At 40.5% G+C, this 257331-nt stretch overlaps 7 protein-coding genes across 15 annotated transcripts; 1 reads left to right on the top strand and 6 right to left on the bottom strand.

Annotated features, from left to right (window-relative positions):
• Nucleotides 1–30705: 30705 nt before the first annotated feature.
• NOL8 (nucleolar protein 8) lies at nt 30706–51175 on the bottom strand. Its single transcript, XM_053377626.1, has 17 exons — nt 50820–51175; nt 49179–49374; nt 48990–49052; nt 47870–47948; nt 47374–47521; nt 47100–47168; nt 44708–46471; nt 42475–42594; nt 41678–41800; nt 40744–40828; nt 40004–40145; nt 37074–37157; nt 36167–36453; nt 35157–35280; nt 34766–34833; nt 32821–32903; nt 30706–31879 (listed from the first exon to the last, which is right to left on the bottom strand). Exons 2-17 carry the CDS (start codon nt 49315–49317, stop codon nt 31826–31828), a joined length of 3432 nt encoding a protein of 1143 aa, XP_053233601.1. The 5' UTR covers nt 49318–49374; nt 50820–51175; the 3' UTR covers nt 30706–31825.
• An 848-nt stretch (nt 51176–52023) lies between these two features.
• Nucleotides 52024–215079, top strand: CENPP (centromere protein P). Of its 2 annotated transcripts, none has more exons than XM_053377640.1 (9): nt 52024–52148; nt 53524–53679; nt 54623–54780; nt 56018–56139; nt 61075–61163; nt 65318–65414; nt 211242–211321; nt 212309–212400; nt 214916–215079. In XM_053377640.1, the coding sequence occupies exons 2-9, from the start codon at nt 53543–53545 to the stop codon at nt 215032–215034; spliced, it is 894 nt and encodes a 297-aa protein (XP_053233615.1). In that variant the 5' UTR covers nt 52024–52148; nt 53524–53542; the 3' UTR covers nt 215035–215079. The 2 variants fall into 2 exon arrangements, with proteins under 2 accessions (XP_053233615.1, XP_053233616.1); XM_053377641.1 differs by lacking the exon at nt 52024–52148 and adding an exon at nt 52484–52590.
• Nucleotides 66208–78258, bottom strand: OGN (osteoglycin). Of its 3 annotated transcripts, none has more exons than XM_053377638.1 (7): nt 77864–78245; nt 77081–77316; nt 72846–72936; nt 71361–71519; nt 69631–69833; nt 68737–68832; nt 66208–68141 (listed from the first exon to the last, which is right to left on the bottom strand). In XM_053377638.1, the coding sequence occupies exons 2-7, from the start codon at nt 77279–77281 to the stop codon at nt 67968–67970; spliced, it is 924 nt and encodes a 307-aa protein (XP_053233613.1). In that variant the 5' UTR covers nt 77282–77316; nt 77864–78245; the 3' UTR covers nt 66208–67967. The 3 variants fall into 3 exon arrangements, with proteins under 3 accessions (XP_053233613.1, XP_053233612.1, XP_053233614.1); XM_053377637.1 differs by having other exon boundaries at nt 77081–77340; nt 77864–78243; XM_053377639.1 differs by lacking the exon at nt 71361–71519 and having other exon boundaries at nt 77081–77340; nt 77864–78258.
• OMD (osteomodulin) lies at nt 82857–96824 on the bottom strand. Of its 2 annotated transcripts, XM_053377633.1 has the most exons (3): nt 96548–96824; nt 86747–87699; nt 82857–84850 (listed from the first exon to the last, which is right to left on the bottom strand). In XM_053377633.1, exons 2-3 carry the CDS (start codon nt 87675–87677, stop codon nt 84537–84539), a joined length of 1245 nt encoding a protein of 414 aa, XP_053233608.1. In that variant the 5' UTR covers nt 87678–87699; nt 96548–96824; the 3' UTR covers nt 82857–84536. The 2 variants fall into 2 exon arrangements, with proteins under 2 accessions (XP_053233608.1, XP_053233610.1); XM_053377635.1 differs by lacking the exon at nt 96548–96824 and having other exon boundaries at nt 86747–87782.
• Nucleotides 115762–142176, bottom strand: ASPN (asporin). Its single transcript, XM_053377636.1, has 8 exons — nt 141490–142176; nt 137330–137616; nt 136438–136550; nt 133816–134029; nt 130297–130407; nt 126204–126297; nt 118323–118461; nt 115762–117354 (listed from the first exon to the last, which is right to left on the bottom strand). The coding sequence occupies exons 2-8, from the start codon at nt 137595–137597 to the stop codon at nt 117157–117159; spliced, it is 1137 nt and encodes a 378-aa protein (XP_053233611.1). The 5' UTR covers nt 137598–137616; nt 141490–142176; the 3' UTR covers nt 115762–117156.
• Nucleotides 153890–171969, bottom strand: ECM2 (extracellular matrix protein 2). 3 transcript variants are annotated; one of them, XM_053377628.1, is made up of 11 exons: nt 171752–171969; nt 169921–169958; nt 168864–169180; nt 164153–164341; nt 162064–162624; nt 161592–161707; nt 161060–161195; nt 159207–159364; nt 158324–158463; nt 155570–155896; nt 153890–154137 (listed from the first exon to the last, which is right to left on the bottom strand). In XM_053377628.1, the coding sequence occupies exons 3-11, from the start codon at nt 169156–169158 to the stop codon at nt 153912–153914; spliced, it is 2148 nt and encodes a 715-aa protein (XP_053233603.1). In that variant the 5' UTR covers nt 169159–169180; nt 169921–169958; nt 171752–171969; the 3' UTR covers nt 153890–153911. The 3 variants fall into 3 exon arrangements, with proteins under 3 accessions (XP_053233603.1, XP_053233602.1, XP_053233604.1); XM_053377627.1 differs by lacking the exon at nt 169921–169958; XM_053377629.1 differs by lacking the exon at nt 169921–169958 and having other exon boundaries at nt 162064–162570.
• IPPK (inositol-pentakisphosphate 2-kinase) lies at nt 215052–246409 on the bottom strand. 3 transcript variants are annotated; one of them, XM_053377630.1, is made up of 13 exons: nt 245915–246409; nt 237828–237875; nt 236380–236475; nt 234896–234962; nt 231270–231382; nt 230213–230302; nt 229325–229383; nt 228770–228842; nt 226200–226479; nt 224556–224706; nt 222745–222847; nt 219903–219982; nt 215052–218119 (listed from the first exon to the last, which is right to left on the bottom strand). In XM_053377630.1, the coding sequence occupies exons 1-13, from the start codon at nt 245993–245995 to the stop codon at nt 217894–217896; spliced, it is 1467 nt and encodes a 488-aa protein (XP_053233605.1). In that variant the 5' UTR covers nt 245996–246409; the 3' UTR covers nt 215052–217893. The 3 variants fall into 3 exon arrangements, with proteins under 3 accessions (XP_053233605.1, XP_053233607.1, XP_053233606.1); XM_053377632.1 differs by lacking the exon at nt 245915–246409 and adding an exon at nt 245500–245723; XM_053377631.1 differs by lacking the exons at nt 236380–236475; nt 237828–237875; nt 245915–246409 and adding an exon at nt 233465–233570.
• Between the last annotated feature and the right edge of the window lie 10922 nt (nt 246410–257331).

Raw genomic sequence — 257331 nt, 5'->3', positions numbered from 1 at the left:
TCTCTGTGGGAGGTGGGAAGATGCAGGAGAGGAGAAGACCAAGCCAGTGTTGTGGAAGGAGGGAAGGGAATCTGCAAGCCTGACAGTGCTCATTCTGTGAAACAGGCAGTTCCAAAATTAGGTAAACTCATTTTTCTGCTGTTGTGTGCTGAATACTGGGCAGATCTTTAACTAAGAGACATCATTAAATCACTGGGCTGTCATAGTAGGAGGGAAGTAGCACAAGTGCCCACTCCACCATTAAAAATAAAAAAGTGGCAAAGAGGTATATAGACCAGCTTGACTGCCTGCCTCTTAGAAGCTAAACATTACAACAGGAGACACCCAAAGTGTGGTTTGCATGTTGGTGACACAGTGTGAGGAAAGGAATACAAGTAAGCCAGCATTACGTCTGACTCAACAAGGCAGTAGGCAAGAGTGAGGAACAAAGGTGGTGGGAGGGATTTGAGAGCCTGCAGATAATAAAGGAACAGCCACCTTTACGAAAGTGCACACCATATCCCACAGCGAATATCCTCTACTGGAGAAGAAGCAATACAATTGTATTTCAAAATTGAAATACAGTGGTACCTCGGGTTACATATGCTTCAGGTTACAGACGCTTCAGGTTACAGACTCCGCTAACCCAGAAATAGTACCTCGGGTTAAGAACTTTGCTTCAGGATGAGAACAGAAATCGTGCTCCGGTGGCAGCGGGAGGCCCCATTAGCTAAAGTGGTGCTTCAGGTTAAGAACAGTTTCAGGTTGAGAACGAACCTACAAAACGAATTAAGTTCTTAACCCAAGGTACCACTGTATTCTCATTCAGCCATTTTTCCCCACCATGATACACTGTTGATAAAATGGAGGGACGAAAATTACCTGGCACTCCAAGATCCAGCTTTGAACACTAGAGGGAGAAACAAGATCTCTCAGCTCAACGTCTGTAGCAGTTTGCTCATATGATCAGCAAGGAAGCATGTACTAGGGAACACTTGGACGTGCTGCAGAGAGGAATAAATAGATCACAGACATCCAGTTCCTACAAGCCAGTTCCCACCCTTCCAAGTTGTAGCAGCTTGCTTGCACAGAGAAGAGGTGTCAGATTTTGAGAAACCTCTTGTTTTTTTAGTGTGCTTTCAAATACTACTTGTTTGTTGCAGGAAAAAAATAATTTTCCAATAAAATGTATGGTTACTTGATTTTTTTTCAGTCTCTTGATGGGAAACATTTTGGTCACCAGGGCAACTAGAGTTGGTAAACTGGAGTTGGAAGTGCGGGGGGGGGGGAGCAATAGCGGTCATTGCCTGCCAAAATGTGCAAGAGGAGGTGTTTGCTAGTTCTGGGAGCTTGGAGTTAGGACAGGAAGGTGGAAACTTAAAATGTCCTAAGTGTTGCTAAAGATTAGCACACTTCTCTCTCCTGCGCACAACCGTCTCAGCATTCCCTGAGCTCTCCTGGCATTGGTGTGGTTTCCTGCATGGCAAGCAAGAATGTTTGACAAGCAGCAGGGAACGTAACAGTGGAGCCATTGATTCTGAAACTTTAGTTTACATGACCTATTCCATGTAGGATAACCTGAGCACAATAGCACATGAGAGATTGCCACGTATCAGTGTAACTTGAGCCTTTTTATACATACCTTGCAGTGTGGGCAGCATATATCTAATTCTGATTGGCAGGCTGCCACTTTTCCAACATTAAGAAGCGTGCACCTAAGAGATATGCAAAGTGCTTTGCCTTATGTATGTGGGTGATGGCCAGAGTTCCCCCTGCTTTTCCAGAACTCCCTTTTGCAATGTGCATGGTTTGATTCAGGCAAATACCATGCAGTTCCACACAAGTCCCATGCAATGGAGGAAGGGGAGAGCACAAAATAAACTGAGCAAACTTGGTAGATGTGTCCCATATTTATAAAAGAAGTAGCCGTATAGCACACAGCTGAGCATTAGCAACTTAGTCGTGAAATTCCTGTTTTTGCTGTCTCAGGCAGCCACCAAGGATTACCTAGTGAAGAGTTCAATCCATTGGGACACCAATTGCTGCTTGTTCCTCTCCTGGAACTGCAGGAGTTAAACATCCACCCACATCCCTTTACTATCATAATAGGTTGCAGCATTGTGAGGTAGCAGTTTTCTAATAAAACACACTCAAATGTAGACCCTAAATGGCAGCAAGATGCAAGAGCGCTACAGTGCTTGAAATTATGGAATTTCACTGGAGTAGACAGCTATCAGTGAAAGTCTACTTTTGGGGTTTGTTTGTTTTTTAATAAATGTAATAGCACTCTATAAGATCCCTGTGCCCCCTTTTTGTAGTTTTTTTTTATGAACTGTGAAGTAGTTGTTTGGACACCCACTAGATTGCAAACTGGATGATTAAATAAATCTCAAAGTGCCACTGGCTTAACCGTTCCCTCCTAAACAGAAGTGGCCTTACATTTCTGATGCAAGCCCTGTACACTATCGTGATTGCCTGAGTACTCACTTCGAAAAAGAAAAGTATGCTATATGCTGCAACACTTCGGATTTCAGATATGTGGTCAGGAAGCAGGGCCAGCCCACCCATGAGGCAAGGTGAAGCAGTTGCCTCAGTGTGGCAGGCATAGGACCACTGGGAGAAGCAGCAGATCTAGGCCCGCGAGTGGTGTGCTGCTTGCCGCCCTCACCCCTGACACAAATGCCACCAATGCATTCTCCATGCTGCTGCTGACTCCCCCCTCCTCACCGCCTGCCGCCTCCTCCTCCTCTTCCTTCTCCATGCCATTGATTCCCCACCCCTAGCCAGCCTCCTTCCCCCCACCTTTTTCTTGGAGGCAGTGGCAGGGGAGGAGGTGGCACCTTCCATTTTCTCTCAGCAGCAAAACGTGCTGGGCCAGCCCTGTGGGAAGCCTTGTGTGGGCAGGAGCTTCACCTATGCCTGTTCATGCCTGTCACTCTCCCTACTGTTTCTTAAAAGCTAAGAACAGCAGTCGTTGGGATTTGAGAAATAGCTAAATCAATAATTTAAATGACTTTAGATTAGGAAATTAGGTTTTGCAACTTTTGAGGCATGTGTGTTTAGGTATCTTTAATTTTTTAAAATACAGTGGTACCTCAGGTTACATACGCTTAAGGTTACAGACTCCGCCAACCCAGAAATATTACCTCGGGTTAAGAACTTTGCTTCAGGATGAGAACACAAATTGTGCTCTGGCGGTGCAGCAGCAGCGGGAGGCCCCATTAGCTAACGTGGTGCTTCAGGTTAAGAACAGTTTCAGGTTAAGTACGGACCTCCGGAACGAATTAAGTACTTAACCTGAGGTACCACTGTATACTTTTGTTTCATTTGGTTTTTAATTGTATTGTGTTGTCAGATCACTTTCGTGTTTGCTGCCCTAGGCTCCTTTGGGAGGAAGGGCGGAATATGAATTTCATAAACAATGAATTTCATGAATTTCATAAACAATGTGTGGCATTTTCTGCACAGTTATCTAAATCCAATGATCATAAGCATACCTGTTATGTACTGAGTTGAATAGGATCCAAAAGGCAGCAGTCTGATTGGTCCTAGAACAATAGGATCCAAAAGGCAGCAGTCTGATTGGTCCTAGAACAATAGGATTCAGAATGCAGCAGTATGATTGGTCCTAGAACAATGCAGCAGTATGATTGGTTGGCAGGAACTACCCAATCATGCTCCAGATAGAAGTGAATCCGCAACCTGATTGGCTTACAGTAGAATTCCGGAATTAGCCAATCATGTGCAGCCCATTGTGTAAATAATGTATATAAAGCAGATACTTTGAGGGGACATTCATTCATTCCTCCTCACCACTATGAGCTGAATAAAGAGCATGAAATCACTTTGCAACTCTGAGTATATTTCAGTGGCGACGAGGATGGGATCCCGCTGAGCTGACTGCCACACACAGCACCGCAGCACCGCCACCTGCCGCACCGCTGCCTCGCACCGTGTATCCAGGCTTCAGCTCCGGGACACAAGGAATTCAGAATGGCAACTGACAACAGCTTCTCGACGTTCAACCCAGCATCTGGAGACTGGGAAGCGTATGCCTCCCGTTTCACCTTCCTCCTAGAGCATGAAATCACTTTGCGACTCTGAGTATATTTCAATACCCCTTCCCTGTTGCACAAACTACATTGAGTTAACATATAAATAGGGACTTCTGTTTTGGTTCCCCTTTGGTTTGTTTTTATTTAATGTTTCCTGCCTCTTTTACCATGATTTCATGGTGAAACGATAAATTCCTGTTGGGAGTGGTCCCGGGGTGACCATTAGGATAGGCCAGGGGTAGGCAAACTAAGGCCCGGGCTCTGGATGTGGCCCAATCGCCTTCTCAATCCGGCCTGTGGATGGTCCGGGAATCAGCGTGTCTTTACATTAGTAGAATGTGTCCTTTTATTTAAAATGCATCTCTGGGTTATTTGTGGGGCAATTTTTTCAAAATATAGTCCAGCCCTCCACATGGTCTGAGGGACGGTGGACTGGTCCACGGCTGAAAAAGGTTGCTGATCCTTGGGATAGGCATTGCTGAGCAGCTGCCCCCCCCCCCCTGTACAGAGCTAGTTGCTCTGGCACCCGGAGTGGCGGGCATGCTGTGCTCCCGGGGGCAGGGCCATGGGGCAGAGTGAGCTGCCCATGGCAGGCTGCTTCCTGTGTGGGGGGGAGCCATGCTGCTTTGCCAGCAGCCTTCCTCCCTTCCCTCTTCCTTTTGACAGCTCGCGGGAGGCTCCCCACCCCGGAAGCAGCCCGGGAGTGGGGGGCAACAGCGTGCTGCATGCCTGTGACTCCCAAGCCTCTCCTGAGCTGTCAAAACGAAGGGGGAAAGGTCGCTGGCAAGGCAGTGCAGCTCCGCCCCTTCCCCCAACAGCTCAGCATAGGCCTGGGAGTCACGCGGGGGGCACGCTGAATGTCGCCCCTCAGTGAAGACACCTGGTGCGAACCGCCCCCACCGCCCCATTCTTCCGCCCCTGACAGAGCCCCCTCCCCCATCATTATCTGGAGCCTCCTGGGTCCTTGCTATCACTGCCTGCTATCCTCTGCTCTCCAAGTATTATTATTATTATTATTATTATTATTATTATTATTAAATTAAATTTCTATACCACTCTTTATCTGAAGATTACAGGATGGTTTACAATGGGGAAACACAATATGCAATATAAAAGCACAAAAATATATGACCGGAGTCTCTTGACACAAATTGACAGGATTTTACCCCCGCTTTCCCGCCCCACAACAGTAGCAGGAGTTAAAATGTAGCTACTCAACACATTGCTTAACCAGATGCGATTTTTGTTCACACTTGCCCTGGGTGGGTGGGGGAACAGTCATTGTTACTGTCCGTTATCAGGATCACAGTCTTGTGCAACAGGATAATCCACAGCAGCAAATGTATCACCTATTGCAAAGATTACCACAAACTGCTCCTAAAATTTGCCTCATGGTAAGGCTGGCCTTGGCAAGTGTCGGAAATGCAGCTGTCTATGGTTTTAATCTGTAGCACGATCTGCTATCAGCTCAGCAAGGCTGCTGCCTATTACACGTCACCCTAATATTTCCCAGGCTTGCTGCAAAAGTTTTTTAAAAACTCCAAAACAATCAGATGTCATTCTGCTGGTATTCATCTAATGAGATTATGACTGTTGTTGTTATTCCTTCAGCTAATTGTGTAAATTCTTGCTTGGAACAATGTTTTATTTTTGATCCTGCCGTTATTGCATAATATTGTGGTCTACCAAAATCCTCACACAAAGTCTAAAAAATGTATATTCCTTAATAACAGTTTACCTCCAAAAGTTACACATTTTAACCTACCTTTGCTACAGTTCATTGTTTCCTTTTTATTTTATGGGTTGGGTTTACTCAACTGATCTATGTAGAGGAAGTTTACTTAAAATATGAGAAAAATAAGGATGAATTATGCAGAAAGCTGCTTTCTCAGAAAGGAGCTGCAGCTGATAAAGTCATTCCGATTTCCTTGTCCCTTCAGAAAAAGGAAACACAACAACAACAACAACAACAACAACAAATTTTAAATATTTATAGCCCGCCCATCTGGCTAGTAGATATATTGCATTAAGTCAGCAACATGTGTATTAGGGCAGGGGTGACTAACCTAGATGTTGTGGAGCTACAGTTTCCATCATACCTGACCATTGGTAGCTGGGCTGATGGGAGTTGAAGTCCAACAATATTTGGAGAGCCACAGATTCTCCATCCTTCCCCAGCCGCTCCAGGTAGGGCTGGGAAAGACTCCCGCCTACAACCCTGGTCAGCTATTGCTGATCAGTGTTGATTGGACCATATTGAGCTGAATAGGCCAATGATCTAACTCAGTAGAAGGTACAAGGTAGGTTCCCAGGGTGAATATGCAGCCCCATCACTGTTTTCCTCTCTTAGACATGCTGGACCACATTACACTGATCCACACTTCTGTAAAATTAAGGGGGCTGCCCTTGACATTCATTCAGAAGCTTCAGATGGTGCAGAAGGTTGCTGCAGATTCCCTAGCTGGTGGGTGGGGATGTGGGCATCCTGTACTCTACCAGGCACAAGCTTTAGTCAGACATTTGCCTGAATGCCTAAGGGCTAAAAGCAGAGCTAGACATGCCAGCCCCACTTTTCCATGTCCCCATAGATGCTGGCCCCTGACAATAAAACCCAAATGGCAATACAATGGAAAATATGAAATAAGAGAAGCAATAAAATAGAATTAAAAATCAAAATGACTATTCAGCACGTTGGATGTGCCGTCTTCCATTTTCAGCCACAAATCCACAGATACACAGTGGAATACCATCTTCAAAAGCCCTTCCTTGGGTTCCTGACCTCCCAAGGCTAGGTACACAGAGACAAGGCCTGCTCTGTAGCGTCATCCCAGTTCTGGATTATTCTCCCAAGGGTTACTTGCATAAAACAGTAGGATTTCAGCACAAAACTAGATGATGTGCTATGTGCATGGCCATGTTTTTGTTTTGTTTTGTTTTGTTGATTATAGCAGCAACAGGACCTCCAGTCTAAAGCAGGATTGCAGCCTGGGGAGTGTGGTTTAACTCTTCCACCCTTTGTTGTTTTCTAAACTAGAACTGGTTCCCCACCCCCCACCCCCCAAGCTGCTATGTGCCTCAGGAGGGAAAATACTTGTTTCCTTTCCAGGGCAAACAGAAGCTTTGAGGGTACACCACATTATTCACGGTGCAGTCTTAGTACAGATCAGGGGTGTCCACGATTAATGAAGTATATAGTATATATAATGCTTCATGTACTGTGATTCTTTGGCAGCAGATTAAAACTTCTTCATTTGCCCGAGCCTTTTTATGCACAGTTTTTGCTGTAGATTTAAGCACTTTTATCAAATTGTGTTATATTGGTATGTTATGACGTTGGTTTTTAATATTATTTTAGTTGTGACCTACCATCATTTGTAGAATACATTCCTAGTATACATAAATGAGTAAAGCCTTTTGTCCTGTAGCATGTGTTGAAAAATGATTACAATCAACCTTTAATCAACTGATTCTGCTCTGACATAACTGTAGCTTTGAAGCCAAGAAGCCTCCATCTTCAGCAGTAGCACTCAAGCCTTATATCTGTCTTTTGCTTTGAAATGGCAAAGGTGAAGTAGATAGACCTCAGCTGGTATGTCCAAATGTAGCGGCTTGCATTGGTCACAGCTTGAAACAGAGTATTACACTTTCATCATCTAGGGCAGTCTGGTAGCTTTGCACAGACCCCCTGAACAGTTTAACTCATCATCTATTTTTAGAGATCCATGACTTTGCAGGACTCATTGCAGTATGCAGAACTCAGTGAACCAAGCTATTTTTGATCACACAGATTTTTACACCTGATAAGCAAAATCTGTCCAGCTTTTAAAAGCCCTTTTAAATTTAAATGCCTTGGGAAAATAAACCTTCTCCCCACACAAAATTAAATGGCATTCAAAACAATGTAATGTCCAAATTCATGGCCCACTGAGTCCAACATCAGAGCATATTAAAAATTTCAAAGTAATATAGGAACACAAGAGTCTGCCAATGGCCCATCTAATACTTGCAATTAATAATAATTCCTTATTACATGTAAGTACAGTGGACGCTCGGGTTGCGAACGTGATCTGTGCGTGATGCACGTCTGCACATGCGGGGGTTGCGATTCGGCACTTCTGCACATGCACAAAGCACGATTTAGTGCTTCTGCGCATGTGTGACTGCTGAAACCCAGAAGTAACCCATTCCAGTACTTCTGGGTTTTGGCAGTCCGCAACCTGAAAAAAACGCAAACTGTGACCCAAGGTATGACTGTACTGTTACTTCACAGACATAAAATGTTTTATTGAAAATAAGCAACAAAATAATCCTTATTGCACTTATTTGAGTTCAACTATCTGTTTTTGTTTTTAAACGTGCATTGTATTCAGTGAAACCCAAGGAGGCAGACCAAAAATACAAATGTAGGGGGATGTGAGCATAATTGTGACATTATATTTCCATGAGTACTCTCTACGTTTTCACAATTTGGCACATATCTCTCCCTGCATGGTGTGCTTTAGAAATGAGTCTGAAGTTTCAGGACAATAGATAGAGATGACTGTAAAAGAAATGTAACAACTACCATTAAAATTTAGTGTCTCTGTAAAGAGACTGACAAGTTGCCTCCCTGAGAAATACATGTTAACTTCTATTGATGTCTACTGAGGTCTAGAGGAGTTCACCATATTTTATAAAATATGGTTTTTGAGGTTTTTAAGATTACAAAATGGATTGATAGGAGCTCAACCCATATCAAGAGTACATTAGGAGAGATCTCCCTCATTCGCCAGGAGTTGTTGTATGCATCTCAGGCTGACCAGAAACCGAGTCTATATACACCCTCTTGGTGCATATAGAACTTTATGACAGCAGGAAATTACTCAGCCTAGCCAAATCTCATTGTTCATGGAAAGTGCTCCTCATTCAAATAATCATGCAGGCATTATGAAAAATCTTTTTACCAGGCAAGCTGTGCTCACATAACCTAGCAACCTGCGACATGCCAACTATAATGAATGTATAGGTTAAAAGGGAGAAAGAAGGGGTGGGGAAGGGAGAGAAAAGGAACTCATGCAATATTCCCAGCAGAATTTTTTATCATTTAATTGTTCTTCTATTTAATCCATTATGGCTTTTGCCACAGAAGCAACAAACCAATGTCGATGTAACGCTTTAGTATGTGCCATAAAGGTAAGGGGTATTTTGCACTTGTCTAATTGTCTCATCTTCATTAAGTGTTGCTGTTAAGTTTAATAGTTTCTCATTACCGTAGCAGATGTGTTTAAGTGGCAATTAGGCACCCCCACCCCACAAAATGCAGTGAACTTGAGTCTTCTTTTACTCTTGCTTTATTCCATAACACTCATTACACTCCTTTTCAGCCTCCAGCCCTGGCTATACTCCATTTCCTTCCATTATTATGATTCAGATATAGGTTGGTGTTACTTCTGGTTTCTGATGCTGTCTGTGAGTTAAGCATTTTAGGACCTGCAGCATATAATGGAAAATTGCTATGCTTAGGCTGCTATTTCAGTTACAAGATCAGGATATCTCTCCCACTATAGCTCTTCAGAAACTGGTATACAGAGTCACACAGTTGTCATGACTAGTAGCCATTGATAGATTTATTCTCCAAGAATTTGTCTAAGCTGCATCTTGTGAGAGTGAATTGCATAGTTTAACTATGGGCTGCTGCATGCAGAAGTCTTTTCTGCTGCCTATCCTGATTCTTCAAACATTCATATTCCTTGGTTGTCCCTGAGTTCTAGGATTTTGAGAGAAAGAGAAAACCTCTCCCTATTCACATAAGCAAGGGAGTAGCCGGGATTTTTTGGGGGGGGCAGAACTTCTGTTAAGGGAGCTAGGACCAACATGAATGGTCAGTTAGTTAATTATTTCTATGGCTTCAGTTGATGGGGGGGAAGCTGCCCCCCTGCCCCCCCCCTGGCTACGTCCATGCACATAACCGTGCTCTGCCTCTGTTCCAGGAAAGCACCCTCAGATCTGCTGCAGGCAGTATGCTTAAGAGTCTAGTACAGGGCAACTGTTCGGCTGCTGCAAGAAGCAGCCTGTTTTCCACCTGGCTGGCATCCATATATTAATGATGCCAGCACTTGCTCTTGGGGGGGGGCAGGTAGCCATAAGTGGCAAAGGTGAATGAAGAGCCTCAGCTCAGTGTTAGCATGCCACAGGTTCACATTTTTTTTTAGGTAGGGCTGGCAAAGATGCTTTAAACCCTAGAGATCTAACACCAGTCAGTGTAGGCGATACCCTGAGTGAGACGTTTCAACTCGAAGAAGTAGAAGGCAGATTCCCGTGTTCCTGTGTACAGACAGGCACCAGCTGGCGAAATTTCCTGGGTTTCTCAGTGCCAGAACTGGCAGCTGTCCTGAACTTTGCAACAGTGATAAGGCAATTAGTGAATCTGCCAGGTGGCAACCCATCTCCCAGGCTAAGCTTTCTCAGCTGCCAATATTCATACTGAAAAGCTGGCACAGGCATATGTGCCTTTATACATACCACCTCCTTAGATCTGCCCGCCCCACCCTGCTGTGTGCTGCTACCATCTTCCGTAGGAGTGAGAATATTCTTTTAAATGCAATAAATAAAAAAATATATAAAACACTGGGCGAACTGCCGTTAGTATCCTTAAACCAATAAAAATTAATGGTACGTCTGTTTTGTGATGAGGGAAATTACCGGTACACGATGGCCAAAACTGCAGGGAATTTGGGAGAGTAAGGGAGTAAGATGGGCCATTTGTAGAAGAGACACACAGGAAAGCCCCAAAGTTGGCTGGGCTACTGTGTTTACAAACCCCATTGACCAATTAAACGAGGCTTGCTGCTTCCATGCCTGGCTCCCTGATGAGAGGCACCTTGGCAGGCTGCTTTGGATAGCATCCCTGCAGCCTTCCTTTCCCCCAGGGATCATAAGGCTGCATTTATCATCACAGTTTCATTGCCCATGGTCAGTGCCAGAAACATGAAAATAATGTCTGTGCCATGGCTTGCCCAGAATGCCTGAGGGAATTTTCTACCTACCACAACATGCAATAAATAAATCTTGTGTATTTATTACGTTTATATCCTGTCCTTCCTCCCAGGGTTGCAAACGAGACAAAACAGTAAAGACTTGTTTTAAACAATTCCAGTATGGATGATGATTGGGAAAGATCTTGACTTAAAAGGTTTCTTGAATTGCCACCCTCCAGACCTCCTAAGGAGGCTGCGCATTATTAAGGACTCATCTATACAGTTGCAAATAAAACCTTTAAAGTGTGTTGTAAAGTGCATTATGCAAATGTGATGATCGATAGCAATGGTGAGCTATGGCAAATTCAATATATTTTTCAAAACGTTTTAGAAAAAGGATTTTCACAATGTTTTTTATATTGAAAGTTAGATAAATGGTACAAAAGCTTTTTCAGGGCTATTCCTGCTCTCAAGAACTCCACAGTTTTGTAAAACATAATAACAATGCTATTGCATCAACATACGTTTACAGGATAATTTTCATGAAAGGAAGCCGAACTACAAATGGAAGATATCTATAGCGGAACAAGGTTATCTATATCTACTTTCCTAGACAGCAGGGGCACAGTCAGGCAATGTAAAACTCTGAACTTATTGTTTTTGAGCTGGGAAGGTATTCTGAAAAAAGAATGTACATTACTTCACTTACTTTAAAATGTGGCAAACCAACCTTGCTGCATTTGGAGGAGGGGTTCCTCCTGCTCCTCTTGGACTTCTGCCCTAATGTCCTGTCCTGGCAATACCATTTCCAGACAGTCTGGGTCAAATTAGTTCCAACACCAGTCAAAATTTTCAAAGTGCACACAGGATCCAACTATTTCTATGAGCTGGAAGGGCAAAGGCCTTGTGCTTTTAGTGACCTGATGCATTAAAGACTTTAAAGGTAAATGCACTTGAGTTAACGCAGATTAAATTTTACAAACTGTTAAACCACCAGATGAGCTAACTCCAGCTTCTGGTACCAACATAATCCTAATATATTTGTAAATATAATCTGTTTATGAACTAGGTGTTGCCACAAGGCATGCAAGACGAGCCCTGCTGCATCAGACCAGACAACCATCTAGTCCAGCATCCTGTTCTCACAGTGGCTCATGGGATGCCATTGTGGAGCTGTACATTGTTCTTTCCCCTCACTTTTTAAGAAACAAAAACTGAAAACTCCCCCGCCCCCCCCGGAAACAGTGGTGGTGAATTTATTGATTGTAGGCAATGTTTTTATGCCCAGAACTGGTAGAAAGCTGTATCAACTGATACCAGAAAAAGGAAATGAGCACAGGGACTATGAATGAAGAATCCCAAAAACCATACAAAGTGTGTGTAGTTTTTCTCTGGGATAATTCTTGAGAGATTTTTAATTGTACAATTCTACACTGAGGTAATGATTTTGCTTTTTTAAAATTAAGTTAGTATGTTTGGAAATTCATCTCTACTTCAAGCTCTACACACTTAGATTTGCATTAAGACTGATCGGCTCCCCAAAGAGGTATTGGTTTGGTTTGAGTCTGCCTCATGAAGCCCCTGTACACATTGGAAGACACAGCCTTTGACTTTGAGCAAAGGCTACATTGCCATTTATTTAGTTAACAGTCTACCCCTTAGCATTATCCTGAACATATTTATTGGAAGTAAAATTTGCCTACATAAAAAAAAATTAAAAAGCTTGCTTTTCATATACAGTGGAACCTCGTGTTATGTACCACCCTCCTTACGAATGCTTCGGGTTACAAGCCCCACTAACCTGGAAGTAGATGCCCCTTGTTGCGAACTTTGCCCCAGGATGCAAGCGGAAGTTGCACACCGGTGGTGCAGCAGCAGCGGGAGGCGCCATTAGCGAAAGTGCACCTCATGTTAAGAACGGTTTCAGGTTACAAACAGACCTCCGGAACAAATTAAGTTCGTAACCAGAGGTACCACTGTATGCAAATACTGAGAATTATGCTTGTACTTTTGTCTACTGGTTTAGCAACAGAACACTTGATGAAGAACTAAATATTTTTAGTGATTTTATGACTTTAGGAACTAATCTCATTATGTTGAGAGGACCAACTCAGCATTTGAATATTTGGGTGCCCCAACTACGCAGCTATGCCGGTCTTGCTTTATTCCCATACAATATGCAAGAGAATGGATACCTAAACGGAATAGGATAAAACAGTGTATTGCTGTTATACTGAAACACCAGAGCAGATTCAAGCTATACTCATAAGCTCCTTACTGTGTGATAGGAACTGAAAACATAAAACATGAACTTCCAAATAATTTAACAATGTAAGAAACAACCCTCAATTGTCTATGAGCAGTGAACAGAATTGTGGAGGCCTGACACAAGCAGTGGTGTTCAGGAAATGGCTGGGTGGGTTTATTTAAAGGCTTTGAGTAATGCAAAGAAACAGCCCAGCATTTTGCTTCTTAAACGTTTTATTCTCAAGCAGCATGCTGTCACTTTAAACCCCTTGGCCAGGTGACTTTCCTTAAACAAATGCAAACAGACCTGTGAAGCAGGAGGTCTTTTAACCTTGAAATGCAAAGCCTCTGCAAAAACAACAGGCTCTGCTGTTTTGTTTAGCAGCCAGTCTGTTACAAGGGATAATTAGGTGAAAAAGGCACATTCTTAGAGGGTATTCTTCTACTGAAGATGAGCATGTCTAAAAGAAGGACATTAGAAGAGTCTGGCTGGGTTGCTGGCCCAATGGTCCCTCTAGGGCAGCAGGCAGCACTCTATAGCCAGTAGAGAACATTCCCTTATGTGGGGAATGTTTTTGTAGCCCAAAGTCCGCATTCTCTAATGAGCAACCTCTGGGGGGCACTTGCCAGTACTGGGTGGAATCAGAGGCAAAAGTGGGCAGGGCAAAAGTTCAAATCCCTCAACTGTCCCGATTTGAGCGGGACACCCCAGAATTACAGAAGCCATCCCAGCTTCTGACTGGATCCCAGAGTGTCTCATCTTTTGGTCCGGTATTCTGGGGCAAATCAGATGGATCCCATGAGAGCTTGGGACCCAAAAACTAGTGGGATGCTGATCAGCGGGATGTTGGAGGGAAGAGCGACAATGTATGACAATGGTAACTAAGGGCAGATCCACACCACACATTTAAAGTACAGTGGTACCTCGGGTTACATACGCTTCAGGTTACATACGCTTCAGGTTACATACGCTTTAGGTTACAGGCTCCGCTAACCCAGAAATATTACCTTGGGTTAATAACTTTGCTTCAGGATGAGAACAGAAATCATGCTCCAGCGGCATGACAGCAGCAGGAGGCCCCATTAGCTAAAGTGGTGCTTCAGGTTAAGAACAGTTTCAGGTTAAGAACGGACCTCCAGAACGAATTAAGTGCTTAACCTGAGGTACCACTGTACAGCCAATGCCCATTTAAAGCACATAACCTCCCCCAAAGAATCCTGGGAACTGTAGTTTGTTAAGGATGCAGAGAATTGTAACTCTGTGAGGGGGAAACTGTGAGGGTCCGTTGGGAGAAGTTATATGCTTTAAATGGGCATCTGATGTGCATTAAAGGTATGGTGTGTATCCATCCAACCCTTAACTTTGTACAGTAGCTTTCTACACACACGGCCCTCCAGGCTCCATCCAGGCAAACAAGACAGGTGGTCCAAGTTCGAAGTCACATTCCAGTCCAGCAAAAGCATTTGTAGGGGACACGAAGTGGGGGCAGTGCAGTGGCATATCTTGGGAAGAGTCCACTGGGCTGGAGGTTCCCCAAACCCTTGTCATAAATACTGATATGCAACAGACTTTTTTTAGGGATAATATTCACCTTCCCCCATAGATTTATAAAGGCAGCAAGTAGGTGGATAGCTTGCATCATCACCAGTTTCCCTAAGTATGTTAGCCCCAATACATCTGAGCCATTGATAAAACCACAAATTGCTGCATCAGCTCTTTCAAGATGTGCCCTGGAGAAGGAAGCTTCCTTGACTGCCGCTTTCTACAAACAAGGCCACAGGGAACAACTCTACTCCACAGAGACTATATTATTGCAAGGGGAAGCCTTCAAAGTTTGACAGAAGAAAAACCAGCAACAGGCTGTGGTGGACCTTCCAGGACATAGCATCGCAACTGGCATTTTCCCAAAATGCCTCCTGGTGTTACAATGCCAAGCATATCTACATGGAAGCCTCACCGATTTACCTGGAAATGTCTTCCCTAGGCCTAAGCCACACCCTGTTTGTTTTTCAGATATACAATGGTACTTCGGGTTACGAACTTAATTCCTTCCGGAGGTCCGTTCTTAATCTAAGGAGCGCTTTCGCTAATGGGGCCTCCCGCTGCTGCTGTGCTGCCGGTGCGCGATCTCCATTCTCATCCTGGGGCAAAGTTCTTAACCCAAGGTACTACTTCCGGGTTTGCGGAGTTTGTAACCTGAAGTGTTTGTAACCTGAGGTACCACTGTAATGGCAATCTACACACCCTCTCTCTCAGCTGTAGCCTAGATACAGGCATGTAGGTTTTTTCAGATTTTTATCATGCTGAAAATTGTACCTGGAAAATTAGACAGAACTACTGGATAATATTTGGATTCTTTGTTGGATGACTCATCCATGTTCTTCTCTTTTCCGCACATGGGTGAACCTTTCGCTTCTTATTTAGAATTCCGAGGAACAGCCACCTGGGAGAGTTGCCAGCCTCCCAGAACAACAATAACAAAATGGATTGGCTGTTTGGTTGCTTTTGGAACAGTTGCCAGAAGAGCAATGGGCAAGGCCAATCTTCCCCGCTGAGTTTTGTCTAGGACGTCTTAGGTAAACAGGCAGCAGAATACAGCTTTTGCATGGAATTTTGTCCTTGGATTCCCCAAAACCACCAAAGGTAGGGTAAAAAGTGTTTGTTTCTAATTAAAAGATCAGCAACCCTACCTAGCAAAATCTCCTAAACTTCACAACCTAGGCTGCTAAAATGGCACTGACTGGAAAGGCAGCATATATATATATATATATATATATATATATATATATATATATATATATATACACACACACACACACACACACACATATATATATATATATATATATATATATATATATATATATATACATGCACACATGTTGAAATTTGTGATTTTAAATGCAATTGTATGAATATTTCAATTATACGTTTTGAAAATATAGAAGGAAAAGTGTTTCAGCACAAATTTTAAAAAATAAACACACTGATAAAATGCTACTGACAGGAGAGTTAACAGCCAAGGAGTGCTGAAGTAGATGTATGATGAGAGGTTCATTTGCCCATTATGTCACTGCTTTGATCAAAACTACACCTCTTAAAAAAGATGGAGGAGTAGTTCTAAAGCAGTCTAAGTCTATGGAGGCTGTTCTGCTCTCTTGGTCTGAAAGAGACAGAAGAACAAAAGGGTAAACATTTGCCGCCTTGCACTGAGCCCCCTAATCCCCCATCCTTTCACCAGGAAGCTAGCTTGGCTGTTTCCCGAAATTAGAAAGCTTGATTGGCTTTCAACAGTTGCTGGATCCAGAAATTAGAGGGATCTGGTACCCCCCCCTTAAATCACCTCGTAACACCATACACAGACACACTCACCCCAACCTTATTCTCTTGACTATAATTTGTTTTAACAGATTTTAATACTGTACAGTGGTACCTCAGGTTAAGTACTTAATTCGTTGTGGAGGTCCGTTCTTAACCTGAAACTGTTCTTAACCTGAAGCACCACTTTAGCTAATGGGGCCTCCCACTGCCGCTGCGCCACCAGAGCACGATTTCTGTTCTCATCCTGAAGCAAAGTTCCTAACCCAAGGTACTATTTCTGGGTTAGCGGAGTCTGTAACCTGAAGCATATGTAACCCAAGGTACCACTGTATTGTTGTCACCTGCCCTAAAGGTCACCATTTCCAGCTGCTTTGTGCCCATGGAATCAAGGCATGCATTGGCTTGAAGGGAGTCCCTTTTTTCCTAGCTTGTTCGTGGGTTTGTGGCCCAGATTGCCTGTCTTTTGTTGAATGGGTGTGTGTGCTGATGACTAAGAATAAAAAGGGGAAATTAGTGCCTCAGAGATTTCCAGTTGCCTTTTCTTTTTTAAGCAACTGAGAGGGCTGTTGCTGCATAGGACAAGTTTAGACTCTTGACTACAGGATGTAATTGCAACAAAACTACCAGTAGGCTAATGCATCTGCTTCCTTTCTCCAGCAGTGTGGCACTGCACTGCTTTCAACATGACTTGGAACCAGTTGTAATTTGCTCTATCCTTAAGGGTTTCTTCTTTTTTATAAAAATAATATTTGCTTTAAGCTTTTGCCAGGCAAAGCCTTGAAGCTGCAAATCTTTTGTGTTAAAGTTGTATAATGTTCTCCTGCCTTGCTTTGTTTCTAAATCAACCAACAAGTGTGGCTCATGCATTTATCAGATCAAAACTCCACTTAAAATAATAGAGAGGGGGATTGTTTGATCATTATTTTAATTTAGTTTTAAGCCGGAAAAAAGAGATGGAGGGAAGGCTGCTCCAATCAAAGAGTGTAGTCAGATGAAATCAGCAAGTAGCCATAGCACAAGCTGTGTGCAGCTCAGCAGCACTCTTGAAAGTAGGAGTTTGTTTTGTTTTTAAAAATCTGACCTGCCTTTTCTGAATGACACATATGTGGGAGAAGTGCTATTGAATCCCAGAGGCTTGAACACATTCCTGCTGCTTCCTTCGTACTGGTTAGTTTTAAGAAGACAAGTGTTTTTATAAGAAGCAGAGAGGCAGAATACAAATGTTCAGCAAATATTTCACCGCCTTGTCCAGCCAGTCCTGAGATCTAACAGCCACAGTACTAGAATGCTGCAATCTGGAAAAGGCAAGAATTGTTCTGCCTGTTCTTCAGTAGGATGCTTTAACCCTGCAAAAAAGTTACTTGCCTGTTTTTGCTTTGGGACTGCAGGCACCAGTTTCCAGAATGTGTGTCAAATTCAGACATTTGACATGGCTCCTAGATTATTATTAGTTTAATCGAGTTTTGTATCTGTGATTTAAAAAGAAAAAAAAAAGTATAGTAAAAGCCAGAACCAGCATTTTCATTCACGTCTGCATGGCATGCAATGTACCGTATTTTTCGCCCCATAGGGCGCACCGGCCCATAGGGCGCACCTAGTTTTTTTTTGGGGGGGGGAAATAAAGGGGAAAAAATTATTTTTCCCCCCCCGGCGCGGATAGCAGCAGAACAGGCTGCTATCCGCAAGCCTAGGGAGCCCGGAGGGGAAGTCGCGCCGGTCTCCCCAGGCTTCGGGATGCAGGCAGCTCTCTGCAAGCTGTGGGAGACTGGCATGACTTCCCGCCGGGCTCCCACGGCTTGCGGAGAGCTGCCCGAAGCCCGGGGCGCGCTCCGCTGCGCTCCCCGGGTTTCGGGCTGCAGGCTGCTGTCCGCAAGCCTTGGGAGCCCGGCAGGAAGTCGCGCCGGGCTCCCAAGGCTTGCGAATAGCTTCCTGAAGCCTGGAGAGTGAGAGGGGTCCGTGCACACTGACCCCTCTCGCTCTCCAGGCTTCAGCGAAAGCCTGCATTCGCCCCATAGGACACACACACATTTCCCCTTCATTTTTGGAGGGGAAAAAGTGCGTCCTATAGGGCGAAAAATACGGTATGCATGATCTAACAAAGACCCCTCTCTTTAACTACAGTGGTACCTTGGGTTACATACGCTTCAGGTTACAGACTCCACTAACCCAGAAATAGTACCTTGGGTTAAGAACTTTGCTTCAGGATGAGAACAGAAATTGTGCGGCGCCAGCGTGAGGCCCCATTAGCTAAAGTGGTACCTCAGGTTAAGAACAGTTTCAGGTTAAGAACGGACCTCCAGAACGAATTAAGTTCTTAACCTGAGGTACCACTGTAGTAATGTGCATTAATAAACAATAGCGCAAATTCTTAATTTCTGCTTCCTCGTAGTTTAGGGTTTTATTGTTTTGTTTTGTTTCAAGAAGGCTTCAGATGCTACTCTATGAAGACAAGCATTCTTATTGTGCAACTACAATCTAGCGCTTATGATGGTGGTTTAATTTTTAACTGAACTTCCTGCATTCCTTTCATACAAAATTGTTTGTAGAAGACAGGACTAGATGAACAGGAATTGCTACAGGGACTGCCTGGGGGTGGGGAATGGGAAGGGCAAGAGAAATTTAGATTTCCTCAGCTCCTGGACTGAACACAGTGCAAGCATCTTCTAGTGGCCCGACAATATTTATAGATTCTATTCTACCTCTCTTCGTATATTGTTTTAACTGGACCGTTCCTCTTATGTTGTCCCAAATTGACATAACAGTGCATTTTAAGGCCTTGTTATCTTTGCCTCTCTCTCACTAATTTTGCTGTTTCTCTCCACTCTCAACATGCAGAGTGCAAGCTTCCCAAGGAAGGAACCTGTGCTCTTTTTCTTTCATATGCAATGCTGTCATGTGCAATGCACACTGATGAGGTAATATTAATAGTTGTGTAAGTAATAGTTGCATTCTTCCTACCCCAAGGAGACTGCACTTAATCTATGGGTGAGGCCTTGACAGTCTGATCACTCTTAAAGCTGGTGAATGGTGACCTACATTTCTTATATAGCTATGAAACTTACTGTAAACGATACAAGCCATGTTTGGGTGCTCACTCTCACATGATGTATGATGGTGTGAGGGGCAAAGTGGGGCTTCCCCACTGGTCGTGCCCCTACTGTCACATTCCCACTACTTCTGCGTGAAGGGCACTGGAAGCCTTTGGCTGCTCCTCCTCCTCTGCTCCAGTCCCAGCAAGTCAAGTTGTGGCTGCACTGACAAGAGCATCAAGTTTCCACCCTGTAGGCCAGAGCTGGCTCGTGGGTCTGGGTATGTGTGAAAAAGAAGGTGTGTTCCAGCTGGCCCAGATCCAGGCAGCGAGTTGCGAGCACAGATCACACTGGGCGAGGAAAGAGGGGAGTGTAGCATATTCAGACCAATAACAAGCAAGGAGCTGAAGAATACTATGTACATACACTGGATTGTTTGATCTCTCTCTCTCTCTCCCTCTCTCCTCTCCCTTCCAACCATTGGAGACCGTGAAGCCTGTTGCTATGAGCCTGCTGCATTTGAAAATTAGCTCTTAGGGCAGGGCGGTGGCTTTATGGGAATTGGGAGTGGGAAAATAACCTCAGAGGTGGAAGCTTGGCTCTTTGCTAGGACTTTGGCTGGCAAATTCTAACTGAACATTGCAAGAGTAATCACTTCGCAGGTTCGTTTTAACAGGAAAAGAAGGCCTTCCCTGTTCCTCACACTCTGGTCAAATTCTTTCTTTTTTATGCTCTCTAGCTGTATACCATTAACATTTAGAGAGTGGGTTTTAAGTGTACTCCATCCACTCAGTCCTGGCAATTAAAAGCAAGCTGAAAGTGCATAGTGCTTGAGAAGAGGAGACCTGCTGCAATAGGCCCATCGAGTCCAGCATCCTGCCCTCACACACACGACAAGAGCATAATGGCACTCTCGCCATTTGTGGTTCCTAGCAACTGGTATTCAGGGACATACTGCCTCTCATGCCTGAGCTGCGTGACTAGTAGCCATTGACAGCTTTATCCTTCACGAATCTGTCCTGTTCCGTTCTAAAGCGAATTCTGCCACTATATCTAATACTAAATATAGGGTAGTGAATTTCATAGTTTACCTATGTGCTGCATGAAGCAGGACTTCCAACATGCAGCTTCATTGAATGGCCTTGTCTTCTAGTATTATATGAGCAGAGGAGGTGGGAAAAAAATATCTCTATCCACTTTCTCTACTTTTATACACTTTACTTGCATGAAAAAATACGAGGGGTTGTGTCCCTGTTGCTTCACTTGCCAACCCCCGCTGCCATGCCACTCAGCTTTCCCTTCCCACCCCGCACAACTACAGAGCTCACTTCTCAGCCTCCCAGTACCATTTCTAAAGCCTCTTCTATTATGCTGCTCCACTTTGCACCCATTTTCACCTTTATCTTGTGCCCATGCCTTCCCCCTCATTTTGTGTAACCCCTCCTAGCACACAAACCGCCTCCATGGTAACCTCCTGCATCTTCCTTCTCCCACAAATTGCAACTACTAAGCACCCTATTCTTGACCCTTTCGTGCCTCTGCTTTCATCTTCAACCCCATTCCAATGTTTCCAAATCCCTCCTTTTTGGCAACCTCCTTTGCACCCTAGTATTCACCTTTACTCCCCCCCCCCCGCACTCCTCCTAGCTTTTCTCAATTCTCCCTTGCACATAGTAAAGGTAAAGGGACCCCTGACCATTAGGTCCAGTCGTGACCAACTCTGGGGTTGCAGCGCTTATCTCGTTTTATTGGCCGAGGGAGCTGGCGTACTGCTTCCGGGTCATGTGGCCAGCATGACTAAGCCACTTCCGGTGAACCAGAGCAGCGCACAGAAACACTGTTTACCTTCCCACTGGAGCGGTACCTATTTATCTACTTAGACTTTGACGTGCTTTCGAACTGCTAGGTTGGCAGGAGCAGGGACCGAGCAACGGGAGCTCACCCCGTCGCGGGGATTCGAACAACCGACCTTCTGATTGGCAAGTCCTAGGCTCTGTGGTTTAATCCACAGCGCCACCCGCATCCCCCCTTGCACATAGGTCAAGCCTATTTCCATGCCTTATCACCTCTCCTATTGTGCGGTCTTTTTTGCATACACACGGACACCTGTATCACCTTTGCCCCCTTTTTCCTCCCTTCTCCTTCATCCTTTTTGCAACTTTTCCTTGCACACAGGCCATCACCCATTTCCATGTCCCCCTCCTATTCTACAGAGCCCATGCTGATACATACTAATTTATCTTTAAGATGAATAGAACATTATGAGCAAGTTAGAGAAGGCTAAGTTCGGCTGATGGTGAATGTTGTACATATATTGGTGTTTGCTTGTTTGCTTCTAAATTACTATATTGAAACTGGAACATCATGCTGAAAAGAACAAATAGTTTCAGGAGTGAAATATATTATGGAAATGTAGTATTCTGGACTGTTTGAGGGCTTTGCATCCTTTATCTCTTTCATATGAAGCAGCTGAGGAATAGAAGAAGGAGAAGTTCCAAACAGGCAATTTATTCCCTTTTAGTCCGCCTCCCTTCTCACTGTTTTCAAATGATGGCAGAAGTTTAAAAAAGAATTAAGAAGCTATTTAATCACCCCCCTCTTTTAGGTTGCTTGAGCTCAAACCTGCTCAGATATTAGAGATGACTGCAGCCTTGTTTGTTTAGATTGGCTTTTAGTGCCCAATGGTCAGTCTTCTGCATATGTGGAAAATCCAGGTAGTTGTCTCAGCTTCAGCCCCCTCCTTTTATTAAAGGGGTGGTGGTGGCCTACTTTACAGAGTTATGGGAAGGATAACTTCAATATAGCCCTTCGTAAGCACCGTGCATTTAATTCTGCTTACATCTTGCAGAGTCCATGTAAAAATTGGCATTGGTTTTGAGGAATTCACAGCCAAAACAAGAACTGTTCAGTAGGAAGGCTTATTTAGGAAATCAGAACCAAAATAGGGATAGAAAAAGAAATAGGAAATAGAATTCTAACCCACGCTTAAAACCTAACCCATTGACTTCAATACCAGAAGTCACAAACCAGATCATACTACTTGTTCATACAATAAAAGACCACGGGTTAAATCCAGCCTTGCAACTCTGGGAGTAGAAGAGCTTCTGTTCAGAGAAGAAACTGGGATCCAGTGGAGGCTTCCCGCTGGAGGAAGGATTTGGGGTGGTCATTTTTGCTGATTCTCCCTTCAGTTCCAGCATTGCCTCCCAGACTTTTCCACTGAGTTTTATTCTAGAGGAACAAGGCTCTGTAAGGGAAAGGAGGGATTGATGAAAATTGCTGCCCATCCCTTTATCAATGCCAATGGAACTATCTGCTCCAATCCAGCAGCAGCAGCAGCAGCAGCAGCAGCAGCAGGAGGAGGAAATCGTAGAGAATAGCTGACAATAAACAATGGTTTGTTTTAACCCTGGTTTGTGCAACAAACCACGAGTTGTTTTACAGACTAGCAAACAAGCCAAGGCTTTTTTCACAAAAGCTTAGTTTGTTTCCCAGCTTCTCTAGTCTTATGTCTTTGTAGCTTTAGCAAGCGTATGTGGCAAACAAATCATGGTTAAGCAAGACTATTATCAACTTGGTGAGTATCCATTCAACTCGGATAATACATGCATTAGTCTTAAAAGATTAGAAGGGTCAAGATGGCAAATGTTTTAAATGACTTTGCTCTTCAAGAGAGCTGCATTTTAGAGTCATTGCGACTACAAAATCATCATCATCATCATCTGCCCATTTGACTGGGTTGCCCCAGCCACTCTGGGCAGCTCCCAACAAAATATTAAAAACACAATCAAACATCAAACATTAAAATTTTCCCTATACATGGCTGCCTTCAGATGTCTTCTAAAAGTCAGATAGTTGTTTATTTCCTTGACATCTGATGGGAGGGTGTTCCACAGGATGGGTGCCACTACAGAGAAGGCCCTCTACTTAGTTCCCTGTAACCTCACTTCTCGCAGTGAGGGAACTCCAAGAAGGCTCTAGGAGCTGGACCTCAGTGTCCAGGCTGAACTATGTGGGTAGAGACACTCTTTCAAGTATACAGGGCTGAGGCTGTTTAGGGCTTTAAAGATCAGTGCCAACACTTTGAATTTTAGGAATTCATAAGAATTTATTTGTTTTAGAAGCAAACCATCTAAAATGTGGTGCAGACGAACCATTTTTTGGAACATTTTATGCTTTTGGTAGACTGCTGACTGTGTGTTGGGGGCTTTTGCAACAACTGTATAATTACACAAGAGAGAGCAAAGACCTCTGTATAGTGAAAAAGGGAAGTCAGACTTCTGCCTTTCTTCACCACCTCAAAATTTTAAAACAGCAGATAGAAAGTGTTTTGATTATTCTGCAATGGTAACATGATTTTCCAGGGGACCAAATGTGGCTTTAGGCAGAATTTTCTTTGATCATATAGCTCGCTTTGAATTCAATGCATGGATAATTGAAAACTGAGAGTTATAAATTCTGCAACATGGTGCTCCAATGAGGAAATGACTTAAATCTACCAGAGGGTTTCATGCTTGAGCCATCTCTGCAGGGGCTGGCAACATCTAAAAGTAAATTAAAAAAAAAAAAGACTGCCCGAAGAGTATTAGGTTTATGGCAGTAAAAATACATCTATGGTGTGCTGTAGGACACTGAGATCATTGCTGTTCTTTAGCACAACAACAACAACATTTCAGTTTGGCTTCTAAAACCTGCTCTATGACACCATCTGGAGGGGGAAAATAAGCATAGCTCACACAACCCTATGTACAATAGGCCAACCTTCTGCATCACTAGAAAAATACCATATATCATCCTTCTCTAACTTGGCCTCCTCCCAGTTGTTTTGGATTACAGTCTTCATCTGTGCTGGCTGGGGTTGATGGGAGTTGCAGTCTAAGAGATCTGGAGGATACCAGATTGGGGAAGTCTGCCATATATGAACATCCACAGTTGTATCCAAACAGGTGTATTTACATCCTGTACTATGCCCATAAATAAAAGTAGCTTATTTATATAGTGTGCACATGTGGTTATGGGGGAAAATAAATTGGGTGCTAGATAAATGCTATTAAAAAGCAGGTGGGGGAGAGGCAGATCCTCTTAATTCCTCCCTTTATCTTCTTCTTTCTGCACCATGGGGATTGAAGAGTAGGAAAACAAAGCTAGAACAGAAAACACAGTAAAATCAGATAGCGAGGATCTGAATATATCAGGCACACTGCTTCTTATGAGGCCTTGCACAAATTACTATCTTGTAGCCTAGTTTATTTTATAGCACTTATGCAAGAATGATGATATACTGTAGCCTTGAGTGCTTGGAACAGGGTGAGAAATACCTAAATACAATTCTTTACCTGCTTTGACAGTGCCAAATACCAGTAAATATAACAGTGAAATCCTCCTGGTGTATATACCATTCAGCCACGACCCAGGATTCTTTGCATGATGCAGCTCCTGGGTAGATGGGAGCTTGTAAGAGAAGCCAATGAATTCATACACTTCCACTGTCACTTTGGAGGGAACTAAAAATAAGTCTTTTATCAATCTGTTAGAAAGCAACAGATGATGGTTTGGCAATTGTGAGCCATATGCCTCTCCGAGCCTCCCATTCCATGTTGGAGTGAATTAGCAATACAGTATAGCACTCTCTGAAGAATAAACTGGTGTAGGCTACTTTTCCTTATTTAATGACCATTAAAAAAGAAAGAAAATTAATATGGCTGAGGTAAAATAAGCTTTTTAGATACCTTGTTTTGCCAAAAAGGACGCACGCGCATGGAGCAGTTTGCGCTTCTGTGCATGCGTGATTTAGCACTTCTGTGCATGCGCGAGCAGCAAACCCGGAAGTAACCCATTCCGGTATTTCTGGGTTTGCCATGACATTCGCCGAAATGGATGCTAGACAAGGCAGATGTTCATGGAGGTATTACTGTACTAGGCTGCTTCAGACATAGTAATAATAATAATAATAATAATAATAATAATAATAATAATAATAATAATTTATTATTTATACCCCGCCCATCTGGCTGAGTTTCCCCAGCCACTCTGGGCGGCTCCCAATCAGTGTTAAAAACAGTACAGCGTTACATATTAAAAACTTCCCTGAACAGGGCTGCCTTAAGATGTCTTCTGAATGTCAGGTAATTATTTATCTCTTTGACATCTGATGGGAGGGCGTTCCACAGGGTGGGCGCCACTACCGAGAAGGCCCTCTGTCTGGTTCCCTGTAGCCTCACTTCTCGCAATGAGGGAACCGACAGAAGGCCCTCGGCGCTGGATCTCAGTGTCCAGGCTGAACGATGGGGGTGGAGACGCTCCTTCAGGTATACAGGACCGAGGCCGTTTAGGGCTTTAAAGGTCAGCACCAACACTTTGAATCGTGCTCAGAAACGTACTGGGAGCCAATGCAGATCTCTCAGAACCGGTGTTATGTGGTCCCGGCGGCCACTCCCAGTCACCAGTCTAGCTGCCGCATTCTGGATTAATTGCAGTTTCCGGGTCACCTTCAAAGGTAGCCCCACTTAGAGCGCGTTGCAGTAGCCCAAGCGTGAGATAACTAGAGCATGCACCACTCTGGCGAGACAGTTCGCGGGCAGGTAGGGTCTTAGCCTGCGTACCAGGTGGAGCTGGTAGACAGCTGCCCTGGACACAGAGTTAACCTGCGCCTCCATGGACAGCTGTGAGTCCAAAATGACTCCCAGGCTGCGCACCTGGTCCTTCAGGGGCACAGTTACCCCATTCAAGACCAGGGAATCCCCCACACCAACCCGCTCCCTGTCCCCCAAAAACAGTACTTCTGTCTTGTCAGGATTCAACCTCAATCTGTTAGCCGCCATCCATCCTCCAACCGCCTCCAGGCACTCACACAGGACCTTCACCGCCTTCACTGGTTCTGATTTAAAGGAGAGGTAGAGCTGGGTGTCATCTGCATACTGATGAACACCCAGTCCAAACCCCCTGATGATCTCTCCCAGCGGCTTCATATAGATATTAAAAAGCATGGGGGAGAGGACAGAACCCTGAGGCACCCCACAAGTGAGAGCCCAGGGGTCTGAACACTCATCCCCCACCACCACTTTCTGGACACGGCCCAGGAGGAAGTGCCCCCAGCTCCCAGCTCCCAGCTCCCAGCCCCTCTAGACGGTCCAGAAGGATGTTATGGTCGATGGTGTCAAAGGCCGCTGAGAGATCCAGCAGAACTAGGAAACAGCTCTCACCTTTGTCCCTAGCCTGCCGGAGATCATCAACCAGCGCGACCAAGGCAGTTTCAGTCCCATGGTGAGGCCTGAATCCCGATTGGAAGGGATCCAAATGGTCTGTTTCCTCCAGGCGTGCTTGGAGTTGTTCAGCAACCACCCGCTCAATCACCTTGCCCAAGAATGGCAGATTTGAGACTGGGCAATAGTTGGCCAAATTTGCCGGGTCTAAAGATGTTTTTTTAAGAAGCGGTTTAATGACCGCCTCTTTCAGCGGGTCTGGGAAGGCTCCCTCACAGAGGGAAGCATTCACCACCCCGCAGAGCCCATCGCCCAGCCCTTTCCGGCTCGCTTTTATCAGCCAGGATGGGCAAGGATCAAGGAGACAGGTGGTCGGTTTCACTTGTCCAAGCAGCCTGTCCACATCCTCAGTGGTAACAGATTGGAATTGATCCCATGTAACAGGACCAGACAGAACTCTAGCACTCTCCCGCCCTAGCCCTGCTCCCACGGTGGAGTCTACCTCCTTCTGAATCTAAGCGATTTTATCTGCAAAAAACTTTGCAAAAGCATTGCAGGAGATCTTGGGGTCCCTACCAGGCCCCGGTTGTACAGATGGTTCCAATAGATGGCGAACCACCTGAAAAAGTCTCCCGCTGCTGTTTTCTGCAGATGCAATGGAGGCGGCGAAGAAGGCCCTCTTCGCCGTCGCCATTGCCACTTGGTAGGCTCGACGTTGAGCTCTAACCCGTGTCCGGTCTGATTCAGAATGAGTTTTCCGCCACCGGCGCTCTAGCCATCTCAACGATTATTTCATCACCCTCAGCTCCGGGGAAAACCACGGGGCTGTCCGGGCTCCATGCAATCGGAGAGGGCGCTTCGGAGCCAGACAGTCAATAGCCCTGGTTAACTCCGCATTCTAGCGTGCCACCAGGGAATCAGCTGAAAGGCCATCAACTTGGGATAAAGCATCCCCTACCACTCTCTGGAAGCCAATTGGATCCATTAAGTGGCGGGGGTGGACCATCCGAATCGGTCCCACCTCCCTGCAGAGGGGAAGGGTTGCGGAGAAGTCCAGTTGCACCAGGAAGTGATCTGACCAGCAGTTTGACACTTCATTTGTTTCGCTTTTAGTTAGTGTCAGATCACCAACATCCATAGAGGTGAACACCAAGTCTAAGGCATGTCCACGGCTATGAGTTGGGCCAAACTTATTCAGGGACAGCCCCATGGAGGCCATGCTTTCCACGAAGTCCCGAGCGGCCCCTTGTAAGGTCGTGTCGGCATGGATGTCGGGATGGATATTGGCTTACTAAACCGTTCTTTACTAACCCAGGGACAGGAAGGGTGTCCATATGTTGCCACATCCTGTTCTCTTCACATATGGGCTTTGGCATTGAACATTGTTTGCATATAAACCATAATTTCCCACCGTACTCAAACCTGTAAACTTTGGTTTAAATGATCCACAGTCTCAAACCAAAGCTGGCATACAAAGGAAGAGATAAAACAGTGTGCCAGCATGGCAGATTACTTTGGTTTCACAAACTGGAGTTTATCAAGTGGCAATCGTTACTTCTTAGCTGGCGCACTTTGTATTATCTAATTAAAATTGCCATTGGTTCTTTTTTCAGGGAACCATACTGTGCTTTATACACCTGTAAGGGATATTTGAGAATTTTCACATATGTGGCTAATAAGAATAGCTTCAGGCACAACTTCCCCCCAAACCAAGTGCTTAGAAAGGCATCTGGAGTACAACTAATTATTCACGATGGTTTTTGTCCAAGATAGCCATCATTATCTGCTTTGAAACTGTTGTTTTGTTAGAATTTATGAAGTGTTCTTTTTCTATAGCAAGACTCAAACACTGAAAATTAGGAAAGACAAAACGTAATTTCTTTCTTTATTGGTGCAATTGTATCTTGACCTACCCTACAAAAATTTTAAATATATTTTGCCCTTCTTACTAGCTACATTTAGAAGCAACTAGACTTGTCATTTTATCAGAATGTAGGATATGGTCAGTTTTTTAATCCAATTTCAACCATGTGTTAAAACTGACATTAGTGAAAAACCATAATCCTGAGTTTGGATGAAAAGACAAGATGAGTTTAAAGGAAACAGACTAAACACTGTTTAGTCTGTTCACAGCTTCCTTCTGCTTGTTTGTGTAGAACTGTATTTTACGCATTAGCATTTTGTTTTTAAAATGCCCATGGAGAACTTGCTGCAAGAAAGAGTACCATGCTGGAAATTGCTCTTCAGCCATTTAACGCGGGTGGCACTGTGGGTTAAACCACAGAGCCTAGGACTTGCTGATCAGAAGGTCAGCGGTTCGAATCCCTGCGACTGGGTGAGCTCCCATTGCTTGGTCCCTGCTCCTGCCAACCTAGCAGTTTGAAAGCATGAAGTGCAAGTAGATAAATAGGTACCGCTCCAGCGGGAAGGTAAACGGCGTTTCCATGCGCTGCTCTGGGTCACGAGAAGCAGCTTAGTCATGCTGGCCACATGACCCGGAAGCTGTCTGCGGACAAACGCCGGCTCCCTCGGCCTATAGAGCAAGATGAGTGCCACAACCCCAGAGTCAGTCATGACTGGACCTAATGGTCAGGGGTCCCTTTAACTTTAAGCTGCAAGACATGATAAGTACAACATGCCTATAAAATTTCTAGGTAATAGTTCTGAACAGGAAGTGAAAAAAAGTGTGTCTGGAAATATGTGTTTTTAATAATGTCGTTGATGGTTTGTATTTCTTAAATTACTGTATGTTTTTGACAAGATATGTTGTTTAACGTTCCTTCTATTGTCTTTTTTATTTCTTTTCTTTTTTTTGTTGTAGACCTTTTTCCTTTCCCTTTATAATAGAATATTGTGTCTCATGTGTAACTTTTAATGTGCAAATAAAAATTAAAGGGGGAAAAGGGGGAAAAAGTGTGTCAGCTTCTTAATGATCATCCAATGAGTTTTGCTTTCTGAGGAGTCAGGACATGCCGCCACTGGGTTTTCAAGCTTATTTTCGACTGGATTTCTCTCTTCCTTTCCATGGTCTTAGCCTTCAGCCTTCAGCCGCCACCCCCACCCCCCTTCTCCATTGTTCACACTTAAGCAGTTTGAGAACTTTGACCTTCCTGTCTTCCATGTCCGCCCCAAGGCATTTTGGCACCCGAGGCAAATCACAAAATGGTGCCCCACTCCCCACCAGAAAAGAAGGGATGAGTGAAGTTCTACCTCAGAAACAAAGGGGGGGGGAGGGAGAATAAATATCTACATTTGGCTCTTCTGCCCCTATAGATCCTGTTGCGTAAAGTGGCCTCCACACCTGGCCTCATGGGTGGTCCAGTCCTGTCATCTTCAAATGTTTAGCTCCGATGCCATCTCCTTAATGACTGAGCAGCTACCCTTTTTTAACACTGAAAGCATTCAACCACATGAAAAATCACACTAGTATTGCATGTAAGCAAGGACACACCTGGTTTAAACGCAAACAGCATTTGCTATCTTCCATACTGTGCACCTCCTTCTGCCATAGCATTTTAATATTTGTTTAATATTTGTTTTTAAATTGCTTTTATTTTTTATGTATGTCATTTTAAACTGATTGATATTAATGCTGTATTCTTAGTTTTAGATTTTATGATTTATGTGGAAATTGTTTTCCATTGGGTTGTGTACTTTTGGATGTGTTTTATTTATTGCTTATGACTTTTGTTATGCTGGTAATTGTGTAAATCTTGTCATGTTGTCAACCGTCTTGAGCATTGGATTAACTATGGGAAGGCGGCATGCAAATAAAATGATGATGATGATGATGATGATGATGATAATTTTGCCAGGGATGAATGTTCAGGGGAAAGAAAACTCCAGTGCAGGGTGGTTCATTACTCAAAACAGCACATCCACACAAATCCAATGAGATGACTAATTATAGGCACATGCTTTAAATTATCAATTTGTATTATTTAGAAATAGAATTATTTACATATTTGATGTTACTGATACAATTTTCACTTTGAAAAAATAATAATTTACAGTTTTATTTTACAGCAGAAAATAGAAGTCTGGTTATGTAAAAACAGCCAATGTGGCAAGACAGCAAAGAATTTAGCATTATTTTCGGTTGGGAGCTGCTTATCCAACACAATGAAACTGATTTCAGCCTAAAAATGTGATCAACCCCCCACAACCATCAATAACAATGCTCACATTTAAATAGTTTTTGACTGCAATATATTAGGCCAATCCTAAATATGTTTAACTTTATCCCAAGGAAGTCACACCAAGTTTTTTTTTGGGGGGGGGGGGCTCACTCCCTGTAAAGTAATGGAATTGCAGTTTGTTTTTTGTCATTTGTCCCGCTCTGAGGCATGTTGAACACATCAGAAAACAGCACATGCTCCATTACAATTTGAATTGAATACCTTTGTCCTATTCTTCTCCACCAATTTAATTGCACTTGCACTTTAAATGTAATATCTAACATTGCAGAGGTTTAAGACCTTTGTGCATTTGCTCCTTAGCCGATTTCTTACACTTACATGTTTTAGGAAGGTGTATCAATTTACACTGACATATATCTGCTCTATGAACTGCTCCCAAATGTTACTTTCATAGAATTGTAGAGTTGGAAGGAACCCGAGGGTCATCTAGTTCAACCCTCTGCTATGTATGATATAATAAAAACCTCCGCTTCCAAGTATCTGTGGCACAGTGTCTTACATCCAAAAGAATGGTGGTAGGCACAGTAGATCTGGATGGACTCCACCCAGTTGACATTTTATTCTGGATTACTTTAATTTATTATTGCAACCAGGTAAAGTAAATGAATGCAGGCAAATTAAATGAGATCTGCCTACAGCTTATGGCTTTTCTCAAACCAGAAACCTGCTTTTCATAAAGATGCCCAACCTGTGCAAGGCCCAGATTTCACGGCACTTTGTGTTGAGCACCAATTTTCAAATAACTCGCAGAAGCATTTCTTGAGACGTCTTCCATTATCCCTGTTTTGAACGCCCAGTGTTTTCTGCATCACTGTTGTTTCACAGGGCCGCTGTATTCAGTGTTTTGCTTTAACTTTTCTTCTTGCATCTTTATGTTTCTTCCGACAATCCTGAAAATATTTCGAGTTTGTTATTCTAAGTTAACATTTTAAATACTGTCAGTTTCACCAGCTAGCCTGCTCCATAACAGACAGGGAGAGACAACTGTTTGTAAAGTATTAGTAGGGATTATGCAAGTTTATTCTGTCCCTGGTTAAATTAGGATAGGCATCCACCACAGCTATTTCAGCACCTCTGTTTAAACTGCACTAAGATAGCTTTCTGGATCCATTGTAATGAGGGGTTCTAGAAGGGTTTTGTGACCATGATTATTCTGACAGATGTATATTGGTGCAGCAGTGGCCAAGGACCTGGCAAGGTGGATCTGGAGCCTAGGGGACCTAGTTTGCCCCTGAAACCCTTTCCACTAGCCCTCAATCTTGGTCTGAAGCCCTGCCCTTCTTGTGCAACTGAACTTCGCCTCCCGTTCCTCACCTTGCTTGCCCCTGCACTGCCGCCCTCTCAAATCTACTCCATGGGTTCCCCCAAATATCTGTAGCACATTTTGGGGTGGGGGAGAGGAGAGGGAAAGGGAGAGGGAGAGGGAGAGGGAGAGGGAGAGGAACTTCCTTCTCTGCTTGCACAAATCATTAGATTGAACCCACCATCCCTTTTAATTATAATAACCATGAATATAGTACAGATATACAATGAAGTAGGGCATGGCTGGGAAACCTACAGCCCTCCGAGTATTAGCACACTACAACTCTCATAATCCCTGCCCATTAGTTATGTTGTTTGGGACTGATAGGTGATTGCCACCAACAACAGGGACAGGTTTCCTGCCCCTGAATGAATTGGTCATAGTTCAACTGCATATTTTAGTTGAGTACAGTTAACGTGAACTGCATGACCAAGCTTGTGAAAATAACTTTACAAAAATGGGTCCAGGAGTCTTGTTATTTCCACAAGTATCTCTAAATCAGACCAATAATCTCTTCAGTCAACATACCTCAAGTAATGTCTGGCGCCGACTTTCCCAATCATCTCTGTCTTCATCAAGGTTAGAAGATTTACAGAACAGCTTTGGACCCTCTACAAAAGGCACAAAGAAGAACTCCAGTATTTTCTTTTAAATGATCTTGCATTCAGCAGGCGTACGAAGGGAGGAAGTTATCACTGTGAGACAGTGATCGCAACTCCTGCCTGAGATGAAATGCTTGATGGCTTTGACAGCTGAAGCCATGATAGTGTTTACTAACTCACATGCTGCTTGTGGCCTATTTTCCCCCTCCCACTCCACTGCCTGCTACGTTAAGCATGAATTATATACTTGTAAAGGACAAAAGGTTATCTGTGCTGTCCACAGCCCGAGAAATCACATGCTGTTCTCAGTCATATGGCGTTCCCAAAACTGCATTTGTTCTTTAAAAACCATGTTGTCAGCAACAAAACATACTAAAAACACCAGGGAGGAGAGATCGCAATCTAACACAATCCTGTAAGTATTGTCTGGGGAAGGGGGAATGGCAACTCCTGCCCAAGCTAAAGCATATTGTTTTAAAATCACAACTTATGAGTTCAGTGCTAATCAAGCTAACTTTCACTGCCAACTAACATATATTTTAATGTTCTTTGACAGGCATGTGAAAGGCAGCTTTAAAAACATAAGTTTAGAAGAGCATAAACAAGGAAAACCATGTGCATGGAAAGCATGACAGAACAATCTATGTTTTTAGAGGTCTATAATTTTACGGTAGTTTTGCTGGTTACTGAACTATCCAGCTGCCCGAAACGCTCTTCACCACCCCTGCCTCCAATAGCTCCTCTTTTTCTTCCAGGCCTTCTCTGAGTACCTTCCCACAGCAGCATCTAAGGCAAGCCTTTTCCAAGGGAAGGACTGATGGGAGCAAGGTGTGTTGGGAGCAGCTGTTTGAAGGGGCCATGCATGAGTTCAGACGGTGGTCGCTACACTCTCTTGCTGGCTGTTCCTGAGGGAAAGGCACTGGCTCCCTTCCATCAATGGTGTCAAACCCACCCTCAACCTTTCCCAGGGGAAAGACTGGCACTGATGGGAGTGTGCTAGCTTGGCTACTACTTGGCCCAGTGCCATCTAAGCATGCCCCACCTGCCAGCCTTTCTTGTTCCATTGTAGGAAAGGCTGCCTTTGGCAAGAGGTGCTGGTTTGGCCTGGTGTGTCTATGATGCTCCTGCAGGTTCTACCACATCACTTCCAGCCTCCCTCCCAATTCTGAAGTGGCAGGCATCCCTGCTCACTTCTACAACTTCAGATATGGGAGGAGGGCTGGTCCCTCCTCACACTTGCCATTGTGAGCACAATGGGTCTAATTCTCAAAGCCTGACCATTCACAGTGTAAGGTAAAGGCTCACAGGCTGCTCCACTGAAAAAAATTAAAAAGATATATTAAAAACTTGAGTTGCATCTCCTCCTCAGTTGACTGTATTGAGGGTGCACCTGCTGCTGAACCCCCAATTCTGCCCCCCTGCCCTTTTTCCTGTTCATACACAATAACATGACGCTTTATCTTGAAATAAAGTTCAAAATATGGGCAGCAGAAAGGAAGATGACATCATAATAAATATGAACCTTAATGAACAGAAAACAGGAAAGAGAAACTTTTTGGGTATGCAAGTGACAACCCAAAGGAGGATCTCAGACAGTATTAGCAAAGACGATCTTGATATTTATGGCCTAACACTTTAACATCTACCCTGACACAATGGGCACCAATTCCAAGTTAAAGAGAAAATATGAGTCCTCGGGAACTTCAGATTGTTAAATAGACTCAAGGCTGTGGAAAACAGGCCTGCATGCCAACCATGAAGTTTCTTGTTTCCAATTCTTTATTTGGTTCAGTAAAGGGTCTAAGGGGAAAAAACCTGACAGCTAAGCATGTATTTGTTACCAGTCTGTTTCCCTTTTCCTTTGTACCTACCTTTTAATCTATCGTCGTCTCGGGAGAAGAAGAAAAATCTATTATTAGACTGTGGCAGAGCTGGAGACCTAAAAAATGAACAAGAACCTTATTAGTCCCCAAAAGGAACACATGAATAGTACATTCAACTTGAGGAGCAAGGATACATTCTTAAAAGCAACATGCAACATTTTTAAACCTTGCCCTGCCCTCCTTTCCTGAACATTGAGATGTTTCAAGAAGGGTCTGCATATGGCACAAAGGGATGTGATGGAAGGGGCAAACCACCACAGTTTAGACAGGGGTTGAGAAGCTTGGCTGTGAGTGGTTTAGGGAATGTCTGATATTTGGGGCCTATATAGCCAACTGCTTTAGGGATTCTCAATAAATATCATTTGTAAGGACCACCTACATTTCTTCGACATCTTCTCTTTCAACTTCTTCTGTCTCATCATCTTCTGAACTACTGTCCTGAAAACGTGGATCCTCTTGCCATGCAACCCTTGAAGCTTTTATGGTTTCAATTACATAGGGTTCTGCAAAACAGACAGACACAAAAAAGAATAGAGGATGGCAGCTTATGAAGAAAGCAGTCCAACATAGAAACTTCCACCTCAAAGAAATTCCCAAGCTATCCCACCCTTTCCCTGCAATATGCAGAGGAGTCACGCTCAGAATGCTGACCAACACGAGAGTTGCAAATACACATATGGGACTGTGAGCAGCAGAAGCTATCTTACTCTCTATGGATGTATTTTAGTGGACTTAAGAGTGTATCACCCCATAGATTAAGGGTACCCAACAATCCAATTTTGGACCAAAAAAACTTTAGAAATTAATTTGAGGGTATCTCATAGGTATCTACACATAATTTTTTTTAAAGAAAATCTGAGTTGTGAGAGCACATGGCACAAGGCAATTTGGCGTGGAATGACCCACAATGGAACACAGGGATGGGTACAGTCTCTTGGCTATGCTATGCTCAGACAGCTAAGGGCTCTAGAGGTAATCACTAGCTCCTTGCCTTATGCCTAGAAAGAAACAGGTAGCTCAAGCAAATGCTGCAATACTGGTGTAATAAGCTCCTAATGATTCATCCCCATCAAAAAGATGAGTCACGGTGTTTGGAATGAGCTCAAATCCCTAAGCCGCCATAAATGGAAGCCTTGGATCAGGCATCCCCAAACTCGGCCCTCCAGCTGTTTTGGGGCTCCAACTCCCATCATCCCTAGCTAACAGGAACAGTGGTCAAGGATGATGGGAACTGTAGTCCCGAAACAGCTGGAGGGCTGAGTTTGGGGGTGCCTGCCTTCGATGAAGTGCTCCATGGTTGTCAGCTCTCAAAAGTTATGAGGCCATGAAAATGAGCTAAGTAACACTGCTTGCATGCTGAAGTTGCAGCCTTAGAACAGGCACTGGTACCTTCTTTCACTGGCGGCCTCTCCTCTTCAGCACCAAAAAAGGAAAATTTGAAACCGCTGGTTTCCTCCTCTCTGTTGGTTCCAGTGCTGAATCCTAATGTCTCTGCCTCAGCTGGAGTTGCTTCTTCCACATCCTCATGTTTATCCCAAGGTATTTGTTCTGTTTTCTCATCACACTTTGTAGATCCAAGTATCTCTTTCAAATCCACAGCGACATCATAAAATATTTCTTTAGACACCTCAGGCAGTTTCTGAGCTTCCTCCTTCTGCTTCTTCCTTTTAGCTTTACTATAGGAATTAAGTGTGAGCGCATTTTAGTGTCTCATACTTTACAGATTAATAATACACAGGTGATTTATATATTGCCAAGAGCCTACGGCGGAGTAAATAGGAATGTAGCATTTTTCTCAACCCATTTACTTTGGAACGTGCAGTGTGCAAAAGCCCTCAGTCTGGTACTCTTGCTTCACTTACTTTGGCTGTGTTTTCATATAGCAAGGGACTTGACATAAGTCATCTTTAGAAGCAACACATTGCTCCATTTCAACATTTGATGGCTGGCCAGTCTTGGTTTTTATATATATATATATATATATATATATATATATATATATATATATATATATCACTGTCACTCTCAAATATCTAAAACAGGAGTCTGATGTTTCTGTAAGGCCTAGTTCACTAGCAAGCAACAGCTCTGAAATCACAGCTAGTCTATCCTGCGCCTTCTGTAAAGTTAGGCGAGTCCATTTCTCCCGTTCCAATTACTCATATAATAAAGCAAAGAGAACAAAGCTCATGAGGTTCCTATAGCATAGGATTTAAAGTGTTGAGAAGGAAAGCCTTAGGTGCTAAGTGAAAGACAAACAGATTCCTAGCAATGAGCAGTTGGTGGAATAAATTACCTTTCTTTCTCAGTGTTTTCTGGCTTCCTTTCAAATACAGCATGGTCTTCCCTTGTAGGGTCATAGCGCAGGGTGTTCATATCTCTATAAAAGAAAACGACTAAGTAAATCAAGATGTCATGAGCAAAGTTTAAAATTCCTCCAATGGCGCCAAGATTCCATTCTATGAAAATATTTATTTATAAACGTTTTTGTTGCTAAAACTAGATCTTGCTTGTTTTACTGTACAACGATCTATGGCAGTTCTAGCAGAGATGAATTGGATATATGCCAAAATATGCTCTTACATGCACTGCTTGAGAGTCCTGCATAGTATACTTGGGACATTCACTTAGGACTAAAGTATGTCTCCTTCCTTTTCTAAAAGTACACTTGCATAAATCTATGATCCTATACGGGGTGGGGGTGGGGGGAGAGGAATCCTTCAGACCATCATTTAGCTGTTTTTCGAAGACCAGCCGAAGGCTAAACACAAGGCTGTAATGGTTTGATGTTGACTTATTTATCTTCCCCGTAATGTCACCTCAGGATATTTTTCATGCTATGATTTATGATGTAATTTTGGCTGAAGATGCCAAAATGGACTTTGACTATATGAAGAATTCTGAGGCCTCAGTCTGGTGTATCAAAGGCCTGTCTATCTGCAGGTTCTCTCTCTCCTAGAGCAAGTGCCCACAGAGCTGTGGAGACTGACCTGAATTCTCCAAAAATATCTAGTGACTCTTTGGAAAATGTGTGAGAGGAAAAGGTACAGGTGTGCTTGTGTGAGTTCCACCTTTATATATATTCTCTTCCCCTTCTTTTGCAGACCTCTTTGAACACTTGGGGCTTGTTTTCACTTTTCATTGTTTCCTTCTGTTATTTGTTCCTGTATTTCTGACCTCCTTCATTTTCTTATTCTTTTGACTCCCAACATTCCTTCTTCCTGCCCCCTTCCTAACTTGCTTCTGATCACTCTCCTTCTTTCTATTTCCCTTCAACCCCAATTCTTGATTTGATTGCTCCAATCCAAAGGGATTTGGCACCAGTTTGCAACCAAGTGGAATACAAGCAGACTTTTAGCCTATATTCCTGAAACAAACATGATATGAACTTTTAACCTTCATAAAAGTACCGTATTTTTCACACCATAGGACGCACTTTTTCCCCTTCAAAAATGAAGGGGGAATGTGTGTGCATCCTATGGAGCGAAGACAGCATAGCCCCGCGACCCTCTGCAGGCTGGAGAGGTGATGCGCGGCTATGGCAGGAGCCTCTATAGCCGCGTGTGACCTCTCCAGCTGGGAGAGCACGCTCGGGGCTAAAGAAGCCCCGCTTACCCTCTCCCAGCTGGAGAGGTGACCCGCAGCTATTGCAGCAGCATCTTTAGCCGCGCGCCATCTCTCCAGCTGGGAGAGCGCGCGCGGGGCTAAAGAAGCCCCCCGCGACCCTCTCCCGGCTGGAGAGGTGAAACGCAGCTATTGCAGCAGCCTCTATAGCCGCGCGCCACCTCTCCAGCTGGGAGAGCACGCGTGGGCTAAGGAAGCCCCGCTTACCCTCTCTCAGCTGGAGAGGTGACACGCAGCTATTGCAGCAGCCTCTTGAGCCGCGCGCCATCTCTCCAGCCGGGAGAGCGCGCGCGGGGCTAAAGAAGCCCCCTGCGACTCTCTCCCGGCTGGAGAGGTGACACGCAGCTATGGCAGGAGCCTCTATAGCCGCGCGCCACCTCTCCAGCCGGGAGAGCGCGCACGGGGCTAAAGAAGCCCCCCTCGACCCTCTCCCGGCTGGAGAGGTGACATGCGGCTATGGCAGGAGCCTCTTTAGCCGCGCACCTTTCCGCTGCTCCCCGACCTGCTCTTTGGGGCTGGTGGTGGGCTTCCCCCCGCCAGCCCCAAAGAGCAGGTCGAAAGGAACCTGAAGCCTGGAGAGCGAGAGGGGTCGGTGTGCACCGACCCCTCTCGCTCTCCAGGCTTCCAAGGGAGCCGCCTGAAGGCGTCTGAACACACCTTAAACGGCACCTTGTTTTAGAGGGGGGAAACAAGAGGGCGGAAATTCTCCCCCTCTCCGTGCAGTGCCTCCTGCCGCTTTGCTGAAGGGGCGCTGGGCAGAGAGGGAGAGATTTTTTTTTTCTTGTTCTCCCCCCTCTAAAACAAGGTGCGTCCTATTGTCCGGTGCATCCTATAGTGCGAAAAATACGGTAATAGTGTTCTTAGATACAGCTATTTAGAAGCTCTGTTGCAATGACTGTGAACTCCTGCTATTCTACTATTTCTGTAATGCATAATGGTACACAGAAAATTGTATCACTTAAAAAGGCATGAGATTGTCAGCCTTTAGATGCCAGGATAAGACATTTTTGTTTGCTCAGGCCTTGAGTTAATTACCTTCTATGATCATCCTTTAGTGAGGTGGGTAAGACTTGTTAATTTGTTGCTGGATGAGCATTTTATACATTTTGTATTCATTGTTTCAAATTTTTTTAAAAATTGCTTTTATGTGTAGCATTTTATCTTGCTTAGTCACTTCAAGACTTTTTATTGTATATAACAAATGATAAAATTAATAATAATAACCAACCTCAAAGATGGCTACAAAACATTAACAAATAGGAGAAATTTGTGTTATTTTAGTGAGTTAATGTTAAAATCACATTCCATAGGAAGAAAAAAGCAACTCTTTAGCAGCAGAAAGCAGTAGTTCTATTCTAAGCTGGGAAAACGGGTGTTTTCACTTCGCTTCCTTATACAGAAAGCTTCCTACAAACAGAAAACCATCTTAGGCTGAAAGGTTCTACTCAGGCCTTGGTCTGCTGTGATAGCCCTCTGCATTCAGGGAGTTATTAATGTGGGAGAACCATCAGCAATGTGAAAAGGTGTAGTACATCCCAACACTTCATTCTCCTGTATGTGTAGAACAAGCCTTAGTTCATCTGATAAAAGAAATACCCATACTTGAATTTCTTGGCATTTGCTGTCTGCTTGCGAGGTTTCGAAAGTTCTGCACCAATATTCAGAAGATTTTTCAAGATGTCAAGATTTCTCTTTTTTTCTAAAGTGAGCTCCTCCTCTTCATCTATTTCCACTTTTGGTTCATCTAAGTGGAGAAAAAGTAACAACAATTAAAGGAGCCTTAATTGCCAGCACCACCAAATGATATTGGTTGAATTCAAACATCACACCAAACCATGGTTTGTTTGTTTTTAGCATCCGAACCTATGCAGCGGGCTGCCAAATAGTATTATATTAAATGGTGTGAAACTGCCATGCAATCCAGTTTAACCTAGCTGTCTGAATTAACAAATCACTGACAAACCAATGTTACTGCCCAGCCTCAAGAGACTGTTATTACATCATGGCAATCCATGATCTTATGATAGCCTTAAAAATTGCCTTGCCTCTTCCAAATGTGTAGATGTAGATCTATTGATATTCTGTCAGACATGGCAAATTTCCAAAGGATTGCAGGTGGCAGTGAGTTAATGTTAGTGAGTTAAGACTATTCCTATACAATTGTAGTATATTCCTTTTCCCTTTTCCCATATGTGGTCACAGACACAGTATTTTTTAATTGCCTTTTAAAGCATTTAAGGTGAGCAATAGTAAAGAAGGAACAATAAATATAACAAGGTCACAGCATATAAAATTGTTTTAATGAACTTTTCTCTAGAGCAATCAATAGGAAAGCACCTAACCTTCTTGTTCACTGTCACTTTCAAGGAAGCGAGCATCCATACGAAATCTTTCATCTGTTCCAAATCGTGACTGTAAATGCATAAGCTGAAACAATAGCAAACAGAAAGTTGGTATTCCCTCTTCCTGGTTTATGGCAGATATTCATTCTACCTTCAATAATTGCTATGTGGTTATAATGATGGCTGTTATTCTGTGTACACAAACACACACACACACACACACACACACACACAATGGGCTTGTATTAACACTAAGCCATATTATGACGTAGCATGAATAAGCAAGTGCTCTGGTGCACATTTTTTAAAACTGTGGTTGCTTCACTTCTCCCTCTTACCTACTACTGCTGCGCTATGGGGAACTAAGCTGCAGTTTGGCTTAGTGTTACATCCAAAGCAGGGCTTGTTGTTTGTCTCCCCCCCCCCCCAAAAAAAAACCCACTGGTGGTAAAGCAAGAACAAATCAGCTTAAGATTTGAAGCAAGCCTGAGTCTGCATGCAACACTAAACCAATCCATAGCTTATCTCTCAGCAGCAGAACCAGAGGAAGAACGAAGTGGAATGATTTTCTGAACATGCACCACACTGTTTGCTTGCCCATGCTAAGCCAAAAGTTTGGGCTTAGTGTTATGTGCAAGCTAAACGAAGCATTTATAAGCATCCTGTTACAGCAGAGATGAGGCAGATTAGCAGACATGAAGGAACAGAAATGCCATTTATTGTCAGAGACATATTAGAATGTCAGGAAAATATTGCTATTTCTTAGGATAAAGAGTCATGAAAAGAACAATATTTATACCTATAAAGGGCTGATTGGAAGCCATCTGTAAACATTCGCGTTTTGGAACAGTTTCGGAAAATGCTTAGGATAAAGTTCAGTTATAGGAATATATGAGGAAGCTGAAAGAAAAATGTATTAAGTAGATTTACTAACCTTCTCTCCAGCTTTACCCTCAAACTGAGGTTTGATTTTGAATCTGTCATCTTCTTCATCTGCACTTTCCGATTCATCATCACTGCTCTCAAACAACTTTCCAGAGGTTTTAGTAGCAAATTCCTTGGGCAGAGTAACAAATACAGGATCTTAATCAGTTAATTCTAAAAACAATTCCTAAAGCTTTAGCAAGTGTTCCACTAGTTTATCCAGGGGTGAGTGGGAAGAAACTACAATGGCAAATAAGCCATTGTGTGCCCTCCTCAACTCAGATTTTGCCCCTTACCACCCTTTACCCATTCCAATTCAAATGAATGGAGGAAGCCACTCTATTACACTCTATTAAAAGAGTCAGGTAGAAAGCCTCGGCTTCCAAGCCCTTGGATTGATTCAGAAAACTTACTGATGTTCTTCTGATGTCCCCCTGAAAAACTCCTGTAATTTGAGTTATTCCAAGGCAAGCTGTAGAAAGTTTGCCTATTCCTACTCAGGATAGTGGAAAGTGTCAGACATTTTACCATGTCTGTTTATTTGGGTCCAGTATCTAGGTTACCTGTACTCATTAATCATCCTTAAGAATTTATTGCTGTTGCTCTAGATGTGTATCTCAGAAAAATTCAATAAATTTTGTCTGGGACGGGGGTGAAAGTAGTGGAAGAATTCATTTTTCTAAAAAAAAACAAAAAACCCAGACACATGTATGCTTATTTTTCTCTCCATAGTCGGCCATTCAAAATGCATGTTTAGAATTTTATAGCAATTGCTATGAATACAGCTGAATTTTGTAGTCCTCTCACTTTTCCCAGCAGCTGTCCTGAAGACCCTCCTTGCATGCTCTCTTGTACTTCATCTTTATTTTCAGCTTCATCCCCTGAATCAAATACTATGTGCTTCTGTTTATTTGCTGACTGAGTTTCCTACAAAACCAGAGAGTGAATAATTATGAAGATGAAACATTAGCAGTACACAAAATATTCAACAGGGGAACAAAACAAAAACTTGCACATATCTAGAGCAGTTGGACATGGAGCCAACCAGAGTGGTGGTAATAATAATAATAATAATAATTTTTTATTTATACCCCACCCTTCCTGGTTCAGAAAACCAGGCGTAGGGCGGCTAACAACAAATTTAAAACACTTAATTGTAATGCAACACAGAAGCAGCATAAAATACAGTATAAAAAAATAAATAACAATAAAATTCCAAGTTCAAAAATCAGCTTGGGGAAAATCCATCCAATAAGCAATAGATAGTCACCAGGGCTACCTGGCTGAATTAGTCCTACTTGGGCCAGTGAGGAGGCCAGGGGAGAATTAGCTGTGGGGTCTCAGAGCAGGTAATCTTCATAAAAGGGGAGGGGGAGGGAAGAGAAGGGAAATAAAAGATCAGGCTGAATTCAAATTAAAGGCCAGGTGGAAGAGCTCCGTCTTACAGGCCCGACGGAAGGAGGTTAAATCCTGCAGGGCCCTAGTCTCCTGGGACAGAGCATTCCACCAGGTCAGAGACATCACTGAAAAGGCCCTGGCCCTGGTGGAGGATAGTCTGACTTCCTTAGGGCCCGGGACCTCTAAACTATGATTATTCATGGACCTTAAGGTCCTCTGTGGGACCTGGTGACTCTGGACTTAATCTGAAGTGGCGCTGAGGTGCAAAATGTGAGCACTGTTGAACCAACTGGGAACAGGGACAGGTGAGCTATCAGATTAGATATCCACCTAGACCTCCAAAAGAATCTAACACAGTGACATTTAACAGAGGAATAAATATAAAGAAACAAAACAGATGCAGTGTGTAAGTTAACAAGCTTAAGACAGCTCAACAACTATACATACTGATAATCTGAATACCGTATTGGCCCGAATATAAGCCGCATCCACAAATAAGCCCCACCTTTAAAATGCAAGGGGGGGAGAGAGAATACCTGAATATAAGTCACTCCCTTAAAATCGCTGCAGTTGGTAGAATTATAACTCTGAGCCAATTTAAGCCTTTGATCTTGCAAGCCCGCAAAAGTTACCATACAATGGCTAAAATCGCAAATCGCTATTCAATTGCTACAAATCTGCAGGCACTCATATACGTAAATGGCAAATGAACAGTCTCAAGCTAGCAAATTGGCAGTGACATCGTAAAAGCGTAATTTGTAAGGTCATGAATTTAAGCCACACTTTAACTTTTCATGGTTGGAATTTGGAAAAAAAGTGAGGCTTATGTTCAGGCCAATATGGTACTTCCTTTCTCATATATATTTTTCTTTACAGGGTTTTCTCTGCAGGGTTTTTCTTTACTAGGCTTCAAAATGAAGAAATATCTCAAAAGGTTCACAATTGAGAGTGTGTGTACAGTATTTACAAGGGAGGGGGGGAGAAATTATCACTTACACTTGGATAGTAAACACTTTCTGTCTGTATTTTCTCAAATGGGTCCTTTATTTTCTGTCCGCTGATTGCCCTTAATTTTTGCGTTAATTTATCTGAAAGAGCACACTACCAAATCTTTTGATACCATGGGTCAATATTTACATTCTGCAGTGTCTTCCAGTTTCGAGCTACCACTGCTCACACAAATGAGTAAATGACTTAACAGCTCTATATGAATATGATCTAAATTTCAATCCAAAATCATTAACAAGTCAGAGATGGCTGTATCCATTGATCAGTGATCTCACTGACCTCCTGGCATATTAGTTTCCAAAACACTTATACCTACTGACCATGCCACAGCTTCTCCAACATATAGGGGAAAGATTACGGTTTATCAGGGATAACTTTCTCGGTGTCAAATACCATTAATGTAATTTTTTCAATGACAGCTCCCTAGTATTGGCAGATGTTGTTTCATATTATTATTTACTAATATGTTTATTTCTTTATGTTTTTCTAAGGCATAATTATTAAATTGTGAAATTCAAGGTTTTATGACCACTTGCAGGAATCATTTTTTCAACCACTACCCCCCTTCCCAAATTCCACCCCAATAATATCATAATCTCTCCCATCATAATAAAAATATAAACATAAAAACTACCAGACTGGTTAACGCTCCCTGAATAAGTTTCTTCTGCAGTTCCCGTTCTTTTTGCCTCGCCTGTAGAGCAGTCAACCTTTTTTCATTATCCTGCAGCTGTTTTTCCTTTTTATCAGACGTGCTTGTAGCTTTGGCAGAATCCAGGATGGGCTCTTCACTTCTCGTGTTCTTACAGTGTGCAAAACTGGAACCTTTAATGCTCGTCTCTATCTTTGTTTCCTTGCAGAGAGATTTCAGATTTTTTGAGTTCTTTCTTTCAGACAGAACACTCACACCACTGCTTTCCACCTTGCTACTTTTTGCACTGAGTTTACTGTAGTCAGAATCTTCCCCTGATTTTAGAATACAAGCTCCCCTGAGAGAGTCCGTGCTATTTTCTTTTAACGATCTGCAGTTAAGTTTTTTGCTTGCAGAGCCGGAGCACTGAGAAACACTTTTGGGAGCTTCCAGACCAACAAGGCCGGAAGAAGTCTGGTTTTCTTGACTGTCCTGTGTGCCCAACTCACCCTTAGTCAGCTCTCGACTTAATGACCCTATTCCTCTGAAAGGCGGAACTTTCAAATTCAACTTCTTTCTCTTTGGATTCTCTTCATCAGAACTTCCTCCTTCTAAAATGGCAGAAATTATCTCTTCAGGAGAAATGCCTTTTTTCCGGGTGGTGATCTCTTTGGATTTCTTTGCAATATTGCTGGTACTGTTAACTGGAAATTCAGTACTTTTGCACGGAGTGTTATTTTGGTTAATTGCAGTATCTTTATCTATAGTTTGGGTATTTTCACTGGCTAATCTTTCTAATTCTTCTAATGTAAGATCTAGCCGGTAACAACCCCGCATCATGGTTTCGTAATCTTCATCCCCTTCAGGCTCACTTGTGTCAAGATATGAATCGGAACTTTCACTGTCCCCAGCCTTGCACTTATTACGGATGCTGTTCTGTTGAGCAGCAGCCTTTGAATCGGATGCTTTCTTAGGCTTTACTCTCCCCACGCTTTTCGGTTTATCCAATATTAAACCACTTGAGACAGAAGATCCGGAATTTGTAGCATGCATCTTAGGCTTGTCATCCTTTCCCTGCGTGACTGCCTTAGATTCCTTTGGAGCTTCCTTCTTCTCATTATTTGGTGTTCTAGTCACAGCTATAATTTCATCAGTGTCGGCCGAATCATAACCAGACTGATTGTCAGTGGTCCTCAGCACTCCATTACACCCGGTGGGCGCTTGCTTGGCATCTTGGGCTTCCTGTAAGGACCAATGAGTGTGATATTTCAGCTCGAAATCCTCTCTGACAACTTCCATATTCTCTTCCTGTTCAGTATCGGGATTATCTTGACGCACTTCTCTCTCCCTTTCTATTATGGCTCGAATTTCTTCTTCAGAATCAATATCACTTTCAGACAGACGGGTTCTATTCCTGCAAGGTGTTGAAGCAGTTCCAAGCTTCTGATGCACTGAGTGCTCTTTACTTTGCTTTTTGGTCTTGGGTGTGCGGCTTTGAACTAGTTTGCCTGGGGCCATGCTTGCTGTTTTTGATGACAACTGACCATATGAATGCAATTCTGTCCGGCTCACACTGTCCCCATCCTGCACTCTCATTTTCTTTTTAAGTGGCTCATATGCAGGAAAGTGCCCTTGCCGTTTCTTGCTCATGCTGTCATCGCCTTCCTCCAAATGCCACGTGAGCTTGGAAATAGGAACCATCTCAGTAAGGTCTTGATCCAGTTTTTTAAGATTGTGACAATATTTGGAGGGGTCATATTTTATGGTGTAATTGCCTGAATTAAGGAAAAACAAATCACTCTCTTGCACTAATTATAGATAGGTTTGCAACACTATCTGGCAGGAAAGAAAATTCTTATTAATGTGTCATTATGATTTAAGAATGCCTGGGGAACAAACATATCAGAAAGCGTGCACCTATGCTACATGTTGTCCAACTTAGTTCAGAAAATGTTTATAAAAACTGTTTGTCACATTCTTAAAACTATTCATTACCATTACTATGGATTAAATATTTCAATGGATTGTTCTTGTTTGGCTTCTTTTACTCTAGGCAAGAAGATATATGGCACAATTGGATTATCACATTGTAGACAGTGTTAATAACTGGGTAATGATATCCTGCCTCCATTTATAATAATTATAATAATTTATTATTTATACCCCACCCATCTGGGTGAGTTTCCCCACCCACTCTGGGCGGCTCCCAATCAAGTGTTAAAAACAAAACAGCATTAAATATTAAAAACTTCCCTAAACAGGGCTGTCTTCAGATGTCTTTTAAAAATAGGATAGCTGCTTATTTCCTTCACATCTGATGGGAGGGCATTCCACAGGGTGGGCGCCACTACCGAGAAGGCCCTTTAAGATGTACCCAGCCTTTAGGAAAGGATATCTTGCTTCTGTGTTGACCTTTAAGATGGAGGATTGGTAAAACTCTGCCAAATTTGCCAACAACCCAGTCCTATTAAAGAAAAAGAAAATACACCATTTTTTTTAGGGGGGAAATTAATACAATTACAAAGCAGCATTTAAATAAAATGGTAAGCAGCTGTCTAGGCTTGGGGAAGCCCTCCAGATGTTGTAGTCCATGAACATCTGGAGGGCACCATGTTGGTTATCCCTAGCTAGGCATTCAAATTTTATGTCTGCCATTGAATTCACCATACCTTGTGATTTGGTACTTCTGTTCCTGGTACTGCTTTCATGTGAAAATCTGTAAATCCAGATTTCTTCATAGACTCTAAGACATCTGTCATGCCATTTTTGCCGGGCTTTTCCTTCTTTATACTTGCCTCTTGACGCTCTCGTGCCAGTCTACATGGTAGCATACAATTACAGTTTTCCAGATTAAAAGAAAAGAGAACACAGATCTTGTAAACTTTCAAGATGGTTGCTTCTACTTACAGACACTGTAAACGCCCTACTAGTTTCAGTTCATGCAAATTCCTCCCTCCACACAAATGAAAGATCACATTCTACATTACAATGCATCCCCAATACCAATTAATCAGCATCCACTAAGAAAAACAATATATATTCAATGCATTATTCATTTCTGTTGTGAGAGTAAGGTTCACTTATATAATGCAGGATTACTGAAAATCATTTGATGCCTCACCCAACATTTTCACTGAAAGCTATTTGTAAAATAATAAATATTACCTGTGCAAAAAGCTCTCTTTGGCCAATTCTATTTGTAGCGTCCCACCTTTCCATTTTGTCTTATTTAAAGCAGATACACCTTTATGAAAAGAAATAGAAACAGAATTCTTAACTCATCCAGTATGCTAAGCATGCCTCTTCAACAACTTCTAAAGCAGGGGTGGGGAAGCAGGCATTGTTGGACTACAACTTACATCAGCTCCACCCACCCTGAACAATAGGGATGATAGCAATTGTGTGGTCCATCAGTATCGAGAGGGCCAAAGGCCCACTACCTTCGTTTTAAAGTATTTGTTTCATTATTTCATTTCTATCCCACCCTTCCTCCCAAAGGAGCCCAGGGCAGGACTTATCTCAAGTACCATGGATCAAGGAAACATGCAAGAGCCAATGTGCTTTAGTGCAGCCTCCCCCAACCTGGAGCCCTCCAAATGTGTTGGACCACAACTCCCATCAACCCTGACCACTGCCTGTACTGGCTAGGGCTGGTAGAAGTTGAAGTCCATGAACATCAGGAGGGACCCAGGCTGGTCTAGTAGAGACAAGGTAAATATGGGAACTGAGGAACCTAGGTTGAAGCACTATCCAGCCACATTGGCAAGGTTATTGGGCCTGAATGATGGGAAAGAATGGAAGGATAGCTTGATAGTCAAGGTTGGAGAAGTTCTAGAGGAGTCAGGTGACAGAGAAAAAACTTGAATGCTTGGCGACTGATACTAATAGAAAGAGAACACATCAGTAAGGAATTCAGTGCAACTATGATAAGAAGGCTAGACAAATGCCACAAAGGATAGGTGTCTATGACTAAGATGTGTAATTGTTTTTATTCAAAGGTTTGTTTCAAAGCACTCTAATCTGTGGGATGATAGTAGAGTTTATCAGTATTACAAGGATACACATAAGTACTTGCATTTTTACAAGTGGTTTGCCAAAAGACTAAGCAAAACACATTGATTAAAGGCGAACAGAGAAGTTAGAGTTAAAATAGCTGTGAATTTCAACACTTCTGCTCACCACAGATTTCAGTGTCATAAGCCAGTTTTGCTTCTGGCATCTGGCAAATACTTAAAACACAGAACATTGCACTGCCAAAAAATATACCTATAGGTCATGTACTTACATTTTTTAAGTTCTTTTTCTGAAAGGGTGATGTTGATATAGGCAAATGTCTTTGTAGGGTTCCCTGTTGAAGAATGAGATTATGTTTACTCCAAAAAGGCACAATTTAAAAACTGCAGCATAAGGGTTGTTATTGCAGATCAATTGTGACTTTAAAGAGTTTAAACTTTAAAGAGTTTAAACATATTACCTTTTTCATCTTTCCGGGTCACAATTTCTGTCTCTGTCACATTTCCAAACTTGCCAAATCTTTCCTGCAGTTCAGTTTCAGAAATTGTATGGCCAAGTCCACCAACATATAGTCTCTTTATAACTGGCACTTCCTCCATATTCAGAAATTTACGAAACGTCCTGGTCTACCATGGGTCTTTTCAGTTTTAACTTTTCTGTAAAATAACAGGTGTTTAACACTAGGAATGTATATTTTGTCATCAAAAGGGTTTTTAAGATGAAATCAATTAAGGAGAGAACATTCAGACCAAGGATAGGAAGCAAACCACCTTCAATGCTGTTTTGTTCAGTTTGTGGACTCTGTTTTCATTGATGTTGTTGTTGTTAGAATAGGAGTTGGATCCAGAGTTCCCATGAGCTGAACTCCACTCATGGGACACTCCCGCTGGAGAAAGTATTATCTGCTTGCCTTGACAATTTGAAAAGCAAAGTACAGTGGTACCTCGGGTTACATACACTTCAGGTTACATATGCTTCAGGTTACAGACTCTGCTAACCCAGAAATAGTACCTCGGGTTAAGAACTTTGCTTCAGAATTAAGTACGTAACCAGAGGTACCACTGTATAAACTTTAAAGCAAATTAAAATATTAAGATAAATACAGGCACATACTGAACAGTGCTCAAAGGGCTTAAGAAGCTCAAAGGCTTAGAAGTTTAAAATTCCAACTGCAAGCCACTGAGCCTGCTTTGAAGTGGCTTCCCCTCAAATGGATACACTTCTGGTTTTACAAGGGTAACACACAACTCATTCTATTATTTTGATCCATTTACCACAGGTTAAAGGAAAAGAGAAGCACAACACAGCTGTCACTGTTTCACTTAAGAATTTAAAAAACCTCTAGCATGTTGAACCCCACTGCAACCCAAACCCTACTTCTCCTGCAATCCTTTGCATATGTGCTTATCAGACTCAAACTGCAGTACTGTACATACTTTTAAACACACTTTCAAGTAAAACTCGCTGAAACCAACAGGGCTAAAAAGTTCAGGCCTAGTCTGCAGGTGACCCCATCACCTCTGCCTGATGAGACTGAGAGGAGATATGATAGCCACCTTCAAATACTTAAAGGCATAGCTGTCAACGTTCCCCCCCCCCTTTTAAGGGAAATTCCCTTATTCCGAATAGGATTCCTCACAAGAAAAGGGAAAAGTTGACAGCTATGGTTAAAGGGCTGTCACATGGAGACAGCTTGTTTTCTCTTGCACCGGACGAGTGGATCGAAGAAAGGATATTCCAACTAAACATCAGGAAGAACTTTCTGACAGTAAGAGCTGTTCAGCAGTGGAACAGACTCCCGCATAAAGTGGTGGACTCTCCTTCCTTGGGGATTTTCAAGCAGAGTTTGGATGACCACCTGTCATGGATACTTTAGTTGAGATTCCTCCATTGCAGGGGGTTGTAAGAGATGACCCTCGGGGTCCCTACCAACTCCACAATTCTAGGATTCTCCCTGCGCTACTTTCCCTCCCCTACAGCCACCAGGCTCTGAGTGGGAATCAAGACCAGTGAAAAAAGGGGATATAAAGAGATCCGCTGCCTTTCCCCCACGCCCAGGACGAACAATGCCGACTGAGAAGGAAGAGGCTTCAGGGCTCACCTACGGAGGACCTGCAACTTCGGGGTCCGCACTGGGACGTCACAGTCCCTCTCCCCCCGCCGCCACCCAGCGCTACTCACAGCGTGGTCTCCGCGGAGTGCTCCTCGCTCACCTTTCCCCCTCGATCCACTTCCGCCGCGCGCTCCACAGCGTCGCGTTCCGCGCCGCATCTAAACACATTGCATCCACTCTCCCCAACATAATTAGTAGGGAAACAAATTCCTGGGAAGCTGGGTTGCGGCAAACGACTCCCGTGTAGCTGTGATAAAGGGGAACCGTGACTGTCTGCCTGTTTCCTCTCACCCCGGCCAGATAGAGAGGCTTACATGGCCACCCTCTAGCAGCCTTTCTCAACCTGTGGGTCCCCAGATGTTGTTGAACTACAACTCCCATCACTCCTAGCTAGCAAGGCCAGAGCTCAGGGATGATGGGAGTTGTAGTCCAACAACGTCTGGGGAACCACAGGTTGAGAACCGCTGCCTGAGCTCTTCTTGACGACCCTGCAGTCGGTGTTGTTTTTCCTGGGGTGGCAGAGGCGAGTAAGCATGAAAATACGCTTGCCATGGCTCTGAAATGTATAGCCCAGGGTTATTAAGTGCAGTTCTGACTATGTCTTCTCAGAGGCAGGAGCCCAATGAATTCAATGGGGCTTAATCGTCTCTGGTCCGCGGAGTTAGGAACGCTCGAATACGCTGCAGTCACTTTGTTAAGTAGCTCTTGATTTAGAAAAAAAGGGGGGGAAGGTTGGTAATGGAGGGGCGCTGAAAGCTACCCGTTTTGTCCTTTTGTAGTTGTGGACGTTTTCCCACCTGAATCAATGAAAAATCTATACAAAACACAGCTTGGGTACCAAACGGCCACCTGAACCGCTCCCTCCAATGCTCGCCCAACAACCCAAAGCAGATGCTGCGCGCGTGTTCCCGTTTTAGAGCTCTGCACCGCTCTAAACTTTTCCTATCTCTACGTGCCATCCAAGCTCACTGTTTCCCAGCCGGACAAGTATACTCGGCAGACTTCTGGACTGAACTATCTGATCTTCCTCAAGAGGGAGAAACGGAAGGTAGTGGGGTGTGTGAAAAAGAGGGCTATGGGCTGTTCCGCGGAATCTTTTTCTGTTCGCGGCAAGGCTCTTTGAAAAAGTTGTGGCGTGCTGTGGGGAGACCTAACCCAACCCCAGGGTTATGACGAAGCTTACTAGCTTCTTTACCCCCCCCTGCATATTTTAAGCGATGGTAGCGTCTGAGACGCGCTTTGTTTTGGCGGTTAGTTCAGATCTAACGCCTGGTCGGAGGAGCTCGAGCTGGGGCGGTTTTCGCTGCGGCGGGAGGGGTACGTTGCTGTCCTTACGTCAGCCTCGGGGTGGTGGGGCCAGGGGAGAGTTGCCGGGAGTTGCTGCTGAAGCAACGACGGGGGCCCCTGTTGCCTTTGGCGAGAGTGCCTCTGAGCATGTGCCGTTCCCTGTCGCCTGGCCCGCCCCACCCTTCGTAGTCGCGGCGGGTCTCCATGCCAAATGGCCCCACAGCTGAGGCCTGTGTGAGACGTTTTTGCCCCTGAGGGAAATTTTTGCCCCTGCCGGGGTGGGAGCTTCTATGCTGGCCTCCCCAGCGGCAAAGAGGAGCTTCTCCAGGGTCGGGTGGCGGGGCCGCCTCTTGCATTTCTGCCGCCTGAGAGGACCGCTTCATCCCGCCTCATCTGGGGTCGAAGCCCTCCGTCAACAACTGTTTCTCGCCCCCGCCTCGACTCCCTCAGAGTTGATGGCAGGGACGGTGAGGTTAGTGTAATGCCTTGATGGCAAAGCACCGCATAACAAAAACCCTTCGGGGTGAAAACACTGGGGAAGCCTGGTACTCTTAATAGGGCTTGACCTCTGTCCCCATTAGACGTATATGTGTGCATACGTTGGAAAGCACATTTTGCTCTCTCCCCTGCCCTGTGTTTCTACCTTCATGATACAGTGGTGCCTCGGGTTACATACGCTTCAGGTTACAGACTCCGCTAACCCAAGAAATAGTGCTTCAGATTAAGAACTTTGCTTCAGGATGAGAACAGAAATTGTGCTCCGGCGACGTGGCAGCAGCAGGAGGCCCCATTAGCTAAAGTGGTGCTTCAGGTTAAGAACAGTTTCAGGTTAAGTATGGACCTCCGGAACGAATTAAGTACTTTACCCGAGGTACCACTGTACTTACAGAGCAAAAAAAAAAAAAAGGAAAAAAAAAGGACAAGTTTGCCAAGACTGTCATGTGTGGTTTGGTATTTTAGACTCTCAGATCACAGCACTTGTATCTATTTAATGTCACCGTCCCACAGAATATATCCAATGATCTTGAGGGGATTCAGGACATTTTACATTTGGTTCAAGCAATCTAACTGCATATTATAAACTTCTGGAATAGTTAAGCTGAATCTCATTCTTGCTTCTGACAACTAAGATGAGCTAGCTACATGGATTGTACCCTAAAATTCAAATTCACTTACTTCAAATTAATTTCTTCATTAAGTTATTAAGAGATAAACAAAATCATGCCAACCTTAAAAAGCTTTTAGGGATGATTACCAGAATGTCTGGTAAGAAAGCCAATGAATAACTGTTACTTTTCCCACTTAAGTTTGAACATTTAACCTTAATTTCAATTACATTAATTTTTTGGGGGGGATGGGGAACCCATTACTTACCAAACTGCTGTTTTCATTCTCTTTTCTGTAGGAAGCCTGGGGTGTGAAAAATGAATAATAATGATATTAAGATTTATGAAAATGAAATCCAGTCTTTGGAAGAAGAAATTAAGATGTTAACAGAAGAATATGAATGTAGTCTACATGGATCTTTTGCTTATTCTGATGGGGAGATAATGAAGGCTATGTATGCAAATATATCTATCTAATTAGCTCAATCCATGTTTATTCATATGTAAAGCCAACTGACTAATGTACAGTTTGGGACTGATCCTTGAAGGGTCCTGAGTTTGCTTTGGACAGTAATGTAGAAAATTGTCTTTATCCTATATGCAGGCAATGTAAAACTGAACTTTTTTCTGTTACTCAAATGTAAAAGGGCATCTGTTACAGATATCTTAGTGGCAGCCAGTACATGCAGTGATTAGGAAGCTGGTACTTTAAAGTTGGAAATGACCTTTTGTTTCAACAATAGATAAGCTTTCACGTTGTATCAGTTTGAAAAGGAAAATAAATATTAACACCAGTGTAAAGAACAGGTGGGCTTGAGTACTGTTGTGTACAACCTGCCTAATTATCATATTTGTTAGATTTAAAACTAAAATGATCAGTTTGCTCATTTTTAATATAATGATCTTGGTTCGTGGCTTATTGCAACAAGAACAACTTGTGTTCCTGTAGGCTTCCTCTTCCCCTCATGCACTTAGCTTTGGCACTGATAGTTTCTTAAGCCACTGTTTCTTGCGACTTCCCAGATGAGAAATACATTAGTTTAAGGATTCACCAAAAAAAAAAAAAAAAACAGAATATGAAACCAAGATATTCTGATTTGTTGGAAGTCCTAGATTTAATAATCTAGGATACTGGTGCCAAAGCCAAACTTGCAAGGAAAGGAAGAGAGAAGGGTGTGTCTGGGTACACAGTTCTAAGTGAATAAAATATGGCTTATTGGACCAAGTTCATTAAATTTGAGGCAGTCCAGTGCAATGTAAGTCTAGTGCTATGTAAAACAATCCTAGGGAGATGTGTATTGAAATACTTTACACACAAAAATAGGCTATTTGCCAATATGTCAATGCTGGAAGTAGGCTTCTCATTTTCTTGCTGACAGCTGAAGTTTTTTCTATCAGGAAATCATTTAAAGGAAAATCTCAAGAAGACTTAAGGCACTATGAATTTTCTCCAGACTTGAAAACTCAGCTTGACTTCTTAGAATCTGATCTCTTCTTCATGATGAAATTTACAGGCATTTGCTTCACACATTGTTCTAGAAAACCTGTGGAGAAAAGTAAGTATTTTGACTCTTTATGCCTCACCCATTCTTAATTTCTATAAGTTTCTGTCATATCATATTTATCATATTTGAAAAGATCCTACAGCTGGAGTAGGATAACCTGTTGTCCAAATCCTCAAGCTGTAGTTTCCGTTTTCTGTATAGTCTTTAATTCTACATAAGATGTATTGGGACTGCATATCCTCATGATATCAGATAGGTGGAGGTATGGAGATGAGTGAAGGTTTACAGAGGAGAGGAAGAGGCCTAGTTAAATGAAAGCCCCCCTTCCTCCTTCTGTTTTTCCTTCTGTATTTTAGAATCTGGGGATACTGGTCAGCCAACACTGGTTATACTGGTGGTGCTGACTAATGCCAGATCTGCCCAGAATAAAACATCTGTCACCAAGCTGACTTGGTGTGTATAACAGACTTGGACTGATGAGCTTGGTGGCCATTTGCTAACCCAGGTGTGTTCAACTGTATTTGGTGCAACATCATTCCACGTCAGAGAGATTAACGATGGGGAGGGGTTCACCATAGTCCATAAAAAAATTCATCCCCTTTTCTAGGAGGAGACTAATGTGCATTGTCTGGGTTTAAGGGATTGTATGTGTTGTTGGGCCAGAGAGACAGATCAGAGATGTTGTTAATGTACTGTTCATCCCAGTGTACTACAATCTCCCTGACCAGGCAGGTGTGAGTAGTCTCAAAAATTATGTTGAATAGCTTTTTCAGAGTGGTCATGGGGGACTTCAGTATTCATACTAAGGCTGCCCAAGCAGGTGGGCTCCGGACATCATAGCCTCCATGTCAATGACAGGACTGTCTCAGTACATTGTTGGCCCAGCACATGTGGCTGGACATAACCTTGACTTGATCTTAGACATTTCATTGATTGGGGAACTCACTGTGAGTCCGTTATCAATACAGATTGTTCCTTGGTGTGGTTTGGAATGAATGTGGCTACTTCACTCTATAGGGGTCCTCTAAATATTTTCTGGAGTCCCATCTCCCATCATCCCCAGCCAGCATAGTCAGGGAAGATGGCAGTTCAGAACAAGCAACACCTGGAGGGTCCACAAGTTCCTCCAGCCCAGCTTCAGACAATTGTAATCATGAACTGGTTGGTAGAATAAATATTTGATGTTAAATATGGCTAATTTTAATGTTATTACTTACTTACTTTTTAAAATGAATTAAGCAGATATCAGTACCTTAATAAAGGTCTCTTTTTTGTACTTTTGTTGTAGGTGGAACTAGAACTACACACAAATACAGGCTATCAGGAAATTGCCATTCAGTGTCCTTTCAGTTGGAATTTCAACTCATGGAAGAAAATCAGGCAAAGGAAGAAGACGTTCATATCAAACAGGTATATATTAGGAAGTCTGATTTTTCTTTGGCAACCATCTATATTTGGTCACAGCGTCACTTTGATTCTTTTGGTAACTACTTTTCTAGAAAGCCTAGTAGCATTTTTCTTCAGCATGAAAGATATAACATCACTTTTCCTTGCTAATGATTAGTATTTGGTGTGCGCACGTGTGTTTCTAAAAAGAAAGCTCATTGCAGTATTTAATTTAAAGCATTTATGTCACACTCTTCAGCTGAAACGGCATCCAGAGTGGCTTATATAAGGTCACTAACAGATATGGCAGCACTGACTCTCAGGCCAACTATGTAAAGTGAAGCAAAATGAAAAACGGATGAAGAGGAAAGAAGTAAATGAGAGAAACCTCTAGCACCAGTTCTTACAGTTAAACTTGCATGGAAGTACTGTAGTTGAAGAAGAGCCAAATTTAACTAGTCTCTGAGTAGAGTTGTTTGAGTCACCTTGTCATCCCATCTCTCCTTCTCATAGAATGCAATGAATAGTACTGAGGGTTGTATTCAACTAACTTTTAGTATTGAAATTAATGAACCTATGCTAGTCATGATCATTAATTTCAATGGGTCTTCTCTGAGTAAAAGACTACACCCCTGAGTGTTTTATGTGCATTTAATCTAGAAACACATGAAAGATTAGTTCTTCTGGTGACTTGTTCCATTTAAGAGCACAATCCTGTGTTTGCCTATTTAGAAGTAGGCTCCATTGAGTCCAGTTGCTTATTTCAGTGTGTACAGCAGAGGTTTTCAACCTTTTTGAGTCCACGGCTCCCTTAACCAACTACATTCTTTCTGCAGCACCCCTGGGGCTCAGGAGCCCAGTTAGGTCACCCCTTGCCTGAAGAGCTGGTGGCCTCTCACCCTTTTTTGAACACACTCCCTTGTGAAGTATTCCCTCAGCCTCCTCTCCTCTCCCTTCTCCTTGGAAGTCCTCCCGGGAGAAGTTGCTGCTGCTGTCCCTGGTGTCTGAGCTGACCATCCCCCTAAGAGAGGTGCCTAAGAGAGGCAACATTCGCCTGAGGAGCTTATAGCCAGGGCTGCTGCGATAAACAGCTGTGCAAACCTTTGGGAGGCAGAGACAGGATAGGGCATCAGAGGAGGGAGGGAAGAAAAGAGGGACAGAGGCCAGTGTTGCCTGCAGCATTCCTGACCATCATTCAAGGCACCCAGGGTGCCACGGCACACTGGTTGAAAACCACTGGTGTATAGGATTGTAATCTAAATGGGGTGTGATGGGAGGGTTGAGTTAGAACAAGTTAAAGGTAAAGGGAACCGCTGACCTTCTTACTGGCAAGCCCTAGGCTCTGTGGTTTAGACCACCGTGTCCTGTTAGAACAAGGTATAAGTCTAAATTGCCAGTAGATGGCAGCATTTTCCATCTCATAATGACATAGTCATGAGCATCAACATATAAATTACTATAGATTTGCCATTTGTATCTTTATTGAAAAATTGTTTCCCCTTTAGAAAAATATACGTACACCAGTGTTACATAAACTAGCACTGAAATCCAGACTTTTATTTTATATTTTATAATGTAGGTCTAAAGTCCGTCATACTCACCTTGTTCACATATCCCAGTAGGACAAACAAGGTCTCATTGTGAGCATGCAAGTGGCTTCTGCTTCAACTCCCCACCCACTGCATGAGTGGGAATTGCAAACCATGATTTATGGCTGATTTTGGGATGGTTTTGGATATAACACTAAACCAAGGATTGCTGTTTGCTGTTTCTGCTCCTGCTAGGGGAGCTGAATTGGAAGCCATCTGTTCATTCATGGTAAACTATTAACTGGTTGATTATGATGCATGAACAAAGTGAGTATTGCAGATTATGTATTCTTCTGCTATGAAATATACTATAAAGCTATATAGTATAATAAATTGTCATTAAAGCAGGAGCCTCTGTTTATGTGACATCCTAGGTTTCTGACAGAGAAACACCAAATTGTAATATACCTAGCAACCTTAGTTATTTTTTTACACTTATAATTTAAATACAGCACAAAATAGCACTTTCCTGTAATTTACCTCTGCAACTGTAGCTGTGATAATCCTGCTTGGAATTGGTTAGTAGTCTGTCATGTGCAGCATTTGCCTTACAACAAACATCTGCCCTTAGTGGGGCAGTTCAGTTGTAATGCTGGTGCTTTTTAAACTGTGGTTAGGTAATCAGTGCTAGGCTGTGGGGTAACATGCTTCCTCTAGAGTGAAATTATCTCCCACATTTAATTGTACATTAATGCTTATTATTAAGATTAGATAGTGTCCCCGCTTAACCTAGCTTTGTTAATCGATTCCAGACTCTAATCTCAAATCCTGATTAAAGAAGGAAACTGGCTAGTCGTACATTGGCATGAAGGTAAAATTTATTCCAGGGTGACCAAGATGATCAAGGGTCTGTAAACCAAGCCTTAAGAGGAATGGTTGAAGGAACTGGGTATGTTTAGCCTGGGAAAGAGGAGATATGATAGCCAAATATCTAAAGGGTTGTCACACGGAGGATGGAGCAAGCTTGTTTTCTCCTGCTGCATTGTTTTCTCCAAACCCAATGGATTCAAGTTACAGGAAAGGAGATTTCAACTAAATATCAGGAAGAACTTTCTGATGGCATAGCTGTTCAGCAGTGGAACGAACCCCCCCCTCCCCAAAGGTGGTGGACTCTCCTTCCTTGAAGGTTTTAAAGCAGAGATTGGATGGCTATCTGTCATGGATGCTTTAAGTGAGATTCCTGCATTGCAAGAGGTTGAACTAGATGTCCCTCATGGTCCCTTCTAACTCTACAATTCTAAAAATTAAAAAGACTTGGAAAATAAAAAAAATATTCACCTTGTGCTAAAAAGATCACAATGTAAGCAGAAGATGTGCCTTCTGGGAGGGCATTCAGCTATCCCTAAATATCCACCTGTAGATCTTTCATACAGTGGAATTGTAATACTGTCTGTAGCTTTAGGTTGTCTGCTGAAATGAAGTAATTTTTCTGTGAAAATTAAAAGACCAGAAATTGTTCACATGATGTCCATTATAAGTGGCAAACTGCCATTTGCAGCATAGTTGAGTTGATGTAATCTGTTGGTCTTTCCCTAAGACTTTTCCATTTACATCATTTACATGGTAATTCCATGAATTACTATTTGTGTCTTGCCAAGATCAGAGAACGAAGGAAAGTAAAAACAAGTAATAGGTTTTCCTTAAGTAAAATGAAAGCGGGTAGGAGTGCAGCAAAGTCAAGGGAGTGAAAATGGTTGACTGTTTGCATGTTGCTGTTATACATGTATTTGACATCCCTGGAAACCAGCTGTATGGGTGTTTTAGTGTGTTCTCCACATGTTGTGGAAACAATAGCATGAAACAAGAGATCAAATAAAAAACCCCAAACCTTTAGTTTTAAAGTATGTGATATCAATAAGTTCATCTAAAGAATCTTGCTGAAGTGTTTTAGGATAATCAGTTCTAAAACATTGTAATATCTCATGACCATCATGGTTAGCAGCTCTTGATAGCCTTATCCATGGGTAGGCAAATTAAGGCCCGCGGGCCAGATCAGGCCCAATTGCCTTCTGGATCTGTCCCGTGGACAGTCTGGGAATCGCCACTTGGATCACCAACAAACTCGTTCTTTCCCTCCCTCTCCCTCACACGGTGGCGGTACCTCCTCCCTCCCTCCTCCTGGTTTCTCCCCGCCCTGTCTAGAGGAGGAAGGGGGCTGGGCTTTGTTGGTGCCAGCAGCAGCAGCAGCACTCGAGCGGCTGCCATTTTAAGCAGCCCCTCTCTGGAGCCCTTTTGCCAGTAATTTTTTTAACTTGTTCACTTATCTCCTAAAATGTCCATTTCTTTGTATGGTTACAGTTATTCTATATTTTTAAGAATGGACTTGTGGTAGCTCATGAATGCTTTGCGCTGCTTTGGGGATATAAATCTAAAATAAAATCTCTTTTCCTCAATAACTAGGACGTTGCATTTGTCATTTTCTCTTTCAACCACAAGATGGCACTTGGATATAAATATGTAACTTAAGCTTCTGAAGATTTTAGTTTACCTAAAATATTTCACCCTTGCTAAGTTTTGCTCTTCAGAGTGCACATGGAAGCTTTTCAGACAGCAGTAGTTTACTTCTGTGGTAATGTTAACTTGGGTACTGGTTTTGTATTACTGCTTTGGTAGGTAGCAAGCTACTACTGTTTCTTTGTCTCAGAGCATCCACTTTGCATTCAGAAGGCCCCAGATTCAACTCCTGACAGGAATGGAAAGGCCCCCCATCTGAAACCCTGAAGAGCTGCTGCCAGTCAGAGTAGAGTATTCTGAACCAGTGGAGCAGTAGTCTGACTCAGTATAGGGCTGCTTCCTGTGTTTCTAAAAGCAGTGGCTGTTCCATAGTTCTTCACAAAATAAAGTCACAGTAGATCAAAAATTCTTCCCAACTATTATTTCTACTTGGAAGGATACATTCTAGCCCTGAGCCAAAAATGCCATCTCTTAAAAGCATCCCAGAGGAAACAGCAGTAATCATTGCCAGATCTTCCAAGAGTAGTTTAACACTTGTCAAATGCACACTTTACAGTGGTAGAAGGGTAAGCCAGCAGTATAGTGCAAGTTTGACACCTTCTGTATTATTACAGAAGTAGAGAACCCTATTCTTGGCCTCCTTGGCATCAGCAGCATGACTGACTCATGTGTCTTCAGATCTTACTTTTCCTAAATGTTGAAGAGAATTTGGAGTAGCCTTAACTCATGCAGAGATCAACATAGGGCATCCAAATTTCTGCCAAATTGCAGTTTCTCTCAATGGTCACCTTTCATTGATTTATTATGTACTATAGATAGAAAAAATCGTTGTAATTTGATCATATTTTAGTCCTAAATTTGTGTATTTTCTACTTATTTTATCTATTAATAAAACATTTTCTTTTTTCTGAACCAGTGTAACAAAAATGTTTCAGCTATTGTTACGGACCTTAGCATTGTGATAGAATCTGACGAATATTTGGATTTAAGCAAGCTTGTATCAAGGTAAGACTTCTACTAATATATAGAGGGATACCTTTCTTTGCTTTGGACAATGTCAGTTACATACAACATAAAGTATGTTCCAAGTCCCACTGAGTTCATTGAGACATTCAGCTACGTGGTAAAGTAAGGCAATGAATCCTTTTTAGCCCAAGGGGTAATTTTTATTCCCTTGAGGGTAATTTTCCAGGGGCCATATGTCAGTGGTTGGTGGGGCCAGTATCAACAGATATGGCTCATAGTTTAGCAGACTACATTCCAGTGGTGCATCTATACACTTATCCATTCAGGTAACAAAAAGGCACTATCACAGTCAAAGGACACATTCCACCCAGGGAAAAGCATTTCACACTGGGCAGGTGACTGACTTGGCCTGGGGAGAGGATGTATGACCTAGGGAGAGTCCTGAGGGTGGGATAGGGAGGGCTACATTCAGCCCCTGGGCTTGATGTCCCTCAGCCACATGTGGTATAAAATTGCTATCTTAATTAAATTGCTGGCATATATGGTTATACAAAATAATACAGCTTTGTATTTGAGAATGAACTACCTTATTCTAAAGGTGCACCAATCTGCGATTTGGGAATCACTCACCCGCAGTGTCTCTGCCTTAGGTTCAGCTTCAGTCTATCAGCCCACCACTGCTGCCAGGCACGGGTTCAGCTTGTGCCTAGCCGCTCCTGACTCAGTTTTAATGGAGAAACAGTCTTGTTGGCATCAGCACAGTGATGACATTGTACCCTAGACTTCCCAGTGACTGCTCCCAATGGCTTCATACTGATGCTAAACAACCCTGGAAAATTTTTTAAGAGTGCTTTGTGGTACCCTGCAACTATGTTGCCAGGTTGTAGACACGTAGTTTCCCAATGCCATTCTCTGAGACATGTCATGCAAGTATGTATCTGTCATATGCTGAAGGGCACCTTTTTATCTTGGCCTTTGACAGCTGAGATAATATTTTCAGTATCCACCCTATTTGTTGACTGTAATTTGTTTTAAACTGATGTTTAAGAGGAGGGGAGAAGTCAAACTGAGTATGTATTGATTTCCATGCGATTATTGGAAAACTGAAAACTAAAAACTTAATAATGATGATGATGATGTATTTTAAAATTGCTGAAATGCACCCTGGAAACTTATAGGTGAAGGGCACATAAGAAATTAGAGAAAAAATAATATGTAAGAACAAAACCGCCATAAAACAGTGCCTCCAATCCCCAACTCATAGAGATGGTCCAGGAGGATACCATGGTCAGTGGTATGAAAGGCTGCTGAGACTTATAACAGGAGCAGCAGGATTTCAGTTCCCCATCGCTACTTGAGAAAAGGTCATTTGTCAGGGTAACCAAGGCCAAGTCTGGAACAAAACCATGCCTGAACCCAGACTGGAATGTGTCCAGATAGTTTCCTCTAAAAGTACCTGAAGAGGAATTGCTGCCACACTCACAAATACTTTATATGTAAGATGTTCATAGGTTAGAGAACTTGTCATGTGAGTTTTTTAAAATCTTCTTTCCTTCCCCTTTAAAATAACCGCAGAAATGGGGGTAGTGACAGTCAAAAAGGAGGTTTGTGTAGGGAAATCAAGTGTTAGAAATATGATTTAGTCCTGGTCCAGTGAATTGTGGGGAATCACTATGGGCATGTTTCTAGAAGCAATTCTTAAAGTCAAGGGAGTCACTACAGCATCCCTTGCCTTTGAGAATTGCTACTCAAAATACACCTGAGGAAGGCTTTCTCTCCCCCTCTCCCAGTAACAACAGCAGGCTTGGAATAAATAATATTTACAAGCGCATAGTTCCCCCCTCCTTTCCCTTTCAAATCAAACCAAATGGAAGTCAAAAGCAAACACAAAACCCTCAATATGGCTATTTTTATTTTTTAACTATTTAGATCCTTTAGAAACATGCATGGCCGCAAAATTAAGGTAAAGATAAATGAAAAAAATAAGCTCAGCATCTTTGCAGTACATAAATGTAGGTTTTCTTGTCAGGATTTCTATTTCAGCATGTGGTATTTCCCTGAGCCTAACTGATCTTGAATTTCTCTGCTGGTTTCAGTACATTTGACTCTTTCTCTTCATCTGTGGAAATAGGCAGTGGCATCTCAGAAGTTCTGCCCAATTCTGAGAGCAACATAAAAAGTGGCAGCCAATGTTTAGTATAATCTGTTGTATGGGTCACACAAAGTGATTTACTGTGTTGATTTCATGCAGTAACAGTTTTCATATGTACATAGTGCCCATTGATATTTAGCAAACCAGACTGGGTTTACTTTGGCATACCAGCTCTTGCCTAACATAATTGATGTGGCACATTCACCAAAATAATGATGGGAAAGAGTTTCCCCAAAAAATCTTATAAACGAGATTTGATTGTTATATCATCATCACACAACTAACTCATTGCGTAATTATTTCAAAAGCTGCTTTCTTGATGCAGTATGAAGCATTTAAACTTGACTTTTGCCTACCAGCCAACTGAAATTTGAGTCCATCAGTAGTGTGCCAGAAGTGAATATTAAATCACATCTGGATCCAATTAAGCACTGAAAGACTCTTACATTTGTAGGTAGTGGAGGAGGGTAAAACATGAAGCATTTTTTGCCATAACTGGAAGGGTCACTGCTTTTGACCCCCCCACCCCAGTATGGGTGCAAAAACGTAATCATGCTTTGGTACTCTAAAAACCTTTTTTTTTTTTTTTTTTTTTTTGGTAAGACTTAATGTTAAATTAAACTTGACTTTTGCCTACCAGCCAACTGAAATTTGAGTCCATCCAACAATTCTGAAACATTTCCTTGTTCAACATCATTAAAAGTTATCACACGTAGCTTGTGGTTCATAAGTTGTTGTTTTTTGCATGTGTTACAATTTTCTTTTAACAACTTCATTTTCATGTCACTGTAAACAGTGGTTTAGCGTGCCTTGCACAATTTGCAGTGATCCTTTGGCTTATATGTTCCCACCTCTCAAATGGCTGGAGAACTTCAGAAGCATTTTATTTTTTGTTCACCTTACCGGTAATCAATTTCAGGAGTTCCTGATGGGACTCGTTAGATTAATCCTGCCCAGAGTTTGTTGGTGATGGTAGGGCTTGCAAATGTGTGCTTTTAACATGTATTCTTTGCTAGGTAAAGGTACCCCTGCCCGAACGGGCCAGTCTTGACAGACTCTAGGGTTGTGCGCTCATCTCACTTTAGAGGCCGGGAGCCAGCGCTGTCCGCAGACAGTTCCGGGTCACGTGGCCAGCGTGACAAGCTGCTCTGGCGAACCGGCACCAGAGCAGCACATGGAAATGCCGTTTACCTTCCCGCTATAAAGCGGTCCCTATTTATCTACTTGCACCCGGGGGTGCTTTCAAACTGCTAGGTTGGCAGGCGCTGGGACCAAGCGATGGGAGCGCACCCCGCCGCGGGGATTCGAACCGCTGACCTTTCGATCGGCAAGTCCTAGGCGCTGAGGCTTTTACCCACAGCGCCACCCGCGTCCCTTGTATTCTTTGTTAGATATGAGTAAAAGTGCCTGTGGTCTCTTCCCTGCCTTCCCACTCCATCATTGCTGCTGGAAGCTTGACAATCATGAGATGGTAGGGAATGGAGCTGCCAGGCAGAGTGAGCAGGGTGTGTGAGGTCTGTGAAAGTGTCAGTGACAGTTTCTTAACCAAGCAAGCAGATTAATTTTCAGCAACCCTTCACTTGTATCTGTGTAGGCGAGTGTGCAGCATTCGTGGAGCAATGCAATTAAGAATTAAACCAGGATATGGAACACAGATGTAATTACAAATCACAGTTAATGCAAACTGAGTTTTACAAACCAACAGCAAACTGTAATCTACAGTACTGGTTTGTTGGCCCCAAACTATGGTTTCAGATGTACAAACAAATTATAGTTAAGCTAAACAAACTATGGATTAACATTGCATCCAAATTGGGACTAAGCCTCTCAAGATCTGTTTAAAACAGTACAACAAATCACCCTAAACAGAAGATACACAAAATGATGTGGTATTTGGTTTGAACAGCTTTAGCAAGTTCTTTCCAACAGAGGGCCTAAAGATAATCTAATGATGATCTAAAGATTTAATAAAAAAAAATTATAAATGTATTTTTGTAAGGGGGACGGAAATATTTTTTAATGGCATAATGTTGTTTTCTAGAGTTGAAGAGAGTGGGAATCTCTTGCTGTTCTTCAAATGTCTCTCCTATTTCACTGAGTGGTGTGATCATCGGAAACGCACTTTGACCCATTTCAAGGTAGTGTTTTGAAAAGTTATGCTTTCTTTTAAACCTTCCTTTTTCTCTGTTAACCAGCTTCATTATGGAACAAGAGAAAACTGAATGACATTGGTTTTTGAAATATGGATTAATTTAAATGGTACTGCAAGTTTGGGGGAAAATATAAATTCATGGTTGTTTGGTTCTGTGCTATTTTAAAAATCTCAGTCCCTCAAAAATAATGTTTTATGATTGTGTGGACTGCCGAGTTGAAACTTTTCACTGTCTTGTCTGTTGAGGTTCTGGGAGAGTCAAGAGCATTGTGTGGTTGGTAGGCTGACAAGACTCCTCATCTGTAAGTCTGAACTGTTAGTCACAGATTCAGAGTCTGGTAACTCTGGAATTGTCATAGAAGAGGACTGGGGACTGGGTCACAACAATTTGAGGATTCCCCCAATATGCCTATTGAGGGAAGGGGAGAAGGGTTTAGTGGAGAGCAAATAAAGGGTTCAATTTGTCTGTCATAGGATGTAGTAGGAGGAGTGGCAAATCATGGAACGTAAGACTGAGGAAGATGCTGTGATCAAATAAACTTTCAATCTACCTGGCTGTAGGTGGAGATTAAAAGTGCTCAAACAAGGAAAGGATTGAGGTAATAAAATGGAAGTGAGGTTTGGTGCCATTGCCCAACCACATATTTTGCCAAAGACAAACTATGTATTACCATCTTTGCCCAGTCATAGAAGACCATTTACTTACAAAGGAATAGTGAAGTATGTCCTCTTTCTTACTTTTTCTTTCTGATGGTTTGTATTATTAGACATGTTAGAGTTTTAGTCAATAGGTAACACACACAAACTAAAAACAAACAGTAATCTCTAAAGATTTTGCCATGTAAATGAGATTGGATACATAGTACAATTAAAGCAGAATAGCTAGAGCAGAGCTTAATAGCTGTAAAAATCTTCAATACTAGTGAATAATTAAATCAGAAAAGAACATATCTGGTATGAAAAAAAGAGAATGCAGAATTTACTGATAAAGAACCTACTTCTGAAGAAGTCTTCAGCTGACATGCACAAAGTTGGACAATTATATTCAAACCAGCCCAAATGACTTCTGTTTTGAGATAAGGGTTTAAACTCTGGCTGATCACAACACAGATGCCACAATCTAAAAATAGTCATGTGGTGGCTTGAGGAGAGTGATATATTAAATACAATAAAAATTCACAGTTATTGCTTATTCTTACTGCAAAGTACTATGCATGATTGGGTAGAATCAAGTTCCACAGAGCTCAATAGGACTAACTTAGAATTGTGCATAAGATTGTGGTTGTCTTTAAATACCTATTTGAATTGTATAGGACTGTACTTAATATTACCAAAATGGATGCATTTCCCTTCTAAGTACATTGACAGCTTAAAGAGTGTCAATAAGGTGCAGTATGAATTGTTCAGTTATTAATATTCTTCAGGGTTTTTCAGATAATTAGTAATTGTTTTTTGGTAACAGTGTTCAATGCAGAGACTATGTTGCATGGTATCTTTTAAGCAATATTAATATTGCCAAGCATGAGTTTCAGGTGCTGACTATTTCTGCTTCAGAAATCTAAACAACTCAATCTGACTGGTCTCATTCACATGATGAAATCCTGGCTTAATAATCTAGGATTTGTATGTGGTTCATGCACCTTTACACAGACCCTTTGCTTTCTCTTCTCACTTCCGTTTCTGTGAGTGGAAAAGCAAACTACGAAGTTGCCAACTTTAAACAATGGGAAACTTCCTCAAATCTTTTTGTAGGTCTGTTACTGATTAAAGATGAAAAGCTGTTTGTTGCCTCCATTTTATCCCCAATATATTGTGTCCTACTTTGCCATTAGACAAAAAACTGGTGTCTTAAATCCAGCTACTTTATGTTTGCTAGAAAATAACAAAAGTTTATTCTGCTTCAGCAAAGTCTGTCTCATTTCTCCCATGTTGTGCATTATGTGTTTCCTATATAAAACACATTAGACTGGTCACATGAGAATGCTACCCATTCTCTCTACATCAGCTGATTATTCTCCACACAGTGTTAAAGCATTTTAAGAAAAATATTTATTCTTTTGAAATACAGGCAACCCCCCATTTATGTGGGGGTTACGTTCCGAGGTACTGCATGTGTCAGTGAAATAGTGCATATTTGAAAAAACAGTTGAAAACAAAAGCCTGCAAACACCCTGTTCCCCACCGTTTCCCCGTTCTGCCCCTTTTTGTGATTTTTTGGGCCACTTTCGGGTTCAGCGTGATGTGCATTTACATGGTCCTGCACATATTGAATGCACATAGATGGGGCATTGCCTGTAGATTGGTTCCCTTAAAAAAAGAATACGTTACTGGTTTTATATTTGAGTCTAAGTTCTAGAAATAAAAAAGGCTCAGGCTTATTAAATCAGAAGGTGCAATTTCACCAAGTTAAGGTAGAAGTTATAACGGCTAAAAGTGTTGAATATACATATGTGAAGATATTAACATGGAAAGACAAATTGAAACCGTGATAAAATGGTAATCTTTACCTACTTTTTACCATTTTCAGTTTTGTTAATAATTAAAAGTATGTGCCTATAGGCAAGGTTCTCAGGCACATAAAAGCATTGGGGTACTTTCCCAAGATGACTGGGTTGCCATCCATTCTTATGATATCCATGCGTTGCCGAACGTAACGGGTCTGATTGTTCCCTTTGCAGAATGTTTCATCTGTGATGCTGGTTATGTTGTTGAACTGCAAATCAAAACAGTGAACTTGAAAAATCTGAAGATCCAATGCTAGTTAAAAGATATACTAGTTTGATGTTTTCTTTCATTGAAATCCTATTCAATACTTCTCTCTATAGCACTATAATGATTTCTGTTATAAATATGTACATTGTATATAGGACATGGTTTTTCCAAACTCCTTACATTAACGTTTGGTTCCTTCATGGCTCTTCCTATACAACATTGTTTGTCTATTGCATGGTATTCTGCCCTGAAAATTTCTTCTTTACATGAAGAAAAATAAAACTTGCAGATTCCTATAGATTACAAATGGGAGTCCCTACACTACAGTAACATATCCCTTCCGAAGAATCTGTAAGTTACCAGAGAACAGTATTCTTTATTGGGCAGGTTGCTGTTTCCCTTGCTTAGGCTTTCAGTGCACAGCTATTTTATTTTATTTATTAACTTAATTTATAAACCACCTTTCTGATGAAGTATTTTAAAATACAAAAATGAAACAAAAAAATGTAAAGCTGAGTTCTCTTGGGTCATTGGTAGTGTGTGTATACACACACACAAATATTTCTTTGTGCAACAGCAACAAAATGTTTTCAGACCTGAAGATTCAGAGTACGCAGGCTCTCTGGCAAGTTAAGTGGGACAGACTCGAGTAAATTGTGTCCTAGGTCAAGAAATGACAAGTTGGTCAGCTTCTGTAAAAGAGAAACAGAAAAGGAGGGGAAAAGAAACTGTTTTACAAGCAGTTTAAACAAGATAATTGGTTACTAATTGGATCTATTGATAGGGATTGGGCTATTCAGTTGTGTTGAAAGATGTTTGAAGCCTGTAGTATAAATAAATATATTACTTAATCTAAAAAGAATAACACATTTTTTAAAAAGTGATCTCCTTCATTTCTTTTGGGCCAACACCAATATGATAGATGCTGTAGATGCGGAGAGAGGAGCATGAAGAGAATCAAAGATTCCACTGGGCATATATAAGCCATTCAGCATGCCAAGATTAATGAATTAAATCCCAGCTTATTTATGCTACTTTACCTCTTCTCCTTTTCATAACATTAATTCTGAACAACTTGTTTTTGGATATTTTGAGCAAAAAATGGTGAAATGCTATGTAGCATGGTGGGCTGCTATGTTAAGAAACAAGATGACAGCCCTCTTGGGGATGCAAAACTAGTTGTATGGTCCTTTGGATTGGGATCCCATGCAATATTGTATTGAAGAAGTAGAAAAGCTTCCCAGAGCATAAACTATAAACTACAGGACAAATCTTGGGTATAGTTCTTAGATAGTCTGAAGAGCTAAACCACAAGATTGGGTTCGGACGACGTGCACACACCAGACCTTAGCTCACTGTAGCACAGCAGCAAAACAACTGAGGAGGAACCAAGTGGCCAGGATGTTCTCTCATGGAGCGTACATGTTGCACTAAGCCATGGTTTGGCTTAGCACGACATAGGAATCAATTGTAATAATAAATTTTATTACCTTGAAAGCGTTTGCTTTAATTCCTCTGCTTTTAATAAAGTTATTGTTTGCTTTCAGTGAAGTTAGCTTTGGAGGCAAAGTTGGAAGCTTGGCAAGTCTATTATCAGCAAGTGAAAGTTCTTCTAATAATACTAGTTTTGCAAAGGTCCCATCTTCAATATCTTGTATCATATTTCCAGTCAAATCTATTCTTTTCAGTGTGGCTAAAAAAGAAGAAAGAAAGAAAAGATAGGCTCTGATGCTTTTTGTAAGCAATCACCTGCTAAGCCCCTAGTAAAGTGTTGCTGCATAGTAGGCTGTGCTGTGCAGCCTGGTTATGGAGTCCTGGGTATTGCGCTGATAATTTTTCTCCTCGGGAGAGCTTCAAATAAACTAAGCTTGCCTTCAATGTCCTCCAATGTTCTTCCTTTACAGTGGCAGCACCAATTGTAAATGTCTAATTCATCCTTTTAAGCCCTGGCCTGGTAACCACAGATGACCAGGAATTTCATGCAACTGAGTGAGCAGACTAGTGCAAGGGAGTGCTCATTCCTCTTCTGTGCACGTGGGCTGTCAGGGAAGAGAAGCCCCCCACCACTACACTCAGTAATAAAAGTGCACAAACAGGCTCACCTCCTCAGCTGTTATCTCTCTTTCACCACTTATCAAATGATTGCTCTGCAGCCCTCTCAGGAGCTGGGTGCTTGGCTCAGTAGGAAGGTTTAAACAACAGCACTAAAGCTACTTTATTTTTTTTATCCCTTTTTGCTGAGATTTTGGCATTTGATCAGGCTTCTCAAGGGTACCCAGTGTCTGCTTCCTGCCAGCTTACACAATGTTGTCCTGCTAATCTATGAGCATGTATTCTTTTTTGGTCTTCCTCCTAGAGTAGCACTGTGATCAACTTACAGAAAGGAGTTCTAGGATTAATCCTTTCTCATTCAGTGGGCATTGTTCAAGGATAGTACTATGCTGTTTTATCTTATTTCTAGGGTTGTCATTGATGAAGAAGTATTAAATTAATTAATCAATTAAATACTTAATTAACCATACATGTATATGCATATGAAGAAAATGGTACTGCTGAAGATTAAAATGTTCTTTCTTAGTTGTTATCTAGGTCTGACTTTGTGGCCACAGGAATCATGTAAAGAGATACAGTGGTGCCTCGCAAGACGAAATTAATTCGTTCCGCGAGTCTCTTCATCTTGCGATGTTTTTCGTCTTGCGAAGCACGGTCCGTCGCAACTGCGCCTCTTCAAGCGGCTTTGGGAAAAAAGCGAAAAAAATCGCAAGACGTTTTCGTCTTGCGAAGCAAGCCCATAGGGAAAATCGTCTTGCGCAGCGACGCAAAAACGGAAAAACCCTTTCGTCTTGCGCGTTTTTCGTTTTGCGAGGCATTCGTCTTGCGAGGCACCACTGTAGTCCCTTGGGTGGGAAAGGATTGCTTCTTCCAGGATGGTGATTTATACAATACCTGTGGTTATTTATCTGAAAAAATAAGTTTTAAAAATAAGAAGAATAAATGAATTGAACTTAAAAAGAATAGAGTGATCTTGGTCAGTGTTTATTTGTTTACTAATATAGATGGTTGCAGTTAAAATTTTATGAATGAGATGTAATTCACCTTCAGTAGTAGTAGTATATGGACATGAATTTAAAGGTAATGAAAGGTATTTTTAATGTTTTACCCAAACCTTTAGTATAGTCAAGAAGTATGGTATGTAGTTTTAAATCAAGTATATACTTACGAATTTCAGCAAAATCAGATACTTTCAGCTTCTTGATTTTGTTGAAACGTGCATAAAGATAGCCAGTTTCTTTTGGCAGAGCTGGAACACTTTCCATATCTGTTTCTTCACAGTAAACTGAACCACTTAAACAAACACACAGCAGACAAGTAGCCAAATCTGAAATAAGATAATTTTGTTTCTATGTAAGTGGAATGTTGGACGGTTGATTATCTGTCAGTCCTAGTGGCACACTTTATGGGGCATAAATGCTATATTCAAATTGTCTTATATGCATTTTGCAGACATTAGGATATGGAAACATTTTTTTACTCATATCACATGAGGCCTTCGGACAGTTTTGAATTTAGTGTCAGTCAACAGAATTTTTTATATAGCACTTTATTCAAACAGACTTGACCTAGTAAATTTTAGAATTTAGATTTCTAAAGCATAGAAACTTACCATATCTTGTAAATTTGAGATAGTGTACGTATTCTTTCTAAAATGTTTTCAACTCCATTTCTTATTGTTGTATGGGTTGAAAAATACAGATAGATGAAAGGATAACAAATGTAGCTTAACTAGAATTCCAGGTTTAATAGTCAGATCATGAGAAATAGTCTCTATTTTCTTTTTATTTGCTTTATTTGTAATATTTCTCAAACCTTAGGATATTGGAATGAAATTTGATATGACAAATGGGTTCAATCCTCTTCATTTGTTTTCAAGTAGAGGAATTTACTCACTTCACTATTGCCTACAGAGGTGCTTCTAGTTACGAACTTCATTCATTCCGGAGGTCTGTTCTTAACTTGAAACTGTTCTTAACTAGAGGCGTGCTTTCGCTAATGGGGCCTCTTGCTGCCACTGTGCCGCTGGCACATGATTTCCATTCTCATCCTGGGGCAAAGTTCTCAACTCGAGGTAACTCTTCCAGGTTAGTGGAGTTTGTAACCTGACGCGTTTGTAACCTGAGGCATTTTTAACTCGAGGTACCACTGTATTTTTGTTCTCCATCCCCTGTTCTTCTGACACTGAGAAACCTTAGTCATGATTCTGAAGCAGCTAGACCCAACACTGATTGATCACATATTGTCAGCTCTAACACTGTAGTTGAGAAGTGAGATCTGTTGCTGAGCTTTCTGCTTTCTCTGGCATCATTTTTGTCTGGGAAAATGCAACTCTGTGATATCTGTGAGCATGTGCTTGCTGTCTAGGCTTATAAAAAAAGTACAATTTTTAAAGCCTGGAGTATGTGAGTGTGTATGCACACAGCTGCCAAAACATGCTTCTCTGACTAGAAGCATTAGAAATAGGGGAGAAGGGGAGACCAGTGCATCTTGCACTTTGTGGTTCATTCAGGGCAATCATTACTTGCTCCAAGCAAGTGGCAAGTTGAATTCTGATGCTTATGTCAGTGTGCATACTTTCTCACATTTTTGGTAACTATTTTGTTTGTTTGTTTTAAGCTTGATATTATACTGTAATGTGGTAAAATCTTACCTGTTAAATTTGTTGATCCCTCACTAAGTATCTCTTCATCTCTCTGCATTTGCAGTTCATTTTCGTGGAAAAGGAGCATATCATTGCTTTCCTTATATGTAGGAAGTTATAAAAACACATGCAGGGATTAATATATTAATTTTCAATAGTGGTGGTAAAACCTTTAAAAGTTAATAAACCACATTGTCTGGAACATTTCCTGGAGCACTGGAAACAATCTAGTTTAAAACACACACACCAAAATCTAACAATCAGCAGTACTTCTGGGATAGGGTAACTTCATGTGACACCTCATGTTGAATACAGACAGTTAAATTAAGCAATACTTTGTTATTTCCATTTGCTAGTGGGCAGATCAGATGTCATGTTCCTGGCCCAACAACCATGATTTATTGGATCAGGCATGCACCGCGTGTGAGCTTCTTTCCCTGGCACACCCAGGTTAATACAATATAACCTGGCTGGTAGTTTGCTGTGATGACTGAACTGGGAGGTTGTGGGTTTAATGCTCCCTGTAAAGGTAAAGGGACCCCTGACCATTAGGTCCAGTCATGGCCGACTCTGGGGTTGCGGCGCTCATCTTGCTTTATTGGCCGAGGGAGCCGGCGTACAGCTTCCGGGTCATGTGGCAGCGCATGGAAACGCCGTTTACCTTCCCACCGGAGCGGTACCTATTTATCTACTTGCACTTTGACGTGCTTTCAAACTGCTAGGTTGGCAGGAGCAGGGACCGAGCAATGGGAGCTCACCCCGTCGTGGGGATTCGAACTGCTGACCTACTGATCAGTAAGTCCTAGGCTCTGTGGTTTAACCCACAGCGCCACCCATGTCCCAGTGCTCCCTGTAACTGGGATCAAACTATGGTTACCAATTCTGAATTGCAATGAACACTCAGACTAATAAGAAGTGGGATGGTGTGTGGAGGCAGTGGCAGGCTGGATGTGTTGTATGTTCCAATTTCTTGAGTCCAAGAGGTAAACACAGCTTGTTCTGGACAGGATTGCACTCCACTGGAAGGAGCAGGTTGATAGCTTGGGGATATTCCTGGCTCCAGCACTGTTACTTGAGGTCTAAGTGGCTTCCGTGGCTAGGAATGCCTATTTCGAGCTATGGCTTGTTTGCCAGCTATGGCCCCATTTGGACAGAGATGACTTGGCCACAGTACTCAGTGCTCTGATAACTTCCAGGTTGGATTATTACAGTGCACTCTGGAGCTGCCCTTTAAGATGACTTAGAAACTTGTACTGGTTCAAAATGCAACAGCCAGATTACTGGCTGGGGCTGCCTTTACTACTCATATATAACCCCTGTTCTAAAACAGCTGCATTGGCTGCTAATTCTTTTCTGGGCCCAATTTAAGGTGCTTACACTAGTATTTAAAGCCCCAAACAATTTAGACCTCAAATATCTGAAAGGCCCCTTGATTCCCTACACACCCTCCCCAGTGTTAATATTAGCAGAGGGGGCCCTCTTGGTAGTTCCATCAGAATTTTGGAAGTTCAGAATCCTGCCCTGGGATCTGCTGGGAAAATGAAATGAGGGAATAAAAGCCTCTCAGATACCACAACAACACTTTGAAGCTGGACAAACAACTGATTGTGTTTTGCTCCATATCATCAGCATTATAGTTGAGACAACTACTGGGACTGAGCTGACCATCCTTTTTGCAACTCCAGATTGCTCAGCCATCAAGCAGGATCACCCCACATCACATCAACTGGGTCCTCTGACCTTTCATTTATTGTTTAAGTATATGAAACATTTATAAACTGCTTAATACAGGCAGTGGCCATTTTAGGTGTGACTGATATGTGTGTGACTGTGTACATGTGCATCACACTGAACCTGGAAGCCACCCAAAAACATCACAAAAAGGAACGGGGGCAGAACGGGGTGTTTGCCGGCTTTTTCAGTGGTGTTTCTAATACATGTGATTTCACTTACACACGCAGTGTCTTGGAACGTAACTTGGGAGTTGCCTTATTTAAAAATCTCAGAGCAGCATGACTATGGATAGTTACAGCTATTTCTGTACAACAGTGATGTTTCTGGGATTTTCTTGTGCCTTCAGTTGCATAGGAGGAAATCCCGGTATGCATTTCCTCAGGAGGATGTCACTGCCCATAGATTGGCAATGGGGCTGCAGCGGAACAATTGCCATATGGGGGGGCTTCCTGGCTCCAAGGGGTACTAGTTAAGATGTTACCCCAGCATTGAGAGCAGCATGCCTCTGAAAACCAGTTGCTTGTAAGCTTCCCATAGGCATCTTGTTGGCCCTTGGAGAATAGAATGTTGGACAAGCTAGATCTTTGGCAGGGTTTTCCTTATGTAGTCATGTTTTGAAGAGACATGGAATGGTGGAGGGATCCAACAAGGTGACTTAATTTAATTTACTGTAAACTTGTGAGCAGGGTTTTGTTCTACTGGGTCCTTTTTCCTTCAGGCTGTTTTATAAATAATTATAAATCATACCCCAGTCCCCCTCAAGGTATGCAAATGTGTCACTGAGTTTGGGTATTGCTGCTTTGATGTTGTTCTTGTTCATGAATTAAAAGACAGGGAAATCATAAATGGTATTAAAATATGAGGTGACAAACTATTGTGCTACTTGCAAAAATTCAGGTAAATGTATGGAATATATGAGAAGAGCTTAAGTCTTTGATGCACTTAAATGTTCATTGAGTTAATTTTGTTGTCCATATCCTGTTTGAGTATTATGAATAGAAAAGCAATTTGTCTTTGTTTTAATACCCTTCAGTTGTAACCCCTGTATTTGGTTCTCTTTTAAGTGAAACATTAGCTTTTCCCCATTTAGTACTCTAATCGCTTTAGCTGCCCTTCTTTAACCCCTTTCTCACTTCTTCTTTTCACTATTAAATGTATTACTCATCCTTCACTGAAGGACCCAGGGTGGATTATAGCAATCTCAAACATCATTAAACGTATCTTGCATTACATGGGCTAGTTTTGCATAAAACAAATTCGCAAGATATGTACTATAAACTGAAGTTCATCTTACTGAAGCGCCATCTACTGGTGCAAAGCACAGTTTACTCTATTTAAAATGTTACACTTTCTCCTTTTTAGGTAAACAATTTTAAAAATAGTAAATAGACATCTTTAAGGAATAAACAGTTAAGAACTTAATACATGTGCAGATAATGTAATAATTAAATTGTCACCAACTGTGACAGTTGGTTAGAGCATGGTGCTAATAACGCCAAGGTTTCAGGTTTGATCCATGTATGGGACAACGGCATTGCAGGGGGTTGGGCTAGATGATCATCAGGGTCCCTTCCAACTTTATGATTCTATGACTACTGCTGCCCTGGATGAGTTGCACTTCCCTTGAAAGAGCAAGTAGGCAGTATGGGAGTGTTTTTGGCTCCAGCTTTGTCACATGCCCAACTGCAACAACAACATAAATGCTAAAACTAAATTTCTTTTTGGCATTGGCTCTGAACATCATGTTATGAGGCTTTGATCCACCATAGGTTTTCTGCATGTGTGTACTACATTCTAGACAATATAATTTTAAATACTGATTTATTTATTATTTGTACTTGTAGCCCGCCCATCACTGAATGGTCACAAGGCAGGTATTTAATACTATTGGATAGGGCAGCACATTGTAAATTCATTAAATGTAGTGGCAATTTATAAGGCTTGTTAAGGTACAATGCTCTGTTTTGGTTTGAATAATTGAGGGTTGTACTGTATAGCTGTTTATCATTTATATAATGCATAAAATTCCTTATAACATATGTTAATGTTGCTCTCATAAAATAGGCCACTGTTAAACCTATTTTACACAAAAGGGATTGGGGGGTTGGGATAAGCCTAAGACTTGTCTAGACCAGAAAATGAGTTCATGATAGATCAATGGACCACACTTGATTTTTTGTATATCAGTGCAGAATGGTCACTCTTTATGATAATGTAACAGATAATTGGTAAAATGTACTTTTGAAATAAAAGGGGAAGAAAGTCATGCATTAAGGCAAACGTGGGCTCACACCCATTGCTTGTGGCCCACATAGGTATGTCACATTGCCTGTTCCTATGCACCCAAACAGTTCCACTATGATAAAGGAACAAAATAAAACAATTGTGTGTAACTATATTATGATTTTATTTTGGCTAACTTTACATTATCCTTATTTTTTCCATTTGTTTTCATAATTACCCATGGAACATGCTTGCATGCATAGATGAACACAGAACTTGTCAAATACCTGATTTTTTACTGCATCCTGTGGCTTGTCTTCATAATCCTCCTTAAATATTATGTCTTCATAACTTTGCTTAAATATTGTCTCTTCAAGAGTGGCCAAACCAGGGTCATAAAATGTGGCTGAGTGTTGTTTAGGTGGTGCCAACTTCACCAAGGGCAACAAAAAATAAAAGAAGAGACCAAATTTCTGCAAAGTCTTCATTTTGAGAGGCTGAGGCTTGTATTGAGCTGGAAGGACTAAGCAGAATGATTTCTTTGTGACTGGAAATAAAAAAAGCAATCTCTCAAAACAATATTTAAAGCGTAGAGGTCTAGTTGGCAGTGATTTCTAATGCTTAAGGAACGTGGAAAAATTATTAACTCTTAGCATTCTTTCTATAAATATTTCCAATGTTAAAAAGTTGACAATGTACAGTGTAGGAAAATAGAAGTACAAATTGATACATTGCAGATTTGTTTTGTGAGTTAAGTGCTGATAGAAATACATACAAAACATTGTTTTAGATTTTGTATGTATGGTGATGAAATAGTTAAAAGGAACAGGGCTGAGCCCAGCCTGGGACTGAAAAGTATTTTTTTCATTGTCTTAAGGACTATTTTGTAGAGCAAACTAAACTTTGAAATATGCAACAAAGTAATAACAATGTATTTAATTATAAAAAATAGCATGCATACAATAGAAAAAAAATACTATAACTTTTAACATATGTAATCTAGTATATAATAAACTTTTACAATAACTTGTTAAAACTGATAAGATAACTTCTTGGAAGATAACACCTACCGTTTTCGCTGATTGAGATCTCTTGTGTGACTGTTTCAATATGGTTTTCTCTTCATTAATTCCAAATGGCTAGACAAGAGTGAGATTATTTTCAGCAGTCTGAAATGATACTACTACAAAAACTGTCAAACTTTAAAAGCACCTTCCGTGGGGTAAATAAGGCTGGGTCAGCATGCAGTCTTGAATGCAAAATGATAAATCAGTCCTGCTCGACTAATATATTGGAAAATATTCAACTTAATATGTTAATATAGTTGCTCTTATCGTTCAAAGCTTTAACTGGACCAACTACAGTTTCATGCAATAAAGACAAGCAAAGTCATATGCTTCTCATTTAGTTTAGCATTTAATGGAAGACAAAGGAGCTGACTTCCGTTTCAGTTTAGGCATACGCATTCCACTTTTTTTGTGCAGTTAAAACTTGCAACTCAAGATACACACACAGGAAATTCAAGCTTTTAGTTTGCAGTTTAGTTGGTTGTAGGTTTTGAAAATCTTGAGAGCATTCCAACCTTAACAGCTCATTACAGAAAACAGTGTGATGTATATTCACTGAGAATACAGTTTGTAATAGAAGCAGATTTGCATATGAAAATGACATATGACAGAAAGTGTGTATGGCAGAAAAATTAGGTTTCATTGAAAAATAATTCAGATTCATGTCTTGATATGAAAAGTGCTTCCTATGTTTTATACCTCTTAAAAGAGGGGAAATCTTTCAGTTTTATACACAGCCAGCGAAGATAAACAGAACCTAAATGTACAAACAGCATTTATTGTTGAAAGACATCACTGCTGAAACTGTCTGTGCTTTGGTATGTTACTTTTAGCTGGGACTCCAAATAGAAGATGCATCAGCTGAGAATATTTTCATTTGGATTAGTTTTGTAAGCCCAAAGCTATGTTGTTGTAGAATGTTTATTGCTCCAAGAAAAGCCAAAGTTCAGACACCAGCTGTTTGCTGTGGAACGCCATCTCAGTTGGAGTTGGATGCTTTGCTTTAAGTACATCTGCTGGTTTACAGTCTTCATTTGAAACTTGATCCATTCTGAACATAAATGTTTTCCCTGAATTCACTCTGCAGATGGAAAATAATGGTAGCAAAACTGAAAATCAGTGCATGTTATATTAAAATACTATGTGTCCTGTTAATATTAATACTGAGGCACCAGAAGAATTTTAAAGTTTTTTAGCCCAACTGTTCCTATCATTGGTTTCATTTTCTCTTAAATTCAGTGACTGATGACAATTTCTCTCACTCTTATGCCACTTTTACAACTCAAGCTATTATATGGACAGTCCCGGATTGGACTGCATCCGGAGCAGTGTTCACTCAAGCGTTATCCTCCTCCAAAAGCCACTCCCGGGGAAAGGCCTGACAGTGGGGTGGGGAAAGAGAGTTGTCAGGAGTGGGTGTAAGGAATCACTGGAGAAAGCTCTTGCACAATTCACCCACCCAACATTCCAGGCCATTCCTGAAACTTTTTGACCCTTGGGATATGCTTTTGGATGGGCAGACAACTGTGCAGGGGAGGAGAGGGTAGAGCATTCACTTTGCAGGAGCACTGCTTTGATTGCAACCTGTGGTGTTTAAGAAGAAAAGTAAAATTGAGCCTGTTGTTGTTGAGATAACTGTTGTTGCTCTTTTGACTCTTTTTATAATATGATCTTCTGAGATTTTATTTCTTTGTATGTTGGCAGGTAGTCTGTAAATTGAACTGGAAAGCTAATCCCCTCAAATTTGGATGCAAATTGTGATTTTAATAAGGCTCTGCCTATAAGGCAAAGAACTCCCCAGTCATTTTTCTCAGTTTGTTTAACTGTATAGGGAAGGGGCCAAGGCCTCCCTTCATCTCTATTACTCCTGCAGACATGCATTTACTAGCTCAGTAATTTCCAAAGTGTATGCCAGGACAAATGAGTGTACTGTAACAGAACTGCTAATATAGGGCTTTCCAAACTTTTCATGTTGGTGACACACTTTTTAGACATGCATCATTTCACGACACAGTTTTACTAGCAACCCAGGGGTTAAACTAACCCTTTTCCAGCCTTGGGAGGAGTATGAGGAACATTTGCATGATACACTTACAGGATGCAGCCGACATACTAATGTGTCATGACACACAGTTTGGAAAGCTCTGTGCTAGTATGCTGTAGTCATAATGAGGGTGTCTGCCACATCTCTGAACTGTATGTGATTGATATAATTCAGTCATTGCTGTAATAGAGAAACACTAGGATTTTTAGCCACTGGAAGGAAGTTCTCAGTTGTGTGTCTGCTTAAGTCAGTGCTCTCTGGGTTTGCCTCCTTCAAACTGCATGTAGCTCAGTGATGCTTAAAATACACAGGGGCTGGGCTTCTCTGGGGCTGGAACAGATTTCTGACAAAAGAATTCTCCTGTTTTTGAAATAAGTTCTTTTTATTTGTATGGTGCAGTAAAATCTAGTTGCTGCTGTGCTGTGGCTGGAGCAGGCCAAAGCCCACTCAGATCCAGCATCCAATTCCCACACTAGCCAGCTAGATCTGCAAGCAGGATCTGAATGCAATAGTCCTCATTTGCCATTCCCAGCTACTAGTGTACAGAGAATTCATCTGACAGTAGATACCACCTCTGTGTGCCGCAGTATGTTGTAGCTGCTCATGCGCAATACTGTGAATCTAAATACCTCCTTGTATCATTCTTACACACTTTAAAAATAAGTGTATAATGTGTCTCTAATTTTATTGAAAATTTGGGAAACGCTATTAATCTGCAGAGTAACCACTGTGGTGTTCTTCATATATTGTGGGACTACAACTTCCGCCTTTATTTCTTACTGTTGGAAATGCTGACTGGGGCTAATGGGAGTTGGAGTTCAAAAGTATCTGGAGCACCACATGTTGTCTACTTGTAGATCAGTCTTCTCGGCCTGTAGCTTTTGTACCCTCTTAGCATCTTGCTTCTAGTTTCATAGTTGAGACATGGAAAGATGCAGCTGTTGCTTGGCTGAAAGACCAGGTGCCATTTGGCTCCTTCCTTCCCTGAACTGTTTGCATTTATACTGGTCGTCAAAACAACAGCTATGTGACTAAGAAATTGAGCCCTCAGTTTGCTTGTCTGAGACTTCATTCCCCATCCTTTTTGTGTCATGTCTTTTAATTTGCATACTTGCAGGCAGGGACAGACTCCCCCTACCTTTTAGATTTTAAAATGTAGGTGCTTCATAACTAATGATTAATAATATTTCACCCTTACTTCAGGTTAAAATTGTGATGATTACAAAATGCTAACAGCAAGGGAGAGCTGCTACCTTGTGAGCTTCCCTTGTGAGCTTCCCGGAGGCATCTCATTGGTAGTCGCTAGAGATGGAATGCTGTACTAGATTGACCTGTGCTCTGATCCAGATTGGCTTCCCAGGTAAATCACAAGGAAATATAATCATAAGAATAATAAGAATAATAATTATACCCCGCCCATCTGGCTGGGTTTCCTCAGCCACTCTGGGTGGCTCCCAATCGAATATTACAAACACAATACAGCATTGAACATTAAAAACTTCCCTAAACAGGGCTGCCTTCAGATGTCTTTTAAAAGTAGGATAGTTGCTTATTTCCTTGACATCTGATGGGAGGGCAATCCATAGGGCAGGCACCACTACCGAGAAGGTCCTCTGCCTGGTTGCCTGTAAGTGAGACACAGCAGCAGGCCACTGTCTCCTAAAAGGAAGAAAAGGAAGCATTTTTTCTGCTTATCCTCCTAAAAAATACACTAAATATGGGACACTAAATACTCTGAATTATGGGAACTAATTGTAGTGGTCTGTATAATGAGAAGGGAACCACTTTGGTGTTCTTCCTACATTGCTGGACTACTATTCCCTCCCCTGCCACCTTAAATACTGAATCCACTCCGTGGGAATAGTGTATCCACTCAACATTTGCTGATATTGCAGTGTTCAGCACAGTGTGCCCTAGAGTAAGTCAAATACTTTGTAGTCTCTTAAGAATGTACTTAAAGTTACGAGGTAATAGTTGTGAACCCTATATTTTGTACTTTTCTTTTTCTCTTTTTAAAATTCATTCTATTTCATATGTCTTACTGGATTGTTATTTTTTCATAAAGGCATAACATTTTTTCAAAAAATACTGTTGCCATGTGCAGTGTGAATTGGTCAATACCAAGTGATGCAGCACTACAAAAGATGGGTTATGGGCACAGGCAAAGGAGCTGGTCAAAGGTAGAGGAAAGGACTTCAGTTCACTCCACACTTTGTAGCAAACTTCCTGTGACCACATCTGACAAAACATGCTTTGACTGTAATGTATATATGCAAAATAGATTAGAAGCCCGTGGACCTTTCTGAGCATGATCTGTTCCTACTTGGTTTTTTAAAAATAAGGTGGCCTGAAGGCTTCCTGTCACTTTTTTCCTTAATAAAACCCAACTTTAGCTGTTTGGAGCAGCTAGAAGGTGTGGTGCTTGCCATGTTTACTGAAAAACAGCCCTGGAAGTGGCAGCACATTATAATATGCCACCACTTCCCGAGTAACTGTACTAAGAAAAATACGGCTGTTCCAATGCATCTATGACCTTTTCTCTGGAATGGAAGAGATTTAGGTAGGTAGGTCACTATTTCTATAATATCTCAATGTAAATGTATAGTCTGGTATAGCTAAAATGAACTTTGATATTAACTCTGAAGTACATCTATTGAAGTTTCCCCTATCGGATATCTTTTTGTTTTTGCAATTCAGAGCTTTAGAAAGCAATAAAAGAAAGGAAACTGAATATGTATTACATTGGAATGTTAATATAGTATAAGTAATCTCTAAGAATACAAAACATCTGTTAAATGCTGAGCAACCTCTTGTTCAGAAATGGTATTGCTTCTCAAGTACTTCAGTGCAGTGTCAGAAACAGAATTTATTTAGAAAAACATAATAAAGCTTTTTCCCCATGGGGGAGGGGCAAAATGAATAATAAATGTCACATTTTCAGTGCATGTTTTTACTGATAACTTTATTTAGATAATCTGCTAGAATAAATCTGTTACATTTTAAAGTATATTGTACGTTTATTTGTAAATGCTTAGATATATAGCTAAGTAAACATTACATAGTTACAATCTAGCTGCTTATATAATTCAATCTATGTGTGTTGCTGACAAGCATCAGGTTTGCATAATTACTTGTCTGTTACAAAGTTATGTACAAAGAGAAAATGCTGGGTTGGTTCACATGTATAGTGGATGCTCAGGTTGCGAACGTGATCCATGCGGGAGACACGTTTGCAACCCGCTGCGCTGTGTCTGTGCACGCGCAAAGCGTGATTTTGTGTTTCTGCGCATGCACGAGAGCCGAAACCCAGAAGTAACCCGTTCTGGTACTTCCAGGTTCGGCGTGGTGCGCAACCCAAAAACGCTCAACCTGAAGTGTCTGTAACCCGAGGTATGACTGTAATGCTAAGTCTATGGTTTAGCACTTCGTGGGTGAGCCACCAGCAAACCCCAGAAAAACCTCTTCCATTTGCAACAGATCCTGGTTCAAAACAAAACAAAACAAAATGTTAATTGCTAAACAAGAAAATGTGAAACCATGGGTTATAAAGCTGCCTTGCTTAGCTGCTGTTTGTTTTTTAACCAGGATTCCTGGTTTGCACATTAAACTAAATTGAGATTATTGAAACTGAAAGGAAATTGACAGAACTCCTTCCTCTTGGCTGTGCAAGAGGAGGAGATGGGAGCAAGGGTAGCTTGCAAGCCCAAGGGCCCTCTGAGACTTGGTTACATAGTGTTAAACCATGGGAACCAGCCAGCAGAGTAAAAGAATTACCAGATGCTTCATAAAAAGACAACTCTGCTCTCATAATTGATCTGTATTGTCACTGAATTGAAAGTAAACTAGTTCTGGTTTTGTATTTGTATGTTCACATTAAACATTTGAATGTTGGTGAACACTGGGGCAGATTACATCCTAGATCCAGTTTAAATGCACTAAGCACCCTATAGAAAACTTACACTAGAAGCACATTTCTAATAGCCTTCTTTTTTAACTGACTATTGTTGCAGTATGTTTTTCTGAGCATATATTTGAATAATAAAGTATTTATAAAGCAGCAAAATTTGAATTATGGCCAAACCTGTTGTAATTGTGGACTTTTAATTATTTGATTGTAGCTGGTTCTCATAATGGAATCCTAACATTTTCTTAAAGTCCCGTCCAGGTCCTTTTACATCAGTGATGACTTTTACACTGGCCTCCCTAGGATTGTGACCATGCTTTTAACTTGTACTATATATGGCGTACCTAGGAAAAATAATATTCTCATTTGAGAATGTCATTATTCCATAATGCAGACAGTAAGTTCAATGATATCTGTAGCTAGAAATATATCACACAAGCAAAGTTGATACTGTGTGTTTGTATATATAGTTGAAAGTTTCTAATTGGGTAGGTAAGATATTTAGAATCGTTTTCTGTTCCAACATTGTCTGGTTTGAAAATATGGGAAGTACTTTTTCATTGTAGGTTGAAATTTGATAAATAAATGCCAAAAAATATGCAGACCTGCTTCACAAGCCCCACAAATATTTTGCATTTTCAAAATGATTTTGTTTGCTTTTTAAAATGGGTATTTTCTCTATTTATAAGAAAATAAATTGTCATAATACTACTATACCTTATAACCTCTTAATATACATAAGGATCAAAGTAATCATCATCCCTTTCCCTTTGATTATGATCATGATCTTGTTCTTCGTGATCTTCTGCTTCTTCATACTCTTCTGGTGTTAAATATCTTTGGAACACTGGCGTTCTCAGCTGTGTTTGCTGGTTGGCATCAATTTTTTGTTCACCATAATAAATACTGCGTATATGTGGAAAGCAGAAGAAGGCATATGTACTTATTGGAGTGGTGAGCTTGTTGTGTTCCACTCGTAAGTAGGTTAAGTGATTGAGGTTCAGTGGATCAATAGTAGGACACATTAAGGTAACATTGATTACTGTAAAAAGATAAAGCAATGTGTTAAAAAGGTGGAACTATTAATTCTAAAATGCTGATTTGCTATCATAGAAGCAAAAATGATACTCAGTATAATCCAACCAAGGAATGCTTTAAAAGGAGCTGATTTTTTCCTTCTGTAGTCATTTATAAGATACTTTTACTGCTAAGAGTGGATTCTGATACATTGATACATTATACAAGTCCCATTGATGTCAGTGATGTTTACCTCTGAGTAGAAATGTATAGAAACTGCTGCTTGCCTTCTATCACTGTGCCATCGAGAGCGTGCTCACTTATGGCTTATGTGTGTGGTACGGAAGCTGTACTACCCAGGACAGGATGGGGTTGTGCAGAGTTGTTAAGGCAGCAGAGAGCATTGTTGGCTGCCCACTCTTCACCTTAGAGCAGATTTATGCCACAAGGTGCCATAGGAAGACACTGGACATAGTAAAAGATCCATCGCATCCTGGTCACTGTCCCTTCGAGCTCCTGCCGTCGGGACGGAGATACAGGACGATGAAGACAAGAACGTCTTAAGAACAGCTTCTTCTCCAGAGCAATCTCGGCCCTGAATGGGAAGCCTGGACTTTGAAAGTCATCTAATCTTCCTTGCTGTACTATACTGTATTGTTTTAATTAGTGTTTTTATGGAGCAGTCAAGTAATTTCGTTGTCCCCGTGAGGGGGTAATGACAATAAAGATATTATTAATATTATTATTATTATTAATAATAAATTATTCTGGGGGAGCCTCAGCAATACCAGCAAAAAATACCTTTTTCTTACTACTAATCTTTTTTACCTTGATGCAAGGCAACTCATACATGAAAAAATGTCCTATTTGGTACATACAGACCTCAACCTCAACACGTGCACCTTTAACAACTCTATAATCCACTGCAATGGCTGCAATTCTGGCTGAATATCTTAGGCCCATCAGAAGATGAGCTCCAGCTAGTATATTGGATGAAGTATGTTATTAAAGACCCCTGCTTATATAGGACAAAAAGTAGGTTCAGGAGAACTAAGCTATATGCTTGGTCTGATAGCCTTAGATAACCCAGTGATTACTAGCAAGCCTATCTCTTGCAAAGAACCAGATTTCTTTACTAATATTACTTCTGTCTTGTCATGATTTTTATTTACTTTTGTAAAGAAGAAGCAACTAGTAAGAGCAAATAATAATAATAATAATTTGACTTCAACTTTACCCACTCAAACTTTAGTTTTAATCAACTCAACCACAACTCAACCAAAGACAGAAACCAGGGCTGCTGGAAAGGCTGTGGTTTTCAGTTCATATTTTATTTTTTAAACCATTAAGTTTTCCAGTTTCTCATTTGTTTCCTTCTACGCATCTACCTTGGTCTTACACAACAGTCTGAGAGATCATGAGAAACTTGTATTGGTCTACATATATCCATTTATTTATTTTGTTTACTTCAAATAGGAAATTTCTTCTTCTTCTTTGGCAATAACTTGTAGCTGAGTAAGATTGTTTTCCATGAACACGGTCTTAACCATGAGTCCGTAAGTGACCGTGGAGCCCAATTCTGGACCACACGTTCTTCCATAGTGGGGACCATAGGTTTCTGGGCAGGAGTTGATCATAGTGAGAGTTTGCCAAACATGCCTTCCTCTTAGCACTTAAAAAAAAAATTACATTTTTTAATATTACGTTGTCTTGCTCTAACTTCTTTGCCTTGCTCTTCTAAAAATATTTTAGAAGAATAGGGTAGATATTCCACCATTTATGCTCTAACTTCTCTGTCACCATGCATAGCTAACAGTATGAAGAATGGTTAAAAACTAATATTAACTTTACAGAGACTAGATCATTGAAAACAAAGGATTACATTACAGAAATAACTCTTTAAAATAGTAATTCAACCAACCTTCCATGTCATTGTCTTCTATGTACAAATGCTGCAGGGTTCTTGGAATGTAGAATACTTGCTTCAGTTTATTGTGCCCAAGATTGAGTTCCACAAGATTAGAAAGGTTAAAAGCATTATAAGGAACTTCATGCAGATTGTTGTGTGTCATTCTTATAGCAGTAAGCTTTGGAAGTTTCTGAAAATAATTATCTGGAATGAGAGAAATTGAGTTATTTTCAAGGGAAAGATGCATAAGTGAAAATGGTAGATCTGGAGGCATTGATTGAAGTCTGTTGCTGCAGAGGTTGATCTGCATTAGGTTTTTCATCTTTGAAAAATGTGTTTGTTTCAGTTGAGAATCTTCAAGGTGGTTATTGCAGAGGTCAAGCATAGTCATGTTTACTAAACCTTCTAGGTCTTTGCTGGGCAACCTGGAAATCTGATTGAAACCCAGGAGCAATCGTTCTAAGCTTCTAGGTAGAGGGGATGGAATTTCTTCCAGCAGATTGTGTTCTAAATGGAGTTGTACTAGATTTGAAAGTTTGCCAAAGACACCTATGTCAATCATGTGAGACTTAATTTTGTTGTGGCTGAGGTTAATTTCTTTCAGGGCAGTAGCATTAACAAAGGATTCCACAGGCACAGCTTCAATGTTGTTATTCTGTAGATAGAGTTGTTGGATGTGATTAGGAATTCTTGGTATAGTCTGAAGTTTACGATTATCACAGTACATTGTTAGTGGGAAAGTTGCTGGGCAAAAGCATTCTTTGGCACACTGAGCAGGTGTGCTGGGATAAGGAATGGCGTATTCTATGCTAGGAATATGATGAAAAATGGATGGGTATTCATTATCCATTTCATTATCATAGTCATCCTCATAGTCATATTGGCAGAACACTGGGACTCCAAAGAGGAGAGTGATAGTTAGCAGTTGACTCAGGATTCCCATATTCAAGTTCTGATCTGATATCCTGTGGAAACAAAACAAAACAAAACAAAATGTATTAATAAGACTGTTGTGTAATTGGCAAAATTATGTTGTCATTTTTTAATATTGTTTTGTCTGAGAATTAACCATTGTACGGTTTTGAGACTAAAACATACTTTAGGCTTGGGGCTAAAATACTGTGTATGGTTTGAATCAGAACATTTCTTGGTAAATTATTATATAATAGTTGAAATGTTTTTCAACTACTTTTAGCTAAATATGAAAGAGATCTGCTACCTCTTAACTAGCAACTATTTTCAAGTCTTCCAGATAATTCAGAGCTCAACTGCAAACCTAAGAACTGTTGATGATAATACACGAACTCTTCACAGCAAAAATAAATAAATCAAAATGTACTCAAAAGTGTATTAATTTGACATTTTAATTGCCTGTTCTTGCAGATCACCCCATTGCTTGTGTTGGCCACTTTCTTTCAGGTACCTTGCCACTGCAGTATGAGGAGAGGATTTGTTGACATAAAATGTTTGTTATTTCCCTTCCTAAACATTTTTGTTGGCACAATAAGTATTTGGTTGTCGGTATCCTGACATATACATTAAATACATTACTTTAGTATGTAAGTGTATGAGACTAGAGGTTTGTAAGTCATGTTTTGTGTTGAGGAAGTTCATAGATAAGGATATATTCTGAAACTTTTTTCTTTTGCCCCCCAGTTTTTAAATAATGTTTTTGTATTTTACCTTTCAAAATTCAATAGCATACTGCACATCTATTTAAACTGTAAAACATATACTGTACAACTACTGAGCAGATGAAAGAGTAAGCTAAATAATAGGGGAGAAATACATTACTACAAGCTATATTTTGTGGTGTCCAGTGGAAAGGAAAGGAAGTTGTGGCAAAAGATCCTTTAAGGAAACTTTGTGACTTGCTGGCAGTATAAACACAGTTGATGTAACCCAGCTATATGACAGGTCTTCTGAAAAGATGCCATATAAAAATTATTTACTGCCTCAGAAATTTAATGTAGTTTGGTTCTAAGAGAAATATACAGGCATAACTGTCAAATGGCATTTATTTCCACGTGTTTCTCAACAGCTCAAGCACTAAAGTGATGGCAAGGAAAGGAATATTCATAGTTTAGCTTCTGTGGTGGAAGGGAAAGTTGTGGGTTTGGATTAAAATTTCACTCCAGCTATAGAGACAGAAGTAATAGGTTGAGGATTAGAAGACGATTTGGAAGAGATCCCAGGAACTAGGGAAGCTTAGGTCAGAGAGTTCAGAGGCAGTGCTGGGAAGCAGGGGGTCAGAATATATACTAAAGTTTCTTGCTGCTCACCCACTGCTTAATCTGAGAGAGGCATCTGTGGAAAGAGTGGATAAAGGAAACAGAGGTCCAGGGAAATATTTATATTTTCTTGGGTTCCTTTACTACCCATTTATCAATGCCCAAAGTACATAGCTATAAAATGTAATTATGAACATGCGCAATTGTTAGAATACTCAGAGTGAAGAGGAAAACTGGCAAATGAAACTCTAATGGTTATGGGGTTGCTCGTGCGTAAGTTGCCGCCACTCCTGGCTAGGTGACCTGGTTGAACCTTTCCTGGCTGGACAGCCCCTCGCTTCGTGGCTGTTCAGTCGCTGGCAGAATCCGACAGTGGGCGTTTCTTCAACCTTTTCCAACATAAAAGTTGTTTGACGCCCAATCTCCTCCTAGCCTCCCTGCGCGGAAGCCTTCTGCGCAGGGTGGGCGTGGGTAGCGGAGGACCTGTGCTCTCTCCGCTGGTGTCCAGTGAAGAGTCTCTGAGCCTGCTCTCCGCTTCCCCCATTGGCCCCCCTCCATCCCTGGTGTCACGTGATTTTCTTCCCCAACAGGAAACCTGCCTCTCTCCCTACTTGGCCCCTCTCCAGCATCGTCGTGGAGCCCCTCCTCCTCCTCTCGTTCCGATGGCAGTTCCCTGACAGAAACTATGGGAATGTGGGGGAAATTAACAGAATGCTTAAGTTAGAAAAGTTGTGTGTTATTGATGGCTGAATGTCAGGGTGATTAAAGGAAGTAGATGAGATTAAGTAGTGGATGAAAAGGAGGAAGTGGTTGAAGAAGGGCCTCAGATGATGATCCAAGGGTCTGGGTTGGTTCAGATGGGGAGAGATGGTCCTTGATGTAGGACCATCCTGAGCCATTTAAGGCCATTTAGGATGTCCTGAGCCATTTAAGGCTTTCTAGGTCAAAACCTAGAGCTGTGAGAGCTGGACCATAAAGAAGGCTGATCGCTGAAGAATTGATGCTTTTGAATTATGGTGCTGGAGGAGACTCTTGAGAGTCCCATGGACTGCAAGAAGATCAAACGTATCCATTCTTAAGGAAATCAGCCCTGAGTGCTCACTGGAAGGACAGATCATGAAGCTTGAGGCTCCAATACTTTGGCCACCTCATGAGAAGAGAAGACTCCCTGGAAAAGACCCTGATGTTGGGAAAGATGGAGGGCACAAGGAGAAGGGGACGACAGAGGACAAGATGGTTGAACAGTGTTCTTGAAGCTATTATTATTATTATTATTATTATTATTATTATTATTATTATTTATATCCCGCCCTCCCCAGCCGAAGCCGGGCTCAGGGCGGCTAACAACAATCAAATAATCAAACAATCAAATAATCCAACATTCTAAAAACATTTCATTATAAAAATTAATTAAAATCAAATTGATGGCAACCGTTAAGCAAAATTCTGTGTAGGTTGCCAGAGGAGGGATTCAGGCTGCGCCCTAACCAAAGACCTGGTGGAACAACTCTGTCTTGCAGGCCCTGCGGAAAGATGTCAGGTCCCGCAGGGCCCTAGTCTCTTGTGACAGGGCGTTCCACCAGATTGGAGCCGCAGCCGAGAAAGCCCTGGCTCTAGTTGAGGCCAGCCTAACCTCTCTGTGGCCTGGGACCTTCAGGATGTTTTTATCTGCAGACCGTAGGTTCCTCTGTGGGGCATACCAGGAGAGGCGGTCCCGTAGGTACAAGGGTCCTAGGCCGTATAGGGCTTTAAAGGTTAAAACCAGCACCTTAAACCTGATCCTGTACTCCACCGGGAGCCAGTGCAGCTGGTATAGTACCAGATGAATGTGATCTCGCAGCGAAGACCCCATAAGGAGTCTTGCCGCGGCATTCTGCACCCGCTGGAGTTTCTGGGTCAGTCTCAAGGGCAGCCCCACGTAGAGCGAGTTACAATAATCCAGTCTGGAGGTGACTGTCGCATGGATCACAGTGGCTAGGTCAGGGCGAGAGAGATAAGGGGCCAACTGCTTAGCTTGGCGGAGATGAAAAAATGCCGCCTTTGTTATAGCTGTAATCTGCGCCTCCATAGAGAGGGAGGTCTGACCAAACATGAGTCTGACCAAACTGCGGGAGGCAGTGGAAGACAGGAGTGCCTGGCGTGCTCTGGTCCATGGGGTCACGAAGAGTCGGACACGACTAAACGACTAAACAACAACAACAGGTCAAAACCAGCACTTTGAATTGGGCACGGAAACTAATTGGTAGCCAGTGCAGTCAGGCTAGGATTGGTGTAATATGCTCAAACTATCCTGCCCCAGTGAGAAACCTGACTGCCAAATTCTGCACCAGCTGAAGTTTCTGAACTGTCTTCAGAGGCAACCCTATGTATAATGCATTGCTATAATCTAACCTGAAGGTTACTTTAACTAGAGCATAGACAACATGAATTAGGATATCCCTATCCAGATAGCAATGTATCTGGGCCACCAGCCAAAGTTAATGGAAAGCACCTCTGTGTCCTCTATAAGAGGTCCAGAAGGTGGCAACATGAGAACAGGTTTTTTCTGCAGTGGAATCCCCATTTGTGGAATGTTCTCCCCGGGTGGCTTGCTTGGCCCCTTCATTAAAATCTTTAGGTGCCAAGTGAAAATGTTTCTCTTTAACCAGGTGTTCAGCTGATCAATATTCTATGGCTTTATAAAACTGTTGGGGGGGTGGTTATTAGTTTGTTTTTGTTTTATTGTGTACTTTGTTTTCTCATTTTGTATTTGTATGAGCCACCCTGGGATCTTCGGATGAAGGGTGGTTTATAAATAATATCAGTAATATCAAAACCTACCAGGAAATCAATGATAAGCGATAGGCCATAGTCCTCCTGTTTCTCTCCTGATAAAGATGATTACTCGTGTAACAAAGGCTGCCTCAGTGCCATACTCAGGCCTGAAGCTAGAATGAAATAATAGGCTCATAGAACCATAGTTGCCAAATCTGAATTGGCTTCGTAATCTTTTTCAATATGTTATTATCATAGTATGTATATTAATTTTGCTATGTTGCTTCATCCAATGCATTCCTGGTCTCATACGCCTTTGGTCTCAGTGTTTTTCTCCTCCTCAGCCACCCAATAAAATCATTGCTGCCTACTTTGCGAAATGGCAGCACCAACAGTAAACATTAGGGGAGATGTGGGCAGACTTATTTCAGGCATGCGCTGGCAAACCACGTATCCCGAAGTATTTTTGTCCCATTCACCCTGAAAATCACATAACAGCATCGGTGGGCAGCTTTATTTTGGGCATGCGCTGGCAAACCACGTATCCCGAAGTATTTTTGTCCCACTCACCTTTAAATAAAAAAAGAAAGGGGGAGATGAAGGGAAGCTCTGCTTCTGCACATGACTGTGGAATGATGGGAAGTTCTTGCTTCTAAGCTTTGCTTCTGCACATGCTGCACAAATCGTTCTAATACTAAGACATTCCCTCATCACCTTAGAATGTTCAGTTCACATTGAGTTCAGGAAAACATTATACTCTGACCTGTTCTTAATGCATAGTTGACCACATCTATCGGAACGTAATTGTTTAAGTCTTACTATATCAATCACTAGTTATATTTTAATTAGGAGGTTTTCATGCCTGTCTAGTTCTGTGCTCCCTTTCCCAGCCTTTAATCTATTGGTGATTAATGCCTATATGCAACCTTTGCTTTGTACTTGTGTTAGCCAATCAGCAATAAGCACATATGTGGCAATGCTGTAATATTCAATAAAAGAGACTCCCCGAGACTTGCTCGGGAGATGCCTCCCATATGACACTCACCACTCGTCTGTCGTTATTTCAACCCAACAGTAAGGGACCCAAGGGTCATCTAGTCCAGCCCCCTTCCATGCAGGAATCTCAGCTAAAGAATCCATGACTGATGGCTTAAAAACCTCCAAGGAAGGAGAGTCTACCACCTCTCATGGGAGTCTGTTCCACGGCCAAACAGCTCTTACTGTCAGAAAGTTTTTCTAAATGTTTAGTCAGAATCTCCTTTTATGTAACTTGAAGCCGTTGCCTCGAGTCCTACCCTCCAGAGCAGGAGAAAACAAGCATGCTCCATCTTCCATGTAACAGCCCTTAAGATATTTGAAGATGGCTATCATATCTCCTCTCAGTTTCCTCTTTTCCAGACTAAACATGCCCAGTTCCTTCAAGTGTTCCTCATAAGGCTTAGTTTCCAGACCCTTGATCATCTTGGTTGCCCTCCTCTGCACACGTTTCATCTTGTCAACATCCTTATTAAATTGTAGTGCCCAGAACTGGACACAGTATTCTAGGCGTGGTCTGACCAAGGCAGAATAGAGTGGTGCTATTACTTCCCTTGATCTGGACCCTATACTTCTGTTGATGCATCCTAAAATAGCATTAGCTTTTTTTGCTGCTGCATCACACTGTTGACTCATGTTAAGGCTGTGGTCCACCAAGACCCCTAGATCGTTTTCACATGTACTGCTAGTAAGCCAGGTGTCCCCCGTCCTATATTTGTGCGTCTAGTTCTTCCTGCCTAAGTTCCGTAATCTGTTAAGGTCATTTTGAATTCTGATTCTGTCTTCTGTGGCATTAGCTACCCTTCCCAGTTTGGTGTCACTGGCAAATTTGATGAGTGTCCCATCAATTCCTTCATCCAAGTCATTTATAAAGACATTGAACAACAATGGGCCCGGGACAGAACCCTGTGGCACCCCACTTGTCTCTTTTTTCCAGGATGGTGAGGAATCATTAATGAGTACTCTTTGGGTTTGGTCAGTCAAGGAGCTACAAATGCTCCTGACAGTTACCTTGTTTAACCCACGTTTCACCAAAATAAACTGCTTCCTCCAAGCACGTCTGAAGCTGACTGTGCATGACCATCTCAGTCATCTTGCCCATGAACAGGACATTTACATGAGATGCAGAGAAGTGTTTGGATCCTAACCAAGGGAAATCTTACCCTATCAATAATATTACCTGAAGCTTTAACATTTAGTATATGATTCATGTTTTTAGTTTGCATCAGTTGATGTACCAGTAATCTGCTCTTTTTATCACTGATTTCCCACAATGTTGGTCAGCAAAATTCTTAAGAGAAATCATTTCTTCAAGATGTGGAAAGAGTTAAATGTGGTTTTTAGTTTTCTTAAGTCTCTCCAGAGATCAAGAGTAGGTCTCACACAGAACATTAGGGCAGCAGTCCTAAACCCACTTAGCTGGGCGTAAATCCATTTGATTCAACTTTTGAGTAGTCACGTATAGGATTATGTTGTAAATCTATTCTCTTATGGTTTTCTTCTTTCAAAAGCTGGGCCTGTCCCATAAAGTCTGATGTACAGCCACTGCTGAATTGATGTCCCTGACACTAGAAATTTCATGCCTTGCTACTTGTAAATAGAGCAAAAAAGTATCTAATACTCAGTTTCCAGTTAATTCAAAAGGAGACATTACACAAAAATAAAATGGACCAAGAAACAGGGATATGATCTGATATTGCAATAGGACCAGTATTGTGAAATATGTTTAGCTATTCTAATTCAGAATATATTTAAAGTCAAGCTGAGAAGTGTTTATGAGTTAAAAATATAAAACTTTAAAACTACAATACTGTGCAGTTAGTTGTTTTCACTGGCAAATATCACAAAGCATGTTTTTTGTCTAAATATCAATAATGCATGCAAAACTACTAGTAGTTCCTTCTCAACATTAAAAGATAAGATGTTAAATCAAAATAAGTAAACATTTTTTTAAAAAAACAATTTAAAGACAATATTGGGACCATAGCTATATTTATTTTACTGTATTCTATCTTCAAAGTAAACGTCTACTGTACAAGCTCAAATGCTAAAAATGAAAAAATATTTCCTAATTCAGCTGTTGAGGTGACTTGAGAAAATTGATATCCTAATCTAAATAATCTGTATTATTATTTCTTTATAAAGAAGCTCTCTAGACGTCTATAGCATTTACTAGGGCTCTGATCTTACAACTTTCTGTGATACCATTATTAGTGAAATCCTTCCAAGCATATTAAACAACTTTTTTGTAATATAGTCACACAACACTCTGCCTTCCGTTCTTCATACAAATCCAATATACCACAGCTTCCGAGGGACTCTTCTTTAAGGCTGTATTCTCTTTTCTCCTTAGCAACTTTCCCCTTTGTCTTTTCCACTTCACTTTAAACACCTTCCCTTCCAAAAATGAAGATAATGACGTCAAAAGCTTACTTTTTGTGTGCAAAAAGAAGACGATACTTCTTTCTTCTCAAGCTTTGGTACTATAGTGGCCGTTCACCTACAATCTCCCTTGTTTCAAGTCCAGCTTCCTCATATCTCATCTTTTCCTTATCTAGATTTGGCCGTACAATATTAGCTTTTAAATGTTGACATATATTTCCCAGTTCTCATGCTTCCTAATTTGCTATTCAGTTCTTCTGATGTTGAATTCATTTTTGTTAATGAACTGATTCTATTAGCGTGTGAAAAACAACTGAAAGTTGTGTCACGTTGATTGAATAGGTCAAAAGTATGATTTACTTCCATCAACTTACTCTTACTCCTAAATAAAAGACTAATAACTTGATCCTCACATAAGTGGCAGTAATGAAGACAAGGGCATGCAACATTGCAACTAAAACAGCTAGTCTAGTGAAACATAGTCTGTGTGGTGTATTGGTTAAGAGTGTTGGACTATGACCTGGGAGACCAGGCTTTAAATCCCCATTCAGCCATGAAGCTCACTGGGTCACCTTGGGTCGGTCATTATCTCTCAGCCTAACTTATCTCACAGGGTTGTTGTGAGGATAAAATGGGGAGGGGGAAAACATGTACACCACCTTGACTTCCTTGTAGGAAAAGGTTTTATAGAACTTTAAAAAATAAATAATTATAACAGCTCCACTCAGCATGCCTTTCCAACCCACCAAGATGTAATAAAATGCTGGCACAACATTTTGCCAGCACTGATAGAATGGAGTTGCTTTGTTATAAGAGGCATCAACCTCACCACTACCTGAACTACCCTTCTTGTATCCCAAAAGCATTCATCCTCCCCCTCTCCCATTTTTTTACATAGGCACAGCAGAACTGACATCACCATTTCTCCAGAGCAGGGGAAATATTTCAGCAAAGTAGACTGGCAAAAGATGGAATGTAGGGTGTTTTTTTGGGGGGTGGTAGTGAAACATAGGATTAGACTGTTAACTGTTTATTGGGGATTATGCAGTATTACATAATTTCCCAGAGTTCTGTTTTCTGTTATATCTATGCAACATGGTCAAGAACATTTTAAGAGATCACCAAATGTTAATTCCTGAATTTAGTGAATAATCAGAGTAATTTATTTATATTTATACATAAATATGTCTAACCATATACATTTGAGCAAAAGGTTTTATGTATCACTGAGTATCACTGGATGCTTCCAAGGATAAAACTACATGATAGATATAATTAGATGAAAGAACACTGGATATACGCCAAATGTATATAATCAATGTGCATGATAATTGGTTAACAAGGTTATATAATAATCTGAAGCACATTACCAGTAAGAAGATAGAAGTATTTAAAACAAATAATTTCCTACCTCTAAATTATTTTGTAGTTTTCAGCCAATGAATATGCAGCAAGCTTTAGAAAGTGTCAGATGGTGCTTCCCTTAAAATCCATAGTCACCATATAAGAAGTATCTAGTTCAGAATATGAGTACTTGATGAAATGTAATTTACTGCAAAAATCCTCCGGAGACGCTTAAAATGCTGCTTGTTGCACAAAATAGTTTATTCAAATAAGAGTATACTTTTACCCTAGTGAAATTATGTGGCTTTAGCCTGCTTTCTCTAATGTTTGGTTTGAGGTGTGGCAGGAATTTCCTTCACTTGAAGGGGTGGCTCAAGATTATTTTTAGCATGATCCATCCAACTGTTTGTTTTATTGTCAGTGCCAATTCTTGTGTCCATTCAGTTTGTTTACTGCCTGAAAGTCCAGTTAAGTATATTACCATTCTCTCCTTTTAAGGACACTTACTGTTAAATTATATCAACATATTTACATTGCTAACTATTTGACATTCTTGTTATAAGCTAAATCTTACAGCTAGTGCAAGCATGAACATCACTTGATTCCTTCTGATTTGTGATTCCTGAATAGTCTATGACTCACATCTGGATTTATTGATTGCTCCATTGTAACACACTGTCATAATCTACCACCACATCAAGCTAAATGCATTTCAGCAATTCATTTCATTGGATTATAATCCTTGTTGAAATAAATTAGTCACAACTCACTTTTTATATTGATTTCAGTGGGACCTAAATGTAGCTAACATCTTCTGGATATACAAATGGTTCAAAGCATGTTTAACATTGTGATCCTATACATGTCATTACTGTGGTACCTCGGGTTACATACACTTCAGGTTACATACACTTCAGGTTACAGACTCCGCTAACCCAGAAATATTACCTCGGGTTAAGAACTTTGCTTCAGGATGAGAACAGAAATTGTGCAGCGGTGGTGCGGTGGCAGCAGGAGGCCCCATTAGCTAAAGTGGTTCTTCAGGTTAAGAACAGACCTCCAGAACGAATTAAGTTCTTAACCCGATGGTACCACTGTACTACCCACCTTATAAAGTCTGTTTGAGTGCTGGTGACATTTTCTGCTTTTAACTGTCCCTCTTCTCCTTTATTGAAGAAGGTGGTTAACATCTGTTTGCAATTTAATTCTAAAGCACTCTTCCCCAATGATTACAACCCCCTATCATCTTGGTATGGCAGTGGCCAGGAATGATGGAACTTAGTCAAACATTTGGGGACCCAAGTTTGAGAAATGATGCTTGAGAGTTTCCCAGATAATGTAGACTTCTCTATTTCTTACCACTTGTTAATCTTTCGGATTGGTCAGAGATTCTTTTGTTAGCTTGAGTGGACCTTCTTTACTTGAAGGCAAAACACAAAAATACAACCCTATTGTTAAACATCTCAGCAGAATTCAGTACAATTGACATGGGGTTAATGGCACAACTCTTTATTGGAACCACCCTGTTAGGTAGAAATGGAACTACAGAGTACCGGTAAATGCTGCATACTCACAAGATTTCCAGAAATCTTCATGTGCTCTTCTAATCTTCCTAGTCTTCCTAGTCTATTTATGTCACAAATTAAAGCTGCAGTCATAGGCCCACTTACTTGGGAGTAAGATCCATTGCACTCATTGGGACTTTACTTCTAAGTAGACATGTATAGGAACACCCTGTTAAACATGCTTTGAACAATAACAGTGTATCCAGAAGATGTTACTCACATTTAGGTCCCACTCCCTGCTGTCGCCTCCTCTGACAACAAACTTTTGTCTATCTAGCTGCTTATGTTTGCTCATACTAAGCAACCTGCCAGCACTGGAGAGAAAAAGACTGAAACTGATCCAGACAAACACAACAAGAGGCAGCTAATGATCTTTCTGGCATAGACTGTATTAATTACTGTTCAAGCTGGAAAGGATGTAACTTATCACAGCAGGCTCTTGGCAGTTTTAACTCTGGGTGGACAGTCCAACATGACCAGGACTGAATAGCCTGCTAGTCACCTGAAAGAGCTCCTCTGGATGACACTGAGCAGATGGAACAACTTCTTACAGTGGAAGAAAAACATGGTATACAAATGTAATAAATAAATAACATTACGACAAACTAGATCAAAATATAATAAAAACCAGTAAAAGTAACAACACCAAATAAAGTTTTATTTTGAAAAAGGTCGTTTGAAACTCTATGTTTGGGCTATTTTTGAAAGCTCACTAAAAAGTAGACAGATGGTCCTTTCTGGGAAGCATATTCCAAATTGGAACTTGCCTGGAAAAGTTGACCAGAAGAAATAAGTGAAATATTATTATTAACACTATTATAATTTATTACTGACCCTTCACCCTAACATTAAATTACCATTCATCACTCCATTTGTCATTACCCTGTGAATACCTGGATTCTTGCCTCTCAAACCCTCCCTATGACACAATCAATTAGGCTGGTTCATACCTGGAGCCTAATGGATCCAACTGGCTTGCACAATTCTACAGGGGAAATTCTATTATGAAAATGTTTTCACAGCAACCCCTAAATTCCATACCCTCCTGTACAAAAGTATGTATAACTGAAATAGTTTCATATTCTTGGTGTCTCTATTCCTGCATCCATTTCCCTCCCCTTTCTATGTAATCTTCTCTGTTTTATGTATGAATTGCAAATCTCTTGAGACAGGAACACAGCCATACATTTTAAAAAGTTGTGCATATAGTTTGAGTTATATAAAATAAGGATTATTCATGTTAATGGTTATCCTGTGGATAGTATAAATGAATTATGAAATACAAGGCTAACCTCAGGAATAGACATGGTAGTTCCTAGACCTCCATATCTACTTTGCCATCAGGACATCACTAAAGCGTGCAGATGGTGAAAACCCCATGTTCTATATGGCCAAACAAAACACAGAGCCTATTTGAAGACCTAAAACACTGTTTTTCTTCTAATGAGTTCAAGGTGGTATACATGGTTCTTCTCATTTTACCCTCACAGCAACCTTGTGAGGTAGGTTAGGCTAAGAGATGGTGACTAGCTCAAGGTCACTTAGCGAGTAATGTGTGGTTTAAGTTGGTTTGATAACCTACTTGAATTATAAAACAGCAATTTTTAAAATGCATCAATAAAACAATTGAATTGTCTGCTGGGATTGCCCCGTGACTGATATTTGCCACTCAAGCCTAATGCTGTACTGAGTATTCAGTGACACTGTCTGGGGCTGGACCAATTCTGCTCTCCTAGCTTCATATAGCCAGCAAATACCAGGTCAGCCATTTCATTCACAATCAAATAATGTAAGATGGTTCCTGGCTTGCATTTATGTGCCACAAATATTTAACAGTAGATTAAGATATGCAGTAGTTGATTTTTTTAATTTTAAGACAGAAGTATTAAAATGTGTTGGAGCGACATATTTCCTGCCCGGCAGATGGGTGGGATGATGTGCTCATAACATTTCATTTTAAAAATCACTTTCACAATTTCCATATCTTGTGCTGTACTAGGTAGACCTGTGCCCTGTTCCAGCAGGGTTCTCCTTACATTTTTATCAATACAAGTTTTACTATGTTGCCTGAATTATTTTTGGAAATTCAGTAGTATGCTTTAAGACAGAAATATAGGATTGGATCCTAACACTCTGTGAGCAGATTTCCACTAACAGGGTGTTCCTATTGGTGGAAAGGCAGTATGTGACCCTCCCCTACCCCAGCAGCCCTGTGTGTCCTAAAAAAGAATCTGCTTCATACAGCTGGAGCACTCCCTGAAGCATCCATCATAGAAGATGGCTGTGGGGGCTGCCAATGAAAACTGCTTCTCCTCTTCTGGCAGCAGGCACCTCCATTGTATCAAGAGTCTCTTCTGTCAACAGAAGGAAGACTTCCATTAATGGAAAGGCAATTCACATAGTAAACAAAACACTTGTAGTTAACATAAGAACATCATGTTTCAGATATCTCTATCTGATCTTATTAATTCAAATGCTGAAATAAAAAAGTAAGAGCAAAACTTTGAAATTAGCAAATCTGTGATATGCCATTTTAGTAGGAGTTGGGGAAAGTCTTCAAAGCAACAAATGACAAGCTAGTGATATCAATTTGTCACAAAGTAGCCATTATTTATTTATTTATTTATTTATTCAGTCATTTATAAACTTCTACATCAAAACAATAAATATATCAATATTTTGTAATAGTAAACCTCTTCTTGTGATCAAACAGTGCATGCCCTACATAAATATCTCTCTGTGGGAAATATTGGTGTCATCAATCATGTTTATATTTAAAAGAATTATTTGTTTATTTAACATTTCTATCCTGCCCATCATTACAAAATGGGTCATAACTATAAAATTCATCAAATATAAGATTATGAAGCAAATAATTCATTACAATTTATTAGGTGGCAAGGTCCTAAGCTGCTTAGGGCTTTTCACATCAAAGGCAGCACCTTCAATTGAGCTCTGTGATGAAAAGGCAGCCAGTGCAAGTATTTCAGGACCTGTGTTGTCCAAGATGGCTGTATGAGATCATATAACACCTTTTCAGCTACATTTTGTACTTGTTCCACTCTATGAACCATCTTCAAGGACAACCCTCATAAAATTCATTACAAACGTCTAGCTGGGAAATTACAAGGATATGGATTTCTGTGGCCAGGCTATACCTGTCCAGGAGTGACTGCCTTTGATCTGCAGCTGAAATAGGCATTCCATGCCACTGTAGCCACCTGGGCATTCACTGACAAGTTAGAATGAAGAAATGCCTTCAGTCTACACATCTACTCCTTTGTGTGGAATGCATCCAGAATAGCCTGCTCCCAATAACTGCAAATCTACAGCACTTTTTTTGTGTTGGAATTCAGTGTCAGTTTATTGGCTCTCATTCAGTTCACTGCTTCTAGGTATCAATTAAGTACCTGTACAGCTGCACCTGATTTCAATAGAAAAGGAAGAGAGCGCTGGGGGTGACCAACATACTGGGGAAGCCTCACTCCAAAAGTCCCTGAAAGGTTTCATATAGAGGTTAAATACCATAGGGAACAAAATGGATCCCTGCAGGGCCCCATGGCACAACTTCCAAGGAACTGAGGAGAGGTCCTCCACTGTTATTTTCTGGAACTAGTCCAATGGGTAGGAACTGTAGGGTGCTGCAAGAACTCTGTAGTGCCATGCCTTTAACTCCCAATCCATAAAGTCATTCTAGAAAGATACTATAGATTATGTTATCTAAAGCTGCTGAGAGAGCAAGAAAAATTAGCATATAGAAGTCATCAATCAGGGTGGCAAAAGCTATTTCAGAATCTGAATCAGGAAGCTGGGTAGAAATGATTCAAGATATAATCTTCCAAGGCTATGCATTCTTAGTGGATGCATGATGGTAACATCTGCCTTCATGCTGATCAGTACGTGGAGATTGACCTTTTTATGAAACACATACATGGTTCCTGAATAGGATCAGTGGCTGTCATCTTGACTGTACTTTTCAGAGACACAGATAGCATGTCACTTGGACAATGATGTTATAAAAGGAATTTGATGAAAGCATGTATGAACCAGACTGCTATATGTCTTATTGTATATATAAAAATTATTTTAAAAAAGATTTTAAGGGTACTCTGCTGGAGTGTGATGGTTATTGAACACAATTAGCAGCAAGAGTAAACAGTGGTGAACAAGACCTATGTTTTGCTGGTATGCACACATTTAAATGAGAAAAAATTAAATTATTAATCCTTCTAGTTAACAAGGATTTAGTGGGCGGGGATATAATTGCTTGAAATAGATATTACTATTGGAAATGTGTGTCCATCACACTAAATGTTTAAAAACTAGAAATAATGCAGTTCAGCAGAATTAAACTGAGAAGCTATGCTATGTATACACTTTCCTTATTTAGCTTGAGTTTTGAAAGAGACATTTCCCACACTCACTTGATGTGCTCAGTTTCAGAAACTACAAAGAAGGTATTACCATGTTTCATTGGAGCCTGATTGTGGAATAAAATAACAACATTTCGCCTAGAATGCTTCCTAAGAATATTCTGTATTAACTTGGTGTCAAGTAAAAAGCAGGGAATGATAGCCTATCCTTATTTCCCAGAAACTATATAGTTAAAAACTCTAAAGTCACATTTGTACTGATACATTCATATTTTGTAAACAAACTGCAGCAAGTCTGGCTCCTGGCAGCACATGTAGCTCAGCTAATTTTTATTGAATATTTTTCCAGATTTATGCTGGCCAACTACTTACTTCAAATTGAATATCTGAGTAGTGTTTCCAGCTTTGTCACTTTAGAAGTTTGTTGATTTTTTAGTGGTTCTACATAATAATCTTTTAAAATTGACATTTTATGTGCACTGTTGTGTGATTGAACAAGTAAGGTAACTGTTACAAGCTCCTTCCCAGATTGTCTGAGACACTGGAATGTGATACGTGGCATTTGGAGCTGAAGCCAGTTGTTCACTTACTGCAAAACTTTCCCATATGTTTCTTGTTAGCAGCTTTGTTCTGAAACCTCGAGTCTTCCCAGAAACAAATAGAAAGCAGATTCTTAAGTTTTACTGAACACAAAAAGTATTCTCAGTCTCTTTCCACTGAGTAACCATATTTCTTAAGAGTGTATACAATAATAGTTTTAAAAGAGAAGAGATTAAAAACTCTTATTGAATTATATGCTTCTTTTGCACTTGCATTTTTCTGGTGACTTTTATTAGCTAGGAAAATAATACTCAACAAATTGTTTAAAAACTGAACAGCAGCTATCAGTGTTTGCATTAATTAGAAAAGCAGGAGGAAATCAAAGAACAATTTCTCATATTTTTTACATTTCTTACAGATTTACCATGCAATCTTATAAATTTCTACTCAAAAGTAAATCCCATTGTGTTCAATAGGACACTGCATGGTATTGTATTCTTTATTGCTTTTATCTACTGTCCAATTGAGGGATGTGGGTGGCGTTGTGGGTTAAACCACAGAGCCTAGGACTTGCTGATCAGAAGGTTGGCGGTTCGAATCTCCATGATGGGGTGAGCTCCTGTTGTTCAGTCCCTGCTCCTGCCAACTTAGCAGTTCAAAAGCTCCAGCGGGAAGGTAAACAGCGTTTCTGTGTGCTGCTCTGGTTCGCCAAAAGCAGCTTAGGCATGCTGGCCACATGACCCGGAAGCTGTACGCCAGCTCCCTCGGCCATAAAGTGAGGTGAGCGCTGCAACCCCAGAGTTGGCCACGACTGGACCTAATGGTCAGGGGTCCCTTTACCCTTTACCTTTACTTCCCAATTAAACATGTTCTCTGGACAATTCACAAATTTAAAATGATACTGATACAATCACAACTAAAAACAATACAGAAAAACTATAGAAGCACAAAAGTCAGTATGAAACCATCATAAGCAACATGAGAGCAATAAAACAATGAAAACCAGCAGTAAAATTAACATTTGATATGAGAGCAACTACTGAAAATGTTCTTTCCTAACTGCCTCAACTCATTAGGAAGAGGAACTATGAGAATGGCCTGTAGTGAAAAATTTTAAGGTCCGGGGAGGTATATATGAAAGGAGCCAATTCTTCTGGTATTCTGTCTCCAAGCCATTTAGGGTTTTAATGGTTAACAACAGCATTTGAATTGGGCCTAGAAATAGATTGGAAACCAGTGCAGATAACCAAGCACTGACATCATGTGCTGATATCTACCCGTTCCTATTAATAATCTTGTCTTTCGGGGGGGGGGGTTAACTGAAATTTCTTTTCCAGAGCATTTTCAAAGGCAGACCACAGATTACTCATTGTAGTAATCCACCTGGGAGGTTACTAGAGCACTGATAACTTTGCAACACGTTTATTTATCCACCAAACCTGATACAAGGCACTCTCTGTCACCATGGCTACCTGTGCTGCAAGTGAAAAAGCTAAAAGCTAAGAGTACCACCAAGCTACCAACCTGCTCTTTCAGGGAAGTGTAAGCCCATTCAAAACTATTTAATTTGAGAACCATTTATTGAGCAGTTGAATCACCCATGAACAGTACCTTCGTCTTCTCTAGATTTAAGTTTGACGCATCTCAGCCACACCCCAGATTACTTTTCTCTGCTTTTGTGTAGACATTGAATAGTAGGGGGAAAGCTGTAATATTTCAGCACCACCTTCATGAAATGTAGTAGAAGTGGAACCACTGTAACATGATAATGTCCCTAAAAATCTGGCATGCTATATACTGTGCTACTGCTGATCTTCTCCAATAAATAGCTAATTTACTTGTGAAAAAATATAAACCACCAATTGATGTTGTTGTTCAAGTTAGGCTTGTGTTCTAAGTACATTTCAGCAGTATCCTTCAGTGGTATGCAGTAGCATCCTTTGTGTACTAGCATGTGATTTTTGGTTTACGATGGTAGAAATGTTAGATGTGTATCTTTTTCATACTTCTCATGTTGGCCAGATCCTTCCTGATCTCTACCCATACTTTGAAAACCTCAAAGAAATTGCTGGTTCTGGGTATGGTTTGTTTTACTCCTCTTTGAAGAATAAGAAGGTCCTTGACTCATTTTCTCCATTCTTATTGTGGGAGGATGAGCTGTGCTTTTCATTTTGACCTATATTAGAAGTTTTATCATTTTGTATACAATTTACAAAGATCCGTATAGTTAAAGCTATGGTTTTCCCAGTAGTGATGTATGGAAGTGAGAGCTGGACCATAAAGAAGGCTGATCGCCGAAGAATTGATGCTTTTGGATTATGGGGCAGGAGGAGACCCTTGATAGTCCCATGGACTGCAAGAAGATCAAACGTATCCATTCTTCAGGAAATCAGCCCTGAGTGCTCACTGGAAGGACAGATCGTGAAGCTGAGGCTCTAATACTTTGGCCACCTCATGAGAAGAGAAGACTCCCTGGAAAAAACCCTGATGTTGGGAAAGATTGAGGGCACAAGGAGAAGGGGACGACAGAGGACGAGATGGTTGGACGGTGTTCTCGAAGCTACAAACATGAGTCTGACCAAACTGCGGGAGGCAGTGGAAGACAGGAGTGCCTGGCGTGCTCTGGTCCATGGGGTCACGAAGAGTCGGACACGGCTAAACGACTAAACAACAACATACAATTTACAGTGCATTCATAAGTTCTCAATAAAAATTACTTGCAGAATTTCTCTTGGCATAATATGTAATCGTTCCAAAGGTTGATTCTTTGTGGGTGGTAGAAATCCCGCCAATAACCCTAGTTTACAATAAACGTAATATGGCATTTCACTCTAAAATTATTTTACATTAGGAATAGGTAGATTTATCACTAAACCAAGAGAAGATAGCCAAAAAGAAAAATATAAGTCCTTGATGATGCTGGAAATAACTGCAGCAGACTAGTGGAGATATTCCCTGGCCTTCTCTACATTGAAGAAATAATGTTGCCATTTTTTTCTTTCATCTTACAACAAATGCGTTATTATTCAGAGAAGGACAGCTTCTCTTTCTGTATCTTCATTTGGGTTTTATTTTGTGGGGAAGAGCACAAACCTTAATCATTGTCTTTCCTAATCATCTAATCTGCGTGTGGCTAAACAAGATGCCAGGACAGCCAGTGGGATCTCAGCGCCACGATCCCACTGGCTGTCCTGGCTTATGGTATAGCCGCGGCAGCCTCTCCCGGGCAAGGGGAGCCTTCATCCCCTGCCCGGGAGAGGCTGTGGGCGGCTAAGGCTCCCCCAAGAGGCAGCCCTTCTCCCTCCTTGGGGAAAAGCCCCGAAGAGCTGCGCACACGCTCCACGCGGCTCTTTAAAGGGAGCGCTGAGCAGAGCTTCCCGCCTGCATTTGCTCCATAAGACGCACACACATTTCCCCTTACTTTTTAGGAGGGGAAAAGTGCATCTTATAGAGCGAAAAAGACGGTATGTGTCAGGTGTTGAGATAATGTCTTAGCTTGTGCCTATCTATGTTTCTTAGAGCTCTGCTTTGAACTCCTGAACTGTGTAATGTGTAACCTGATGTACATTTAAGCCATTTAGTGATTTTTGGAATAAAGTTGTCAGGAATAATTGAGCCAGGGTCTTCACACTGTGCCCATGTGTGGGAGCCAGGTCAGTTGGTTCAGGATGAGCTTGCTTGTTTATTGGCAGGTATGAACTGATGGGAGTGTGTTGCATGAGTCCTTCTAGAAATGCACTGTCTTCCGGTTATTTCTGAGGCTCATTCGAAGCAAACCCCGCTGTCTCCAGTGGGATTTACTCCCTAGTAAATGTGTTTAGGTACTGGATTAACTATGGATAAAGCACATTTCTGTAGAAATTACTTAATCATCAATCTTTAGCTAATGCTATATAGAATAATATAATGTATTAAAGCTGAAGGATACACAGAAGGAGAGCTACTTCATGTGGACCAGGATCCTCTCTATAGTGTGAAAGTTTATTCTAATACAGTGGTACCTCTAGTTATGTACTTAATTTGTTCTGGAGGTCCATTCTTAACCTGAAACTGTTCTTAACCTGAAGCACCACTTTAGCTAATGGGGCCTCCCGCTGCTGCCGCGCCGCCGGAGCACGATTTCTGTTCTCATCCTGAAGCAAAGTTCTTAACCCGAGGTACTATTTCTGGGTTAGCGGAGTCTGTAACTTGAAGCATATGTAACCTGAAGCGTATGTAACCCGTGGTACCACTGTATATCAAACTGCATTGTAAAAGTATCCTTCATTTTTCAGAAACTTGTTTATTTGCATTCCATTCCCCCCCCCCCTTTTTATAAATCCTTGATATAGTGGGATTAGACTGCCATCCTATGGTCTGACTGAGTTTTCTATTTTTGCAGTAAGCAGAAGAGCAAAAGAAGATAAAAATACATCATAATTCATACCTGAGGGACTAGTTAAATTGTATTTTAACTTACGTTTATTAAATGTGAAAAAGTAATAAAAGACATTAAATACATTAAAATAATTCAGAGATAAAAGCATATTAATTAAACATTTATACTGATTAGTGCATAAGTATTAAGGATCAGTTTTTGACTTAAACAAATTCTAAATACATTTTATATGACAATACAAACATCTTACAGTAATATATTTCATGGCACTTGGGAGCAAAAGTATAGATTGTCAGGAATGATACCAATAAAAGTTGAGTAGCCATATGTACTTTACCATTGTTATATTCCTGAAAGATTAATCGCTACATGTTTTTCATTACTCTTTAGACATACGTTTGAGCATCTCTGGATTTCAGAATGGACCTGATAAACTATGTTGACATAGCACCTCCATAGTGCTATAGGGATAGGGCCAAACTCAGTGATAGAACCCATGCTTTGTATGGAGAACTGCCCAAATTTAATCGCTGGACTTGAAAAAAATTGTATGAAACACCGGAGAGTTGCCGTTGCTCAATGTAGACTTGGATTGTAAAGCTTTGTGGCTCAGCAGGCCAGATCTTTATCCCTTTGCTCGCCCCCCCCTTTGTGGGCCAACTTTGATGGGTGGGCAGCACCTGTCAATCATCAGTGATACCAGGTAATTGACACCAGTCAGAGTTGACCTGTGAAGTTGGGAAGGGATAATTTAAAGGGCTTGTTCAACCCTGTGTGCAGTGCTTCACAAACACCCAACAGTCAGTTGGTTGTTGAGGTTTCGGAAAGTAGCGTGCAAAGTACTTTGCAAGTTCTGTGTTCAACACTTCTAAGCACCTGACAATCAGCTGGTTGTTGGTGCTTGGAAAGTGTTGCACAAGGGGCTTTGTAGGCACTGCTAATTGGCAGTGCTTGCAAAGCCTCTTTCTGCCAAACCCAACCTGACATGTATAGCATAGGTGTAGGAGAGGTGGGCATGGATTGCCTGAAGCAGCCTTATGGGCTCCCCTCCTGGATCCCAGTGGGATTGGACTGACTTTTTGCCACAGTTTTGGGGGGAAAGGTTGAAGAGGATACAAGGAAGGTCCTAATGGGGGGATTCCTCTCCATCCTATCTCCTTGCCTGTTTCCCTGCCCATTACTCAGACGTGTGGGCTCTATTCTGTCTCTGGAGTCAACAGGGTCTGACTTGGACACTCTGCTTATGAGATCAACTTGTCTCCAGAGCTACCTGAGTCCACCTCTGGTTCAGTCCCTAAAGAGGAATCACCCATCTGATCTGATCTGGAGAAATTGCTGATGCCTCCTCCATCACCTAGGTCACGGAAACGCCAGCTCAGACATAAGTAGATAGGTCAGGCCCAACCTTCCTGAAGCAGTGTCCATTTGCTTGCCTAGTCTAAGAAACAGGCCCACTTGCTCCCTAAGTTGTACCACCCCATTTCCATATAATGGGATATCAGGGGGCATGTCGCTTGCTGGATCTGCATCTTAGCTTCCCTAGCCCATAGCTGTCAACTTTTCCCTTTTCTTGCAAGGAATCCTATTAGGAATAAGGGAATTTCCCTTTAAAAAAGGGAAACGTTGACAGCTGTGGCCTAGCCATGTGTTGTACATTTGAACTTTACTTTGCTTATGTACTGTACCAATTTAAGTGTTAAAAGTTCTGGTAGAAATCATAATCTTGGTTCATGTTCTTCATCCAGGGCAAGTTTCCCACAGTATCAGAAGTTATTGCTAAGCCAATGAGATATTATATATGAACCACAGGTATATCTGAGGTTTGTTTGAGCTGGAGGTGTCAGGAGGACACCAGTCTATTGCAGGTGCAAGAGGCTTGTGGACAAGGGACAAAAGTACCAGGTTCTCTCCAGGGAAGGATGGGAAAGACTCTGAAACCTTGGATAACTGCTGCAAGTCAGCGTAGACAATGATGAGGTAGATGGAGCATTTCCATGCACTCTGGCTTCCATCATGGTGTTCTATTGCACCAGAAGCAGTTTTGTCATGCTGGCCACATGACCCAGAAAGCTGTCTGTGGACAAATGCCGGCTCCCTCAGCCTGAAAGTGAGATGAGCGCCGCTTTTACCTTTTTTACCTAGGTGGAACAATGATCTGATTTGATATAAGACAGCTTGTTGTGCCTCTGTAGGTTACATCTGTAGTTGTCAGATTCATATGGTGAACATTTTTCTCATGTTCAGAATGTTGTGAATGTAATTAAAGAAGCAAATGATTCTATGAAATATTTGCATAGTTCTTTAAAATAAGAGATACAGAGCCACTGTTTGATTAGATGCATTACTACATTTGTGAAGAAAAGCCTTGTACCCACTGTCAGACCCCACTCCCTGTGTTCTACTATACTAAAGGAGGAACCTTGTAGAAACTAATGGTGTACAGAAAAACCAATCACCTTCACCATTTGCTTTTTGGAATTGAGAAATAGCTCTGTTAAGGTTGCACACCAAAAAAAGGTTGCCTACTGTTTTGTATTTCTGCCTCTGCCAATCTGAGGCACCAGGGTACAAAGTACTATTTGTGCAAATGGATGTGCCAGTAACTAGGTGAATGGCAGACTGAAAGGCTGCTTTGAGGCAGTACATGGCACTGTGTCTAATTTTTTAGTGCATTACAGTTATTTACTTAACAGGAACAATCAGTTCTCCATTATTCTGAAAACTGACAGCAGGAATAGATTCGGAAAAATGAACCAAACAGTCTGTTGACATTCTGTTAACTGAGTCACAGCAATGTTAGGAAGTTGCCATTAAGATCTATATACATATAGATGTTTGGTTTATTTCGGGTTTTCTTTACTGTAAGTCCATAATTAGGTCTAAAAGTGTAGGAATTGTGCCTTTGCTTATTATTCTACAGTTAGGTGGTGCTGTTACACTAAAGAACTAAACTAGAAAAGAGTAGCCTTTATTTTTGTGATGGTTTTTTACAACATTTGTGGATCAAATAAGTGCACCTCACATCTCTGAAGGATGTCTTCCTATCCTGTGTTCACCAAAAATAGAAACAAACAACAACAAAAATTGAACATAAAAGCCTTCGTCTTGAATATATTACTAGATTATGGAAAAAAATAACATATATGATGTGATATGTAAGTGATTGTCCCACATGCAGAAATTCTGGGACATCAAAACAGAGAAAAAGGTTGGGGATTCCACAGTAAATGTACACTCTGGCTATTAGGTTGACAGAATAGAGAAGCAGGCAAGTGTAAGCCTGCACTTGCTGCATCAAGGCAGAAGAGCAATAGCACTTGGTTACTGGTTTCTTTTGATTCAGTGGTCCTTAGGTGCATATTCTCCAAACTCAATTTCTTCACATCAAAGGATCCCTTAAATTAGGGATGGAGAACATTTTTCAACTTGAGAACTGCACATCCTCATGGACAACCTTCCTGCATGCTATAAAGGCTATTTCTGGGCAGGGTCAGAGACAAAAAGCGGGTAGGGCCAGAGCAAGAAGTGAACAGAGCAATGAATGTGGACTCTTACCTTTGTGCAGCAGGCTACATTGCAGCCATGCAAAAACTAGAGTCTTCCACCCACCCACCTACACCTCTAACCTCCATCTATGAAAGAAACAGGCAGTATCACAGTTCAAGGACACATTCTAGCCAGCCAAAAGCACTTGAGTAGGACTCAGAGCAGGGCCTTGAAGGGAGAGTCCTGAGAGGTTACTTTTTAGCCCCAGGCCTAAGGTTTCCCTTCCTTGAAGTGGTTGATCCTGCAGTTCAAACAGTTGTGGAGGTGACTAGCCTTGGAGGAAGCCCCCCTGACATGCCTCTTCTGAGCCTAGTTCCCCACCCCACACTAAAATATCCTTACAAACTGTAAGGAGGAAAACTGCCCCATTCCAGTTTAAGGGATTGTGGGTGTGGGACATGGAGTTATTGGCCTTGGAAAACCTGTACCCTAAGGTATTATCTGAGCACAATTCTTCTCTCCTCCCCCCCCCCAGTTCTTTTAAAGTATATTGGAAAATGTGTTTCCATGTGTATATTTCCTTAGTTGGACCAGATGACAGAGTACAAGTGGAAGTGAAGAGGGAGGGGCAAAAATCATTGTCCCTTTTGGTGATGAGATACCACAAAAATTAGTTTTGTTTTCTGGGTCCACATTGTATATAATGACATTGATATATTCCTCTTATACCTTTTATTCTGATGTGCAATTGTTTTGTCTACAATAACTAGCAGAGTCATTAATGATACAAAATTCTGTCCTGAATTGTTTATAATAAGTATGGGTGATATTAAGTAGAAGTCATAGTTTCCCAAGTTTAGTGCAGACATACTACCTACCAATATGACCACAGTTAGGAGATGGGTGCCCCACCCATGCGCACATGGCTATTCTTGTGCAGGCACTCTCCCTCCATTACAGTTTTGGAGATAAGTATGGTTGTCATTAATTTTGCACAAGCAATTTCAGTAACAGTAGTTACTGAACACAATGTCCAAACCTACTTGTAGTCATAGTTGCAAACTGTGGTTTTATGCTATTGTAAAAAACAAACAAACACCAAACCCTGAGCATTCTTTGTTCCTTCTGCATTCCAATAACATTCAGCATGTGCCGACTTAGACCCAGTTGTAATTTTTTGTCTCATTCTGGTGTACCTGAAAAATCCATTTTAAATTCCCTTCTCTTGCACTCCTGCCTAGAGTTGCCTGTATGGCTTGCCTTCCCTGTCATGGAGCACAATATAGCTTCTTCTTGCCTTTACATCCACCACTCTATTCTCATGTGCAAGTTATCTCTTGGTGGTTTAGTGGTAAGCCTATATGGCAATCCTGGAAGTACTATGATAACATTTTGTTTTCATATATAAATCAGAAGCAGGAAACTAGTCACAAAGCAGTGTGATCATGGCATTAAGGGTAGGCTGAGGGAATTATTTTAAAAGCTGGATTTATTCTTATCATTTACTTCATAATATATTGGCATGCTGCAACTACTCTAACTCACTGGTAAGGACACTAGTTCAGCAAAGGACAAGAGCACAGCAACTGAAGAAAGTGTTTGCTGTAACATTACTCAGATGCTTGGTATCAGAACAAATTTATGTACATTGTAATTGTTTAATTAAATTCTTACAACATTCCTGAGTTTCCTGCAAAATAAAGATCTGTAGGAATTCTGTGCACGCAGGAATTCAGCTAACTGTAAAACATCTTAAAAGTTACCATATAAAAATAAGCACAGAGAGATATCCGTATCAGCTACTGTTTCATGGAAATTTTTGGTTCTCCAGGCTATGTTGGGGTAATTAGAATCCTGCAGTATGTTGTACATAATCATTGAAATTTGGCTTAATCTGTAATCAAACAACAGATGTCTTCAAGACCAACCAGCTATGGTGCAAGCTTTTGTGGACTATAATCGAAATCTTCAGATGCATCAACTGTAGTCTTCAGTTGGCATGCACATAGGGTCCACACAGGAGTAGCAGAGTTGGAAGGGACCCCAAGGGTCATCTAGTCCTATCCCCTCAATGCAGGCATCTCAGCTAAAGCATCCATGACTCAGATAGCCATCCAACCTCTGCTTAAAAGCCACAAAGGAAGTAGAGTGCACCACTTCTCGTGGGAGTCTGTTCCACTGCTAAACAGCTCTTACTGTCAGAAAGTTTTTCCTGATGTTTCATCAGAATCTCCTTTCTTGTAACTTGAAGCCATTGGTTTGAATCCTACTCTCCAGAACAGGAGAAAACAAGCTTGTTCTCTCTTCCATGTAACAGCCCTTGAGACATTTGAAAATGGCTATCATATCTCCTCTCAGTCTCCCCTTTTCTAAACTAAACATACCCAGCTTCTTCAACCATTCCTCATAAGGCTTGATTTTTCAGACCCTTGATCATCTTGGTTGCAGCTGTTTGATATCTCTTTTAAGTTGCATGGTCCATCCAAATGGAGCCCACAGTTTTTGAACAGTAAATACAAAATGCAAAAAGTGGAAGTAAATCCAGATAAACTTTCATGTATTTGATTGTGTTGCTGCCATTATTTTATGTTGTAAACCTCCCTGTGATCTTTGGATGAAGGATGGTATATAAATTTAATAATAATTAGTACCAATCACAGAAAAATTTGTAGTATTTTGAAATACTTTTAGTGAATTGCTAGGACACATTTGGAAATCTAAGAAACTGTCACAGGCACGACTCTATACCTATTTCAAAGAGGGAAAACTCATGATGCTGAAACTAGCAAAACACATAGCAAAAACAAAGAAAACACAGGCAACACAAACAGACTCACACCTCAAAACAGGCAAGGAATGACTCCTGAAAACAAAGCAGTCAACATGCACGCATACAAACCAACTAAGCAAAACAAAAGCAGCCAACACTGGCCAAAGAATAGCCAACACACACACAACCTCCAAAAAGCAGGTAAAACAGTTCACTCCCAAACAACCAAACAAAAATGTGGGCAAAACAATAAATCCAAAACAAGTGAGAAGAACATACATTTATGGCAGATTCCCTTTTCATTTTTGTTTCTGAAGAGCTTTGGAGACAGGCTATTCCACCCTCTTTCTTTCCCTTCTTCATTCCCTATGAAGAATTTCCCTGAGCCTTGTGGGGCTCAGAGGCATTCTGGGGAATAGAAAGCAAGATGATGGGACAGGTAGCAGCCTATACTACTTCTAGGCTACCCAGCTATTGTTCAAGGTAAAAAGGAAATAAAACAAAAACAAGGAAAACACACATGAAATGACAAAAGGTCTGGCAGTTGGCAAATCTCCTTTCTTGTAACTCGAAGCCATTGCCTTGATTCCTACCCTCCAGAGCAGGAGAAAACAAGCATGCTCCCTCTTCCATATGACAGCACTTAAAATATTTGAAGACGGCTATCATATCTCCTCTCAGTTTCCTCTTTTCCAGACCAAACATGCCCAGTTGCTTCAAGTGTTTCTTATAAGGCTTAGTTTCCAGACCAGGCATAGGCAAACTCGGCCCTCCAGATGGTTTGGGACTACAACTCCCATCATCCCTGACCACTGGTCCTGTTAGCTAGGGATGATGGGAGTTGTAGTCCCAAAACGTCTGCAGGGCCGAGTTTGCCTATGCCTGTTCCAGACCCTTGATCATCTTGGTTGCCCTTCTCTGCACACGTTTCATCTTGTCAACATCCTTATTAAATTGTGGTGGCCAGAATTGGACACAGTATTCCAAGTGTGGTCTGACCAAGGCAGAATAGTGTGGTACTATTACTTCCCTTGATCTGGACCTTATACTTGTGTTGATGCAGCCTAGAATAGCATTAGGTTTTTTTTGCTGCTGTGTCACACTGTTGACTCATGTTAAGGTTGTGGTCCACTAAGACCCCTAGATCGTCTTCACATGTACTGCTAGTAAGCCAGGTGTCCCCCATCCTATATTTGTGCATCTTATTCTTCCTGCCTAAGTGCAGAACCGTACATTTGTCCCTATTGAAATTCTGTTTTTTTAGCTTGCGCCCAGTTCTCCAATCTGTTAAGATCATTTTGAATTCTGGTTCTGTCTTCTGTGGCATTAGCTACCCTTCCCAGTTTGGTGTCATTGGCAAATTTGATGAGCATCCCCTCAATTCCTTCATCCAAGTCATTTATAAAGACGCTGACCAACAATGGCCCCAGGACAGAATCCTGCGGCACCCCACTTGTCTCTTTTTTCCAGGATGGTGAGGAATCATTAATGAGTACTCTTGGGTTCAATCAGTCAAGCTACAAATCCACCTAACAGTTACCTCGTTCAACCCACATTTTGCCACTTTCCTCACAAGGATATCATGGGGGACTTACTGAAATCAAGATACACTTTGTCCACAGCATTTCTGTGATCCACCAAGTTGGTAATTCCATCAAAAAAAGAAATCAGATTTGTTTGGCATGACTTATTTTTGAGAAACCCATGCTGGGTCTTAGTAATCACAGCATCATTTTCTAGATGCTCACAGATCAACTGTTGAATTTTCTGTTCAAGGACCTTCTCTGGTATCCATGTCAAGCTCACTGGTCAGTAGTTACCTGGGTCTTCTCCCCCCCCCTTTGAAGATGAGGACAACATTTGCCCACCTCCAGTCTGTAGGGACCTCACCTGTTCTCCTTGTCAATGAGACTGATAGGAAGGGCCATATATTTAAATTATTGTAAAGGGAGTAACAACACCATGAGTGCAAGGAGGCAAACCACACACAGGATTTGCTACATAAAGTGAAGGAGGTACACAGAAAGGAAAGTTTTTCCCCACCTGTCCCACAGCAGCATATCATAAAAATTGCTCTTGGAAGAAATATTGGTAATAGGCTAAAAGCCTAGATATAAGTATTAATATGAATGAATTGTACAACAGATTTAAGTTAATCAAGGCTATTGATTTCAGTGGCTTTATTCTAACTTAGTTGGATACAGTCTACAGTAAATAAATAAGATTATGAGAAATCAGTAAAATTTCAAAATCTAATATAGGAATCTTAGACATTCATACTAGAAATTAACTCGTACTGAAATCTATTGGACAGGCTTTTGGATAAAACATGCCAAGAATCAGGCTGCAAAGTTTACAATAAGTAGTATATTTTTAATATTACTATTTTACTTAAACTGAATAGGAAACAGCATGACAACATTAAAGGTTTCAATCTAGCATTTTAATGGACACCATTTAGAATTTTTAAATTCTCAACTTCCTGTTTATATGAACAGCACATTAAATCTATAGTCAAGATAGCCACTTTTGTACAGTCCCATCATTAGTTATTCAATCATGATCAAACACATTTTGCATTATACGGATTCAGCAAAGTACTCAAGGTGTAATATGGAATACAAGGTCAGCATACAATGACAGTGATCCAGTGGCTGTGGTGTACACACACAGCTCTGTGCACACAGGGGCTACTCCTTTTTCCTCTGTAAACTAAGTTTGGTATGCTACACATGTTTGGAATTCCTGTCCATTCATTTTTAAAAAATCCCTTTGCAACAGTGTACTAGGCCCCTATGACTGCAGGTCTTTTAACTGTGTCCCAAACTGCCAGCTTGAGTAATTATTTTTACAGTATATAACAATGGTGTATTTGTACTGGCCTGCAGAGAATTTTATCATTCCTTTAAAAAGAAAAAAGAAAAAAAGTTATAGGATTTCTACATTGTTAATATTTAGCATACATACACCTTTGTTACCAACATAATATATAGTTTTCGGGAGAAACTACATGAATAAATACTAAAGGCTTTGAGGCTTGTAAGTGTATGGTATCAATCTTGCCTTTCAGCTTACTACAAAGATATACATATTATCTAACCTGACCTGATGTATTTTACCAACAAATTAATACTACAGTACCTTTTAAAATTTCTTCTTAGCCAGTTTAGTTTACTTTTGTTAACTTAAAAGTTCACAATTCCCCCTTGAAATCTGATAAATACCTTTACAGGATACGTTTGCAATACAGAAAAAAATATAGGTTAATCAAAAAAATGTTTCAAAATTTTGCATTATTTTCTGCTAAGAAAAAAATAGTTTATAAACATAGCTTAGACAACAATGATAGGAAACACCTAATGATAAGTTTCCAGTTTAGGGTTCAGGAGGCCTTTTATTCTGGAAGATATGTAAATTTAACATAAGATTAGAATTTTATGGGATATTACATTAGTATTTTATAAAGCAATTGGACAGTATAAAGTTGTCCATCTTCAACAGATTTCAAGTATTATATTACTGGTTTAAACATTGCAATTTGAATGACGTTTTGGATATACACCTTTATTTTCCATAATTTCCAATCTGCACACTGTTTCTATTTAATATGCAGCGAAATGTTCCAGGCTGGATATCCCAGTATTTAACAGGATTGTTGAATAAACTTATGCCACTATATAACGTCTTCTTCAGCCTTCCTCCTGTTGGGCAAAAATCATTCACTCCCACTTTTGAAATACTGTTAGAATGAAGAAAGACAACCTGTAAGAGGACAAAAAGAAAAAATAAATATTTGACATATCCCATGACTACATTAAATTGCATGTGAAGATTTGAAATATATGCTAATCCTAGGTAAAAGTGTATAGATTGCAGCCTTAGATATTTGCATCTAAAATTCAAAGGGGAAAGTGAGGTTTATATTGATTTATAGAAAAATATTCAATATACTTTTAATGTTTAATTTTTGATACTTCTTAGATATGCTTTTTGAGGACAAAAGGTAAAAATTGGGGAAAATTGGGTTGCCAGAGTCACTATGATAATGAAAACACAAGTCCAGATGTATCAGTGGTGATAGTTTTGGAATTAAAAGGGGGCGGATATGCCAGTTTGAGATGGGGAAAATGGAAGAGTTTGTAAACTTCTGTTCCTGATCATGTATCCATGTCAGGCAGTCAGGTAGTATTGCATTTACACTGGGACTTAACTCTTAGCTTTTGGTAATTGCTGCACATGAGTACATACTTACATTAAACCCATGTCTTGACCGGTTTTTTAAATAAAAAACCATAAAATATATTTGGCTGGATCCAGATACCTGTACACAGCTGGGGATAGGTGGAAAGTGAAGTTCTCATCCTTCTCCCTGCCAGCCCCTAGAGCCCCCTGAAAATGACATCCCCCCGAGAGTCAGAAGACCCTGCTAAGTGGGGGGTGAACGGAGAGTGAAATTTGGCCATAGGCTCCTTTTTTGTGTAGAGCAGAAAGTTCTGCACTCTAGTCCACTCCTCTAAAGGTCCCATGCCACATGGGAAGTATTTTCTGGGAACTCTGAAGACTGGTGGTAGCAAGGAAGTTAGGTTTTCCTGCCCCCATCTGTGGGCTAAAAACTGAATCCAACACATTTTTTAAAAAACGTTTATTGTATAGATTGACAATACACAGAATAAGTAGGACAAAAATGTCAAGAGGATAAGATTTTAAAAGTCTGCTGCATTGTGTATTACCTGCAGATACTTCAGATCTGGAAAACCAGAAGGCACTTTTTTTAGTTTATTCTTCTCTAGATGGATTTCTCGTATATTTGGCATATTAGCAAAACTGCCATTTTCCACATCTTTGATTCTGTTGTTTCCTAGCCCCAACCTAAAGATAAATGTTAAAAAAGAGTACCTGAGACAATATGGTTTAAGATAACACTAAGAAACCATTTAACATACTGTATAGAGAAATGAACATATAGAAACAGTGGTTAAGAAGTCTTGGCTTACTAGCCAAACCCATAATTCGGTTGCCAGTGACCTACCCTTCCCACGATCCTGTGCAGTGTACAGAGAATTTAGAGAAAAGTGGGGCACTTGCTATTGTACTCAAGTCTTCCAGAAAGAATAAGTGGTACCTTGATGCTGATACCTCCGGCAAAGAGAAACCCAATGAGAAAGTATACAAAAGTATGTTTCAGAACATTGTAGTGGACACTGACCATTCTCAGTTTTCATCATTAGTCTTTATTCTGTTAAGAGTCTATACTTAGCATCTGATTCAAATCTCATATTCAGTTGAAGCAAGAGCTAATTACAGAGGTAGAATTATATATAGGCTGTCTAATCTGATGCCTATAACAGAAGGAGTTCTAATAATTAATCATTCTGATAAATCAAGACATCCAGTTTTTTGAAAGGTCAGTGGGTTTTTCAAAGGCTTCTTCCATCCCCTCCCTCTTTATAGCAACTCTGCCTTCCTTATGCTGCTCCCTGGACAAACTGCTCTCTTTTTTGCAACAATGCTCATCTGGAAGTAATCCAAATCTCCAGCTGACCTCATGTGCAACCTAAACTGGCAATTCTGTTTGAGATCGAAAGGCTTGGTTATGTACACAGGTTTCTTGACTTCTTTCTTTCAAACAACAGTCTCTGTACTCTGTGAACGTACTGTATAGCCCTCTGAACTGTAGCCATTGTCCTGAGTTTTCCTCAAACACCCTCCCCGTTATTTTATTATTTTCTCAAGATAGGTAAACCTGTCTTCCTAAAATCAGTTGCACTGGGCACTGTCTTCTGAAATTACTTGGTGAAACAAATAATGAGAACTACTATTCACCAGGTCTTTAATCTTACTTTTTTCTCTCAGTTGTGCTGAAGCTGTCTTTTACTCACCATACTTTGGCTCAAGTTCCCATTTGCTCTTCATATTTTTCAATTTAATTAAATTAAACAGCAAAACAAGTTCATGGTAAGTGCTGTTTTTCCCCCTTAGCAATAGCTCTTAAGGACTTTATGTGTGGTGAGTCTTACAAGATAAAGGCACTTTAGTTCAGAGACTGGAATATAATCACAATACTGTCCACATCTTTTTTTTTAAAAAGAATATTTATTAAGGTTTTTAATACAATAACAGTAAAAAGGAAAAGACAGAGTAAAAAATAATTTAAAAATACAGAAAAAAATAATTAAAAAGAAAAGAAAAAAGAAAATAATAAAACATGCAGATTTTCCATTTCTCATTTTCCTTTAACATGTTTCCCGGACCTCCTCATACCTCCCTTTTTTGTATTCCGATTCAAATTGTTAGTTCAGCAAATCCTTACCATTAAGTTTTAACCTGTTTCTAAACCTGTTTCTCATGTTCCCTTAAAACATTACAGCTGGAAACCACTTAATTTCTATCCAACATCATTCTAACATTCATTAATTTTACAATATTTCTGTAAGTAATCTTTAAATTTCTTCCAATCTTCTTCCGCCGACTCTTCTCCCTGGTCTCGGATTCTGCCCGTCATTTCTGCCATTCCCATATAGTCCATCACTTTCATCTGCCATTCTTCCAGAGTGGGTAAATCTTGTGTCTTCCAGTACTTTGCAATAAGTATTCTTGCTGCTGTTGTAGCAGACATAAAGAAAGTTCTATCCTTCTTTGGCACCAATTGGCCGACCATGCCCAGGAGAAAGGCCTCTGGTTTCTTCAGGAAGGTATATTTAAATACCTTTTTCATTTCATTATAAATCATTTCCCAGAAAGCCTTAATCCTAGGGCACGTCCACCAAAGGTGAAATAATGTACCTTCATTTTCTTTACATTTCCAACATTTATTATTGGGCTAATGATAGATTTTTGCAAGCTTGACTGGGGTCATGTACCACCTGTAAATCATTTTCATAATATTCTCTCTTAAGGCATTACATGCCGTAAACTTCATACCTGTGGTCCATAACTGTTCCCAGTCAGCAAACATAATGTTATGTCCAACATCTTGTGCCCATTTAATCATAACAGATTTCACGGTTTCATCCTGAGTGTTCCATTTCAACAGCAAGTTATACATCTTTGACAAATTCTTAGTTTTGGATTCTAACAGTTCTGTTTCTAATTTTCATTTTTCCACCTGGAAGCCAATTTTTTTATCCAAATTATATGCCTCCATTATCTGATAATAATGAAGCCAATCTCGCACTTTGTTTTTTAGTTTCTCAAAACTCTGCAGTTTCAGTCTATCTCCTTCTTGTTCCAAAATTTCCCAATATTTCGGCCATTTGGCCTCCATATTGAGCTTTTTCTGAGCTTTCGCTTCCTTTGGGGACAACCACCTTGGGGTTTTATTTTCCAATAGATCTTTATATCTTATCCAAACATTAAACAATGCTTTCCTGACAATATGGTTTTTAAATGCTTTATGTGCTTTAACCTTGTCGTACCACAAATATGCATGCCACCCAAAAACGTTGTTAAAACCTTCTAAATCCAAAATGTCTGTGTTCTCAAGAAGCAGCCAGTCTTTCAACCAGCAGAATGCTGCTGATTCATAATAAAGTTTAAAGTATGGCAGGGCAAATCCACCCCTTTCCTTTGCATCAGTTAATATCTTAAATTTTATTCTGGGCTTCTTGCCCTGCCAGACAAATCTAGAAATATCTTTCTGCCACTTCTTGAAACAGTCCATCTTGTCCACAATTTGCAATGTTTGAAACAAAAACAACATTCTAGGCAATACATTCATCTTTATAACTGCAATTCGACCCAACAAGGAAAGCTTCAAATTTGACCAAATTTCTAAATCTTTTTTCACTTCCGTCCAACATTTTTCATAATTATCTTTAAATAAATTCCCATTTTTAGCTGTCATGTTAATCCCCAGGTATTTCACTTTCTTAACCACAGTCAAACCTGTCTCATTCTGAAACCTCTCTCTTTCAATCGATGTTAAATTTTTCTCTAAAACCTTAGTTTTTAACTTGTTCAGTTTAAATCCTGCCACTTGACCAAATTCTTGAATTAGTTCTAAAACCCTTTTAGTACTAGATTCTGGCTCCTGTAACGTCAATACTAAGTCATCTGCAAATGCTCTTAGTTTGTATTGTTTGGCTCCGACCTATATACCTTTAACCAACCGGTCCCTTCTAATCATGTTCAGCAAAACCTCCAGGACCGAAATAAAAAGCAATGGGGAAATTGGGCACCCCTGTCGTGTCCCTTTTTCTATCTTGAATTCTTCCGTTACCACATTATTTACAATTAGTTTAGCCTTTTGTTCAGAGTATATTGCACCTATACCATTTTCAAAACCTTGGCCTACCCCCATCCCCTGTAGGTTCTTTTTCATAAAACTCCAAGAGATGTTGTCAAAAGCTTTCTCCGCATCTAAAAATATCAAAACTGCTTTAGTGTTTATATTCACTTCTAATTTTTCCAAAATGTCAATTATATTCCTCAAATTGTCAGACAAATGTCTTCCCGGGAGAAAGCCCGTTTGGTCTCTATGAATCTCTTCCATCAGTACTTTTTTCAATCTCTTGGCCAAAATGTCAGCAAAAATTTTGTAATCCACATTTAATAACAATATACGGCGGTAGTTCTTGAGTTGTGTCTTTTCAGTCTCTGTTTTCGGTATAAGTGTGATATACGCCTCTTTCCACGACTCTGGTGCCCTTTTCCCTTCAAAATTTCATTGCAGATTTCCTTCAAAGGTTGTAATAACCACTCCTTCAAAGATCTATAGTATCTGGAAGTCAGCCCATCTGGTCCTGGAGACTTGCCTAATTGCATATTTTGGATGGCACCTTCTACTTCCTGTTCAGATATTTTATAGTTCAACATTAATTTACTTTCTTGAGAGATTTTTTGTAATCCATTTGTCTTCAGAAATCGGTCTATATCCATTTCTTTCTGTGGCCCTTGTGAGTAAAATTGTTTGAAGTACCTCTGGAAGCAATTTCTAATCTCAATTGGATTATGTATGATCTTTCCTTCCACTTCTAAATTAGTAATGGTGTTTAGTTTTTTTCTTTTTTTCATTTGCCAAGCCAACAGTTTCCCACATTTATTCGCTGATTCAAATGTCTTTTGTCTCATTTGTTTAATTCTCCATTCTATCTCCTGATTCATCAATTCCATGTATTGTACTTGATATAGTTTTATTTCTCTCAGGATCTCCTGCGACTTTGGTTTTGCTCTCAATTTCTTCTCCCCTTCTTTTATTTTCTCCAGAATTTTATCTTTTTTCTCATTTTGACTTCTCTTCTTTATTGCATTCTGTTGTATCAGAAACCCTCTCATAACAGCTTTGCTTGTGTCCCAGATTACTCTTTTTTCAACATTGGTGTTCATGTTTATTTTGAAATAATCTCTCAAAGTTTTTTGGGCCTTTTTATACACTTCTTCATCTCTAAATAAGGTGTCATTCATCCTCCATCTGAAGGAGCCAGTTGTTATTTGCTTCATCTCCATCCTTACAGCGTTATGGTCGGACCAAGTTTTTGGGCAGATTTCCACTTTCTTTGTCTTTGGTGCCATTCCTCTAGTTATCCATATTTGGTCAATCCTAGTCCATGTCATCTTGGCTTCAGAGAAGAAGGTTCCCTCTCTCCCCAGGGGGTTCTTTATTCTCCAAATGTCAATCAAGTCCATATTGTCAGTCAATTCAAAAAAAGTTTTTGGTAGTCTACCATCTTTGGTGACTACCTGTCTTTGTGCCTTGTCCATGTTTGTAGATACTACTCCATTCATATCCCCCATCAAAATTAAATTATAGTCCAAATAGTCCAATAAAGTCTCATGCAACTTCTTAAAAAATTCAGATTTCCCTCATTCGGTGCATAAATTCCTACAATCAAGAATTTCTCTCCTTGAACTTGAATTTCAATTGCCAGAAATCTTCCTTGCTCATCTTTAAAGATTAATTTTGGTAATAGTCTCTCCTTTGCATATATCACGACTCCTCTTTTTTTAACTTTATCAGATGAAATAAACTCTTGTCCCAATCTTTTATTAACAAGTATTTTCCTGTGTAGCCTCGTTACATGTGTTTCTTGTAGACAAATCAAGTCCAATTGTTCTTTTTTTAGTATATGACAAACACTTCTTCTCTTCCGAGGGGAGTTAAGACCATTACAATTCCAACTTAGAAGTTGCAGAGCCATGATGGGGTTACTTCACTTTACCTCCAACTGCTCCGAGTAACTGTTCTTGTTCTGTCGGTGGTGTCTCTTTCCCTGGACTGTGCAGTCCAAAAGATAAGTTTGCTATGTCAAGTATTCCTTTTTCCAGTGCTCTGGTGGCTTCTCCGGATTCCACTTCTTTTTGTAGGTCTTCTTCGTGATCTTTCAAAAACCTGTCTTTGTCATTAACTGTTCTTATTTTTATCTTTCTTCCTTTATATTTAAAAGATAGGCCTTGGGGAAATTCCCACCTAAAGAGAATTCTGTTTCTTCTCAACAGGGCAACTAGGTCTCCGTAGTTGGTCCTTAAGTCCAAAAGATGTTTTGGAATGTCCTTAAAAATCTCCACACTTAAGTCGTCAATTTCCAAAGTTCTTTGATAGTGCAGGTTCAAAATTTTATCTCTCTCTTTTGTTCAGAAAGTAATCAAACAGTCTCTTACCTTGTTCCTCCTTTGTCCTTTACCAAGTCTAAATGCACTCACTATCTTAAATTCTTCCTTCCCCAAATCCTGTTGCCAAAAATCTGTGAATTCCTGTGTAAGGAAGTCAGCCAAATTATCTTTCTCACGTTCTGGTACTGCCCTGATTCTTAAATTCCTTTCTTTCTCTTTTAATTCAATCATAGACAGTGTCAGGTCGTGGTCCTCCAATTTTCTATATACTGGTGGTATCTTCTCTTGAGTAGCGGTTGCAATTTACTTTGCTTCTTCAGCTATCTTTCGGGTCGAAGCAGATTCCTGTAATAGTTTTTCGATAGACTGTGTATTGGAATTCACCTTCTGTCCCAAGTTGTTAATGCTTGTAGTGTTCAAATCAATTTTAGCTGATGCTTCAGTTACTTGTTTATTTGTCTCAGTTACTTGCTTAGCTAAGTTTTCCAAAGATTCATTAATTTTTCCAAGTGCCTGTGCCAAAACATCTTCAGACGACATAGCTTTTGGTTTACCCTGCGAAGGTGCAGCCCCTGATGTGCCAGATGCTCCAGTTGTTGAAGCCCTTCGCTGCTGCACAGTATCAGTCCGGTATTGTCTGCCAGACCTAGTAGTCTTTTCCTGTGCCAACTCTAACTTTCCTCTCTCATTTGCCATAACACTCTCATGAGAATCCAAGGTCACTCCCACGACTGAAGAATTTGTTTTGAAAGGGAATTTTCCTACAGCCCAGTTATTGTTGCAACAATGTCAGTACTCCTCTAGGGGGACACAGTTACAGTTCAAGTTTGCAACTTTTTCGAAACAAATATAGTCCTTGTAAGTCCCCCAACTCCCTTAAAAACAACAGTTTCAATATAGTTGAAAGTTACTTTAAAATCAGGAGAAGTCCAGAAACACTGTAACTCTCTCGCAGAGTTAATTCAAAAGTCCTTAACTTGCCGACAGGCTTTCCACTGGCCGGCTTCCTGTCTGGGGGCAGCCCGTTCCCAGGTTTTAGACAGCGGATGTTAACTTTCTTTCTCCCCCTTTCTTGCAGGTAGATATACTCAACTCTTTTCCCCTCCACTCCTGCAATCTGGAGGGGAAACCACTTTTTTGAGGTTAGGATTGAATCTTTTCTGAAAGTCTTTCAAAGTTTCCGCTTTACAGTCTCTTTGCTTTGATCTATTTACAAGCAGGGAAGGCAGACTTCCTGTTTGTACCTTCCCATTTCGGTGTCGAATTCATTCACTTTTTCTCCAATTAATTCAGTTTAATCCTACTCACGGGTAGTTGCTTTTAGATCCAATTGTCTCAGGAAAATGTCAGCGCTCTCCGATAACGGCTGTGCGGCTTCACTCCGCGGAAGAAGCAGTCGACTCTCAGCACCGCGCCTCACCCCCGTCCCGCTCTGGAGCCCTTAAAAGGGTCCCTTCGCAACTTGGGGGGGCACAGATGGTGCCCGCCGAGTCCCCACATTCACAGGCTTCCCCCACCTGTGATTTTTAAAGGGTCCCTGCTTTGCCGCAGCGGTGAGACCCGATCCCGCGGAGCTGGTCCCTCCGAGACTCAGAGGGAATCCGCCATTGATTGCTGGCGCTGACCCGGAAGTCCCAATACTGTCCACATCTTAGTGAAGTAAAAAAAGCAAGGTTTAAATTAATTTGAGTGAAACAAATGGATTACACAGCCACGCTTCCTTAAGCAATGCCCATATAGAAGCTGAAATGGCTAAAGTGTTGCATGGAAATTTAACAGCTTGCTGTGACCTGTTGCTTGGACGATGACACCAGCTTTTTGACTATGTTAAATGCCACATGAATGAACAAAAGGACTGGCTCAGTTCCTACATAACTGATCAGATGCCAGGTACACTGAATCACTTGAGAAATGTTCCACCTCGAAGTGCCCTTATTTTTTTTTAAGGTAATATTGGTTGTTTCAATCACTGCACCATTCCTCATAGTTTTAAAAATGAGAAAATCCTAAAATGTTTACATAATATCAAATGTTTGGAAAGAATTTTCCATATTAAGTGTTACCTTTGAAGGTTTTTATAACGAATAAAATCCTCGAGTTCTATTGCAGAAATTTTGTTGCCATCTACATGAAGTTCCAATAGACTGGAAGGCAATCCTATTAGGGAGAGACACACATTAAGTGTTTAAGCTGGACACAAAGTTTCAAGAGGCAATGTATTAATTGTGTTGAGGAAAATAGCTTGTTCTATTTCATTTGCAGGACTTCTGCCTTTAGCATTAAGATGTTATTTTTAATGCAACTGATAGAAAAAGTCTCACTATTGTAAATAATATTGTGCAGAAATTTCTGCAATAAGTTTCTGGAATTTTTCTATGCTGTCATTCCCTTTCCTACTATTAGATAAAAGACCTAGGGCAAATTATTATTAGGGTGGTTTTTTAAAAAAATCTTGTTCAATTTATTGCTTAAGTTTTAGACTGCAAAACTATAATCCGGGAGTAAATGTGAATGAACTGCATGGAACTTGCTTTTGAATAGGCATATATAGGCTTGTAGTGTTGAACAGCAATCCTGTGTACATTTTCCATGGACTGTTTTGGACACAGTGGGATTTACTTCTAAGTAGAAATGCATACTGTCAATTAATTAAAATAAGTGACTTAGAGAGCAATCCTAACCCCTAGATCTGCTGGCTAGAAGGGGTAAAATGGGACAATCATACTTCTCCACATGGCTGGTGTGTGTGTGTGTGTGTGTGTGTGTGTGTGTGTGTGTGTAATATGCTCTGGAGGTCACATCAGCAGAAAGATTTGATGGGGTAGACTCTGAAACAGAGGGTCAGAGGCAGTCTTGGAACTGCTGGGAGACGAAAATAAAAATAGGCACTCTTTCACCTCCTGACCTAACCACCATAAGCCAGCAGGGCTTTGCAAGTGTCCATCACTTCACCCAGTTAGGATTGCTGTATTTCCATTCACTAAAATAATAGTTTTGGAAGAAAAACACTCCTTTAGAAAAAGATGATTCCTGCATGTGTAGCAGTGGGCATGCATCTTAGAAGAGACACTTCGTCCTGTGTGAGTTCTCTAAAACACTTGTGGTTTTTGTATTAAAAATCATACATGATTTGTTTAAAATAGCTACCAAATTAATTGGCAACAATTTTTTGTCAAATAGTTTTGATTTAACATTAACAAACAAATGAGTAATATTGCATCCATAGTTCTAATTTATCTTACTTTATCACAACAGCAATCTGAAGGTACGTTAGGGTGAGAGTGACAAGCCTAAGGTTACCCAGCATGGTAAATGGAAAATATATCTCTCTATATGTTGATTCTTGCCTGTTGAGATCTGTTCAAACCATATCCTATTTTGAAGAATCTGGGATGCAGGAATAGGGTTTCCTTAGTCCTAGGGTTATAAAGTATGTCTATGAGTGGCTTTACATGCATACAGGCATGACACTGCAGACAGCATTGTGCACAGTGGTGCCTTATAACCACATAACCCACTTTATTCATAAGTGGCAAGGACACAACATCTAGTGTTATAGCGGACCTGCATATATTTGTGATATTTCAAATGTTATAATTTCACTATGTATCTTTTGCTAGACTTTTGAGTTTGCCCTAGTACTTCCTAAAATGGACAAAACCAGATACAGACATTGTGTGCAATTTCTCAGCAGCTGATGAGCAAGTTCATTTTTTTTTCTAATAAAAATATGTGATAATCATCACCGCATGTAGGATTTTTCCAAAGGATGTAGGAGTTGCAATTTTATATTTGTCAAGGATGTTATGATAGCATAGGCTATGGAAATTGTAAGCATAATAGTATCCTTGTTGTGTTCTTTTCATGCTGATCTGCAGAATAGCTTTCCAAGTTAAATCTAAGCAGCCACCCATACTTCAGAACTGTTGGCCTCTGTATTCAGGGAATAGCCAAAAGTTGTTTCTGTGGTGTGCTTTAAAATTAGAGATGGAAGGCATTTAGTACTTCTAGATTCCAAGAGCTTTCTGTTTATTATATTTAGTTATCATTTTTTGTGCAGTACCATGACCTCAAGCATGTTTCTAATTTCCATAGTGGCTTAGGAAAATATTAAATCTCCAGTGCTATTACTTCTGGCAACACTAGTATGAAAATACCAACTAATAGTTTTCTTTCCCTACTCTTTTTAGCATGCTAATATTTTTCTAGTGTATGTATTCATGTTTTTTCTGGTCATTTGTTGGTAAATTAAACAAAAATGTTTGTTCACACTTGTTTGCCTGCCAATGTTAATTTTTACTCAGAAGGGAGAATTGATGTTTTCTAATTAACATTTTCTTGCATTGTGACCCTGAGTTTAGTCAACAAAAAGTTAGGTGGGTTTAGGATCACCTAAGGCTGCAAGCCTACAGTTAGTAACTGGGAGTAAACATTGGTAAACTCAATGGGACTTTCTTTGGGGTAAACATGCATAAGTTGTGTGGTTACTTGTGTTCATTCAGGAACTGGGAAGCAAAGAGGATTTCAATTCAGGCTGATTTCCTGTGTTTTATGGCATGTCATGAAAGGATGTCTTGCTTTCCCCAGGAGCTTTTATTTAGAAGGCAAATATTTCCTGAAAATGGTACAAGGAGCTAGTAGTTCTCTACCCTCACTAAGTTGTTATAACTAGTTTAGGAAATTATTTTCTGTAGAGTTCTATGAATTCCTTCAAGTTGTCATAATAATGTCAGAGAAGTTTGCCTCTTTAGTGACTACATAGTGAGTATGTATCCCTGGCTCATTACTAGATACCTCAACAGCAAAAGAGAACTCCTGGGACATCAGGACCCTGGGAAAGGTGGGCGGTTTTCTCCCTAGACCATCTCAAGAAGCGGTTGCTGAGGTTTCTTCCTTGCTTAAAGAGGAAGAACAGACCATAAACAGACCATACTTCCTCATTGACTTCTCCTGAGAATATTGATTACTTCTTCCTGGAAGGTGGCCCAGCTCTGGGCATCATGCCTTCACCACTGTGCTAATCCTAGAGTCAGTGTACACTTCAAAAGGAGAATTCTGGCTCTTTAATAAGACTGACTGCCAGGATGGCCTTCAACAACATGTACCATTCTAAAAGAGTATTTCAGTTGTCAGCTGGCTTCAAACAAGCACTGGAGCAATGTTTCAGATTGCCTGCCGGTTAGCCTTAGTTTTGCCTTAGTCTTGCCCCCAGTTCCCATAATACATTGCCCCAGGTTTTGATCCCAAGATAACAGCTATTTGCTGTTGCTTGTCCAACAAGACAGACAAGTCCTCTGTCTAGGACTTGGATACTCTACAGCTTTACCCTCTGCCACTGTGCAGTGACACCTCTATGAACCTGAGTCATGAAAGGAGATAATGTATTATCAGTTCATCTGTATTTCCAAATGATCAGGTTTCCTAGGTAGATAGTCATTAGAGTAGCTACAGTAGTGACCCTCAGGAAACACCTACTTCTGGGATTTCTCAGAATTTTAAGGCACTTAAGAAAAAAATGTACCGTAGATTCCGGCGTATTAGGCGACTGGGCGTATTAGGCGACCCCCCAAATTTGCAGCTGCAATTTGAGGGTTCGTCTTATAAGCCCAGTTGCCCAATACACTGGGCAGCAACAGGGGACGGGCTCAGCTCCGTGCCAGGAGAAAGCCACCCGGCATGGAGCTCAGCCTCCTGCTCGCTGCTGCTGCTTCAGAAGCAGCAACAGGGGCGCGCTCAGGGAGAAAGCTGCCCGGCACGGAGCTGAGTCTGCCGCCCGCTGCTGCTGCTTCGGAGCCACAGCAGCAGTGGGGGGCGGGCTCAACTCCGTGCCACCCATACCTGGCGTATAAGACTTTGGAGAAGATTTTCCAGGGTTCAAAAGTCACCTTATACACCGGAATCTATGGTATATCCTTTAAATTTGTGCTTCCAAGTTTTTTGCTATCTGCCCAGGTATCTGCATATTTTGGCCGTTCTATGGGTGATCCTTGGTGTGTCCATAGGCTTCTGATGTTTATTATGCATTGTAATTAAAAAGTATATCACCACCATTATTTTTAATTCAATCAGCATAATACCAAACTCAAAATTAGAAAGCAATGTACATGAGAAAATGTAAGATAAAAAACCTGATTTATATAATAAAAAAGATCATACCTTTAGGAACAGAGTTTAATTTAGCTTCTGCAATTCTTATATGATAGACTGTCACACCTTCAAAGGCCCCAGGTTCTATTCCTTCATTATCAATAGGATTTGCGCTCATCTCTGCCAAAAGAATAACAGTTGTGGCTTGTGAGGCTGTAGTTTTTAAGACACCTTTCCTTGGTTGAGGCTTTTACAGCATTAAGAAATGAAAGAATGTCTTTAAACATGTGTAGCACGATTTCCTCCATTCAGAAATATAAATGTTCTCTTCATACTCATAGGTATGGGTAGTAGCTTCCATGTGAAGGCATGACTCCCAGACAAAGTTGAGCTCCAATGTTTCTTGCTTAGAAATTAAGCCATGTCACATGGCAGAAATTCTTGAAGCCGTGCATTGTTTTTAAGGAGAATACAACCAAAACCAAAGCAATGCACATCAAAGCTTCTAAAATGTCAGGGAACACTTGCTCCTAGTTGCATACAATTCTTTCAAAAACTTCAGTCAACCTTTCATAAAGCAAACATTTATCAAAGATGGAAATAATTAATTTCCACAAGATGTGATACCGACCAACTTGCATGGCTTTAAAGGATTGGCCAAATTCAAGGAGAATAAGGTTGTCATTGGCTGCTAGGCTTGATGACTATATGCTATCTTACTCCTTGGAACTTGGAATAGACATGTAAGTCTGTTCACTAATTCTGTTGTTGGTGAAGTTCATTATGATGAGTTATGCAGCACAACCTAGTGTTGCGGCAGAAAAGTGTCCAATAGAAATGTACCTCACTCTCAGGATTCAGTTTACTTTTCTTCCTAATTCGAGTAGTCAATGTCCTTTATACTCCCTGCTGTCTCTCCTCAAGACCATGACATATGCTATCTTACTCTTTGAAACTTCTGCATAGGCATGTAAATTTGCACCTTCAGTCTGCTTTTGTAGCCTTAAGCTGCAATCCCCTTAGGTAGTAGCATGCATCTGAATACCAGTTGTTTGCCCTTACGCATGCTTGTGGATTTCCCATAGGCATCTGGTTGTCCACTGTAGGAAACAGGATGCTGGTCTAAATAGCACTTGTCTGTGGATCCAGCAGGGTTCTCCTTATGTTTTTAATTGTCCATGTCACACAGACCAGTGTGAGAGTTTATTTTAAGCCAGGGCCCTCCAAAGCAGCATAATCTATTTTCAAAGCTATGGTTCAGTTCCAGTGTGGCATAATGGTTAGAGTGCTGGACTAGGACCTGGGAGGAGCAGGGTTTGAATCCTCACTCAGCCATTAAGTTCACTGGGTGACCTTGAGCCAGTCACCATCTCTTAGCCCAACTTACCGTATTTTTCGTCCCATAGGACACTCCGTCCCATAGGACGCACCTAGTTTTTTGCGGGGAAATAAAGGGGGAAAAATTTCCTTTATTTCCCCCCCAAAAGCAGGTCGGAGAAACCGAACCAGGTCGAGGAACAGCAGGATGGCGGCGCTGCGCCTCCCTGCTGTCCCCCGAGCTTGTGGGGCTGGCCAATGTCTGCCTGGCGCGTAGGGCGCTCTGCTTCAGGGTGCCTTGCGTGCCGGGCGGCAGGCTGCTATCCACAGCGTGGGGAGCCCTGTGGGGGACTCCTGCAGAGCTCCCCACACTGCAGATGTCTGCCCGGCGTGAGGGGCGCTCTGCTTCAGGGTGCCCTGCCCGCCGGGCGCCAAGCTGCTATCCGCAGCGTGGGGAGCCCTGCGGGGAACTCCTGCAGGGCTCCCCACGCTGCGGATGTCTGCCCGGCGCGAGGGGCGCTCTGCTTCAGGGTGCTTCGCCCGCCGGGCGGCAGGCTGCTATCCACAGCGTGGGGAGCCCTGTGGCGAACTCCTGCAGGGCTCCCCACACTGCGGATGTCTGTCCGGCGCGCGGGGCACTCTGCTTTCAGGGCGCCCGACACTCCGGGAAGCAGGCTGCTATCCTCAGCCTAGACATCCCTGCGGGACCTCCCGCAGGGCTGCCTAGGCTGCAGATGTGTTCCCGAAGTGCCGGGCGCTCTGCTTTCAGGGCGTCCGACGCTCCGGGAAGCAGGCTGCTATCCGCAGCCTAGACATCCCTGCGGAACCTCCCGCAGGGCTGCCTAGGCTGCGGATGTGTTCCCGAAGCGCCGGGCGCTCTGCTTTCAGCACGCCCGGCACTCCGGGAAGCAGGCTACTATCCGCAGCCTAGACAGCCCTGCGGGAACTCTCGCAGGGCTGCCTAGGCTGCGGATGTCTTCCTGAAGCCTGGAGAGCGAGAGGGGTCGGTGCGCACCGACCCCTCTCACTTTCCAAGCTTCAGCGAAAGCCTGCATTCACCCCATAGGACACACCCAGATTTCCCCTTCATTTTTGGAGGGGAAAAAGTGCGTCCTATAGGGCGAAAAATACGGTACCTCAAAGGGTTGTTGTGAGGATGAAATAGGGCAGGGAGGAGAACCATGTACACATTATTGAGATCCTTGGAAGATAAAAGTGGTATATAAATGTAATAAATATAATAATGTTTGATTATGTACAGTGTGCCTCCCATCATGGAGTAAACAGAACCTATCTCCATATGACTGTGATAAGGAAGGGCACTTTCCTGGATTTAATTTTTTTTAAGGGATGGAGGAGATAGGGTGCCAGGGTGAAATCCACACTTTTTATTTTACCTGACAAACCTTTCCTCAAACATTCTTACAAGAAAACAATGCAATATATCAGTTCCTTAGTTTGTTCTATTGGGAAATGGCAGAATCTTCCATAGTGAGGGTGGAATGCAGTTGTACTATCCCCTTAAATTCAGTTTGTCGTATTTCTAAAATGTTTAAGTAACCTGGCAAGACACTTTTCTTGACCTTACTTGCCCAAAGTGAATCACCCCTCTAAAACATCTTATTTAAAGAATAAAAACAAACTAGTCATCTGAAACTTAGGAGCACCCACACTTAGGAATATGATCTCAGTATTTGTCATCCTGGTGCAGATGAGAGTTTGACCACTTAGGTATGTAACACAGAGCAGGAGAGCATAGTTGGAAAAACTCAACCAGCTGGGACAAAGTGTAATACACACAAATGCACACAGTTTGCTCAGATGGGGTAGGGATGTATGAGAGAACCATGCAGTAACTTGGGCTGCCTGCCTTGTTTCTGTGTGAACTGTAGCCAGACAAGAAATCATTCCCACACAATTCACTCCCATGTGCAGGTGATGGTTTGTTTTTTTCTCTGCCCTATAAAGCAACCATTCTGTTTGCATTTGCTGGGTAGAGTAGAAAGCCAAAAAGGAATCTGAATTCTACCTACAAAGCTTGGGCTAAGAAAAAATAATCTACTATTGGGAACCATTTGTTCAGCAGAAACCCCATGGTGCATTTGGATGCAGACAGCTCTGTCTCAGCTCTGTTTCTGAGCCTTCCTTTCATCTAGGGCTCATTTAATCCCTGATTTCTATCACATTGCTGATGAATGAAATAATACTGTACTGTAGTTTGCTTCCCCCCTGGTGTTATGCAACAGCTTGATTTATAAAAAACACACTTACCTAACACATGTAAAGCCTTCATTCCTTTAAATGCTTCTTTGTGTATCTTTTTCACTTTATTATCATGAATTCTTATCTCAGCTAAACTCTTTGGCAGATTTGCTGGAATCTCAGTTAAGTGATTATGGGACAAGTAGAGGCGCCGCAACTTTTTTGTTGATTGAAAGGCTTTGGGGTGGATCTTGGTTATTTTGTTGTTGTTCAGTGCAAGTGCCTAGGCAAAATGTGAAAAGGTGAAGTTAGAATATTTATTTTATTTTACGTCTCACATTCAGAAGATGTCATATTTTTTTAAACTGCATATATGTATTTTGCACATTTGAATTCAAAAACACCATCTACGCGTCAGAAAGCTCCAAAATGAAACGTGTGTGTGTGTGTGTTTAGATTTGAAGAAGTAACAAGTAACAAGAGGGAGTGAAATCAGTCAGGACTTAAGAATGGGAAATAAGAATTAACATTTAGTTTCACTTAGATGTACTGTCAAAACGTAAGCTGTATCCCAACTGTGTGTGATTGTGACAGAAGTCTTATGCCATGGATAGCTTTAGAGCTGAATTTTGCAAGATATTTTGGAACGGTCCCACAACTGCTGATGCTGCTTAGTGAAATTATGCAGGGCAGTGCTTTCCCAGAATCCTGGTTATGGTCCATATTGATTGTGGTACTAAGATGGGAAAGGATCCAGTGTCTCTGGATCTGTACCACCCAACAGCCCTCCTGAACTATGACACCACAGTGTCTATCTCACTGTGCAGCTCTTACCAATTAGCTGGCAGATCCTGTAATTAAAACACTGAATGCTATACACCACAGTGGTAGCATTAAATGCCATGTAGCTCTGTTGTCGCTTGGTGTTTATAAAATATTTGACAGGGTGGAATGGCAATTCATTTGCCACCAAAGCAAATTCTATATCAAACTTCATGCACATCATGTCCTTGCTCTACTCCCAGTGTTACTCTGCCTCTCAAACGCAAGTTTGCGTGAATGGCTTAGTCTCATTCAAAGCAGGGGGACCAAAGATGGTGTCTACTGTCCCCCTTCCTTTTTTGCAGTGGTGATAGAAAAATCACAACTTCTAAGTAAATTCCAGCAGAACTGGACATTAACTAACCTGAATCAGAACTTTGTGTATGCTCTCCCCCTTGAGCATCAGGTAAGACTTTAGAACATCACGTGGCTGAAACTTCAGTCAGGTGACCTAAGGTACCTTGGCATGACTATTCCCAAGAACTTGAGGCAGCTGAGGAAGAGGAACTTTGACCCTTTTCCTAGAGAATTGAAGGCTGAAATCTGTGCTTAGGGACAGACCTCTCTTGGTCTGGCAGAATTGCCACCCTAAAAATGTGTTTTCCCCCATTTAGTTTCCTGATTCCAGTACCAATCTTAGACATTTGAAACAATAATCACAATTGCAAGAGGGCTTTGTAAAACATGTCCATCGCTGACATGTGTCTAGCATTTGCTCAATAAGGAATATAGCCCTTAGGCTGGAAAAAGTTTCCCAGTCCTGTTCAGTGAGATTTCAAAAAACATGTGTGCTAGTTTGATTTAAACAGAAGGCTGTATGTTGGCTAGGCACAATATTTTGCTACTGGTTGTCAGTAAACAACAGGATTTTACATTAAGCTATGAAATGTTTATTTGTCTTAAAAGACTGTAGTCAATTTATTTATAATTCAAGTGCTAGGCTAAACAAAATGTATTTCTTATATGGCCAAGAACTTTCTGTTAGGCGTTCAACTGGCCATTCAGCTGGAATCCAAGACGCGGGAAAGTTTATACAAAAAATGTATGAGATTTTCTTTACTTCGGCATATGAAGACATCTGCACTCTGACATAAGGGGAGGAATTCAACATGAGCTACAGCAGTCTTTCCGTCAGTGCAACAATTTCACCTTGCCAGGCAGAACGATCCCCTCTCTCCTTCCCCTTTGTTCTGGGGGTTCTCCTGACACACACACACATACCCTGAGCCAATTTAAGGGGCACATAGTGGGAGAAGAGAGCATAAGCCCCATTGCACTAGTGAAAGTCCTTGCACAGGCTTCTACGGCAGGACTCATTAGGGGTGAATTCAGCCCAAGATCTGTCAGTTAATGGTGAACTGAAGGTTGTCTGTAGTTTAGGTAAACAATAAACCAGGAATATTGATCAACTTTGTGTATGGAAAGTGTTTTTTTTCTGTACTTTAGATAACAAATACAGTGGTACCTCGGGTTACAGACGCTTCAGGTTACATACGCTTCAGGTTACAGACTCTGCTAACCCAGAAATAGTACCTGCTAACCCAGAAATAGCACTTTGCTTCAGGATGAGAACAGAAATTGTGTGGCAGCGGCGGCGCAGCAGCAGGAGGAGGCCCCATTAGCTAAAGTGGTGCTTCAGGTTAAGAACAGTTTCAGGTTAAGAATGGACCTCCAGAATGAATTAAGTTGTTAGCCAGAGGTACCACTGTAACTGACTTTTCCCATAAGTGTTATTGATCTTTTCTCACATTGCTTTCCATACATTTTATGTTAATGGCTGTCAGGGTAGAAAACATCAACTTGACATAAGATAGATTGCCATAGTCCTTGATAGAGACAAATACTAGGAATGCTAGAAAGCAGACTTACATGTAGCGATGTGAGTCCTTTAAGATCATTCTCCTTGACCTCTTTTATTTTGTTATTTTGAAGGTCTATCATGCGAGTATCAAAGGGAATATTCTTTGGTATTGAGGTCAAACCTATTAATTAGAAATAAAAAATAAATATTCATCTACAAACAAAAGACCCTTTAATCTCCATTTGTTTGTATTATGCTGAAATGTTTGTTTCAGTTTTGCAATAATTTAAAATGTTTTGTAACCATTAATTCCAACTTTTGGGTATAGCCAATGTTACTGATAGTAGACCCATTGATGTTGCTGGGTCTACTCTAAATATGAATTGGTTGGCTATCACCCCTTCCAACTATCAATAAAATCTAATGCTGATTGTGCCCCCTTCTCCTTTGTTTGAGTAACAGATGAAGCTATATTTAGAAACCTGGAACCAGGTTTCAGTTTATCAGAGAGTTCAACATGGGCAAGGTAGCATCCGATAAATTGAACAGATGAGATTCTACTGAACTCTTACAAAAAGACTGCTCTGGTGGCATGGTTATGCTTTTTTAAAATGACTTTATAGCTAATTAGGCATAAGATTAATCTAAAGCTATGCTAGAGATACACAAGAAAGTAACAGATAGCAAAGCAGTTCTTTCCCTAGGCTTGTGTTTATTTTTGAGGTGTCCAAATAACCCTAATACCTTGGTGTTGGCAGCTGTTGAAATAATTCTGGTTAACATATTAATTTACTGAATAGACTTTTATTGAACTCTATTTCTGGGAAATACTCTTAGAGTTCATAGGCTCTAGAGAAAAAACTATTACCACCTCCAGATTGTGCCATTTCAAAAAAGTGTGTGGGTATTACAAATAAACAACATAGATCCAATGAAAATAAAGTACAGATTTATTCTTACCCAAATCTGAACAGTGTACAACTCTCAAGTAGCATTGACATCCAAAGGGACATACAGGAAATAAATCAAAGGGTATTATGGGTGCCCTAGTTGGAAAAAGAGAATTGTCATCATCTCTGTCATTGTCATCTTTGTCGTCGTCATCGTCGTCGTCGTCAAGGTCTTCCATATCCATGAGCATCATGTTCTTGAAGGTGAAGTATGAAGGGCTTATAAAAGGCTTAGCAGAGCACAAAGCCAAGAGGAGGAGAAGCACATATTCTCTCATATCTTCAGAGAACACACTCCTAGTAAAAAATACAAGCTAGTTTGTAATTTGTTTATGCATTTCCTTTCTTTGTATGCTGTTGTCTGGAACTTCTTCTTAGAAGTTTGTACTTCCAATATGAAGTGTTTCCCTGTTGCAGCCCATAAAAATGAATTTCCCCAGGATGTAAGTTTTCTTTAATGGGGCCCATTTAGATGCTTTGATGAACTCATGGCCTCATAGCCTGGGTTTGAAAAGAAATACTACAAAGACTTTGAGTTTGCCCTAATGGCTTTAGAGAGTTTCAGCCAATGTGCACATAAAGTGGCTCAGATTTCATTCCTAGTTCTTAGGAACAACTCCTTGGACAGGGGGTATTGACTGTATTGTGTTGCATTATTTGCACCTTAATATCCAATGTACCAACTTGCCAAACTTTGGTTTAGCAAGAACAAACAAGTGTTCAGTTATCCAGAACAAAAACTGAAGCCACTTTGCTCCTCCCTGGTCCTGCAGCTATCATTCTATCTAGGGCTATACATTACAGACAAACCCAGGTTTGTGGCTTGTCTTGCTACAACCAATGTTTGTTCTTATTTATTGCTTATGGCTTGTTTGTGGTAGGCAAATTGTGAGCTGCGTTATGGCTTACCTCAGGGTAGCCATGACTTAGCTCCAGATAGCACAGCACCAGCATGACTGTGGCAGGAGCAACACAGCTGCATTTTTAACCCTGGGTTGCTCATACTTGTGTGCCATAGTTTGTCTTAATATTACATGAGAACAAGGCCAATATGACACTGTGAGGTGTAGAATTATTTGAGATTTGCAGCCGTTATATAGTGCATGAAGATTAAAACTAGTGTATTATTACTTGGCAGTATTGTATTAAATTGTCTTAAGAAGTCCAGGGCTCTTGCTGAATCAGTGAAGTGAAATCAACAAGGGAAGGGAACTTTATGAACTACCGAAACTCTCATACTTCTCCATGAACTGCTTCCACTTGCCCCTCTGAGGGTGTGTACACAATTACACTCTCATTCTTTGGAATTTTGGAATTAACTCATTCAAGGAAATGATTCTCTTATTATTCCATATGCATAGCACTTGTAGCAACAAAGAATCTTGTGGCTTTTTAAAGGCTGGCACATTAATTGCAACCTAGCCTTCATTCCCAAAGTTTATTTAGTTGGATACAACTTTATTAAGTGATTTTTATAATGAATCCGTGAATACATTTCTCATCCCTCCCTCTCTGAAGGAACTATTCTGTTCCATTCTATATAGGCACCCTCACAGCAAAACAGAGCAGCTTTCAATAATGTTTAAAACAAATCTGTTGGCCTGTATGACTTTCTTCTTACTGTTTCATTCATAGTTGCACAGATAAGAAGCGCAAGCAATTAAATAAACAGACTATGTGCTTTCATTGCTGTGGCCAGATTGTCTGAAAAGGTCCCCATACTTGAGGATACACAAAGTTTTAACCAGAAAACATTCAGCACCTGATGCTGGGGGCAGGGACAGCAGCACTGCTACTTTATTATTATATGGAGTTCCCTCCATATGTATGCTGTGTGAAGGAAACTTCCGTCCATACATGAAATTAAGGAAATCTCTCCTTCCTTGCTAATAAAACTCTGTGGCCTCTGTTACTATTGTTCAGTTTTCTCCTCAAGGCAATAATTTCTTCCCATTTCACTTAGAGTAATTTCACATATAATGAAGATGCAAACTCAGCTCTGCCACTGAGTGCACACTCAACAAGAAACTACAGCCAGACACAATTCCCAATGAGTAAATCAGCATTTACCTTTTTAGGTATATACTTAAAATATATAAAAATGTATTATGGTCTAAAAGCTAAATGTGAATTATAATATGTATTCTGGCCCTAACAGTATGATAAACTCCAAACACAAATCCTGAATGGCTGGTGGAAATGCAAAAAAAATGGCATTCCTTTGAACCAAGTGATTGGTAAATGAAATAACACTGAAACCTAACTACTTTCTCAACATCTGTAATAGGAAAAAATACCCTGACCTCAGAGCTTTTGCATGCTGTTAAACTGTGCTGTTGACATACTGTCTTAACAGTAGGAAAAGTCCTAACTAAGCCCCTCGTCTTATGGGAAAAACTTCCTAAGTATTTTATTTTGGCAAAGGAAATCATTATTTTAGAGAAGGTAGGGAAACATTGTTTCATGCTGCCAATTTGGCCAGAAGTATGTTGTAACTTCAATAATTAACTTTACATCAGAAAGTTGAGTTAGATTGATTTGAGACATTGGGGATATGTACTTCAAGTATATATGGAACATAAAAAGTAGTCGGAATATGTTTTCTGTCTGACTTTTGCCAAATAATACTCACTCTTGATTTGCTCTTGCTTTAACAATGTATGTATACAGTTAAAAACTAAAGCTACAGGTTTACATGTACAAAGAAAAACCACAATGGCCCCTTTATCAAGACAAATTAACTTTTATATGTGGAAAATCTGAGAAACTGAGAGCACGATTCTATGCTAAGAAGTAAATGTGGAACTTGCTTGTAGGCAAGTGCTGATAGGATTGCAGCCTAAGTGACTTTCACAAGATAGCAGCCTTACTATCAAGTCAATACCCTAAACTTTCTGATATATTTCTTTCTGCATAAATGGTAGGGTGCCACACCAAGTATTAATATTTATAAATAAAATTACTCAATAGATTAGGATTAGAACACAGGTGCTTTTTCCGCATTAATACTTGGTGCAGCAGTCAGTGCTCTTCCTTATATAGTATTTTTAAAATGCTGTCTGTCAGGATATTAGTAGGTAACTCATGTGCAATTATGCAAAATTTAAGGTGCAGTCAAAATAATAAAAAGTACTAGGATGGAAAGCATCTCAGTTATATTAAAATAACCAATTATAGAATGGAGTGTAAAAACATTTATTGGGTTGTATGCAAACCTACAGTGAACACCATTTAGTTGTCTAGTGGCAAAATGCCAGTTGCATAATATTATAATATTTGGTACTTGTTTTCATGACAGAGCTGACACTGGAGTGTATTCTAAATGGTTAAAAGGCAGATTTTAAAAGTGCTAAGAATTTCCATTGTCTAGAGCAGGGTGCCCACACAACCTTGTCTCTAAATAATGTAAATCAGTAGCAAGAAAATGGTGTTTTTTGTGAAGAGCCAAGGGAAATTCTTGTGTTTGCTAGTAACCCCCCGTCATTGCTCTGCACAAAAACAGAAACCATGGAAGGAAAAGAGGAATCCTGAGCAGTGAGTTAGTTATAAACTTAGCATCTACTAACCTTTCATACATTCTCCCAGATAAATTGATTCATTCAAAGCTCTTTTGTGTTTATAATATCTACAGCATAAAGGTGAAACATTGCAGAAATGTTTACTGTATAGTATTGGAAGTCAAACATTCTTTAAATGCAGAGACTTGCTATGTCTTGGAGGGGAATTAACTATGTTCATCTGTTCAAAACATCAAGGAAGAGGTACTTTATACTGTTTCCATGTTTTTGTAAACAATTATTTGGCAGTGAGTTTCTTCCAGTTTGTTTTGCTTTTTTGGTAAATATCAGATTCTGAATGCCTGGAAACATTGCTAAATTTAAAAAATATCATTAAATGTCTATAAAACTATATAGGATGCTATTTTTTCTCTCCTAGATAAATATAACTGTGCTATGGTAGACCAGTTCAAAAGGTACAGGTTTCCTGTTTTCCTTTCTTCATACAGTTCACAATATAAAAGCATTTCTACTACAGTGTACAATCATCTAATATATCCTTTAAAATACTGAACAGTAGTCAATTAGCTTACATTAGTAATGATAAAAGCACATTGTTAAGTTACAATGAGAAAAGTTTTTTTTTTTTTAACAACCCAAAACTAAAACATACCTTTCTGGTTTGTCAAATTCTTCTAAAGATAAAAATCCACCTGAGAAGTTTATATCCAGTTCCTTACTATATAGAACTCAGATTCAAGCCTGTAAAATGAACAATAAATAATAAAAGGGTAAAAAAAAAATCGCTTTAAAGTTCCCGTTCCTTCTGGCACTCTGGGTGATACTTGAATAAACTGCTTCTGTAGATTAGTCTATCTGAGCACTGAAGAATGATGTTAAGAAAACTTGTTACTACTCATGTGTTTTTCATCACTGCTTGTATCACAGCCAAAACTTCTAGCTTAATTCTAGACATCTAAGCAGAAGATGTGGTTAAATTTGAAGCTTAATAATGCATGGCACAAAGCCAGTGCAAGCCCCATATGGTTCATTCAAGTCCATTTCTGATGTGCAAGTACACACCTCATAAAATTTCTGCAGTGTGCCATTTCTTACATAAATGAAGACGTCTCCATCTTTCTACCCAGGGCAACCTAACAGTAAATGAATTATTCTATCTTTGTTATATTTAAGGGGATATCATTAGAGCTGAAGGCAGAGGTATTTAAATAAACAGCTATGTATTGGGTTACAGGATGATCATATAGAGAGAGAGCTATGGCAGTGGCTCTCAAGCAAGGTGCCCACTGGGGTGCATAGTGAGTTTGCTGACACACCCTTCTCCAAAATGCATCTAGTTAAAGTTTTGCACCAAATACAGCCACTTACCTCACTTAATGATTACTGGGCAGAGAGAGGAAAAGACCACCACTCCATTTACACACACATTCTTAGTCAGCATAAAAGAAGTAGGACATCCAACTGAACTGGATTCTTTGAAGAGGCCAGCATACTATGATTTTTCAGTATGCTCCAGCAGATTGGTTGGAAACACACTGCTCAAGATCCTACAAACTGGTCAACAAAGTCCAAACACTCAAAGGAACTTCAGCTTATGTTTCTAAAATAGTAATTTCCCATGCCACATAACAAATATCTTTTATAACTTGAACTTCAAAAAGCACATTATGAAACAGCAGGGAGAGGTCTTTTCCCTCTCTCATAACTCGTAAGCAGGGAATGGATACAACAACCCCCCCCCCATACATGATCCCTATTCTCCAAGTTGAAAAGAATGGAGATTTGTTATGTGCTTCCCAATGGCATCTGATTAGCCATGGGATTAAAAGGACCTTGAACTGATACAACAGGGCTTATGTTATGTTATGTTCCGAGAAATAGTCAAGAATCCATTCAAGATGCTCAGGGGAACACCAAGCACACCAAGCAAGAGTAGAATGCATGCTGAGCCTTTCAGGGAAGATAATTCCATGTGGCTGTCCCAATGAGTTTACTGGGAAAGTTCCTTTTATGGGGACAATCTACTCAGTAGAAAATTTAACAGCAGGGTAATTTGTACAGGTGTGTCTTAAAGTAAGACTTCTCTGCACTTTAATAGCATCTTAGAATGACATAGCATTATCCATATTTAGATAACATAAACGGTAACATAACAGAGCATTGATAGTAAAAAAAAGAGAGACACTGATGCTCCATGCTCCATGATGGACTGAGGTAGTCCATCATGACAGCTAGCCATTGATAGCCATAATCTCCATGAATTTATGTGCCGTATTTTTTGCTCTATAAGACTCACTTTTTCCCTCCTAAAAGGTAAGGGGAAATGTGTGTGCGTCTTATGGAGCGAATGCAAGCTGCGCAGCTATCCCAGAAGCCAGAACAGCAAGAGGGATTGCTGCTTTCACTGCGCAGCGATCCCTCTTGCTGTTCTGGCTTCTGAGTTTCAGAATATTTTTTTTATTGTTCTCCTCCTCCAAAAACTAGGTGCGTCTTGTGGCCTGGTGCGTCTTATAGAGCGAAAAATACGGTAATTTTCCCATCCCAGGATGCAGAAAAGTAGGTGAATCTGAACCTGCACCTTTCTTCCTGCTTGAGGCAGATTTTTACCACCAATACTGGGGAACCAGAAAGCCTGAAGCAATTGAGCTAGCCTTGTGGTAGTGTGTGTAGTTCTTCGGCTTAGTTCAATATATTGTCCCACCTCAGAAATGTTGTCTCTTGGGTATATGACTCAGACCCAGAATAGATGCAGAGTGCGCCTTTATTTAAAAAACAAACAAAAACAAAAGCGCAACTATGCAAAATCTAAGCCTGGCCCTTAGTTTTGCTAAGATGTACCATCTCAATAAGGAATACTCTCTCATATAAAAAGCCTTCTGCATATAGAACACTTACAAGTTAGGGACACAATTGCTTTTTTAATTCAGTTGTAGTGGAGCAATGGAGACAAGTTTTTACTACTGTCTGGGGATAGGCAATTTGTGGTAATATCACAACCTTTATGGTCTGTTTTTTAGTATATCTAAAATCCTTTGCTTATTAGGGGCTACCGCACATTTTTTTCAAAAAATTGCTTTGCACAGGTAACTACCATAGAGTGATCAAAATTTTCAAAAGTAGGGGGTCTGTGGCTTGGCTTTTGAAAAATAGGGGGTCCTCAGTAATTAGCTAGTTGGGAACCACTGACAGAGTATTCCCTCACAACTCCACTTCTCTGCTCCCAAAATTGAGCTTCCCAGGTCTCACGTGTCTGTATACCCTTGAAAGATAATAAACACTATCTTTCAAGCTAACTCTCTGCTCAGAGTCTGACTTCTCTGGCTGCAAATATTCCCTCAGGGAGGATTTTATACAGCTCAGAGATTATGCTGTTATGAAGTCCAATGCCAGGAACCAAACCTCTCTTTCCCTTTCCCTCTCAAAGTGTTGTCTCTACCCCTTTCTGGCTAGCCGTACCCACAACCAATCAGAGTGAAGCTCTAGCTCAGCATACTGAGAGCTATATCACTCTGGTAGAGTTTTGCCCATATTGTACCATCAAACTTCACTTTACCTGGGCCATCTGTCATAGTAAGTGACAAGGTTTAGCTGCACTTGTGATCCTCATCCTCCTTCCTAAGGCAAGCCCTGCTTTGGGAGCTGCATAGTGAGTCCTTTACTTTTCAGTCTTTCTTTATTTCCACTCAAATACAGCATAAGATTCTGAGATCTCATGAGTTTTCTTGTCTGTTCCCAGTTGCCACAGTTAATTCTTCCAGCCATGGCCAATTCACCTCCATCAGGTCACAACAACACACTAATATTATTGGCAGATCCTGCAACAATTGGCCCAGTGGGTAATCATCTCAGCAGACATTACTATAGTAGAGTAACAGAGGTCACATTTGGGGAAAATAATCAGATAACAAGTGTCTCTTCCATAATTTGAATGATTTTTAGGGCTTAGCAGAGAAGTTACATATCTTGAGTAAAGCAATAATCAGACTAATAATAGTGAGCAAACCTTGTGTATATTAAACCTATTTTTTATATTAAAAAAAACTTATTACAACAACAGCTGATTCTAGTTAAATCAACATAAACTAATCAAAATGCAGTTTCCTAGCAAATCAATTCAGAATAATAGCACTGCTTTAAAATAGTTGACATTATGGCAGAGTATGCTCCAACTGGACTTTTGTGTAATATAAAAATGCCATTAGATAATGCAATAGTAATATGTCAGTTAGTGTCTATAAATAGCAGCCATATTTTGGGGTTCCTGTCTTATTGCAATATGATTAGCACTAGTACACACATTTTAAAATCTCGAGTATCTTTTCATCCATTTTCTTTAAATACTCATATAACATTTGCATTACGTTTTTAAAATGATATTTCCATATGAACATCCTGCAATACATTTTTCGCTGATTTCCCCCCATTGTTTTTTGATGATACTAGCTCCTGAAAATACAAATTCTCATTTTTGAATTTAATATGATTTAATATGACATAATTTTCTAGTGATATGTTTTGACTTTAGTTCAGTCTGGCTTATTTTAAAAAGCTGTACATTGTTTATGTTGCTTGACTATGGAAAATCCATTATTTCAGAACTGTAGTTATTTTTTGATCTTTTACCAGATGTCAAAAGAAAAAAAAATTAACATAAACATTTACATAAACACAAATACTGCACAGAAGCTTTTTTACTCTTTTATTTATTAATGCATACTTAAACCTTGTTCAGAAGTTTTGGCTCATTCTCTGTAACTTTTTTCTCTCTGTTTGCACTGTAAATTCAATGCTTTTTTAAAAGTGTTGGACGGATGACTATTGTATTGAAATATGCTGGTATGTTGGGTTAGAGAACCAGAATAAACGCTGTACACTCAACCGCACAATACATTTTTCTAAAGTTTTGCACCCAGATGATAAATATAGCTACTTGAAATTTGAAAATGTTCCTGAAAGCAAGCTATGCTTGCTCTTGATTGTCTTGTGTACTGGTCATGATTCAGTGCTCTCTGGGATCAGTCAAGCATTTTGATTTGGTGCTTCATTCATTAGTTGTCAGTCCTTTCTCACAGCATAAGCTGTTCTGGTGATTTTTAAACAATAAGAAACATAGAAGTCATGAAGTTAACAGCATGCAGTTCCAGCAAGAAGGCCAGGCATGATTTGTGAGATGTACTGTGAGGTTTAGAAAGAATCATGAACGGACAAAAGGAGAAAATGTAGTAATGAACTCTCATGTAGGAACTTGTAAGATTGATATATTGAGGGCTACATTCCAATATGAGAAAAATGGTGAACAAGAAAGATAGAGGCTGTAGTATATAATCTTTAGTAATCCATGGAAAGATATTGAGAGGTAGTTTGTGCAACACAACATATTTGTGCAAGAGTTTTTGCAAACAGAAAAAAATGGAGAAACCACTTGAAGCATCCACTGTGTCAAGCTATTTCAATTGCTTTTGTTTGATTTTGATAATAAACCTGATTTGCAATGGGGGTTGAATAATTTTGATTGCAACTGTATATTAAGTGTACTAAGGTAAGTTATATTGGTGTTGATAATAGTTAGGACAAACTGAAATATCAGTAAACAGAAAACAAGATATCAAATGCCTGTGTTCCCTATTTTCTGTCATACAATGAATGCAAGAAGAATGGACTGGAGAAGTAAACCATATATCTACAAGTGTGAGAAGTGTAATGCCATCATGGAATTACTGAAACAGTAGTAAGAATACAGGTGTATGACTAGTAGAGCACCATTGTGATGAAATGAATACAATCTTGAATTCGGGCCATAGAAAATTGCATTCTGCTATGAGGATTACAGAGTAGCCTTGGGAAGAGTAAAGTTTTTAGATAAGCTTGCATTTTTAAAAATAAAAAGAAAGCTTATTGAAGATTGAAGCCCCATTGGCCAAATATCAAAGGAGGAAAGGCTAACTCGCTCAATAAATGTAAAATTGTATTGTAAGTCGGAGGAAAAATGAAAACCAAAGAGTTGCAACATGTCTTTTTTTGGCAGAATTTCATAATTTAACAACCAGATTTACAGAGGATGTTCCAGATAGGTAGGTTCTGGCTTGTCCTACCATCACAATTAGTATCAAGAAGTTTGATTAGTGTCTCTGTCATTTATTTTCTTTTTAAATTTTATATCCTACTTCTCACCATCTAGGTCTCAAAGCAGTAGTACACGTGACAACCATTTTAGACATGTCCAATTGATATGCGACCGCCAACATGTGGGTCCTTTTCTGGACCCAAAAGAGGGAAGAATGGGGATGGAGCAGGCTTATGTGTGTTTGACCAATGTGAGTGTTGACCCAGAATGCAACCCCCATGGCAGTGCTTTGTCTCTAGAATAAAAGGTGCCGGTACTCACCATGAAGTTGTACAGTAAGTGTCACACTTTTTAACAACAACAAAAAGAGGTGCTGGTACTGCGTACCCTTGAGTACCGTCTGGGGGCACTGCCCCACGGAAACATTCAGTTGCCTTTACTTAGAACCACCGTTCTTTTGATTAACAAGTAAATGGGGTGAATCTTATCTGAGCAGCTCATCAAAAGTTTCCAGTATATAGGCTTGGTTTATGTCATTCATTGGTTGCAGGAAATGTTCACTTGGTGTACTGTAACTGTATTTGTCATGTCCTCTTCCACTCCCTTCCCACAAGTATCAAATAATGTTGGTATTTGGGCAACATTTTTGGGTAGCAGTATTGTAATTTAATGGAGTGCTTGTTCGTATTTTATGCTTGCGTGGCCTGGAAAAAAAATACCCATTGCTTTATAAAAGATGTCTAAAAAGCAAAAGCTAACAATTATATGATTCTTGAAAGCCAAGAGTTTATGTTACTTCTATTTTCGTTTCCTTTTTGTTTACCAGCATGAAGACTAAGCCATTGGGGTATTGGTCTCTGAGCATGCATACATACATGAGCTAAATAATACTCTTCTTAAAAACTTGGCTCCTCCTTGAAACCATGCAGTTGATTATATCTGACTTTTATCTAAGATATAAAACAATAATGCTTAACTTATAAACCAGATACTTACCTCCTCTAAAACAAAAATCTAAAATATCATTTGATTAGGAGGTATGTGGACTATAGAATAAACTAGTAATTTACTGAAAATACAGTGTTCTGCATTTGTTCTTTCACCAGAATTGTAAATATTTATATTTCTGTGGGAGAATTACCAAACATAATTGTAGGGAGCAATTCAAAATCACATGCATAAAGTAGTACGAAAAAATGAAGTAACCAGAATCATTGGGTACAGCTTCTGGGCCTTATTTTATCATCCATTTTTTTTATTTGGTTTCTCAGTTCTTAGATTAAACTGGGATACAATCTTTCTTTATAAGGCATCAAGAATTTGGTAGTCATGAGCACTCAGGTTTCTGATTTTCATCAGTGGAAGAACTCAGCCCCATGTACACAGTGGAATCTGTTTGTTTCTTTGTTTGTTTGTTTATCTATTTAGGGTTTGGTATCCCACTTTTCAGCTCAAACATGGAGATGCCCCAAAACAACTAGCAAAATATATAAACAATTTTAAAATGCAATAAAAATGCAATAAACTCTACAGAACTAATAAATAGCAAGGAAGCCAAAACTGGAAAAATGTTTAAGTAGAAAAATAATTAAAAGCACACTGGACAATAAAAGTATTTAAATGACAATAGAACACTGGCAAAGTAGAAGATAACCTAACCTTCTCATGCAGTGAGGTCCACAGCCCCATTCACCCATCATGGTAAAACATAGTCCGAAACAAACCATGGCTTACTGTGAATAAGCAGCATGTTAGTACACACTGCTAAGATTGTACATGCCCCACTTCTCCCTTGCTTCTAGGTAACTTGGTCCTAATTCATTACGGGATTTAAATCTCATTGAGGCGAACTGACAACAAATGCAACCAGTATAGCAAAGGAGCGAGAAGCTCCTGAAATGTACCACCAGTCAAAAGTTTAGCAACAGCATTTGTCACTAGTGGAACTTTTTGAACAATTTTCAGTGGCAGTTCTACATAAGGCATAGTTACAGTGAAGGTAAAGGTAAAGGGACCCCTGATCATTAGGTCCAGTCGTGACCGACTCTGGGGTTGCAGCGCTCATCTCGCTTTATTGGCCGAGGGAGCCGGCATACAGCTTCTGGGTCATGTGGCCAGCATGACTAAGTCACTTCTGGCAAGCCAGAACAGCACACGGAAACGCCGTTTACCTTCCCGCCAGAGCGGTACCTATTTATCTACTTGCTCTTTGACGTGCTTTCGAACTGCTGGGTTGGCAGGAGCTGGGACCGAGCAACGGGAGCTCAGCCCATCGCGGGGATTTGAATTGCCGACCTTCTGAGCGGCAAGCCCTAGGCTCTGTGGTTTAACCCACAGCGCCACCTGCGTCCCTCATAATTACAGTACTCCAGTCTAAATGTAACTAGTGATAACTAATGTAACTAAATGTAACTGACTGTCGGCCAGGTTTGACTGTTAGCACATTTGATGCACCAGCAAAAGCTGAAAAATATGTGCTAGTGGACAGCTGCCTCTTGAGCATCAGAAACCACCCCAAAGTTGTGAAGCTGTTTTTTTAAGAGAAATGCAACCATATAAAGTCACAGTACCACCCAGTCATTAGGTCAGTGGCCTTACTACAAAGAACACTTCTGTATTGTTCTAATTATCTATCACTAGCCTAAGGCAATGGCTCAGACCTATTACAACCATCCTAGACTGGGAGAGAAAGACTAAAGTATTATAGATCATGTAACGGTGAGTGAAGCAAAACCAGTAATATTGAAAATAAAGGTCTCCTAACCTGTCATATAATTTCAGTATTTTCTTCAAGTTACGAAATAAAAATTGCTAAGGATGACTGCTGTATTAATCACAAGCCACTTACTGGTAACTGTCTTGGGGAATTTGACATGGGATTTGAAGGAATAAACACTGAGATCATACATCCTTCACTTTTTTAAACAACCTCTGTTCCAGAAAGAACAGGCTTTATTTTCCATTACTGTCTACTGTACCCAGCACTGGAATGTTGTGCAATGATATTTACATAGTTTCATGAGACATAGTAGCTCGGGGTAGCCAACCTGATCCCCTCTATATGTTGTTGGACTACAGTTCCTATTAGCCTCCACCAGCATGGCCAGTAGGGATGAGGAGAGTTTAAATCTGGGAATATCTGACGGCACCACTTTGGCTACCACTGCAATAGCCAATCCATATAATACCATACAAATACAGTTCACCAAATATGAGAGAAATGTCTGGCAAATGGTAAGCTAAATAGAAATGATGGAAGAATTACAAAGGAGACCATGGAATTTTTTTCTGAGCTTATACTTTCATCAGAATGGAGTTTTGTGTTTGCTTATGTTGAAAAGACAATATCTGTAAAAGATGTGCAGTTGACATCTTCCTGATAATTGATTTGTTCTATTACAGTTACATTTCCATGCTGCCAAATTCCTTTTCCAGTCCCGTAATCTGGTTGCAAATATCTCCAATCATTACTAATACCCTAACTTTCCCTCAGTACTCGAGATTTTAGCATTATACACTCTAGTAACCCTCATCACCAGTTCCCTTTTAGTCCCCATTCATCCCAATTATTCAAGTTACTCCAGCTAGGCTGTGGTTCCAAATCTTCCCATTATCCAGCTGCTATTAGCACTGTACAGTGCTCAAGTAATTGTACTAACCAATATGAAGACAGTATGTATTTTGAAAATACTTTATTATAGTATTGAAAACAGTTATAATTACTAATACTATAATTATTATAGTATTGAAGACAGTTATAATTACTAATATTCCTTATATAGCATGAAAATGGCTATCAAACAATAGTACTTTCAAAGCTAAAAATATACGTTATCATTTTGATTAGATTTTTTATGTTATTTATCTTACCAAAGATACATCTGTGTATATATGTGTGTATATATATGTGTGTGTGTGTGTGTGTGTGCATATATATATGCACATAATTGCAAGCACATGTTTTATGCATGTTATTGGCCCATGAATATGCTACCTGCTCCATGTATGTTTCCTTGAAAACACATATGTTATATGTAATATTTGAGCAATCTTATACCATACTGTAAAAGTGCATAACATGTAAGAGAACATGTAATAAAATCTTGATAGAATAACTTGAAAACGTTATAAGAATTACAAAAAGACCAAAAATATATCACTTACCAAGGCATCTTTCCTTATACTTTAGATCTGGGGTGAGGAGCCTGTTGTTGAACTCCCATCAGCCCCAACTAGCATGGCAAATGGTCAGGAATGATGGGAGTTGCAGTCTAGCAACAACTGGAGAGCCACAGTTGTGATCTAATAATTCAGATTAGGGGTAAAAAATATTTCTCAAGAGGATTACATATTAGCAGATATTGAGTCATATTTTTGACCACAAAGATGCTTAAAGGCACAAATAAGAGAGAGAAAAGGTCACAAATCTTATTGTATCTTAAGCAAGTATACAAAACATTTTATTTCCCACCTTTTACTTATCACATTGTCAGATTCCTGGGTTCCTGACCATTAGCTTACTTTTGGACTGGTGTGTTTTGCTAGTGTATTTTGTAGTAAAATATCATGTGTCATGAAGTCTGGCAAAGTATCCATGTTGCATAAAGGAGCAAGCAGGTAATGCAAAATGCTAGCTGGCAGGGGGCAGTGTAAAATCAGAGTTCCTGCTCCTACACCTTGTTTTAATTTCCCTCAGTTCTTAGTGGCTCTTTGAATAGTGAGAGCATGTTATTGAAACAAAGGGATAGTGGCATGATATACATTTTGTGACCAGACTCTAGAGTCACCGCTTCTTTTCAGGGACAACAGCCATTCAGTTCATGATTGTGGAAGAAGCCTCCAAATTTAGAAAAAGCTGTTGTCTGTCAAAATCTTTTTAGAACATGTACACATGATGATTTCAGCAGCGGCTTCCGCAGCTGGAACTAAGAATGTTTACAGTGGAACAACTGTATCATCCTATGTCTGCTTTCCATGGTTTCAAGTTTTTATCTGGAATGTGAATTATTGGGGAAAGCCATCCAGCCACTACATCTCAGGCATGTAATTCATTCTTGTCACCACCTCAATTAACACAGATTTGTTAGGAGGTGGATTTTCCAATTTATCTTGTTTTCATTGAACATACTTTGGATTGCCTCAGGCAACTATGAGTGCAGTCAAAATGTTTTTTTTTTTTTTGTAGTACTTGTTCTATTTCTTTGAAATATTTGTTAGTGTTCACAGTTCCATGAAAGCTTTAATACTGCGAAGTGAACTAGCATGGAATTACTTTCTGTGGGGAATTTTGCCTTTTAATTTGCTAATGATGCAAGCAAAAACTGTATATCATTAGTGGATGACAAAGACGTCAGCTTGCATTGACCTTTGATGATAAATGCAAGTTGCATAGCTTTTGATTATGCCTCAAATAGCACACATCTATATGAAGAAAGCTTCTCTAGCCTCTGCTTCTTTATCACACCACATAATGGTCAGGATGCATCAAACAGTGAAGAGGGTGTAGCTCAGAGGTGTAACTTAGCATATGCCATCTTCAGTTAAAAGTATCTCAGGTTGGAGAGCCTTTGCTAGTCTAAACAAGCAACACTAGGCTACACAGCGCAGTATAAGGCAGATTCATATGTTCATAAGCTAGAGTCACTTGTCAATTCTGTCCTTTTTAAGATCCTATCCATAAGCAACATGCCATTTCCTCATTTTATTTGATACCATTTTAAATCTGCAAAGTGTTGTACGGTTTCTAAGTTTGCTCTGAGCGTAATCTACATTGTCTGCAAGTGGAGGTAATAGATGACAGTTGTACTATGAGAAGTGTGAATGGTAAGCAACTGTGATAGAGGCAACTCTGCCTATTATTTTGAAACCATTTTTATCCTGCTCCTAAGCAATCTGGTCTCAAGAGGAACTAGCGCAGACTGTGCCATTCCTTTGCTACAGATTTTCTATGCTTGTATATTATGGAGCCACTGCTTTCCCTGCTTTGGAGCTTATTTGGAGCTTAGTGTACTTCTGCTTTGGAACATGTGCCTGTTTTCAAGCAGGTATTATTTTTGCATGAACTAAATGCCATCACATATTCTCCTAGAACAGAGGAAGCTGCCTTGTGCTGAATAAGTTCGTGTAACTCAGTACTGTCTACATGGACAAGCAGCAGCTCTTCAGACATGGGACATGTCCAGCTCTACCAAAAGATGCCAGTGATTGAAACTGGGACCTTCTGCATCTGCAAAGCAGAAGTTCTCCCTTATTGTAGTATTATAGTAGACTATTGCTACATTCTCAGGCACAGCTGTCACTGTATTAATGAAAGTCCCTCTCCCAGCTCTGGTTCATGCCTCCTTCACTCCTTAAAGGAATAGTCAGACTATGCTTGCAACTACTCCCACCAAGACTTCCTTGCTCCTTGAGCTTTTCAGTAACGCGGCTTAGTGAGATGTGTTACTCAAATAATGTTGTGTGATGTATTGATTTGTATTACATTGTTTGTTTTTTTAAATTGCAGTTCCCATGAGCAACCTACAGCACAGGTTAGCATTAATGCCATGTATGAAGAGGCCCCAAATGTTCTACATTTGGTACTGTCTTAATTTATATGTGCATTTTACAGTATTTTCTTAATTTGAAATGCAATTCCAAACACACACACACACAGCCCTCCCCTCTCTGTAGGGTTATAATTCATTGCATTGAAAATATTTATCAAGTCAACTTTTTGAGGAAAATCAGAAGGTCAATGAAGTTCAAGAATCTATCTTGTACTCACTTATCACATTGGTATGCAATATTTATCTTACTAGAAGTGAAAAATAGGCTGCAAGTATATTTCTAGGCATGTACACGGCCAGCTTCCTGGAGATATTCCTACAATTATACCTTACCCTTCATTAATAATAAATAATACTGTTAAGTAATAGTGCTGAGGCACCTTTCATAATTTGTGCTTTGGTTTTCTTGCTTGTGGAGAACAAATATTCTAATTATAGTATTTACATGCAAAAACAGTTTTTTTATTTGCTCTTCTGAGGTTTCAGAATCACACTAGAATATGATCTGACACATGAAAAAGCATATGGTGAAAGTTCCCTTGTATTGATGTAATTATATTCAAGATGAAGGTGTTCTAATTGTGAATCTTCATAATCATGATTCTCTTCGCTGTCATCATCTTCCTCCTCCTCCTCCTCCTCTTCATTATCCGACCTACTCCTACAGATGCGCTCAGTAGGGACTGTTCTGTAAAACCATATATGAAATAGTTAAAGGAGATTAACTATTACATTTTGCTAGCAAATTTCCTTTTTCTTTGCAGCTCATTTTCAAGATGGAAACTATTGTAAAAAGTGTGAAAAAAACACAGAGCTGTATCCAGAATTTTTCATTTTATGGGTCCCCAGATATTCTGGTTAGGCATATTATAAGCCACTATCAAGCATTTTGTCATTTGCACACATAGCACACACTACTAAAAACATGAACACAGTATGTACCTCTACAACATACATGTGTGTTTTCTGTTTGTGTACACATGTTTTGATGTCTAGTCACATTTAGAAACCTATGCAGCATTGCAGAAAATCCTCAGAACAGGAAATTTGGTTCACTCATTTAGAAAACTTGGTCAACCTTCACATTTGTTATTTCTTAATACTGGCCTAAAATTTAGACAGTATTTTTATTCATGACAGTACCACATACTTCCTATCCTGCTTTTGAGGGTTAGACAGCCTCTTACTTTCTCGATACCAAATGTTGCTGATAAATGGGAATGCTGCTATCCTCATACCATGTTGCTTTTACATGCTCAGGCCATGTAAACCTGTTTGGAAATAACGTGATATAAATCTAATTTCCTGTTTGGAAATAAGGTGATATAAATCTAATATATGCAGTTATTTATTCAATGATCTTCTATATTGTGGGCTTTGTGAAGAATGTATCTGAGCATTTCCTACTGCTGTTTGCCATCTTCATATGGAAAAGAAAATGAAAAAAGACTTAATGGGAGCATACTATTTTCTTTCTGCTGTAGTCTGATGTTCAACCACTATAATTTTAAATGTCCTAAGTGCATGTCAGGCACCATCCTTGGATTGTTAAGGAAAGTTTGGTCTGAAGAATGTGGTATGCTTATTTACACTTCACTGTGGAATTTTCAGATGACTACTGCTCAACAATAACTAGTTAGAACAAAAGAAGAGCCTTGCCATATTTGATTAAAGGCCCATCTAGTTCAGCATTTGTTTCCCTCAGTGCCCATCCAGGGTAAACAGAGTAGGAAGGCAACATCCCTCCTCATGGCTTTTCCCCCAGCATCTGCAATTCAGAGCTATGCTGCATCTGAATGTGGATATTCAGTCTTGCCATCGGGGTTAATTGAGGTTCATAAAATCAGTCTTCCACAAAGTCATCTAGTAGGGGGCTTCAGAGTTTGAGGGACCATTGGTCTGGAAGTGAAACAGGACCACCTAAAATATGGCATCCCAATTATTGGGATCAGTATGACCTATTGAATCAACAATGTCTTGCACTAGTGGCCTTCAAAGATTCAGTTAAAGAAGTAAGCAAGAATTCCATAAACCATGATTTGCTGTGTTTGAACATTTATAATAGAAAGCCAGTATAACATTATTGTATTTACAATTAAGATGTGTATTTATTTATTTACCTTATTTTGTTATTGTTGAGCCTCAGAAAATTTAAGGATCTCATTTCTGCAATTCCAAGTGGTACAGACTTCAGTTGGTTGTGATCTAAGAAGACTTCTCTTAGAGAGTGATATGCCCCATAGAATGACACAGGATCAATTCCCTCATCATCAAGTTTGTTAAATGAAAGGTACAGATATTCCAGCCCTGGCCTCATGTGTCCAAATACAAATCCTGGGATTCTGTCAATTTGGTTGCCTATAAGCACAAGGTGCACCAATGACTTTGGCAGATAGGAGGGAACATGATATATATTATTGTAAGAAAGATCAATAGATTCCAGGTTCCTAAAATAAAGTGAAAAGATATTAAAAAGTAAGAGCATAAAGTAAATAATTTTGTCTTCATACATAACATGCATTTTAAGAGTTCAGGAAGATTGGAAGCGTACAGTCTTATCTATTTTTCTGGAAACCATTTGGGGAATATTTGTACCATATGTTGTTTGGCTCTAAAACTCCAACTCCCGTCATTTCTAGTTTGCAGGACGAGTGGTCAGGGATGCTTGGAGTTGTCATCTAACCACATCTGGGGACCCAAGGTTAAGAAAGGCTGCTTTAACCACTTACACCACACTGGCAGTACTTCTTTCTATCTTCATAACCATCCATGGGCATTTTTGCATGTACAAGGCAGGGATGGGCTGCCATCCTGCTTTCTAGCCATAAAGAGTTAGCAGGCTATAAGGAGAAATGGTGAATTATTTGGGTTGCCTGAGAGCAGCTCTTCTTTGTCATAGCAACTGGTAGTTTTCAGCCTGCAGTACATTCTACTCTGCACTAATTAATAAAAGGGCAGGACTGTAAAAAGTCAAAGGGCATATCTCAGCTCTCCAAAACAAATTCACACTAAAGAGAACTTTTTCCCTACCACCTACTCTTTTCCCATAGCTATTGTCCAAACATGTTTACATAACTGTCACTGTCCAGGATCTGACAGATTGCTCAAGTCTGTATAAGAAAAAGAATAATAACTATAGTCACATTCATAGGCCAAACCTTCTATTTAATTTTCCTCTCTTCCATTAGTTCAGGACATCTGTGCTAAAGTACTCTTTTGGAGTTAAAACCACTCTCCCCACTCTCAGTTATCTCATTAGTCAAGTTTTTTTAAATACAATTTGTAATACTTGACACATCAGAAATCTCAAGTGTTCAAATGCATTTCCCTTTGAAGGAAGAAACAATATATATTATTGCCAGGATGATAGCATTATCTATCTCCATCCAGAGTCCTGGTTTGTGTACTTTGGATTGAAATGTTTTAATTGGTCAGTAGTTTTATTGTTGGATTGTATGAATCTATGTTGTATATGATCAGAGGCATTTTTGCACAAAAAGCAGTAAAAAGTAATAATATTTATTTATTTATTTATTTATTTATTTATTTATTTATACCCTGCCCATCAGGCTGGGTTTCTCCAGCCACTCTGGGCGGCTTCCAACAAAATATTAAAATACAATAGTCTATTAAACTTTAAAAGTTTCCCTAAACAGGCTGCCCTTCAGATGTCTTTCAAAAGTCTGGTAGTTGTTTTTCTCTTTGACATCTGGTGGGAGGGCGTTCCACAGGGTGGGTGCCGCTACCAAGAAGGCCCTCTGTCTGGTTCCCAGTAACTTGGCTTCTCGCATCAAGGGAACCGCCAGAAGGCCCTCAGCACAGGACCTCAGTGTCCAGGCAGAACGATGGGTGTGGAGATGCTCCTTCAGGTATACTGGACATTTTCCTCCAGACATCGGGATTCTACTATCTACTGAGATAGATTGGTAGAATGTAACCTGCTTACAGTGAATAACTATCTCATTAACACCAAGAATAAAAAAACACAAGAGTTCCTTTCTTCAGAGGAAGATGCTTCCGGTGTTTATAATTTGGCTGTAAGTAAACTAGACACCTGCGTGGTATATGTTGTCAAAATCCAAAAATAAGCTCGCCTGGGGAGTATGGAATAGTTTGATATTTTTTAAAGGTGACAGTTTTCTGGGTCAGAGGTCTACAAATTCATTTGCCATGTTGCTATCATGATCATTGTTGGCCCTCTCCACTCCTCAGTAGTTCTCTAAGAGCAGAGCAATCTGGAGAGAAAGGGTCTGGAAATAAAATTGTCCTGAAGATAGAACAGTGTAAGGGACTTGTTCTGTTCTCCAGAAATTCTGTGCAAAATCAAGCAAGAGCCAGCACAGCCCCCAAATCCATTGGCATGCACAGAAGACTCACTGGGACAGGAGAAAGGATTTTCTCTCACTTTGGATGTTTAGAAGGAAATACACAAAGTCCTTCCATCATGTTAGAAAGAGTCGTTTGTGAAGTTACTTATATCCCACATCACATCAAGTAATTGAGAAATGTATTTTCACTGAAGCCATCTTCCTACAAAGTTCTGTGCAAAGTGATGAAAAATACCCTAGTACCCTGTACTGTGCTAGTAGACTGGGGGTGGGACATTGGAGTTAGTTTCAAATTGCCCTGACCTTTCTACAGGAAGCAGAAGCAGCATGTGTGTCTCTCACTGCTCTGCCTTCTCCAAAAGGAAGCACGGTAAGAAGACCACACTCTTCTCTCCCAAGTTCTCTTTGTATACCAGCAAATAGTTGGTTAATATGCCAAGAAAAACATTTGTGGAACCTCCATCTTCTATGTAGTACAACTTCTTTATTCTATACTTTAATTAATTAAATGTTGTGATTGGAAAATAACACAAAGTTTACACTTACTCATGATTGATCCATGCCAGAGGAGCTATTCTGCTTTCTTCTAATTTGTTGTGCCTCAGAACAATTGTGTTTATATTTCTGGTATGATTAAAGCAAACTTCTGTAATTTCTTCAATTTGGTTATTATCGAGATATAATTCCTATTTAGAATGCATGGTAAAAGAAGGAAATATGTAAAAAGTGTATTGTATAATACATTAAAGTGGTTATTTTAAAATGTAGAATATGTGGCGTAAAGCTGCTTTACTTATTTTCCAAAAGTGGCAACAAAGTTGTTCCTTGTTTCCAGACAAAGTTAGTTAAGAGGCATTAGTTCCAAATGAAAGGGGGAGAAGCCCAAGTTCCCCCTTCATATGTTGCATGGGTTGTGTGATTGAGTACTGTATCTATTTTCCCCATGTCCCTAAACCTGCCCTTGGACTGCAATCCTGACTCATTGCTTTTGAAATTATTGGCAATTACTAATGAATAAGCATGCCCAGGATCAAAGCTTAAGGTTGTCTCCAATCTCACAGTATTTTGTGCCATGGGGGGATGGGGGATATGAGATTCTTGCACATGCCAGGAAATTTAAAGTTCTCTGTTGCTCTGGTGCAACAAATTCACTTTTAAAAAATGAGGTTTTGCTATTAGGAAAGTGATGGAAAATGCATTTAAAAGTATGGAACAAACAAGTGATTAGCAGGACAACATATTAATGTCCCACAAGCATATCTGGATGAACGTTGATTGTCATATACCTGCCTCACAAACAAACAGAAGGAATGCTAAACCTAACCTCTACAGTAAGCCTTGTGCAAGCAAATCAGGATAGGTCACCTAGAGGACCTGACTATTATGGAAAAGGAAGCAGATCATCTTTTTTATTTTGAAAAAACCTTACCTCAATAGAATTGGGAAGGCGCTGTGGAATGGTCCTAAATTTATTCCGTCCAAGGCGCAAATAAGACAGGCTCTTCAAAGGTTGAAAGGCTAGTGGACTAACATTAGCTTCGTTGAGTTTATTGCCTTCTAATTCCAGTGTCACCAACTTTTCTAAACCTTTAGAAAATAAAGCAATCATGGTGAAGTGTTTGTGCTCATCCAGTAAGATTCAGGGCAAAAAAAGAATCTGAATATTGGTATTTCATATTCTAACCAATTTCTCTTCTCATTGACCTATGCCTCCAAAATATCAGAGAGAAATTTTAATCCTAATGTTATTTAATAATAGCAGGAGAACTTCATGTTTATTTGAATACAATTTATAATTATCCACACTTGTTTATTATTGGTTCACTAAGACACAACTATGATTATAGTAAATTTAAATAAATTAGGAATAAATATAATACACGAGAATTATAGAATACACTAATTTTTTATTCTAGCTTTCAAGTAGAAACCACATGCATTGAAAATATAACTGTGCCTTGTTCAGAGTCTGATCACCAGACTTATTTTTTACCCTTTGTGCTATGATTAAAATAAAAGTTCCTATCCTTCATAAGGAGGATCTCTCATCCCCCATTTCTATCTCCTATTGTGAGAAACAGGGGAGCCTCAGGTCTTCCGGATCTGCTGCAGTCCTTCTTGGGCCAGGGGAGGTTCATCCTATAGCAGCACTTTAGGGTGCCCCCAAGAAGGTACTTAATTTCACAAAGGTGGCATCTGGATATTGCAAATGAGTCATTGGCAACGGACTTTTAAAACTAACCAGATTCTCTGTTATCAGCAACTAATGCCTTAGAAGATATTTGGTCTTAAAAAAGAAGGTATGTATTTTGAACAATTTATAAGTAGCAAAATGAACATAATGTGTACTATTTTGCATTCCAAACTATAAACAAATTTTGAGGGAAATAATGTTCTGTTCATACTGCTTTTCAGCATTAAGAGCTAGATCAGTTCACATTCTGAACCGGGTAATTTACATGCTTTAGCCACACCAGTACACAATTTCTATTTGTAAACTTTGTTTTGAGGTTTTTCTTACAGTCAGCAGTATATATTTTATGAAATAAATAAATAATCTATTGACTTCCAGTATTTTTAGACTCACTTTCAGGAAAAGCCATCCTAAGGCAGCTTACATACATTTCTATAAATGAAAAGGTAAAGGGACCCCTGACTGTTAGGTCCAGTCATGAACGACTGGAGCCAGCGAACAGCTTTCGGGTCATGTGGCCAGCATGATTAAGCTGCTTCTGGCAAACCAGAGCAGCACACGGAAATGCCATTTACCTTCCCGCTGGAGCAGTACCTATTTATCTACTTGCACTTTGACGTGCTTTCAAACTGCTAGGTTGGCAGGAGCAGGGACCGAGCAACAGGAGCGGGGATTCGAACCGCTGACCTTCCTGATCGGCAAGCCCTAGGCTCTGTGGTTTAGACCACAGCGCCACCTGCGTTCTATAGAGTAGGTGGAATTAAAAAGAGTATGCAACCTAGTATCTCTCCTCTAGGCAGATTACTGGGTAAAAATCAAGGCTACAGCTACATTCTTATGCATCTGAGTAGAGGGTGGTTGTCCCTCTTGTAAAGCGTGTAGCTAAGTACTGGAAAAACAACTTTGTGCACAATCAGATTTGTCAGTGTGATAAAACAAAGAGTGCAGTTCCCATGTTTAAAAATATATGTACATGGTCCACTCCTACAGTCTCTGGGAAAATACTTTTGTTCCACCTACTTTTTTTCTTGCCATGAATTTGTAAGCTTTTATTACCTTAGTCATCTGCATTCACAGTTACAATATACCTTCAAAGCTGTATTCATCAACTGCATGTAGTTGGTTTTCGTTTATTTTAAGTTCTTCTAAAGTTGATGGCAAACCAATCGGAATATGTACTAGTGCATTTCCATCCAAATATAAACGTTGCAAATTCTTCAATATCTGTGTTGGGGAAGATACAAATTGAGAAATCGAATTAACTTTGATTTTTAAGTTTTAAAATATTTTTTCTAGCACTGTTTGCTTTAGGTTCATGTGTGCTTTATGAATATTACTGTATGTGGCCTGCGTTGGCTACACTAGCACATGGGGAATTTAAAATTAAATTGAAGTCAATAATTTTCACCTCCCTAACCTGTGAAAGTAGTAATTCTCACAAAATATCCCCAGATCTCACTTTGTTTTGTCAATGATTTCATTATTGATTGCAATTGTGAAGAGTTGCAGAGTATTCATTAATGTACTCTCATGGATTCTTTGACAAACAATTTCAGCAAAACAGCCATTGCTATACATTGACACACACACAAAGAAATTAAAAACCCTAGATTTTCTTACTTTAAATGCCCGTGGACCTATGCCAGATGATGTGATATTATTTCTACGAAGATCAATCCTTTCCAAATTGGGAATCCCATTAAAAGCTTCATCTGGGATGGAAGTTATAGTATTACCTAGGGAAAAGAAAGGTGTGTAATAGCAATAGGAATTTTAAGACTCACTTCCATTTCTTAATCGTTTTCCATTTCCCTTATGGTTTTATCACACAGATGCTTAGTACCATATTTAGTGTCAAGTAAACATTACGGTGTCTCCATATTGCTTCTTCATAAACCAACGAAGCAAGGATTTTGATGTAGCCAAGCAAGGAATATCAAAACTTACATCACATTGTCCCCTCCCTCCTCCAATTTTTACAATGAGAACATTGGACATTAGTTGTCCGGTGCAAATAGAAATAGTAGAGCTAACATTAATGTGGGATGCATTTGAAAATTATTATAATAAACAGGTCAGTTTTTTTCCTTACCTACAAGCTCTATGCTTGTAAGCTCTGCATCCATGATTGGTGGTATTTGTTTGAGTTTGGCATTAACACAGCTGATTGTGTTGTCTAGGATGGAGCATCCGGTTGGCAAAGTAGGCACTTCAGTAGAAGGCTCGGGAATTGGGAAACGAGGCGGCATTCTGAATACATCACCACGCAAAACATCTTCCTCCTCTTTTTCTTCTTCCTCACTTCCTTCAGGTTGTTCACTTTCTTCTTCATTTTCTTCTTCCTCTTTCTTGAGTCCTTTTTCTATTCTTAACTCTTCTTCTTCATATGCTCTTCTCCTTTCTTCTGCTGCTCTCATCTTCTCATCTTCCCTTTGATCCTTTGTGTGTCCATGTTTTTCCTTCTGTTCGTGGCTTTTTCTTCTTTGCTGGGTCTCTTTATCTTTTATAGTAATTTCTTTCTTTTCAAGTTGTTTTCCCTTCTTTTCAGCATTTTGATCTTGTAGGTTGTACAAGACTGGATCAGTATGGTCATTGGGCTCTAGATTATCACCAGAAAATTCAGATGTGTCACCTAGTGAAATAGTACTTAGCTCTGAATGCAAGGAGGTCATGGTGTTGAAAGTGGACAGTCGATACCAATATAAAGAAAAATGATAACACAGTTTTTAGTAGCAAGCATTAGTATATATGTGCTTGAAGAGAATAATTATTCTATTATAGTGAAGAATATTAATAAAATGCAGTATTGTGCATAAAATCCCTAAGATAAGAAAATTACAGTGGTTTTGCTGGTGCGTTTTTTGTATGTTTACACACATACATATATACAGACTGAGTTAAGGTGTCTGGTAATTTTACCTAAACACTTTTTAGTTCTGTGTCTTGAAATCCTATCTTAAATCTTTGAACTAGTTGTTAGCTTATGACATTAATATTGAAGTCTTAAACAAGATTTATTTATTTTTTACAAAATCTTATCATATATTTGTTCCTTGTTTGAATATATAAATTTTAGACAAGGATGTTGAATTAATGGATTGGATGATTATCTGTTGTGACTCACAAATTCAATAATGGGATTTTTCCTAAATGGTGGTATTTGTGAAGTATAATATGTTGAGCTACATTCTAGTGAGTGCAACTGGTGACTACAAACAAAAAAAGTTGGGAAAGATGAAGACCTTTGCCATAATGACAGCTAAACTGGCCCAAGAACTTAGTCATCTAGATGATGTAATTCAATTCAATATCTGAGGGTAAGGTAGCATTTAGGTTGCAGGTGATTGCCCTTTTCGACAGTAGTGCCAATGGCTATATAATTTTCCAGTTATTAACTCAAAATTATGAAGGAAAAATTCAAATGCAAAATGTATATTATCCTGCTTTGTTTCCCACCTTTGATTTAATGGCAGCATGTGCTTACACACTGGCAATGTTTGGACACATCACTAAACCATAAACTATTAGGAAATTAGTTTATGCATGAGCTATGTGCTACTACATGCAGCTTGAGCTTTCCTGCTTTGCTTCTCCCTTCCTCCAGTAGGAAAACGCAAGCATGGAGTGGGTGATGTAGTATTACATCAGAACCAGTGTCCATGGTTTATTTCCCTTTAAACAAACCAAGATAAACCAAACTAGGCATCCTGATCAATGTTTGCTTGGGAGAAACAAACCACAAATCCTGATTCAGATATAACGTTAAGTCAGCTGCATTGTGGATTGTTTCCTCACTGGAGGGAGGGAGGAGGAAAGCAGGCAGATCTGTTCATGGGCTTGTGACTCAGTTAAGTTTATGCAGATTTGCTGTTCATGTCTGCTGACATTTCCATATGGGTAAGAGTGTCTGTTGGCTTAGTTGCTGCGCTGACAGGGTCAAAAAAAGATGCCACCATCATCATGGACAATCAGGACAGCAGTAGATATCCCCAGTGGAAATGCCTGTGTACATATACAGCCTACCATAATCTATACAAATACTAAAAGGTTAATGAATAATTCCTAATTTCATTGCCTTTTAGCAGTTGCACATATTCAAAGGATTACATTACTTACACTAAATTGTATCCTGTATATATACTGTGTGTCTGAAGTATGCAAAAAAAATCAATATACTGTACCAATATCCATACACACTGGGCAACACTCTCCTTCAGGTATCTTGGTATTGTGACACGTCAGAGGATGGCACAAAGTTTCATCACACAACACCTTTCCTTTTGAGCAGAGGCACGTAACACAGGGTTTAGGAGACCACACAGACTTATCATACATAATCATCCCATTTGCAAAACATTTATTTTCTTTTCCTGATAAATGGAAAACAAAAGCAAGTTTTAAAATTGGTATAAAAAGTATTGGTAAATTAAAACATTTGGTGGGTTGGTTTTCCAGATACCCAACTTCATACAAATCTCTGTGGGGGCTCTAGTGTATGCATGAGCAAAGACTCCCCAGCCAAATTAATGTTGAAGACAACTGTGCATGGACAAGAAGGATGCTACACACCATCCTTGGTATGTATCCAACATGGGAGATACAGCGTGGTGTCAGACTAGGTCTCCGGTAGACCCAAGATCAAATCCCCACTCAGCCATGAAGCTCACTGGATAACCTCAAGCTGGATAAACTCAAGCTAGCACTATTTCTCACCCTAGCACACGACATAGGGTTTTTACAAGAGTAAATGTTTATGTGTAAAGTACCATGTAAACTGCATTCAGCTCTTAGAAGAGGGACTATTATAAATTAAAGAAAGAAATAATAAAGAATTGGATGATGTAATTGAGGGGTCATGTCCTGTCTTGGTAGAGCCATGTAAATTATACTTTTTTGTTAATATCTTTAATATAGAAATATTTTTAATTTAGATATAGTTGACAAAAAGATTGTGTGGTTGTAGCCACCTGTCTATCCTGGTGGTTTGATTACCAAACATGAATTGCATTATTTTATATCAAAATAAGTTCTATTTAACATTGTAAGGAGGTTTGTTATCACATAGATAGTATCTCTAAATCTATAACCCTAACCTCTACAATTAATTGGTCTTATTACATTATTGAGATTTACATGTAGGCTTAGTTTTTTATCACCTAAATTTTAAATTAGTGTACATGTTTGTAAGAGTATACTCTGCTACAGAAATAAACTTACTTGGCCTTCTACACTGCCTGTTAACTTCTGTTGATCAACAATCCAAGTCCTTAGTCTAAAAAAGCTAGCTAAACTCAAGAGAGGTCCACAATATGCCAATGGAAATTAGCAACTTCACCCACCAAATAGTAATTGAAAAGTTTTATTTCAACAAGCTTTTGCAGAATTTCATGGTTCTGCTTTTTCTGCTTCTTTAATATGTCTAGTGTTTAGATTGTTTTTACTGATGTTACTGTGTTTTTTTCTTGTTTATTTGGTATAGTTTGCAATCCTGGTAGCTTGGGTTTCAGGTACTACAGTAGGAAGCATTTTACAGGAGCATAATCAGTTTTGCCATTCAAAACAGGGTGGGTAGTGGTCATTCCTAAAACTCTAAAAGGAAATGCACTACTTTCCAAGCACCTGATGTTAATCCTCATCCAACAGTTAAGAAATACAAGATTAGGACTTAATTTCATATGATAATAGTTGACAACCCTAACAAAGCTTGCTTGGTTGTTTTCATATATCAGACATGTGTCTCAGAAGTTACTTGCTACCTTTTGGTACACCTACTTTGTGCAGTATAGAGCTGGAGTTGTTAATCAGTTGTTCTCCAGCTGTTGTGGGTCTCCAATTCCCTAGCATGGCCTAGCACATGCTAGGGATTTGGAGTGTTTCCGGCCTCTGCAGCCACAGCAAGCACTGTGATTCTCCAGCAGTTTGACTTCACCCCTAGAGGCACGCTCCATTGTCTCTTGAGACAGGCAGATGCCAACAATCAGGAGATTCATAGTCTAGCAACATATGAAAGACCAAAGGTTAGCCACCATGCCATAATTATAGTTATGGATCAGGTACCAGCCCTCACATGCAAGATCTCCTTATCACCATCAGACAGAAGTAGGAAAGCTACTTGCAGGGGTCACTGAGTGCAGTGTTAAGGCTTGCTAATCGCTAAGCCACCATCAAAGAATTCTGATTGTAGGACTAGGCTAGGAAGAGGGGTAATGGAACAGAGAGTATCGCTAGTTCAATTGAAAAAGCTTGCTTGTAGTCTACACACTACATATATATTATTAACATGTGAATCATGAAAAGAAAACACAAAAGAAGATTTTAAGAAAGAAAGATGTGGAGTTCTGCTAAAGCCAGAGATGCTTATGATCTTTCTTAAAAAAAATAATATGGATATAAGATTGATTATAGGATCTGTTGTTAAATAGGCTTCTTTCCAAATCTGACCTTAACTTGTATTCTAAATACTAGACTAGAAAAATACCTTGTGGTTTAAATCATTGGCAGATATCTCAATGCCTTCAACCTTTGGAAATATGGTACAGATCCAATATTCCAGCTAAAATGTCTAGTGGTTTTAGCTCAGCTTTTGGGTAAAATTCCAGTTTTAAAAAGACAAGAATCAATGGGGAAAGGAGGAAACCACATATTACTTCAGCTGATGATTTCTGACAGGAAGATTTGAAATAGTTAATGAAATGCTTGGTACATGTATTGCCAGTTGTGTTTAATGTTTAAAAAATGTCTCAAAATGAACAGTTTTCAATCAGCAATGTATAGTATAAATGGGACATGATAGTTCTCTATCATTTCTGATCAGATTTTTTTTTATCATAGCCATTTCTATTAAAGTTGACATTATTTGTCCAACACAATGTTTAGCATGCCTTAGAAGGAAGGGTGAATATATGTTCGAAGATGATCCAGTTTCATATGCAACAGTAATACAATTCTCTAAAGTGGCCAAATGCCGTTTGGGGCAAGAGGAGTTTTCTCAACCAGTTGCATGGTTAGAATGGTCAATTTTTAGCCAAGCTGGCACCTTAGTGACCGCAATGTAGTAGATATATTCACATTGTCATATACTGCTAAGTTTGCAGTAACTTCTTGATAAATTGCAATGCGTATATGTCATTCTGAACTTTTTCAACTAGTGTTATATAAACTAGTTGCATTATAAAGCAGGGTATGGGGTTACTAATAGGAGGAGTTGACAGCATATGTATGTTTCTGTTTTCACTTTTATATTAAAGTTTCCAATTTAAACTCCCCATTTGTGGATTCTGTTATTATTGGTGAGACACATATTTATTTTATATTTTTACTCACCCTTTCCCATATAGATTGTTAGGATAGTTTGTTTCTACCACAAACATTTCAGTTTTGAAAAATGTTATTTAATACGTTACCATGCAAAGAGTGTTATTCTTCACATTGTTTCTTTGTGAGAAATTATACCTTTCACTATATAGGAGGAACTTTAGCTGAGAAAAGCATCACTGCATTCTGAAGGATACTCTGGGAGTTTATGATTGAATTGCAGTAAGGGGGCAAGAGCATTCTGGATGATAGAACATGTGGAATGCATTTCTTCAGCAGTTCATTGCTGGGGCATGATTCATACCTGCTGAGACTGTGAGAATTGATCAAACTCCCCCCTCCCCCTTTTTGGACCATTGCTTCATATTTATCTCTGCTATATAATGCATACATATTTAAGAGGTTGGTTTCTTGTCATTGTTTATGAGTCACAGATGGGTTTTGGATCATGCACAGTTTGCCCATTTATTGGTAGTGGAAATGTTAACTGGAGAACTGTCCAATTGCTGGATTAGATTCAATACTTCAACAATGAAGAGCTGAAACTATGTGCTGAAGCTGACTTAGTGAATAGTTCACTCAATTCCATGTGTTTTGCTAGCAAGGTTATGAGAATATGAAGGAGAATACTTTGCCTGTTTCTTGGATTATTGTTTTAAAGAAGGAGTAAAGGACAAAAAGAAAAAAATGAATAATTTGGAACTGATTTTTATTTACTATCTATTGAGAAAAGCAGTATTTTGAAAGCATATCTTGTTCTTTGGCATTGGTGTTGTAATAACAAAAGCTTAGTCAACATATAAATCTTTTGTTTGAATTGTGTTTTTGTATTAGTTTAATTTATTGTTTCCAATTTTGAGCTGCCTTGAAATATGTTTGTATGAACAGTGGTATAAAATTAATTGAAGAGAACCCAGTCTTGAGAAATTAGTGTGCTTAGTTGTAAAAGGTAAAAAGGTAAAGGACCCCTGGACAGTTAAGGCCAGTCAAAGGCAACTATGGGGTGCAGTGCTCATCTCGCTTCAGGCCGAGGGAGCCATCGTTTGTCCACAAGCAGCATTCTGGGTCATGTGGCCAGCATGACTAAACTGCTACTGGCACATGGAGGAACGAGATGAGTGACAGATCGCACGGAAATGCCATTTAGCTTCCCGCCATAGTGGTAACTATTTATCTACTTGCACTGGTATGCTTTTGAACTGCTAGGTTGGCAGAAGCTGGGACAGAGCAATGGGAGTTCACCCCATTGCACGGATTCAAACTGCCAACCTTCCAATTGGCAAGCCCAAGAGGCCTAGTGGTTTAGACCACAGCGCTACTCATGTCCCTCTTGCTTAGTTGTAGAAGTGCATTGCACAGGGTGCTCAGCTTCTGTAACTTCTCTACAGCAGGCAAAATACATACATGGTTTGCAGAATTCTGGGAAGCAATTGATATGTTTAGTAAATACATGGATAGTACAACCCTTTGCATTTCTACTCAGAAATAACTTTTAGTTCAGATATATGTATATAAGTGAGTGAGTATAGGCTTGGCATTTTAGTTAGCATAATAATAAAGTAAATATTCTCTGCTTACCTGGTAAAATATTGTAACTGGATTCTTGTCCACCCTGACCAATCAGAGAGTCAAATACTTCAGTGATATCACCATCAATATTAATAAGCGGAATGCTTGGTATTGGAGTAATAAAGACTGGGGATTTGATTTCTTGTTGCTTGTTTAGTCTATGATTTCCTGAGGAGCTCTTTCTTAACCCTCTATAGCGCATTCTCCTCCTTGCCCTCCTACGCATTACATTGCGTTCATTCTGAACAACAGCAATGCACAGAGAAACAAGCAGAATGTAACAGAATAGTGCTGCTTTTTGCATTTTCTCCTTCTAGTGTTGTATCCTACAGAAAACACAAAAAAGAAGTTTTCGAGATTAATGGAACTGTAGGATATAGTACTGTAGAAAATGGTAAGAGTTCTCTGAAGTGGATTATGTTTGTACCCAGCTGTTGCAGTGATTATTAATGCCCACTATTTTTTGACCAGCTTTCTATAGTTTAAATTGGGCAGTGAGGTGTGTGACCAAGTGCCACGGATTTGTTCTAGCCTAAAATATCTGAAGATGTGGGATGGAGCATTGATACATTATTTTCATGATTCTCTATTGCCAAGATTCTCAAGGGGCTTTTTTGTTGCTTGTCAGTGTAGGACATACTATATGGGATGTATCCAACTAAATCACACTCAGGGTAGATTTGTAAAAATCTGTAGGTTATATCCAATGTTATTCATGCTCACAGCAGACTCACTGAAATTGGTGGTGGTGAGGCCTCCACTACAATTCTGCCTGGGACCTTGTTCATACCAGGAAAGGTCTTAGAACAGATAGTCAGTCTGTGAGGAGCTAGAAAAGGGTACTGTATTTGCTAAAAGCAAGCATGGGTTTCTCAAAAACAAATTATGCCAGACTAATCTTTTTTTTCTTTTTTGATAGAGTTACAAGCTTGGTGGATCAGGGAAATGCTGTGTCTGTAATATATCTTGATTTCAGTAAGGCTTTTGACAAAGTCCCCTATGATATTCTTGCAGAGAAACTGGTAAAGGTGCTAGACAAGGGGGAATTTGTAGCTGGTTTACTCACTGAACCCAAAGAGTGTTCACCAATGGTTCCTTGTCATCCTGGAAAAAAGTGACAAGTGTTGAGCCTCAAGATTCTGTCCTGGACTTGATGTTGTTCGACACCTTTATAAATGACTTTGATGAAGAAATTGAGGGGATGCTTATCAAATTTGCAGATGTCACCAAACTGGGAAGGGTAGCTAATACATACCTCAGAAAATATAATCAGGATTCAAGATGACCTTAACAGACTGGAAAACTAAGCCACAACTTATAAAATGAATTTAAATAGGGACAAATGTAAAGTTGTACACTTAAGGCAGAAATAATCAGATGCACAAATATAGGATTTGTCCATGATGACAAGGAACCATTAATGAGTACTCTTTGGGTTCGGTCAGTCAACCAGCTTTAAATCCACCTATCAGTTACCTCGTTAAACCCACATTTTACCAGCTTCCTTTAGCTGTGATTCCTGCATTGCAGGGGGTTGCACTAGATGACTCTTGGGGGCCCTCCCAACTCTACAATTCTATAATTCATCCATCTTCACATCATATAATGTAGTGACTGTCCGTGTAGTAGGAATCTTTATGCTTACAGGCCTAGCAATATGGACTCAGGTAGTTTGTGTAATGTGTAGCAACGATCCATCTTGCTTTTTTATATCTCTGTGCTTGCTCTTCAATCCACAAAGGCATTTTTGAAATAAATATTGTATATTCATTTGTATTGAGATTGGTTGGTTCTTGCTAATTCCTATGGGCATGGAAGGTAGTTTGGGCATTTCTAATGTAACTGTTTCTATTGAGTAACTCCTGGGTTCAGCAACTGACTGCTGTAAAGATCCCCAAATTGATACCTCTGTGAACATGTATTCACATATATGTGCATATAGTCACGAGCAGATTTGATAACATGCCAACTATCCTTACATAAAATCTGTAAGAAGGCAATAGCAATTCTTCATTGTGCTGGTGTGTGTTTTATGGGAATGAACATGTGATCAGCTGAATCAGACTTTGCTTCCTGCCTAGCAGTAGGGAATGGAGTGCGCAACAGTGACTGGGAGCATGTTACGCACAGGATTTTTTTGAAGTTCCTGCATTGCAGGGGGTTGGACTAAATGACTCTGGCGATTCCTTCCAACTCTACAATTCTATGATTCTATTATTTGTTCCCTCTCATACCACATTCAAGAAGTAACTTCTGATTTGGCCAGCATTGCACAAATGCATCCTTCACAATGTCACTGAATGCTGAGAAAAATATACTTTCCCAGGTACCATAATATTGCATTATGAATGCTGGTCATTCTTTATAGTTAGTACATTTCTGTCAGCAAGGCAGAGGAAATGGTTAATTTCTTCAACTGATCTTCATTAAAGGTACTTAGACTAAGCTAAATTGCATAAACACTACATTTGATATTCCAATGAACTACTGTTCAAACAGTAAAAGTAGGACTTTTACACAATATATCTAGGAACAAGGAGTTGATAGTTATACAACACAGTTATTAATTATCATGTCATATTTTCACAGCTGTGAATTTAGCTACATAGCAATTAAAACTTTGCCAACACACTACTATTATTCATAAAAATGGATAAACAGTACTCCACATTGCATTTTCTTTTGCTATATAACTCTGTTATTGGTGGCATTCATGCTTATTAAAATTAATGATACTAAATACATAGTACTTTCTGCAAATATATTTGACATTTGTTCTATCATATGCAAGTACATCATACTTTAAACCTCAAATTGTTAAGCAAAGTTTTACATATATTTCACATGAATCTACCAATCTTTAAGCAATAATTTAAAATGTAAATGCAATATATTACCTGGTAATCTAATCTAACAGTAGATTCTGCTTGCTGTTATTTAATCTCCAGCTGCAAAAGAAAGAAACTTCGGCTGCCTTTAAAATAAAGAAAGCAACAGTAGAATTATGTTGAAACATGTAAGATGACTCCTTAGGGTCTGAAATAGTTCCTTTCCCTGGGGACAAGGCACTGCTCTGCCCTGTGTGCAAAGATTCTGCTAATACAGCTATTGAGAATTGTGCAAACTTCACTTAGAGAAAATGAAAAGCAGCACAATACTTTAGGTCCTTAGGCTGACAAGGCACAGCTGGAAACTTTCCTTTAACAATATGCTTACATAAGGAAAAGAAAACAGGACTATTTTCAAACTTGATAATCATTTGCAGGAATTTTAATCCTGATTTATAAACATTTTAGTATTAGTTCATTGTAGGTTTATAAATTTTACAGGTTACATACGTATCATAAATTTTAAGTAGAAGCACCCCAAGAACTCATTATTTCCTTATGTAATGACCAAGTTTCTCTGCTAACACTGTATCTCATTTTCCCCTCTGTGCTGCAGGCTTTATTCAGAATACAAATTCTGCTTTGTTTGAAGTAATAGATTTAGTCACAACAGAAATCTTTGCACTTTGAAAACTGAGTAACTGAAGCATTTCTTCTTGCCTTGCCATTAAAGAGTAACTAGGTCCTGAAATATGACACTTGCACATAGCTCTGTAGAAACTACTGTGGATTTTTAACCAAAAAAGGAAAGTATACATTACTCACAAGTTCTCTTTGTGCCAAAGGGGTGAAGTCTCCCATTGTTTGGCATATGTTTCTTAGTGTATCACAGTTTCAAAAATGCTAAAAACATCTAACAGAACAAAACCTTTGAACAATCCTTTGTTTGAAGTCACATCATTTAATTTGCCATAATAGATGCTTAGAACTTGAAAGGCAGTGTCACATTAGGAAAAAAAGTATCATTTTATCATTTTGTGAAGGTTGAGGTGTGCTTCACTTTAGGTCTGTTTTATGTGATCATTTATCCTTCATGAGCAATCCTAAACTCAATGATATGTAGCAAACTCGTATTATGTCAGAGGGGACATTTCGGTCTTCAGGCATTGTTATTATTGTTGTTGTTATCATCATTATCAATATTATTAATTACACACCCTTTACCCTAAGGTCCCACGGTGGGTGACAACAATTAAATCTCAATGTTAAAACAGTTTAAAACTTTGCAATCCCAGAAATAAGCTGGGTCCTAAAAATATACATCTAGGTGGCAGAAGCCAGAGTAAAAAAATATGCCTTCCACATTTGCCAAAAGCTGTTTAATGAAGATGCCAGCCTGCCAGTGGCAGAGAAAGATGGTGTGGGGGTGCAGGCCCAGGGGGTGCAGGTGTGATCACTGAGGTGGGGTGACAAAATGACAAAAACATGAGTTCTAAAAAACAATTTTTAAAAAATTGGGCTCACAAACCTTTTTAGTTCAATCAACAAACATAATGAAGCGTGGCTGGCACTGGGTGCCACCATGCAGGAGCCGGCACCAACCGCAGGGCCTGCAGTGTGCCCCAGCCACGCGTCTCTCCTGGGAGTGACATGGTGGCTTGGGCGCCTGCAGGCTCCACGCTGCCTGAAACGGCAGCTGGGGCTTGCTTCTGCCCACCGCCTCTCCCTCAGCTGCCCTACAGCTGAGGGGGAAGCGGTGGAGAGGCTCCACGCAGCGTGCCCCGCCCCATGGCAGCTCGCCCCACCCCCAGCTGCAGGACGTGCGCACCGCACCGGGCACCCATGTGGCTAGCTACACCGCTGCAGGCAGCCACACAGGATATATGCTATGCAACCACTCTTCAAGCTTCTGAGGTTGGCGCAACAACCACTTGGGCCCCCTCTGCTGATGTTAACACCCAAGAGGGTCTGCAAGGAATAAGATAGTCTTTCAGGTATTTGGGACTGGAGTCACTAACTTGACCACTGTGAATTGGGCCTGGAAACCAACTGGAAACCAGTGCAGCTGTTTAAAAATAGGGGTTGTGTAAGATCTAAACGGGACGCGGGTGGCGCTGTGGGTAAAACCTCAGTGCCTAGGACTTGCCAATCGTATGGTCGGCGGTTCGAATCCCCGTGGCGGGGTGAGTTCCCGTCTTTCGGTCCCAGCTCCTGCCCACCTAACAGTTCGAAAGCACCCCTAAGTGCAAGTAGATAAATAGGTACCGCTGGTCAGTAATCTGGCCACTTCATTGTCAGCTGATTGAAGTTTCAGAGTTATCTTCAAGGGCAGCTCCACACAAAGTGCATTTCAATAATTCAGTCTGGATACCACCAGAGCATGGAGCTCAGTGACCAAGTTATTTCTGTTGCAAAGGAGCCATAGCTGATGATCCAGCCATAGTTGAAAAAATACAAACCCCCCTCCCCCCCAAAAGTCACCTGAGCCTCCAGTGAGTATTAAATGCAGAAGCACCCCTAAGCGACAGATCTCCTATCAGTGGAGTTCAGCCTTATCCAGGACAGGCTGTCTCCCCATTTCCCATACATGAGAACTCAGGACACATTAACAGCTCTGTCTTTTCAGGTTTCACCTTCTGTTTATTGGTCCACACCCAGCTCATCACTGCTTCTAATTGGGCCTGGTATGAGTCCCAATTTGGCATACAATGCCATTTCCCTCACACCATGCCCACCAGTCCCACACCTGACATCGGGAGCTTAAAGAGCACTTCTAATTGTTCCTTTGCATCTGAGGCTCCCTGTCATTGCCAGACAACGAGTCAGAGAGTCTCACTGAGGAGATTGGAAGAAACAGTTTGGCTTCAAAGCACTTTGTCCAGCAGCTATAGTCCGAACAGCTTCCTCTTCACAAGGAAAAATGCTACATTCTTTTCCACAAGATAAAAGGAGAAAAGTGCATTTAATTGCTAGGAAAGTTTTCTCCTCCTCTTCCTTGGCTCTTAAAGTATCAAGCTATGATAGATAAGGTGCCAGTTGTTACTTTGGGGGGGAAATGGCTCTGTACCTAGAACGATTTCACGTGGGTAAGTACTGATGAAATTTAGTGAGGCCTTTAAATTCTCTGACTGGAAGCTTAATACGGTAGGTAGTTTGTCTGATTGCTGATTTCAGATAATTGTATAAACAATTTTTAATGAAAACATGGATAGCTTTGTTCCATGATATACCCTGCAAATACCAGAGTAGAGTGCAGATCCACCTTTTTAGAGAATGGAACGTTATAATTCTAATACTGGTGATTTACAAAAGAAAAGAAAAAAACCCAGGAAATCATAAAGTTAAAGACCAGCAGTAAAAGTTATACTCAACATTCTATATTTACCCCCACCACATACCTGTGTTTGGTGAAAATGTTGTGTTCTTGTATAAAAAAGTGAGTTATGCTTTCTGTTTCTTGGTCCAGGAAAGTGCCTCAAACCCATATGGTTTTTTTCTGCATCTGAATCATTCTTAGAAATACATTTAAATTTGTTATAGGTGTTAACAGCAGCCATCTCACTGAGGTCTGCTTGTAAGTCTTCGTATGTACTGAGTACATTTCCCCCCCCCCAACCAGCCTACTATTTTTACTGTCTATTTTAAAACAACTCCCAAAGTGGAAAGGTGTTTAACATTTAATAGCACTTACTGTTGAGCAGCTTAACAGATATTTGAACATTTTTAAAAAATTTAAAAATCCCGGAGGATTCCTCTGCTGGAATCTTAGGCCCAGCTCATACACACACTGAGGCCAACACTTAAATAGCTTGGTGGAGGGGTGGCACAAGTCCCTCCACCAGAGAGCTAAGTTTCTGTATAAGCCAGTTCCTCCACACAAATTGCCAGTCATACAGAGCTGGGAACCTGTGATCCTCCAGCTGCTGTTAGACTTCAACTCTCAGTAGCCTTGACCATTGACCATGCTGGCTAGGGCTCCCTGTTCATGAATTATCTCTCCTCCACTCCTGCAAAAACAAACACAAACAAACCTGGAAAGAACAAGAACTGGAAAGAATGGTGAGATTATGCCCCCTTTCACTTCCATCATGCTATTTCCACACATGCTACAGAATCAATGACTGCTCTTTTCTGCCATAGTCCTACCATTTAGCCCAACTCATGCTCATTAGGTAAGCTTAAAAACTCTAGGATGTGTATGCCTGCCCACAATAAATCAGGCAATTGTGGGATCAGCAGAAAACTAACTCTAAAACTGCACCAGTGGCTAAAAGGCAACAACTAGCACAACTTGCACTGTCAGTTAAGAATAGATCTTTCCATAAGGGCTAGTTGGTAGTTTCTGATTTTAAATTATTATGTGATTATAGACAGATATTTTTGAAATCTGCTTTTATATTTTCATGGTATATTGGTATATATTTTGATAGATAAATAAATAAATAATAAACAAACGCTGAAGCATTTATCAGATTAAAATCAGCTGCATTTTGATCTCATCCACTACTGCTACCACATTTGCCATAGTTGAACTCCAGAATTCAATCTCACAGGAGGCAACAATGACCACCAATGCATGGCGCTAAAGGTTATCAGTAGCTGTGCTCTGCCTAGTGGTTGGAGGCAGTACGCTGCTGAATACAAGTTGTTAGAAACCTCAGTAGATCAGATTGTTCTTGCGCTTGGTCCTCCTTGCAGGCTTCCCATAGGCATCTGGTTGTCTGAAACAGGGCCATTGACCTGATCCAGCAGGCTCTTCTTACGTTATTGGGGAAAATTACCCTTTCCTCCATATGGGAGTTCAAACCCATAGCAATTTATTTTTATAATAGTCAGCAAAATGCACAAAGAAGTGGCTTGGCACAGTAAACTACATATATGAAACCATGAGTAGTTGCATTCTTTTGTTTAATGAGTGGTCTCTAATTCCTTTACAACCATAAATATGGAAGAATTGTGGGGGGGAACAAACACAGAAAGACATTCTGTAATATTAGAAACAGATGTATTCAGTGGAAGTGGGGGGTGTTTGTGTAAGGATGAACCTTTAGGAGTAGTGATTTTTAAGTGTTATTGGACAATATTGTTTGTAAAAATATGAAATTAATTCTGTGATCCCAGACTTGTTGTTGTTGTTGTTGTTTAGTCGTGTCCGACTCTTTGTGACCCCATGGACCAGAGCACGCCAGACACTCCTGTCTTCCACTGCTTCCCGCCGTTTGGTCAAACTCATACTGGTAGCTTCGAGAACACTGTCCAACCATCTTGTCCTCTGTCGTCCCCTTCTCCTTGTGCCCTCCATCTTTCCCAACATCAGGGTCTTTTCCAGGGAGTCTTCTCTTCTCATGAGGCGACCAAAGTATTGGAGTCTCAGCTTCAGGATCTGTCCTTCCAGTGAGCACTCAGGGCTGATTTCCTTAAGAATGGATAGGTTTGATCTTCTTGCAGTCCATGGGACTCTCCTCTAGCACCATAATTCAAAAGCATCAATTCTTCGGCGATCAGCCTTCTTTATGGTCCAGCTCTCACTTCCATACATCACTACAGTACTGGGAAATTGTCTTTGTCCATGGAGTTTTCTTGGCAGGGATACTGGAGTGGCTTGCCGGTTCCTGCTCCAGGTGGATCACATTTGGTCAAAACTCTCCACTATGACCTGTCCATCTTGGGTGCCCTGCTCGGCATAGTTCATAGCTTCTCTGAGTTATTCAAGCCCCTTCGCCATGGCAAGGCAGTGATCCATGAAGGGGGATCCCAGACTTACTTCTCTTCAACAACACCACACATACACACACACCAATAACATGGCAAATGACTTTTGAAACCAAGAGGAATGTCAAAAAGAGATTCTGATATGGTAAATGGGTCTGATGTTCCATGAAAAAGTCAACCCCACTAAACTCAGACAAATCTCTTACATGAGCATCAGCAGGCCTTGGATCCTGGCCATACATCTCAGTATATCTGCTAGATAAGTTCTGTTTCTGCTGCTGCTCCCTGTCAGACAGTTGTCTTCATTATAAATATTATTTTCTCTAAAACTTATTAGAATTTGAAGTTTTTAACTGCCTACACCTAAGCAATTATTTGGCTGAATAAATCTTAGTTGTATGTAGTTCCAATGATGTTGTATTTTCAGAGTTATTTTCATGGGATCATTATTATACCTGTATCCACTTCAACATTTTCTTATAAAAAAATCTTGTTTTCTTTTACAAGCATTCAGCCTTTGATATCAAAACATTCCAGGGATTACATAATAAAAGAATAAACAATAAGCTAGACAGTGAATATATAGATTCCATTCTTCATAGTTCTTTTCCTGAGAGTATGTCCCCTTTGAACAAATATAACTTAACAGTTATAGAAATACTCAGCAGTAAGTTCCGCTATATTCAGTGGAAAGTATCATTAGGATTGCAACCTTTGGCTGCAATCTGCCTACCTGGAAGTAAGCCCCATTTAACTCAGTGGGGCTTATGTCTGAGTGGACACGTATCAGACTGTGCTGCTTGTTGAGAAAGCAGCCCTATTTAATTCAGGAATAGCTTAGATGGGCAACTTTCAGCTGTTTTCAACACATCTGTTTATGAATAGTCTGAGTTCATTGACAACATTTAAATCTAATGAGTCTGATGTGAAAGCCTTGAATCATATCAATAGTTTAAATGGGTAAACATTATTATCTTATAATTTGTTATTTTTGCTTCAGCAATCACTGTGTAATTTTACAGTAATTTTAAAACCAATTTTGTATTGCAGCAGTAATAAATCCTTATTCAGATTTATTAGAATATCACCAGAGATATCAAGTGATCAGTATTTAGTTTTTAATAGGAAAGTGCAATCAGTGAGGCAATAATTCATTATGCTGTTATTCCTTAGGTATTACTCCGCTAGGGGCTATCATCCTTGATCATATTGCTCTCTGACCCTGCCTACTCCCACTCCTTCCCTTTACCCCTCCCCACAAACCCCTGTACTCTCATAGGCTTTTAACTCCACACCCAGACTGCCCAATCCTCACCAACCCACTTCCTTCCTGCGACAGAGGAAGTGGAGAAAGACTTCCTGCTTCCATGGTAATAACAGCAGCAGTAACAGTGGAGAGCAAGTAATCAAGTGGCTACGCAGGTGGTTGTCGTAGTGGCTGCAACAACAAAAGGGAAACATGGGAAGGCCTGCCTTCCCAGTCGTTTGTTGGCTCTGCCAGCCTGCTCACTCATGTTGCCAGTTGCCTGCTTTGCTCAATCACTCTGCCCGCTGTTGTCAAACTGCAATTTGTGTAACTGAGTACTGTCAGCCACAGGAACTGCAGCATGACTTAGTTTACAAAAATATTATATATTTAGAAAATACTATATTTGAGCCTATGGCTCTAGGAAAATACTAATTTTCAGTTGGCATGCTTTAATTAAAGACTTTTGATATCTTCACAATAATCTCAATGACTGCAAAGTCTAATGCTTAAGTTGTAAGAAATGTTGGCATTCATTTTTGTATTCATTATATTTGTAAATGTTATTCAGTGTCCTTTTAAAAGTGAGGAGCTTGATGTGTTGGATGTTCAGTCACCCTTGGGAATCCTGAAGGAAGGAAATTATAACTGTTTTATATTTATTTTTTATTAATGCAGCTGCCATGTATTTTGGTTTGTTAGATTTATGTCCTTCCAGTCCTCCAAGCAACTAGGGCAGTAGATATGAAGTCTGCTCTTATTTTATTTCCACAATAGCCCTATGAGATAGGCTAGGGTGACAAATTGTCACTGACCTAATGTGAGCTTTGTGGTTGTGCTGGGATTTGTACCTAAGTTTCCCCACTTTCCCATTAGAGGTCTGAGGTCTTCCACACCATGCCACATTGGCTGTGTTTTTGTTAGCCTGCCCAGCTGGCAAGACATAAAAAGATGATTCACCGGCTAAAAAAATAGTTTGGTCACATTTGTGTTCTCTTAATGTATAAAATATGTCTGAAATGTTCATCCTTATTTTAACAAGTTTCTTTAGCGCTATTTTTCCTTGCAAAGTAAATGTCAGCATGGTTTCATTATTACTTCAGTTTACATGAAACTGGGCATATTTAAAGTGGGACAAGAAAGATTTTGTTCAGTTTTCCACAAGTGTATCTGTGCAATGTCAGCATCACCTTGAGCTGGAATACTTCAAAACAGTTTTTGAAGACAATGTCAAACTTGATTACGAAGACCTGTCTAGAGCTCACATTCCAGTTGTGACACATTCTGTGCTGCGGAAAAATAATGTGCATTGCTATTTGATACTAACCTGTAATTGATATGATCAAAAGGGTTACATGGGCAAGGTCTTAGAATCTCCTTTTGGGACCACAAGCTCTCATCATAGTCCATTAATACTTAACTTTTTATACACCATGAGGAACTTTGGACAGAAAGGGAATTTAGGAAAGTCTAGGTTTGTGGAGAACATTTGTAGACACCCAAGAACATCTTTGGACCTTGACCTACATCAGCTTTCGAAAGAGATTTAATTTTTTTATTCTTCCATGTGCCTATATTTGAATGTAAAGAGCCTTATTGGAGAAGGTTCAAATTGGTATTTCATTTACATAGACTGAGTTAAAAGAGGCTTTTCTATTGGATAGAGGCATGATTCCATTTAAGGATTTAACTATAGGGTTAACAAGTTTACAGTCACATTATTTCATATTAGTCTAGTTATTATCTGAATATTTGCAAATTTAAAAGGGCAAGCAAAATAATAATAGGGTAAACAACTCCTCATGAAAAGAGAAGACTCCCTGGAAAAGACCCTGATGTTGGGAAAGATTGAGGGCACAAGGAGAAGGGGACAACAGAGGACGAGATGGTTGGACAGTGTTCTTGAAGCTACCAACATGCGTTTGACCAAACTGCGGGAGGCAGTGGAAGACAGGAGTGCCTGGCATGCTCTGGTCCATGGGGGTCATGAAGAGTCGGACACAACTAAATGACTAAACAACAAAAACAACTCCACTATGAAGAAAGGCTACAACATTCGGGACTTTTTAGTTTAGTAGAAAAGTAAGATGGGACATGATAGAGGTGTATAAAATTATACATTGTTTGTAATTAGATAAGAGAAATATATTTCTCATAATACTAGAAGTCAGGGGCATCCAGTGAAACTGAATGTTGGAGGATTTAGGGCAGACAAAAGGAAATACTTCTTCACACAGCACATAGTTAAACCATGGAGTTCACTCCTACTAGATGTAGTGATGGCCACCAGCTTGGATGACTTTAAAAGGGTTTAGGTAAATTAATGGATGATAAAGGATCCATGGATGGTTAAATCCAATTGAATTCAACTGTGGGGTGTGGTGCTCATCTCTGCTTTTAGGGTGAGGGAGCCGGAGGATAAAGTTATCCTGGCTGCTAACCATGACTATATACGAACTGCGTTATTGGAGGTGGTGTGCCTCTGAATAACAGTTGCTAATTACTAACTGAATCTCAGTTAGATGGGAGACAAATAGATAAATAGGATATTTAGTCTGAGGAAGGGAAATGGAGTATGGAGAAGTGAGGGATGGAACTCCCTGAGCCACTGCTTTTGTTAACAGCTCCTAGAACCTAAATTACGTTTATTGGTTTGCCTTTCTTCACCCCATCCCACTCTGATTATACCCTCAAACCTCATCCATGTTTTAGCAGACTTTGTGCAGCACAAAAACTCTTCCCCTTGGTTTGCACTGGCATGTTTTGGCCTGCTCACCTTTCTTACAGGCTTTTCTTTATTTTCTTATTCCCATCGGAACTGCTAATTATCTGCCACATCTCCCTGGACTGTCTTTTGAGAAATTGTCTTAACTATCTTCTCCAGCCTTTAGTTCCATCTTATCCCTCAGATAGATGCTCATGATGGAAAAGTCCTCCTGGAAAGGACATGTCACTACATATACAGGTTCTCCCTCTTGCCTGGAGGGCCAGACCATGTAGGGGTCTTGGGACTTTTTCAGATGGCTGCTGTTCAGATCCATTTTTTTCTCCCGAACTCAGTACCTGAAAAATAGGCTTACACACATTATGATAGAAAGCTTTGATTGTATGATCATTATTGTCCAGTCACAAATATATTATGGGTGAGGACTTCTAGGATTTAGAAAGCTGATAGCGCAACTGGTGGAATCTGAAGGACATATTTATTTGATAAACTCAAGTGAAGTTTAGTTCAGTATTTTAGAAGAGACTATGCAGTTTAGTTTTTCTGAGCAACTTCTCATAAAGCCTCTTACATTGTAAACTGGAAAATATTTCTATGGATAAAATATAAATTCTGGGTACCTTTTTACAAAACTGATTTTTTTTGGGAGTGGGTGGAGGTTAAAGTTAAGAATGTACTAGACCAAAATACTCCTCACAAAATAGTCTTAACTGCTTTAATCTTTTTTCTTTCTTTCAATTTATACTGCTTAGCACTATAAACTGAAAGCTGAATGTTAATAAATTTTTAAATACAGTGGTACCTCTGGATGCGAATGGGATCTGTTCCGGAGCCCCGTTCACATCCTGAAGCGAACACCACCCGCATCTGTGCAGGTCGCAATTCGCCGCTTCTGCGCATGCGCGTGATGTCATTTTGAGCATCTGTGCATGCGCGAGGGGTGAAACCCGGAAGTAACATGTTCCATTACTTCCAGGTCACCGCTGAGCACAACCCGAAAACGCTCAACCTGAAGCAACTTTAACCCGAGGTATGACTGTAATAACAAATTCAGTCTGAGTCTGGTAGAGCTGGGCTTGATTTACTTCCTGTGAACTATACATTCTCATCAAAGGAATCAGGAATACTTAGCTTGCATTATTCTGAAACTTACATACTGCCTTTCAATCCAGTAAGGCTCCTAATTACTTTTCACAGTACAAATCTCAGATAAATAAAATAGGAAACCAAGTTCACAAAAAAGAGCAAAATAATAATAAAATGTCATAATAAACATAAGAGCAACATAAGGAGCAGCTATCCTGTGAAATAAATAAATAAATATTACTGCTCTTCCAAAAACTGAAGACAACTCATTTACTTCCACATTATAGGTAGCTGAAAACATAATGCCTTTCTGGATATCGAATGTGTAATGCCTCTCAGACATTATGAATTTAGCCCCTTCTGAACTCACTCTACCTTATACCCCTTCACCCCCATACTAATCTGTTTAACACAGAGATCCTTATGGGCAGCTTCCTGATGCAGGAATATATTGTGGATTGAGTTATTTATCCAACACAGTATAGATGAGTAGGACATCTCCGGGCTCCTAAAACAGGGGACTATTGTTAGAAAAAACTGATCTTCCTTCTTCCCAAATCAAATTGAGATGATGTGGGTACCAGGGATGCATACATCCTCACAAATCCAAGGTATGCCATTCAGTCCCCCTAGTTCTTAGCTCATAGGGAAAGAGTGGCTCTAACTGCCCCGGGAACCTCTTCCTCCCTGTAATTTTGCACCTCCCTTTCAGTTACCCCTGATTTCTGAAGGAGAAAACTAGTTTGAACTAGTTAGGGGGCTTTATCTCACTTCAGATGGTATTAAGCAGATCTAGTTTCAAGAATTGTAAGTTGCAGTAAGTTAGAATAGTGGGCCAATTCTGATCTCATCTGTATTTATAGAATTTCATTATAATTCCAATAAGCATGGACAGTATTTTTTTTTACTTATACACCAGTCAATGAGAATACAATCTGAACTATTGGCCTGGTGTTTTGTTTGTATTATAAGTACCAAGGACTGTGATGTCAGAACATGAACAGATGAATGTCTGATAGAAATTGCAGTTGTAAAGTACCTTTCCACCCTTGTGGTTTATAAAAAAATGGATGCAGAGTATATAAAAATGAGTAATTTTCCTGCCCTTGGAATTAAGTTTTGTTTTTTATGAATCCAGGAGTAGCATATGTTTTTAGTGTTTGGTATGTGCAAAAGACTGTCCAAGCCCAATATTCATGTTGCTTTGCTTTGCTTTTTTAAAAGACATGTTGGCAGATCAGTTATCTCCTTGTCTAGCTATCCAGCTAGAAATAGTTCAGTGATGCAAAGAATATGAGCAAATGTTAATACCAATGGCAGAAAGCAGAAACCATTTTCTGGTAGTTGAATGAAAAATTCTAGAGCTGCAGGAATGTTGAAAACAAGTAATATAAAAACAGGTTGAAGAAGAAAGGATAAAAATAGTCCTTCAATATTCTGACTGTAGGGAGAATTCCATAACTAAATACAGAGTTACTCTGACTGTGTATCAAGAACAGCAAGTCCCAGAACATGCTCTGGAAATTCCATCTCTGAAGCTAACCAGTATTTGGCCTGGAAGTAAGATGGCCTGGAAACTAGATTTATGCTACTTTGTGTTCCTTTGGAGAAGGGCATGGATACAAATGCATGAAGAAGTCTTTTACATTACTTGACTTTTGCCCTTCCCTTTGTCAGCAAGTCTGTGTCCCCTGCTCCTTTGACCCCAGGCAGTAATTAACCATAGCTGCTATGGTCTGTCAGCATATAAGCTTGTGAACTAGATCTGGTCCTCTGTCTGACATACAAATTTAAGTATAAGCAAAACATGTTATGCCCTTGTGTAGTCAATATGCTGCTAGCTAATGAATCTAGGCTTGTTCAACAGTACAATTGGTTTTTATTGTAATCATAAATATGGATGTTCATTTCAATGTACAGTGGTACCTTGGTACTTGAACAGCTTGGCTCCTGAACGCCGCAAACCCGGAAGTGAGTGTTCCAGTTTGCAAACGTTTTTCGGAAGCCAAACACCCTCTGTGGCTTCCGCGGCTTCTGATTGAGTGCAGGAAGCTCCTGCAGCAAATTGGTTTTTGGACCATATCAGGAGTTGAACGGACACCTGGAATGGATTAAATTCGAAAACCAAGGTACCACTGTACTGAAATGGGTTTTGCACAAGAGCTGACAGTCTGTTGTTGTTGTTGTTGTTGTTGTTTATTACTATCTATTACTCTTGTTAGTCGGGACGCAGGTGGCGCTGTGGGTAAAAGCCTCAGCGCCTAGGGCTTGCCGATCGAAAGGTCGGCGGTTCGAATCCCCGTGGCGGGGTGCGCTCCCGCTGCTCGGTCCCAGCGCCTGCCAACCTAGCAGTTTGAAAGCACCCCCGGGTGCAAGTAGATAAATAGGGACCGCTTACTGGCGGGAAGGTAAACGGCGTTTCCGTGTGCTGCGTTGGCTCTCCAGATGCAGCTTTGTCACGCTGGCCACGTGACCCGGAAGTGTCTCCGGACAGCGCTGGCCCCCGGCCTCTTGAGTGAGATGGGCACACAAACCCAGAGTCTGTCAAGACTGGCCCGTACGGGCAGGGGTACCTTTACCTTTACCTTTTACTCTTGTTAGTCACTTATTTCACAAAAGTCTCCAAGTAACTTGCAACATTATTAAAAACACAAATTAATTATATTACATCATAAAACTAAGCAAGCAAACAAACATAACAGCCAAAGGAAGCTCTGGCAGCACACATGTTAGACTATCAGCAACCTAGTAAAAAATATCTGCTCTGGAGGGTTGAGGTAGCAGATTTGAGAGGGCAGGGCAGGGGGGGATTTAATTCTGAAAGGAAACATTCCTCTTACACAATGACTTTGTTGGAAGGCTCTTTGTCTTTGGCTCCTTCAGCTCCTGTGAAAATCTCTTCTAGTGGCAGGGTGACAAAACACCTTGAAAGTTATCAGTGATATCAGAGGAACAATTCAGTTAGTCCCCATGGCACTTGTACAACCCTGTTCCAAACAACAATCAACATTATGATGCTGTCACTAGTTGTCCACAGACACAATTACTACAATTTGAATGCTAGGAAAATATGATTGCATTCCTGAAACACATGTATAACCAAGATTCACATCATGTCTGGATTGAAATGGATAATAACAAATGATCAGCAAATGTGATTCCCTGCCCCCTTCATTTTAAAGCAATTCACTGAAAAGTTTTTTTAATAGTTCTGAAATAAGAATGAAAACCTTTTCCCTCCTTCCCATATATATCTGATACTGCCTTGAATTATGGTTCAAACAACCAAAAGTGGTAAATTTTGTCACTTTTGTTTTGGAGACATTTGGGACATTTCTGTTAATTATGCAAGGAAGATCTGTGCAAAAAAATTAATGTGTTTAAAATATTAAGTAATAATACGTTAAGAATTCAGTAAATTTTTAATAAATAACAATTGTGTGTGTGTGTGTGTGTGTGTGTAAAAATGTTAATTTTATATAGAAATTCATTAATGAAAATTAAAAAATTTTAATTTGCTGTGTTTTAAACTCCAAAAAGTTTTATTAAATAAAAGGAAAGGCCGCATTATAAATCAAGCCATTCCTTGGAGCGTATTTTAATAATTTTCCACCCAGAGCTTCATTGCCAAAGGATCTGAATCAAACAAACAATACTTAAGATGTGAGATCATAAAACATGTCTGCTTAGACCTTTCCAAATAATGATTTAGTGCTGTATAGTCATTCTGACTTTTTTTTTTAAAGGAAGCACGTGCATTTGAGAATGGTTTGAAACACATCTTCAGAGATTTAGCAAATTACAAATAATAATATTTTGCAATCTCCTTAAGTGCTAGACAGCTTTTTGGGTGTTACATTGCAAAGATGATGCCCAGCTTGAAGGCAAGTAAACAAATGAAATCAAGGTATAAATGCACTGCATATATTTATTTAACACATGTATACAAGAATTAAAACTATATCAAAATAGAATCTCTGGCTGATAGCAAATGGAATATACACCAATTGCTGGATAATCTTATATGATTTTGCAACATTTCCATACGTAAATGTTATAAAACCATACAAGATTAACCAGCTATTGACTTGGGAGCCAGTGAAATATGGGGGGGGGGGGAGGCAACAGCATGAAGCACAAACGAGGAGGAAGAGGCGGCAACCCCTCAAAATTCTACTGTGAAATGAATTTTTAAATTGCTGCCTTGAGAGTTAATGTCATTCCTTCTCATAGCTGAATGTCATTAAGACTGGAGCCAAAATGATGCCACAAAGAAGCATGATTAATGTATTGATATGTTTTGGAAGAATGCAAAAGTGCAAAACATTAAAACAGGGGAACCTGTCAGGTGGAGTGAGCATGCCCAGTGACTCCCAGTGTCACTCCCAGTGTCAATTAGAAAAATTATCACTTGTGTATAATATTTTTAATGACATTAAGTATTGGTTCTGTTAAATTAAAGCAGGGTACAAAGCTCAGATCACACTGAATGCAATTTTTATATTTTTGCTATATCCAAAGCACCACTTTTTTTGCTTTAAAAAAATCATTTGCAAGTTATTGTTTTCTATTTAATACATTCTCCTTTAACACTCTTTTTCTATGTTCACCCCATAAAAATATTCTCTTTCTGAACCACTCTGTTAATTTCCTCTCCTTTTCTATCTCTTCTATCCCGTGCTGTTTGTTCGTCTGTCAAGAGAACACTGCAACCCTGTTTTTTGTTCTCCTTTTTTCTGCTATTCATCCACAGGGCCCTCTGGAGCCTCCTTTCTCAGCCAGTTCCTCCTTATCTCCACTCCTCTTTTTTAAACTTGAGCAGCAGCAACACACAAGCCATTCAGTCTGTAGGACTCCACACCAGCAAAGGGGGTTTGAGCATAGCTAGACCATTCAATAGAACTGGCTGCATTGTGATGAAAAAACTGGAGGTAACTCAGCCATGAACTTCTAACTCATGGCAGAGAAGCTACAAAAACAGTGATGAGGCATTATTCTGTTCCCTCTACCACATATGATGAATTAGATTTTCTTACCAACAGTGAAAAAGGAACACAGACAGTGAATATAAGACTTCCTTTGGAAGTAGCATAAACAGACAAATTGGGGGGAGCAATTGACTCTTGGCCTTTAAGCTGTGCAGACCTGTGTTCATGATTGACTGATACAATATGGTTGATTTATTGTATTTCTCTGCCACTTTCCATACAATGTATTCCAAGATGTCTTACAAATGATAAACAGCAGCAATGTAACATAACATCTTAGTTACACCACATCTTAGATACTTGGCCCTCACGTGCACTGGCAGAGCACATATAAGCATGTTCCTCCCTGTTCCGCCTTCTTCTGGGTTCAAAAGGACCTGTGCATCAATTGGATGCGCCTAAAATGGTCAACGCCTATATAATCAAGGTTTTTTCCCAGCCAGAACTCACTGAAATTCAGTTAGAGCACCTTTCAGGTTGGCGCCATTGCCATTCTTAGAGAACAAGGGAGGTGTTCATGGTGAGTGCTGGCACCCCTTTTAACAGAAAAATAGCACTGTGCATAATTAACAAACATCATTAAAACCATTATAAATAATTATAGATGATAAAATAGTACTGTCAATACAGCAGCTAACAAGTAAGGTAAAGATTATTACATTCACCCATCTCCACACACTATGAACTTAAGAATCATTCACTATGCTCAAACCATTAAAATTTGCAGCTGGCATACAATTATGCCCTGATCCACCAAGGCTGCTGTCACCTAAGCTCCAGCCATCACAAAGGGACTGTGATAAACTCCACATGCACTTCCTTACTGTGCCAGATGCTCATTGTGGAGTACCACTATTCAACCCCCACAAACAGTAGCAACATAAAATAACAAACAAAGGTGATGATATCCTTGAATAGATACGTGCTCATTCTGCTTGGTTTTACAATCAATCCCACACTTATCAATTTTATTTTTAAAGCCAAAACACACAATGAAATTAGAGTATTCATTGACTACCATCTTATGTACAGCAAACAACCTTTTCCCTACTTTCAGCTATATCTTTTATCAGCCAATTGACTAATAGTAGCATGCATATAAGGGACGCGGGTGGCGCTGTGGGTTAAACCACAGAGCCTAGGACTTGATGGTCAGAAGGTCGGCGGTTTGAATCCCCGCATCGGGGTGGGCTCCCGTTGCTCGGTCCCTGCTCCTGCCAACCTGGCAGTTCGAAAGCACGTCAAAGTGCAAGTAGATAAATAGGTACCGCTCTGGCAGGAAGGTAAACGGCATTTCCGTGCACTGCTCTGGTTTGCCAGAAGCGGCTTAGTCATGCTGGCCACATTACCTGGAAGCTGTACTCCGGCTCACTCAGTCAATAAAGCGAGATGAGCGCTGCAACCCCAGAGTCAGTCACGACTGGACCTAATGGTCAGGGGTCCCTTTACCTTTTTAGCATGCGTATGTTATCTTAGAATCTGCGCCATGCTTGCTAACACTTGTTCTCTTTGCAAAACAAGTTTCTTTCCAAGAGAACTGAAGTAATTCTACAAATGGGAACAAACAATCCTTTTAAAATGGTTGTGCTTGAAGGTCTCAAAAATAGGTTGAATATGTGTGCCATTCTGTTGTAGAATTGTTTTGTGGCTGTTAGAAATCAGAGAACAGCTTGATGATCACATGTCAATATGTGACGTGGTATTACAACACAACTGTGCCATACAAGGCCTAAAGGAAAAACAGTGGCACAGTAGGGTGCAAAGAAATATTCTTTTACAAGAATTGGGGTTAAATTTAAGGACAAGGACAAAAGGGGGAATTCAAAATGGTGTAAGCTGGTGTTTTTTCAAGAGTCACAGCCTGTTTCTTCAGGAGAATTCAGGTTGTCAAAAGACAGATCTGCTTTCTGGACATGTGAATTGCAATAAACTGCTCTGAAGAAATGTTTTGGTTTGAAATGCATCGGGACTCTTGAATAAATATTGGTTTTCATTTTTTAAAAGAACATATTTTTCGTGTTGTTTTCTGTAATCTTCACCCTCCTACTTGGCTTCATGACTCATATTGAATTTAAGATGGCAGCTCTGTTCCTGTAGCCTGATGTATAGTTTCTAAGAGAAAAAGTTGCTGCTCAACCCTGTCTAGAAGTCTTGTTCCTTGCTCTTAATTTTTTTGGGGGGTGGGGCAGATAGGCTGTGGCTTTTCCATTGTTGAAGAAAGGCACACTTCATCTTTGCAGTTAAAATTTACTTAATACACATTTCACATATGTCAGGGTTCATCTGTGGTATGGAATAGAAATTTCCAGCAGAATTTAAGTCTGCCTTTAGTTGGTGCTACAATCCTTGGGCTGGATTCTATGAACTGATTTTGCAAAGCGGCTTATAGGACTGGGCCATAGGTTGCTGGGGGATCCACATCAGAGAATGCTTTATCATGTTTACTTCTTCATAATTCCATAGTGTAAGGCAAACCCAGCCCAGTTCTCAGTTGCTGGCCTTTCATTGTGTGGTCATTGCCTGGATGCATTTTGTTCCTACTTCATTTAGGTTTACAACAATACCTAAAATATCCTATACTTATACACATGTGGTTACTGTTTAAAGAGGCTGTATTCAAAGCAAATGCTTTTCTAAGGTACCTAAAGCAGTGCCATTTAAGCATAAAGAATCCTATTACATTATTGCAGACATACTATTTAGTCCAAGTTAGGAAAATAATATAGATTAGGTTTCTAAATTAGTATGGTTTCTGTAGTAGTAAGGAATCTGTTTATGCTGAATAGGATGATATATATTTCAACTTGTCATGAATCATTTTTGGTTGGATTTCATTGGTGAACAAGAGGTTCTCTAGTTCCTACTGACTTAGGAGGGGGGAATGGGCTGGGAATTTTACAGACACAAGTTTTGAGCTTGCAAACAGCCTTCTTGGTTCAAGTGAAATAAACTGAAAACAGCTGGACTGGAGTATGGCAAAGGAGAAAATGAATCGTGTTATTTTCAGTCTGAATTCAGATGACTCAGGTTTTTGAGCAGATACAAAAACATGAAGAGCCGGACACCTTTCACTTCATAAAAGACTATTTTGCTTACATTCTTAAATACAGTGGTACCTCGGGTTACTTATGCTTCAGGTTACATACTCCGCTAACCCAGAAATAGTACCTCGGGTTAAGAACTTTGCTTCAGGATGAGAACAGAAATCATGCTCCGGCGACGCGGCGGCAGCAGGAGGCCCCATTAGCTAAAGTGGTGCTTCAGGTTAAGAACAGTTTCAGGTTAAGAACGGACCTCCGGAACGAATTAAGTAGTTAACCCGAGGTACCACTGTAAATACATTCAGAATAAATATATCCCACAGAATCACCTTTTACTGTCTCTCTGACCTATATGTCGTGCTGCATGGTCTTCAAATAAGCAAAAATTAGGACTCCATACGAAATCCATTTTTTAAAAGACTATGCTATTGGAAGGAAGTCTTTTAACTAAAAACTAAACATAACTCTCCCATTACAGTCTTTTGTTGTTTGCCCCGTGAATCACTCCTTTACAATCATGGCTATCATTACCTCTATTTGCAGTATTCAGGCTGTGAGTACCATTGCTTATGTAGCCAAAATGTCAGCACCCATTCACAGGAGGTAGGTATCACTAGGCTTGGGAGAGCCCCAAGGTTTGCAGAAGTGCAAACTTTAGGAGACGACCCTAGGAGCAGGACCAAAAGCAGTCTAATGAGGGCTGGGCATAAATGACCATGTAATGTTGACTGTAAAGCCGGGTGGACAGCAAACTGCATTGGAGAAGGAATGGAATAGAGTTGCTGCAACTCTGAACAGAAGCACTCCATACTGCAACATTTTGTTGAAGGCCCCATTTGTCTTTATATATTTATGTTTACAAATGTATAATTTCAATATTTATATGCTTTTTAAAAATACAGTACAAACTTATGCATGCTTGTTTATAATTAATACCCATTGATATAAATGGAATTTATTCCCAGTAAGTGTGTACATGATTATTTTAGGCTACAGTTCTATGCAGTCTAAGCCATCTTGTCCAGTATTTAGATTCCCAGAGTGACCAATCAGATGTCTATGAGAAACCCACAAATAGGACATGAAAGTATCCTTGTTCTTAGTGGTGCTTATTTCTGAGTAGATGTGTAAAACATTGCACTGTTAGATTGGATTGGTTACTGTGTGTGGTAAAATGCTTCACATTTACTTCTATTATCAATTGTTTTTTTTAAAAAATAATGCAAATATTAAAGTAATCATTTTCACTATCCTCCAGAAACACACGTGGAACAGCTATTTCAAATATTTATTTTGGGGGATTTTGCTGTTTCTGGAACAGTAACAGATACAGAATTTCCCATTCCAGCAATGTAAATTTTACCAACTGAACAGTTTTCAGGATTCCATTTTCACCCCCAAATGTGCACTCCTCCATTGTCTCCCGAGACAAATGGATGCCACCAACACTATTTTCTAATTGCAATAGAATCAGAAGTCTGTAGCATCCACCCAGAATGGCTATAATTATGCTCTGGAACTCGCTATAATTATGCAGGGAACTTAAGGCCTAGAAGGTGGGTAAGACAAATGCATTCCTCCCAGCTTTTCTACCAGATACTTGGGAAATTTCCTAGGCTACACCTCTTTCCCAAGCCACAGTTCCTCACTGACTTTGCTCCGCATCCTCCTTGAGTGCTTTTGCCTGACTGGAATGTGTACTTGAACTGTGATAATGCCTGGATGGAAGATGAAGAGATATGAGGAGAGAGTGTAGAAGCCTCTGGCTTTTTCATGGCTGAAATGTAGCCTACTGTTCAAACAAAAGAGTTGCATCAGTTACCTCACCCACTTTTGCCTCTGGCCATGTTCACCACTGGCATTTGGCCTCTGAAAAGTTGCTCATAGGGAAATGCAAGCCTTGGGTTGAAAATGTAGAAGTGTCAGGACATAAATCGTATCTACTCTGCCATATCCAATATATATAATTCATATTCTGACACTGACTTCTACAGGAATCAGAAATTTCTCACAGGTTTTCAAATTGTTTTTGAAGCATATTCTACCTTGGTTAGTACATTTAATATGCTTTTGATTTAACACTAAACATCAAATAAAGCACTTTAGTCAGATTTTCATCTCATCAATGAATAAATAGGAAACATATGTAGTCATAGCATGTGAACATTCAGTTGTAAAGTAAGGCTCTTCAAGCTCAACATGAAACTGTCTAGTGCGTACATATGAGGAAGAATTTGCTTTCTTTAGACAAAGATTCAATAGGATTCAAAGAAGTACAGAAATTTAATAGCTAATTTATGGCTTTCTGATATTTTTCACATGTGATATTGCCCAGTTATCCCAGCAAGAGAGTTCAGAAAACCTCATCTAACCAATTCTCAGCTTTGATCCCTGAGCTTCTCAAAAACTCTTTTTCCCCTTTCATAACAGCATATTTGAAACTCAACCCTCCCTGTCTTTGAAGATTTTGTGATAAAATTGCTTAAAGTAAAAATACCCCCTGAACCATCCCAGAACAGCATGGGAGGTGGTGCTGGGATGAGTAGAACTCCATTCAGCCCATGATAATAAATTCAGACTCCAACCCATAGTGAAATAAATCAATAAAGTAATAGTTCTCCCTTCAACTGATTCAGAATATTTGCACTTAAATTTGTAATATCCTTCTTGTGTTTGTGAAAGATGGCATTACATGATGAGTTTGTACTCTTACCATGAGCCACTCCTTGAGTCATAGGCATGAATGACAGAGGGCAGAGGCCTTCATTGGGATTGTGGGACACTGTGTCACTGGCATCTTCATTCAGCCTCCAGAGGCAAATGTGTATGTGGAGCCCACCTTTCTTGTCATAGCACAGAATCACAGAACCAGAGCAGGAAATGGCAAGGTCTCTAGAATCTCACTACAGAAGTCTGGGCCATCTGGGACAGAGTTCCACATGCAGGTTATTTCTGCTTGCAGGGCATGCAGTACCCAAGCCTACACTGGGGTTGTGAACAAGGGGAATCACATCCTGGGAAGTGTTCTCTCTATATACTTTCCTTCTTCACCATACCTGTACTCCAGATATTCAGACTAACCAGTGCATTTTACTGGTTGTCTCAGCCTTTCTGAGATACACTCAAAACTCTTCCCAATCCCAGCTGGCAACTCTGCATCTAAAGCAAGATTGGAACCTTTTGGTGATATGAGTATATTGTACATGTGATGTGATATTTATTGTTCATCAGGGATTTCAAAGTCTCTGGGCAACACATCCAAATTTAAGACTGGGTCACTTGATTGTTTTCATGATGGCATCCTCACCATAACTCAGGAATTTTCCATTTCTGTCAAATGCCTAATCTAAAAAATAATAATCTCGGCAGTATCCATCACATTAGTTAATAAGACTGTTGTACATTTTTGTGATCATCATCAAAAGTGCATACAGAGAAAACATTATTTAATTACTTTGCTCTATGTAAAACAACCTGAAGAGATATACAAAGTGAAGTGCCTGTGATACTAAATTACCAGATGAAACTTTGGGTCTAAAAAGAAAAGAGAGAGGGAGTTGGAATTCATTTGTATGAGTTGGGGAAAAACAAAGTAATGAAACTCTCTCATATCACAAATATCTTCTTTGGGACAAAAAGAAAATGGGTTGCATTCCTGAAAAACTGCTCAAGCTTAAAAGCTGTTCTTGTTTCTTTCATGACAATGATGTTAGTGTTAACTTGGGCTTTTTAGACAATATCTGTTGCATAAAGGCAGGATCTAACACAGAATGCCAAGTGTTGAGGTAATTATTTTAATTTACCCAAGCTTTTCATCAAGAAAGTTTTATAGCATTATGCTGCACATAATATTCAGAAGTGCAATAACTTGCATCCAGACTACCTGAAACTTCAGACATGGTTTGAGTTAGTCTTGATAGCAATTCCCTCCAATATTAAGGCATGTGTGCATAATTTAAAAGGTACCTGAACACTCTTTAACAACAAGAAAATAAGCTCTACAAGCCTCATAAAGCTTCTTGAAGAAATGTTGAAGTTTCTTTTAGCCCAAAAAAAATAGCGTTTACGATTCTAGACTATGCCAAAGTATTGATATGAAAGCAATATCAGCATCTCAAATGTGTTTTAATAGTTGTGCTCTTATGATTGCCTTTATATTTGTAAGCCACTTTGAGCAATTCCTTTGTGGAGGGGGATAGTAGAATATAAGTTCTATGGGAAGCTGAGTTTAAAAGGCCCGGTACACAAATTTTCATGGCCCTCTGGTGGCTATGATGGCTCATTTACCAGAAGTAATGTATTTAGCATTAACTCTGGAAGTATATAAGGACACGGGTGGCACTGTGGGTTAAACCACAGAGCCTAGGACTTGCCGATCAGAAGGTTGGCGGTTCGAATCCCCGTGACGGGGTGAGCTCCCATTGCTCGGTCCCTGCTCTTGCTAACCTAGTAGTTCGAAAGATGTTTCCGTGCGCTGCTCTGGTTCGCCAAAAGTGGCTTAGTCATGCTGGCCACATGACCCGGAAGCTGTACACCGGCTCCCTCAGCCAATAAAGCGAGATGAGCGCCACAACCCCAGAGTCGGCCACGACTGAACCTAATGGTCAGGGGTCCCTTTACCTTTACCTGGAAGTATATACTCGATTCTGACCAAAGTAAGCCTCCTAATATATAGTTTGTTCTAGGACTAAACTAAGCCTACCCCACATCTTCAAAGCTCTCTTCTGAACCACTTCTAATTTGCCAGTCTTGAAAATCCATTACTACTTTTTAAAATGTTCTAGAGAACAGTGTTGTTTCCCACAAAATCTGAAGTTTCAGTACATGTCGTAGTACAGTCTTCTTACGTAAATTTGGCATAGTGTTTCTGCAGCTATTTAAAAGCAGCCTACAGAATCTCATTTTGGGTTGGGAGGGGGAACCCTCCTTTTGTCCAGTGCACTTAAGCCTTGAACAGGAATGTGTACATAAACAACATTTTAGAATAGTTTCATACCAAGTTGATGAATATTATACCCAGCCGCTGAAGTGCTGCACTAAGGGCATTGAAAAGCATTCCTGTGCCATATCTCTGTTTTGGTTGTTAGGCAACTTGTACAACAATAGTATCTCTTTCAGTTATTTCTGCCATTTATTGTCCTCTGCATGAATACACTTAGTGTCAAAAGAAGTCAAAAGTATCTTTCATTTGGAAAGACATCATGTGACAGCCCTTTTGAGAAAGTTTTGTTATATTTACAACTGTGAGAGATACAAGTAACTTCAAGCCCTGACTATAGGATGCCATATTTCTATTAAGAGTATGAAAGGAAGGACTACTCTCGTTTTCCTTGTCCTTTTAAAGCAGTGAATAATACAGAGAATGATGGTTTGCTCAGTTCTGTTCACTAACTCCTCAGTAACCATCTTGCCCAGTGAATCCATGCATATTTGCAATGAGGACATAAGGGATGTTTTCAGCTGAGGGTGTTATCTCGCAAATAGGCTGTTTTGAAGCAGATTAAGTTTTTATGTGTGCACAGTTTGCTACATCAGTTACCGATAGTTTAACTGTGACCTATCTCACACAGTTATTGTGATACTAAAATGTGGAGAGGGGAAACTATGTGTGCTATCTGGAAGAAAGGGGAACAGAACAGAAGTGGACAATGGCTGGTGAGACAACTGGGGATTACCATATTTTTCGCTCTATAACACGCACCTGACCATAACACGCACGTAGTTTTTAGAGGAGGAAAACAAGAAAAAAATATTCTAAATGAAATAGTGGATATATGATTTTTGTGGTTCATGCTGTGGCCACAGACATGTGATCTGACGGTGAGTTTGGGGTAGCCCAATGCAAAAATCCTGAGGATCCATGTGGATCCATGCTTTGTAACCACGGAGGAGGGAAGGAAGGGGAACCATGGATCCTCTGCTCACGACTGCAGCAGATCCCCACCACCACCCGCAGGCATTTGCTCCATAACACGCACAGACATTTCCCCTTACTTTCTAGGAGGAAAAAAGTGAGTGTTATGGTGCAAAAAATACGGTAACTCCTTGGGGAAGTGGCCTTCCTTCCTGAGAAAGAGTCTTTTATAAAAACTTTTATAATAGCAACTGGAACCTTGGCTGATGGTATAGTATATTTCCTTCCAAATAATACTAATGTATTGTTATATATAATTTTAAAAAACCACAATTATTATCAAGGGATTTTTCTGAGTCAGTAAACTGGGTAAGTACTATCATTTGTGTCTGTCCCAAGAGCATGGGAAAAGACATGAAAAAAATTCTAAACTTCTTGGCACCAGTATCTTAACTCTTCCCAACCACAAATTGGATCTTAATTCTTCTTCCACCCCACCCCACCCAATACAGCTATATTTTGTACATTCTTGTGACTAATTAGCATTTAAACTGACAGAACCTAGGCTAATATATTTTTTTGAAGTTATCTATCAGATAAACAATGCTCTAGTAGGTTAAAAACTTTCGATTTTAATCTACAACAGCCTAACACAGCCACACTTCTGGAATCTGCTAATGCAGTGGAACACAGAAGTTTGTATGAACACCAGTCTTAATTATTAAGCATAGGAATGCTAGGCATGGAACAGCCCTTGAAATCCAAGATAACCAACAAGGATTAATGAACCTATAAGGTCTGGTTTTTAATCTAACAAGCAATGCTTACTTCAGATTATTTACAGTTAACCCTTTTCAGTGAGTCCAGCCTCATTGGATGTTCCATGGGTAGGAAAGCCTTGGCTCTGAGGATTGGCACCTCTGCACATTTGTTGCATCTGTGAGATAGTAAGGTAACCTACTACCAACACTGTGTTTCAAAGTTGAGGAAACAGCACATCAATAGAATGGGTTATAGAATTTCATACTCTGGCTTTCCATTAAGGAAATAAATAATGGAGAGTCTTGTGATACCTTGAAAACTAACATATCTAAATAGGGCATAATTGATTGTGCATGAAGTGTCACCTTCAGTTGCAGGTAAAATGAGGGTTCATCTGATGTAGGGGACTCTAGTCCATAAAAGTTTATGTCATATTAAATTATTTTGTTAATCTTTAAGGTGCCAAAAGACTTATTGTTGTTTTTCCAACAAACTAACACAGCTTCCCCTTGGAAATTAAAGGAATTGTGTCTGTAAATGTGTGTTACTTTCTGTAGCTTATAAAATTCTCGGTGGTGGTGGTGTCTACATTTAATATTTTCCATGTGCTGTATACTAAACAATCCTCTAGTCTGCTCTATGAAAAACTGCTGACTATGTAATTGTATTTAAGCTATAACATTCATGTTTTTTAATTTACATTCTTTGTTCAGATGATTTTAATTTAAAAGTCCTTGAGGTTTAAGTCTTAATCCATCACTTTTTCCAGTAAAAGTCACACAAACCCTACGTGTGCTGTTTCTTTCTTGTTTTGTATTGCTGTTTCAGTAGCTACATTTGTTGCGACATGTTAAATTTAAATTTGTGGTACAGAGCTTAAGTAGTCAAATTTCAGATTGCTTTTCTTTGATTCTAATATGTCATGATGACAGCAATAGCACATGGACTGCAAATAATCACACAGCATTCCCATTACAAAATGCTAAATTGTGGTGAAGGGGTGTGACCTGAAAAAGCGATTAATGGATCTTTAACTTTTTCAGACCATAGCACTATAGGAATTAAGAAGTCGTTTTGTACTATCACTTTGCTGTTCCATCCACTTTCTGATGAGATTTTCTGTGCTGAAAAGAATGTGATATACAACTTCCTATAGATATTGACCATTATCCAGCAAAGAGTTGGGTGGATATAAACCTGGTGTAAAAAAATTATGAAATAAGTATACTTCCCAAAAAATTACTACATTTTTATCTGGCCTTTCTTCTATCAAGGAACCCAATGTGATGTGATTTGCCAATCACATCACCAAGGACCCAAAGTATACACGTAAATTCCAGGTGCTTTTCTATCTTGCTTGCTCATCTTCAGCAAGATGGTGGCTTCGTGTGCCTCCAGAATATACCCTGGGATTATGTTACAATTATGCAAAAATCTCCAACTCAATAGATTCTACATTTTACACAACTTTTATGTTGGGAGTGGGAGAGGCACAAAGGTAATAAAAAATAAAAAATCAACTAGCAAGTACAAACTAAAGTTCTTACTCAGTCAGTTTGGTTTTGGCATCTGTTGTAGCTGACAGTGCTTGTGAGACTTGGAAAACAATTCCAGACAGGGCAGTTACTTAATGTTTCTAAAATCCCAGGAACATCCATTTAAACTCTTAACTTGCTACAAAATATAACCAGATCCTGGAAAAATAATGGATTTTCAAATGAAGTGAAGTGTTTGGTTCAACCAAAAATACTTTCCATTTCCTCATCTACTCCAATAACAAAAACGGTGTACATTCTGAGGTGTCTGACATGCACTTTTTTTAACCCAGCTGAGTTGTAGAATGAATCAGTTGCCTACCCTTTAAAAAGTCCTTGAAACTGTAATACAATTGGCACTGAAACTAGAGAAACATATTTTTCATGGATTGTGAAGCATTCACAGTGTTGTTTTTAAAGTTTAGCTTCCCATTTCTCCTTTATTTAGTTAGGTCACAGATTTATTGGATGGAAAATTTCCCTTTAATTTAGGGGTGGCTAATCTTGGCCATCCAGCTGTTACTAGACTCAAACTCCCATCAGCCCCAGCCAGCATGGGCTACAGCCCAGCAACATCTGGCAAGCCAAAGGTTAACCACCTGTTTTAAGCAAAGTCCAATCCACTGTAAGATCAATGCGATTGAAAGGGATTAGGAAAGTGTTCTCATCTGCCTAAGTGGAGTTGTTCAACAGAGGCCTGCATGCCTTCACACATATGACAGCTGAGTCTAACTTTGGAAAGCAGTCTCTGTTGATGATTCTTCTCCATCGCCCTTCTTCTGGTTGTTCTGCATCTGCAGAGGGGGGTGAATATAGGTGATCATTTACCAAATGATAATTGACCACACTGTATGTGACCACCAGTCATCTGTATTCTCCTGACAAGAGATGAGTCGCCACTTTCCAGAAGAGTACACACTTACCAGATATCCCTTGTGTGTACACCATGATAAGTTACTACTCAGCTATTTGCTTTCAGCAGTCTATATAAGAGGAAGGACACCCAACCACATGTCCCACATCAAGCTTATAAGCAGTGTGCTCTAATTACTGGATATCAGTTTTAGGCTTTCAGTTTGGGTGAGTGAGAAAATAATATACACCGCCTGAAAATGCTTTCTCCTGGCACTAGCAAAATGTTTAGAACATTATTTTTATAGCTAGGTGTTCCTAGAGCATCCAGGAGTTTAAGAGCCAGAGCCTAATAAGTTAAATTAGCAATAAGTTAAATTAGTTGTTGCTCAATAGTATTATTGTCTCGACAGCAGCTAGTGGAAGGTAGGTGAGAAGAGATAGGTGTCACATCAATATGCAGCTTCTGCAGACTGTATGGCATCTTCTGAAAGGGAACAAGAAATTGAGGACAGTTACATGAGATCTGGAACAAGCTCTGGGTAGGTTGTCCAGGCCGAGACCTAAAAGCATCTAGGGGTGGCTTTTCCAACTACAGTGTTGCAATGACTGATATGTCTTCTTTCAGAATCACATTTTCTATGCTGACAGGAGAACTTCACTAGCTACAGGTCTTCCCATCAACTTGCAGTGATGGATAAAGATGGACATCATAGAAGTCTCCCTTCTATGCAGACCTTAAAAGGGCAGGATCTCTCTCAAAACTGACAGTTTCAAAAGTTGTTTGGAACAAATATGCATACCACAGCTGGGTTTGTCTGTGTGCTAAACTGAAACATGTGTCTTATTGGAAATCTTCAATTCTGTTTCATCAAATGTGGACCACAGATATTTCTTTGTTATCTCCCAAAGGTGTAGAAACATTAAAAGATGAGTGATTGCTTTTCACCTTGGATATGAAAGTTTTTCCATTCCTGTGAGGAAATCCTAACACAATCATATTTTTTTATCCAGGACTTCTAAGAATGGAGGTTGTCAACATGTGAATCTCTGTTGAAAAATGCCCTGTGAATATTCTAGATCTTTTTGTTGGGGAATCCATTTCCTTTGTCTTAGGAACATGTCAAGGAAGTTGAAGTTGCAAAAATCATCCAAAGTAACCAATGTCTGAAAGCTGTAGCTAGGTTTTTAATTATTTATGGCTTATGCCCAGGACTTGGTGTGAGATGTAAGTGCTATTAAACTAATAATGACCCCAGTGCTATCAAGTTCAACACATATTTATGTGGGGAAATTGCCAAGGAAGTCCAGTAACTTTTGAGTTCAGAAAAGGAAGCTGAAAGGGAAAGTGAAACAGGTCAAATTTCTCTGTAATTCTTGTTAGATACTCTACTCAGCTAGAATGTATACTGCAGACCAGGGCCACAAAGAGTAAAGGGAGCTATCTGGGCACAATAAGGCTTCCTTTGAAAAATAGAAGTTTTGTCTAAATGTAGGGAATAAAAAGAAATACAAACTTTGACAAAAGAAATGGAAACAGACAATAAGGAATGCTGTGAAAAAGTACATAGAAGTTTTCAGTCTCTCATGATAGCAGAAGCTGAGGTCATCCAGTGAAGCTGTACATTGGAAGTTTCAGGACAGTTAACAGGAAATACAATGTCACACACCGCACTGCTTTTGCAGGATACAGATCCTTCTGTAACTCTGCAGGTGGCGAGATTCCTGAATGCGGTTATCTCACACTCAAAAACCACCAAAAAACAACAACAACAGCAAAACTAATCGGACTGTTATGATGAGAGTGCATGTCGGATTTCGTCTTCAGTTTCCCTTTTCCTGTGATCCGTCCCCTGGAGCTCTCCTGGCCCCAAGCTGTCATTTGGCTCTGCTCAATGACCCACCCTTGCATCGTGGTGTTCACCTTCTGTTGTCGGATATATCAGTTTTTATGTCTCTGTGTTTTTATGTTTGTACATATTTTATGGGCTAATAGCCGTAAACAAATAAATAAAAAAAATACAATGCACTGTTACTGTGGAATTCATTCTTAAATATGTTATGATTTATATCAACCTGAATGGCTTTAAAAGAGATTTAGGCACATTCATGGAGGATAAGGCTACCAGTGGCTACCAGTCATAATTTACAAAGAAAACATTTAAATAGCTACCTTTCTACCGGTAGGACTGGGAGGGGGCATGGGCGTGGCCAGGATTTTTGTTAGGGGGCAGGCTTTTGTTAGGGCGGCAGAACCTCAGATAGCATTGGGGGGGCACAGGAAGGAAACAAGGTCTGAAGGGGAAAAATATACAGCCCTTCATCAAAAGATCTCAGGGAAGTTCACAGAATAAAATACAAGATAAAAAACAGCTTAGTCCAGCAGGACTTGATGCAGCAAGACTTATTCAGTGCTTGACTACAGGCCCTCAGCTGAGATACCAGCCAAAGAAAAATGCTATCCTTCTTTCCTTCCTTTGATCCTTGTTCTTTTCTTTAACCATCCAGTTTGTTCCGTACTGGAATAAGATTTCTGAAAATAACCATGAGAAAACCATTGTGGGTTGTTGTGGGTTCCCTTTCTTTGTCTGCCCTTCACCTTCCTTTGCCAGCTCAGTTGCTGACCATTCAAGTTAAGGTTGGAAAACATTTGAGAAAACCCTTCTTTTTATATTCATTGTTTGAAGAAGTGTCAGAGGCTCAGGAGCAGAAGAGCAGGGGAGAGAGCAGATAGAGAGCGGAGGAGAGGAATCAGAGGGGAGCGTAGGGGAATATGACAGTGGACCGAGAGATTCCATGAGCTTCTCCAGCGAATCAGAAGATTCCCAGGAGAGGGCGCCTATGGTAAGGGCGAGGCGAATCCCAGAGGGGACGATCCATAAACAAGGAACCAGAGGGGAGTCCCAAAGGAGTAGCGGAGGAGTAGGGCCAGTTTCCCCACCAGAGCACAGTGGGGGGGAAGAGTCACGTGAGTCAGGACCATCTTCTCCTCCATCGGGGAGTGGGGAGAAGGAGGGAAGGCCAGGTTCAGCTAGCCTCCCCGAAAGGGGGAGCAGTGACACAAGTGTAACGGTCAGAAGGAAAGTGGGAGGCTGCGCGCGCGCGCCAAGTTCAAATGTGGAGGAGCGCGGGACAGCAGAAAACCCGGATTGGGAGCCAGGTCCTAAAGCCCGAAAGAGGGGGGGGGAGGAGTCGGGAGAATCAGCGTCAGAAGAATCTCGGAGGGCAGAGACTCCGACTAGCAGAAGGACCCAGAGAAAGAAGGAACAGAGGAAAAGGTGGAGTAAAGCTAGAATCTTAAGCTGGTGTCAGGGGGGCGGAGATTCAGATGGGACTTCTACGGTCTGACGGATAGATGTAGCGTTGCGCGCTGCACGTCTGGAAATGAGACTGAACTTCAATAAAGACTTTTAAACTTGAGCAAGAAGCAGCGTTGGTCTTGTGTGAGCTGGGACCTTGGGCAGCGCTGACAGTAAGTCCCATCACCTAAAAACTCTGCAAGCTCACGAAGATAGGCAAAGATGACTACAGAGGAAAAAATCAAGCAATTGCAGGAAGCGGTGTCAACGCTCTACGCAGAATTGGCTGCGTCTAAGAAAAAAGAAGGAGAAACAGCTGCGCTCTGCCAGGATCTGCAAGCCAGGTGGGACAAATGGGGAAAGGAGGGGCAGCTGGGAGCCAAGCCGGAGGGAGTTGCCCTCGGGAAAAGGGGGGCAAGCCTGGTGACCCATTTTGACGGGAACCTGCAGCAGTACCCTAACTTCAGAGCAGAAGTAGTTTTCGCGCTCAATTTGCTTCGGAAAGATTTTAGAGATGAGGAGGAGAAAGTGGGTTTCATAATCACTCATCTGCATGGGGAAGCTAAGTCGTGGCTGCGAACCTTGTTACGCGAAAATGACCCCGCCCTCAAAGATTCAAGCGCCTTTATTGGAGCCATGGACGCTTGCTTTAAATCAATGGTGGATGTGGATGTCGCTAGAAGGGAAATGCATGGATTGCGGCAAGGAAAAGCGACAGTGCGCCAGTATCATTCCCGCTTTTTTGGGTTAGTAAATGTGCTGGGCTGGCAGAAGGACTCAGCTGCCGTCAGGGATCTGTTCTGGGAGGGGCTGAATGGAGCCGTGAAAGATGAGCTGGCGAGGGGAGAGAGACCCCAAAATACAACAGAAGTTGTCCAAAGGGCGCTCGCAATTGGGGTGCGCCTGGAAGAACGCCCGTGGAGCAGGGAGCAGGGGGGAAGAGCAAACACGTCAGTTAGAACGACTCCCTTCCTACCCAGAGAGACAGAGCGCGCTCAGTCCACGCCTGCTCTGATGAGGGGGGAGGAGCCAATGGAAATCGGAGGTGCAAGGGCTCAGACAGCAAGCAGAGCCCAAACACCAGGAGCAGTCAAGGCGAAGGCTCCTAGAGGGAGCAGGAAGTGTTACATCTGCGACAGTGCACTGCACATGGCCAAAGAGTGTCCCCAGAGGCTCCAGAAGCACACTGCAGCCTCAGCAACTGTTAAAGGAGCAATTCAGCAGGAGGAGCAGCCCCAGGGAAACGGAGGAGCCTGGTTGGAGACAGAGGCACTGGGGCTCAACCAGGCGAGTCAGTGAAGCAGTCCCCAGAGATTTTGCAGCCCACGGACCCCCTCCCACCCAAACCAGTGGTGCAACTCACTGCATCGCTCCAGCTGCCCGATGGGCTCACCCTGGAGGTCCCTATTACCATTGACTCTGGTAGCAACGCAGACTTTGTAGGGTTGGACTTCGTCAAGCAGCATCGCATAGCACTCCTGCCAGCCACGACGCCCCTAAATGTTGTCACAGTAGATGGCAGGAAGATACTGGGAGGAGAGGTGGTACAGCAGACACCGCCTCTGGTGATGCAAATTGGGAACCACCGTGAAGTCATCAGTTTCAACGTCACTCACCTGTCGGACACGCCCATAGTGTTGGGCATGAGTTGGCTGGATAGGCACAGCCCGGCATTAGCGTGGTACCAGCGGCAATTGACCTTCTGCTCTTCCTACTGCGCAGCGCATTGCATCCAGACCTGCCAGGAAGAGGAGGGGCAAGAGGATGCACCGCAGCTACACCTAGGCATGGTGCAAGCGGTGCCCAACAAGTACAAGGCCTTTTTGGAAGTCTTCTGCGAGAAGGAAGCAGACAAGCTGCCTCCCCACAGACCCTACGACTGCAAGATTGACCTCCTGCCAGGGGCGACGCTGCCGACTGGGAAACTGTACTCCATGTCTGAAGACGAAATGCAAGAACTCAGGGAGTTCATAGATCGCAATTTGAAGCGGGGATTCATCCGGGAATCCAAAGCAGTGGGGGGCAGTCCCGTGTTTTTCGTGAAGAAGAGAGACACGCCCGAACGGAGGCTCATAGTGGATTATAGAATCATCAATTCCAGGACAAAGCCCACAGCATTCCCCATGCCCAAAATTGACGACCTGCTCGCGACGGTGAGGAAGGGGCGGATCTTCACCAAGTTGGATCTACGAGGGGCCTACAACCTTATACGCATGCGGGAGGGCGACGAGTGGAAGACAGCCATGTTTACGCCTTTAGGAACCTATGAATACAGAGTCATGCCGTTTGGTCTCCAAAATGGCTCCCATTGTTTCCAAGCTTTCATGCACCACGTGCTAGCGGGACTCCTCTACAAGAAGTGCGTCTGCTTCTTAGATGATATCCTGATCTTTTCGGACTCGCAGGAGGCGCACGAGGAGGACGTCAAGGAGGTCCTGCAAAGACTACGGGAGCACAGACTTTACGCCAAACTGGAGAAGTGCCAGTTCGACACGACAGAGGTGGATTTCCTGGGCTACAAGCTGTCCGACAAGGGACTTGCCATGGACAGCGCCAAGGTCCGCTCAGTGTTGGACTGGAAGAGCCCGCGCAACCGGAAGGAGGTCCAGAAGTTCGTCGGTTTCGCCAACTTTTATCGCAAGTTCATCAAGGGGTTCGCGAAGGAGACAGCAGCCATCACGGACACCCTCAGCTCCAAGAAGAAGAAGTTCACCTGGACGGACCAGGCGGAGCAGTCCTTTCGGAGGCTCAAGCGTCTCTTCGCGTCCGAAGAACAGCTGCTACACGTAAACCCCAGCAAACCGATGAGGGTTGAAACGGACGCCTCGGACAGAGCGGTGGGGGCGGTCCTGTTGCAGCAAGATCCGCAAGGGGACTGGAGACCGTGCGCATTCTACTCCAGGAAGCTCAGCACGTCGGAGCAGAACTACACCATCTGGGACAGGGAGTTGCTGGCCATTCATGCTGCTTTCAAGGCGTGGCGGCACTTCCTCGTCGGAGCCAGACACACAGTGCAGGTTCGCACGGACCACAAGAACCTGGAGTACTGGCGCACGGCGAAGTTCCTGAACCAGAGACACATCCGCTGGGCGGAGTTCTTTGCAGATTTCGATTTCCGGATAGAATACATCCCGGGAGACAACAACGTCATGGCGGATGCGCTATCCAGGAAGCCGCAGTATCTCGAGGAAGCGGCACCGGCAGCGGCCAAACACATTTTCGCACCAGAGGTGTGGGCGTGCGCTTCAGCCGCAGTGGACCTGGACGCAGTCCGTCGTGCGCTACAGGCGGATTCGTTTGCGCAATCCAAGATGGAGGAGGTGCGAAACGGCACAGCGAGGGACGACGAGTTCCAGATACGCGACGGACTACTCCTCCGCAAAGGGGCTCTCTACGTACCGGGAGACGACCTTCGCGCGAGAGTCTTGCAGCAGCTGCACGACGCGCCCAGCGCTGGGCACTTCGGCAAGGACAAGACGGCGGAATTAGTCACCAGGGACTTTTGGTGGCCCAAGGTGCGGGGAGAAGTTGCGGATTACGTTTCCAGGTGTGACACCTGCCAAAGGGCCAAGCCAGTACACAGGAAGCCGGCGGGTCTGCTGGAACCGCTGCAGACGCCGCTCGAACCATGGGAGAAAGTGGCCCTGGACTTTGTTACAGATCTGCCCAGTTCGCGCGGCAAAACAGCGGTACTCGTGGTCGTAGACCTCTTCACCAAGATGGCGCATTTCATTCCGTGCGCGAAGGTGGCCACAGCGGAACAGACCGCCAAGCTGTTCATAGACCACGTTTTCAAAGCTCACGGCCTGCCGCGGTCCATCCTGTCCGACCGGGGTCGCCAATTCATCTCGAACTTTTGGCAGAAGCTGCTGGGCATCCTGAACGTCAAGATCAACTTAGCGTCGGCAAGACACCCGCAGACCAACGGACAAGCGGAGAGGGTCAACGCCATCATGCAGCAGTACCTGCGATGCTACGCCAATCAACAGCCCTCGACCTGGGTGGACTACCTACCGCTAGCCGAGTTTGCCTACAACAACACGAAGCACGGGTCTACAGGGGTGACACCGTTCTTCGCCAACAATGGGCGCCACCCCAGAACCTTCCCGGGGTTGGAGACCGAGGCAGAGGGGGAGCCACGGGGGGCAGAGCACTTAGCCGCAGAGTTACAGGAGGTCCATGAGCAACTCCGAAGGCACTTGGAACTCGCGAAACACGCCTACAAGATGCAGGCAGACAGGCACAGGAGGGTTGGGGAAGACATACAGGTAGGGGACTGGGTCTGGTTAGCAGCTCAGGCAGTGCCGGCCAGAACGCTAGCTAAGAGGAAGCTAGGACACAAGCAGCTGGGACCTTACCAGGTCGCGGCACAAATCAATCCAGTGGCCTACCGGTTGACACTCCCGGAGGGCTCCAGAATGCACCCAGTCTTTCACAGGTCAGTGCTCACGCCTTACAAGGCGCCCCACAGGTTTCAGGCGCCAGGGAACGCACCAGCTCCACGTAGCCCATCGCCAACAGGGGAGGGACCACAGAGGGCGACGCCACTCAACGAGGTCACAGAGATTTTGGACTCCAGATGGGGGGAAGAGGGAGTTGAATATCTCCTCGCCAGGGAGGGTACTCCGGCCAGCGCCAACGAGTGGGTGCCTTGCTACGCCGTGGAGGAGCACTATCTCAAAGACGAGTTCCATTCGATCTTCCCACACAGACCCATGCCGGCGGAGTATTTCGACGACTGGCTTTTCACACCCACACTGTCAGCCAGCACGTTCCAAGGTTTCTCCTCAGATGAGGAGCCGACGCCGGGGATGAGCTCCCCGGAGGGGTCGCTCTCGGGGTTTGCCACGGACCGCTCCTATTGGTGGGACACTCAACCAGAAGTGGGGTGGAGCAGGGAACTGCTGAGGGGGCCCTTGCACACAGCCTCACCCGAGGGACCGGGTGGAGAGGAGGACATGGACGTGTGGGGGGAGGATCTTGGTTTTGAGCACGACAGCAGAGAAATGGAAGCAGGGGAAGTCGACGTCGACGAACCCATCGTGGGGGGGCCTGATCCCGCGGGCCGGTTGCACACCAGGGGGAGAGAACAGAAGCCAGCACTCACACCCCCAGCGCTGGAGCACCTGGAACCCACACCCGAAGAGGGGGAGGGGGGAAGGGGGGGCTTCGAGGGGGGGATGGATGTCAGAGGCTCAGGAGCAGAAGAGCAGGGGAGAGAGCAGATAGAGAGCGGAGGAGAGGAATCAGAGGGGAGCGTAGGGGAATATGACAGTGGACCGAGAGATTCCATGAGCTTCTCCAGCGAATCAGAAGATTCCCAGGAGAGGGCGCCTATGGTAAGGGCGAGGCGAATCCCAGAGGGGACGATCCATAAACAAGGAACCAGAGGGGAGTCCCAAAGGAGTAGCGGAGGAGTAGGGCCAGTTTCCCCACCAGAGCACAGTGGGGGGGAAGAGTCACGTGAGTCAGGACCATCTTCTCCTCCATCGGGGAGTGGGGAGAAGGAGGGAAGGCCAGGTCCAGCTAGCCTCCCCGAAAGGGGGAGCAGTGACACAAGTGTAACGGTCAGAAGGAAAGTGGGAGGCTGCGCGCGCGCGCCAAGTTCAAATGTGGAGGAGCGCGGGACAGCAGAAAACCCGGATTGGGAGCCAGGTCCTAAAGCCCGAAAGAGGGGGGGGGAGGAGTCGGGAGAATCAGCGTCAGAAGAATCTCGGAGGGCAGAGACTCCGACTAGCAGAAGGACCCAGAGAAAGAAGGAACAGAGGAAAAGGTGGAGTAAAGCTAGAATCTTAAGCTGGTGTCAGGGGGGCGGAGATTCAGATGGGACTTCTACGGTCTGACGGATAGATGTAGCGTTGCGCGCTGCACGTCTGGAAATGAGACTGAACTTCAATAAAGACTTTTAAACTTGAGCAAGAAGCAGCGTTGGTCTTGTGTGAGCTGGGACCTTGGGCAGCGCTGACAAGAAGTCTAGCATTTTATTTGCCTACAGCCTTTGCAAAAATAGTCTGTGTTGTCAGTGGAAGTTTCTGTAAGCAAATTCCAAACACTGGGGGTTCTATAGAAGACTCTGCCGAGGAGGAAACTCCTCATGTACTGGAAAAGTCCAGTACATAAACACCTCTAGATCATGACCCAAATCTGACGACTTAGGTAACCACAATTTGAATATGTCACAAAATCATATGCATACTGCAGTTTGCTGTGTTTTATTGGGAAGAGGGAAGGGTGGACTTCCCTGGGCCTAGGTACTGAGCATCATAATTTTGCATCATAATCTTCCATTCTTTTCTCACTGTAGTAAAATACCATACTAATTATCTGCCTTTTTTGTAATAAATCTCTTGTCACTACTCAGTTCAGTGCAAGATCTTTTGTTTTTCTTGTTCATATGGATTCCAGCAGCAAGGTCCGCACATTACACTGAGATCCCAGTTTAATGTATTGTATTCCCAAGCAACAATAAAAGGGAGCATGTGGTAGCGATTTCTGTTTGCCAGATGTAGATAGGATCTTGCAAAATGATTTGTCTCCAGTGCACTTCAAAGAAACATCCTGACCCTTTATCACTACCATTTATTCTCTTCCTGCTTTGATCTGTGTAAACTAATTTAAACTAGTTTCTTTTCACATTTCACAAGATTTCTTACTCTGTAAACCAGCCAAATATCAAGCAGGAAGAAAGTGGTTTGTTTGTTTGTTTGTAATGTGGGTTGGTTTTTTTGTAAACACATCATAGCAATTTGAGGATCTTCAGCTTAGATCATGCTTATTAATGCAGCAGTTACTCAGGAATAATAGCTCCAGTGATCACTTCAGTTTGTTTGTTTATATGATCAGGATATAAATCCAAGTACTGTACAGTGTAAAAAAAAGGATGCAATTCAAAGTTCTCTGCAAGCATGGTAAACTGAAAGTGATCTAATACACACACAAGTAATTATATGAGAATTCATTTCATGACACTCATATAAAGTTCCCTGTAGAAGTATTTGCTTCCTCTTACTTGGACACAAAATAAAGAATAATGGAAAGGGTTTTTTTATCATAGCAGAAACAGTCTGCTGTACTTGGACTTTTTTCCAGTGAATGTGGGTGTATGGTAATATTTATTTATACATAGATACATACCCCACCCACTCTGGGCGGCTCCCAACAGAATATTAATAAAAAAGTGACAACATCAAACATTAAAAACTTCCCTAAACAGGGCTGCCTTCAGCCCTATCTTAAAGTCAGATAGTTGTTTTTATATTGTTAAATCCAGACTTGGTGAGAGTGGAAATCCACTAACTGAACAACTCTGTTGGAGGAAAAGTGGGGAGGCCATATTTGCCAATTTCCCTACAGCCCCCAATGCCCAACTAAAACCTGCTACAGAGGGTTGTGGGGAGGCCATACCAGAGGGTTGCACGAGGCACTGGCAAAAAATCACCTTGTCTCATTATGTCCAACCCTTAAGAATTTTTCTTCAAGTGGTCTTTTGTGCAATCACAATTGTTGTATCATCATCTGTGCACACTACACGTTACCCATCAGAAGGCCCTGGAATTCTAGTTCAAACCATGGGCACAGATGCCTTGGGGAACTACATTTCACAAGTATCTGCTGCCTCAGATCATCCTAAGTCCTGGAGAGGGAGGCCTCATAAAGAGGCTTCCAAAAAGATGTTCCTTCTCACTACCAGGCTGAATCTATGTTCAATCTAGAAAGATCATAACTTGGTGGTAGACCACATGCTATGCATACTGAAAGGGGCAGATTCAATCCCTGGCATCTTCAATAAAAGGAATAAGGTAGCAGATAACAGAAGACTCCTGCCTGATACTCTGGAGATAAACCACCAGTCAGATGAAACAGTAATGGAATAGATGGACAAGCAGTCTAAGCTGGCTTATCACAACTTTCCTACATTGCCCTTATGTTCAGAATTGTATTTATTTACTAGATGTAAATAACTCCTTTTCAACTGGAGTCCTCAGAACAGCTTACAACTTTTATGAAATGCAAATTGATATGTAAAAAGCCAAACAAAATGAGTGCGTCTGGAGCAGGCATCTGATGTCTGTCTCCTCCTTGTATCTTCTCACAGGGCAGTTGGTAATAGGTGGCCTGGAAGGCAGGGAGGCCGCCTGCAGCAGGGACCCCATCTTCCAACAGAGAAGCTGGCATTAGGACTTAGATGTAGATCTTTTGCTATGCTAGGCCCTAGCCTCTCTGTCTTCAGCAATTTTTCAGAACATATGCAAGTATAATAATTACCTGAAAATCACAATTGTTGGATCATCATCAGTGTCCAGAGTCTACTCAATATTACTTCATATTGAATCTCAACTCATGTATACTTCCGGGGGGGGGGCAGGCAGGCTATAACTAATATTTGGCTTATCAGTAGGATTGTACTATTAATATCTTTACAGACTGGCTATAGTATTGTCTTTTTTTACATTTAATAGAACAAGTATCCTGATGTTGTAGTACTTCCCGAAGGATCATCTGGAGATTACATGATCTTAAGAAGTGCTAACCTTCCTGGGTAAGGAAGCTTTATGATACACATTAATGAAAGTTGTTGATGAATGGTCATAGTTATAAATTATAAGTGGAATTTATTTATTTATTCTGTTTACAGCCTTTCCTTCCTTCCAAAGGAGGCCAAGGCAGCAACTGCATAGAAACTGACATAATGGAAAAGTGGTGGTAGTTTTTCAAAGGTTCACAGTATTGAAACATGATGACACAATTTGCTGTACTTGAAACTGATGGCAATAGAAATATTATTGATTGAGCAGGAACACATATTTTAGCAGGGGAAATTTCTCAAAATAAAATCTCTTTAGAATCTGCAAAATGCATTTCTTCAAAATGCAGACTAAGGTGAGTTTCATAACTTTACCTGCTTCAACATTTGAAAGTAAATTAATGATTTGGTTCATAGTCTTCGCTAAAAAGATGTTGAAATCCTCAAAGTGGATTTACAATTTCTAGCATTTCTTATAAAGGCCTCAAGGCCATGATAAAAGTCTAGTACCAGAAAGTACGCACCCTTCATTATTTTGTTTGACAACTCAGTCATTGTAAGTGCCCTTCCATATTCCATAGTGCACTTCTCCTATGAGCCAACCTTCCTTTACATGAATAAATTGCAATAGGTAGGTAAGTCTTGGAACAGGAAATTGCTTTCATTGCAACTGAGCTTGCCCAGCATTAATGTGCCTTAGCAGGATATGGTTGAGGTGGTAGTCCTGGTGTACAAAAGTGTGTTTAGCAACTACACAATTGGTACCAGGCACGTCTCTTGAAGGGGTAACTGTAGGGTTTTCCTGCCTCTGAAAGCAGCAGCCCGAAGAGAAAAGGCTGAAAAAGACTTAAGAGCAAAATAACATTCTTCCTTAGCATCAGAAATTCTGCAGCAGCAGGTATACATACACCTAGTAGTGTGTATTTGCTAACTGCAGAGTTTTTTGCAATACAGAATTTGACCTCTGAAGCTCTGACATTTAATATCATTTGCCTTTTATAGACTTGAGTTAATTATTGTTTGGAAGATATATGTAGATGAAGGAGGAAAAGTTACACCAGTCTTGGATCTCCTCCCCAAAATACCAATGTCAGGTATGCTTACACAGTACTGTATAAAGTATTTCTTTCCTTGTTCCAACCATTTAATTCCAGCTTCATGCTCTCTCTGAAAGTCTTCTTGCTTTGCATTCCTGAAAGTACATCCTGCAAAACATTCATTGTCTTGATAACAGTATTCTTTTGGCAGCACTTAAAGACGAACTACACAATACATATTAATAACAAGAATAAAGTCCTCGTTCGCTTTGTTTTAAATAGAAAGCAACTTATTTAGCCTTTTCTCTGCAAAGAAAAAGCATCTTGGAGACACACACACACACACACACACACCCTTCCTGCTTCTCTGCCCCAAGCTTCAGCTTGCTGAGATTAGCTCAGTTTAGTTTAATGAAGCCCCCAATGGGTTTAGTATGTCACACTTGCATATAATATGTAGTTCAACAAAATCCGCATCTGTTTATTAAATGCCTACAAAGACTTTGCTGGCTAGTTCAGTTGGTATGTGATGTTCAGCTACTTTCCTCCTGCTTCTTGGCCCTTGTTATTCCCTGTAGGCTATCAGATCAAAATACAGCTGTGATAGTAGTACGCATGAAGCCTTGACTACTGCTTCATTTGTGTCTTTCTTGTTTAAGGGGAGTAATCTCCACTGGATCCACTATAATACTACACAGTTTAGGGAGGTAGTCCAAGAAGGAAATTCTTTAAGCCACCAAATAACCAGTTTACTTCTCTCAGTTTCAGTATTTTCAACTGAGAATGTAAGGCTGGGGACCTGAAACCCCTTTTGAAAGTCTGATTTTTAGTAAAGAATTGTAAAGGATAATTGTCCCATTCATTACCTATCAATTTACAACTAATGGGGGGGGGGAGATACTGGGTTGCAAGTTTTCACTTCACTCAGTATAGGCTCTCATCTTGCCAAACTTCCTACATAAACAGACATTCAAGACCTACAGGGTTTAATTACTTTCAACCAATAGCTGATTTTCTCCATATTTTGTTTGAATTGTCCCCAAATTTAGAAATGCTTGAATATTGGTATTGAGTAGTGTGAACTAAACATCAAGTTTGTTTGGCATTTATCCAGAAGAGCAAAAATATTAATTATAAATCTCCTGTATTGAAGGAGTGGAATCTCTGTGACACAGAGACTAGCCAATCTGACAAGAAATTTCAGAGATGGCAAATAATGAACACACATTTCAAGAGTTTATGGTTGCCCCTTATTACAACTTGGCTATTAATATTTGCAATTTCCATTATACATTTATTATTTTTATAAAAAAGTAACTGACCTAATTTTGCTTGTTTTAAGCAGCAGCCCGTTCAAGCATCTAACCAAGTTATGACCCCTTTTCAGGCTGGATAGCTCTTGGGGGCTGCATTTTAGCTGTGGGTAGAGTCAGACCCTAAAGCAAGAACACGCACCCACAGCCCATGTAGATCAGTGGGGGGATGGGTTTCGTTCATCCCCATTGGAGTGAGGAAATGATGGAAAAGAAGTGGGGGGGACAGGGAGATCATCTTTTCTCCACTCAATTTCTTTAGACCTGCCACTGATTTTCAACCACTACCATTTTCTTTAGCCAGATGCCCAATATTTCCTGTCTTCAACACCTCATTTTCCTTTTTCTTCTGTGAAAATTCTGGCAGTGTTGCTCCTTAGGCAGTTTGGCAAAGCCACAGAGGCAATACAAATTATAAATATTAAATGTTTGCAACAGTTGGCAAGTTATAATTAGATAATTATGATATGGCATGCATCCTATTAGTTATCCGTTAGATGCCCCCTACATCGATTTTGGACTGCAAACTTTACGCTGAAAATCATTATCAGGAAATTAAAATTTAAACCATCCTGGGGTAATATACAGAAGCCAGGGATTGATTCACCCTGTGAGGCTGCTATGCAACTTCATACGGCATACCTAGTTCATCTATTTATTTTCTTACACTCAAGCCACATTCTTGAGTGTGGAGGCAAAGTGTCTTTAAAACTACCAAAGCTTAGAATAGGACAAAGATAACTACAGTGATAGACATGCTAGATGTTGAGAGCAGACTATATATATTTAGTGTACCTATAGGCCTGTGCAGTTGGGGTAGAACTGATAGTTCTAGTGCCCCCCCTTTTCTTTAGGGAGCCTCCCTTCAAGAAAGTATCCAAGCCACCAAACCAAAATATCCTTCCAAGCCCATCTCCCAGTTTGCAAAGGGTAGCATAACCAGCATAATCAAAAACTTCAGACTTCTAGGGAAATAACAGGAATGCACTCCCACCATCTACCTCCCCTTATAGGTAATCCAGTAGGCAACTAAAAGTACATAGCCAGGCTTAGTTTATCCACACCTGAGAAACAGTACAAATCCTAATGACACAGAGGTAGAAATGGGTTGTATACTGCTAATGTAAAAAAGTATTTTCTTCCTAAATACAGATGAATGCATAAATTCTGGACCTCATTCAAAATTGCAGTGCTAGACCATTTCAAGTCATTATTAGTATTTAAAGTGAATTGTTAACTCCATTTTTTTCCTCTTACAGTGGTGGAAGCTAACAAGTTTGCATCAGATGCTCCGTACTGCTTCAGAAGTCTACTACATGTGCTTGGAATACAAGCATGCATTGAAACACTTATCAAGTCACTTTGCAATGATAAATGAATACCAGGACAATAAAATATGCATCTATAGTTTATTGAATATAAACATTAAGTTATTTTTCATTTAGAAATCAAACCCATAAAACATGCTATCTGTACAGTTATGGCACATATATATATATAAATCATCATGACAAATAAATACAGCCATTTTAAATACAAAATGCCAAATAGATAAGTGAATTTTATTTTTAAAAAGTTAACTTTCTGAATCAAAGTGGTTTCTCCCCCCCCCCCCTTCAATAGCATTTCCTAGAACCTCTTCAGATTGACCTGGTAAACTCAAGTTTATAAAAAGTGACAGTTTCTGTTCACAGCTGTATATGCAACAGATTCTTAGATTAGAAATGACACTGAAAAGTTAAATGAAAGGAAGTTTCAAGATGCAAAAAACTTCACTCAGTATCGCAACTGCTTCTTTCCTCAATCAGTGATTAAAGGCAAAACCAGGTTTATCAAACCTTTCATAAAATAGAATTGTGAAATTTTAATTTACAATGGATCAGAAGGCATAGCTACAATTTACAAAATGTAACCTATTTATTTTTAGTCCCAGGATTGCTTATAATGAAAATAGCAAGGTCAAGATCATTGACCCACATACAACTTATCCCATGTACTTGCGGTTTTTTTGCTTTCCAAGTTAAGTAGCACAACCATTTCAAAGGTCTCCCTGCTCTTTTTGAGTGCCGCAACAGTATTTGCATAAAAGCAAGCTTTGTAGCTGTTCTCAAAAGGTGGAAACCTAGTCCTCAAGCAAACCCCTTAAACAGCAATTTAACTCACTTGACTCCCTGGCCCTAGATTATAAATGTAGAATTTTACCTACTTCTGATCAGTTAGTTCTGACCAGAATATGCAAAATCAAATAAGCATTGCTGCACATCTATTTGTGCCATTGCCTTGTTTTGCTTATTGCTTCAGGAATATGGGAATGACAGTCTTCCTTGCAGAACCTTTACATACCAAGAGGAAACCTGATATAAGATATTACCTGACACTTCAGTCAGCTAACAAATTTAAGTACTGATTGTAACCAACCATTAGGCATAGCAGTTTACTAACTTCAACCTAGTTATAAGTCTTATTCTAGATAAATGCCTTAACCTGCAGTTGGGTTCCTTGACATCCTGTGAATTGAGGTCTGTAACCTCTATATAACCACATATTATAATTAAGCTGCACAGCTACCACAAGACAGTTTTTAGAAGTAATGGGAATGAATAGAGACACTAACAAAATTATGTTCTGTGTAAGATGAGAACAAGTATTCAAATTATACAAGTTTTGAAATGTTACCATTATATTTAATGTTAACTGTAGCAGCTTAATTGGTAATGGCAAGAGTATTCTTTTAGATTTTTAGGGATAGATACTGTACCTTAAAAACAATGAATAAACTGGATCACTGATGACACACACAAAATGTCAGTTAGAACATAAATGCCTACAGTTGAATATAGATACTAATTTTTGAATGGCTAAAGCAGCTTAAAATCTGGGTTTCTCACAGATAGCCTTCACCCACTTCAAGTATCTTGCCCCCAGGCAACCCCTATGAAAGTTTCTCCTGTTCTACAAAAAGCCCATGACATGACTTGCCTTTCCAGCATTTTGAATTCAGAGGCTCAAGTCACGCAGCCAGAATAAGAACAGTAATATTCCTATACAATAAGAGAAGCCTATTGCCATTGCACAGCACAGTGGGAAAATAGTCTGAGCAGATGAGCCCTGCAGCCTGCCAAACCTGAGGCATATATCCTATTATCTGTATGCAAGATAGGGTAAGAGACAGTAATAATCATGCACAGGCACTTCTAGAGAAAATGCTCCTTGCTAACTAATAACTAATGTGAGGTAAGTTTCAAATTCATAGAGTTCACTTTGAGGAACATCTCAATTAGCAATGACTTTATTTTACCCAGCTCTGGGAGAGTTGCAGGTGTTTAATGTAGAAGGCGGAAATCAACAAAATATTAAGTACAAAACTTATCACTCATGGGCAGGGATAATAAAGCCACTCTTTAACTTCACAAATGCTTCCCACAGCAGCAAAACACAGGATGGCTTGCTTTACTGGAAGGTTTCTGTATATAAATCAGGCACATGTATAGTTACTTTACATGGAGTTAAAAATATCGGGGGGCGGGGGGACAATTGAATGTAATTGTGTTAACACTGGACCATTTGAAAGAGCTTCATAATTAAATCGTTCTAGTGAACTTTTAAAAGCAACACCTATTTGAGTAAGGAAGAGCTGGTTTAGTTTGATAAGGCTGTTTTTCTCAATATCATTAAGTTTCCTTTGTTTTGTAAGTTTACTCGCATGTATTCCAATCGCTTTTTTAGAATGGCCACTACAATACCATTTTTGGAAACAACCAAACTCATATTTTGTCACAAGATTAAAAAATATTAAGATTCAAGCTGAAAACCTAGGCAGCACCATATATCCACTCTCCAGCTTAATAACTAAATAGGCGCTGGTTCACTTTTATAATTAATTTGAGCAAGTGCTATTCAGCAATTCACATACTATTGTTTGCAAAGTTTCATCTGCAAACCTCATAGGAACACTGGTTCCCTGCATTGAAGAATTAAATTCAAGATACTCACTTCTCTGCTTCATACAGTAGTCATTTGATTCAAACTTAACTACTTTCCCAGCAACCAGTTTACTAAGGGTTTGTAGGGTGCATATGTCTGTCTAACTCTTTTACCATAAATACATTCCTTCAAGGTAGTCTGAGTGGTATTCTGTGTTTCTGAAAGGCAGATAAATTTAAAGCACAACTAAAAATAATAGAAAACCAACATAACTTAATTATTCCCATTCTGTGTTTGATAAATATTTAGCCAGTTACATTTTATGGAGAAGTAGTGTGCAGTCTTCATTTTCTTTCAAGAGATTTGACATCACCGAGTCGTCTTTGGCCTGTGTGTTCTTCAAATAGAAGTTTACTATCTTCCTATCAAGTTTGTACTGATGGTGAATGCTTTCATATGGCTTAAGGTCTAGGTCCAAGACGGAGACGGAAAAGGTGAATCTTGATTTAGAAGTTAGAACCAGTGGCCTCTGCACTGCACTGTAGTTTGAATTTAAAAAGAGAAGTTACTTCTTGTCCCAAGAAAAAAATCTGACATCAATGGACTTTTTAAAATCTTCTACACATGAAAAAGTTTACCCATTACCTAATCATGACCAGCTTCAGCTGATGCTGCATTTTTGAAGTAGCTGTGGTCTTAAATAAGATACAGCTTTTCCAGTCCAAAATGTGGTGGAATGAAAATTTAGTTGATCATGTTGATCATTTTCCACCTAAGTTTATGCCAAGCATCCCTAAATTGTTATACCACCAACACTGCCATAAAAATGAACTGCACTGAGATGTTAGCAATCTGCTTACTTAAATTTAAGTCACCATTTTCACCAGATTATATTGCATCAGTTATAACACAGGGAGAATATATAGTATTAGTAATCATTTCCCTAAACCAAGACATTTAGGTCTTAAATCTGAAGAAATAAAGATCTGCATAGAAGTTAATATAGCAGTATGTCCTGTTACATAAATTTTGTTCTGATATGTAAATGATATAGCTGTGGTCCCATGAGGCATTTCTCTAAGATTCCCTGGTAAGTAAAGTCATTCATTCTGGTGTTACCATACCAGTACAGGAATGTGTCAAGTATTCCATTCATTTATGTGCCCCGACACTGCAGATAGAAACCAGCATTAATGGCTAGTCCCTTGGAAGGTGCATCATCGTGCAGTTCCTAACCACAATATGAGACTCCCATCCTCATGGGACAAAGAATTTACCATTATTCCCTTACTGGCATAGGAGCAGGGAGCAGAAGCTATGCTGGTAAATTTTGATTGAGTAAAGTTCTTTAAGTGGTTGGTAGATGTGCACACAAGGTTTTCCAGAAGAACCCCTATTTATATGTTTTAACTGTTTCCCTAACTGAAAATATATATAAATTTCAATGTAACTACCATAATTATATTTTAAATTAAAACCAGAGCCTTTCTAGAGACATTCAGAACTTTGCAAAGTGAGTGAGAATGTAGCAGACATACTTATCAATGACTGGCCACTGCTGACAGAGCAAGAGGCAAAATGAAGGAGTTCCCCTCAAGGAAAGAAGTGCCCATTGGCCAGTACATATGGGTGTCACCCCAAGCATTCTAATATGTCACAAACCTCTTGACCAAGCTATGTGTACTATTAATACATCTAAAAAATAGATTACTATGTTTTCAATAAAGGCTGTCATAGGCATCATCACTTTTGCATGCTTTTAGTTGAATGGGGTTTGGAGCTTCAATTATGATCAATGGACAATAAAATTTGAACCAAAGCAGCATTAACTTCAGTGTATACCGATCATTCTGAAGAGTGCAGACAGAGAACCTTCAAGAAGCATGCATAACATTCTAGATCATGGGTGTCAAACACAAGGCCCGCGGGCCGAATCCGGCCCGCCAGACCTCATCATGTGGCCCGTGTAGCCGCCGCCGGCCGCCAGCCTTCACCTTTTATTCTCGCTTCTTTTTTTTTGACACAAGAAAGCCGCCTCTTCAGCGCATGCGCGGCAGCCTACAAGCTAGAGAACATCTGCCCTCTAGCAGTGCTGGCCATTCTATACAGGAAACCTCCACTTTACATGCATTCAGGAAACCTCCACTTGTTTTTATATTGAGCGCATGCCATCCTGTGATGTGACAGATCCAACAGCTGCCTGAACCCTTCTCTCCTGTACTGTAAGTCCTACAGATACAACCGGCCCTTTGAGGGTGACCAAACTGCTGATGCGGCCCCCGATGAATTTGAGTTAGACACCCCTGTTCTAGATCATCTTACCATTCATCCTGCTGACAAGGAGAGAGGGCAATCATAATGGAGCAGTCCTTTGCTGTCATTGCAACTCTGTACTGCTGAACCTGCAACAAAATGAAGACAGGACTCATCTAACAGACAATTACTTAAGAATTATAATGCTAACTCAGCCAATCACAAATGCAAGCCAGCCTCTTATGTCTGCCACACAATTGCCCCTGCGTAAGATATTGTGTGGCAAAACAATAGTATAAATCTTGACCTCCTGTACACATAGATAAATACTGCAAGGGTCTGCCCCCATTTCCATTTTGCCAGTTGATACGATAACAGAAACAGCTGCTGGCCACTGTTGATTGTACCCATATATTATCTGGGGTATGAAAGTGTCCCTTTCTTGTATTAATCAAGGAAGAGGAATCTAAGTACAGTGGTACCTCAGGTTACATACACTTCAGATTACAGACTCTGCTAACCCAGAAATATTACCTCGGGTTAAGAACTTTGCTTCAGGTTGAGAACAGAAATCGTGCAGCAGCGGCACAGCGGCAGCAGGAGGCCCCATTAGCTAAAGTGGTGCTTCAGGTTAAGAACAGTTTCAGGTTAAGAACGGACCTCCGGAACGAATTAAGTACTTAACCCGAGGTACCACTGTAGTTATTAGGAAGCAGGGCATGCTGCTGGCCCTAGCCCTACATCCATACATTATGCCAATGAAGCCGATGTGTAGGCTTTCATGCAGTCTGAATGGAAACATATACATATAGAGAGACCTATGCATGCAAGCCTTCCCCTGGTCAGACACCAACTCTGCATGGATGCCAGAGGCTGCCCCTTACCCACATGAATTGGTCTTATGTTCCTCTACACAATCCTGTACATTTATATATGTTTGGGAATTTGATCAAGCAAAAATCAGATTGTATTCATGCTGTTGTCAAATTATGCCACTGGTAGGCCACACAGGTATAGGTACATTGACTTCATGGAATATTTCACTGTACTCCAAGTAGCCAAGTAATTGACAACATTACAACCCTACCTCTGTTCTACTGAGCCACATGTTGGAGCCTACAACACTAGTAAGCAGCAGAGAAATATCAGCCAACACATTTAGCAGACAATTTTATTCTCAACATTAATACACCACTTTTCCTCAAAGTTGCTAATAAAACCAAGTCATAAAACAAAAAAATTAAAGCAGTACTTACACCTGGAGCCTTATTAGAGCTTTAACATGTGCCGGCTCCAGACTTATCTTTGGCCGAACTTTGCTAACTGGAGGCTCCCACTGACACAAGGGGAAGGGGCAATTTTTGACACCAATTCCTCCTACCTGCAGCATCCTATGCTGAATGAAAACAAGCTCTGGAGAGTCAGAGTATTCCCTGGAATAATGTGAGAGGTAGTGTAGAGATGGCAGGGGTAGTGTGGGGGATTGCTCAAAATTGCCTTCCATTTCCCGCCACAAGAGTGTCCAATTAGAATGTTAGTCTCTATTTATATAGCACACAAATGATGCTGTGATCCATCACTTCTGAGTCACGTAAGCACATAAAGAATTCAAGCATAGGTGGATGGCTTCATTGGTTCCAGGGGCAATGTGGGAGAAAGCACTCAGGTTGCATCAAACGCATCAGCCCCAATACGCGGCAAGGTCAGATGAAGCCCTGTTCCACTTCTAATGCAGAGTGAAATGATTGAGTGGTGGCTATTAACACCAGCATTTTACTTACTAAAAGAAAGAAACCATTTCCTGTTCCCTTTGACCAGGTGTACAGAGGCAAAGGACTTGTATTGCTAATACAAACTGAATTGGGAGTGCATTAAGAATTCCTTGGGGGGGAACTTCTTATCTTTACTTAAAATTGGTTCAAAGTAAGGCAATGCCTTCCATGCAAAGCTGGTCTTAATATACGGTACCATTAGCAAAATCTGCATAGTAATTAGTGGTGTCACCAAAAATTGTACTTACCTCATCTGTATTATAAACTAAGCATGATTTGTCTCAGACGTTTTCCTCCAGTTTGGACTGTTATCTGAGCAAGTGAATCATTGTCTGGTAACTGGAACGCTACCACTACACCTTACCCATCAGAAGGCCTTCAGAAGGCACAGGTGCCTTGGAGAACTATATTTCACAAGTATCTGCTGCCTCGGATCATCCTAAGTCCTGGAGAGGGAGGCCTCATAAAGAGGCTTCCAAAGAGATGTTCCTTCTCACTACCAGGCTGAATCTATGTTCAGTCTAGAAAGATCATAACTTGGTGGTAGACCACATGCTATGCATACTGAAAGATGCAGGTTCATTTCCTGGCATCTTCAATAAAAGGAATAAGGTAGCAGATAACTGAAGACTCCTGCCTGATACTCTGGAGATAAACCACCGGTCAGATGAGACAGTAATGGAATAGATGGACAAACAGCCTGATCTGGCATATCACAACTTTCCTACATTGCCCTTATGTTCAGAATTGTATTTATTTACTAGATGTATACCCTCCTTTTCAACTGGAGTCCTCAGAACAGCTTACAACTTTTATGAAATGCAAATTGATATGTAAAAAGCCAAACAAAATGAGTGCATCTGGAGCAGGCATCTGATGTCTGTCTCCTCCTTGTATCTTCTTCACAGGGTAGTTGGTACCAGGTGGCCTGGAAGGCAGGGAGGCCACCTGCAGCAGGGACCCCATCTTCCCTTGCCTCCCAACAGAGAAGCTGGCATTAGGACTTAGATGTAGATCTTCTGCTATGCTAGGCCCCAGCCTCTCTTTCTTCAGCAACTGTTCAGAACATATGCAAGTATAATAATTATTTGAAAAGGGCATCTACTAATAATTAATAAGAAGGAACTTCGGATCCTTGCCTTTGTCAGTGCATATGCTACTGTTCCATCATCTTCAGTTGAGATATCTAGTAGCTTCTCATAGAATGATTCATTATAAGGCCCATCTATCTGTAACACATTCCTTAAAAAACAGGGGGGGGAAACCAATTAGAGAACAGGTCAAGAACTAGAATTACATAACTTTATTGCAGATTATACTATATTTGTGTATCATTAAACAATTGCACCAAATTTGTTTCCGCTGCTGTTTTATTACCGTACATCTAGCTGCTCAAAAAAAATGTGTTTTTAACAAGTGAGGCTGTTGCACCCTCTAGTGACCTTTGTCTAAAATCACAAGAGATGAGCCATGGAACTAATATTGCAAAAACAAGGCATCTCCAAAGTAACATTCTAGTCTTTTGTTTTTGAAATAGAACCTGAAATAAAAATGTTGCAGAGCAAAGTGCTTTTGTTCAGGGTTCTGTCTAGTCTGTCATGTCCATTTTAAAGTGTTTTTGTACTGCTGCAAGTTGCTCTTCATAGTCCAGACCAACTAGTCAGTCCATTTCTCTAAAGTTCATGCTTTGTGTGTACTTTTTGAAATAAGAAATTCAGTATATAAATACTTTGCAACACTCTTGTTTTTTGGGTCTACACTGACTTAGAAAGAAGCAAGTCCCTAACAATGCAGAAGTCTCTCTCTTTCATTCCTAATGTGAGCAGAATCCACTGACTTGCACTTAACATTAAACCTTAGTTTAGTCCCGAGGTGAGGAACCTATGGCCCTCCAGATGATGTTCAACTTCCAACTCCCAATCCCAAGCCAACGTGGCCAATGGTCAGGGGATAATGGGAGTTGTCTGGAAGCAGACAGGTTCCCCCACCCCTGCATGTAGTGCTGTGTGGGTGAACCAGAACAATGTCCACTTCCACTGAGTTTAATTTCAGGTTCGAAAAAACTAAGCTTAGTGTTGTGTGAACCAGGAATTCTGGTTTAAAATAAGCAATGGTTAGTTGAAAACGCCATCCATAGTTTGAAGTTGGCTTGTTTATCAGATACCATTGTTTGTTTTAAACCAGGACTCCTGGTTCACATATAACACTATATTATATGTTATATTCTTTGAAACCAAAAGTAATATTGGCAGAAAAGAATATTACAACCTCTGCATCAGTCCAAATGTTATATTCCAGAACTGCAGAAATAATCCACATTTCACTAACTCAAATGCCACACTGCAATATTGTTGGTAGATCCTCTTCTCAACAGAGGAGTAGTGTGCATTTTATGAGAACCAGCCCATTACTGTCTTTCTTTTCCCAACACAGAAAGTGAATAACTATTACTGTGTTAAAGAAAAGCTGTAAATAAGAACAAGAACTGTCAAAAAAACTATTTTGTGACAGGAGTCCTTTATCCAATGTGGTATGAAAGAAGGGCAGTTGCCAACAATATTGGTAGTGTGGCATTTGGGTCAGTGAACTGTGGGTAATTTCTGCAGTATAACTTCTGGATTTATGCAGAGGTTGTAATATTACAGACCACCTTCTTTACTCAAGACGCTAAGCTAAGCTGTATATTACGACTCAGAGCTGTACATAGAATGACATCATTGTTTTCTTAAACTGGTAGATCTGAAGGGTCAAATAAATGCAGCATCTTCCCGCAAGCCCTAATCCCCAGTATCATGGTGAAGATAATCCTAGAATAGCTGAACAGGCCCTCCAAGTTTTAAAGAAACCTTAATGAGCCTTTGAGAACAATCTTCCACATTGCTCAGTGAGCTTCACTAAGCTCTACTCCATTCCACTTGACAAGTTAAAAACTGGTGCCATGAAATCTTACCTCTCTTTGGGAAACTCTTCCAAGTATTGCTCCACTCTGTTGTACAAAGGATATACACCCTCAATATCCAGCATATCCAGCATCTGAGCCTGGAGTGTTTTGTAGAGGAGACATTCTTTGGGCAAGCCAGAGGTCTCCATTTTATTTTTGCCTGAAAGGAAAGTATGTTTTCAAAACTGGTTTGACAAAAATATATATACAAACCTCTCTGCTCACAACTAACAAAAGCAAAGTTATGGAGCAGGGGAGATTAACCATGCCCAATTTACATATTTCAAAACAAAAGCCAGATTTGTACCCCCAGTTCAAAAAAGGAAACAATGAGGCACTGTAATTCAATGTTCAGCTCTAGTTAGAAAGGACATTTCCAAAACAACAGAGAAATAGAAGTCCTTTACTGCTCCCAATATTGAGGGAAGATTTATGGTGATATGCTAATGCTATTGCAAATGGCATACATTTTTAAAAGTCAAGGCCTCAAGTTGTACAATATTTGAGAGTCAATCCTAAGAAGAAATATTATCTTAGCGCATTTTGAAAATACCCAGTTCCCCACCCTCAAGTTATTAAGAAGAAAAATTTCACCAAACTGATTTAACTGATTTTTAATCATGCACATCTTTGCAAATCTAAGTTTTGTATAAAAGGCACATTTTACACAGTGTAGATTTTTAATGCCATATTCCGGGGGTTCCCAAACTATGGTCCACAGACCATCAGTGGTCTGCAAGCTTCATTCAGGTGGTCTACAAGTGTGGCCATGAAGAACAGCAGGAGCAGCAATTGTGAACAGCATGTACAGTGAATTCAGTATTCATAGATTTTTAATTGTGTTTTTATTGCCACTTTTATTTCTCAACATTTCAATGTTGCACTATGTTGATTGTTTCATTAGGGCAAGTACTCCTTATCTCCCACCACATGCTGTTCTGGAGGTTTTCCTACACCCTCATGAGATAATTTAGGGAGGCACAGTGGGAGGAAGCCCCAGTGCACAAGCAGAAGTTCTTGCACGGGCTTCTGCTGTCAGGACTCATTAGTTGAATCCCGCCCTCATCAATTTTCAAGCAGTCCGTGGCAAGGAGGGGAAGTGCAGAAGCTGCTGAAATATTCTATTAACTACAGCTCTAAAAGCAACAGCATAGGCCTAGAGAAACAAAATATGCAAGTTCTACAAGTCTGAAGAAGTGGGATGCCCAGAATTAGCTTTGTGTTTTCTACACTGAAAAATCTCTTGAAAACTCTGCAATATACATGTGAAACACACGGGGCTTTGCAGCAAATAGACAACTTGAAAATTACAGTGCAGACAATCGTTTTATCAATGCATTCTGAAAAATGATTACTAAAGTAATTGATTTATTCACATACTTTTATGTATATTATGCAGACACAGTGGGGAAGCATATGCACATCTAGACTCATACTTGTATGCTTTACTGACAAGTATTAAGGTTGGAAGCATAGCAGATTTTCTGATTTAAAAGCTAAGTACATTATTGGGAAGCCAGAAAACCCAGATTAGACAGAGATTACTTACAGTTCAACCCAGTGGCAACCACACTGACAGCAATGCATATCTTGCTGTACAGTATTTTATCATTTGAATTCTAGATGGGCAGATGAAACTCAGAAATTGCTTACCATTTCTTGCTATTTCTTTACTGAAAGCACTAGCTTCACAGAAACTCCTTCCTTGTGAGGAGGGAACTGTCTTCATATCACCTGCTTTGCAGGCATCTGTGCTACTCAGTAGAGCCATTGTTATTACATGGATTAATTCTTTCAGAACTGTCCGTGTACAATGAGTTCCATTGACCAGGCCATTTGAAGGAAAGAAAAAAGGCTTCAGGTGGCAAGCAAGTTCATTCAAATCAGAGAGAGCGTCCTCATTATCTTTACAACCATAAATTAGTTCACCATTCTGTAACAGGAAGGAAAAAGAAGTCATACATCTAAAATTTTATTTTTTCATATTAGCAAAATGTATGGAGTAACAGACACTGCATGCTTGTATGTCCTGTGCTTTTGTGGCTTGGAAAACTGGGTTTCAAAGTGGGAAGCTAAGGACTGAATCCTGCTCAGCTGTGAAGCACACTAAATAACCTTGTATAAGGGGACACTTCTCCTACCTCACAGAGATATTGTCAGGTTGTGAACTAAATGTACAGCAGCAAATCAAGTCTGGGAACAATCTGGGTAGCCAGATTGAAGTGTGGCAGGAGAAAGGTGTGATTTGGCAAGGGAAAGCAGCAGGCAAAGGAAGGGGCAAACACATCTGCAAACCTTAGCTAGAGATTAAGAAGCCATGCTGCTGCTTTCCTCTTCCAAATTTCAGTCTCCACTGCCACTTTTTCAAGAGCTAAGCAGCAACCTGGTTTCTCAGACCTAGAGCTACTGCCAAGCATAGTTCCAGCCTCAGCTCTCTGGAAGAAGGCCAAAATACAAACCTAAGTTAAAACAAGGAGCTTATTCAATTGCTAAGTGGGATACTACTAATTATAAGTCATGAGGAAGAAGCTTAGCCTCTGACAGGAAAAAAGATACTTAAACAAAAAAAGTTATTGACACTGAACACAACTTAAAAACAAATTAGATAGAAAGACACCCACTGACTTCAGTGAATTAGTTTAGCCATGTATATTTAGCAAGCAAGTCTTTTTCCTCTCGTTTTGCTTTCTTCAGAATTATCTGATAAATCGGTACAAAGCATATTAACAAATTAATAAAGGCAAGGTTTGTTCAAAACATTATTTGATCATTGTGCTAACATACAGGCGCACCACTGAACAGATCAAATTACTAACAGTACCATCAAAAACTAAAGACAGCCAGCAGAGGGAGACAGGGCTCATGTATGCCATTAATCTACAACTGTGCTATGCAGGTGCAGAATCCGAATTCTCACTATTTCAGTTTTGATTTTTAAGTGGAACAAGTAATGCAAAACACAAACATTTGCTTATGAACTTTTGTAGTTTCTAGAATTAAGCTTTTCATGGAGCAGACTCTGCACTTTTAAAACACAGAGTATGTACAGCCATGTACTGGTGCACAACTAGCCAAGTTTGCTATTTTGGTTTATAATGAGATTAAGTGCTAGATAAAGACTTCCTTTATAGAACAATTCCTTATGTTCACCACACACCTTATCTGAATGCCACTAGGAAGGAAAGATCCTGTTGAATTTGGCTAATACAGGGCTAAAAAATGAGAAAGCAGGTGGGATACACCTAATGAGGACATACGCTTGCACAATGGGTGTTTACCCAAAAGAACCATCACATAAACCAAGGAGACTTGGGAGGACAGTCAGTGGTTGTGCTGAGATGCAATGCTTATCTATAGCTGGCACTGCAATAATAAGGCTGAGTGAGCAACCCTTGGAATCACACTACACAGCTATTCAGTCATGAAATCAGCAAGTTCTTTCATTTTATATTAACCACAGTTTACAAGTTACCTGAATCCTAAACTGTGGTTAATCTTGACTATGGTTAACTGAAATAAAGCAGCTTTATAAAATATGGTTTGAAGCAGGCTCATTTTAACTAACTATAGGAAAGATTAAGCCAGTTGGACCATGTTTAGACATGGCAAGTTGCAGTCAATCTAAACAAGAAGTAAACACTTCCAAACACCTCCTCGTAGAACATCTCAAAAGTGTGCAAGCCAAATGCTAAAATATGGCTTAGTATAGCAGGGGAACCTTCAGCCTTCAGGTCTAATTAGTCCCACCAGGCCTTTGAATTTGGCTAATAAGATCATTTTGAATAAAACACACCAACCTGTCAGTCACCGGAAATCATATGATAACAGAACTTTCTCATCATATGATCTTTGTAGCTGACATTGCAAATATTGGTACTGTGGTACTTAGTACTAAGATCAAAAATAAGCCTCTATGATAGCAACAGGCAGTAGTTTCACACTTCAATTCAACTTTACATAACCATATTTGCACTTCCTCCATTACCTTGCCTATCTCTACAGATTTTTTTTACTTTCAACTTCACATAAATATTTTAGGAACTGAAATAAATAACTTTGTTTCTATATGCATCAGTATGTATCCAATTTTTATCCAGTAAAGACTGACCTTGTTGTATTTAAGTTTGTGGGACTAGCAGCTGGTCACCCAGTAAAGCATACTAACAAGGGGCAACAGATATGGTGAAGAACAAAAACTTATTGCAATTTCCAGTGCACCTTACCTTAAATATTTTTAAGTTATTCTGTGCTTCCTGTAGCAGACTTCTCAAGGCAAAGTGCATTCGCTGTTTATTTCTAAAAGGAAAACCACATTGGACTATTTAAAATGAAGAAATGTGACCAGGCAAACACTAAAACATTCTTGCTGCCTCTAATCTGTACTCAATATTTCCTTCCTAACCTTTATTCTCAAGAAACCTGCCTCTAATGCTTGGGCATAATCTTCAAGACCTCCTTCTTCAGCAAGGTCTTTCTGAAGCCACATTTACACTTGCCCATAACTGCCATTGCCACATTACTTGCCCCTTTGATATCTCCACCAGAACCCACCCTTTTTTCTCTAACAGAGAAGATTCTCAAGCTAGGAATATTGTCCTTGCCTTTCATTCAGCACCTATAGCACCTGACCCTACACAAAATTGAAAAGATTATTATCAAAAATACAAAGCAATACAGAAATTTAAAAATAAATAAATTAAGTAACAGTAAATAAGTACTATTAATGGTAGTGATACAAACCTAACACAAAGCATTCATAAAAAGGTAACAGCTCTCACCCTGAGAAGAGATCCAGAGGACAATATTTACTTTGCCGTTTCCACTTTCCTTTTGCTACCTGTTAAAACACATTACTTATGAGTACAAGGGGAGATCCCAACTATGTATTCACATTTTCTAGAAAACATCTGCAACAAGCATTACACCCGTAGAACCTTTAGGATCTCAAATATACAAGTAGCTCATGTAATTTAAACTTCAGTGGTGTCCACATGTTATTTGTCATATAACATCACCTGTTAAATGTTAAGATTTGATCAGCTAGCAGTTACTTGTCTTTTGTTCTCTCTAACAAAAGCATTTCGTCTCTAGTTTCACTGTAATGTAGAGCATTTTTGCAAGTGCAGAAAGTTCCATGATGATGTGGAAATTCTCCTCCACATAAATCTATATGTTTCTCAATGAAAACAATATGTCAAGGAACATAAGAAGTTACACTAATGCTTTTTGATGAAGACACAGTGGGTTAAATGAGTTTTTTCATATATTTTTTATCATAAAGGCATTCACAGAATCATAGAAGTGTAGAGTTGGAAGATGGCACAAGGGTAATCTAGTCCAACCCAGTGCAATGCAGGAATCTTTCACCCAACATGGGGCTTGAACCCACAACCCTGAGATTAAGAGTCTCATGCTCTGAGGTATCCCAGTTCTCAATTACAAATCACACCCAAAAATGCTCAACTAAGAATGGTACTTTATTCATTCCTTAGACAAAACAAAATTATATGCAAGTACTAATCTCCTTAAAATATGTTTCAGTAAAGCAAGCAATAGGCACAATTTCAATAGTTCTTGTTTGGTGGACTGTACCCAAGATGGAATGTTAGTTCTATCATTTTACTAACCAAAGGGGGGGGGGGAATATCTTGTAGATAAGACATTACCTTTAGATGTTGATGCATGCAGTAACGACATACTTTGTGCTTTATCTCCTGTGAAACATGACTGGAGAAAGGGAGGAAGCCACATTTGGGCTGCAAGAATAAATATTTAAATATATTAAAATTATTAGCACACTTTGTATTTAGAAGGCACTATTTGGGCGAGGGGGTCTAAAATGACATTTGAAGTGTCTTTCTCTCTGGATCTAGCCTTTCTCCATAAATAAGTTTTGGTAGACGTGTATATATTCACACCACCCCAGATACATGTGAGCATCAGGATTATCTCTCTTCATGCTCTGTGATTAATATAGAGAAGGGCTACCTTAATGATTTCTGATACATCCCAAAGCAGTATCTCCCTCAATACTTGTAAAACATCTCAATTAAACTAACATTTAACCAATCCAACGCATAACTCGTAGTTTTTAGAAAGAGTTATGTGTTAACTGTTCAGTTTTCAGGTTTGTAAATAATTTAAATTTGCATAAATGCCAAAAAATTAACATATGAGAAGAGGTCATTTATACATGTCTTTTTCATTATCAAATAGAAATATAAAATCATTCTCTGTAGTCCTGTTGTCTGTCCCTATATCCTTTTTGACAAGAGCAACTCTCAGCATGAGGGAAAATAGTCTGCATTATTTATTATTATTATTATTGCTCTAATCTTCTAATTTTACAGGTTCAAATGTTTATACAAAGTTAAACAACTGGCTGGCATGAAATGTTTCACCTATTATATCAAATCACCTCTTCGCTGTACCTCTAATGGTGACACACAATTCAGACTGCTCACATTCACAGTACTTTGGGGCCCATAATTTCCAGCAAAATAGCTCCACAGGGAGTTGAAGGGGTGGCAAGACCAAAGAAACAGGGGCTCATACTCTCAGCAACTAGTTATTACTAAACACAAAGTGAGTATACAAGAACAGGCCTTGGCTCCAAGAATTTAAATTGAGACACATTTTTCTTGACAGACCAGCTGCCAGGCGAATGGGGCTGTTCAAAGTTGAGGGTCTATTTTTTTGCTTTTAAAATCCTGACAGACTCACCTTAATCTCTACACAAAGTATTGGTCGATGTTCAACAACATGTAGCCTAGTAAGGTTAGGAAGGCACATAGCATAACCACTAAGAGCATCCATGTCTTTATCACAGCGAGACTCTGTGGATAAAAAGAAATAACTGTTTGCATCCATGTTCAGTGCTGAAGTGTTATGGGCAATACAAATAAACTCACAGCCATCAGTTTACCACCTTTAAGAGGAAATGTTGTCTTACATTACACTGTAGAAGATTTTTCCAGAAATAGTCTCTCCCGCATCTGTATCCATCATGAAATGCGATAAGTAAAAAGAAAACAGACAGGAACCCACATTACACTGCTTCGCCTGCATGCAGGAGATACTCCTGCTTCATTTACCTTCGTGAATATACTGAAATCACACAATGTTGTTCCACTGCTTAACATAAGCGTGCCTTAAGTCTAGTCAGTACTTGGCTGTGAAGCTACCTTACAGCCCAAGTGTAAGCTACTCTGGACTAAGCTACTCTGGACTTCAAAGGAAGTGTCCCTATAAGTGTAATAAAACCGACCAATAGAAGAACTACACCAAATGTTTCAGAGTTTAAGCAGAAAACACCTTTGATGTGGCTTTTGTGAACCAGCACAGTCAAGCCAAACATTCAAAAACTTGAGTAAAAGGGATCTCCAAGCATGTTTTCACCTATATAAGAGCAAGAACACTTTGCATTTCACCCAAACAACCTGCCTCTTTAATTCATAACAGTCCACCCCTCTAGCAGGCATCAAAAATACTTTTAGAAAAGGCCATTCTCTCCCAATCCCATCTTCTTCAGAAGCAAAATTAAGTATCACTCTTTACTCATGTCTCCTGAAGTAAGTGCAAGAAAGGCAGACCCCATAAACATGTAGTGGGAGACACAAGGTGCCACAGTCATTCCGGCAAAAAGAACTGCTACATCAAGCATGATGTGGCACCAATGCTGTTGTGCACAGACAACTTGACAGCCACAGTAAGCTAGCAGGACACTTCAAATGCAAGGACAAACTGTATTTTGTGGATTTATTCCAGAGAGGAAGTCATATGTGTGAAGCAGGACCAACAATCTTGAGGCATGGTTCCATTGCTTAAGTGGTCTAGCAAACCCTGCATTTTCAAAGCACTTAGCTAGTGTGATTACACTTACTACAAATGTTTGCATCATACAACATCTAAGAGGTTCTGATTTTTACCAGCTATGCACTAATAAAACAGGACTGCCATTAAGTTATTCGCACAACTGGAAACTATTTTGTAAAATTTTCCATAAACACAGAAAGATCTCTTTGAAGTCCAGAATTATATACAATCTTTAGACTAAAAGCATAATCTATTAACATCTTTGTACAAGACGCTGCAAAAGCAACTACTACTTAGAAAGAACTACAGTGGTACCTCGGGTTACATATGCTTCAGGTTACATACGCTTCAGGTTACACACTCCGCTAACCCAGAAATAGTACCTCGGGTTAAGAACTTTGCTTCAGGATGAGAACAGAAATCGTGCTCCAGTGGCGCGGCAGCAGGAGGCCCCATTAGCTAAAGTGGTGCTTCAGGTTAAGAACAGACCTCTGGAGCGAATTAAGTACTTAACCCGAGGTACCACTGTACATTAACTACAGGACAGTAAGGCCAGAGGCAGTTCAGCAAATCTTTTAAACTGACCAAAGAATCAATGTGGTACCATGGCTAAGCTTCTGGGCTTCAACATGGGAAACCCACATTAAGTCCCTGCTGACTTTGAGGCACAAACAGCTTTAACCTACTTGTTGAGGCTACAAGTGCTGCTCTGAGTTCTTTGGAGGAAGGAAGGGTAGAATAAAATTACAGGCAACATTATTCTGTCAAAAGCCTCCATGAAGTTTACTACAAGAGGCCAATAACTTTGTTTTGTGTCCCTTCTCCAAAGCAACATAAATGCCAGAGAAAAGTTCAGTCAAGTGCAGTTATAAATAGAGCATAAGCTATTTTCTAGCCAGAGTGTTTTATAACATTCGACATGCATAGTTTTAACTTTCCTTTTGCAAATGCTTCCCAAAGTTAGAGAATCTGGTTTGCTGAAACTATATGCATGAATACCAGCACATCTTTGAAACCTTTACAGAAAAACCACTGTTATTTTATGCACTGGTTGTGAAGTAGCTGCTTGAGAAATGCAAGCCTGTAAATTTACCTGACCTGACCTGACAGAAGAATCTGCACCATGCTGCAGAAAATGGCTAACTTAACAGGTGTGACACCTAGAACAGAATTTATCTGAGCCAGCAACACTGCACAATATTGTTAGATCTAAGAACAGAAGTGAATAATTCATCCACCAGGATTATATGCACAAATAAATTAGGCTCCATTAATCACAGGAACTGGAATTTCACCAGGACTAAGTGACCCACCATTCAAATATTAAGCAAATTTTCTCCCTCTTAGCAAGGCCTCGGGTTTTGTATCACTTTGCATCCAAATACAAATGCACCAGCTTTACCAAAACAACAGGCCATTGTACTATTTTTTATCCCTAATGAGGACAAGTTTATTTTAGGGCAAGTTTATTTTGAAAGAGGGATTATATTCTTTATCATCTTGGTGATATAACATGTTTGCATGGGCCTGGCTAACTTTTCAGAAACACCACCTTAAACTATTAACCACCACAAGCTTCACTGCCAAACAATTTGATTCAAATGCAAACATACACCATAACTGAAACACTCCTTTAGTAAAGTACTAGTGCCCAGTTTAACAGCAAGTTAAACAGATGATCACACCTGCTACCAAACAGAAACTCAACTCCACAAACATTCAATGGGAAGTATGGATGGAGAGGCAATGCATACAGGGAATTATTCAGGTTATGCTTAACTTAGATGCATAAGTAGACAGAGGTAACTGAGGGCAGCACCTACCTTTATTAATTTCACAGACAAAGGGGAAAAAATCATTTTTGTAGGGTTATTCGGGGGGGGGGACAACTGTTTTGCCCCCTAACAAAAATCCTTGGACAAGATGAAACTAGTAGACAATATGAGAATCAGGTGGGCAGAATCCATCCAAATTTCATTTATGCCCCAGGTGCATAAGAAAGACTCAAATGAAAACAAAGAGCTCACATACTTGCAAAAAAATAACTGGAGAAATCGAGCTAGCCAGAATATGTCTCACTTTTGGAGGCAGCATGTGACATTTTCTCCTCACCCTTCCCTTCCAGGAAAAAGACTCACAGTCAGCAGTAGTCTTCAGAATTCCGGTGCTCCATTCCGGAGCAGTGCACAAAGATGTTTCTCTGTCTCCAAGGAGGGAGGGTGTTCAGAAAAGCAACCCCTATACTCTGCCTCCAGAAATAAGGACACATAACAGCCCCCTTTTGCCTTTCAGGAAATGGGAAAAGTAAAAACTCTCACACACCAACCCCAAAATTGCAGAGGGTGCACACATGGCTCTCTTGCCTGCTCACTTGGGAGGCAATTCAATTCTCTAAGGCAACCAAGAAAGCATTTCCAATACTGATTGACGTGTGTGACACATTTTGCAATTCTTTATTTTTTTAAAAGCAGATTTCAGATAAGGCACATTCCATATTTTGTGCAAGTAGTCATGCCATTATTTTAATTCCTTACCTGGTCTCTCTGACTGGATCTTTAAACAAAGCTGTTTCAGAAAGTCCAAAGACAGCTGCACAACCTCCTAAAGAAAAAAGAAAACATTATTTTACACAACGAATTGCACAGTTGCAACAAAGTGAAAGAGCACTGACTTGAAACAGAATCACTTTGAGGATCCTTTAGGTGGAAAGGTGGAAGAAAAATAGACAAAAATTTACATGACATTCCTATAGTGGGGGAAATAGTTTTGTCTGGCAATCTTGCCCAACTCTTCTTATAAAACCATAATTGTGACAAATGGGAAAAACCGGTGTTCAAGTTATGTCACATTCCTAGTAAGAAGTACTCATATTTACATTAACAGTTCATCCCATTTATCACTATGTGCTAAGCATGATTACATCTTTTCCCTCTCCTAAGCACTTCTGTAACCACAGCAGTGACTGAAAAAATGTCTTCACATTTTAAGTTTATCATTCAGGAGCAAACAGCCCTTAAGTCATTAATCATTAGCATTAAACACTCCAGCTGGAATTCAGGAGAATAAATTAAGTGGAAAGTCCCCAGCGCTCCATCACCTTTCCTTGAAGAGACAAGGCTGATTAGGCTTTCCACTGAACTCAAAGGAGACTCCGATCTTAAGCAATATGCACTTCTTAGGAATATTCAGGTTACTGCTGAATATTTAAGTAGGTGTTGTGTATTCTCTCTTTTATATCTAAGCAGCAATCAACCAGAACAGTTTAAAATTTATTGATCAATTGATACTGAAGCACAGAAAATGGCCCTGTAAGAGTAGGGCAGTTTTTCTGATAGGTCAGCTTTGTAACTATCCATTCATCCTTCCTGCCCTTTTTCATAAAAGGAGCCCAGGAAATCAGACAATACAAAAAAATTAAAGACATTAAGAACATACACATCAGAGAAGAGTTCTCCTTGGAAGAAACAGTAGTCTGATATAAAGGTAGCATCATGCTAATCGGGGGGGGTGTCCTCTTTTCCTTCAAATATAGAGCTTTGGGATTCTTTCATATGCAACAGTTTACATTTTCATACGGAAATAGTATACAAGTTACGTTTTTCTTCAGAGATTCTTTTCACATAAACATTTTAAGACCTTTTTTTTAAAAAAAGGAGTAAATGTTTACTGCATTCCTCACTCAGCTGAAGGATAACCTATCAGAATTGGGGTATTTTAAAATTTCAGTAGCAGAATTAAGATTGAACATTCAATAGACTCGCAGGAAACCCCACACACTCCTGTTGCTACTCTACAGCTCAGTCTATGCTGTAAAGGTGAGCACAACTAATCCTAGATACATAATAGACATTTTGTCCACTGCTCTATGTTCTATATGAGCAATCTAAAAGCAGGTTAAATATGGAGATTTAATGCAATGTTCCTTCATACAAAAACCAAACCAACCAGCTTGGCTACAGATGTTAACAAAAACACAACAGTAGGAAAAACACTAAATGAAACAAGAAATAATAGTTACCCCATGGTGAACATACTTCTCCCCAAAAAACTGCTTCATTATGTGTTTGCCAAAGTATACAATGTTCTGAAGATGTTGAAAGATTTCTTCTGGTGTCTGAAAAACAAATTATAAATTGCTGTTGAAACACAGATTATGCAGCATTACTAGATAACAGTTAAATCCACTTAGAAACAACATCTGAAAAAGATTACAGCGGTACCTCGGGTTAAGAACTTAATTCGTTCCGGAGGTCTGTTCTTAACCTGAAACTGTTCTTAACCTGAAGCACCACTTTAGCTAATGGGGCTTCCCGCTGCCACCACGGCGCCGGAGCACAATTTCTGTTCTCATCCTGAAGCAAAGTTCTTAACCCGAGGTACTATTTCTGAGTTAGCGGAGTCTGTAACCTGAAGCATATGTAACCTGAGCTACTACTGTACTTTAAATCTGCAAAGTCCACAACACCCACCATAAGCTACCAAACAAAATGGTCTGGTTCACATGTCATATTAGTCAGAAATGAATTTAAATAGAAATAACACGTTGCTTAAATCTTCTAGCTGTACGCAGTGGCGTGGCAAGGCCATAGGGGCAATTGCTCCAGGCACAAAATTCTGAAGGGGAGCAACCAGGTGTCCTCACTACAGGCCCACTCATCAATGCCATGTGGCTGAGCTCCTGCAGCTGCAGAGAGGCAAGCTGCAGCCGGGCCAGGCCTTCGTCACGACAAGCCATATACTGGCTTGTGTCCCTGTGGAGTGGCAATAGCAGAAGTGGGAGAAAGGCACAATGACGGCTTTTTACCAGTGTACTCAAGCATTATTTATTAAATTTATATACCACCCCTCATCCAAAGATCATAGGGAGGTTTACAACATAAAACAGCATGCTGCATGTTCATATCAAACCATATTTTTAAACTATGGGTTAATGTGACATGAGAATCAAGCCATTATAAGCAGCAAGTTTTTCTACTACTGCTCCCATATGCAAAACTTGATTTTCAAAATCCGGTTAGCAAAGACACTTCTCCACAGGGGGATCTAACCGATTATCAAACTGTGTTCTAAAATCTCAAGTCTTCTGCAATACTAATATGCATTGACTTTGTTTCTTCTACTGGAGCCATTTTTGCTTATTACAATGAAATAATTCATATGAATAGTTACTATTCTACAGTGCTTTTCACTGAAGATCATCAAAAGCACGTTTATCAAGATCTGGCAATATCTCAATCTACTAATTGGTTAAAAGCCCAGCTAATCAAAGGATTGCAAATCCTCAGATCTCAGATAATGTTTTAATCAAGCTGCTGTTGGTTTTTAAAAAAAAAAATACTGAGGTCTCCTTGAACTCACAGAAAGTGGGAATGAAAATTAATTCTCCTTTTTAAATAAAACTAGCTGAAATTTCTTTGGTGGGAAACAAGAAGGATAAAAGGGAATAACAAATGATAATGGTCTCACCTTGTCTCGATTTGGAGGAAACTTCAAAAAACGTAGTACCACACAACGCTGAAATTCAATTTAAAAAATGAGTGAATTAAAATAAGATTTGTAATTTGGAAAACAAGCTGTAAAAACCCATTGCAGTAAAATAATTTGCACAAGTAAACCACTTTATCTATTAAGCAGGGGCACTGTTGTATGTGGCAGGCCTCAGGATTCCTGCCCTTTTCTACCTTTTTATTTTTTTACTTTGTTTACATGGCAGCTAGGCTCAATGCAAAGTGCAGTGCCCATAAGATCCCAGCCATCCACTATTTTCATTTGCAAATCTGTGTTGTAAGCCTGTTCCTGAATCCTTTAAGTACTTAGCAGTTGCCCTGCTTTTAGGGGAAGCAAGCATAAATTTGCTCAGTATTCTGTGCATTCTTTATTTTGTTATCAAACAAAACATATCAACTGATTTTACTGGATCAGATCAGCAGTCCATTTAGATTGGGAACTGTCAACCTGGTACCCACAAAGGCCTTCACTCGTGCTCAAGCCAGAGGCCCTAAACTATAAACTTTCATTTGATTTTTTAAAAAAGTGTCTAGCACTCCAAGAAACAAATTTATAAACCAAAATGTGCAGGTATTCATAGCAATTTCTGTGAAATAAGCCAATTTGGCTGCTCCTGTTTCTCAGATATTTTAACCATTGAGTGAAGTCAGTGGTAAATGAGTTGTTTGGATACCAGGCAACAGGAATCACAGGGCTCCTGCTCCTAAAGACCTGCTGTATTCTCTTCCTTTTGAATGCACTTTCCCTGGAATCTCTGTAGTTTGCCATTCCTTTTCCCCTAGCCACCAGGATAGATCTTCCCAATGATAGGTTTGAGATCAGGTAGGCCCTAGAAGTTATTTTCTGCAAATATTGCTACACAGCAAATATGAGCAGATGTTAAAGACTGTCTCAAAAATCAGAATGTGCCTGCCTTGATTAAGTTCAACATCTCCCCTGTCTTCAGTGCAAGGAAACAGAAACAACTATCCTAGAATCAATAAAAATATGAAAACTTGTACATGGGGTACATGTATTTAGCCTGAAGACCAAAAAAAGAAATATCTAAACAGTTGTAAGAGAAAGTTTTATAACTGCCTGTGTTTCAGACAGCTATTATTTAAGTTAATACTACTGTATATACTCGAATATAAGCCAACTTTTTCAGCATATTTTTTATGCTGAAAAAGCCTGCCTCGGCTTATACTCGAGTGAGGGGGGCAGCTGCAGAGGGATGAGGGCAGGCACAGGAGCCGCGGCTGGTAGAGGTGCTGTGCTGCGCCTCTCCCAACCAGGCTCCTATGCCTGCTCTTGCAAGTGGCAGAGGAGGTGGCGGAGGGACAAGCGGCTGCTCCTTCCTCCTCCGCCGCCTTTGCTGCTGTCGGCGGCAGCAGAGGGGGAACGAGCAGCCCAAAAGGAGCCCTTTCGGGCTGCTCCTTCCTCCTCCGCCGCCTTTTCCGCTGTCGGCAGCGGTGGAATGAGCAGCCCAAAAGCAGCCTTTTCGGGCCGCTTATTCTTCCTACTCCGCTGCCATCACCACCAGGTTTGTGGTGTGGTGAACCAGCTTATACTCAAGTCAATAAGTTTTCCCAGTTTTTTGTCCTAAAATTAGGTGCCTCGGCTTATATTCGGGTCGGCTTATACTCGAGCATATACAGTGATTTTGTGTTTTTTATTCTGCTTTTATCCTTCTATTGTCTGTTGATATGTTATCTTATGAATTTGTATACACATCAAAATTTGAAAAAAGGCAATACAGAAGTTTAACATGTTCTGCAGACCTAGTCATTATTTTAAAAATACACATTTGTGCAACCTGTATTATTCTCCAAATCTCAGACCTTTTAGGCATTATTTTCAATATGTAGATAATGATCATTACTTTAATACAAAATACATTTATTTTAGTCCATAAGTGGTATTTTAGAAATAATGTATCCCTCTATGCTTTATAGCAACAGAGGTTGCATGCACATCTATTTTACAGCTTTTCTCCTTAAGGAGACACAGTAAACACAACTATTCATAAACTTACAGTTTGTCAGCTGTTACGGAAACCAACTAAATGCTCTTAAAGAAATATTTCACAAATAGGCACTAGAAGTGAATTTTGTTATTTCAAACTCATTTACCTTATGTCCTTTGCTGGCGTATGTGCAATACTTCCTTGAAAGCTACAGGAAGCAAAGATTTCCTCACTTCGTTTACAGTAACATGGCACTGAATTTGCCAGGCTTGAAATCAAATCAAGTTTTTTTTATTAAAAAAAACAAACCTAAGACTAAAAGTTGAACAACTAAGTAACATTCTGCTGATATTCCATGTTTTTCAAGAATTTTTATGTTTAAATTATTTTTCTAACTTGCTTTCTTATTTACTCTGAAAAGTACAAGAACAAAATACACAGCAAATGAACTTTTCAATAACAGAACTAGATTCCAGTAAATTTTTCTGTTTCTTACAGCCAAATAGGAGGATTTTCAAAAGCCACATCTGTGGTCAGCTACAGTTAAAATGTTTACCATACTGCTGATAATCCAGATTTTATTCAAACCAGCAGGGCTGTGTGTATTGTTCCCTTGCTTTTGTTCAGGCTAATATTGTGCCAAGAATGCAATACAAAACATGATCAGTTGAGCTTGGTTTTTCAAGATTTATAGAACTAATTCTGGTGGTGTGGGAGAGGGTACATGATGTTGATACTTCTGATGACCAAGTTTGAAATGGGTTTTTCCACCACATCGTAGAGATGCAAACAAATGGATAATATGCTTGTCCAATAAGACTACTACTTCAATTTGTGTTTCTCAACATCTTCAAGCAGTGGCTGCGTATGTAATGAAGCCCTCTCTTCAAAATGTTCTATTTGTGTGTAGGAGAACTATTACAGTGAGGCACATGGTGTTGCTCCCTTGGAAATCTCAAAGCAGACTTCACAGCATACATCTCTCACACTCATTTCTACTGCAGCACTCCTTAAAATAAAAGGGAGTGTTAACCTAGCTTTAAGCTACAAGAAGAATTTGTCCTTAACTTGGGAACACTAATTCTGGCAATGCTCAAGACCACCTGTTCTGTGAACATTTAATCAGCAAGCCTAGACATTGGGTAAAAGCAATTAAAGTAGTTTATATATTCAAGCTCTGGTGCCCATTTACCAAACAGCATCAAATTGTCTCTCAACAAGAAGTAAAGTTGCTTAATTCATTACATATGGTCTCTGGGGAAACTTAGTTTATTATATTGTTTCCAAAATAACAAAGGCAAAAATGAACATTTAATGAATGGTATTGGACTCTGACTAGTACTATGTAGCACTACAGGGGAATTTGGTTCTTAAAAATAATTTATAGGGTTAACAACAGACTCAAGATTTTAATAAGATTAGTATCAGTTGCTTCTACATTATATGTGGTTACAATGACAATGATCAAGTCAAAAATCTGTAGAACTTTCAACATGATTACAGCCCTCCACCAGCAAGGCTGTAAACAGGGTGAAAGTGATGTACAGAGGGGGGCAGGGCTTGGCAGAACACCGAAACTCTCCCTTGCATATTTGCTTACATGGAAGTAAAATGCTTGCCTGAATATTTCTATTATTGTAAGCTTACTAGCACGTGCCTCACATTTTCCGTAGGTTCATCTTACTAAAAAAGGATTTTTCAAATTAGTGAAGTAAATAGGAGTTTGTCAGAAAGCTGTGGCTACCATATAGTCACAATACTATAAATTAAGTGAACATTTATTTTCAACAGTGAAAGGAAGATTTCTTTCTGAGATTTAGTGTGACCTGCTTTTGAAAAAGACAGATTTAACAATTGAATTCTGTGTCTAACAATGTATTGGAAACATGTGAATATAACTGGATTAAGAAAACTGTGCAGCTCCTCTAATATGAAACCCCAGCCCCATTTCAAAAACATCATTTTCCAAAATGGAATACAAAAATGCTTTTGCAAGTCCCATTATTCTGTCAGGCAATTAAGGTGCGGGAGGAAATATTTGTTGGTCAAGGGAAAATATTTGTTGGTCAACACAAGGGAACGGAGCTACTTCAGTTTTATCATGACTTCACTAGTCAAAAATAAATACCAACTGTTTATTGTGATTATATTAACCATGTTGTGGAAGTAGCTGTGCTATAAGTCCTTACATGCAGTCTTATGCATGTTCCAGCAAGCATCCCACATTTCCCACAATATTTATGTAACCAGTTGCTTAAGGGAAGTGCCTAAGTACTTTCTGTGATAGGCTGTAAATACAGCATTCACACTTTATTTCTCCTAAATAAAACATGTTCAGGAAGCTGATAACAAGCCCCAAGTTCTAGCTTCGACACTGAAAAGTTGTCTGCACAGCAGAGTTGCACAAACTGAACTTCATGGCTTAGCGTTATTTCTAAACACAATAATCACTGAATGCCTTACTACTCCAAATGTCCTGTTGTCAGATTTTAGTACACACTGCTTGTTCAACTGATGCTGAAATTGACAAGGACACACATATGCACCATTATGCGTGAACATGCATTTGGTTATGCTAAGCTACCACAAACTAGTATATTTTCAGCCCTGTTGCTATTACTTTGGTTAACTGAAAATCCAACTGTATTTAGGTATCACATGCAAGTATCTTGGCACCACAGAAAAAGATACGAGCCTCATATCCTAGTAACTAGTTTCTTCAGCTTATCCAAATGCTGGGAACAGAGAGATGCAACTATGCTGAACATCAAGGAGTGCACCAAAACTAGCTCAGCATATTATATTCGCCGAGACTTGGGTGAGAACAGCACTGGGCAGATCAATAAACTTTGCGCACAAAAGGAAAAAGCAGCAGAACCTGCTCAGACCTTTTCCGTGTGCATGTTCAAGCTCTGTTACAAAGAGAAGAACAGGATCAGCAAGGGACAGAATATTTCACGGAATACCGTGCAAATATACAATTCTTCACACACCTGTTTCCTTTTTTCTACCTCTGCCAATGGAGGAGCAAAAGAATAACTGAAATAGTTACTCAGAGGCACTGCACAAAGGGCTTTGCAGGCATCAGCCCCTTTTGTCCAAGCCCCACATCTGATATCAAACATGCCAGGCATAGGGCAAACATGGCTTGGCCAAAACTGCCTCATGGACCAAGTGGGCAGGCTTGGCAAGCCAAATTTGGCCCATGGAACAAAGGTTTCCCATCCCTGATGCAGACACATTAATTTATCTCCTCTCATGAAGGTATTTCCCCTTTGTTTTTTGAACAAACTATGATGAGCATTACATTTACAATAAAGCTAATGCTAACCACAGTAAACCCAAACCACAGTTTGCAACCATGATTTCAAAAAAATTAACTGATTTGTTGACAATAATTAAAATTGAAAATGCCACTTTAGTTGTAAAGCTAACCACAATTAGCTTTGAAAGATAAAGAGGGAGGAATTAGGCAACTGGGCAGAGTTACATTTGCACTGGACCCATGTTTCTGGGATTAATTACTTGCACAAGTCACATTTCTAATTCTTTAACAGGCAGGTAAATATATTCAGTTGTTGGCATCTGTCTGTTTCAAGAGACAATGGGGTACACCTCTGGGGGTGAAGTCAAAACGCTGCTGTAGCAGCACCAGCGTGACCTTGGGGCACAAGCCTGGACAGTGTATATGGAAATCCTGGGCTGCCCAGACAACAATACCCTCTCGGCATAATGATGTGGTCCAAAGGAAAGCAGAGCAATATGTTTGACACCAGCTTGGCTGTAGGAGTTGCCAGAAGGTGTACAAGGCACAATCTAAGCGCTTTAAGGACTCCACTCCAGATTTCTTCTCCAGAAGATATCCCTCAAGGCAGAGGAAATTTAGGATCAGTTTTCCTTCTCCTAGATGGGATACCTTCCCATGTTGATGAGCCCCATCTGTCCCTCACTTCCCTCTACAGCACATACAGAAACCACCTTCTTGGCCATTGGGCCCGCTATTGGTTTCATCCACTCAATCTGCTGGAAAGTGTCTGCATACAGGAGACCTAAGTCACCAAGGTTTTGAGATCCATTAGCTACCCTCACCTGGTTTAGCCAACTAGTCAAAGCCGTTACCTCAGGTATGGCTGCTGTTGCATGCTGAGCTGGCATCGTCTAGGAGTCACTGGTGAGAGCTGAGTGTAGGGTGGGGACCAAAGGTGAACAAACTACTCCAAAAGAAGCATGATGAGGGGAGGTACTACCCCTCCCCTAAAACCCAGTACACACCATATATATATTCAGTATCAAGTCAGCAACAGCATCATTCAACTTTCTTTTAGGAGCACTAAAACAGATGGTTATGGTTGTGCCAAATAATGGGAGACAAAGGGTGCTTAGATTATTATTTATCAACCTGAAGTTACAAGCCAGACTTCAATTTCTCAGAGATGGAAAGCAGCCATTGCTTCTTTTTCCCAGAACCCTAAGTATATATATCACAGCAGCACATGTGAGGGACATTTTCATCCTGCAATATTAATCTTGAAACTAAGTCTATAAACTAACCTCATGGCTGTATCAGCCTAATTTCCTTCAAGTTGCTTCCTCTTCCTCATCACCCTTTCCCCTGCTTTGTGCAAAATTTTGCCTGAGGAAAGGTTCTGGAGAATTTGAAAGCCTGTCATGTTTTTGTGACATTCTTGGTTGTTCCCAAAAAAGGTACCATAATGCTATAATATTAATAATCACATGTACATTTTTATTCCACTCCAAGAAGCACATACCCCCTTCACATATTATCCTCATAACCACCTTGTGAGGTTAAGTTTGGCTGAGAGCAAGCTTTGTTGTTGAGCACGGATTCTAATATGAGTCTCCTGGTCTATACTACATTAGCTGTCACTGGAGGAGGAGGGAATCAATAGATGAAACAGAACAAAAAAAATCTCAATTAGCACAAAGCTTTCATTAGATTACACCTTCCTAGAAAACAAGTCTGCCATTTCATAAAATGTACTACATTTGATGTGTGAAGAAAGAAGACATTTGTGTTAAACACACCAGCACTTTTAAATAGTGACTTGCACCATTTTGGAATTTTTCCTCCTGCCATGGTGCAGTGAAAAGCCTTCCTCCCAGGACATCATAGCCATTTTCCCCACTTATTTTGTCAGAGGTGTAAGATCTGCTCCACAACCATGACTCAGGCCCTTTCCAGTCAGCTTTAAGATAACTTGCTTTTAATACTCTTTCTCCTCCCCCAAGCCCTTTTCAGCACTGAAAAAGAAAGTCACTCAGCTTGAATTATCACAACGCAACACACATTAAGGCCCAGTGTGATTAAGGACCATGGGCATCCAATAAAACGATGCTTCTCCGGCACACAAATCGGGGATGGCACCCATTTTGGCAGGGATGGAGCCTTTAGCTATATATCTTTCATGTACACAGTGAGTTTCCCTATACATGGGGGAGTTTCCAAAACTTACTCCCCTCCCCACAAAAAAACCGAAGATCTGATTTGCTGATCAACTGCGATTAGAGTTCGTTGTCTCGACAGTTTTTTGTTGTTATACTTTAAGATACCAACTTCTTTCAAAGTCTGTTAGCTTAACGAAAGCGGTATAAAAATGTTTTATGTCCCCCACTCCCCCCAAAAAAAGTGTCACGGAGAGAGAAATAAGGAGCGTCTGATTTTACCGTTATGCTTCTGAGGGGAGCGAGAGGAGGAGAGGCTGTTGGACCACTTCGCTCACCCGTTGATGAAGGAGAAAGGCGAGCTTTCCCGGCGGGTGTCCTCCCTCCCCTCCCCGCCTCCCCCGGGCACCTCTTCCGAGGCAAGGGAAGCGGGGAGCAGCGGAGGGAGCCTTGAAGAGGTGAAGCGGAAGGAACTGACGGGCCTTCAGTTCCTTCCTTCCCCGCCCCCCTCTAACTGACCGGCCAAAATTTCCGTTAAGGGTGGAAGGCGTGGGTGGGGGGCTGGGTTTTTTGGTTTTTTTTCAAAAAAGGAAGAAAAAAGCCCGAACCGTTAAGCACGAGACTCAGGAGAGCGGTTGGCAGCTAACCTCAGGCGCGCGCGAGGCAAGAGGCGGCCGGCGCCTTTTTTCTTTTTTACCTGTCTGTGGGAGACGACGAGGCTCTTGTTGCCTTCCCCGTGGTATCGCCATTCATTCTCATCCATTTTCTCCGCTTCCATCCCCCAGCCAATGGCCCCTCCGTTTTGGTTTCCGGCAAAGCGAGCGGGCGGTCGTCGTCGTCGCCTCCTGCTGCTGCTGCTGCTTCTCGCCGCTTCTCCTCCCTCAGCTCCGGCCTCCGTTTTCACCCCGTCCCACTGCGCGCGCGGCCTCCCGCCCACAAGTCCCTCCACAGCGATGAGGCGCAGCCTCTCCGGACAACGCGCTCAACGAAGCCGGCCACCTGGTTGTTTCCCAGCCCTAGCGTCCTCGCCCGGATCGGAACAGGAAGTTCCACCTTCCGCCTTGGGGCACGCGGAGGTCACCCACCCGAGAAAATAATATACTGTATAGGTTTGTATGGGGGGCGGGACTTCCTTAACCGGCCCTATTTAATGGGGGCATCAGCCTCAGCTCCTATTCTTCCCGCAAGGCTACGGCTGTAGCAAGCGCCATCTTTATTTCTGGCAAGTTCGAGAAGAAAGAGGTTCGTCACCCTTGACCGGGAAGACCCTAGGCATGCGCACGAGCCTTAGCGCGGTTCATAGGTGTGCGTGTGTGATATGATAAGGAAGAGCGGCGGCAAGCTGGTTTTGGCGGTTTGTTCAGAGGCCGCCGTCCCTTCTAAACCGGCTTCAGGAATTGATTGCAAAATGTTCGCCTCTTCTTATATATATAACTTTAATCACATGGCCTACATCTTAGGCTTGTACGACAGACCCTGGCTTTCATTAGCATCTGAGGTAGACAGGAGTCTGCTCGCTATTGTATTCATTTATTTAAATATATCTTCTGCCCCCTACCCTGGAGGCTTGGAGTATGTAATAACATGTTAAAAACGAAATTAAAATATCCAGTTGCACACTAGTTAAAATAATTATTTAGTCATTTGCATATTTAAAAGGCTTCTAGGTCACATTTCAGAGGCCCCTGCCCTCACACGGCAGTTTGGTACCCTCCAGGTAGGGCTGTGAAAGACCTGGTTGAAACCATGTTTCAGTTGCTGCTGGTCAGGGTAAGATAGTACTCAGCTAGATGGACAATGTTTCTGACTCAGGTATAGGGCAGCTTCTTGCAGTCCTGGCTTACAGCATTTAGGAGCATATTAAGCAGCCTTAGGCAAAATCAGAAATTTGGTCTATCAATATTGTTGACTCCAGCAGCAATGCTATGATGCCTTAAGTGAGATCTTTTCCCCAGCTGTGCTATCTGTGATGGCTGTTGCATACATACAACAATGGTGTCACAGGATTTTAAGGTGGCAGAGTGGACTGTTATCGATTCAGGCTGCAGTTCCTGCACTGCAGAAGTGAAGAACATTTTTGCATAAACACTCTGCAAATGAAAGACTACTACTTAGGAGAAAGGTTCTGCCACAGCCCCCTCCCTGTTGTGTTAATGTGAACACTACTGAGCTAGATGAACCAATGCTCTGACTTTGTATAAGGCAGCTCTCTATGTTCCTAGTTTTCCTTCGGCATTGAGGCTTTCCATAGGGGATTTAAAAAAAAAAAAAGGATTCCCCCACCTGCAGCATGAACCATTTAAGGGAGGTGCAGTAGCTTAGTGACAGACTAAGCACTTTGCATGTAGAAAGTCACATGTTCAGTCCTAGGCATATCCAGGAAGGGGTGAGAGAGCATTTGCTAAAACTAACAAGCACACAGCAAAGGCATTGTGTGCTAAGAGTTCGATCCAAAAGAGGTAAGCACTTCCTACAGCCAGAACCAAGATAGGTAACTTACAGCTCAGGAGCTGAAACTTGGAGTGTTAAACCTGTAGAAGATTAGTTTTTAGCTTTGCTCTAGCAAGGCAGGTTTGAGGTGCCACAGTAAACTGTAACCAGAAACCTAGATTAAATGCCATTTAATGGTAAATCCTGTCTTGTCTTAACTTTTGTGTCATTAAGCAAATAGATAGGATGCCATTTAATGGTAAATCCTGTCTTAACTAACATTTTGTTTCATTAAGCATATGGATAGGGGTGATTCAGTAGACACTGTGTACTTAGGCTTTCAATAAGGTCCCTTCCCAAAGATTCATGAATAATAGTCATGGAATAAATAGAGATAACTGGTTAATGATCCATAAGAGGACAAGGAAGAGGAAACAGAGAGTGGGGATAAATGGACAGTTAGCACAATGGAGGAGTGTAAGCAGTAGGGTTCCCAAATGATCAGCTTTGGGACATGTGCCTTTAACATGTTCATAAATGACTTGAAGGCGAGCAATAAAGTGACCAGGCTTGATCATGCCACCAAATTGTGTAGGGTCGCAAAAACAAAAAAGGTTTGTGAAAACTTCCAAAAGAATAGTTTTATAGTTTTAACTTGTTGAAACACAGACCTTGGGCTAGAAACTACAGGTTTCTGGAGATGAGGTCAATTGTTTGTTCTAAGGAAAAATGTTACACAACTGCTGCCCTTTCCTAGATCCATAAATCCATGCATTGTGACTCACTTCCTGGAATGGCGAATAATGCAATGTAATGTTGAAACTTGGGAATACTGGTATGTCGTCATGCTTTTAGACCTGACTCCAGCAACGGCTTAGTAAATTATTTGCGTGAAGTTTGCATGCATACGAGTGTGAAATGTCCTGAAACGTGCATTTGTCAAAGACTTTAAATTATTTTAAGACTAATACTTTATTTATTTTGTCATTTATTTGAAAATATTTCCTTCTCACCCTTCCTCATAATGAGCCCAAAGCCAGGGCACAACAAAACAGAAATAAAATAAAATGTAACAGTAATGTAATTGCTGGGATAGCTCATTTGGTAGAGCATGAGACTCTTAATCTCTTTGAGCAAAAGATTCCCTTCCAACTGTACAATTCTTTGATTTAATTTAATTACAGCACTTGGGAACTCCTCAGGAAATATTTTCAGTCCAATAGTTCTGTAATGGTAAGGATCAGCAACTATAAGCTCCCTAGTTGGAAGATGGAGTGGAGGTCTTGCCACTTGGGTCAAAAATCCCAGATGAAGGCATTGCAACTTGGAGAACTCAGCAAATGTCAAGCCTTGATTTCTTGAGGAACAGCCCTAATGGCTTCTGATAAGTGCCTAACCCTTGGCTCCCCAGACCAGTAGTTCCCTTCCTCCCCTGCCCTTGTTCCTTTCCACTCTCCTTTTATTCTAACATCCTCATGTTTCCCTAGCCAAATCTCCTGTCTCTTAAATCTCTCTTTACTAGTTCTTTGCAGTGCCTAGCTTTTTGAATTACCTTGCCCCTACCCTCTCTTCTCAACTTCCCGCTATCTCTTACCTAGCTGCTCACCTTTCATTCAGCAACCCTCTCTAACATCCAGCTAGGATATACGTAAATGCCTTCTGGCTGGAATGTAGTCATGCCCCCTCTCATTTTCCAAAAGGAAACACAGACCCATGGTGCCTGGGTGCTTGGAGCTTGGGGTGTCTTTACGACATATGGTTTATTTACACATATATGCAACCTGGGCCTGTGATGGAGGGGCTCACAGCATTAACACTCCAAGAGAGTTCTGCTTCTCCCATAGCCACAGCAGCCTTGGATTTAAACAGGCACCAGTCACAGCTCTTTCTCTGCTTCTATCTTGCTGCATTTAACAGTGTCACCTTTCCCCCTGAGTTCACATCCCAGCCAACTGCAATCCTAAGTAACTGCTCTCCTTCAAAACTCTGGCCTTTATCCTGCTAAGAAACTCAGAGCTGGAGGAGGGTCCCCTCTCTCTGACTTTCCTAATGGCCCATTACCTTTCCTTTGTCTTTGGTTAATGGCTAATCTCCCAGACAATTCCTGAACACAGGAAGCTGTTTCTTCCCGTATTTTAATACTTCACTAAATCCAGCGTCTGTCACCAGGTGAATACTCCAAGCATTGATTAAATTCTGATACCTACTAGACCCAAGAATTTAAGGCACCCTGTAAATTCATAATATTATTATCAAAACTCAATACACCAGATTCTCACTTAGCATGAGGGAAACCTAGCACAAAATTCCAAGCAGTTTGCACAGAAATGACACAGTCACCCATTTTGATCTACCATGGCATCTCTGCTGCACTTTTTTTAATTTTGCTGTAGTTGTTGACTCTGCAGGTATAACAGAGTCCAGATTGACATTGTTGGCAAGATTGTTTGATAATTTAGTTTTACGTAGCCATAACATAATCTTCACGCGACTTGGCCAGATGCCTGAATGCCTTGATGAGGCAACCTTCAGAAAATGGCCTGTGCACTACAGCCGTTCATTATTTAAATGTTTTAAATATTAAATTTGGAAAAACTTAAGGCTAATTAAGAAAATGTGTTGCGTTTGCTGTTGTTGTTGTTGTGTTTTGCAAGAGAGATGCAAGCCAGGAAAACGTATTTTTTTTAAAAAAAATTAATGGCATAAAGGAAGCCAGTGTATTCTTTCTTTGTTTTGTAGTTGAGGGAGAATAATTTAATGCAGTGAATGGTGTTTGTGTCACGAACTAAGGCTGGATATTTTTGGCGCCACATCAATGACTTGTATGTTTCTATTTGTAAAAGAGCTGATTGTTTCCAAAGAATGCTGGACCCCTTGGGTTATATTACAGAATGGGGTAATAAAACCTGCAGTCAGCTGATGTAATGTGCCACTTTGCGATTTAGTCTTAAATGGAATGGCTCCAAAAGGTTCGGGAATGTACAGTTCTGATCACATTGCTGCTCAAAGGACACTATGTATCTAGAAATGAGATTTATTGAATATTACAGTCAGAACACTCCCAAAGTGACTAATATGAATTAAGGCTCTGAAACATAAATGCATCTAAATGCATCTGTATAAATCCTAATGCTGCCAATGACATTTGCACACACAGTAATCTTTCTTGGACTGAAGGTGTCTCTTTACATTCACAGTAGTCTTCAATCACCTGAGCAGGAGACCAGCACAATGCTTTAAAATGTGAGTCAGGCTTTTCAGAGCTGTGTTTCCAGGGAATTTAGTGTTGTTACCCATAAACCAGCAGTCCTGCCTACTTCCCGAAATAGTAAAAAGCAAAATGATTGGGTCAGTTCCCTTGTGAGAAGAGAGCCTTTTGGTTTTCTTGTTGTATGTCCTTCCACTACCAAAAGAGCTTTGGTCATTCCCTTCCTAAGGTGGAACTGTCGCTGATTACTATTACGCAGGCAACAAAACAAATAAAATAGTATTATAAAGACAGATGAAAGCAGGAAACTTAATTCTGAGGCTGAGAAAGAGATCTTCAGAAAGATGCTTAAACCTTAGGAATTTAGCGGCACACACAGCAAACCTTTGTACATCCTTGACGTTAAGTTAAACTATCAGTTCAAACTCCTTTTATTTGTATGGGTTCTGTAGCTTCTCATACCATACATTGCTTGCAGAGGAATATACCCTACTTTGCATCAAGCAGAGTAAACAGACTAGTCACAACCTTCCCAGGGTCAATAGCCCAACCCAAGGTACTTTGCTTCCTTGGGTACTATGATAATTGAGCCTGAAGATTGTTAAAGAAGTCTCTCTGATAAATGGGAATCTGCAGTTCAGATAACACTGGGCAACAATTTTTTACTTTTTGAATGTTGTCTAGATTTCTACAACTGATTTAGGGTATTTTTGCACTGCTGAATCAGGAAATGGCATCCGTTTCTCTCCATCAGGTCAGGTTTACTGTAAACTGAATGGTGGGCATTGATAAAGGTAAGTACACGTAAATTGCATGTTGCTTCACCATTTTTCAAACTTCAGGGCTTGAACTTCCACTTCTTGGAACTCCTGGAATGCTCAGCGGCAGGGAGGTCTCTCTTCAGAGTCCAGCAGTAGTCAGCCATCATGACTGCGTCCCAGCGACCCTGATACCTGGTCTCCATCTCTTTCATGTCCTGATGGAATCTCTCCCCCTGCTCATCACTCATTGAACCCAGGTTCTCAGGAAACTGGTCCATATGTGAAAATAGGTAGTGCATCTTGACGCTCATGTTGCAGCCCAGGTTTCTGAAAGCAGTCAGCATGTTGTTGACAAGTTCTGCGTAGTTTCTGGCCTTATTGTTTCCAAGAAAGTTCTTCACTACCAGAACAAATGCCTTCCACGCTTCCAGTTCCACTTCGTTCATTGACTTTCCGAACTCTGGATCTCTGATGAGCTGACGGATCTGAGGACCATCAAAGATGCCAGCTTTCAACTTCTCCATGGTCAATCCTGGAAAAGCCTGGCACAAGTAAGTGAAGCAGTCACCATCCTTGTCCAGAGCCTTGGTGAAGTGCTTGATTAAGCCGAGCTTGATGTGCAGCGGTGGGAAGAGTATTCTGTCTCTGTCCACCAGAGGGTCGTTGATGACGTTCCTTTTTTTGCAAGGCACCAATTTCTCCCGCACAGGCCAGTCCTTCTTTGTGTAATGCTGAGCACGGTCCCTACTATCCCACATGGGTACTTGGTGAAGCCAGACTGTTGTCCCAACAAAAAGTTCACCATCTTCAGGTCAACACAAATAAACCACTTATGCTGATCATAACCAATTTTCTCCAGCACATACTTCACCGCTTCATAGCTCTCCTTCAGTGTAGTCGAGTGAGCCAGGGGTATAGAGGCAAACTGGTTGCCATTGTGTAGCAGAACACATTTCAGTGATCGCTTGCTGCTGTCAATGAACAGTCTCCAATCTTTGGGTTCGTACTGTGGCACTCCAAGCTTGAGCAGAAGCTGCACAATATCTGCACAGTACACCAAGCCCTTCTCTTCCGAGAAAAAATGGAGGTACTCTTGATGCCTGTTGCGGAAGAAGCTGATGCGAGCACTGTCAGAGAGGAGGTTTTTTTCCTTCAATCTGGATGCCAACAGTTCGGCAGAGTCCTTTGACAAGCTGAGGTTGCGAACTAGATCATTCAACTCCTTTTGGGAAAATGGATGTGGAGCATCATCTTCAAGAACCACTTCTTCTTCTTCATGTCCTTCAACACTGGAGGCATCTTCGCCACTAATGTCAGGAAGTTCTCCAAAGATAGGCACTGGAATTTCATCACAATGAGCTACAGGACGACGTGATTGAAGATCAGGATACTTGAGGCTGCTCCGGTTCTTTCTGTTGATCCCAGTCACATCAACAGCGCACCAATTTATGGAAGATTTCGAGATTTTATGACTTCAAACTGATCCCTTTTCGACATAATCACCCAGAACTATCAGACCTGAATTCTTCTTGTCTTTAAAATAATCATTTCCAATCAAAACAATTATTCGACATGGCATTTTACCCCCACCAACCTCTTCTAAAATGCTCCACACAAGCGTACATGTGAACAAAAATGTAAAAAAATGACATGTGGCCATAGCTCAAAAACTTGACCTGACTGAGCAAAACCAATGTGATTTTTGGATTCAGCGCATCAGATTCGTCCTAAATCAACTGAAAAAACACAGACAACAAATTTGTTGTTGACCAGTGTAATGTTTAGGTAACAGCAGAGAACCAGCACAAGCAACGCTGACACAAAACCTCACATATATTAAGTAAAATAGAAATATCACCACCCGACCCCACCCCCACTCTTCTTTCCCCCCCCCTCCACCTCTTCCTAATGTCTCAACAAATGAAATCAATTTGTTGGGTTTTTTTGTTTTTTAAAGTGTTACATGGGGAGGAAATACGAGAGAGAGACATTGCACATACCTTTGTAAATCAAGAAAATCTTTAATAAAAATACATTCTTTAAAAAAGATAGTGTTTAGATTTGATTGCATCTCCAATCTACCTATATGAAAGAATTTCATAAGGCTTATCTACAAACAATGAACTGTCTTGGATAAATTCAAAGTTTGCAGCAGAAGAACCACAGAACACTAGTCCCTAAAATGTTTAGTTTGCTTCTCAGAGGATCTGTAGAACACATTTTTTTCCTAACCAATTTTATAACCAAAATGTCCTCCTTGTAATAAAGGGGTGGTAAAATGCTTACAAATTATGTTAGTGTTACTTTGCCATGTTTGTGTCTTATATTCCTGATATGGAAAGCACTGGAACATTCACCTATAAAAGAAACAAACAAAAAATACATTGGCTCTTCACCCCACATCTCAGTTGTCCTCAGGCTGGAAAGAAGGAAAGCTTTTAAAACGTCAATTAGATTGATATTTTGAGCATAGGATATACATGTCAGCATGCTTTACTGTGTGTTTTTAGAAGAAAACTAAGGTCAAAGCTGACCTTATCCATTTTATTCTCTTTCACAGCTCCTTGTTTACTGTTCCTCCCTTATTAACTCAAGCCCAGGGTGCTAGTGACAGTGGCAAGATCACATGTTCAAATCACATCTAAAGAAAGGCAAGAGGAACCAATGGTACCAAATAGTATGGGAAACAGCCTTATTAGAAAAATTGACTAATAAACTGAAACCGACATGGGGACAAATAGAAGAAGACGCCTTCACCCCGGTATGGCTCCCTTTTTTCACATACACAGCCCAACAAGACAACGACAAGAATCCACCAACCTGATTCAAAAACACACACACACCCCACTCACACATGAAAACAAAGTTCACCACAGCCAATCGCAAACAAACAACCACACCCTAGGCCAACTCCAACTTCTCTCACCACCAAAGGAACACAAGCGAATACCAAAGAGAACCTGCACAAACGACGCTGAAACAAAACCCCTCACATACATTAAGTAAAATAGAAACATCACCACCTGACCCCACCCCCACTCACCATGGCCCCCTCCACCTCTTCCCCCCTTTTCTTCCTAATGTAACACCAGTGTCTCAACAAATGAAACTGATCTGTATAAAATGTAACTTGAAAAAAGAGACATTGCACATACTTTCGTAAACCAAGAAATCTTTAATAAAAATATGTTAAAAAAAAGAAAAGAAAGGCAAGAGGGATGGGGTTGGATTGCTCCGTCACTGTGTTTCTCTCATGCCCCATTAGCCTCTCTTTATTTACCAAGTCCAGAAAACCCGACAGGACAGCAATCCTACTTATGCTGACAGTTTCCAAATCTGATTTTAATCCTTGTCCCAGTCTTGTCACCATTCCTCCAGCAGGTCCTGTAAAGTGGTAGCAGAGTTTCACCTAACATGTCAAGGCTGCTTAGAAAGTGGTACATCATAAACTGGTACAAGTTCAAATCCCCAGCTATGACTATCTAGCACCTCTTTTTTCGGCATCTCTATCTTACTCTCTATTTGCTGTCCAAATCCCATATTCTGGCAGTACTGCTAGACTGGTGCAGAATGCTCACATACATTCCAGTGTCATGGTAACCATGAATGGTGTTAAAATCCTGTCTTTTTAGACCAAAAATGTCAAAATGGAAGCCCTAATGATCCTTTTGCTCGTGTCCTTTCTTACCCACTCTTCTCTGCCACTTGGAGGATATTCTTTAACTGCCACGTTTCTTATTCTTTTGTGTGGAGATAGTTGATGACTCATGACATGACATCTCATAGAGCGACCTTTTTGTTCCTTCTGAATTTACTAAACTCTTGCCTGTAGTCTGGTCATATCTGCCATGTTATACTCACTTCCTCCTTTCTAGCTTTCCTTACTGCAGTACTTCCCATATTAATTCAGTTTGTCTGTATGAAAATACTGAAATCTTCACCTGTTCTTTTAATCACATCACACACTACACTTCATTGTCTGTTGCTCTCTTCATCCATTTCGTATTTAAAGTTGTCAGCTACTGTTGCAAGGTCTTTTCTCTCATTTCCTCTTATTCCTCTTTTTATTTCTAATGCATTATGCAAGCACTAGGCCTGTATCTGTCACATTATTTCTTCTACGACCCCACTTCAGATATTTAATTTTTATCATTCCCTCCACCTCTTTCTTGTCTGCCTTAAGACAAATGTACATGTTCAGCAATAAACACAGTACAACCATACTTCTTGTTGTTTAGTAGTTTAGTCGTGTCCGACTCTTCGTGACCCCATGGATCAGAGCACGCCAGGTACTTCTGTCTTCACAACCATACTGGGGCTATATAAATTCAGTGTGCTGTAGGGAATTGCATTATTATATATAATCTATAAAAAAGAAAGTTGGTGCCCATAAAATAAATTGTAAGGGAGAGAAGGGTTTTAGCATGCCTAGGTTTATACACGAAGAATTGCTTTGTTTGAATTTTAATTTTTAACCTGTGGGACATTCAAACTACTGAACTCTTCATGCATTCTGGAACAGCATTTGTGTATGTGTATGCCACTACTGCTATTTTTCATATATAAAAATCCATTATGCCATGCACACAACACAGAAATAAGACAGCCTGCTACAATATGCATGTTAAACATAATGTAACAGCAGTATTTTGAAATGTTTAAAATGTTCAGTGAGCACAACTGCATCCTTAATGACAACATTCCACATCTTTCCTCAATTCTCATTAGTTGTGGCTTGGAGGACAAGGAAAAATCTATGATGTTGTGTTACACATGACATCATGAAATGTTAAAAAAGAAGAGGAAGGAGAAATACAGGCGGCAGCAGCAGCCAGAAACCAACTTTTAACATCTAGTTCTAGTCTAATCCTGAGCCACACAATGAGTCAGGATGTGTATGCTCTTATCAAGGACTCTGTATTTTGTGAATACAATTGCATGGAAAAAGACTCAAGTTGTGTTCTTACTTGAAACTAAAACTATTTGTGATAACAGTGATATAAGAGAGATCTTGTATTTGTAAATAGAATTCTGGGTTTACCAAGTATGTTGACAAATTAGATCCATGTCTAGAAACAAGCCCATTTGACACAATGCAGAAAAGAGATCTACTACATGCAGCCCAACCCTATCCACATTTAGTTTGAAGTAGGTCCAATATATTCCTTAGCACTTAATTCCAAAGAAGTGTAGTAATGATTCTGTCTGTTAAATTAATAGTAAACTGGTAAAATGAGGAAAACTTTGCATTGCTTAAACATAATGTAACTCTTTTTATTTTTATATAATTTTTATTGATTTGAACATATAAATTATAAAATGTACCACAAAACTTATCACTTATACAATCTGTTTAGACCTCCGCCAGCACCTCTGATGATCCACCATTTTAACCACTTCTTATGCATTTCTTAACTTTATATTGCCTTTACATTTCTTAACAGATCATCCTTCCCCTATCCATTTTTGCAATACTTCCAATAATACTCCTCACAAAACTTCTTGCAAACCTACAAACGTCGTCTGATCTTCACTAATACTTTTCAGATAGTCCGTAAATTTACTCCAGTCTTCCGTGAATTTCTGGTCCCACCGGTTTCGAATCCTTCCTGTTAGTTTATCTAAACATAATGTAACTCAGTTCATTCTTCCACCCACCTCTGCATGTTAAAAAAAACACAAAGTTTCTGCCCACCTATTTTGCTGGAAACAGTT

The sequence above is a fragment of the Podarcis raffonei genome, chromosome 2, assembly GCF_027172205.1.
Source record: "Podarcis raffonei isolate rPodRaf1 chromosome 2, rPodRaf1.pri, whole genome shotgun sequence".
In the NCBI taxonomy this organism is placed as follows: domain Eukaryota; kingdom Metazoa; phylum Chordata; class Lepidosauria; order Squamata; family Lacertidae; genus Podarcis; species Podarcis raffonei.
Note: the sequence above shows the minus strand (reverse complement) of the source record. Positions and strands in the feature narration are given on the sequence as shown.

Coding starts and splice junctions, on each gene's coding strand:
- CENPP (XM_053377640.1), top strand. CDS start 53,543: ATGAATAATAATGATATTAAGATTTATGAAAATGAAATCCAGTCTTTG. Junction 61,164..65,317: donor TTAAGCAAGCTTGTATCAAG/GTAAGACTTCTA, acceptor GTTGTTTTCTAG/AGTTGAAGAGAGTGGGAATC. Junction 212,401..214,915: donor CCCCAAAATACCAATGTCAG/GTATGCTTACAC, acceptor TTCCTCTTACAG/TGGTGGAAGCTAACAAGTTT.
- OGN (XM_053377638.1), bottom strand. CDS start 77,281: ATGAAGACTTTGCAGAAATTTGGTCTCTTCTTTTATTTTTTGTTGCCC. Junction 72,937..77,080: donor AGGATGCAGTAAAAAATCAG/GTATTTGACAAG, acceptor CCTACATATAAG/GAAAGCAATGATATGCTCCT. Junction 68,142..68,736: donor TGCGTACTCTGAATCTTCAG/GTCTGAAAACAT, acceptor TTTGATTTGCAG/TTCAACAACATAACCAGCAT.
- NOL8 (XM_053377626.1), bottom strand. CDS start 49,317: ATGGAGGAAGTGCCAGTTATAAAGAGACTATATGTTGGTGGACTTGGC. Junction 37,158..40,003: donor GCAAATGCCAAGAAATTCAA/GTATGGGTATTT, acceptor TTTCTTTTATAG/AGATATGAACACCCTGCGCT. Junction 35,281..36,166: donor GAGGCCGCCAGTGAAAGAAG/GTACCAGTGCCT, acceptor TCTGTTTTGCAG/AACCCTATGTAATTGAAACC.
- ASPN (XM_053377636.1), bottom strand. CDS start 137,597: ATGAGAGAATATGTGCTTCTCCTCCTCTTGGCTTTGTGCTCTGCTAAG. Junction 126,298..130,296: donor ATTAAACTCTGTTCCTAAAG/GTATGATCTTTT, acceptor TCTCCCTAATAG/GATTGCCTTCCAGTCTATTG. Junction 117,355..118,322: donor CAGATCTGAAGTATCTGCAG/GTAATACACAAT, acceptor GTCCTCTTACAG/GTTGTCTTTCTTCATTCTAA.
- OMD (XM_053377633.1), bottom strand. CDS start 87,677: ATGGGAATCCTGAGTCAACTGCTAACTATCACTCTCCTCTTTGGAGTC. Junction 84,851..86,746: donor AGAAGACAATGACATGGAAG/GTTGGTTGAATT, acceptor ATCTTTTTACAG/TAATCAATGTTACCTTAATG.
- ECM2 (XM_053377628.1), bottom strand. CDS start 169,158: ATGCAAAAAGCAGCACTATTCTGTTACATTCTGCTTGTTTCTCTGTGC. Junction 164,342..168,863: donor CAGTTACAATATTTTACCAG/GTAAGCAGAGAA, acceptor TCCATTTATCAG/GAAAAGAAAATAAATGTTTT. Junction 159,365..161,059: donor TGATGAATACAGCTTTGAAG/GTATATTGTAAC, acceptor TATTTTCTAAAG/GTTTAGAAAAGTTGGTGACA.
- IPPK (XM_053377630.1), bottom strand. CDS start 245,995: ATGGAAGCGGAGAAAATGGATGAGAATGAATGGCGATACCACGGGGAA. Junction 230,303..231,269: donor TACTTTGTGTAGAGATTAAG/GTGAGTCTGTCA, acceptor TTATTCTTGCAG/CCCAAATGTGGCTTCCTCCC. Junction 229,384..230,212: donor GCATGCATCAACATCTAAAG/GTAATGTCTTAT, acceptor GTGTTTTAACAG/GTAGCAAAAGGAAAGTGGAA.